Raw genomic sequence first — 263,416 nt, 5'->3', positions numbered from 1 at the left:
TTTTTCTGCATTTCCTGCCTCCCCTCCCCTCGCCCCTCGCTCTGCCTGCTCAGCGGTGCCGGCATCAGAGTGCTTTCGGGGGGACACAGTGAATTCCAGCCGGAGCCCCCCGCAGGCTGGCCGCTCTCTGCTATTCTTTCAGGGCTCCAGCCCTACTCTCTCTGCAGGAAACAGAGGAGCTGATCCAAGTTCAAAGTCACGTCGCCGTCCCTCCTAAGAAGTGCTTTATTTTCCTCTGAACCGCAAAACCCCTTTCCCCCATGTCACAGGGTAACAAGGGAAGGGAGCGAGGGAGGAAGGGAGGAAGGGAGGGGGGCAGAGGCACCGGCAGCCAGCCCCGCACTCTCTCGTCGGGCCACCGCCACGAACACAGCCTGCGGCTCACGGCAGCTTTCGAGGGAGGAAAGCAAGCGGTCACCCAAAGTCGCTGCTAAACCTGTTTATTGAAAGAAGTTTTTCAACAGGTTTCTGGAGGTGCCAGACCTACAGAGCAAACGTCAGCTTCCCCGGGAAAGCTTTCCCGTCTTTGTAAGTTTTCCGAAATTCGCTTGAAAATTGCTCTTCTCTTGTTCTTACCGGTTGGTGATGAGGAGGGAGCTGGAGGGGGTGTGGAGGGGGGAAGGCGGGACGAGGGGAGAGCAATTTCTTGCTTCCCCTGGACTGTATATATCGTCTTCTCCTTCTAACCCTTTTCCCGAGAGGTGTCACCGCCCTCTGGGGAGGCTCCATGTCCCCTTTCTCCATCCCCCCCCTTCCCTGGCAGCCGTGGGTGCTGCAGTGGGGTTGCAGGCTGCGGTGGAGCCGGGGGCTCTGCCCATGGGAGGATGCGGCTGGCGACGGCCTCGTCGGGAAAAAGAGGCGGAAAGTCCCACCGGAGACGGGTGTGTGTGCATGTGAGAGAGAGAGGGAAAGGGGGAAGAGGGTATCTTTCCCCCAAAATTCAGCCCTTCCGACGCAGTAAGGGGCGAGGTGCGGGGAGAGGAGGGGAAGCGTGGCCGGCCCGTAGCCTGCAGAGAAGAGGCCAGTTGAGCGGCATCACTTCCACCGTTGTCTGTATCACAGACACTCATAAATTCAACAAGCTCATCAACAGGATATTAAGTTGCAGGTTACCTTTGATGGTGCCGATCCGAGCCACTTCTAGGCCGTTCGACCTATGACCCGTGAAGACCACATGTGTTGTGCTGTAGCCTCCCTCTGTAAAACACACACACTTCGAGACAAAAGTTCTTTGTCAGGCTCTACCGGCAGAGTAATGTAAAAGAAAAAGGGGAAATAATGAAAATCTCAGCCAAAGCTGTAACTTTTAAACGCTTCTTTAAAATAAAAATAAAAAAAAAATTAGGCTAGGCAGGGCAGGGACAGAAGGAAGGAGCGCCTCGCTTTCGTGCCATTAATATTTATTGTTCCTTCAATTGCACTTATGTACGTATAAAAACCCACTCTCGGCGGTAATGCCGTGAGACGGCGGGGGCCAGGAGCAGTGTAGCACTTTTTTCAGGACGGGAACCTCGGCCGAGAGGCAGCCGGTGCCTCTGCCCTGCCCAGCTGCAGCTGAGGGATGCGCAGCGCCGCGGATTTTGCGCGCCCTGCCCCACTGTGCCGCTCATTCTGCAGCCAGCGCAGACCCGGCGCAACGCCCCCCAAAATGGGGTCTGCTGCAGCACTGCCAGGTTTTATTAGATGCACCTTTTTCCATCTGGAGATGCCTATATAAACGTTAGAGACATGGGAGAAGCGTCCCAATAAAGCGCGCTGGACTTTGTAATACAATTTATGCTGTCATTCATAAATAACAATGCCATATGGTAACCATATTGCTTATACAAGTAAAGCCGTCAAAGTGTCACTATTTGATTTATCTCAACAGCTTCTTCCAACGGTGACGTTCAGAGAGAGGGGAAGTGGGAAAGAGAGAGAGCAGAGCAAAATTTGGCCTGGGTTTCCTGGGACCACCTCTCTCTTCATCTCTTTCTTTCTTTCTTTCTTTCTATATATGGGTAGATAGATAGATAGATAGATAGATGGATAGATAGACAGATAGAAGGATTTTTTTTTTTCCTTATTTTATCCCTATTTGAGTAAACCCCAAAGAGGATGGCCCCTCTTTCCCTGGCGAGGCGCGCACTGGACACGACAGCTCCTAAAGCTATGCTCGTAAATCCCTGTCCCAGAGGTGCGGCCGGTCCCAGCCACGATAGCCCCTGGCCCTGGCGTCGAATCCTTGTATCAGCCTCAGGTTCTCGCTTTGATTCACCGAGCGACGACATTTGACACAGGAGAAGTTTAATTTTTAAGAGTGTAAATTATCCATCCGCTGAGCCCCTCCATAAATAAGGGGTCGGGAGTCTCACTGCCATATCGCTACTCTCTTTCCCTTTCGTGCCCCTGGGCAGCCTCCCGCTCTCGGCCGAGGTCCCGGCACCCCCGTGTTATCCCCCTGACGGGACAGTGAGCAGGGTGCCGTGGGTACGTCCTCCCCGTGGGTCTCCACGGGGCTGGGACTCGGGGCGCTCCCTCCTGCCACGGGCGGGCTGCACCTCCGATCGCGCGTGTTCGCGGAGGGAACCGCGCCGCAGGCTCCCCCGCGCCGCGAAGCAGCCCCACGAGCATAGAAAGCCACCCGCGACGGCTCGGGAGGAGGGTAGGCTTTTTCTAGCATATTTGGGGAGTCTTACAGGTCTTCCCGAGGAAAGCGGCAATCGCGCTCCCTTTCTAATTGTTCCCCAGAAGAATGTTTCTACACCACCCCGTTATAAAATACTGCTCCCCGCTCCCTAACTATCAATAAGACGTGCATTAAAGACGATTGTTTGTAAATGGTGTTCATGATCATTAGCATACATTTACATAATGCAGCTCACAGCACAGCGTTTTACAGTTAAACACCTCCTAAAACCGATAGCCCGAGCTCAGTTTATAGAGGAAGCTTTACGAAATAAATTTGAAGGTTTCCAGGCTTTCACCCCGCCTCTGCAGCCTCCCTCGATGTCCCTTGGCAGGTTTGCCGGCGAGCGGAGCACTGCGGGAGGGCTCTGCAGCCGGCTCCGCCGCGGGAACGGGGGCGCGTTCCGACCCCCGACGGGTGCTGTCGGGGTTGTGGGGGGGCTGTGGGGGGAGCACAGCCACGCCTCCCCTCTGCTGCAGCCCCAGAGGGCAGCGGCAGCCTGGGCCTGAGCTGGTGTCGGTGAGTTAACGGGCTTTAAACTCTTCATGGCTCTTTTGGATCTGGCAGTGTCCAAAATTGTCCCTGCGAGGGCAGACACCTTCTCTTCCCGGCGTTTGCAGCCAGTCCTAAAAATGAGCGAATTTCCACGTGAGTCTCCATCAACCCCTCCCTCCCCACAGTCACAGGTCAGCTGCCTATTAGCCAGCTGTAAAATATTTTCATTTTTTATAGCCTCTCATAAAAAGAAATTGATCAGGGTATATATTTGAATTAAGACATATTAAATCGATGACAGATACACGTCACCTGCGTTTATCAGGAGAGAGACAAGGAGGCATGCGGAAGGTTCCGCGGAGCTGTGATACTTGTTGTTCACTTCCACAGCATCTCACATCAAACTATTCCGTCTCCAGACCTTGCTTCAACAACGCGCTCAGAATTTGGGGAGGGAGGGCACTATTTGGACGGACGTAGAGAAAATACATGTATATAAATACCCGCATAGACGTATGGCTACTTTGCGTGAAGTTTTAACTGTGCAATAAAACCATCGAGCAGCCGCTTTAAAAACCAGGGGATCATTTATTCCCATTTCTTGCCTTGCAGCATCACTGAAACCCCCACTGCGGCCACGCGAGCCGGGAGCATTGGCTCGTCTCCGGTGGGGGGGAGAGAAGGGAGGGAATCTCTCTCCCCCTTGAGCTCCCCGTAGAGCCTCTCACCCCCCTTTTGGCAGTCGTGGGCCAAATCCTGCTAGTTTTCCCCCCGCGAGTAGCGGCGGGAGAGGCGGAGGAGGGGGAGCCTGGAGCCTGGCCCAGGAAATGCCGGACCAGCACGGGGCTTCCTTTGAACGTGCCTTGGCACAGGGAAGCGGCCAAGACGCACAGATGTAGTTTCGTCAAGGGGATTAGGTGGCCGAGGAGAGCCGGTGTGTGTGGGTCCACTGGCGTCCCCCGCCCCGTTTCCTCTCCCGGAGAGGCAGAGAAAAGTCCCTGGCTGCCCTGCAGCAGGGAAGGGCAGCCAGCTCGCTTGCACTTTCCAGGAGCGCGGGAGCTCAAGGCACTACCGGGATGACCAACAGCCTAAAGAAAGCAGATGACATATCAATAAAAGCTACTTCTCCTCCCACAGAAAAGTCACGATAATGCTCTTTTCCCCTTCTGGCTCGCAGGGAAATCCCGGCCTCGCCTAGTCAACCCCCTCAAAGGGCAGCATCCTTTGTGCCGACGGGCCAGTTTCGGCGCTCCACAAAGAGCTTCACTTTCGAGGACCAGCACACCCCGCACCCCAGGGGCGGTCCCATCGCTGTCCCCGCCCGCCCTCTGCCCCCTTTTAGGAGATCTCCCACTTCCCCTGCCTTTTCGTATCGGGCAGCAGCTCAGGGCCGACACCCACCAGCCGGAGACTCCCCCATTTCCCAACCTATCTCCCCCCTCCCGTTCCGACATCCTAAAGAGTCGAGCAGCATTTACGCTCGGGGCCGGTATCACTGCGGGGGTTTCATCTCTCTTTCGCCGCTGCCGAATTAGGGCTGAAGTGGATGCAGCTGCCTGGACTACGGCTGGCGCACCGGCGAGGGGCGTGGGGTGGCTCTCCCCACGGGATGCCCCGGGAAGCCGCCGCGGGAGGAGGAAGCCCCAAAGCGGCAGCAAGCGCAGGCTCTCAAAACTTCGCTCTAACATGTGCCACTTGCCCCCCTCCTCCTCCTCTCCCCGCTTACTCGTTTATTTTCTAAAAGAAAGGAATCCCAGCCCCCGCCGTCTTCGTTTTAGGAAAACTTTGGCCGCCTTCCCCTAGTGGTGCCTTGGGCACGAGTACACACAGCCTCGGCCTCGCGTGGGTGTGGGGTTGCGCACATTGTTGCATGAGGAAGTGCCTTCCCGCCTCTCATCCATGAATGAACGTGGCCCTCCAAAAAAAGAAAAGCGGAAAGGAAGCTGAGCGCAGAGCCGGGCAGCAGCCACGGGCGTGGGCTGCCGCCAGGCGAGGGAAGAAGCCCCACGGCCCCGCAAACGTAAACACGGCGGAGCACCTGAGCAGGGCGCCCCGTCCAGCGCCTGGGGAGCGGAGGCAGCTGCTGCCCGGAGCTGCCGGCGGGGGGCGGCGGGGGAGGCGCCGGGTGCGCCCCGTCGGGCCCCGCGCGAAGTTTTGCAAGTGCAACTTCGGGGGGCGGCGCGGGGGGGCCCCGGGGGGGCGGCGGGGGCGGATCCCCGCTGCGCCGGCGGCCTGAAAGGGAGCCAATCGCGGGGCCCCGGCCGCTGCCAATCATCGCCATCCGTCCAATCCCTCCGGCGCGGTGTCCGAGCCGTATTCCCCAGCGCGCCGCCGAAGTGTGGTGAGGGCTCTGCCAATCGCGGGCGGGCAGAGCGGGGCCAGGGATGCGCGGGGCTCGGAGCGCAGACAAAAGAAGTTAAAGAGCCGCTTAATATATACATGTTTTTGAAGGCGGGTAAAGGGAAAAAAATAACAACAGCGAGCGTAGATGGGCTTGGCTGTGTCGTTATGGAGCCCCCTTTGAGCAAGAGGAACCCGACACTGAGATTAGCGGATTTGGCAGCGGCTCAGCCCCATCCTCACCAGAACATGACAGGCTTCCCGGGGCTGGGGAACCACCACGTCCACCCCCACCACGCGGCCCACCTCCACCCTGGGGACGCGGGCGGCGACCCCGGCGGCGCCCTCACGCCGCTCGGACCCGAGCACATGGCGCAGCCCGCCGCCCTCAAGCTCACGCCCGAGGCGCTCACCGCCGCCGCCTTCGCCGCGCCCGCCGCCACCACCACCGCCGCCGCCGCCACCGCCGCCGCCGCCGCCACCACCGCCACCGCCTACGCGCCGCCCGCCGCCGCCCTCCCGGGATACCCGTCGGGGGGGGCGGCGGGCCGGGACTTCCTCCTGCGGCGGGAGCTGCCCGCCGCCGCCGCCGCCGTGCACGGGGCGCTGGGCGAGCAGCACCCGCCCGCCGGCTCCCCCCACCTTCCGCACCCGCCACCGCACGGCGTCTTCATCTCGGCTGCCGGCACCTACGGCGCGACCGACGGGGCGCACGCCGCCTTCCCGCCGCCGCCGCCGGGCGAGCAGGGCGCGCCCGCCGGCCGCCACCCGCCGCTCAACGGGCAGATGCGCCTGGGGCTGGCGGCCGCCGCCGGGGAGCTCTACGGGCGCGCTGAGGCGAACTACGGGGCCGCCGCCGGCGCCTCTTCCTCCTCGGCGTTGCAAGGCTACGGCTCCGTCAACCTCAGCCTGGCGGCGGCCGGCCACGGGCACCCGCACCACCCCCATCCCCACCACCACCACCATCACCACCACCACCACCATGCCCACGTCGGGGCCGCGGCGGCGGCGGCGGCTGGGGCCTTCCTGCGATACATGCGACAGCCCATCAAGCAAGAGCTGATCTGCAAGTGGATCGACCGGGAGCCGCCTCCTCCGCCTCCGCCGCCGCCACCGGGCGGTAGGAAGCCTTGCTCCAAAACTTTCAGCACGATGCAGGAGCTGGTGAGCCATGTCACCGTGGAGCACGTCGGTGGGCCCGAGCAGAGCAGCCACGTGTGCTACTGGGAGGAGTGTCCCCGCGAAGGCAAGCCCTTCAAAGCGAAATACAAACTCATCAACCACATCCGAGTACACACGGGAGAGAAACCCTTCCCATGCCCCTTCCCCGGCTGCGGGAAGGTCTTCGCTCGCTCCGAAAACCTCAAGATCCACAAGCGGACTCATACAGGTGGGTTGTTCTCGCCACCACCCTCCCCCCCCCCCCCCCCGCCCCCTCCTGCAAGGGTTTCCTTCCTTTTTTTTTTTTTTTTTTTTCTTCTCCCCTTTCCTCCTCTTTTCCTCCTCTCCTACGCACCGCCGGACATGTGACTTTTTCATGAATAAGTAATTCGGCAGCACATGGGCCACGCACACACAGCTACGTACACGCACCCGGCCCCTCTGCCCTGCACACACGTGTCCCATCCCCTCCCTTCAGCCCCCCCCTTCACCTTGGGCAGCTCCCTCCCCACCCCCTCCGCTACCCACCTCCCCACATCCCGGCACCACCGGATAAATACACCGATTAATAAATAACGCAGAGCTGGGGGAAGATGAGCAGCAGCCTCTGCGGAAGAGCGAGGAGAGGATGAGCGCTCGCCCGTCCCTGCTCCCGCCGCCCTTGTCCGGGGCACCCTGGGGAGGTCACCCCGCGTCTGGGAAGCGCTGCGCTTTGCCACTTTCCCCCGCCATGCCGAAGGACGGCGGTTCTGCTCTTCCTGCCGCTTCTATCGGCGGGGACGGACCCGGGCGGGTGACGCTTGGCCCGACGGAGATGGGGCCGCGGGGGCTCTTGGGGGCGCAGTTCCCCTGCGCTGCGGGCGGCAGTGGCGGTGCTCGGGTCTGCCGGTACTACCGGGACTACCGGGCTGCCCCGGTGACCGGCGCTCCTGGGGCTACCCCCGTTCCGGGACTGTCCTTACTACCGGGACCAATGATGCTGCCGGGTGTACGCCCCGGCCTGGGCTGCCGAAATTGCGGGACTACCGGCGATGCTGAGGGCGCTGCCGGGGCTGCCCGTGCCGCTGAGCTGCCGGACTAGGTAGAAATCCCGAGGCTTCTGGTGCTGCCTGGGCTGCCCCCGCCTGCGGCAGTACCCGCGGAGTCGGGGAGCGGGGAGCGAGGCGGGGGAAGGCTGTCACCGGAGGACGCTTCCCTCCCTTTGTGGATCTGAGAAGCAAACTTCAAAGTCGCCCCGACTGCTCGGCGGGGTACGGGAGGAGGGAGCAGCACCCTCGGAGAATGCCTTAGGGGACAGGCGGGGGCCCCTGGAAGGGCTTGGGGTGTGTTTCAGCCCTTTAGGTTTTTTTGGGGTTTTTTTTTTGGGGGGGGGGGGAGGATGGTTTTGGTGGTTTTTTTTTAGTTTGGTTTGGTTTTTTTTCCCCCGCTTCCTCCTCATTCCTCACTACTCCCGAAATACGCATTTCCATCTGGGTGTAAAACTCTGCCGAAAACGAATGAAGCCCGGATTTATAGTGGCAGACAAATATTATTCCTTGGAGGATACTTAAGGAAGTGGAGTTGCCGTAATTGCTTTCTTGATTTATTGTTTGCTGCTCGGGAAGAGAAAAGCGGCGACCGTACAACGTGTTGTTCCGATGTAAAACCAAATGGCCCATGGCTGAAAGGATTATAGATTTTTATCTCCAGAATATGTCAGGCATGAGCCCATATGTAGCAGCGGAGCCCTGAGGGTGCCCAGTGCTCTACACCCAGAGCCGGGGATAGTGCGTGGGGGGGAGATTTCTCCGGGGGAGAGGAGGGCGTGCGGTCTGACACTTTTCCTTGTTGTTGTTGTTGTATTGATGACACCGTGGAATGAGTTAGCTAGAGGCCCGCGGTTTTGTCATCTGTAGCCTTCTCCACCTGCCTTGATTTGAAAAACAGTACTTCACCGCGGACTTTTCTGGGCTCCCCAATTCCTTACCAATCTCAGCTCCAAGGGGCAGGCGAGAGGGAGGTGGGAAGGAGTCCGGAAGAGGCTTGCGGGGAGGCAGACAGATTCAGCGGTAAAAAGAGCCCCCCGCAAAACCCGAATACCTATCAGGCACAGTTTGCAGCTCTTAGATGAGGTCGAACATCGCCTCGAGGCAATGCATAGGACGTGACTTCTTGCAAGGGAAATTTGGAGAAGTTTTCAGCTTGGGGCTACCTGTAATCACCGGGAGGGTGTCTGTGCGTGAGCCCACAGGGAAGGGCTCTATCCACGCAGAAGGGGTCGTTGCACCAAAGCAGCCCTCGGGGTGGGGGGCAATAGCCCACCTCGAATGACAGCTCGGCCCATGGGAGGGCAAAGGGGACAAAAGTCTTTCCCTACGTATTTCCCCCCACGCCCTCGAGTGGACAAGGGATCCCAAACTTTCTGCCCCCTCCTATCGGATTAAGTACTGTCATTTTGCCACCTCAGCTTTAACTTAGCCATGTGCAGCCTGGGAACAGGAGAGGTTTACAAACTATTTGTTTATTATGGGCATTTGGCGCCTGGAGCGGGGAAAATAATAACACCATAATCGTATCATTAAGCGATTTTGCATGTTTCTGGTAATCCTGCAGGAAGAGGAGTATTTCAGTAATTCAGGAGGCATTTGTTGTTTGGGTCTTCTTTCTTCTTCTTCTTCTTCTTCTTCTTCTTCTTCTTCTTCTTCTTCTTCTTCTTCTTCTTCTTCTTCTTTTTTTTTTTTTTTTCCTTTTTCTTTTCTTTCCCCCCTCAAAAGCATCACACCGGGGGCTGCATACCACGCTCGGCAGCTACTGCCCTATTTTGGGGACGAATCACTGTTCCCACACCCCGATGCATTCTAGCGGGAATGGGGACCTCGTCCCTCCTGCAATTTTGCTGTCCCCTCGCCAAAGACGATGCTCAGGATGGTCAGGCTTCCTTCCAACGATTCCCAGACCCCCCCAAAAAAGTGACCCCAAGCCCTATCTGTGCCTTTCCCAGCTGCCGGCACTGCTATTTTCAGGAGGAGTTAGGGGACGGTGCCCGGCATCTCGCCCCCTTCCGTGGGTTGAAACCACCTACAAATGGTTAAACTCTGACGTGATGGCCTTGTCAGCGTAACGGGGACACACCGGGACCTTCCCCAGTCCTGGACTTATGGGGAATTTGACTGTCGCAATCTGGAGTCTGACGAGGGTGCCCACACATGAACCTAAGTGGAAGGACACTTCCCTAAAACCCTGATGGAGTGAATGCGGTTTGGTCCAGCTGGTTGGAGCATTTATCAGGGGGCTGTGCTTCGGGGTCTGCGGGTCTCGGCCAGCAGCAGAATGTGTGAGGCTTCATCCTTGGGGTAACACAGATAGAAGCTGCCCAAAACCTCCAGTAGATCTGCTTTGTTTTCCCAGAAGAAGTAATAGTAATTAATGAACAAACAAAGTGACTGGAAACTTGTCTCGGGGGTGTGCAGAGGTTTTCATGCACTTAAAACCCACGAGGCACAATTTTAATTTTAATTTTTTTTTCCCTTTTTCTTTTTTTCAAGATAAACTCTGCACTTTCTAGTGCTACCACTTTGGTGGTAGGTGAGCCAATTTTAATTGAACAAGTTGATGCATAAATAGGCTGTGGAGGTGTATGTTTCTATAGTAACAGCCAAGAAATTGCTTCTAAAAATAAAAATAGTTTTCTTATTTCCATTATTATTTTGATGAATAATAAACGTGATATGACCTTACAAACGGGAGGAGCAGTAAAAATTGCTTGGTGGTAAGGAGAAAATGTCCACCGAGAGAGCTGCTGGATTGTTATTTCTGAGCCCTCAGAGCAAAACACATCTGAAAATACGCATCAGCCATGTCTAAACCGACTCAAGAATCACAATAATCATGCCAAAGATTATCAGTGCAGGTCTGTCTGTGCTGGACTCACGTGTAGCATGGTAGAGTGAGAAAAACTTGCTGTAAGAAGCTTCGGTACAGGGATCTGGCACTTTCTCCTTTTTCATCTGGTGTGTCAGCAATAGGCATTTACCCAGCCTTATTCGGGAACTATGAGGAAGGGTCGGTTCGGGAACTGTGGGGAAGGACACGGCTGTAAGTACCAGAACATATGTATTCCAAGGTATGCTACGGGAGACGAACGTGTGTGAGAAAGATACACCAGGCTAACCGCCCCGGGCTGATTTTCACAACCCCTTTAACTTTTAAGCAATGTGTTAAAACTCTTTAAAGTAGATCATCCGCACACATTTAGACCCAAATTTGCCCAGGGTAACCAGCTACGGTAACAACAGTCTGCTGCCCTCATCTCCGGGGTCTGGGTTGGTCCCCACAACTTGCAGGTTCCCAGTCCGGGCTGCGGGGTGCTCCCTCTTTGTGTCGGGATGCTTAAACAGGTGTTACTTTTATTTTCCCCAAACTAATTATTCCCCCAGCGCAGTGCCCATTGGGAAAGGATTACGCAGGAGATGTGCCAGGCGAGCCAGGCTGCCGGCGAACGCCAGCCCTCGCAGGCAAAGGCATTGAGAGGTTTTGTTTGGGCTCGGTCATTAGAGCGGTAATGAAGGTTTCTCGTGTGCGAGGGGAGCGCCGCAGAGGGCAAACAAGGCCGGGGGGGCCCCGCCGCCGCCAGCCCGGGGCTCCGGGCCTGAGGGCTGCCGGCGACTTGTGACAGGCGGCAAAAGACGGGGAAAAAGTCGGAAAGCTAGGGCATGTCACGACTGTCGCGAGGGGGGAGGAAAAAAGGGAAAGGGGAGGAAAAGGAGGGAAGGGGAAGGTTTACCCCTGCCGCTCGTCCCCCGGGGCCGCGCTGAGGAGGGGCTGCGGTGCGGCGGGCGGGCTGCGGGCAGGGCCGGCCCCCCCCTCCCGCCGGTAACGGTGCCGTTGCTGTGTCCCCGCAGGGGAAAAGCCCTTCAAGTGCGAGTTCGACGGCTGCGAGAGGAAATTCGCCAACAGCAGCGACCGCAAGAAGCATTCCCACGTCCACACCTCGGACAAGCCCTACTACTGCAAGATCCGCGGCTGTGACAAGTCCTACACCCACCCCAGCTCCCTGCGAAAGCACATGAAGATCCACTGCAAGTCCCCGCCGCCCTCCCCGCCGCCGGGCTCCCAGGGCTACGCGGCGGCGGGGCCCCCCGACGGCCCGCTGCCCCCCGAGGCCGACCCGGCCGCCGAGCCGCCCCGCGGCCGCGCCGCCGCCCTCTCCCCGCCGGTCACCAACCTCAGCGAGTGGTACGTCTGCCAGGCCGGGGGCGCTCCCCGCCGGCCGCGCACCCCCTCCAGCCGTGACACCTCCCCGGAATCCGAGGAGGACGAGCCCCACAGGACCTCGGGAGGTAGAACTGCTCCCTAGGGCCGTGCCGAGCCGTGCCAAGCTGCCGGTGGCCCTGGCCCCACTGCCCTGGCCCGGGCTGCAGCGGCAGCCACCTGGCACGGGGGGGCTGCTGTGGAAGTGCCATCAGGTTTGACTCGCGCTATTTATTCCATGTACGAAACCCTATGGTGTTTGTACGGTAACTAATTTAATTAAAGAGACTCGGACTTTTTTTTTTTTTTTTCTTTTTCTTTTTCTTTTTCTTTTTTTTTTTTTCTTTTTGGTAAATAAAAGCATTAATAACACCAGGCTGGGCTGTCCCAGTCACCCGAGCCGCACAGTTTTGCAGGGGGACGGTGCCAAGGGAGATGCCCATCTTCCACTCTGCCCATGCCCATTGCTCTCAACAAGAGTTGGCTGGCGAAGTCTGGGAGCAGGCAGAACCCAGCCGATCTCTGGAATGGCTCTTAAGTACCTTAGCTGCCACCCTAGCGCCTCCTCTTCAGCCTGGGTAAAGCCCCAGGTCAGCAGCAGCCTTCTGTCTGTAAAGCAGCACCTGCTGAAGCTCTGGCCAGTCAAGGACAGGTTGCCCATCCTTTAAAATAAAATTAAATAAATGTATCTCCCCACCCCTCTAGCAGTTCAGCTCCTTTGTAATTGATGGTTTCTCTCCGGAGTCGGGGGGTCCCACCTGCACCCGGCATTTTCTCTCCAGCCTTTCTTTCACCCTTAGCCGTAACAGTGTGCAAACGATTTATGAAAGACAAAAGATGCAGGACTCCTTTTTCATTCCTCCCCAGTTTGTACTTGTATGGCTCCTAAAACGTAGCCAGAGAATAAAAGAAACACGCTGCTATTTGACAACTGTAATACTGTGATACAGTTTGGATTTTTTTCCCTAAAAAACCCACATGAAAACTCTGCGAATTTTCCTTTCCTTGGGGTTGGTGTTATTATTACTCTGATTATTATTTTATTTTCAAGTTCATCTCTCAGACGGAGATTTTGCCTCATGCTCCCTCCAGCCCCCTGGGGGTGGGAGGGGGAGCAGCCCCCTGGGCCTGACGAGTCCCGGAGTAGGGGGCAGGCATAGAGGGATTATCTTTTTATTATTATTTTTATGTATATTATTTCATCTCCAACCGAGCTGATGCCTGCGTGCTTTTCACTACCCCCCCCCCGAAGTGGCTCGGCAGAGTCACCTGGGAGGTGGGGATCAGAGCTGCTGGGAAGGAAGCCAGGGGTGGGGACACAGGCTGGGATTGGGGTGCCAACCTCCCCAAAAGCCCCACCAACGCAGCCCTGCAGCCGAGGGGCTGCGGGGCACGGGGGACACCCCGGCCTAGAGCCCTTGAGTCAGGAGCGGGGTGCAAATGAAGTAAAGAGCACTAATTCCTCCTCAGAGACCCTGAGAGAAGAAGCGGCAGCCTCCCTCCCCTCCCCCAGGGCTTGTGGAAATGTGTTTTGTGTGCCGTGAATGGTGGATGTCGTCTTGTCATTGTTAATAACGTGAATGTGAACGCGATTATTTTGTACAGTCAAATTAATTTATTTTCTGACATCACCCTTTTTTTCTTTTTTTCTTTTTTTTTCTTTCTTTCTTTTTTTTTTTTTTTTTAACTCCCCTGGAACAGTACAGAGCACACCAAAGAATTATCTTATTAATTTTGGTGATAGATTGTTGTTTATGATGATGTGGTTTGTACAAAAAAAAAAATCATTATATTTTTCAGCTTACTTGAATGAACGATGTAATGTGAAACAGACTCTTCCTGCATGTCCTCCGTGCGGTGTGTTGGTGCTGTTAATATATAAATATTTGTATAGTTCATAGAGATATTATATTATTAGTACAGTGCATGGTGCTGTCACTCTGGAAGCCTTTAAACGTTGTCTTCATATTGTTGTGTTTGATCTAATGAAGCAGGCGTTACTTTGAAAACAAGCAGAAAACTTGAATAGAAAATAATTTTTTAAAGTTCATTCGATTTGCTTTTTATTCGTTTTTCAAAGCCCATTTGAATAAATAGAAAATAAAGTAAGGTATGAACTTTTTAAAAAATAATTTATGTAATTTAATCTTATTAGAGATATATTGGTGCTGATTTATAAACTAACTTTTTAATTTATGCATTTTTTTCAACAACAGATTGCACTATACATTACAACATGGCAGGGTTTATAAACTATGGCTCGGGGGGATATATCACTATTTTTATGTATTTGCTACACGTAGGGTCACACACTTGCCCAACAGTTTTATGACACATGATACCTCCTAAATAAAATATAAAAAAAAAGCTAATTTAAAACTTTTCATCTCTGTAAACCCCATAAAAAGCAAAAAAAAAAATCATGCAAATGAATAAAAATATTATTCCTATGTATTGCATGTGCCTTACTAACAGACAAGGGGCAGAGACAGACCAAAACACCCCCTTTTCCCCCGAGGGTCAGCAGGTAGATTCAGATCCAGCCACAGCCTCAGAGCTCGGCAGGAGCGGCACCGTGAGGTGTTGGGGGCGGCTGAGACACTCCAGCTTTGCCCAGCGAAACGCGTGAGTTAATAGGGTTCTCCTTCGGATTTACCTTTGGTTCGCAGCCAGGTAGAGGAGGGATGCTCCGGGCAGAGCCAGCCCTGCCTCCCCCGAGGCTGCGGGCCTTGCTCCTGGGGGTGTTCGCCCGTGAGCCGGGCTGAGGGTGAGGGACGGGCAGAGGATTTTGGGGTGCCTGGGCATGATGGAGCAGCTGGGTGCTCTGCTGCTGGCATCCCGTGCACAGGGGGAGGAGAGGGAGGGACAGACAGACAAAGGTAAGACACCGGCACAGGTCAGATGTTTATACACATGGCATTCTTCATCTCTCTCAAGGACAGCTAATCAGAATATCAAATCAAATCAATTAAAATGTTTATTTCTGTTGGAGAAAAAAAAAAGAAAAAGAAAAAAAATAAAGAGATTCCTGGCAGTATTCTCTTGAGGATAGTCGTGAGTTAAATTGCACTATTCTTCTGTAGTAGCCGTAGAAGCGAAACGGTGTGCCAGAAGATGATTCTGAAACAGAGTGAGGTCAGACAAGAAATAACGCCAGGAAATCACTGGAATGAAGGAGAAGAAAACCCCCGAAGTTTTCAGAAGCTGAGTGAGGACGAGTTTCTCGTTTCGAGAGAGGAAAACTGAGTAAAACCAGTGAAAAAACCCAGACAGAATCGGGTGTCAGTATCCTTCAGGATTCTTTCCCCTTTTAATTTTCTTTTTAAAATAAAATAAATAAAATTAGCTCAGAGTGATTGCGCCCCCCCGCCCTGTAATTTACCAGTGCTCGAAAATGACTGGTCAAAATGTCAAGAACAGTTTCACCAAAAGGTTAGAGTGTTTTTTAAGTCAGTTTTGTTAAATGTGGTAAAGGTGAAACAGGTTGCAAAGAGTTGTTTCAACCAGAATGACAATAACCAACATACGAAGCAGAAAAACACTCATAAATGAGGGCTCCAATCAATGGGAAAACTTATAGCTCCCTAATGAAGTTTCTTGTGAAAAGGAGGGCGACACAAAGCCACCGAGACATGAATCATTCATGGGAAATATAAAAGATAAAAGATATCTGACAATGAGCAGAACCTTGTATAGAGTGTCTAAAACAAGTTTCCCCTTCTTATTTTCTGCTTCCCCCCCCCCTCCAACCTCCCTCTCCTAGTGTTCCCTGCCCGCCCTATAGAGTTAACATTGACCAGTGCACGTCCTGCCCCACTTCAAAGTAATTTAGCCCAGAACGGAAGGCTTGGCGCTTGGACAATCTTCATGGTGTGTTAGGATTTCTATGGCAATTGGCAAGCAAGACGTTCCCATCTGAATATGGCTCAAAGAAAGCCACTTATTGACACCGAGTTGGCCATCATCAAAGACTTCATCTTTTCCTAGGCGAAACGTGGTCCTAGCAAACACTGTTTAAATCATCTACCTTTGTAGTCGCGGCTGGGAGACATCTCGCCACACACTATTGCTGGCGCTCGGCCCTTTAAAGCGAGAGCGGCGGTAGCGAAGTTTGAAGGGACTAAGAAATTTCGGGAGTGTGGGAAATGGCATTGCGGGGAGGGGGGCTGTGGATATGGAAAAGCGGGGGAGTTCTCGCCGGAGAGTCTCGGGGCTGCGCCCCCCCCACGCACCCGCCACGGGCAGGGTGTGGGACGCAGGGCAGGACGCAGGGATAGGCTGCTGCTTTGTTTTTCAAAGGGTGGGTGGTGGGGAGAACCAAGGATTTTCAGGGGCTTTCTCTGCGTGTTTCGTGCTGCTAGAGATGTCGCCAGGGAGTTGTGAGGTGCTGGCAAGGATGGACTGTCACACACTTTCCGCATCCCCCACCCCCCCCACCCTTCCCCCGCCGTCACCCCGGAAAAATATTTTCAGGTAGATCAGAGCAGGAGGGATCAGGGAGTGTGCTGGAACACAGACTCACACTCACCGCGGACACACGCCCTCCCCCCTGGCTCGGACACCCAAACGCCGGCGGGGCGCTGCCAGCGCTCCCCCCGCATCCCGCGTACCGTCAGCACACACAACCACGCTCCCGCATTCACACACACACCACGCAAGTGCCTAATCAGGCAGGGAGAAGTTCAAAGGCAGGTTCTTTGAAATTCAAACTACTGCTTTTATGGTACATCAACATGGAGCGTTAGGATTGCTATGGCAATGAGCGCAGCAAAAGCAAGCTGCATTTAAAATAGTCCACCTCGATTCGAGACACTCTATTAAGATACAGTTGCATTGACCTTTAGTTTCATGCCGTGTTAGCGCAGTCAATTTTCACTTCATCAGAACGTCTCATATTTTTTGGCCTCCCTCCCAACGACCCTTTCCCTCCTTCCCCCCCCCTCCTTTTTTTTTTTGGACTCCCCCCTCCCCAACTTCAGCAGATAAACAAATAAGCGAGGAAGAAGCTCCATCTCCAGCTCCTCTTCTGCCTCCCTCTTTTTTTTTTTTTTCCCACCTAAGTACTTTTATTTGCAGAGCGATTGTTCTTTGTTTATTTAATACAAGTACTGTGTGAATGGTGAAAAATAAACACGATGAAAAATAACCAAACAGATGATTCCGCCAAGTGAAAAAGCCCGGACTTAATAAAAGTGCGAAGCAGTCACCGTTGAATGAGAAATCCTTTGAAGTGGAACTTATTATAGGAAGAATACTTTTTGGTTTCCCTAACGACGCTGCTGAATTGAAAGGGCTCGCCTTTGTCAACGATTTGTTCTCCTTTGCCGGGATGCCCGCAGAAATTACTTACATGGGCTGCCTTAACATGCAGCCTGCAAATCAGTAACTTCGCAGCTCAGACTCGCAGACGCCGCTCTTCTAAGGACAAAAAGAAGTCAGGAGGAAAACACCCCAACCTTTCACTCAGCCTCTTATTTTGGGGGGTGAAGGGGGGCGGAGGGAGAAAAGGGGGTTTGGGACGAGGGGGGGAGGCGAGTGTATCCGTATAGCAGCACCCCCCAGCCCCCGCCCCCCCGGCCCGCCCCGCCCGGCGGCAGGCACCCGGAGCGGGACCGTCCTCCGCTCCGTCCCGGCCCCGGCGGGAGCAGGGGGGTGGCGGAGCTCCTCCGGCAGCACCGTGTCTCTCCTTCCCCCACCCCCGCTCCCCCTTTTTTCTCCTCTGCCAAGTGATTTTCCCAGGCAGAGACATATTTAATAAGGGTCGTTTATTACGAAGGCGCTTTGAAGGGTCGCCCCTGAAGCCCTGTGTCCATTTAAAACATGGAGGTGACACTTAAACCTCGTTTTAAAGGAGCTCTGGGGTAGTTCAATGAAAGGCAACTCGTTTGTCTTATGAGCTTGGAAACAACCTCCCTTCTTCTCCTTTTGACCACATGGCATAACTCAAAAACAATAGTTCAAAAGTAAAATGGCATCGTGGTGTTCAGCCTCAGACAGGCACCCATCTAGCAGGAGAGAAAAGGGATAGTCCATAACACAATGTGCTTTTTGTGTCCGACTCTGTCACAAGGATTTCGTTGTTTGCTTTAGAGGCTGCGCCTGTTATACTTTCTTGAAAGTGCTTGTGTTAAACAAGAGTTATAAGTCATCCAAAACAACAAACATTTTGATTTTCTTTGCCTAAAGGGTTTTCCCTGGCCATGGGCACCGTGAAAAAATAATGTACTTGCTGAGAAAGGAGCACCAGTAGTAGCATTACAAGCACAGTGCATTAAATATTGAATGACACGAGGAAAAAAAAAAGAACTTGTCGAGGGGCACTCAGCCTTAAAGTCTTTCTTCAACTTTGTCTTCAGTGCTTGTTGGACTATTTAAGATGGTGTTAATTAAGGGCTGCATCTGATTCCACTAGCCCCCAGCTTTGTCTCTTTGCAGCGCTCCCATCAATGGCCCCTCTCAACCGCGGGCTTTCCCCACACGTTGGTTTAGTGGTGCATGTGTCACTTCTTATTTCGAGGCTGAAGAGAAACCCGGATCGTGCATTAAGGGCAACAGGGAGATAGTAATCAAGCGGTGTTGTAGGGTTGGGGGGGCGGGGGGGGCTGTCGCGGCGGGGCAGGGGCAGGAGCAGGAGGAGGAGGGTGCGCGGCCAAGGCTGGAGCAGGGGAGCAGGGCAGCAGGGAGCGGAGCGGGGGCACGGCGCCGGGGTGAAAGCCTGTTTGCACATTGCCAACAGCCTGTTTGGCAAACAAGAGGCTGGCGAGCTTAATTTGTTTCAAATTAATCGTTTTCCACGAAAAAAAAAAAAAAAAAGAAAGAAAGGAAAAAAACCCCACGTGTCAATTAGCCCTCCCCAAAATCCTGCAAGGGAGCAGGAGGAGCTGCCTCGCATCCCGCGTTAGCCCCGTGCGGGAGCCCACGCGTGGCTGCGTGGTGAGCCGCGGCGTGTGCCTGTGCCCCTTTCCGGTTGTACCCCGGCCGCATGCGGGCAGCTGCTGGCGCTGCCCTTCGCGGGGCCCGTGAATGAGGCCGACCCTTGGTGTAGGGCAGCCCTCGGTGCGCGCCAGGCAGCGGGGTGGGCGAGGGCAGCCACGGGAGTAGGGGGGACACACAGTCTTGGGGATATCCGGCGGGACTCCTCGCCCTGCAATACGCCCTTCTCATATTTAAGGACTCGCCGCTCTCCCCTCCGCGGGAGCACCGAGGCACCCCGCATTTCGGGGAGAAGCCTTTCCCGGGCCCCATCCCTGCGCTCCCCGCCCTGGTCGTGGGGGCGCCTCGTCCTTCCCTCCCTGAAAGCGCTGGAGGCCGAGAGGGCTTTGCCCGTGGGGGCATCGTCTCGGCGCTCAGCAAATACCAACAGCGGGGGTGCAAACTGGGGGGCGGCTCCGCTTTTCTCTACGACTCCTTTTCAACCTGCCAAAGGCAGCGGGTGTTGAAAGCAAGGGGGAGCAGAGGGATCCTCTGCAGGTGTGTGTGTGGGGGGTGTGTGCCCCCGTTCCCCCCGACGAGAGCAGGGACCCACTGCCCCAAAGTTCACTCAGAGCTGAGGTCGGGTTAGGGGAACCTTTAATTGGATTGGGGGTGGGGGGGGTTCACCTCAATTCTGCCCTGCCCGAGTGGTAAGGAGGGGAAAGCCAAGCGTGAGGCTGGAAAACCCAATAGCCAGATTTTCTTCGTCTTCTACTTTTTTTTTTTTTTTTTTAATCTCTGTGTTCCCCCTCTCCTCCTCCTCTTCCTTTCACTCGGCAAGCTCGTCTAAAGCGCTCCAAATGGCCTTTCAAACAAGAAAACCCTTCAAGGAAAAATGGGCACACATCCCCTTCCAGGCACCTTGCCAAAATCTCCCAAGCACCCTACCTGGCATCCTAGCTTAAGTTTCTTCAAGAAGTGCGTGTGTCTGAGTATGCGAGGGGGGTGGGGGGGCTCGGGGCCGAGGGGGGGTGGAATTACAGCCGTCCTGTAGTGGTAGACACAAGTTCAGAGCTCCACTTCTCCCCTCTTTAATTAGGCTGGGGAGAGCCGCGGAGGCGCCTGGTTGAGGTGCAAGCGAGGCGGCCGGGCCGAGCGAGTGAGTACCCAACGCGGCCCCGACGGGACGGGCACGGGCACCCCGGGGGAACCGCGCCGGGGGAGCCGCGCTCAGCGGGGAGGAGGCGCGCAGCCGCCCCCCGGAGAGAGATGTGGGAGGGGAGGATGAGGGTGGGAATAGCGGGTCGGGGGTGTGCCAGGGGGACTCGCTTCCCCGAACTTGCGGTACGGGCCGCTAGGCGAGATTGGAGAGGCCAGTGCCGGTGCTGCAAAAGTCAGCCCGACCCAGCTGTGACTTCACCTATTAGCCCCGATGTCTTTCCGAGGAGATTGGCGGAGTTAAACAGCCCACAATGGGCGCTCTGGGGCGTCTCCAGCCTGACCTCTACCCGGTTTTAATAGTTTCATAGGAACTTCATTAAATCAATTACTTAGTGAGCACATCATCATTTATTTGTAATTAGCACTGAAGAGCTTGATTTTTGCAGCAGCCCGCAGCCCGGTTCCCAGCGGGGTTGGCCATGTACTACAAGCACTTTTGTTTGCTGTGTGTGTTGACTCGTGGTATTATTCGGCCGCCACAATAAAAGTGTAATCTTCACGTCTTAATCTAGCGTTCAGGGGGGAAAGGAAAACAAACACGGCGCGGACGAGGCACCGGTTCCTCGTCTCCGTGTCTCCCCCCCTCCTCGGGCTGCCGGCCCCGCTGCGCGCAGCCGGGCGCGGTGCGGCTCCCGGGCCGTGCGGCGGGGAGGAGGGCGGAGGGACGGGAGGGTGGGACGGAGGCCGGGGCCGAAGGGGGGGGAAAGAGAGGAAATGGGTCATCCGCAGCCAGGACAAAAGAGAGCGGCTCGGTGCCTTGAAGGGCATGAAATAAGGGCTGCAGCTGCGAGTCGGCTGGCCGCAGCCGGGCAGGGCGTGGGTGTCCGTGTTGAGGGGAAACCAGCGGGGCTCAGCGCTGGGGGGACAGCAAAGAGGCTTTCGTTTGGGTGGCTTCGGGGCAGGAAGGGGGATGGGTAGGGGCAGGGAAAGCCGCCTCGGACGTGGGGTGGACGTGACTGTTAGGGGAGGGAGGAGAGGTGCATAAACTCGCCCACGTAACCAGACGGGCCTCCTCCGCTTCTCCCCGCAGCCAGCGCCTTGCCATCGAGGACCCCCACGGGGAGGCGGTTCCACGCGTGGGCCGCCCCACGGCTGCCCCCAGGCGACGGCCCCAGCCCCTTTCGCCCAGCGCAGAGGCTGCCGCGGCCGCGTCTCCGCGCACCCCGGTTCGGGCCCTGTGCCGGGCCCGCCGGCACGGTGAGGGGCAGGGATCCCGGGCCGCTCCGGGGGGAGGAGGGCTTTGTAGCCCCCTCCCTCCTCGGGCTCTACTGGCTCCCAGGAAGACGCCCTCCAGGCAGGCAGGGGTGTGGGGAGTGGGAGTTGTTTTGGGGTGTCTGCCTGCCGCCCGCTCCCTTCCCTCACCTCCTCTCAGCGCGACGGAGGGAGGGGAGCCGATGGCCCGTCAGAGGCTGCAGCATACCCGGCAAGCTCCTGGGCTTGTGCACCCCACGTGTAGCCGGTCACGGGTGGGCACCGAGGCAGCGACCCAAGGCTAAAGGAAAAAGGGGGCGGGTCGGGCTATATGTACCTCTGCATGGGAATAGTACCGTGTTCGGCTCTGACGACACCCCCACCCTCGGTACCCAGGCGCTGCCCACATTTCGGAGTTCACCTGCAAAGGGGCTCTCTCGCCCCGCTGCCGGCCCGGTCCTTCCCCACGGAAACCCGTCGAGGTGAACGGGGCGAACAGCCCCGCCGGTACTTGCCTGGGTCGGCTCCTACCGGCTGAGGGGATGGGGCGATCCCTAATTTCCATCCTCCACGTGGCGAGAGCCCGGGTCCGAGGCCAGACAAGTGCAGGGAAGGGTGCAGATGTCACCCGCGACAGAGCCGCCCCTCACCGCGCCGTCGGGCATCTCGTCGGGCGTGATGGGTCTCTATCGCCCCCGGCCCGGGCCATAGGAGAGCGAGCCTCGGAGCCCCCCGGCTGCAGGGGCCGAAGTCGGGGGCTGGTGGTGCTGGCAGGGCAGAGGTCGCCGTGCAGGGCTGCCGTGGCGGCTGCGAGGCCGTTCTCATACGGGTGATAAAACACGCCGGGGGGGGGGGGAGGGGGGGGAACCCTCTTTCTCCTCCGCCCCGAAAACATGGCTCGGCATTAGTGCAAGGGCCGGAGGTTCCCAAATTCAAGCAAATAGCAGAGGAAAACCCCGTAAATATCATCTGGGAGTCGGAGAGGAGAGCGGCGCGTTACTTGCGCGGAGCAGCAGGGACGCGGCGTGATTTTAATTGCTACGTATTTTTAACATTTAATCGCTTAAACATGGAACATATCCGGTCTCTTCTGTCCGAAAACGACCGTCCGAGAAGCCGAACGGGGCGGGCTTGTCGCCGGGGTTGGGATAAATGGGAGCTCCCCCGCGATGGCAGCGGGGAGGCGGCGAGGGACGTTGCGCGGACGCAGCGGTTGCGCGGCGGCCGAGAGCGGTCCCAGCGCGGCAAGCTCTCTTCTTGCCGGGTAGGAGACCGTGCCCAGGGCAGACCCGAAATTCTAAACGTTGAAAAGAAAAAAGTGTTTCCTGTGAGAGAGAAAACCTGTACCATCCTCTCGCCGTCCTCCCCCCAAATCTACAAATCCCGCGATTTAGTCCACGGGGAGCGCTCACGCACAGTCGGGGGAACTGGTACGTGTTGTTGGGCGCTATTTTTAGGGCGTGGGGCTGGAAATGAAGGAACAACCCCAGGCTTTGCAGAGCAAGAGAGCTGCAGGTGGGGAAGGTAGCGCTGGCTGCAACTGGACGAGTCAGCGTGTCAGCCGTGGGGGACACGAGTTGCTCGTGGGAGGAGGGAGAAAGAAAGAAGGACCCCACGCCATCCATCCTCCCCGTCCAGCTCAGAGCCTGAATTTCCCGGACAGCCGTCGCGGTGCGTGCTCCCGCCGGGCGCGGCTCCAAGGAGCGGAGGCGGCCTGCGGCAGAGACACCTGCCCTGACCAGGAGCGGGTCCTGCCCTTGCCCGTGAGTTTTATGGAACTCTGAGCAGGTTCTCAGCCCGGACGTGTTTTATAGCCTAAACCCCGTTTGGGTGGGTGGCGGCGCTGCCGCTGTGTCGTCCTGAGGCTCCACGGGGGAGGGGTGTCACGGGTGGAACCTCGGGGAGTCGCGGGCAGTGTCCGTGGCGAGCGGCCCTGCGCTCCGCGGCCCCTGGCTCCGGTCCCTCCTGCCCCACAGCCCATCCTGCCTGGCCACGAGTGTTCCTGCTCCTGCCTGCCCGGTCCCACTTGTGCCTGCCTGTGCTTGTCCGTCCTGTCCGTGCCACCCTCCCTGCCTGTCCCGCTCAGTTCCGCCTGTCCTGCCTGTCCCTGCCTGCCCAGCCCGCACTCCCTGGACTGGCAACCCTCAGCCTCTGCCCCTGGTGCTGTTCATCGCTGGCAGGGAGCCCATGGACATTTGTTGGGGGCTGTTCCCTCTCGCCGAGTGCATCCCTTTCATCTGTTACTAAGGAGGAGGGAAGCTGCTTCCTGTGGGAAATGGGTGAGGAGAGAAGGGTCAATGGGATGAGTCCAGTCAGCTGTCCCCTCTCCCAAAGCTGGAAGCAGCTTCCCAGACACCCGCCATCACCAACCTGTATAGCAGATCATGTTTTAAAGTTGGGACCATGCTACAAAATATTTGACACCAGCTGTTTAATGCTCTCCCACCCAGTTATTAAACACAAATGGGAGTAAATTAAAATGGCAAAGGGAAACAAAACTCCTTCTTTTATTCTACTAAAAGACAACATCTAATTAAGGAATATTTTAATTCCACAAAAATGCAAACACAGTGACATAAGACTTTGCTTTTAAAACTATAGCCAAATACAAAGCAGCCCAGCTCAGACCAAGCTTAGGCACAGCCTCCATCCCAAGGGCCAAGGGCCAGGGCAGGCCAAAGACACGGGCCTGCTGCTTTGATAGCAGCCCAGCTCAGATACCCTCATTGTGGGGGGCCTCCTTTGACTTTTTTGTTCTCATTTCTTGCAGGACAGGGAAGCAGGCTTGGCCCAGAGCAGAATTTTAGGTTCCAAGTTTGCTGGTGGCAAGCCAGGGCAGCACCAGACGCTGGCTTCAACAGTCGTGCCCAAGTGCCCAAGTGTGCCTAACTGTTGAGGATAGCCCTTGGATTCTTTTTCCCCCTGTTCTTTAGCACAGAAAAAAAACCCCCAAAAACCCAAACCCCTCCCTTGAAACTGTTCATCATGCAATGCCTGAAAACCTTGAATTATTTTATGCCATCACCCGACCCAGGCCAATCTGCCCAGGATTTTATCAACATTTACTTCATCAGTACTTTGATTTCTGTTCTCTAGTTGGCAATGTTCACATGCCAGATGCATTTGCCATTTAGTGCATCCTGCCAGGGTTAGAGAAATATACCCCAGGAACGAGATTAACCTGGGAGCATACCTGTGGGGTTTGATGCTTGAAGCTGGCACCTGGGATCTTTTCAGGGGTATGAACCTGCCAGGCAGTCCCTTGGAGAGGGAACTTTGAGCTGGGTGCATGCAATTCTGGACCAGGTGGCTGTTAAATAGAAAGTAGAGAATATGGGAGGAACTTAAGCCCAAATACAAAAATGAACTGTGGGCACTGGGCTCTTCCAGCGGGGTAGAGAAGCAGGGAGGTCAGTAGTCCCAATTGCCCAAGATGGTAGTGAGCTGGCAAGATAAGGATTTAGCAACATTTTATAGCCATGTAAATGAAGCTGCATTCAGTGTTTTGTAAGATACCATAAAGCACAAGTTTCTGCCTCTTGGCTGCTCTAGTTCTGCTTTGTGTTTTACCCAAAAAGAGACAATGTCTGCAATTGCAGCTAAAACCCCTCTAGACACGGATAAGATGTGCACGCGCCTACACCTGGTCCCCAGCCCTCCCCTCCACACAGACACCAGTCTCACCTGAATACCGTCAGATCACGTTCATCAGAACAATAAATTCCACAGGGATTTTCCCAGAATATAAGGGCAAGGAAAACAATCTTGTAAGGAGGACGATGCTGCTGGCATCCACTTGCCTTCTCCCCTGAGCTCTCCAAGGACACTACCAATGCCTTACCACCACACAGAGCATGGGGCACAGAGTGACAGCAAGGACCCCTTTAATGGCAGATGTGGCCTTATATTAATGGCCTATTTTGTAGTGTTTTCTTTATTTTTATTACTTTGCCACTTAAGAAGCAGAATCCCAGCTTTCCTAGGGATCAAGGCATTGCTCTCTCCTTTTCTCAGCTGCCTATCTGTTGAAGAACTAAGAATTTTACAAAACCCATTTATTGTATCTAAAGCAAATTAAAAATGTCAAAGTGGAGGATTTTATTTAAAATAATTGTTTCGACTACTGGAAAACATGGGCCCAAATCATCGTCAAGTCCACCTTACCTGATGCCCTACCAGGAGCATTACTCGCAGCTTCCACTCTCCCGAAAGAACCTGGGGGTCTGAGAAGCCAGCAGGGACAGGGGTGGGGAGGAACGTGTATCCCATCCTCTGGCTGGGCAGCTGGGCAGCCCGGATATGGGACTGGGAAGGGTAATGCTGACATGGATGTACAGACAGCCCAAGCTGGTCCCCAGGGGAGAGGGCTGTGCACATTTTGTCTGCGGCCTCTGTCTGCTGATTTGAGGAGGGCAGCCTTCACCTCCCCAGGGAAGGACCCCACCTCTACCTGCGCTGGGGCAGTGTCCATGCTCTGACACGACAGGACACCTTCCAGCTCAGGATTCCCCATGGCAACACTGGACTTCTGACTCACAGAGGGCAGCAGTACCATTTGCTGTGCTAGCACAGGCCCTGGTGCTCCCTGATGACAACAGGGAGCAATATGACAATCCGTGAGTTGCTGGTGACATGGATGTGCAGGCTTGTTTGTGGCTGCCAGCTCTGGGAATGAGTGTAGCTCAGTGCTGGCAGAAGGTGCTTGATTGATGGCTGGGTATTATGGGGCTACAGTAGGTGTGTCATGCCAGCTCATGTGTACCCAGTCCAGAAACCCAGGGATTATATCAAAATGGCAGCTTACAACCATGCCTAAATAATAAAGGTGCTTTCTTACAAGCGCAGTGAACCCAGCCATTTCCTAATGCCAGCACTGCATTTGCTTTCCACATTTGCATCTGTGGCTTGTCTGAGCTCTGCACGTTGGGGAATTTAAAAACAATCATTCGTATTTTTTTCCTTGTTTCTGAATGAACTGGGCTCCTGCAGAAAAATAGCAGGGGGGAATATATTTCTGTTCAGGGATATAGCATTCTAGTCAAGGCATTTGGAGAGTAAAAGTGTAAATGTACAAAGCTGTGAGGAAATAATACATGGGGAAATGATTTTTTAAATATCAAGGTAAAACTAGGATTACACTTTTCCTGAAGCAATTTCTAGACTGTGTGGCAGTAAGAATTGGCATGGCAAGTGTGAATCTCGGCTATGCACATATAGATGCTATAGGGATCCCTTGCCAGCCATTTAAGACAAATGCTTAAGGCCCCAACATAATGGTGTGCACACACTGAGGTGTGATACATGCTCACGCACAAACACAGACATGTATGTGCACACACATATCTTTACAACCAGCGTTGCATGATCATTCTTTCGTTTTCAGAAGGTTTAGAAATTTTGAAGCACTCTGATAATTTATGCTTACCTATGGGAAGTCAACCACTGGGGCGGCACCTGGTTTATTTCTTGTTGATGTTGATGTCAATAATTTATTTCAATGACCAGAGGGGACGTGCTATGCATTAATGATTACTTATGTGCTCTATACATATTCAGATTTTGACTCCTGAGACTGTGCACACTTAGTTTGCCAAGAGATGCTGCTGCCTCTCCAGCAGGTATTTTTAACTGAGGCAGCATTAAAGCAGCTAGAGGGGCACTGGGAAAATATCACTGATAGCTGAGAAGGGCCAGGAACAGATCATAAACTAAACTTCACTAAAGCTGAAATGCACTCAGGACATTATATTTCAATGAAAGGTTATTTAAAACTCAAGTCTTTGAGTGCAGAGATCATAATGGGATCAATTACATTTCAGAGCCAAAATTGTCTTGCCAGGTTATAAACTCACATTTCTGTCACGGTCCAGTTGCTGCTGGCTAACCATCTCTTCAGCCACCAGCACTGCATTTTTAAAGGACTGTTTGGGAAATGCATGACATGGGAGGAACCGGGGTGCCAGGGAGTCAGTCTGATTCAAGACTGACTCTGTGTAGCATGGGGGGGACCACTGGGCCCACGGCATCGCCAGCTTGGAGGAGGCAAGGGAACCACAGACAGAATTACTAACCACATCTCCCTCCATGATGAACTTGCTTCCCTTGTAAGAGGTGAGATACTTCTTCAAAGCACAAAGGAGAGGGGATAACTGGCAGGTGGGGCTCTGTTTGAGCATGCAGAGATTTTCTCCCCCTTCCCTGAGGTCTATTTTTTATGGTTGTGGCTGCCTTTGAAAGGCAGTAATGAGGTAGGAAACCTTCACACTTCTTTTGGCATTGAAGGGTTTCAGAGCAGTATTGATGCTGGATGGCTGGAAAGAGAAAGTCCAAAACAGGAAAAGTATTTTGGGGTAGTGTAGCTTTTTTAAGTGGCATACATGCAAATAATTTGTTATTTGTGACTTCATGGACAGCTAGCAGAGCAGAATCATTTACAAGTTTTCCTAAATGATGGTTCTTGTAGCTGATCATCATTATGCAAACTTGGTTATTCCTGCTTCCGAAAGCCTATCTTCTTAAGGGTCTCTCTGGGATGATGTAAAGTTTTAATTGACAATATGGATTTCTAAGTCAGCTAATATTAACAGTGCCCTTAAGACAAATCAACACGGCATTGACAGGAAGAAAAACATCCCCTTAGTGGAAGCTGGAAAGTGTTTCTTTTCTCTCTTGTGTGAGAGAAATAAAAATCTTCCCCCAGATCTGCTCTAAGAGACATCGTCTGTGCACAGGGTTGAGAGCTGGGACACACAACCACTGAGAGCTGGGACACACAACCACTAATCCCAGCTCTGACAGACCCCCTTGGTGGCAAATCTCCCCAGCCTCCCTTTCAACACTTGTAAAATGGAGATAATGAGCAGGACATCCTCCCTTCCTTGGGGTTTGGTGCGTTAGCTGCCGTGCGGGGGCTGCCGGGGGCTGGTCCCGCAGGCATGCCTGTGTACAGCCCTGCTCCACGCACTGGCATTTGGCTGCCATTTGGTTGGCATAAACACCCCACAACAGCACAGTGCTCCAGACAATCATGGGCAGGCATGTAGCAGTCATCCTTTGTTTTCTTTAAACGATTTCAACCAAATAACGTCTCTTTTTCTGGAGCTGCAGGCAAACCATTTGGCCTCCTGGCAGACGGCTTTCCTAGTCCTTGTGAGCCCACTGCCGTTTACTGGAGAGGCTCATGTTGTGTTTTCTGCCCCTTTCTCTCAAAATGCTCCTTTTGGGGAGGGGAGGAGGAGAGGGTGTACTCTCATTCTCTTTTATTTCATTTTTTGAGCCCCAGAGCTGGCAGAAAAGAGCCACCTCGGAACAAGAGTGGCTGATATAGAGCAATGGCTGTGGTGGGGATGCTTCCTGGCTGTGCGCTCGTGATTAAGATCACTGTCAGAAGGAAAGTAGCACTTTTAGAGGGTTTTTCCTGAAGCACCCAGCAGAACCCAGCATGAAGCAACAAGAGATCTGGCAAATGCCAAAATGGCACTCAGAGTGAATTTTTTTGTCCTTGAAGAGTTTTTTAAAAAACTCTTCTACATTGACGAACTGTCAAGGAGAGATATTTCTGATTTTCAGGCTGAAACAAAGCACAAGGATTCACACTATGGCCCTAATAAAGACGGGCAGGTGAAAAAAGTTAAGGAGGAAAGAAACACTTGCTTGGCTCTTGCCCCCACATACTTGTCTGTGTGTCTGTGACCTGAGCAAGCCACTACGTCTGCCGTACAGCTGCCACCACGGTGGCCCACAGTGTTACAGGGAAACTGTCCAGGTGCAGCCAAGGCCACCAGCTGCCAGCCCTGGACCCACGGTACGACTCTCACCAATGCTTAACTCCATCTCTGCTGCAAAAGCGCCGGGAACGCCGAGCGAGCGAGACCACACCAATGGTAACAAAAGCCACTCCCCCCATTGCACCAATAAAGTAATTTCCCCCCCTCTTTTCTTCCCTGAGAAAGCCATGTATGAAGCTGTGGCAGAGAGGGCCCAGGCCACACCAGGGACTGGAGTTTAAGAGAGCTGAATCCTACATCCACCTCCTGTCCTGCTACTCCATCTTGGAGATAATTGAGTTGTGTCTGTCCCTCTTTCAGCTGTCCTGTTTTTTAGGTCAGGCTTGCTCTTGTTATTTGCAGTGTGGGTAGAACCAACGGGCTCCCAATTCACGGTAGTAGTGGTAGTAGCAGTAGTAGTAAAAATAGTAATTATAATTATATTAAGAGACTGAGCTGTAGCCAAGACAAAATCCCTTTTCACACATTCCTATTGAGATGTGATCCATAAAACTGCAGTTTTATGTCAACACATTGGCAATGCTATAACCCAGAGGCTGGAATAGGCAAAGGCATAGCTATATGCATTTTTATTTTATATCAGCCCATGTTTACACCAGTGTGTATATGATTACATGGCACATAAGAATTTATTCTCCTGTGTTCACTGGGATATGCACATATAGCAGTGCTCCATTTACACAGCTAATGTTAAATGACTAGTTTGTTATTCTGGGTGGTGCAAGGGTAGCCTAACCTTTTTTGATCAGATGCAAGCTGGTCTAACTCTTTTATGGCACCAGGAAGGATCACCAGGTTTATAATTTCACAGAGGCAAGGAATTGGCCCTTGCCACTTGTAGCCTAAAAAAAAAAAAAAAAAAAAAAAAAAGAAGAAAGACTAATTGAAGGAGGTGCTACCACTTCCCTCCTCTGATGTGGCATCTCCCATAGCAGCAGATTGTCTCTCTGGCTCATCCAGCCCTGGAGTCAGGTGGTTGTCAAGAACTGACTTTTCTCCCTCTGGTATTTTGGCTCTTGGTCTCTAGGTTGGAGGCCGCAATTTTCAGCACCTGCTAATAATTTTTTTTTTTAACAGATGATAGAAAGGAAAATTTCCAAATGCAGCAGATACAGTCTGCTGTTGCCTGGGTCAAGCATGGACCACAGGGTTCATTTGCCCTAGAGATGGGGGGCTAGTGATGTCCATAGTTCTGGCAATCACGTTGTGTTCCTCTAGGATGATGGTCAGTGTAGCGCCTTTGCTGCAGAGGGGAAGCACACTGTGCTCTCCTCATCCTGCTGTAGCAGCAACTGGCTCCTCCAATACCAGGAGAATCCACGCTGCCCAGAACTCTAATCTGCAGTATTTCAAACACACTTCCATTTAAAATCTGAAGGAAACATTGAACTAATTCAATATCTGCAGGTTCAAATTGCAGCACCGCACAGTAAGAATTCAGATGTTCTGTTCCTTGCAGAGATCATGTCTAAAACAGGTCCTGACATAAAACCCTGCTTCAATATTTCTGGCAGCTCTCTGTCACATGACTTCCACCACCCTTTGCTAAGCAAGTCCCTTGCCCTCTTCCCTTTGTTTTGCTTGTGATAGTGTGTGTATTTTAATCCAACATAACTATTTGTTCTCATAGCCTTCCCTGGCCAGCAGGAAGTAATGGGACCTCTGAACAGCTCTTGAGAAGCAAGGGAAATAAATAAAAGACAAGGAAATTGAAAGAATAACAAAGAACAAACCATCCAGGGCAGTTTTCCATTAGGCTCAGGAGGCAAATGACAACAGGTGTGGAAGGCTGTAGATGAGACAAAATGTATCATAAGGTTTTTGTCACTCTCTGATCACACTGGCCAGAAACAAAGATGCCTTTTTGTCTTTCTTCTGGGTCCTAAGCTGATTCAAGGTGAAAATCGGGAGAAATTTAGAAGGTTGAGTGTTTGCAGAGTGCATGTTTTAGCTGGGACTTCTTCCACTGCCTTTTCCAGTATGTATGTATATGCACACATCTGTAATGTCAGCCGTGTCTCTGTGTGTTAACTGGTGTGGGAGAGCTGCATTGCTTTCCTCCAAGATGGATTTGTTCATCCTTGTTCCAGTCCACAGGTGATGGGTACACATGCTTTTCCCTCATCTTACATTCAGGAGTTACCTTTTAGGTATTTTTCACAAATGCATTTCTTTCAAACATACCCATCGTAGCATCAGAGTCTGAAGGTGAAGTTAGAGAAATTAGAGTCCAGGTGAATGTTATTCCTCTCTTTCCCTGCTTTTTTTTTTTCTTTTTTTTTTTTTTTTTCTTTTTTTTTTTTTCTTTTTTTTTCTTCTAAATGTTTGCAACACTCTTTTTCAGGTTTGGAAATTAAAGTTATTTTCCTGCCAATGTTTTCTGATCCCATGTGGCCAACATTTCTCTTTCCAGTGGAGCAGAAGCCAACATGGCTGCCTCGAGCATGCATTGGTTTTGTGTATCCTGTCAACTCTTTCCCAGACAAAGTGAACAGTCCTGAGATCTGTTCTGTGTCCTCCTAACGCACTGGTGTGTTAGTCCTCAGTTTCAGCACACCATGGCAAAGTACTGTCTATTTTTTTTCTTGTAAATACAATTTTGAGGACATTGCTTGTTTTATCAGAACTATGAAACCTTTTCCAACTTTTCCCTGTACATTTTCAAGCTTGGCTTTACTAAAAAATGTGACCTAACACCCAAAGCACAGACTGCCACAGGATTGGGTCTGAGTGACTACTCATCTTGGTTGCTCAGGTCCCAGATAAATGGATTGTTTGCCCTAATTGCTCATTATGTGTACTTTTTGTAAGGTTTCTGGCCTTTACGAAACAGATCGGTGTTGGTGCAGGGTCTGAAACAGTGCAACGAGCTGGGTTATCTCACTGTCCTTTACAGATGGAGGACATGAGTGGGCTGTGGAAGTGCACCGATTGTGTCTGTGCATACCCTTATCCTTTTCATTGGGAACCCAGCACACACTCTTGGGGACAGGATTCCTGGCTTGCTGGCCATTATTCGTCCTGAACTACAGTGGTTATACTTCAGTAACAAAAGCATGAAGCATAAGGGAAAACAGCTTCAAGAAAAGGCAGGGGTTTTTTGTCAGTGCATCTTAAAAATTTCTGTCCATGGTTCTTGCTACATTTGTATTCTTTCCTGCAAGTACCTTTATAAAATCAACTACTCTAGTAGTTGTATGTGTTTGTTAATATATAGGGCTATACACCACTTCTGGATAAAATCCATGGTTGTGGATGGGTTTTATCTCGAAATGTGTGTGTATTCCTTTGCCATGGAGAAGTCCCAGTCCGTGGGAGCTTGGGTAATGAACTGGAGATTAATTCATGTTTTCTGTCTGGTTGTGTCTATTAAGGGGCTTAATTATGGAGCCAGTAGCTCTAGGTCCTGAGGAAGTATGCTAGGTTGGTTCTCTCTCCTTTTAACTTTGTTTTCATATTTTGCATTCTGGACAACAACTATTATAATATTGTCCATGTGCTGTTCCTTTTTCACAGAATAGAAACATTGCAGCCTCTGCTGAATAGTTTTTAGCTGTTTGCTAAGTAAGAGCAGATGTAAAATGAAACAAGATTTCATCTCATAGTACAGACTAAGCACCAGGTTTCAAAACCTGTATTCTGGGATATGTTTCAAGTTTTGCTTTAGTTTTTATGGTATCATTGTTTACTCTGTTGTCAACAGATTGACTTCTGTTCTACCTCTGCCCCTATGATACATGTACTGATGACTGCTTAACTCTTGCCAGAGCATGTCTCTCATATTGTGAATAAATTGCAGCTTGAAGTTGCCACATTTTGCTCCCATTGAGGAATCACTGTTTTATTCATTATGATGCTGCTATGGTTCTGCCATGATGGACTTGAGTGTGATTCTGTTACTCTCAGCAAGTACACGAAAAAAATATGGTATCTTGTCCTCTGATCTGCTACCTATAAATCAAAGAATACAATTTGACATATAACTAGTCAGATAATTGCCAAAGACACATGCCGGTTGGGACAAGCCCAAAATGATTTTGGAAAATAGCTGACAAACCCATGGTCACTCAGGGCAGAATATGCCCCTGCAATTCCATTCAAATAAATCCAGAAATGCCTCCAAAATGACTGTTGCTTCACGTCTGCCCTCTTCTTTTGGGGCTACTATTTATTTCTATCACTGGATTAGACACCATAACAGAGCAGTGGTCCTGAGAATTGCAGAGATTTGTTCCATGGCCAGCTGGGGTCTTGGATCTGTGGCAGTGAAGGTTTCCATATGCTGGCAGAGCAGGTACAGAGGGGAGTTTGGGTGGCAGCCATTGGGTGTAGCATGAAGACGAAGTCTGGTACTGGTGGCGATTTTCTGACAGCCTTTATTTTCACAAAAAATTTCAGGGAAAGGATGAGGCAGTATTGGGAGTGAAAGAAAGGGCAAAGGCCAGACTGCTAGGAGGTCTCTTCTAGATCTCTAGCAAAGGGTGTAGGCCATGCACTTGGGCAGCTAGCTGGAGTCAAGGAGTCAGAGAAGTCCCACCAAGAAGCAAGGAAAAGAAATGAATGCAAGCCATCCAACACTGGTCTTGAGGTCTGATTGAAGCCAGGTCATTTCTGCAGTCCTTACCCAAACCAGACTCTCCTTGGACCAGCAAGGCTTTGGTCTCTTTATGGACTGCAGATTCTGTGCTCTGACATACCCTGTGGTGGCAGGTTTCTGCAAAAACCAATGGTGCTAGGCCATTGCTTGGGGCTTCACCAGGAGAGAGCAAGCACAGGGGGAAGGGATGTTTCCAAATGAGAAATACCTTTTTTTTTTTTTTTTAATGAGTGATATGTTGGCTTCAGGCAAATGGCAGAAGGTTTTACTGAAAAGGCTTCTTTATGGGATTGTGGTTTAGCTTGGGGTAGCTTAGAGAAGTCTGTAAACCCCAGGAGCTCAAGGAGTTTGACAGGTTTGACAGGCCTTCCTGCTACTTATGAACAGGAGGCTGGAGCAAGTGTTCTTGAAATCACCTCCCTGTTTTTCATCAAAGCATGTTGGCAAGACAGAGGAAGAGAGAAACTGTTTTCTTCCCCCATTTTATTTTCTCATTTAAAGACAACCTTAGAAAAATTTTCCTTTTTTTTTCATCTTAAAACTGCTTTGTTTGGCTCCTCTCAATACAAAATTCCTGTCCGCATTTCTAGGCTTTGGATTAGACCCTTCCATGGATCCTTGAGCACCTTAAAATCATTACAGCAAGAATCATTAGTGACACATCAAAAACTGGTATACATCACCTCTAAAGAACGTGCCAGCTCTAGAGCCACTCTCTCACCTGGGCCCCATTACCACTGTTACGCATTTTTGTGTTCATTTGACTGTACCATGCTCCATGCTGCCTTGTCCCAAAGTGAGAAGATAATGAAATTTATGAAAATTATAAAAATGGTGAATGAAAGTAATTGAAATAATGAAAATGAAAATGACTGTAGAGCTGTATGTCTGTCATGTGCAATGATAGTAAGGGCTGCAGGTCCTGGTGCTGAAAGGGAGAAGAGCCCTCTTTACTCTCCCTGGGTCAACCTATTGCCTCCACACCACCCCTGATCTTACTCAGTAAGGGGAGTGAGTGCTTCTAATTAACATCACATACTTGCCAGGTTTGCAAAGCAAAGGGCTTGGATTTCTGCTGTAACAGCACTGACTGCTGCTACAATACTTAATCTGTCACTGGTCAGAGCTGTTGCAGTGTTTGAGCTGGGGGTCACTGCCCTGCAAAGGGAAAGCCTGGAAAGAATCAGTAATTCAGGAAAAATGTACACATAACGAGGAATTTCCTATTTATTTGAATGGTAGTGATTTAATTTAAGAAGAAATCCAGTGAAAACTTCCTAGGAAATAAATGCCTTTTTGTAAATCTCTGTGGTGAAAATGTGCTTAGCTAAAAATCAGCAGAATTCTTCTCACTCTGGTTTCTAAACATGCTGGGTTCCTAACCCAGCCCTAAGCTTGGGAAACTGAAATGAGCTCTGATAACACGAACAGAATGCTTAGGGCAGAGCAAACCCAAGAGATTAAGTTAAATTTGCCAGCCGAAGAAAGCTTCTAAGCTTTATCAAACATATAAGCTGGAGAAAACTCTGAAGGCGGCATGTGAGCCTGCTGATATCTTCCACCAAATCTTCCAGCCATAAGGAGCTCCTCAGACCTAGGGAAGTCTCCTACCTCCTAAGGAGAAGGAGCAGCTTAGCTTCAGAGACCAGCCTGTAATTCCACAGCCTTATCCCTGGCAGCACCTGAGCAGCCCACCTTATCCAGCTGGCCCAGCTGGGAGGCTCATGGGCAAGCCACTTTATTCAGCACCAGCTCAAAGAGTAGAAATTATAATCCTATAGGTAAAGCACCAGAGAAGGCAAGCTGGACTGAAGAAAGAAAAGCAAGCCCTTCACTGTAAATCCTCTAGCTCTATTCTATTTTCCTCTTTTTCCTTTTTTAAAAAAATATTTAAAAATTATTCTTATTGAGGTCTTTAATACAAATTATGTATTTCAGCCTCTTAATTCTCATACAAAGCCAGTTCCTGCTTTTCTGTGCCCAGTGTGGTGGAATATGTCTTACCATTCTCAAATACTTTCATGGAACAAGTATTTCATCCCCTTCTGGACAGAGAGTCATGAAACCTTGGGGTTTCTTTCACATCATCTAGACACTTACCTGGTTTCTTCAATTAGGACAAAGACTGCAAGCCCCAAACTACTTTGCTAGAGCTGTGCAAACACAGTAAGAGGTGACCTGTATGCCAGAACGCATCATCTAAATAGACAAGACAAAGGAAACACTAATGTTCCAGCTGTGTAAGGAAGAACTGATGTATACTGAAATTTCCACATAGGAAATGCATGCTAGGAGAAAAAAATGAAGTTTAGTCGAACTTAGTACTTTATCACCTTGTGGTTCTCTCTCTGAGTAGCTTTTTTTCTCTGGAATTAAATGTCACCTCCCAGGTTTGCTCTTTGCAGGTTCAGACCAACCCCAGGGGGGCTGGAGGAGTTTTCACCACAGATCACAGATTACTCGTGGTGGATATGGACCTGATGATGCTCTGAGCTGCAGCTAATCACTCGCATCACATCCTACAAATGAAAACCAGAGCATCCTTCACATACCTCCATCATTAAACAGTTGGTTACGACCATATGAAACCCTTCAGGAGCTGCGGGAATATCCCTCTGGCTCCAAGTCTGGGATTTGGGGTGCACCTCCCCCTGGAGTCCTTCCTCATGAAGCATCCCTGTGCTGGTGACTGCCCTTTGCTTGAGTAAGGGACGTCCAACATAGCTTTTCAATTTGAACTCAGCTCCCACTCCACAACTCATTTTTATTTTACTGGGATACCGGTGAAGCTGTAGCTCAGTGACTGATGTTAAGAGAAACTTTTAACACCTCAACAGCAAATGGAGGAGAATGTTTCCCATTAGTGGCTGAGGAAGTAGTGCTCCTGTAACTTCAGCCTTGAAAGCTAATGAAGCTCAGATTGTGGCCGTGGCCTTTGATGTAGAGATGCCTGAGGTCAGTGTAGCTTTCAGAGGTGCCAGTGCTATGCTGTGTCACTGCATTCGTCTGGGCGGGGGCCCAATAACTCTAATCCTGTAATCATGTTTCTGTAAGCAACAGTATTTATGGTGCAGATAGTGGGGGATAGCTGCAGTGGTAATTAAATCAGGGAGACGCTGTAGAGGAGAAGCTAATCCAACCCTGTAATATTTCCAGTAGAGGAAGTTTCCGCCAACTACATCAGTAAATAAGTAGCAAAATACTGGGATCGGTGTAGGGAGAGGGTGTGGGGATTAAAATGCCACGTTTGGCCATCTAATCCATCTCCCTGCCAGGACCCTCATTCTGCCAGGGGAGTGATGTTAACGCGCTGGCAAAAATCAGGCAATTCAAAGCCGTGCCTAGACACTGCATCTTTGGCTCCCACTAATACGTGGGGAGGGGGGTTAAAGCACCCACTGATGAGTTTGGCACTGCTAGCTTTGAATTTAATTCCTTCTCTTCGTCTGTCTCACAACCTCAGGCCACATACTATGTATTTTACATCTTCTAATGTAGGCTGTTGTCTCACAAGTGCACGTGAATTGTTGGAAAAATACAATGATATGTTCCACTCTAGTGGGGAGGTGGGGGGGGGAACATGCATTTGAGTAAATATGGTTTATCCAGGAGATGAGGAGAACCTCCAACAAGCTGTTCTGCTGTACTAATCGGGAAGTGTATATACATTTCTGTTATTTTATTTTGCACGACTCCATAATAGATAAATCTCTTCCTATGTACGTTTTGTTAAATCAGAGGTCTTTTATACCCTCACTGTTTTAAAGAGGAGAAAAAATGGGAGTACTTGGTATACCCCTTCTTGATGTGGCTATCTCTGAATTTGGTGGGGATTCTGCGTGCAAATTTGGTCATGAAGAATCCACTCTATATATCAAGGAATAAAGAAAAATGATGGTTTAAAGAAAATCTAATGTCAGACTGCAGACTTCAGTTGCATTACTCACAAATGCACACATGCACATACACAAATAGACTAATACATAGTATGTATGTATATATGTCTAGAAATGTACACTCACAAACATATTTCCTTTAGTTCAGTCCCTGAAAGTTCATTTGTGGGCATCCTGATTCTTGATATATTATTTGTAAACAGAGGGCCAGGGGACTGGAGTATTTCCTTGACTTCAATGGATGATGAGGCTTCAAGCTGTGCACTCAGATTGGGACCTCTAAGTATCCTGCTGCTACCTAACAGCTTGCTGAAAAATGACATAATTTGTGACATCAGCAATATGCTGCTTTAATAGGGGTTTATAAAGTGGTTCCCACCCTTGTGTGTTAGGACAAAAACATCTATAGCTACTAGAACTGAAGTGGCCCCCTCCTGTATTCCTCACACACCTTGCATCCTTTGTACCCTTTCGGCATATGTGGCTATAAAGTCCCAGTATGGGAAGAGTGATCAGCAACCATTCAGCAACATCTGTGCGAGAACTCCCTCCCCACCAGTGCCAGGGAAGATGTCACTTTTCGGGAGAACAGTGGCTGCCAGCAGGAGGTTCAGCAATGCAGATTTTAATGTGGCGATTTAATTTCAAATGCAATTCACAGTTTGTATGCAGTTGAAAAATGTTTATTACCACCTGGATGTCCAGGACATTGTTTCAGATGAAATAAATTTCAATTTAGACAATTGCTGCTTTTAAAACGTTTCGCAGCTCTGTAAACAATATGCTTTATGTACTTCTAATGGTAACAGTGACGATCACACCAATTTTAAAATCACCCAAAATAATGCCAAAAAATAACTGGCAACTTTGGGTAACTGGACATTAGTCTGAAATTGATTAAAATATGAGGGTCATAATGACTTCTGCAAATGTTCCATCCTATATTACAATAAGAAAAGAATGATTTGCCTCTGGGGTGAATTTGTTTTAAAATAAGATGCAAACTAAAAAACCTCACTTTTTAAAGAACATAAACATTGTCAGAACCTGGCCAGCAGTAGGAATGTGCTTTAATTTGAAAGAGTTGGTGCACTGGAGTCACTGCTGTGTCACTGATACATGAAATGAAGTCAGTACCTGACAGAAAACCCACCCTGGAAGTCACAACTGCCCGGTCACACCTTCAGCATCTACTCAGATTTCTGGATGGGGGGAGGCTTGACACACTCATGGGAGAGGGGCCTTCACATGTGATTCCTTATAAATGAAATGGGAAGGTACCTCAGGAGACAGATCATCTCTGCAAGTGAATGTGTAGTGGATGAGGCAGGGTACCTGCCTCTTTGGAAGACCATAATCTGGGTTTTGCAGCCCACCACCACTTTGCCCTCAGGCAAAAATGCACTGAGTTAGGAAGAACATAGAATAAATCAGGGAGGGCCTATGCAAAAATACAGAGACTTCTTTATCTCTCTAAATAGTAGTGTTGTAGGAAAGAGAGAAAGAGAGAGAGAGAGAGAAAGAAAGAAAAAGAAAGAAAGAAAGAAAGAAAGAAAGAAAGAAAGAAAGAAAGAAAGAAAGAAAGAAAGAAAGAAAGAAAGAAAGAAAGAAAGAAAGAAGGTTTTTCTCCCTTTTCAAAGGGAGAAGCTGTTCATTAGTGAAGCTATCTAGGCAGCAAACTAAGATGTAAGAACAGCTTGGAAAAATACAGGGGTAAGAAAGTAAATGTCCTATCCTTCCCTTGTTCATTTTAAGATTTCTCTTAATCCTCTTGTTTTTGTTCCATCCCTCTACTTTATAGCATCAAAAATTTGCTATACTATAAAAAATCCTAGAAAAGACCTCAGGTAGACAGATGTCTATTCTGCCCCTTCATGAAGGCCCTGTGGAAAATACTCACCTTACCTGCCTTTTCTAGAGAAACTTCATCCCTTTTCTTTAGCAACTCATATCATTATGCAACTGGTCTTCAATAAGATTCCTTCTTCTTTCACAAATAGTGAAGATGCTCATGGATGCCGAGAACAAGGGATGACTCCACTGCAGGGTATGAGGGAATAGGCATGCATCTGCAGGGATGAGGGAATGGCATCCCCATTCCTCAGCCATTTCTCAGCCACTCTCTACCAGGAATTCCCCCACCTCTTTGGTCACATCTCTGTTAACATTTACTTTGCAAGCTGTTTTACATGCACACCTGCTTTTACTTGGAGTTGGTTCTTTGGTCAGGCTGCTAACTGGGTGCACCAGAGGAGAGGTAGCAGAAGGGCTTCCACTGACTGCTGCAGACCAAAATCACCTCAGACGAGCTTTTGCCATAGGGAAAGCTGTTTGTCAGATATTCTAGGACTGAATGGGAGGCAAACATGGAAGGGGACCTGTAAAGGCAGAACTCATTGGGTTCTGCCAGCTTCTCTTCAAATGCCGTCAGGAACCTCAGTGATGCAAAGAAGAGCACATTGAACTCACAATACAGTTGGGCTTCAGCCCTGTGTTTAGTTCTGTGGTAACAAACATAAAATGTGAAGTAGAAGCAAAAAACCATTTCTGCTTTTGCCCATAACACTGAGTTATAACTAACCTTAGCTCTCTGCTGATATCTGCTCTGGTTTTATGCACGTTGACTGTATCCGGAAGGAAAGCCATGGCTTCTATTTTCATACTTGGTTCTCACATGAAATAATGGGGGGAGAGGAGGAGGGGAGAAGATGCAGCTGCAAAAACAGTCAGTGAAACATAAAAATCCCTGTTGTTTTGTTGTAGTTCTCGGTGCCCTTCAACTTCTGGGCACAGACAAGACCTCCCCCTGCTCAGGTTCAATATGCAGGGGAGCCTTGAGGCTCAGAACTCCCTTCCTACTTTTGCCTAAGCCTTGCTGTCAATTGTGCTTTTGTTCATGGGAAAAAAAAAATAGCCCAATGCATGCTAATTTATAGCCAGGGAAGCAATTAAAAAAAAAGTTTATTATCCTTTCCCCCCTGCCTCTCAAATGGAGTGTTACAGCAGCAGGGTTTTTTGGTAAACTTGACACAAACTGATGTCAGTGCTGGGGAAGCAAGGCCAGGAACCAAGCACAGGTCTTTACATCTTCCCTCCATGTGAAATGGGACAGCCTTCCAGTTTTCTCTGTCTGCCTATACTCAGGAACATGCATGCTCTAGGAAAACCTAGGCACAAAGACACATTTGTTTCTTTAGGCTTTGTCAGTAAATGTGTTCTGTACACATCGCCCTCACACACCCACTTTAAAACATGCTTTTTAAACATTAAAGAAAGAATTGCCTAATATAGCCACAATGTAGAGACATATTTACCTTTTATTACTGAACTTGCTGTGTGCCTTTTTCTGTAAATTATGGCGTATTCTTAATATTCAACAAAACATTAGACACCAACTAGTCCATATGGTGAAGTAAGTTAACCCGGCTTGCATCTAGATTTTGCAACTCTTTGCAAAACCTTAGAACTGCACCAGTAGAGGGTTTGCCATTAGCACAGGACTGCCCTTTTCTTTCAGGAGGAACTGGGTTTTTTTCAAAACTGATTTTAAACAAAGCAACAGATGTCTCTCCCAAGTACATATTTGAAGTGGTCTCTGAGCGGAGTCATGATGTGGAGTTGAAAGTGCCTGAATTTTTTCAGATGAGCAGGTAGCTTTCACAAGGGCCCAGAAGTCACACAGGGCAGGCAGGGATGGGCAGCCTCTGCAGAGCGAGCTCCTTTTGAGGCACCTCATGGGGCAGAGACCACAGCTTTTCCCTGCACTCCCACCATGTACCACAGATGTGGGGGACTTTCTTCCAGTTTACAGTAAAACACAAACTCTTCACTGGTGACCCAAGTGGTGATGACTGAAAAGGCTGGAAGTGATTTTTCCCCTGGCCTGTGCTCTCACTCAGTAATACCATGATGTAACCAGACAGTTCTTTCATATCCACTGCCCCTGTATCTGCACTGCATTTTCAGACAGAGCAGGACATGAAGAGTTAACATGAAACATCTTTGGTGGCATCTCATAGAGTAACAGAGAAGCACAGACACTAGTTTATATATTAGGGACTACTGCAAGAGCAGGCCAGGAAGGAAGTCAGGTATCTGGAAGCCTATACTAGGTCTTCCCAGCAGCATGAACATCTGCCATAAATTCTAGGTTATTGCAGGTATGTGTCACACAGAGACAATTCTTTTACCTTCAGCAAGTTTCAGTTCAGAAAATTCTTAACTGGTGTTTGTGCTTGATAGCACAGTTTTAATAACATTAGCAGCACTAAAAGAAGTAGGAATAAAATTTAAAACATAAGATCCAAAGCTACATGGAATCACACTTTGAATTAGAGAGGCCCAAGAAGGTAGCATAGGCATTTATCACTCTTCATTCTCATCAGGATGATCAGTTTCAAATGATGCCAGCAGGCAGTGGGCACCTATAACAGTTATAATAGAAACAGGGATTCTTGCACTTCTGAAGACATCATTCTGAGCATCACCTTACAGTACTGGCTTTGATATCACATGTTGGGAGTTTCAGAATTAATTGGGGAAGCAATAACCCTAAACACAGTGAAGCTGCCTGATCTCTCCCCTGCTTGCAGTGTGGGCACACAGAGGACATTTCCACTGTGCATCCCATTCCCTGCACCCCAGTGTGAGGAGGAAAGCCACCATTTTGGTACCACTGTGGGACACCAGAGCTGGGAAGCAAAGGCAGGTTTGAGGAGCATCACAAGGACAAGACCAAGTGGGTCTTGGGGTGATGGGGAGGCAAGGTGTGATGGAAATGGAGAGCACTAATTTCTGTGCTGTCCCTTGCAGGCACCGTTGGTGCCAGGCTGGAGTGTGTGTGTGTGTGTGTTCCACTGTGCAAGTGGCCTTTCCACGGGCACCCTGGTCCCGACTGGAGAGATACTGTGGGGCCTGAGGGTGGCTGGAGGAGACGGTTTTTGTGGCAGAGCAATGAATGTGATTAAATCACCTCTTCCTCCTTCTGCCTTTCTTCCCCTTTCATTTCCCCCCTTCCCTTTCTCCTCCATGTCCAGGGCTACTGGCAGCAGCCCAGGAAGTCATGGGACTGTCCCGATCCCTGCGGGGCCAGGGGCTGCCCTCCATCCATCCATCCATCCATCCATCCATCCATCCATCCATCCATCCATCCATCCATCCATCCCCCTGCAGCCCGGCGGTCCCGTGGCAGTCCAGAGTGCTCCGGGAGTTTCCTGCTGCCGCCCGGGCATCGCTGCCAGCTTGTCAGCTCCGGGTGGGGAGGACACCCCTCCCGTCTGCGGGGCACCTCGTGCAAGTGCCAGCACCCCAAAGCCACCCGCGGGGCTCCCCCCGCTCCACCGGGCGCTGCTCCCGGGGCTCCGCTCCGCGGAGTGCGCGGTTCCCCAGCCGCAGCAATGGGGAGAAATAGAAGATAATGGACCCGCATGAACTTTTATTCCCTTCTTCCCACTTTAAATCTTTATAACTGTTGTTATAAACTAGCCCTGCCTCCGGGCTTTGCCAAGCTCTCAACCTGAGGGAGGTGCAAGTGGGAGAAGAGGGTTGGAGGGATGGGATGGATGAAATGCAGTCGAAGTTGTTTTTTCCACCGGTCCCCCCCCCCCCAATTCAAAATCAGAAATTACTGCCCGAGGAGCAGATACTCCGTTTTATTGGCTCGTAAAAAAAAAGTTTTCAAAGCCTAATTTCCACCAGATACATTGATTTTCCGTTGAAAACGGAATTAAAACAATACGCGCGAGTAGGTGCCATTAAAGCTAAACCATCTCTGGCTGTTAATCACGGGAGAGAAGGATTAGAAAAGTCACTAAGGGAGAACTGGGTTTGAAACGCAAAACTCCGGAGTTTAGGAAGAGTACGCTCAGAATGGGCTGAAGCAGCTCAAGAAACAAGGAAAAACCCTTAATAAGAGTTAAAATTCAGTGTCAGGTTACTTCTCGATATTGCAAGGAATACGCCGTTCCTTTAAGGGATTTGTGGTTGTGAAATGCATCCCTTGCTAAAATACCGTTTGGTGTTCGTGTCGAAAAGAAAACCAAAACAATCTTTTTTCCTTTTAAGTCCCGATTTCAAAACAAAAAACAAAACCAAAACCAACCTACCAACCAAACAAAACACCCCAGAAAAATCCCACTAAATTTCCAACCGCACCTTTGAACAGCTTTGCTGGCGATATTTGCTTCAAACCTCACAGGCGCAGTACCCCTGTGTTCCCGAGGTCTCCCTGCCCTCCCTTCCCCCTTTTCTGCTGCTTGGATGGTCGGCAATGCCCGGCTAAATAATTGCTAGAATTTGAAAAAAAAAAAGGAAAAAAAAAAAAAGAAAAAAAAAAAAAAAAGGAACGGGGAAAAAAAAAAAAGCCGGGAAAATGCGCACCAGCATTCAGGTGCTAACCTACTTATTTGAAAGTAATTTATTTTCCATTTTGCCCGTTTTTCCCCTTTAAAACAGAACGCTGAAAGAAAGAATAAGTGCTTTAACATTTCAGTGTTGTGCTCTGGTAATTACTTTTTCACTTTTCCCCTAAGTTCCAATGTGAAAACCTCACAGGGGGGTCTTTGCTGTAGCAGGGCTACAGTTCCCAATCCCAAGAGCAAGATCTGCAATTACAAACCTATTCGGTGCCCTTCCCTATCATTAATATGCACAAAATCCTGCTGCTAATCTTATAATCTGTTTTGTTTCATCAATTGCTTGCCTAGCACCAGGCGGGAAAGAAAAAGAGAGAAAGAAAAAGAAAGAAAGAGGAGAAGAATAAAGCCGGAAAATCACGGAAATCCTCGGAAAGTAAACGGAAAAGCCAAATAAATCGGATTTTATTTTTGATAAAGCAAAAATCGTTAAGGCTGTTAAAAGGAAGTAGGATTTTCCGCTGGAGGGGTGGGTGTCAGGGAAATTTAAGGAAAAATCTGAATATATCCAGCATTTTATTTGCATATTCGACTTCTCCGCGTACGGGTCACGAAGTTCCTTTAGCAGTCAGCTGCGGGGGAGGGAGGGGGCGCGTAAACACCTCCGGAGAGTGTATTACTACCATCCCTTCAGTTTGCCGAGGGAGAGGAGGCGGCGAGCGCGGCCGAGCTGGGGGTGCGGGTCCGGGGGCGCCCCCGCCGCCACCCGCGCAGCTCCCGCGGGTTTGTCACGCCTGGCCATTAAGACTTCAGTAAAACAAGGAAGACATTCGTTTTTGAAATCGTCCTCATCCTACTCCTCCCTCCCCCCGCTCCCGCTTCCTGCGCGGTATTAAGGGAATTAAAACCATCTACACCACACGCGTCCTATTGAGATTAATGCAAAAATTATGCAAAAAAAAAAAAAAAAGTGAAAAAACCCCCAACCCACAACAAAAACACAATCCCAAACAACCCTCATCTCATATATCTTATTCTCCGTGCCCCGCGCCAGGCCTCGCCGCCGCCTTGCCGTGCACCTGATGATTTATTAACGCAATCTGCGGGGAGAGCGACACGCGTGCCCGGCTACGGCTCGTCCCAGCTCATCTCCTAAGTAATTGTTTCTCATTAGTTCTGATAATGTTTTAATAGTGCTGCCCATAATTTAGTCAGCCTGGAATTAATAACGGAGGGTGTCCTGAAACGCGCGGGGATGAGGGGGAGCTGCAATATAAGCAGGTAGTCTTTAATTAATCAGATTAGCCCGGAGGTCCCCGCGCTGTAAGGGATCCCCCGGCGCAGCGCCTCGGACGGGACCCGGGTGGCGGAGGGGGAGAGAGGGGGGTCGGCCCTCGCTGCTCATCCCCAAACTCGGCCGAGGGGCTGCGGGGGGCTCTGCCGCCGGCCCCCGGGGCCGCCCCGGCGGAGAAGGACGGAGGAGGGCGGCTCTCCCGCTCCCTGGGGCGGCCCCCCGGGGACGGCGGGGACACGGCGGGGCCGCCCCCCGCCCCGCTCCTTCGCCGCTCCCGGGCCGGGCCCCGCCGTGTCCCCGCCCTTCCCGGGGGAGCCGCGGAGAGGCGCTCCTGCCGCCCCCGCGCTCCCTTTCCTCGCTGCTTCCACGCGGACCGGATGGTGGGGTTCTTCCTCCCCCCTATTCCTCTCCCCTTAATTAAGCCAAAAAATAACCCCAAATAAGTGAAATCGCTGCTCGGAGACGGAGGGGAGGCACGCTAAGCGAGGAAACGGGAGGAATAAGGCACTGTGGCTCCATACGCGAAATGCCCATGGAGGCGGTGAGAAATGAAACTAAAAAACAACTGTTTTCTATTTACAATTTTAAATAAACAGAACAGCCTTCCCCGCGGTGTTTGTCTAAGTGCAGCAGCATTGCTGCTGTGTAGGTCATGAAAAGGTTGGTGCATAGTTTAAAACTTCCCATTCTGTTAATTTCTTAAAGAACAGTCGTTCATAGTCTGAGCACAAAAGCTCATGATTTAATGAGGAACAGAAACAAAATCTCTGATTGTTGGTGTTTCAAACTTCATTGGAGTCCTCTGGCAACCACAAGTTGATCCTCTGCAGCTTCAATACCCTTTAGCCCTCCATATAAGAGTACATGCTGAATAGAGGACAATGCCTGGTTGTTATGTTTATTTACCCTTACTACAAGCTGGGTTAACCTCTTCAAAACAGCTTTACTAAGCCCGTTAACCACACAGCCCACATGATCTGTAGCCGTATCCCTAATGTGATGTAAATCTGACTCGAGACCATATGCACAAGTTCTGCTGCATTGTGTCTCCAAAAACTACAAGTTTATTGCCGTCCAACCCTTCCCGGGCTGGACGCTTCCAGGAGGAAGCTCTCTGAATAGCGACTGCTTTAAAAAAAGAGAAGAAAGTCAAGAGTCCTGCATTGTTGGAACATTATTTTTAATGGCTGTTGCACATCTACAGAAGGGCGGTGTGGGGGGAAAGCAAAGCTCACACAGGGTAAAGATTTTCATCACAGTTATTTCAACTGCTGCGTAATTATTAGAGGGTTTCTCCTTTCTCCCAGCAGCTCTGCATCAGAGTGGGAAGAAACACAGAAAGAAATAGAAACAATTGAATTCGTTTCCATCTGCTCTTTTAACAGAGCTCAGGGCTTATGTTTTGCCTTTCTCCTTCAGTGAAGTCATAATCCCACGTTTGTTATAATTACTGTGATGTCACAGATTTGGCGATGTAACTTCATTGCAGGCTATGAGCAGAACATGGGCCGTGCAGGAGTAAGCAGTGGTTTGAGCTGAGAATAGTTTTAGTAATTAGCAATTCCGGCAAGCAAACTATGACAGATCTGCAAAATGGAAATGAATTTCTGTTTAAGCCTGACGTCTTTAATTTTCCACCTTCCCCCCCGCCTCCCTCCCACCCCCAAGTATTATAGTCATCTTTTAAAACAGCTACTGGGGCCCCATGGCGAGAGCTTCATTTACCAGCTCATTTTTTCTTGATGGCTGTGGCAAGTGTAACAATGTTCTGTGCCTGCTTCAGTAATGGCATGTCGATCATGCTCCCGCGGAAAGTAAACGCTCCCTGGAAAAGAGAGAATATGAACTTCCTGAGACACCTTTGGAAACTGTAGTTAACGTATCTTGTTCTTTACAAACACATGTTTGCCAAGAAACATCATCTCCCATAGGAATCCTGAAGAAGAAGCTTTAGGAGACAAACTAACCGAGACAGGGCAAGTGCATTTAAAGAAATGTGAAGGGGAACAAGCTCTGCAAAGAGGAGGCAAGAAGAGAGAGAAAAGAGAAGCCCAGGGTGCAGCTGGCCTGTTTCAGCCTCTCTAGCTGGCAGACACTGAGGGCCAAGAGCAGGGAGGCTGTGTGTGCCAGCTGGGGAGAGGGGCTGGCAGACACCACACTTGGGGGGCAGCTCTGTTCCCCACCTCCAGCATCACCATCCAGCATCCATGCAGGGCTGTGCCACAGGGCCAGCAGCAAACTGCCTGCAGACAGAGGGCAAAGCCAGAAGTTATCTTGGTCAGTAAACAGTAACGGGTGTTTGTGGGGGTGGAGGGAAGTTTTCTTGACTTGGGGGTTTGCTGAGGTTGTGCTGCTCCTGCACCTCTCCATTATGTCTCCAGTGCTAAAGATAGGCTGGGCCTGTGCCGAGAGCCAGGGACTGGGATGAAAGCTGAAATAACCAAGTGGGTGGTGCAAGTCTCCTCTGGAGCCAAGGTAACGCCCACCTGAGCACCACATACAGGGAAATTCCCCAAACGGATGCAGAGCTACTCTGTGTGCCTGAGCAGTGGTGATCTGAGAGTCAGGATAGGTTTCAAAAGTCACTTTGTATTCCTAAGGATTTTTTGTTGGTACCATGGTGACAAGCTTAAAACAATTAACTATGAAGCATAGGTAAATCTTAAACAGAAGACATTAAATATGTATTTAAATAGTGCTTTAAACATGCTTTAAATAGTGCCAAACCTGACTTGTTCCCTTAGATGCTTTAATCCCCACGTGTCTCTGAGGTAGGATTTGGAAGATAAAACACTGCATTAAGACATGCTGAAGTTCAATAGACAAAAAAAACCAAACAAAAAAACCCAAACAGTCAAAAAAAAAAAAAAACAACAAAAATCTTATTTGCAATTCTAACAGTAGTTTGACGCACTAAAAAAAGCCCCAACAACAAACCCAAGAATCCAAGTACAAACGTGCAATCCCTTCCCTGAAGAATTCAGAACTGAGGGCCTGGCCCCAGCACTGCATAGGGTGGCTCTGTGAAGCACTGCACACCCTTTTAATGTCCTGCCGCGGTCGATATGGGATCACGGGCTGGCCTTGGGTTTCACAGTGAGCAAGGCTAACCAAGAGCGAGGTATGGTCCACAGCAGCACAGGTGTCTGTGCACGAGCAATGAGAGAAATGCAGAGGAGAACAAACCTTTTTCTGGTTTTCATTTGAAGCTTGATAATTATTAAATAGAGGACTCCAGAAAGTAATTTGAAAATATAACCCATTTACAAAAATATTTAGGAAATGTGTTGCTCCAGTGGCGTATCTAGCTAAACGGAAGCAGTATTAATTAAATACTAAATCATGCTCTGGAATAGTTCAGACAAAAATCCACCTTAAACAGTAGTCTAACAGAAATCAATATTCTTGCATGTAAGAGCAGGCTCTATGAAAGCCATGGAAAACATAATAGTAAAAACCATTATTTTATTCAAAGTAGATTTTCCTACTATAATTTGCAATATTTCAGGTAGGTTTGGAGAATGGGATTGATAGATACTCAAGGGTTGGTACTTCAAATTGAATTTTTTTGTTTACTGAGCAAACAATCAACCCTACCTTACCCCAACACCAACATCAATATTATTATTATTATAATTATTACAATTAATAATATACCACTTCTAATTACAGCTACATCTCTGTAATTGTCAGTTATACTTTTAAAACTTTAAAGAAAATGCAGTCTCAAATTATTCAGTTGATTAACTGTTGTGAAAAAAATAGGAACTAAGTAAACATTTTATGACATAGGATTTATTTGGAATAATTCACGTCTATGCAGTGATCTCAAACTGCAAGGTGCTTTTTTTTTTCTTTAACAGTAAGAAAAACATGGTTTACTTGTCCTTTTTTTTCTGTAGGCATTCAGTAATGCCCATTCAGAAACAGCTAATTCAGTAGCAAAATAAAGAGTAAAGCTAATTCAGTAACAGCTACTGCTTACAGAAGAAACTTGCATATGGGATGACAGTCATAAGCAGAAATATGTTGAAGTCTCAAATCATCCTTCCTAGTTCTGTGAAAGGCTGACTTAGGAGTACAGTTATCCTAAGTACCTGCAATGGTTTGCAGAAAGAGTTGGGTGCCTAGCAAAATCAGTTCTGATCTCTGGTGGTCTAAATCATGGCTGGGAGGGCCTCAACCCTTCCACTGACTGCCTATAGAATGATCTAAAGTCAGATACCCCTGCAGGTATCTAAGCTGTACCATGATGAATCTGGGTCAGAATGTCTTTTTTACAAAGCAAGAGCTAATTAAACAGCATGCTTGTCCTCTCTTCATTAAAGCAGTATGTTTAAAAGGAAAACAGGATAACGGTGTGTGTGTATGGACACACAAACACTCAACCACATGAGAAATGCCGTACGTTCCCTGCTTGTCAGTGTGTAGCTGTACTTCGGGTTGCTAGGAATTTGAATTCTTGAAGGAAAAAAATGCCTTTTTTTTTTTTTCCTAACAGCAAAGGGTAACATGAAGTTGGCTTCTCTGCCTGTTCACTCTGAGGCTTATTTTCCCCCTGCTAATTTGCAGTGTTGAGCTAAAGTCCAGAAAAAGAAACCAATTTTAATGCCATTGAATATACCCTATTCACTGACTCTCTTTCCACCCACAGGTTTCAACAGATAGGAAATACCAGTAATTACAGCTTTGTCCCCATGCTCTCTTTTCCAATTCTGCTAGATGAAATTTGCCTCTAGCATTCTTTTGATTTTCTCTCACATGAATATAAAGAAAACAAGACTTTCTATAAACACCATTTGCTTTGATAGCATTAATCTGGGGATTAATTTAGTCATAGATCTAAATTTTCTTTTTGGCTAATTTTCTTGACAATCTCACACTTCCAGCCTGTACTTAGATTTCCAGTAGTTCAACTATGGGACCAAGGGCCTGCTCTTAAGGAAGCTTGCAGCATGAACGGGAACAACGGCAGGTGGGCAATGCAAGGCTGGGATTTGCATCCATCGCATTCGGTGGCTGTGGTTCTTGCTCACCACGCAAACATATAAATCATTCAGAGGGAGCCTTTTCAGAAACCTGTAAAAGGACTCTGCCATCAGGCTAATCAAACGTGTCAGACCTGCCTTGGGAAGAGACAGGCTCTCCAGGTAAAGGCTGATGGAGAAGTGGCGAGGAAGACCAGCCAGGAGGCAGAGCCGCAGATGATGGGCACAGCCTCTGGGTGACAACACCTGGATGCAAATAACTCAGCTGGGATGAGAAATGGGAGAATGGAGGACAACTGTGGCACCCACCAGACAGCAGTCTGGAAGTCCAGCCCTACTGAGGAATGGACAGGTTTGTGGGCCAAAGACTGCCCGTTTAAAGCAACACAGCACAGATTCTGCTGTGCCTATTCGGTGCCATCCTTCATGCAGCCACACAGAGAATGTGCTGAAGGCAAAGCCCTGTGAGAAATGGGGTGACTTTGGCACTCGCCACTCTGCAGGGCATGGGAGCCGTAAGGGCACTTTGGCTGGAGCACGCTGTACAGCTGTGAAGGCAACACAACACAGCAGAAGGGTTTGTTAATACAGAATGTCTGTGCGCCCTCGGCCTGATTGCTCTACAGCTCTGTCAGGGCAGACTACCAAGGAGGAATCAAGGAAGAAAGTGAATGGGCAGCATTCCCTGTCTGGGTCATCATGCAGGGTATCTAAAAGTCCTTCCCGACTGACTGACAAGCAAGGAAAGACTCAAGGTTTTTCCTTCTGGCATGAAGTATTTTTCACTACGGCATTTAATGCTCTATTAGGACAGTAGTAACATTTTAAAAAAGTAACAGCCATTTATTCAAAATGCAGGCCAGGCTGAGTAAGGTCTTAAGAGCTCTACTTCAAATTTCAGTATATCCTGAAGTGCTGTGAGGATGGAAAAAAGAAGATTTGGCAGTTGTAGAAAACAGCTGCAAGTGAATTAAAACTATAGACAGCTGATAGGTTGGTTGTTGTTTATTTTTTTTTTCCTCAGAAGGTAATGGCAAATGATAGTCTTGGAAAAATGGGAATTGAGAATGGTCAGCTCCAAGTGATGCAAGGATCCAGCTTACAGACAAGAGAAGCCATAAGGCATAGCTGACAGAGAAGTCATTTTCACAGGTCAAGACATGAAGATATAGGCTCGTGATAAAGGAGGGAAAATCAGTTGTGCAATAAGAATAACAAATGCAACAAATTTCCAGCTGGTTGTGGAGAGACTGAAGCACCAAGCTTTGTAATGCACCAGTCTAGCAGATTTTACGCTTGTATTGTATGAGTTTCCTTTAAGATAAATGCAGCCACTCCAGCACAGCTCAGACCTAGCAAAGTTCAACATGTAATTGAGGGCTCTTCTTTGACAACTTAGAATACAACCTTGGTCACATTCTGCATGGATCTTGAACATGGCTCTTGTTATATCTGTATGTCACCCTTAAACATTTCCTTTACCTATAAGAAATGACATGTATCAAATCACAAAAAGAGTCTCAGGGTTGGTCTGTCACTTGCCATGGCAAAAGATGAACACATTAATGCAGTGTTTCCAAGAACACAAAGACGTCCTCTTTTTGTGCATGTCTCTCTTGTATTCAGGAACATTTACTTTGTGAAACTTCTGGCAGTAGTTAAGAGCTTGATCTGTAAAACTGTTTCATAACCAGAGTAATACTGGTTTTTAGTGGCAAGAAGCATTTTACCTTTCTAGAAGTTAAATGGACAGGATTCAGGGTCCATGATTTCAGTGTTGTCTGGGGATCAATATTTTCTGGAACCAGGAGAGGGGAAGGAATGATACAGGCACTAGTGGTTATCATGGGTGTAATGGAATCATGTTATATATGGAATTGTGTTGACTTTGACTGCACAGGGGATGGATAGGATGGCAAGTGAAGTGCCCTTATGTTTTTCCACATGATCAGGGAATGTAAAGTTTTATACTTCTTCGTCTGAACTGAAACCTTTTTATATGATACACAACGTTACATGGGGTTTAACTCTCACTATATTTTATTTCTTTATGTACCACTGGACTAAGGAGAGAAATAAGCAGGATAAAACTATCATGATACAGAACATTTAAGTCACCTCACAGTAACGTGACACAATTATCTCTGAGTTGTGTATTAAAGTAGTTCAGTTAATTAAAGTCAAACAGTAATTGATCTGGGACATGTGAGACAGTGATCAGACGAGCCAGTCCCCTTTGGTTGGCAATACAGAAGAATTAGATGTACTCCTGCACCTGGGATTGCTCGTGGCTTTTTCCTCAGCATTTGCTCCATCTGTGGTTACCTGTGCCTCTAACCACATCCATCCTGATGACTGCAATGAGCTCAGTAAGAGAGTTACTGCAGACCCTCAGTTCTTAGACCACTGTAATCTATTAATCACCTGCATTGGTTTTCCTAAGACACAGAAAGTATGTAAAGTTTGAAGTACCAGATAACTCCTGTGAATTCAAAAAAGTCTACTGGCTCCCTGTCTGTTGGCAGATGTGACTCCAAGCATGAGCATTGGTTTTAAGAATTCTGTGCTCTGTTTTTGGAACCACTGCTGTGGTCCACTCAGTCATTGTCCAGCCTTTGCTAATAAACCTTTGATTTGATGCCTTGATCTCATCATACAGATAGCCAACGGTTTTAACTCCCATATGACAGTTGCCAAGATTTTCTCAAATATATTTATATAGGTTACATTAAGATCGTGGCTTGTCTACAGCAGAAAGAAAACCCCAATTGTCTTGCATCAGATGAAAGAATATAGCTAATAGTGCTACATTAATTTGTAGTATGTGTCCATACATGGGCTGTCCTAGGCCACTGTGACTTTTTCAAAAGCAGCTTACTATGGGAACCTAGTCAGGCTCCTTAGGTGGCAGGCTTGAAGGTGCTGGGGGATCCTGGTGACTAGGTGAGGCTTTGGCATGGGGGACACTCTGGGTAGTTTGGCCAGTGGAAAGAAAAGAAAATCAAGACAAGATAATGTTCCAGGAAACTGCAATATGGACAAGAAATCACCTGCTGCTGAAGTTTGAATTAAGTATGGGTCTAAAATAAGGGTTATCTAATGCTTATGGAATTGCCAAAACCCCCTCTTCCACTACTTTGGGGACTGCTGATTTTATGACAGTCTCACTAGTGAGGGGAGGTCCTCAAACAGTACTCTGCTGTCACACAGTCAGACATAGTGCCCCACTGATAAAGATTTGGTTTCTTTTCCAATTACTTTTCTCCACAGTTTTGCAATATCTTCCTTTGCAGACCAAATCCATGCAGAGTGTGTGGCAGTTTGGCTATCTCCTTGTCTTACTGGACCCTCTTTGGAAGGATGTGCATCTAGGACATGGGGGAGATGGGCATGAGGGGACCAAGAAGCCAGCCACCCTTCTCTCCTCCACCCCCTTCATCATTAGGAGATGTCGTGAGTCAAACAGAGCTCCCACACTGCTCTGGTAACATAGGCCAGAGGCTGTGTGTGAATACAGCCATTGTGTAAATAAGTGATTATGTAAGTCCCCTTCCAACCCCGGTGACCTGTGTTGGCACTCGCGGGCAGATGCCAGGCTAAATGGAAATGAGCAGAATGGGTGATGCCAGCTGGCCAGGACAAACCTTGTGTACCTCCTAACCCATACAGACAAGTGGCTTCAAGTCCACAGACACAAGAAAAATTTTGATCCGCAGTTATCTGAGAAACACTTGTTCTTTCCATGGTAATTCAGTCTCGCCCACTTCTGAAATCCAAAGGTCTAGTTATGACTTTTTGGAGACACCAAAAATACAAGGAATAATTGCACTAAAATCTGCTTGGGTCTGAGAACATTACCTCTAATCCTGTACAATATTAGCTATTATAAGAAAATAAGAGGTTTTGTGTTCTGCAAGCAGAGCAGATTTGGTCTTCTGAGGAGGGAAGGGAGCAGGTGGATGGCAAAGGCTCCCCCTAAAAAGCATGGCATTCAGGAAGATAATTCCCCTGGGATTAATGAAAACACACGTCGTTTAAGTGACTCCCTGCAGAGGAAATTTGGAAGTCTTTGCTTTGGGGCTTGAAAAGAACGCTTGGATTTGCTTACAGGTAATGAACAAAGGAGAAGAGGAGCCTGGTCACAGCAAATGGCATTGGGTCTGTGCCTGGGGGAGGAGTGATTATCCTGAGTACAAAGGAATGATTTCTCTTGAAACAGAAGGTTGAGACCATATTTTTGGGGAAGTCAAGAGCTAACAGCTGTGATGGTGCTGAATGCAGGTTTAATTAATTTTTTTCTTCTGCAAGTTGTAGCCAAAGAGCTGTCATAAATAGCTGGGTCATGATTCTACCTTCTCGTAATGAACTTCCAAAGGTTAGTGAGCTGCTCGGAGGTGTTCAGTGAAATCTGGGTCAATTGCGAGTGTGATCCGGACTGTGGCCTCTCTCTCTTCTCTGCTCAGGCCTGTCTTGCCTCCAGAGCAGGTTCACACATTACCCTGGCTTCCTTTGAGTGTCTTTGCAGTAGGTAAGAAATGCCCAAATAACCAGTGGTGTCACATATGACAAACTGAGGACTTCACAGGCAGTGAGCTGTACGGACACAGCTTTTTGGGCTGCATATTTCCACAGCCTCTCTTCTGGACCCTTTCACATTCACCCCTTTTCTGTAACAGCATTATGGGTGGAAAGACACATGTACACAAAATCTTTGGGGAAAAGAAATGATCCCTGAAAAGATTAGTCAGAGATATCTTCTTGGCGAGAGGAGATGCTCAGTGGGTCTCTGATCTGTTGAAGCGTATGTGGGGAGGGAATTCTGTGAAGTATCATCACCATTAAGTTTCTGTAGCCTTTTTGCTGATATGTAGAAAACATTAGAAATCACTACCTTGTGTTTCTTTTTGCCAGCGTAATCTTCCACTGGAGTAGAGGTAGTCAGTGAGTTCAGAGAATAAATCAGTTTGTAAAGCCAGAAGCAGGCCTGTTTGTTTGAGATAGGCTTTTGCCTCTAGGAGCAGATGGAAGGACACAAAAGGTCAAGAAAGAAAGAGCAACAACCACATGAAATAGAGATTGATTTTTGCCTCAAATAACTCCTGAGCAGCAGTGCAAGAACTCTGACAGAAGAAACCCTTTCTAAAGCTCAACAGGTAGAAAGGACTTTGTGATCCTTCAAGTCCACAGTGGGGCAGGAAAGATGAAGAACAAGGACCTACAAGGTCCTTCATTTCTTCTCCACCTGGAATTACTGTTTCCAGCCCATATATAAGGGTTTTGCCCTGCTGTGTGAGCCAGACAAGCTGTTTTTCCATCTTGCAGTCCTCCAAGTTGCCTGAACCACCAGGGATAGCCCTTTCAGCTGGAGTGGGCCTGGGGATGCTGCTTGGTCCAGCTCCAGAAACTCCTCAGGCCACCAAAGTCTCTCCCTCTGTCTGAGCAAACAATCTATTTAAGATCCCTGAATGAAAGGCAGATATGAGGATTTTAATTGCTCCCTTTGCATTTTCTTTGGTTACTTTCTCATTGTGGTTGCTGCCTTCCTGTGTGCTCCTCTAGAGCAGGAAGGAATAAAATTAAAGAAGTGGAGGGAAGTTCTAGAAATCAGGAATATTCTCCACTGGTTTTCATTCTCTGTCTTGTACTGTATTGGGGACGGAAGAATCCTAGAGAGCACACTTGCGGCTGCCAAGCAAATCTTTATTTTATAGCACAAAAGCAGCTTCCTGGACAAACAGCCTATCCAACCGTGCATTTTTTTCTCCCTAGTGAGATTCATGGTTATTATATGGAAAAGTGAAAAGTAACTGATATTTAGACTTAAGGATCCTCAGATGCCCTTCATTTAGTAATTTGGAATTAACTGGAGGTTTATAGTCATGGAAGCAATTTGTTAAATATAAACTAGAAGATTCAATCTGAAAGTAAATGACTACAAGGCATACAGACGGCATTTGATACTGAAGGGAAAGGTAGCTGTAAAATACAATGGAGTTGAGAAAAAAAAAATAATAGTGAGGCTTGTTCTGCCAACAAGCATGGAATTGCCTATGTTTTTGTATTCCGTGCTTTTTCTAATTTCAGACTCATTTTCTGAAAGGATTGGACAGCCATTTTTTACTGCGATTCTCTATTCCAACTGACAGAGATTTTACAGAGAGCCGCTCCAGGTCCCTGACAAAGCTGGCTAGCACAGAGAGAAGTGAAAAGGCAGCAAGACTGCTGCTACTTAAATTAACTGAAACAATATTTTGGCTGTACAGGCTTCTGAATTCCCTCAGTAAGGCTTAAAAAGAGCCATCTGGTCAGAACATTACCTCTCTAGTTAGATCCTGCTTTGAAAATTGAAATGAGGCTCATGAGCGCTTGTTAATGCTTTTTAAACAGGGATTTTGGAGGTGGGTAGTTGCCTTGTTGGGTTGCTTGGTGCAGAGTAGGTTTTGGAACGATGGTGGGCAGGTGTCTGCAGTGCTGGGTGTCTTCCCACTCCATGCTCATAGCAAAGCATCGCCTGCGCTGGGAATGTGCCGACACAGCATGGCCCTTCCAAAAGCAACTCACCCTGCATTTACCTCCTTGAGCTGACAAGGATGGAGGAGCCGTGCCTAGCTGAGGAGGAACCCAGAGAGGTGCCATCCTCTGCAGGGCCTGTGTCCCCTGGGACAGCAGCAGCTACCTCCTCCAGGGGCTATCTCCGGGTGGAAAGGCTACGGAGGCGCACAGATCCATCCTGCTCCTGGCTCATGGTGAAACTTCTCCCCACAGGAAGTATCAATGTGCCATCCGAGTCCTTCTCCCTCTGCGCTTTGGACACAGGTCTTTAATGAGTGGAGGAAAACAGATTAAGAGCCACTGAATGCCTGCTGGGGAGTGGAAAGGGCAGAAGCTGGCAAGAAAATGTTTTTGTACGAGTTTCTGCCCTGCTTAGAAGCTTTTGCTGCCCTGTGTAGTAAAATCTGTCTCCTTCTATCCCCACCTGGCATAACTCCCTCAGGACTGATTGCACCAATGTAGGAACCAGTATAGCACAAGCAATTAGCTAATACAGCCCCTTCTGCTCTTTTGTAGAGGTTCAAAATTTGCCCCAGATGGATCTTTCTAAAAGAAAAGCCTTCAACCATGACACAGAACACATTTATAAAGCATTTTTCAAATCCTAGGAATGTACAGAGAAATTTTGAGTACTGATATGAGCTCTCTCGATATCAAGTTTTGAAATTAAAATCTAATTTGGCCACTTTTTAAAAAGATAAACAACATAACCGTGGCCCATGCTTAAATCCCACCAGCACTCCTCATCTTTGCATAGAGATACACCTGAGCCTAGACTTCTTAAGTCTGGCGCTCCTTAAAGGTGGCAATATATCACAAATTCCTGAATCCCCCACTCTGCAGTGAAAGGAATACACATTGACTGATTAACATAAAGGACAGCACACACCCTGTGCTCTCGGAGGGAGGGCTGACAGCGCTGCAGCCCAGCACACACAGAGGTACCCTGTGTTGCCACTGTCGCCCTGGGATGGGATCCAGCTTGGTTGCTGGCACCTCAAAACTCAGCAGTCTGTCCCGGGCAAGGGGAGTGTGGGCCTGGGCTGCTCCCTCACTCCCAGCTCTACATAAAGCCCTGAGATATAATGCCCTGTAAAGTGCAATATAATCCCTGTGGATTGATGGGGTTCGATACAGCCCCGTGCCAGAGAGATGCTCCCGTGCATCCCTTTCAAGAGGCACCCTTGGACATGGCCCCACTTTCCTAGCAACCACGGGCTGGATTGAGATAGGGTGGATCTCACTGGGCTGGGGAGCCCTCCTGGGGTCCACGGCAGAACCAGGAGAGGGAAGAAAGCCGGGAAAGACCTCCCTGTAAGGCGGTGGGAGCTGGAGCTGGCTGAAGCACAAGGGCGCATCGTCTCTAAGATACAGTGGCTTGGGGTAGCTTTTCCTAAACAAAGAGCATTATAAGAGAGCCACTGCTGGAAATTTCCATTCCTTTGTTGGGTTGATGCTGTGTAAATAAATGCATTCCTAAGATTTTTCATAATCCTGGAAAGGTCCGTAAATGAAACTGTATAGTTTGCCAAATCACTGGAGTTCATATATATTATTCCTCAGCTGCTGGGAACACGATATACAATGACACAGAATATAATGCAAGAAACATATGCTAAAGGTCTTCTTAGAAGCACTCTGTGCATTTGTATGTGGCATGTACAGATATTCCTTTTGATTTGCTCTATGGGATTTAAATATTCAGCCCATATTACAACTTGGGTTTGTGATATACTTTCCTTAACTCAAAATAATCCTTACCTGACAAGTGACCTTGGCAGCAGCATTTAGTTATTCCCTGGTTTAATATGTGGGTGCTTTGAAAGCATTTGTAAATTAGTATGTGAGATAAATGTGTAATCAACCTTTTACTTTATTCTTCTGCTTTTCCTTATCTTTGAATTTTATTTAAAAGTAAGGCAACTTGGGAAGATTCAATTTCAACAATGATATTGTGCCTGATGTATTTACACAGTGAATGGCTTAAAAATTAATTTTCAATGTCTTACATTTTTGTCAAATACAAACACTGACTACTTATAGAAGAGATACAGTCCTGTATTCAGTGTACTGGCAATGTAAACTCAGGAGTTACCTAAATAGTAAAGACCATTATGTCCTCATTGCTAGAAATCAGATATTTTTCTTAAAATAGGCTAATAACTTCTCCCACTAACTCTACCCCCTTAGATCAGTTAATATGTATTTATAAGATCACTTCCCTGTTTAATGTAGTACAAATGCTTTAGAAATTTCTAATAGAAACTGTCCTTTAGACCACTGGAATGATGTTTATTACCCTTTTTAATTTTTGAGCACACCGACATCTATCTTATACTTAGGCTTTCTGACAGCTATACCTGCTTTCTTTAGGATGATTATTTTAATTTTGAAAATCATACCCCCAGTAATGCAGTTCTACTGGAAAAATGTTGAAATGACCAGGAAATAACACTTTTCTTTTTTAGTACTTTTCAATTTTAGACATCAAAGTTTTAGACAAAAGAGAGCACTTAATAACTAGTTGAATAAAATACAAAATGTACTTTTTCAACATTTGTTTCTACTTGACCAAAATATCATATATAAAATTATCATTTTTTCCTAGGCATGCCATTTTTTTAGTTGGATTAGAAATGTAAAAAACAGCCCCACAAACAAAACAACCTAGAAGCCAAACCAAAGCAACCCCTCAAACAAGAAAATATCCATACGGCAAGCCCAAATACTTCTGCTTAGCTGGTGAGCTCTCTAATTTCCTTCTGTTTGGGACACTGCCACAGCATCTCGAATTCCACAGTGCTTATCTGAGATCCTAATTTTTCCTGACCTCAGTACTCACATTTGGGGGCTACTGTGTCAAAGCATTTCAGCGTCCAGGATGAAGTAGCCTGGTTCAGCCTTCTTTCAAAAGAAGATTGTTATGGAAATTGTGGGTCTCAAATTGGAATAGATTATGAAAGATTATTACTGTATTTTAATATAAAATATTGTTAACTAAGGGCATCAAACTTTAAACCAAATTAATAGCAAACTATGATCCCAGAGACTGCAGACCAGTAACTTATCTACCACACAAACAGCTGCACAAATCCCTCACATTTATTTTTTCCAGACTTTCAACTTTGATTAATAACATGGTAAAACCATGCAAGCCTCAACCATATTAACCACAGCCATATTTTTAGTCTTACTGACATGAACACTTTAATATAATAAAAGGGAAAGGAAAACAGAAGAGGTGTTTCATTAGGACACGAGGATTACTGAAACCGCTGTGTGGAGCATTTGCCAGGAGGTGGTAGGGGAAGAGTTATTACTCACATTTTAGCATGTCGTTAGGATGTGGAGCGAGAGGATCCCTCAGTGAGATATGTTTGCTTTGGAAAAAAAATTAACTAATCAGACCGTCCAAGCTCTTCTCACTGGCACAGTCATAATAGCAAATTAGAAACTCAGTTAATGAGTTTCCAGCATTACATGGAAAACTATTTTTCCAATTTTGTTATAAAATGCAGTAATACTAAAATGCTATGAGATTCAGAAGTTCACATATTAACCTGCCAGTCCTTTTCTATTGATAGACGGCTACATGCAAAAATATATGAAGCATGCAACCTGGTTGGTTAAAAAAATAGCCTGCACCACAAACCCTCAGCAAATTTGCTCTTGCAGCTGATTACAGAAGCTTGTAACATATTTTAAAAGCATTTATGAAGAGAAAAAAAATCCCCCAGACCCAAATAACCCAGCTCCCCCCCCAAATGGCTGATATAAACAGAAAACCTCAGCATTACGTCAGTAAAATAGCAGCTTCCTAAAAACAAACCTAAAGACTAACGCTTGCCTAACATTAAATTATTCAATATTAAACATGTTTGGCTTAATGATCGTGTGATAGTGGGACTAGCGTTAAATTTGGTCCAGTCTCCTAGTCTGGTGTTCATATGACAGGGGTGTTCCTCAGGTGAGTTTCTGACACTAAACTCAGCTGAATGAATAGTATTAAACACTCCATAAAAATATTTGGCTGAGTAAGTCGTTTGACTTTTTTCTTGCTGCCTGTACCTGCCTACACATTTGCACCAGCAGTATGTTTGTAAAGATGCCTTTTGTAAGGGAGCCAAGCCTTGTAAATTGGAATAATGGGCAAAACCAGTCACGTATTTTCTATTTCTATATTGTTTACATGAAGAGAGCTACATTTCAAAATTGAGGGGGAGAGAACAAAGAGATCCAGGCATACAGCATCCTAATAGGGACCCTGAAATCACTGCTCTGGACAGCACCCAAACAGCAGAGTCATGGCTGTACTGGAAACACCCAGGTACCACAAAGGGGATGGAATAGCCCAGCGAGGAGAAGGGCAGAGAAATAGCAAATACCTTGTCACACTTTAACTCCGAGAAGAAAGCAAAATTTCTGTTTTTACCTTTGCAGCATTTTTAATGCACAACATCCACATTATCAGAAATGCAGGGGAACAGGGAAGGCAGACATCCCATTTTTTTTCTAACCCACTAGAAAGTGGAAAAAAACATGCAGAAAACATTTATCTGGCACCAGTGAAAGTGAGACCCTATGCACAGTCTTATAGATGAAATTCTCGACTGGAGGGGTTTATCTCCTACTTGAATTCCACACAAGCACATGTGAACCATTCCCATTCATCTGCACTCCCCATTCTGACATTGGGACTTTCCTTTTTAACTAGCCCAGGCTTGGCTGAGACTAAGATAAACATGTTTGGCTGCAACTTTTTTTTTTCTTTCAAAAAGAGGCAAACTGGATTATAGCAAATAACCTTTAAGATAATTAACTGACAATGCCGCAACTAGCATAAAATCTTCCTTCAGGCGACCCCTAATTTAAGTATTACTGGCACAAAGTGGAGACAGATTGTGCATCACCACCGCAATATTTACATAGCAGAAACCCACAGAGCAGGAAACGTGAGACTCAATGATGCACTAAATTAGGAACAATCATATTCTAGTGTTAATTTGCTTTCTCCTCTATCCAAAATTCAGGTCCAGCAATTGGTACAAATGCACATAAAACATCCCCATTTTTAATGATTAAGAACCACAATCTACAAGCAGTTTCACTCAAAAGTACATTCAATTACTACTGGGCATGTTTGAGGGATCAAACCCCCAAAAGTGAAACAGGTCTACCAACACAGAGATTTTTTTAGAAACCAGAGGCTTCCTAATCCATTTATTTCTTTCCATAAATGATGTCTGTGCAAGCAGTCTGAGTCCTCTGCCAGGCTACCTGACTTTTGGTTGCAAATATTTTCCTCTGACAGTAACACTGTGATTCTGCGGCATAATGGAGAAGCAGTTTTAATTCTCCGATGCTGTAGATACTTGCAGGTACCCAAAAGTCTGTGTAATCAAAGAATTAAAGTTAAAATGGGGAGAAGGAAAAGATAGCCATTCTATTTCTAAACATATTGGGAAGTGATACATTTATAATATACACTATCCAGAGACAGATTTCACAAGCAATACTCTTAGTTACAGCACACTTCACAAGGTAAAAGCAAAGAGCCATCACCAACGTTTCTAAATCTTAAATATTATTCAGATTTGGTTCCACTATGGCATATTAACAAAATATTTACCTTGCCTAATCGCTGATGCTCTTCAAAAGCAGAAATCAGTTCTTGTGCCCACTTTATTTTTTCAGGGCTCGGAGAGAACTGTTCCTGGACAACAGCAATTTGGTTGGGGTGAATCACCTGCTTACCTACAAAGAAGATTAATAACACCAGAATCATGCATCGACAAACAGATGTTCAAGCAAAATGTTCCAACCACTTGAGGCTCTCATATGCCTTGCAGACTTTCTTGCTTTCTAACTAATTATTTTACTTGGTTTCTTTTATTTTTAAAACTGGAAAACAGGCAGAGAGCTTTTTGATAGATTATTTTAAGAGTAAGAATATCTTGTGCTGTGCTTGCATTCAGTATAGTTTGAAAGAACTCACAATTCTTTCTCCTCCCTCCCCATTTTGATCCATACATCTTCTTTCAGTTGTTTCAGGTGCAATTGTTTGTCTTGGGCAGTCGATAACAATTAAATATAATGCATCTCTGAATTTGACTATACAAATAGCAGCTCCAGCCACTCTTAAATAAGTTGCATTAAAGTGTGTTCAGAAAATGAGATCTGAAAAAGATGGCAAGAGATCTCTAAGTCTGAAAAGTTACCCTAAGGATCATTCCCTAAATTCTTAGTATTGGCTTAGCATCATATAATCCTCAATTGCTGAAACTGTTGTTGCTGCAATTATTGGTAGTTGCAGGTAGGCTGCAATATTTATTTAGTCACTGGTATAGCAAACAACCACCAGCAGTGCCCTGAGGTTTTGTGAAGCAGATTTTTTAATCCTTTCACGTATAAATATAAGTTAAGAAAATAAAAATATATGTTGTCTTTCTCACTAGAGATTTTCAAACGTGAATAGACAGCCACATAATCCATTTTAATCCGTGATTGAATTTAGCTACCTTAAAACAAATACATGTCTAATTTGTTTGACACTTTGAAAAGTGCAGCGTTTGACATTATTAGTTCATTTCTATGGGAATTTCACAGACCGGTGTGATTTCTGTGGTTTGCTTTTAAGGTGCATTAATAAAGAGAGGCTACCGGAATTCCCAGCTTCCTTCAGAGTAAATGACTCTCCTCGGTGCCAGATAACAAAACTAGTTAGAGGGATGAGCCTGATCCTGCAAACCTGCCAGCAAGTGAGCAGTGCCCTGCAGACCGAGGGTCCCACAGCCCTGCCGCCGCCGCAGCCTCTTGCGCGAGCGAGATTTTTGCACTTTGCCAGGAAAAGTTGGAAGTGTCAGGACCTAAGGAGGTTTCCCTGCACAATGGGGTCTGCCCCCGTGTTCTTACTGACATTAAGCCAGCTGTACTTTAGGAATCAGCCCATCACTGGATCTGAGGGGTCTCACGCTTGAGCGCAGGAATACACCTATTTTCAATGAAATAACCACTGCAAAAATCCCTGCGATTACTTTGATCAGACTGCAGTAGGTCTGAGTGATAACCGGAGTACAAAGAAACTCTCCTTAATTAAATGAGCAAAGAAATAGTAGTCCTTTAGTCCTTTGCTACGTTCCTTTGCTAAAAAGCCACAAGTAGCTCAATTTTATTTCTTGTCAAACAGCGTTTTAGTTTATGGTTTTACAGGCATGCAAATATTCAGTTTGAAATTTCAATATCACAATTATTTTTAAAATAGCTTAAATATAGGTAAAAGCTTAAACCCTTTTAAGAAATATAATTTTTGAAAGAAATTACACAAAGAAATTTTTTAAACTGATGTGTTTTATCTTAGGTCTACCCAGAGGTTTTTTAGTAATTTTAATAAAATGTCATAATTAATAAGCTGATGATGTTCCTTATTTGTAATGCCAAAAATTCTCCATAGCTAAACCATTATTCCAAAAATAAAGTGTGTACAACAATTTCTTGATAAATCCTAAGGAGCTTAACTTTCTGAAAAAAATGTTAAGTATATTTTAAATTATATTTGAAGTCAATCTCGAATTATAACAAAATTAAAAATATATACATATGATTTTTTAAAGTGTAAAAGATTTCTGCAAAAAGACTTGCTTTTGATAAAGATACCTATAGTAGTAAACTATGCTTTTAATCATTAAAACACTACTGAACAATTTAGAGAGAATAAAATCTAACTTTTGATTTATAGCACTTGGTTGATTTTTGTCACAGACTATTTATCCAAATAACTGCATAACAGACATAATGCCATGCAAGAATGAAGTAAATATTTTAAACAGAATTGTTGTTATTGACAAGTTACTGAGAGAGTGCAAAATTGGAAGACATTAAAATTTATGACCACGAAATCCTTTTTACAGTACCACTTGATATATTGTGCTTTTAATCAATAGTTGTCAAGTCTTTTAGGTAACTCTATGATGGTGTCGTTTTAGTCTTCTACAACAGACTGAAAAAGAGAGGACACCTAGACTGTTTTATATTTATATCTGCTTTCTCAGCATGTAGCACAGGACTTTTTATAATGACTAAGTCAGCTGTTAAAGCTTATGGCAAGGTTTACCTAATTTTTTACATAAACATTCCTAAAAGCTATGCCCATTTATGTAGGCAACACACTGATTTAAACTCCACAGGTACCAGTAGTGTAAAACATCTTGATGGATATCTATGGATATATAAATATATATATTTTTATAAATATACATATGAAAGGACTATTAATTTGGCTGGATTACATTTGAAAACATTTGATTTTGTTTATACATTCACTGAAGGAAAACCAGGCTGATTTTAATATAACTGGAAGAGAAAACTTGGCTGCAATAAGCAGTGAGGTTTGCGATAATATTTAAATACCTGGTAAATTCTTCATTATGTCATTTTTCGTGTTTAATCTTGAGGGAGGCTATTTATTATTTATTAGCTATTACATTAAGGGCAATTTTACTGGCCTATTATGGGGACATCTAGGGACATATAACTTTGCTGAATATTTTGGATTTGCATTGCTTTGGATGGTGGTGAGTTCAGCCCTGTTCATGCAAATAAGTGAGTGTTCTCCAGCTATGACAGCAATTTGCAAGACTCAGTTCATTTTAGTTAGGTTGATTTCAATGATTCTGATTCTTTATAAAAAAAGTAGCAGGAAGGGATCTTATATTTAAAAAGTAGAAGAATTGCACATTTTGAACTCGTTATTAGGGTGACATTTCAGTACTTTCACATTATCAGTGGACTGTCGGTGGCAAATACAATGTGCATACTTCTGCTTTACACAAGGTCATGGATTAACCTAAGGCCCACTTGTAATTTTCTGTGATGAATGTGAAATTGGAAATGTTAAAATGTTTCACTTATAAAGATTTGGAAAAAAACATTTGTATAGGTTTGGAAAAACATGATTTTGCTATCAGTTTTGAAAATAGATTTTATTTCAATCAAAACAAGCAGGAAAGATTATAAAAATATTAGATAAACTGAGAGCAAAAAAACCAAAGAACAAGTGAAATATTTTAGATTGACCTAAAATATTTTTTTCTTTTTGCAGAAGAAAAGGAAAAATGCTGTTCTGTTTTACTTAAACAGATTTTAAATTTTTCTCCCCCCATCAAATCAGTAGAATCACTATTGCCCCATCTCTAATTAGAGTTGGACTGATTATCAGGTTGTTTGCTGAATTTTGGAAATGTGTTGATGATAGCTGCAGAGAGATAGGAGGCAAAAGGCAGGTGCTGTGAGTGCACCTTAATAAAATCTGTACTTTTCACAGACCTTTACTACTTGTATGGAAAGGCAAGTATGACACATGTACAGCCAAGACAGAAAGCCATTTTACACCCTAAATTGCTACGTGACCTTTTTATTCATCTTCTGTCTGGACCTTGTTCTAAGGTCAGACAACTTCCACCATACAGTCAAGTGGAGTCCAAATCACCATCAGCATTAGTTATGCTGAGCATTTCTAAATTTCCTAAATTGGCAGCCTCAGTTAAGCATTTAAATGCACGTTAAGTCTTTAAAAAGAGTGCTCTCAAAGGTGCTAGGCACCTGCAACTCCATCTTCTGTCAACAGGAGGTTCAGATGTTCATGTTTTTTCAAAAATCAAGCCTTTCCTTAAGCTAGGAAATATTGGTTGAGACTAGGTAGCCGTCAGCAGGTGCTACCATTCAGCAGCTCTATTATTTTCCCAACTTCAAAGGCAGCCGAGTGAAGGGTGGAAGTCCACACGGCTGCGGATAATGTAGCTGTGAGGAGCTAACCATTTCGACTCCAGAACAAGGCTTGGGTTTGCAAATGTCAAAGCTCAACAGACAGTAAAGCAGAGTTTGTGCCAAAAAGCATCAATTGCTATTCTTTCACTGGCATGCCAAGGTCACTTAAAATGTGGCTTATTTTTTTTTTTGTTTGGTGCTTTAAGATATCATATACAGCTAACTGTAAAACCAGATTTTGCTAGGTGGCATTGCCAGGACCCGTGCTTTTGGTAACAGAAACCTAAGGGATGTACAATTTTCATATATGTATCCTGGATGGTGGTCCGAGAAAAAGAATGTAATGTTCATCCTGTGTGTTAGAATTCTCTAATCCATGTGCCAAATGGCTGATTTCTATTGCAACCCCCCAAACTTTGGTGGCTGCACTGTCCCAACGAGGTATCCGAGTGACCTGGTACACCAGTCACAGGGTAACAGGCTGCATGCATTACAGGACTGTGGGGCAAGGAGCCTGCTGCTCTTGCTGTCTGCCAATACCCATAGGTGTCACCAGCACTTACTGGGGGGAAAGCCAGGAGATGAAAAACAAACCAAAAAAACCAATAGGAAAATAACTTTCCCCTTGCAGTTAGCATATGAAATTTACTTCTCAACTTTTTTGCCTAAAAAGTATTTAAAAGAAAAAAAAAGTATTTTAAAAGAAAGAGAAAGGGCTCCAGTTGTGAAGGAGCCATTGCAGAGTACAGTATTGCCTTTCCCGTGCTCTATGAAGGGAGGAATCACTGCACAGCCTCTACCCCAACTTCTCTTCAAAACCAGTCACATGCTTCACGGCATGCAGTTTTAAAAAGCAGCCTGTGACTTTTCAGGCAAAATTTGCAGCTGCAATTTTTAAGATAATAATAACCATAGAAGAACTTGAAATCAACAAGTTTTTCAGTAACTGATCTGAAACAAAAAAATCAGGTTATTTGTCTAAGTGACAGTAAACATAGCAACATATTTAAAACGAACAAGATCCGTGTTCTTTTGCCACATCGGCAGAAAGTCGTACCAGTGAATCCCATTGAGGCACCTTCCCTCGACTGCCTGCGGAGCCCATCTTCATCATGGAAGTCAATGTAAACAAGGTCTATTGCTTGAAGGCCAAATGCTTTTGCTGTGACTATTATTTTTTGCCTGGCATACAGAATATCATGGGTTTCCTTACTGCTTGTTGCACCTAAGAAAATAACGAGAACAAAGAAAAGCTGACAAGAGTGTTTTAAACCTTTCTGTTTTAAATATTTCTTACGTTAAAAAAGAGGAAACTTCGAGATTCTATTTAACTGATTTAGAAAATAGAAGAGGGGTGTAAGGCTATACTATAGAGTCAGAATTATATTCTTCTGAAGAAAAAAAGAAAGCCCCTTTAGCAAAAATTAAACACTAAACAAAAATCAAACTAAAGTGTCCCTTTAAACATTAGCTTATAAATTCAGATTTTGATTTAGTTTAAATCAGAAGTTGAAAGCCTAAAGTCAGTGAAAGCTTTGTCTGGTAAGGACTGCTAACTTGGCTAACATGAAAGTAATTATTTGATTTTACTATTTACTGCATGTACAGTGAGAAGCATTACAACAAGAGAAGCATTACACAAATTGATATACTGGGTCCTACTAAATGGTTAAAAAATTCACACTGGGAATGGAATTGCACTTTCCTTGGTTCTGATTCTTGTCACAACTGATGTCCTAAGCTGAATATTTAAGCTTTAGTATTTGAATGAAAAATTGATGGTAGATGACTTCTGAGAAGAAGCAAAAGTATTCATGAGACTTCATGTGCTCACAGGCTACCAGCTAAGCAACGTACTCATGTGAAGGCTAGTGGGAAAAAAAATAATAACAATAATAGCCATAAGATATCTATTTAGATACAGATTTTCAGCTTGTAAGGAATATTTTTGTAAAGCAATGCTGATTTTTACATTAACTTACTTATTTTTAATGCAGACGTTCATAGCTCTGTGCTTTTCTCTTTTATCTTTAAATCAGAAGTTAAGTGCCCTCTCATAAAAGAAATGGTGAAGCACTTTTTATTTTTTTAGGAAGAATAATAATGCTTTCATGTGAATATGGGGCTGTATTGACATGTGACATCTTTAAAATAAATTTATGAAAGCAAAATGTAGCAGGAGAGTATTTGTGCTTGATGTCAAAAGCCTGAGTGACAGTTGTATGTAAAGAAGTGGTGAAGCAGACACCAGAATTTTATGACTTTCAAATGTAGTTCTAAAAAGCATATAAATGTTGTTTATGGATAAAGTATTTTTAAATTATTTCAGTGACTCAACAGGGCGGCTTTTTGTTTGTTATTGTTTTTGTTTTGGTTTGTGTTTATTTTGTTTTGTTTTGTTTTTGTTTTTGTTTTTGTTTTTCATTAACTTTTGGTACTGAGTGGCAAGAGACACAAGAAAGTCTCAGTGCCCTCTAACACAAGGACCATGTTTTAAATTGCCAGTGGTTTTAAATTGCCATTCTGCACTGAAAAGAAATTAAGGAGAAAAATGAAAACATAAAATGCAGACTCAAGTGTCATTACTTTAATTATTGCTGTCAGAAATTTCACAGGCTTCTCCAATGCAAATGCCATACATAAACATTTATAGTAAAGAGATAAGTAACAACCTATGCTGGCACGGAAATCCTCTCCTCCAAAGACAACTGCATCCAAATGAAAGCCAGCCTGGGATCCTGTTCTCAGCGCTTCTTCACAGACAGCCTTCAAATGAGAACAGAGTATTAATATCTACAGAAATGCAGGATGCAGAGAGACTACAGAGGATATTACAGCAACTCAGCATTACCAAATCCTTCTGAGAATATTGTTCCTATTAAGCAAAGCCACTGTAGCTGCTTGACAATGCACAGTGCTTTAAAATGACTCAGCAAGAGAGAAAAAGTATTTTGGTTTCCCTAAGCATTCAGATAGCAAATACAGGACACCAATAACAGGTTCCCCACCTTCTGGTTTACTTTATGCCCCGGGTATTACTGTGATCACTACTTCAGATATTTACGTAGTAATATGAAACAAAACATTAAGCAAATATTGCATAAAAACAAACAAAAAGTATTAAATATGATTAGTTTGACATGGAGTATGTCTGCATGAAAAACAGAAATAAAGATCAGAATCTCTTTTTTGAAATAAATTATGTGAATGTTTTACAATTATTTTAAGTTCCTTACAGGATAGAAGGATTGCAAATTTAAAGTCTCTAGCTACATATAATTAAAAATAAGCTAAGGAAGTTAAAAATGCAACAAGTGCATCAGAAAAGCATTAAAATAAAAGTAAAAAAAAAAATTGCTGCTGTAGCTTTTTTCATGAGAAGAGTAGTATTGCTATTTTATATTGATATTTGGATAATATTAGTATCTTTTAAGGCTAAGGTACATGGAGAGACACATGTAATTACCAGCTCTACTAATGGGTGTTCTTCTATGGCAGCTGGTGGGACACAGAATTATTCTTTAACAGAATGTGCTTTAAAAGGGAACTCTCCTGCCAGCATCAGCAACTGCAGCATTAAACCTCCGCTATAAAATACTGTAGGTGAAGAAAAGCCTCAATGGTTCAATACACGATCTAATTCTGTGTTTGCACACCGGACAGGAGAGTGTCCATTGGGTTACTGCTTTATCATGCTCGCAGATAGGTTAGTGTGTGCTGTAAGATAAATGGTTGTATCAAACGATCAGGCTGCCTGTGAGGTACTTCTGGAGGTACTTCTGATCTGTGTGTCCTCAGCTGGTCTGAAACTTTTCCCTTAGAGCTTGGGAGGGGATGCAGAGTTCCTTGTGCATGCACGAGTTCTTCCGTTTCATTCCCACGTTGCCTTGCCTTTCTGAAAAACCTGGACTCCATAGTAAAGGGTTGGGGAGTGATTTGTATTAAAATGAAATTTATAAATTAGATTTGATCCAAAATGACCCTAAAAAAGGAGCATGTTCTTCAGGTAATTTCAAAGTTATTTCTGTTTTTAATCTTAGCATTAAACACTCTATCATACACAGAAAGAAATGATAACATGGAATTTGGTTGTAATGTTATTAGTAGAAACCATTATAAAGATGCAAGTTTAGCAATAGTGAAATGATGATTAACTCTTATTTCAAACTAAGTGTTACACAAAAGTTGCAGCCGACAACTACTAAACAGTCTGCAACACTGAGTATTCCAAATCTTTGGAGAGGCCCATTCCTACTCCAAGTGTGTTCAAAACAATAATAGGAATGAAGAGAGGTTTTGTTATTTGGTGTGGACTGCCTGGAACTGTTCTGTCACTGGAATATTTTGAATTTATGAAGGCCTTCACAATACAAATATCGGAGTTCAACATACAAATGTTTTTGGGGATTGAACAATATGTTTTGTATTTTTTAACCACTTTTCTTTGGTGAAATTAGGGAGAGACTGAGGAGTATTCTGCTTATCCTAGTTCGCTGAGATGGCAAAATATGAACACTTAAAGACTTTCTTACCTTAAAATTAAGCAAGCCCATTGCAGTTTCCACAAAGGGGATAAAATTAATTGGTTCTACAAGTGTTCGGCCTTTTAGGTGATGTAAGAATTTGTCTGAAAACTAAAACTAGACAGAATGAGTTATCAGAGGGGAAAAAAAGAACAGTCTACATGTATACACAGGATGGCAAATACTCACCTGACTGTAACAAACACCCCTCCCCACCCCAAAAACCTGATAACTAAAAAAATTAAAACAGCTTTTAGCAAGGCCTGTGATTTGAAACTGCAGCATTCCCATACATTTCTAAATTTGGAGGCTGGTTTGCAAGGAAAATAAAAAAATCCAAGCTCAACACCTCTCACCCTGGCTTAGTGAAATGCAAATCCGTGGGCTCTGGAAAACAATGAAGTGCTGCTGTACCTGAGGTCCGGTTTTGTTTCAGGTCCAGCACTGCCATCACTGGAAGCGCTCCCCAGCCTTCTAAGTGGCATCCGTATTATTCATTACGGCACCGTTACCCTTTTGTTCAATAGGCTTTTCTTCATAATTTTTTAGCTTACCTAGGAAGGCCTTAAAAAGGAAGTTTAATTCTTTGAAGACCAAAGCTTGCCAATTTTTTCCATGAGACCAGTTCACAGCTAGCTCTGAGCTGCCAGTGGGGTAGCCCAAATTCCAAAATCTATCATCTGGAAACATACAAAAGCTCTTGCACAGATTTTTCTCCCTTTCAAAAGGGGAAAAAAAAAAAGAAAAAAAAAAAAAAAGAAAAAAAAAAGGGGAAAAACCTTCAGCCCTATATTGTAAATGCATTATGTCTGTCCAGGTTGAGTAATTTGCGTCAAGATAAACATGTTGCAGGTACTGCAAAAATGTTAGTAAATAGAGACAAAAATCACATATGCATATATTTTAAATTTAAGGAATATTCGACTATTAATGGATATCAAAGGAAAGGGAATTTTAATCATCTCTCCATTCAGTCTCAGTTGGGTAAATCATATCTAAGAGATTTGCATAAATATAAACCATCAAAGACTTTTCATCTTCAAAGGGGGTTTCAAGACCCTATAAGCTTTGTACTGTAATCATCGCAGGTCACAACCCTGCAGGAATAAGGCTGCTATGGCAACATAAAAAACTAATGCTTAAGGCTTAGCATAATATTCTGACTAATAGAAAGGAAACTCATTTTAAAAGCTGGCAGCCTATTTACCAGAAGCTGGATTAGAGGTGTTATTTCCCCTTTTAGCTTCCCCCCATCACCCCTCCCCAAAAGAAGGAAAATCTAATCACCCAGATCTTGAAAAAAAAAAGCTTTCCAGCAATTTGCAGTAACTTTACAATTAGACCAAAATAAATCACAGCTTTCTCTGATGAAGAATTCTGCCCCCCCCCCCCCCCCATCTCTGCTCTGCATCATCACCATGGCCCTCTTGGTAACTTTTCTTTAGTGAAGAGAATTCCACTCAAAAATGTGCAAAAAAAATCAATTCACTTTACTCTGTACAGTAAGGCAGGTTACTACAGTGTCAGAAAACAGCAAGGTTCACACAAGCAAATGCAGAAAATGAAGTAATATAATGGTATCAGCATATCTTCTTAAGGCTTCTATCTGGTTTTTATTTTTTTAAGAGGAAAAAATAACGTAAAAAGTGCTATTCTGTGTATATTTTAGGTGCAAGTTAAAGAGCAGAGTCCTTGTTTTATTTTAAAATATTTTTAAAAGTCACACTCCTGGAATTCTTGCTACCTTTTGTTTTGAAGGCAAAGCAGAAAAAAAAAAGCACATTTAATTAAATATTGCCTGCCTTCCTCTCCCTTGTAAAAGATTTGCAATAAGCACCAATACAAAAGGTAACGAGTGGAGAAGTTTCAATTAATTTTTTTTTTTTTTTTCAAAAGGAGACGATTAAATGTTTCCGGCCCGGTAAAGTGTTCATTTCAGGGAGAAAGGGAAAAAAAAAAGAAGGCGGAGGAAAAAAAAAAACCCACAAAGCTTGGGGAGGGGATGAAGTAGCAAGGCCTCAGCAATTCTTTCAATTCCAGTGCACACCCAATAGTGTGTCGGGAAGAATGCACACTGGTCGGGATTTGTGGGAGAATTGTCCTGCCACAAAGGAGGGAGAGTTACGCTTGTTATACTCCAATAAGCCATGCCAGTCAAACAAGTACCCACACTACGGACAAAAGGAAAGCAAGAGATTCTCACACAAAAGAAAACAAGTAAGCCCATCTTTTAGTTGTGCATCAGCCTCCAGGTTTTCTGCTGCACATAAATAAAAATGAAGGGGGAGAGCGGGTGTGCATGGGGGGAAAGCAACAGCTTCTGGGAGGCTGAAAAATCATGCTGGAGTGAATTTTTGGAGGATTGGGAAAAGAAGGCAGCAGCGTTAGGCAGAGTATGTTCTTTGTGTGCAATGGCGGGGCAAAGGGAGAGCGAAGCAGAGGAAGGACAATGAGGAAGAAGCTTCTGGGTCTGGCTTGTTTTCCATGATGGAAATACAAGTTAGCAAGAGGGAAATGTGGAAGAGGATGAGGGGACAAAGAGCCCTGGCATCCCAACTGCCTGCAAAACCTACTTGGTGGCAGCAAGGGCTCTGCCATTTTGGTATCATGAATATTCATCACTGACAAGTTACATCTAACACCTACATGGCTGTAAACCCTGAGAGGTGCACTCTGGTTAATTTAATTACCCTTGGTGGAAGGGGGATGACGAACTTTCCATGGCGAGTGGTGGAGGCCGAAGGGGCAGCGCCACAGAAGGGACGGGGCCTGTCACACACCCAGCGTATGGGGCTGTGCTCCATTGTGCGCTCAGGCCCATCTCAATGGTTTGATCAAGGTTAGATGCTGAGATTAAAATAGACCCTAATACGCCTGCCTGCCTTTCATCACAGCTTGCACGCGTGCTAGTTGCTCAGCTAGTGGTTTGCAAAAATATAAAGTGAATAATTAAGCATTACTCCTTCACTGGTGTGTTACAGCAATAATGGTATATCCAAACAAGCATCCCTCTTTTTTTGACAATTAAAACAATTATAGCATAATTAGGCCTATTTCAAAGTTTTCTTAAGTAATTTGACATGCCAACCATTTACATTTCAGGTTTTTATTGGCTGAAAAGTCAGTTGTGAAACACAAACACACCTGTCAGCAATTAAAAAGGAAGAAGTAGAGAACTGTTCAGGAAATAATATCTGTGCTAATTAAAAACACTAGTTAAAAGCTTCCTGTTTGTTCCTCCAGTTGCCCCAAGGAGTGACCTTCCCCCCAGCCCATTTTTTCATATGTTGCTAGCATGGTTTCCCATCTCCTGCTTCCAATGCACGTAAGTAATGCTCTTGGACAGACAATAATTTTGCTTGTTAGGGTAGCCTGAGAAGAGTCAGGCACTTACCCTTCTACTTTTGATAATATATTCTGACAGCAGTGTTGGTTCTTTGTCAGCCTTGGCAGAAATACACCTGGTTTTCTTTATAAACGTGTTCCATGTATGTTTTTTATAAAGCACATTACACACACATTTAAGGGGATGCACTTCCCAATTACCTTAGCCAAGCAACAATATGGTATTTCCAGGCTTCCTCTTAACTCACAGTCATTCATCTCTGTGCTAGTGTGAACTTGGCCCACCAGCTTCAGTCAAAAGCTACTGTGTTGGTACTCACCCATCTTATTTCCTCAACGTTTTCAACCTTTGGCAGCATCATGCTTGAAGGAAGGGTCTTGGACTGCAAAAGCACCTGTAGATCTTCTTCTGCAAGGCCACTGGACACAGAGTTTATCCTAACACACTTTTCAGCATGGCCAAAGTCAAACTCTTCAAGCATTTTCACGATGGTCAGTCTTGCTTCTCTCTACAATATATATGAGTTCAGATGCACAAGAAAAGAAAAAGAAAGCGTATTTTTTTATTGACAGAAAAATGCACTGAGAAGACAACTTGTTGAAATGACATGGGGGAAAAGCTAGACAGCCAGTACAGTGGTGTCCCCAAAATGTCTGTCACTCTTGGACTTTATTGAAACAGTCATGACCAGAACTGCACAATTTTCCCTTCCTCTTTATTGTTTCTTTATAACTGGTAAATTCAATGAATGGAGTTTCTACCGCTTGCAGAAAACAAGATTTTTGTGTCTGCTAGTGCTGAACATGTGTAACAAACACAAATCTTTATGCTAACACAATGTGTTGCACTAACTGTCTGCTCTCTCAAAAATGGCATATTCTTAAATTTGTATAAAACAATTACTTTGGTAATTTGGCTCTATATTACCTGAACGTCAAAAAGTACAGATGTATATATACTTTTTTTTCTCCATGTATTCAAAGTGCATTAAAGGCAGTAACAGAATATACAACTTGCATATAAAAACAAAGCTGAAATAACTCTAAGGTTTTTCTTAGCTCACATAAAAGGGTATTCTGTTGGCACAAAATAAAATCTCCAAAGACAAACGCTTCCCGTGGTTGTTTGCTAATTCTTGTGAATGTAAGTTTACAAATCTGTTTAATAGTTGATTTGCATGAAGTATATTGGTATGCTTTTCTGAAATGAAATGCATTTCTTGGCCTGGAGAAGGGGGTAGAGGTCGAAGGAAGGTGCTGGGCTCCCTGCTTCCTGCCAACTGAAGTTTCAACCCCAAATTCCTTCCACTCACCAACAGCCCCTAACAAATTCACATTGTCAAAATGCACGCTTATCAAAAGTCATTTAATTTGTGAAGAGTTTTTATGGGGCTAATAAAACTTTAAAGCTCCTGACTCATGGAGGCTCAGGAATGACCTTAACAATATGCAGTTGCCGAATAGAGATGCTTTTCAAGAAAACAGGCCAAACTCAAGGGGAAAAAACCAAAAAAAAATTCATCAAAGTTAATATCCAGGCTAATACAAATCAGCAAGAGAGCACATGACAGTAGATTTAAACCAGACGGATGCAAACCTCTGCCAGCAAGAGGGGCAGAGGTGGTTTCCCAATGTGGTCTGAGTTAAACAGTGTGAGGGAACAGTAGCTTACAGTTGTCAGGACCGATGAGAACAGGATCTCCCAGGCCAGTTTAAGACAGCTCTGCAGTGTACTGATTTACAGGGCTGAGACCCCTGATAATTAGGGTAAGTTTAGAGAAAAGCAATTGGTGGCTCTAACTGGTTAAAAGGAAGGAATAATGGAGCAGAAAGTTAATGAAATCTGAAGCGAACAGCCTTGAGCTTGGGGCTACTAGTCGTGCTCCTCCGAAGGCTGGGAGCATATGCCCGTTAATCAGACAGACAGGAACAAGGCACCCATGTATGTATCCCTGGGCTGCGATCAAGGGGTGCGTTCAGAGGTAATCTCTGGAAAACGCAACTCAAAACATTTGAACTGCTGTGAACGGACTCTTTCTGGGGTCATTAGGAAAGCCACATAAAGATTCACGCAGCTTAGTACAAACACATCCCGCTGGAAGACAGCTCCGGCGCATGGCTGTCTGAAATGGCTCTTCCAAATTAGGTAAACCAAACCATAAGATGCCAGTACCGGGAAATACAAATCCCCTATGTTTTCCTTCTCTGGCCTGGGGTAACGGGTTTCTAGGGCTGGGCTGAAAGTTGCTGGACATGATGCAGAAGGGTAGCTTAAAAACACACTCCAAACCAATTGACGCTTTTAATTAAAGTCAGATTATCACCGTTTCAGCACACACCAATGTAATTTGCAAAAGAGAGATCTTCCCAAAGTATCCTCTAAGGCAGCACTCAATTCCAGCTGAAGGCACATCTCCAGCAAACTTGCAGCCTAATTTGTCATGGTTTTTTTCAGAATATAATAATGAGCACTAGACCATCTCATATCTATTTTTCTCCTCAGTCTGCAAACTCCCTTCCCAAAAAAGACAGATCGTGTCTTTCTAGGTATATTTCCATACAAAACACTTATTAACAGGCTGTTGCTGTTATCAATTTACATAAACTAAATGTGCAGCCCTCTGGTACGTATCCCAAAAATAACCAACAACTTCACTGAATTTATACCAACCAACAAACATGGGGAGGGGGTTGTTGTTTTTTTCCCATATTTTAATAGAAAATATGTCACTATGTTAGTTAACACACCCATGCCATCTGTTGGGTTGAGAATTGATGCGTTTTCTTAGAACTGCTATGTTTTAGATCTGTCTGCCTAGACACTCTAGGAATGGAAACATTTGCTTTCCGTGATATAATACTTCTAGTCACTATAGTTTCTACAGCAAGAATCAATGTATGTTTTTAATTGTGGAACAAACTGATGGGACCTGGCTGCCAAAGCCAGAGCTTGTGAGGGGGCTGACTCAGTGCCTACCCTTCCTACAATGGAGGAAATCCAAATGATGTTAGTTGGAGAGTATCAGGTTCCCGTAAAGGTTTCCAATAAAACATTTCATGGGTAAATAAAACAAATATACACTAAAACCTTTGACCCAATGTACTAAAAACATGGAGAAAAGGGAGACCCTTTTCTGCCTCATTAGGCAAGGAAATGTAGATGCTATTCTTATTGTAGAATTCATGCAAAAGCTAAAATCCTAACCTAGGTAAACTACTTAAACATTATAACAGAGAAAAAGGTAGTCCTTGATACAGTACTATCCTTAACTATCCTTACTGCCAAGAATGGGAAAACTAAAATTTTTAAGGAATGGTGAGAAAAATATTTTCCCTGTTCTTCACATGAGAACTACTACATCCGATAATACTTGGTCATGAAAGAATAGCTGATAAAGAAATAAACCAAATCATTAAATAAAATACTTCATGCTCAGGTAGCTTGGGATGGTGGTATCCTCCTTGGGTCCCATGTGACTTGGGTTCTTCACCAAACTGAACAAGAGAAAAAGACAACAGAGAGCTTCATGGTAAATAGGGATACTATTAAAATACTCTGAATTTGCAACTTGTGCTGGCAAGCTCACAGAGGAAAAAAAAAAGAAAAAAAAAAAAAAAGGTTGGTCAGGGTGGCTACTTTAGCGCCCCTTCTGTTTGACTCTGAGGAGGACACAGGAAGAGGTTTATTACCACGTGCAGCCATGCCAACTGGTGAAGATAAAGGTTTTGGTGATGCAGCGTTGCTGACAAATCCATTGCTACCCAAACACACAGACACAGAAATAAAAAATGAGAATATGCACATTGGCGGCTCCACTGGCACCCATTAAACCTAATAACTAACCATCCTCATGAGTTTCTAGCTCTGAATTATCAAATCTGCAAAGAAAACAACATCCGTCCACTTTTACACTCCAGTGGAAGAGGTGGTCCCTCGCGGCAGGGCTGCGCAGTCTCGCCATCTGGAGAATAAATCGAGTGTGAAGTACAGTATAGTTTGGGACCAAGCTCCGTGGCGGCAGCCCAGCAGTTAGTTCATTAGTCCCAAACTTGCGAGGATTAGTGCAGTATCAACTCTACTGTCGGATGGGATCAGGCAGGCAGAGCGCGAGACTCGGGGAAGGGGGTGGCGGCAAAGAAGGAGCCCCTCGGGCTTGTTGGTAAAACCACACTGTATTAGTGCACCTAAGTACATGCTTTGGGTGACAGTACTTGGGAACAGTTTCCCATCATCTGAATCAGTACCTTTCCGTTTTTCCTTTTTTTCTTTTCCTCACCTCTTTTTTCCTTTACGTTATATCTCAAAACATAGAAATTTCCACTTCAGAAAAGACACAGAAGAAAAAATGCCACAGAACTGGAAGTTCAGCCACCCACTCACCTTGGACACGCTGTTAGTACAGCAAAAATGAAGCAAAGATGGTCAGATTAACAGCAGATGGAAAAATTACATTTTCTTCTTCCTTTTCTAACTGGTACAGTTCCCTACAATCCTGCTTTTCAGCACTGTGATTTCTAGACCTACCTGATTTTAAGGACAAAATCTCTGTTTTGCTTTATTTTTCTTGCTTAGTCTTCCTGCTTTTTTTTCTAAAGATCTCCAGGTCTTAATGTAAAGAGAGTGGTCATACTTAAATATATGTTTGCATATAGATCTCATCCTGCTAACATCTTTTGGTAACCATTCTTCATATGGAAATGTAAATATATGATGCACTAAAATGTCAGGCCAGAATCTATCAACCTCAATGCCATAATAAGTTGGCATGTTTCAAATAGGAGAGGAAAAATTAATTACTGTAATCACAATTCAAGTTCTTTTTTTTTGTGACATGTCTGACATGGTAAAAACATACAATTATGTGTTAATGTTAATTCCTCGGAGTGGTTTGTTTACAGAACTTGACATTGCTGCATTTTTTGTCACTTATATTAGTGCATGCCATATGAATGCCCCTCTCAAATAAGATTCTGCAGATGTGCACATATATATATCTATCATATACCTACAGTATAGAGTTTCTGCAGGGGGAAAGCCTGACATTTTCTGCATGCATAAGTCTCCATCAATGAAGTGATGTCATACAGAATGATAGCATACAAATGCCATTTAGTTACAAATTCACAAATGGGATTGGCAAGAGAAAAGACAAATTACATTTGTTTTTAAGGAAATAAAGAGAACCGTAAATGTGAAGCAGAGCACTTCTGAGAGCAGGAGGTACTTGTCTCATGAGACTTGCTTTCTACCTTACACATATAAGGTACTTGTGAGAATAAATCTTTGAAATGGCAAGTACCTATTTCTAGTTAGTCTTGTTAGACTGAAAAACTGCTGTAAAATACGCACAAAGCCTCCAGGAAGTGGTTATTAAATGTTTTCTTATTGCTATCTCTGAGCAGATAATCAGTTAACAAGTTTTTAAAGATTTAAGAAATTTTAGAACACATTTTCTTTTGGTTCAACGTGGAACACACCAAACCCACCATGTAAGCAATCCTTAAGGAAAAAAGGGGCAGGAGTGGGGAGGAAGAGGGAGAATAGAGTCTCCATCATGGATGCTGGTGTCTCTCCTCTGCATTTTAGGTAAACATACATTTTAGTGTACTGCAAGACACTGATTTTGCTGCTACACTTCCCTGAAACCTTCATATTATTTCTTTAATAATTATTTGGTCTTCTGTGTTTTTTTTTTTTTTTTTGTTTAATACCAACATTTTCATTTGTCTGAAAAAGATTCTTCATGACATCAAAATGAATCATCTAACTCTGTGCACTTCTAGCATCTGCTGCTTTTCTCTCTGCTCTGCTAATTGTCCTTATATGCAGTACATGGTCTAGCAACACTAAAATGATGCAAACGTCAATAGTCAGCATTGTGAACCAAGCAGCAATTTAACTGTTCTCTGCTGAGGACACCAAATTTCTTTGCTCATTTCTCTAGAAGTTTCATTTAAGGTCTGGGATCACATCAGTGCACTTATCAACAATAGCTACCCTATATTTTTAAAAGACAGGATCTCTAAAAGCGGTCCAGGAACAGCTGGGAGTGCTTGCTGCCATGTAAGTCTTGCAAACCTCTCCTTCCCTCTACCAATGTGGACAATGTGGATCCTGAAGATATGAGGTGTGGGTCTATCCAACACCATCAGAGTTGGCCAATTTCCACATATGGCGGTCAGGTGGCCTGTCCTGAGATGCTGTGAATGTGGAGAACCAGTGAACAAGAGCCTGAGGTGGTCTTATCCAGCAGCCAGGAGCCAGGGCTCATGAATCCCAATGAAACTTTAGGGGTGGTCAGCTATGTAAGTACTAAATTTCTGCTGAGGCTGACTATCCAAGGATGTGGATATGAGTGCAACAACAAGACATCTTCACAAGTTGTCATCAAGGTATTTTTCTGACTTGCACATATCTCAGAGAAATTTAAACAGAGGCCAGTAGGCTGCTAGAATGAACTGGCACATAAAAATATTCACATAATATGAGAACTGAGTATAAATGACTCAGTAGCAAAAATGATACAGCACGGTATATGTGTGTGTGTCTGTGTGTACATAAACACAGAGACAGGCTTATACCTTAAGACTATTTCTACAGAAATGTTTCAAGAGGTTTTTAATGATAGTAATGTATATAGCAGCTTAAATAAATCAGAATTTTGTTCATGTAGGTAGGCAGCTATTCTTCTGTCTGCCAACTTTTAGAAACTTACAAAAGAGATGTAAGCAACCTTTCAAATAACGCAAATCAAACTAGCACTAATTTAAGCTGGCTGCAAGAAGTGGTCTTTTTACTTTTTTTCCACTGGCTTTCTGAAGATACTTTTGGGTTTGTGACAGATTAGCATCACAGATGAAAATTCTCTAAAAGCATTAGTGTTAATTAGTCTTCCTGGACAGTCCAAATGAGCTACTGCATGATGAAATAAGGCCACAAAATATGCAATCTAATATATGAGTTAAAAAAGGGTTATACTTCTCTTTCATCTGAACTTAACAGTATGTTAATTTTAATTTAAAAATATTACAGCTTAATATGTATTTACTTGGCAGTATGTAATAGATAACTATGGAAAAAGCGTTCGTTTAGACATGTATTTTTTTTTAAAGTGCATCTTTTTGTTAATGCTGATAACGAAAGACACTGCTGTCTGTCAAAAGTACATCTGCTTTAGCAAACTATCAATCCCTCTTCAGCAGCTGATTTCAGATGTGATGATTCTAAGTGAGATACAGATCAAATGTTTTAAATATCAGCAAATTATTGCCTCAATTACTTAATAAATCAGTTGAAAAAAAAACCAAACTTAAAGCAAAGAGAGGTAAACAGAGGTCTTCTGAAAAAAACCCAACTGGCCAGAACGTAATGCCTGCTTGTACTGGAGAAACCAGTGTCTGTTCCAAGCTGCTTGATAGCTCCTAGGAACAAGGAAGGCATTACAAAAAATCAGGTTAGGTGTGCCATGGCATCTTTTGTCCTTCCACTTTTCTGGAATAAACTTTTCCCAGTCTACCTACAGTTTCAATCAAACTATGTGTTCCAAAAAGAAGGCTTGAAGCAATGGTTGTGTTTCTGGTGTTGTGCAAAACCGATTAACAGCTCTTATCTCAGTTTTCATAGAGTGCTTTATCTGCATTGGTAAATTAGCAAATTAATATTCTGTAATGTGATCAAAGCCCCACAGAATGCCCCAAGTCCACGTCTTCACAGCTTATGTTCACAGTAAAACTGTAATGGTACAAAAAACTCTCAACTCTTCATTTTCAACTTGCATTTTAAAGTGCCACCTTGTAGATGTGTGTATTTCCATGCAGTGGGGATTCAAGAGCAAAACTGGTAACTCAGGCATCTTGCGCTGGGCAAGGCACTCCCAGGAAATCCTCCCACAAGATGGGTTCTTGAGCCATCTAGAAGAGGACTTCTGAAACCTTCTCATCCCACAGGCATTTTTTTTAAAGTAGAAATTACCTCTTGTGGTACTGTATACTTGTGAGATCATGCCATTCCTCTCAATTTCCATGTACAGACTCTGAGAAAATCTACACCACTGGATTAACTTAGCTCCCAGCTTCACCTGAAGGTTTTGAGTCTCAGCTGCCCACAAGGCACAACTGCTCATGAACATCCAGACTCTCCTTTGGGAGACTGAATCATCTGTTTCCTCCAAACCACAATACTGGTGTGGTTTCAGGGATAGATCTCTCCAGGCATCATGCCCAGAGAGTGATTTGGGCAGGACTGCACCAAGTTCAGCTGCCTCCACCCTGCTCCTGTGACGCAGCTACAGCAAAGCCCGTGTCCCTCCAAACACTCACATGAGCCGTCTTGCCAAGCCCAGGGGGTGCAACACATCCTCAGCTGAAGTTTAAAAACCTCATGGTGGCATGCCACCCTGCTCATAGGCTGGAAATCAATAAAAACCACGCAAAAACCCCACGTACTACAAACCTAACTACTCCATCAAAACCCCATGCGGAGACACAGGGCGCCCATATGCGACTTATCCATCACTGCACTTAATCTGCTCTAGAGATTTGCCCCTATGCCATGTGGGCACGAGCCCCTCTGCCACACTAGGTGAGGGCAGCAGGGATCTCTCCTTGGATCACAGGCATTTAGCATTGTAGAAGTAGCCTGTTATTGCAGTAATTACTTCCATGGGAGAATAATGTTACGAGATGTTCAACTCAGGAAACTTTGATCTAACTTAGCTTCATACTAAATTGACACAACTCTTGCCTTCCTGCAAAAAAACCCCTTGTTTTATAATTTTATTTCTCAGACAGTGTATATCTTAATGAAGACCCAACTCACTAAGCTAGATTTTGCCAGAAATCCTTCTTTTTTCTCTACCTTCTTCCTCCTTTTGATAGAAATCCCACTTGGATGGGTGACTGGGGTGAGTCAAGGAACTCAACAATCCCACTTCACTCCAAGTGCAGGTTTTAGCAACAAAACTAAATGTTGTCCTGCAGGCAACATTTTCTCAGACGCTCCATATGATGAGGCAAAGCCCACTACACCTTCTGGCAGAGTTCCTGAAGGATGGGCAGTAGTACAAAAGCAGATGCCCTCCCTTCTTTCTGCCCCCACACCCCAGAAGTGGGAGAGGGGTAACAGCACCAGTATGCCATGTCCCATGTGTCCCCGTATTGGCAGTGACTAGCTGAGGCAGAGAGTGATCCCTGATAAAAAATAAAATTATTAAAAATAAACTCCATGACTCATGTATTCATGGCAAGGAGTACGAATCTTTTAGAAATGAATTCACTTGTGTTCTGTGGTCTAAACAAAACCTGAGAATGTGATTTTTCCTTGCCTAGACCTGTGAGTGGTGTCAAAGGAACTGAGAATTTTCTCCAGTTTGAAAGTGGGACCTGAGAAGGTGATGGTTTTCTAGGCCAGATCTCACCTGTGTGAATTCTGATAGATCACTGATAGATGTACTGGTACAATACAATACACACCTTTATAGACATGGTGAGAATTGTTTACTGGTGCTTTTCAAAACCTGATTAAGTTCCTCATTTAGATATTCCTGATTGCAGTGGAACAAGTTACTGTGACATTTCCTTCCCTAACGTTTTCTTCAGCTTACTTGCCTGATGTAATAAATTCTTTTTAAATGCTAGACTGACTGAGAAGGTGATCCCTAGTGGGGCTTCTGGAATATCTGTGAAGTTTAAAGTAAAGTTGGTGCGTATTTCCCAATAAAACAAACCAATATTTGATTATTTCTGCCACATCTAAGCAGTTCCTATCCTCTTCGGTTTATTTGCATTCCATGCTCCACTTTTCCTTATGCAAGCATTTCCAATCAACTTTTTCTCAGGCCGAGATGCAAACTAGATCACTGAAGCAATCCCATTAGAGAAACTCAGATTTTTCTGCGCGGGAGAGTAGAAATTTGCTTTTTATCCCAGCCCATTTAATCAGTCCTGTTTACAGCCTGGCCAAACAGACAATTGCAGCACTGCAAGCAAGGGCATGGCAAGGGATGACAATAAACAGCTAGGAAGGGCGACATGGAAAAAGGAACATCTTGAGCTGTTTTTGTTTTTCTTTCCACCAGAGCCCAGCCAGCTGACCACCTGCCACTGCACCTAGTTTGTGCAGGAGGAGAGTGGTAGGCAGGATTCAAGCAAATGCCTGCATCCCTTAAAAACCCTCACTACAACCTCCATTCCTGCATCCATATGTATTTCCCCATAAAATTACCTCCGCATAATCAACAGGGGCATCTGGAAGCAGAGCACCTTGTTAAATCATTGATTACTTGACTAACACAACTTTTGCCTTCATTTATGTGGTTCCCTTCATAACATTTTTCCAGACCTGAATATGCAGGGCTCCTTCACCTGTGCTTTTGTTACCTAGGCTTGCATCTGTCCAAATTTGACATGAATTTCATTCACTTCAAGCAGACTGTCAGGGTTTGAGTTCAAATTCTTTACACATGGCTTATCAGGTATTTTCTCTCACTTTCTGAACAATGACTCTGTCAAATGTACTGTAAGTAAAAGACTAATAAGGAAATGGGTTCAGCTTTGAACCATTTCTAAAAACATACAATAAATGCTGGGGTCAGCCTGAACTTTGTACTGATTTAACTACTTCAGATTTATTTGACATCAATAACATTAAATTGAAGCAATGGTCTGGCATGAAACTATTTGTTAAAATGCTACTAGCAATATAATTTATTCTCCTGTGTGAATAAAATTCATGGACAATCAGGATTTTACAGCAATATAACTGCATCTATACAGTACTGCTACTTTGTTTATCTTATATTAATTTTAAACCAACAGTGATAAAATAGAATTCAGTGTTTACAAGTTTGACACCCATTAAATTGCCTTTTTTTGGCACTTTCTTTTCCTTTTATATTTTTGCCCAACTTGCTTTATTGTTGTGTAACTGTCTGAACAAAGTATGTATTTAGCAATTTTTTTTGTCCTCTTGACTTGATATAATTCTCCTTCTTGTTCTGAATGAAAGACTGCCAAAACAGCTTAGTAAAAATGAGTTCTACTTACCTAAAAAAATCCCTTTTTGGGGAAACTATTCTGCTTTACTTGCTAAACATGTTTGTATTTTTGATTGCCCCACTACTAATGTGTTTTGTATTGAGAACAGAAGGTAGTTTTTCCCCCAAAGTGCTCAGAGACATTTTCTCCAGCCAGAATCCCCACTCCCATCACCTGCATCGGGTGCAGGTTAACCCTGGTGGGACTCAGGTGATACTCCCCTCCCTTTTCTTGGCAATGGCTTCTCCCTATGCTGCCAGCCTGCCACCAAGCATCGTGTCTTTTTTGGCAGCCACCCCTGCAACCTCCGGAACCTCCCTGGCTCCATTTTCTCATTCCAGCTGGGCACTGAGGCACTGCCCCTGCCAGTGTGTATGCAGTGCTTGTGCTGGTGTGTTTTTATGCTGCTGGATACAGAAGTTTGTTTATGTCCTTTCCTGGTTAAGGTGTCTTTGCTTTCGCTTAGGATGGGGTTGTAGCTGGCACAGTCCAAAATTGTCCTTCAGTTACTCTACATCTAGAGAAATTCACTTATGTTCTGAGGACAAAACTCACAGCGGCATTATTGCTCTTTGACTTTATCTGTTGGCAAGTTCCCTACCCATTTCTCTCCTCACTCTGATTTGGCAAGCAACCATCAATAAATTTCCTAGGAGTCTCCTCTCTAGAGGGAGTAAGTTTCTGCAGCACAGGTGCAGGAACAAGTCCTTCTTGAACCCACTAGACCACTCCAATACCTGAGGGTGCTCTACAAGTTACAACAGTACCAGAAAACTATAGTAAAGTTTGTATCTTACTAAAGTCTCTTTCTTTCCTGGTTCTTCATTTGATCTTTCACCTTCCCCACTGGGCTTCAGATGAAGTCAAAGAATCACAGGATTGCTGAGGCTGGAAGGGACCTCTGGGGGTCATTTGTCCAATGCCCCTGCAACAGCAGGGACACCCAGAGCTGCACACCTGGGACCGTGTCCAGATAGCTTTTGAATATCCCCAAGGATGGAGACTCACAACCACTGGGAAACCTGTCAGTGCTCAGTCACCTACACAGTGAAGTGTTCTGATGTTCAGAGAACCTCCCATGTTTCAGCTTATGCCCATTGCCTCCAGCCCTGTCACTGGGCACCACTGAGCAGAGCATGGCTCTGCCCACTTTGCACCCTCCCTGCAGCTATTTATACACATTGATGGGATCCCCCTGAGCTGAACAATCCCAGCTCTCTAAGCCTCTCCTCAGAGGAGAGATATTCCAGTTCCTTCAACTTTTTTGGAGCCCATTCCTGAGGTCTCTCCAGTATGTCCACAGCTCTTGAGTACTGATACCTTTGGCATTCTCCTCCAGATGATTTGCTTAATTTAGAAGTCCTCTCTGCTCTTTGTCAGACATCTTTGAGCACATTAAAATTGTCTACTTTTTTTTTTTTTTTTAACGTTAAGGTCCACTTAAAAAAATACTAGTATTCAACATTCCATTTTATTTATTAATATCATTGTTTTTAAAATTCTCATGTCCCGTCATGATTTCAGCATCACCTTTTCCAATACAATTCTTGTTTTCAACTGAGTGATTTGATCTTTGCTTTTAAGATAATTTTTCATCTGTTGCTTATTTGGCTTTATTTCTTCTTGACCAGGTTTCACAGCTTCAGATTCTGTGTTGGCAGTTTCTTGGCCAGTTTTCTTTTCCTGTTGACCAGATATAATCTCTGCCAGTATGGATGCTAAGTCCTCTATTGCTGGCCAAGCAAGAATCAATCATGCTGGATCTTACTAATATAAATTTACACTTAATATAAATGTAATCCTTTTGGGAATTAACATCTGACCTTACATGAACTTTGTCACATTTTATGAATGCTTATGAATATTAATTAATTATTCTAGCCCACTTACATGCATGTTTGTAAATAGACAGCGATTAGGACAATTAAAATAGCAAGATGAGTACCAAAATGGCTTCAGTCTAGCAACTATATAAATATATATATATTTAAGAATACTACTTCTGCCTGTGTTTCTCAGGACAGGCCGTTCAACTCCATACGCATGTGGACCTACTTTCCAGCTATTCTTGTTTCACATCTATATTGCAGAATCACTGCAGAGCCACAGGCAGGATGAACCCCATTGTCCTCTAGACCATTCAAGCTTAGCACAAATGCACGATCTAGTGATGAGAGCTTTCACACAGCCAATTCTGTGTGCCCAGAAGTTCAGCTCAGCTTTTTCATCCTGAACAATGGGGAAGCAAGGGGGATAGCCTAATATTTTATCCTCTGTTTTGCCTACGTAGTCTTTGTCCACCAGTGTTTTGTGGCATTAAAGGTGAACCTCTTTCATGCAATAGCTATCAAAAAGCCTTTCTCTCTAGACAAGGTAATAAGGAGTTAGAGTCACTGTTTGCTGTTATCCTGATCTGCTTTTCAAATGAAGATGCTTTTTCTATCATCTATATAACTTGTTCTACTCCTTCTGTGTCTTTCCACACCATGGCACACAATCTCTAGGTTAAATACAGGACAAAATTCTGCTGCCCTGTCTCCTAGGCATCGTCCCCTCCCTTCAAGCTTTCCTTGTACTTTTTTCACTGCTCGCAGTCAAAGAAGTTATTGAAATGTTTTTGTTTGTTTTTTGGTGTTTCCCTCCCTCACCTTCAGTCGATGTTTGTAAAGCATTTAACACTACACCAGGCGGGTTAATTTACTGCACTGGTAAAACAGGCTATTTGGAGTGTCTTGCAACACTGACATGTTTTCAGCTTGAAAATCAGATGTCTCCATCCCAAAGGAAAGAATTCTTGCCAAAGCTTTGTTTATATCGATGCCAGGTGCAATCTGGCCCAACAGTGGTAATGACATATGAACACTAAACAGTTTGTAAAAAACATACTTCAAAATGAAATCTGAATCCTGTCTATAAAGACCCAGGTAAAGGTCTTACTGGGTATTTGCCTGGTGTAGAAAAGTACTTCTTTGTAGAAACATTAATTTGGCTTCTGGGCTCCCTTTAGTGTTATTAGTGGCCTCTGATTTCAGTTTTTTCATTACAATTTGTTTTTCTTTTGCTTCTGGTAGAGTTTTCAAAGCCAAAGGTTTATTGTATAAAAATATTTTAACAAAATTACTGTAATTACTCTATTTAGAATTTTATTTTGTACATGGCTTTTGCATGTACGAGTAGCAAAATAAACCTTTTCTTTTTTTGCTTCACAGAGAGCAGCCCTGACCTGGTGAAAATTAGAAATATTGCAATGCAAAGCATACTGCAGCACCCCTTGAAAGGGAATTGCCAGAATTTAATTGCATCCTCCTCTTCTTAAACAAGTTCCAAATAAGCTTTCATACCTAGAGGCGATTTTTTGGTTACTGGTAAGTTAAACCTGTGTAGGAGTCCTGACCCTTAGATGAAGTAACTCTCTGCCCATAGTGTGAAAGCATCAGAAACCCCGGAAGGCTGCAAATTGTGTATGTTTGTCTGATCTCTGTGACGGCCACATCCTCGGATAAAACTGTGGAAAGCAGAGGTGGGTAGACACACTGAAATGTTTTTAAAATGTGCCCAGATTTTGTTTGCAAATCTGTATTAAACTGACACACCCACTAAATCAGCAGCCATTTAAATGAAGATCTGGCCTAAAAAATCAATGACATTTATGCAGTGATCAGATTCTTCTCTCTTCAGAGGGTCAGCGTTAAAACCAAATGTTCATTGCTGCTGTCAGTATGTGTGCTGCTGTAAGGAAGGTGCCCAGCGTGATCTACATATCCTATAGGCATAGGGCAAATCACTTCCTCAAAGAGTAAACCAAACAAAAGCCAGAGAACAACAGCAATAAGAGACTATTTGACAAAAAAGCTATTCATGTGCAGAACCCATTACCTCACCACATACCTAAGAGTGAGCCAGTGGCTTTGGGTTTTGTCTTAAGAAGAAGCTGAGGGAAATTTTCAGGATGCTTTTCCCATGTGTTTGAAGTAAAATCAGGAGATCAGTATGCCTTTAAAATGAGAGATAAGCCTCTTAATACTTTAACTCAAACTTCACAAATCATGATTTTTGAATCAGTGCCTCAGCAGAAAAGGAAAGACTCAGATTTGCAGATGGCAAGTTGCTTCCTGCAATCTGAAAGGGTCTATACTATAATGGCAAAAAATATGACTATATACACTTTCTTCCTCTGTCCATCTGCCACTGTTATAATCTAGTGTGGGGGTGATTTTATTTAAATTTGGACTGTTTGCAGGCTGATTTCTCATTTCTGCAATCATTAGGTTTGTCACAAAAAGAGTAAATAGATTTTTTTTAAAAAAATCCCAACTGATGCCTTGATGCTGTGTGACTTAAATAGTGAAATCATTGCTATAGACTGCCACAGAAGAAATCTGCATACATCTGCTGCTGGTCTGCATGGTATCTCATCCAGTGACTGTGTATGTACATATATACATGGAGGGAATCTTTGGGAATCTTCTCGATTCTTGCAAGTACTTTTTGAAATGGAAGAGGCAGAATCTTCTGGTGGTAATGACGAGACAGACCAAGAATAACAGAAGAGAAATACATTAATAATAGAAAATGAGTAATCCAAATAGATATTTAATTTATTAATATTTAAAGGTCATAGGAAGAGTCATCTTGTTTTACTCACTTATTATTCTCCTTCATCCAGGGAAATTACACAGTAGCTGCCCTGTGAGCTAGTCTCCCCCGCACTCATAAGAAAAAAGGTCAGTGGACAGAGGTATGTGTTTATCAAGACACAGATGCATTGAAAAACCGTCAGGAACCAGGTTTGGAAACATCAGATCACTCACCTTTCCCCTTGCTCAAGACTTGCCACAAAGAAGACATACAGATGGATTTTTTTCTTGTTTTTCAGAGGGAGTGGATTTGCCTAGAAAAAGCTGTTGTGCTTTTTGACATCAGACCCTCATCACTGCAGGGACCAGTTGGTGGATCTGCCTCCTGGAGTGGTGGTCCTCATGGACAAATTCCCCCAGCCGAGACTGGTCCCTTGTGCTTTTCTCTTGCCCTTGGCTCCCAGTGGGACTAGTGCACCAAGGCAGTATCCCCAGGGCTCTGCAGAGTCACCCCCCAGCACATCCTGCTCCCCAGAAGGCAAGCTGGTGACTGCAGGGAACAGAAACAGCTGTCTAAAGCTGCCAGCTCTGCCAGGCTGATGACAAAGGAATTGCATCAAATAAGAGAAATTGGCTCCTTGATACGTTATGTTTTTAAAATGGCCTGTGATGTTACAGGGTAAGTTGTTTTAGGGCTTGTAAGTCATTAGCTCAGGGGATCTGAAAAAATAATATCTGAAGACAGACTTCTAAACCATTCACTTTAAGTAGCTTATTCTGTGAGACTAAGAAGAAATATCAAGCTAAAATTATTGCAGAACACTGATTCCCATCTCTTTTTCCACAGCAGAAGAATTGTCACTGTGCAAGATGGAAACTCAAGCCCACTAGGACAGTAAATATTTTGGATCTGTGTATTTTTGTAAGATGGAAGAAGACAAAGCAGCTGCTCACAAGGTTTCATCTTGCTCTGAGTCCCATGACAACTCCACCAGTGAAGACAGGAGATGAGTTTGGCCCATGGAGTGGCAGTACCTTGCAAAGTATACAAGGAGTTATCAGCCATCTGCTTGGTCTAAATACTAATGAAATTAGGCATCTTTTGGGTGGCCAACCTTATATATATTTTTTTTACTTTCTTTCTTCTTTTTCCTTTTAAATTTAAAAGGAACTTTGATTTTGTCAGAGTTTGCATTCAGTATTTGTCCTCCATTAGGAAGGTATTGATATAACTTGGCATGCATGTTGTTCTAAAGTCACTGAAAACAGTGGTAAAGAGCACTGAAGAACATTGTTTTCCACGGATCTGAAAATTTATAAACATTAATTTATTTGTTTAATATCAGAAAATGAATAGTCAGGACACATTTTATCGTACAGTTCTGAAGTTTGACTCTTTGTCTAAAACCGATGTAAAAAATAAATGGGTTTTAGGGTATGTAAAGTTTAAACTATCCAGCATCTTTGTCACTTATTCCATGTCAAGTGGGTATAAAATGTAGTGATTGCAATAAGGAGGCTTTTCACATCCATTTTTACCAGTAGTAACCCAAGACGCAGAGGGGGGTGAAGAACAAGGGTCATATTTATAATCTGGAATGCTGAAAAATGTATCTCTTCAAGTTTTCAGCCGAACTGAGATATTTATCTTAACAGGATCTAATTAGACCTAATTTCCATAGCATATCAATTATTTTCCTCATTAGAGTAGCTAATGCCATGTTCAGATATCATGGCAATCAAGCTTGCGATTTCTGGAAAAACTGGTTAGAAGGCTTAGTATTAAGTGTGTTTCCAACTGTGAAATTTATCCTTCTGAGCAATGCCTCCCAGTTTACTCACTTTGTTCCAGGATTCTCTGCAGCATATGGCCACTGGAACCCATTAAATAACACAAAGTAAGACAGGCAGCGATGAGTCAAAAATAGCTGCAGTAGTGAATCGCCTTTCAAAATTCTGTCTCTAACAAGAAAAATAATGAAGAATAAGACATGCAATTAGAAGAAATTAAGGTCAATTTTCAAGCCGGGTTGCCTCCATGGTGGTTTCAAAATCCACGTTAGGCACCTCAAATAAAAGCAGTCTGATTGAACACCTGCAGCTCTTGGCAATGCACTCATGTATATATGGCAGCCAGGCAATTCTTGCACTCAGAGTCTCTACCTCTTGATTTTATTTTCCTCAGTTCCTAAATGTCCTAAAACTCTGGGTCCTAATCACTAGGTTTAACATGCTCCTTCTTCCTGCTAAGGAAGATACCCAGTGCTTCCAGGGCAGGGCCATATGTGTGCCATATACTTGTTGGATAAGTCCCATTCGCTCAGCATGAGAGTGAAGGCACTTTTTCATCACAGGAGCTTGTCACACTGTATTTGGCCAAATGTGTTGTCACAATATACTTGGATTCCTTGTACCCACCCTAAGTCATCTACTAGTTTTGTGTCTGCTCTAATGGTTTTCCTAGAGGTTTTGTTACAGTGGTCAATATATCTGCAAGATTTATCTTCTAGAGTGGCTGTCTGAGGCATTGAGATTATTTGTCCTCTGGAGGCACCCAGCTACCTCAGCTGAATCACCTTCTTCCTAGAGAGTTGCAACAGTCAAGCTGAATCTCACCTCAGTGTTTTAAAGGCTGGTGTCTCCTGTCCCAGAAGAGACACACATCTCATTACTAATATGAAAGGCAGAGGTAGAGACCTGTGCTGCTCTAAGAATATTACACTGGCAGTGGATCTGAGCTCAATGTATGGTTGTACTGACATGCTGCATGGCTGAGGGCAGTCTCCGTTCACAGCTACACCCTAACCAAACATTTATTTATTTCCTCTCCTTTAAAATATGTCTAGTGCTCTGAATGGGTGCACTTTGTATGAAGCACAGGAAACATGCAAGTTTCTGAATAAATGGAATTCTTTACTTGATGCATTTTCATAGAATCACAGAATGGTTTTGAAGCTTTGTAGTTAATATTATTTGGTTACGTTTGAATCCAACTCCCTCCATTTGCAAATAAAAAGATGCTTCATCTGGCTGTCCAAATAATATATTCAAACAAAGTACACCAGAAAATAAACAACTGTGCTCTTCTGACCTGTCTTATGAACAATAAAAAGTTACCTAAAGGTCCAGAGAAGGTACATGCTGTGTTTGTCCCCTTATACCTAAGCATGTCTGTGAATTTAATGGGCATATTCAGGTATTGTGCAGATAGGAATCCAGCCACATTTCTCATAATTGATTTGAAATTATATGGACAGTAACTGTGCCAGAAGACAATTTAGTTTGCTCTTTCATACTGAGCTGAAGTTGTTTGGTTTTCTTAAAAGAAATAAAACTGATAATTGTCACTACAGTAAGTAAATATGTCTGAATACATGCAGAAAGCAGATCTATTGGGTAAGAAGGTTACAGAATCTCATTTTGTGGTCCATCTGCTCCCTCTTTGCTTCCCAAGCCAACAGACACTAATCTGGGATGAAGAAACTGACAGGACATGGGGGAGGAGTAGACGGTCATGATTCCTGCACGTTTCAGCTTTTTGATATATGTGCTCATGCCATTGTGATATAATAGAAGGAAAATAACGCAGTGGAGTCAGGAGGACAATTCCAACAATTATGCATTGCAGCAGCATTTTACTGCTCAAGATTTTCTCACATATTCAGTGCAATTTACATATTTTACCACAGAGATCTGAGCCCTCAAAATTAATGTTCAAGGGGAAAAAGATGCATTGCTGGAAAAGATTGTCAAGCAGATCATAAGCTGAAATAAACACTAAAATAATCAGATTGAGTTAAAGTAAGTGTCCAGGGTACTCCTGCTGGATTTTTTTCCTAATTTGCATCTATGTTGATGATCTTGCAGATAATGTGAACATCATCCTAGTAAAAATTTCTAGTGGCCATAACATGAAATAAAATCAAAAGCGGTTCAAGAGGATGAGAATTAAATAAAGAAGAGATAAGGATAAAAACAAAATCCAAAGCCACAGACCATGAGTGAGAAAGACAAAGCTGAAGTGGCAGTGTGGCTAATGAGGGATGAGAATGAGAGAGGGATGTGCTATATGACTGTGCAGTAATCAAAAAAGGGGCCAATGGAGCTGCATCATGCCACCCCCATCTCTGCACAGCTCAGCAACAACAGCACTGCCAGTTTTTACTTAGAATTCTGGTCACCTTGCCATCAGAAAGACCTAATGAATAGAAATAAGTTTCTACGGAAGCAAAAAGGAGCAAGGTAAAAAAAAAAAAAAAAAAAAAAAAAAAAAAGATTGAAAGAGATAAATATGCATTGTTTGGTTTAACTATAATCAAGATGCAAGGCATGTACAAATAATTTAAGCATTTGAACAGTTCACTAAAAGTGATAAGTTCTTGAACATAATAAAAGAGAAGCATCACTAGCATTCTGGATAAGTACTGTGAAGAAGTTACAAAAACCAAAGCTGTTGTCAGTGGGGAAGCATGCCTAATGATTAAAACACCTAATCCGAGATTTAAAAATAATTTTGACCACGTGATGTGAAGCACTGATGCAATATAAGGTCCCTCTGCCAGGTGAAGGCTGTTCAAAATTTCTAAAAGGGTAACTTCGGCCCAGACCAGAGGCTGTGGGTATGCATAAAAATGACTGGACTTCCTTCAACTAAACATGGATTTCTCATGGATTCCTTCTTATTCCCCTTCCATTCCCATCCTTCCAAAGCCACCTGGCTGCCCCTTGGATGTGGTTACCCACCCTTACGTGCAGGGCCATGATGATTCATGAGGAGAGTGGCCTCACTTTGATGTATGAGCCAAGATGTGCATTTGTTGGCCTAGAATAGCATGGATCCAAGTCACATCCTCTGGTCTGTGTGATGCCTTCAAACGGTCAGAGTCATCACCAAAAAGTCAGTCTAAGCTCTTTCACCTCGCTCTCTTGTATTTTGGAAGCTGGTCTTGATGCATTCCTCTTTCGCAGAGGCTGCCAAAAATTCTCCATTCCCAAGAGTAAGAAGAAAATAACTTTCTCCTTCTACCTACACTGGATCAGAGATCCTTGGAATGAGTGGCAGGCCCTTTGTGATTAATAGTCCTTAACTGGATTATTTAATGGATAAACTCTTGCTTTTTGACTGATGTTCATTTCCACACTGTCGAAAGGGAAATGAGTCTAACTATTCATTGTGTGAAACAGAACTGCTTTTTGATTTGCTTGGAACATGCTACTTGGTAATTTTTCTTGTTTGAAGCATCTTGGCATCCGCAGCCAAAGGCAGACAACTCAAGGACACAGCTGGTCCTACAGGCTCTAGAGAAACCCCAGGAACAAAAACAGGGTTGCGGAGTTGAGAGAAGACTCCACAGAGTGAACGTGCAAAATCAGACTTGGCAGAGAAAGCCACCATGAGTGTGGAGCACAGCCAGGCTTCAGTGAGTGCCTCAGTGGAAAACGTAAGGGCCTTTGTCCAGAACATGACTAGCAGACGTCAGCTAATGAATAATAGAGTAACAACACTTTCTCCTTGTCTAAATCCCATGTCCAGCCTTTAGATCCCATCTCTTGATGCAGCTGAAAAGCCAATGCAAGAGAAGACTACTTTGACAACCCATGTGTCTATCACCTGTGAGAAGAGAGGGCCAACAGCTCTGCTGGCTTTCACTTCGTAGTCATGAATGTTTGGTAGTGTAGCAGAGAAATCTGTGCAATCACCAGCTTCCAGGTGGCCATGGCAGTGGTTTTGCTCCCTCTTTGCAAGGCAGTTCATCAGCTATATCTGTGCTCCTTCTTATCCTGCAGCGCTTGCACGGCTGCTAAGTCCTCACTGCGGCTGCTGGACCCCCTGCCTCTCCCTTTCCTGCAGGACAGACACTGGAGTGCTCTGTAATTTCAGATCCACTTGCAGTCTGGCTCTCCCCGTGGATGGTCTGGATGGCACAGGAGATGGCACTGGTGGCTGGAGATTTCAAGCACAGCTCAGATCCCCGTTATAGGGTCTTTGTTTATTCCCAGCACACTTCTGTATTGTGTGAACTGCTGAAAATCAAGCAGCGTCCTGGAAATGGCACCACTTCCGTGGCAGGTTATCTGATGTCGTAGCCAGTGCCCCACACTGCAGAGGGTGGGAAAGCCAAATGCAATGGGGCAGGGGTTGCTGTGCACCAGACCTATGTCCAACACTGGCAAAAAGAAGGGAGCCAGGCTAGCCAAAATTACATAGGTGGGCAGGTTGAAGGAGCTAAGTAATTCATCCTAACCCAGCAGACCAAGACAGAAATGCTGCCAACCATAGATATAAGAGAAACCACTTGTCACAAAACACACCCTGAACACGAATTAGCATGAAAATATGGATGTTTGGATGAACGAATTAAAAGCAACGACAATTTTGATTGGTTCATAAAACACACAATTATTTTTTTCTGCAGATAAATCAAAACACACAATTTGTAAAGGAGAACCCAATACACCCTATATGCTTTAGGTCCAATATATTTAGCGAAAGCCAAATTTAAGAGATTTAAAGGAATCTTTGCACAAGTGTTGAAGAAGAATCCAGCCCCCTTGATTGCAGATCATGCAGGGGCTAGTGCTGTCCTCTGTCTGGCAGCAGACTCCCACCCTTCCCACCAAAATAACATTTGCTTACTAATGTCTCTTTCTCTGAAAGGTGTAAACGGGCCCTCGTTTGAGCTCATCACAGATTCAGCTATATTCTTTTATCTCCAGTAATCTGGAGGTTTTTTCCCCTGCAGATAGTTTCTGTGTTCCATTCGCTGCTATTTGCTAGAGAAAGACTCTTGGGCTTTTTGCCCTTTGTATTTCCTCTCTTCTTTCATGTGGAGAAGACTGCCAACGTGGGATTTGCAAACTGCTGCCAATATGGGATTTGTGCTGCTGCGGCTGCCAATCTTTAATTTAGCATATGTATAAAGCTAATTTTTGGACACGATGCTAGTGCCTGGCATCTCTGCAGGAGTCAGCCAGGTTGTAATGTTTGTATTGTACTGCACTATAAAAAACAATAAAATGAAAATATAAAGGAAAAAGCCTTTTATCTCTAGCTTTATAGCTACAGATATGGTCTAAATACTTGTATTCTCCCTCTGCATCTAAAATTTGCTTCCTCCTTTCTGTGCCGTAGCCCTTTCTTTTAGATTTGCAGTTTGTGTTGCCTGTAGTAGGAGCCAATGATAGGCTCCTGCTCCCTACTGAGAATATCTTCATATTAAAATGTATAAATTCAACTCTTTAGAGGGAGAAAAAAAGACTAGTTTCCCTTTAATTATATTTAAAATACACAGTCACATGTGCGAAGAAATATTTTCTCTTTTAAAAAAATATTTTAATACAGAGAAACAGAGAAAAAAATTAATCACTCAGGAAACATCTTTCTTATGGAAAACATAAGCTTGAATACCCTTCCTTGGCAAGGACATCTGGTTTGGGAGGATGTTCCTGCAGTGAATTCTCTAAAATACCACAGGGCCATTCTGGCCACTCAGTGGGAGTGCGAGTGAGCTGAACTCCAGCTCCAGAAGCCCCCATTTGGAGGACCCCATGCAGCTCCAGGGAGCTCCTTGGTCAGGCCTGGAAGCAGGTAAAGGGAAAAGCTTCCAGGGAAGCCATGGCTGCAGGATGGGCTGAAGGAAGCAGTTTTATGCTGGCCCATGAGGGTGGCTGTAGCAGGACAAAGGCTGTAATAGAACCACACTTCTCAGTAGATGGATTTACAGGAAGAGATGGATTCATAGGAAAAGCCTTCAGTGACAGTTCACAGTTTTCACAATTCTTCCTTATGGAGAGGATCTCCCAAATCTTTACCTAAACTTATTCCACCCCTTGCACTTGAAGGATGGGTATTCACCAGAAGATGTGTGGCATGAAGGAAATGCCAGTGAATAGGCTGTGGTTTGGAAAAGCCTGGCAGACCAAAGAGTGGTAAACTGAGCTAGTGACTTAAAGTAGGACTCACTGACTGCATACAGTCTGAGCATCTTTCCCCAGATGCCAGGGAGAATACCACCAGACAAACACAGAAATATGAGGATTTTGTAAATCTGCTTTTTACAAATATTTAGTATAATATAGTATATTTATTATATATTTTGATTTTTTCTTTTGTTATCAACAGAGATTTTTGCAGTTTCTTTTGCCACTATAGATATCAGATGAAGGAAAAGGAAATTGCTCTATCTGGGCATCACTTTTTCATTTTAATTATTGTGATTTAAATTACCCCATCTGCGGAAGCCAACAGTAGAGTGTTGACTACCCAGTAATAGAAGGTAGTTTTTCTGCACGGCTAGACTGGTATTTTCTAAGAAGGAGATCTGCTAGCTTGCCTACTTTCACAGCAGCAGTGCCACGGGCTGTAATGAGACAGGATTATTGTTGCAACAGCTCTTGAAGGCCTCTCTCCCCAGGCAGCCAAAGAATGACTGAGTCACACAGGTGATGCATTTGCTGTAATGAGACGGACAAAACCCCGAAACCCACATCCCGAACAATCCCCACATACCCACACCTCTGGAGAAGGGTATTGGGAGGGGGCGAGAACAAAACCACTAACGCCAGGAAAAAACCCCAACCCCAAATGGTTTGTTTTAAATAAATAAATAAAGGGGGGGGGGGGGCTGTTTTCTAATACCAATATGCCCTGCACAGTCATGCAGAAACCCCAGAGTTTGATTTCTAATCGCAGCCTCTCATTCCCCTGGCTGGCAGGAAGCATGCATGGGGTGGAAGGAGGTGCCGTGCATCACTCAGCAGCAGCCCCTCTGGCTGCCTAATGAAAGGGGTTGACAGGCTCTTGTGGGAGACCCATCCAGTCTGCCTTGGCTGGAAGGATGATGGCCTTGGCACAGAGCACTGCACCATGGGAGGGGATTTTTCCCGGCTTTATAAACTACATCCTTGAGGCCCTGTGTTGCTGCCAACTCCTTCTGCCCAGCACAGGACTGTCTACGACTCCCTCTGGGGCTCATCCGCCGGTTGGAGAAGCTGTTATTGAGAAACACAGGATACCCTCTCACAGAGCTGGACCACCCTCGCTGAGCTTCCCGCACCTGCTGGCAGGGAGACCGAGCATCGGGATTGGGAACGGCCACAAGAATAGGACCATTGATAGAAGCAGAAACGTACAGCAATCATTTATCTTGTGCTAGGAGTCTGTGAGGTGGTGACTGTGCAGAGCCCTCTGTATGTTAGAAATCTGCTTTATTCCCAGAGCACTGGTGCATCAAGGAAACTCTACTGACAGACACCTCAGAAATATGGAAAGGACAAGCACTCTGAATGCCAGGATGGTGTCACCAATGTTGTGCTCACATTAGCTGCCATGCTCTGACTCCCCCAACCTCTTCCGTCATGGGGGCAGCAGAAGGAAATGCTGTTATCTTTTCAGAGTCAAGCACTGCCACTGAAAGACATGAGACTATTTCATAGATCTCCATGAAGCTTCAGGATTGCAACACAAAAATTAACTTCCAATCTGTAGTGGAGAAAGGAGGGGAATTTTTGCACTTTTGCCTTGCTTTGCAAGCTCCTGCACTGGGCAGCAGCCTGTGAGCACTGAGGACTGCTCTGGGGAGCTGTTCCTGGTGACTAAAGTCTCATTTCCATCATGAGTACCTGCTGTGGTTTGGATCAGTCATTTCATTTCACAGCACACAGGGCTGCCCTCTGCTATATGCCAGCTGCATCTGAAGCAAAGCAAGCAGTTAAGGATACTTCAGGCCTGTCTACCAGGAAAAAACCTACCACAAGTTTCATTTCACTTGTGTCTGGCCCTTCTCTTCTGATTAAATCCCACGATTTACTAGGCTTGCCTGATGCAGGGAGAGCCCAAGTACCCTGTCTTCCCTAACAAGGTATCACATAAGCTCATGCAAGTACTGCTCATCCCCAAAATAAAGATTTTATCCCTGGTCTGCAAGCACTGACCACTGTCTATGCCTGACCAACCACTGATGACTCTGCTAAACCTGCTGGAAAAAGAGCTTCTACCAAGTATTGTTTCTGTCAGAGAGCTGCAATCTTTGGCAGTGCCAACCAGGTTTCCCCTGAACCAAGGGAAAAGTACTTAAACTACATGCTGCATCATGAAACCTACTCAGACACAAAACCCAATCCAACCCAAATAACAACAAAATGCTTTTCAGGAGGTCTTGGTATGACCTCATCATTGACCTGCTGATTCACCATTCAGTTAGGCAAAGAATTCATATGACACTAGTATTCCCCAATCATGTGAGAAGGGTACCAAATAAAATGGACTCACTGGTGTGAAACATGAAATTATCCTCTCACATTTCATCTGTCAATTATTTCACATCAGCAGTCAAGGAAAACAGATGTAATGAACAGCTCATCATTCAAAACCATCACCCACTAAACCAAATTCCCTTGCTAAATACATTCAGGGAAGATCAGCAATGGTTGGATTTACACACAATGTGAACTGAATTCACTGGCCAGTTTTCCATGTTGGGCCACACCAGGCCAGCTGTACCCCACACCTCTGAGGATCCACCAGGCAGCTGCCTGCTCCCAACATGTGACCCCTCACTGCACAATACCATGTCCAAAGCCAACCCCGAATAGAAGTGCAATGCGTTGATGTCACTCACTTGATAACCTGGGCATTTACCTCTCCCAGCATGCCAGTGCTCAAAAACCTATCTGTGCAGGGCAATAAAATAAAGACAACAAACCAGCCAGGATAGGAGAAAAACACCATTGTGTCCAAGGTAGATCACAATCAACAGTGAATGTGAGGGCACACGAATGTTAAAGCTTCATTTCAAAAAAGATTGATGTTCCCCAAAACAATCCATATTTAAGAGACGGGCAGACACTCCACATCTTTCCATCTTTTTTTTTCAAGTCCTTGCTCTTACCTTTGCCATCCTACCCACGTCTGACTTCAGTACTACCACAGCCTGAACACCGCTGACTTTATCTCAGTGTAAGAAATACCTTGGCAATTGCACAGATGAGATATCGCTGCAGATAGCTCATTTAAAAATGTGTTATTGTGACTTAAGGGAGAAGAAAAGAGAGGACTTTTTAATTTCTCATAATATGGTACACACAACCATTATGTCCTGAGCTTTTACACACAACTTTTTGCTGATGTAAATCCTAGGCATGGATGCTATATGGTCAACAGAGCACTGCTGAAGCACGGGCAGTCACACAAGAGTGACGTTTCCCACCTAATTGCACAAACACGCCAACAAACCGCAGCACCTCGGTGGTCTGGTTCCTCACTGATATTTCAGTTGTTCAGCTGCTGCAGCCACGGACGCAGTGAATTTTGAATTAAACACTACTGCTCGGTGATGCTGACACTCGCAGTCAAGCATATCTTGATGAAATTAGAGATGCAGAAAATATTTTTTGACAGAGTGCACGAGCAAAACAGCCAGAAGTGCAGAGAGTTTGGTGTGAATGGCTCGTGCAGAGAGAGAGACCGGGGAGATGTTGAAAATTGGACTCTCTGATTTTGGCAGGAAGAGGCGAATTTTATTAGCAATCTATGCTGCAAACATAACTTTCCGACTATTAACAGTTTCTGGTTGCCAAAAGAAAAACACCATTTCTAATTGCTTCTCGGCTCTTACATTTTATGATGGAAAAAGAAAAAAGGGGAAGGCAAGAAAACTAACATCTCCATTATGTAAAATATCAGACCAGTGGAGAATACAGCAGCATTCCAGTTTAACAAAATCTTCACAAACGTGAACACTTTACACCCTTCTGCCCAAGCTTGCAATTCCATGACAAATTAGCACACACATATTAAAAACATGCAGGAAAGTTTTGCAAAGCATCATAGACTATATAGAAATCGGTAAAATAAGATTGGTTATTCTTACTGTTGCTATCCCCAAGCATGCGGGGTCGTACAAGTCTAAGGGCATTTTGTTTCCTTGAAGAAACAAAACATGATTTTCCTTTCAGTTTAACAGAATGCAAATCTTAAATTAATGCAAGAGACAGCAGGATTGATTCCAACCTGTAAAGCTCCAAACCCCACCTGTTTCACTGTATTTCTTCCTAGTCTAAGAAGAAAAATACAGCCTTTCTGGCTCTGCAAGTACCACCGTGATCCCTGGGCAGAGAAAATTGCTATGAAAAAATACTTTAATTGTCTTTGACTTAGAGGTTTGGATGGGCTAAATGAGACTTTTAAAGCAGCATGTCTAAACTTCATTGAAAAGATCCTCAGCTTTTTAGAAGGTCCTTAAAAGTTCACTAAGACACAGCTTGTGAAAATTAGTAGCTAGCTTCTTTGCAGAGAAAGGCTGGCAAGCTCAACTGGGAAATGCCCTTTAGTAAGAGCAGAGAGTGGCTCTTGGGGAAGGGCCCAGACAGATTTGGTTCCCATGGGCAGCTACTTCACCCGGCTGAAAACACACAGCTTACCACTAAAATCAAACCAGCTGTTCTCAATCACAAGGCTGTGTAGCTAATAATTGCAAAGGTGTTTTTATCCAGTGCTCTGATCATACTAGCTGAGGTGCCCCCACACGTGCTCTTTCCAGTTGCATACGAAAGCATTGACTTGCTAGCTGCTCTACGAGGTGAGTGGGGACATTTCCTACCCTGCATTGCCAGAAGATGAACAGCATATGTACTAGCTTGCTCGAGACAGGGTCTTGAAAATGAAATACAAATTCTCCTACATGTCCTTACTGGAGCCATGGACGTCGGAGGAAAGATAATGGAGAGTTGAGCAGTGCCTGGTGTGCAATGGTTTGGAACCCATGCTGATGACAGAGCTAAAGGAGCAACACTGTGTCAGGGCACAAGGCAGGAGAGATGTGTTCCACAACAAGCTCCCAGGACTACAGCATGCCAGCTAAAGCACACAGCTGCTGATGGCCACACTTTCTCATTTGTCTCTGTGGCTGGGCACAGCTAGGCATGTGCGACAGTGGAGGCGCACCCTGAGACCTCCTGGGGCCCTGGATGTTGCCTGGAGCACTGCTACGAGGTAGCCTTGGGTCATGGTACTCTCCTTCTCCTCCATTAAATACTCCCAGACTGGAGGGGACACACAGTTCAGGTGACACAGATGAGTGGGAACCACCCCATCCTCATAGAAGCCTCCGGCAGAACCCAGCCACAAGGGCAGACCTGACGTTCTGTGACCAGGTCTAGCTCAGCTCCACGTGCAATCTGGGTCCCCAGAGTGAGCCCAGAGGAGCAAGGGGACAACGAAACCCAATCTTTCAGTCATCATTCTGTGAGACGGCAGAGGGGCCTTTGCCTGTGTGTGCTTGCAGCTTGAAGCCAGGCCCTGGGAGATGCAGCAACCATGACAGCCTGAGCATGACGTGCCCTGCCAGGCACCCGCTGGGCTCTGCACCCACCCCTACTGCTAGCCCCCTCACAGTGCAACAATTTACCCTTGAATAAATTAGCAATAATTGGAAATCCACTTCACTGGACCTTACACAGCATGACTAATGTGACTCACTTTTTAACTCTGTTCCTTTTGTGTGACTACTCAGCAAAGAGGGTGCCTTAAAAAAGAGAAGAGCCAGTAAACTTTATGCTATGAAAAAAGAAATTACAGTCTCTGAAGAGTGATATAAAGGTTTAATGGGTGCTTTGGATGCACTAGAAGTGAGTGTGCTAAGAGTGCTGTGGGGCAAAATGCTCCTACTGATGGCTTTTTGCCTTTGTATCCTTGCCTTTACCTTTTAGATGGTGCATGTTAATTTTGGTGGCATGGGGACAAGGCTCAGAGAAGTACATCTCTGCAACAACGGCAATACAAATCTGCAGAACACAAATAATTTTGAAGAAAAACTCCAGACTTCTACTGTTTACTAGCGATGCTGCAAGAGCTGAGAGCTATCTGAATCTCAGCCTTTGTCTTTGCCTAGATCTCTTATGAGAATGTGGTTAAGCCATTTTAACTCTTCCTTTATGGAAAAAAATAATGTTAAAGGTTATTTAGAAAGGTTACCACAGAGAAATGACAGCATAAAAATATTACATGCCAGAAAGGTAACTTTGAAGAAGCGAGAATGCAAACACTGTTAATTCTGGAGTGTCACATACATCCATTTTCTTTCATAACCCTATTCAAGCTCATTGTATCGACCTAATTGCCAGGCTGTGTTTTTTCAAAAAAAAAAATAAAATGAGGAGCATTCAGCACATAAATGCCTGTGTAAGCCCTGTAATATAGCACAGCTACAATATTCAAACAATTTGGCAAACTCTGTGCACTCACAGTAACTTGCAACCTGGTATATGAAATAAGCACCGTGAACTACAATACAGAATTTGATACATAATCAGTGTGGGTTTATTAATGTTATATGCAAATGCCATGTTTAAATATTTATCTTTTGGTACCTGCCAACAGGTATTTTCCATTCTAGGGGGAGTACTTTTCTCTTGATTTATGCACATAATTCCTACCACATGAAACCCAGATATGCATGCAGAAGGAGAGAGAAATGCATCCCTGTAGCTATAATTTTTTCTAAGACATTAGTGAGACAAGTGTTTCACAATTGCTGTGCAGGATCCTTAAGCAGAAATTGTGGTGCATGAAACAATCCCAATTTCCAAGGAAAAAATTATACCCTTTCATTCTCATAGCAGCATGTAACTAAGGTTTAGATGAGTGAACAGATGCATGCAAAAATCAGCCATGAGAATGGAAAACATTCATTTTCACAATCTGCGAAATCTGCTAGGTATGCATGAAATGAAGCCAAAGAGATCTCCAGCAGAACGCAATGTCACAGTCTTGGCACAACGGGGAACTTTCTCAGATGCTGCTTGTGCCAGCACTGGCACTTTTACTGTACAGCTGTGTTTAGAGATCACTGAAATACACTGGAATCTCCGAGAGTTAATAATACAACTGCTATTAAAATATATTCTCTTCACTTCCCACCTTTTCAGGAAATTAAATGCGATTCTTTTCTTATCATTGCAGCTACAGCTCTACATAAAGTAACAAGTTCAGTAGTGAGATATTCCAAGTGTGTTTCCCTCTGCAACAATGCAAGTCCCTTATCAAACCCTTTCAAGGAAAATCTGGTTTTGTCTTCACAGCGCCTACATGACCCTGGCTTAGTGACCTCATGCAATGCTGAAAAAAATCTCAAATTTTATATGATTTTTTTATATTACCGTAATTCTCAGCTGGAGAAGAAATGAGCATATAATTAGACTGAGTAGATTAGATTGAATTAAAGAGCATAGTCAAATCTTCTCATAAATAGGAGGTTCTCAGAAAGACAGCTTCTGAGTTTTCAAGGGTGAATTACATGTCTTACTCTGTTGAAATGCAGATCTCATCAATTTAACATCACAACTGGTGCCTGGCCTCCAAAAGCCTGACTCTCTAAAGCCCAAAGAAAGCAACTTCACCACCCTGTTTGATTTTAGCATGTTCCAAACAAGGGCCCTGGGCAAGATGATACATGGAAAAGCAGGAAGGGAGGAGACTTTCCTTGAGTGGCAGGCTTCATCTTGGTAACTCCATTGTGCCTCCTTTTGGTGTGGGAGTCTCAGGTCTTCCCATTCTTAAAGAAGGCATCTTCAATGTCTTTTCCCTAAATGCCATTGCTTGGAAGCACTAGGTTTTAGCAGCACCTTCAGGATAAAGACCTTTCTTGGAAGTGATAGGAAGGTTTTCTGCAGAGGTAGCATTGTTTTCTGGTCTCCTGACGGGATTCTTTCTTTTTTGGAAATCTGGCAGCTGCACACAGAAGGGGGATTTAATAGCTTATCTTTGGGATCCTGGACCAATTTTAATGGCAAAAAGCATTAAAGGAACTTGTTACATGGCTTCTGGAACCACATGGAGAATCAAGGATGTCTCCACACTCCAAGGCTGCTGCTCAAGCACTTGCATTTATATTTCTTGGCAAAACCCGCATTTATGTACTCAGTCAATTTCCAGAACAGGGTGAAAACCAGATGCCCTTCTTTGCACCATGCAGCTTACTCCCTGGGATGTCTACATGAAAGATACTGTGATGATGGGGTTTATTTTAAGGAGGTGGTTGATTGGTAGCCTACAGTGTTGCCCTTTTCATGCCACACTCTGGAAGGAAAAAGAAAAAACTATGAAAGGAGGTGTGCTTGCGCCAAGGCACTCTGTGAAGTGTACCTTCCCTCTGATCTATGACCTGGAATCAGTCCCCAGAGGAAGGGAGGTAGATGCTGCCAGGATGGCCCTTGGACTGCTTACAAAACTCTGCTGGAGTCCTGACATGAGGAGGAGGAAAATGAAAGGAGTAGTTTAGAAAAAAATACTTTTGTTTAGGCCAGATCTGTGACCTGTAAAGCTGCCTCAAAAGGGATACACAGCCTCTATACTTCCTTCAGAGGCTCCATCAAAAGGAATGCCTGGAATCTGCAGCTCTGTGCAGTATAATGTTTCACTGTGTACTCCTTCCTCTTTTTTATGCTCCAGAAGTGTGCATTACAATTTTGTACCTTCTTCAACGACTTCTCTTTTTGTAGGGTATCTCTCTTTCTTGCCATTTAAAAAATTTCCGGGGAAATTTCTACCAGAAGAATGGAAAAATCGTTTGTTTAAGTTAGATGCAACATCAGCATCCACCTCTCTGGCTTGTCCTATAACTGACAGTAATGATTTTTAACAGTGCTTTGGGGAATGAGTACACTCCATATTTAGGAAATCCAAGCAAAGTCGGCAAGTTTTTCAATACTGTGATGAAAGGATGGTGTGGTAAATGGGGTGCAAAGCCTTGCTTTGGGATGCTATGTCATGGGTTACATAGATGCTTTCGGATAAGTGAAAAACATGTAATTCCAACTCTGTGACAGCCTGTTGCAGTCACTTGGGAAAAAGCCTCAACAACAACAAAAAAACCCAAACCCGGAACAAGTTCAGTGTGCTTACTGCAAAGCAAGCCCTTTACTGAATGTGCTGTGAGTCTACCTTGGCAGGCCTGTAGAGGCTTACAGGTTGCTTCCACAAGACTGACAAATGCTGGGGAAGCCATTTGCATGGTTCGATGGGTCCATAGGAGAGAAGATGGTGTGCAACCTCGGCAAGCGTTGAAAGCGCTAGTCACGGAAACATGTAAAGTGCCAAAAGGGAAACGGCAGAACATTACACTTGTATGAAATGGGAGTAATCTCATTACCAGAGGTGATAACCATTGCACCCCTGATGGAAATGCATAATTACTGAAAACAGCTAATCAACTGCAAGAGCAGCAGGGTAGCCAGAAGCTCCCATCTAAACCATCTACTGTGCTTAACCCAGTTGAGCTGCTCCTCCTCTTCCCTCACCTTCTACAAAAGGATCAGTAAAACATGCTGCACATACAGACCCTCACATGTGGGTCAGTCCAGCAGAGTGATACACTGCTTTGAATTTTTACTTGCAAATAAAACATGTAGTGAAGTCTCTGTCTTAATGCAACAAGATGCTCAAGCATGCCATACTTGCAGCTGTTCATTTCATAGCTACATCTGTAGATGAACCGAATTTGCAGTAACAGTGTTAACACCCAATCTGTTGAGAAAAAAGGTGATAGCAAGCTTCTTGCCCTTAATGTCTGACTTTGAAAAATCTTTGAGAAATTTGCTAACAATATATATGGCTATGGATAGTAAGGGGTGGTAATTCTCAGGCTAATGGTAAGGTAAGCTGACCTGTTAATGGGATCTGGGGAACACTTGCTCAGTCTCACTGATGGTGAAACTGGTACCAAGCGGCTGCTGGATTCAGCAGCTTCAAGCACATTGGTTTTTTAAATTTTTCTGATCTTTGCAGTGTCTATCCAAGCACTTCCAACAAAAGGAGGAACTGGCTTGAATTGTTTATTGAACTGCAACAGGTGAGGGAAGAGTACAGAGGGAGTGAAAAAATAGCTCTTGGCAGTTGTAAGTGAAATATATAATTCTCCAGTTACAATTAGAAAAGTATTAGAAAATTAAAAACTGCACAAATTGTTTCAAGATCTTTAAACAGGACAAGCTGCTGATGGAGCAGGCAGGCTATTAGGAAAACACATAAATGAAAATTTCCCTGGTAGTATAGCGATGGTACCAATTTCATGTCTGTTGAGGATGATTTCTTGATTATGTTAGCAAACTAGGAATAGAACCCCACAGGAACACATGCACTGTGATGCTTGAAAAGATCAGCCATGGACCAAAATGTACAAGCTGTCCCTGGAGCACAGATGTAAATCCAGGTCTGTCTTCTCTTTCATTCATGTCCTGACCACTAAGCTAGAAAGTCAGCTTCAGGCCTAGATTTGATCGATGGTCCAGTTAATAGCTACTTACTTAAAGCAAGGTGGAGGATGTCTCTACCACAGGGGTGCATGCATACAGATGGAGCACCAGAGTTTTATTTAGCAAGCAGGGTGCTGTTGTCATCACTCCAGATAAGAACAAATAGGCCTGTGCTCCTGGCTTCCTGGACAAGTTCTCTAACCACTAAGAAAATCATGCAATCACACGCCTATTCCAGGAAGGAAAGGGACCTCAGGAGACCACCTCATCCATCCGCCTCCTCAAAGCAGAGTTAACTACCACTCTACACCAGGCAGATAAGGGCCTCACCCTGCCAGGGCTTGGATATTCCCACGGAGCAAGGATAGACCAGTGCTCTGAACAACCTCTTCCAATGTCTGACCACCTGCACGGGAAAGACATTACTCCCTTTGTCTCCAGTCAGCATCTTCCTTCAGGCAGGCTGTGGCTGTTGATTCCAGCCAGTCTTCCTCATTCTGTGCTTACATACCCAGGTAATATTTCTCTATTTCCCCTCAGTAGCCCATCCCTGCATCCATTTCCTGTATGCTTCCTTTTTGTGTTTGAGTTAAATCAAGAGTTCCCTGTTCAGCAAGCTGGCCATCTGCCATGCCTGCCTGTTCTTCCACCCTAAAGATGATTTTTTTTGCATTTTGTGCAGATTGTCACTGAAGTCTGACTAGCCCTTATGAGCTCCCTTGCCTTCAGGGGAAGCTTAATGTGGAATCAGTTCTGTCTACCAGCTGAAGTCTTGTGTCCTTGCCTTCCTCAGTGCCTTCAGGATCATAAACTCCAGCATCTGACAGCTCCTGCAGTCAAAACTGCTATTGACTGACAGTTCATTTTCATTCAGGATTCCAGCAAAGCCTCTCCCCTAGTTAGCTGCTCAGCACTTGCACCAAAAACTTGTCTTTCTTGTATTCCAGAAATCTGGGTTTCCTGTGACCCATCAAGTGCTCCTGTCAATAGATTCTAGCATGGTTAAAGTTCTCCATGAGAGTCAGAAAGAATTTGAGATACTTCCTTTAGTTGTTTAAAGAAATATTCGTCCACAGTCTCCCCTTAATCAGTCACCATCAAGACAATTCCTGTATTCTGGCTTCCCCTCTGACCCTGATCCATCAGCTTTCAGTACGCCTTTTACCCATGCCACCATGGATATGACCATTACTTCCTCCTCTCTATCCTATCCATTTTAAAATAAAAAGGCCATGGCTTATGTGCTTTGCATGTGTCTCTTGTCAGAGTCTGCTAGGCAAATTTTGATTGCTCAAGAGCCTCAGACAGGAGATATATGTCTGATAACCTTGGCATGAAAGAGAAAACAAGCTACCAGAAGAGGACAGAAACATTGCTGAGTAGGCACAAAAGCAGACTTTCAAGCACTTAAGAGCACATTCAGGGATTACCAGTGTGGCTGGGAATAGCACTCTTGAATGCAGCTGTCTAAAGTTAATTCAAGGCAACTATAACATGTTCCAGTGCTAAGTGTTCTTCAAAATACTTGAAATTGTGAAGCTGCATGATGAACTAAGAACAAAGTCTATTGTTCATGACAGCTACTGATTCTAGCTGGGTAAAGAAAAAGACAGGACAGAACAAGCTGCCATCATGATTTCATGATAATTTTCCAGCACTGGTGAAGCTGCTCCTGAATTACAATCTCCAGCCTTGGCCACTTACTTTGAGAGAGGTGTTGAGAGACTGTGGAGGGCAGTCAAGATGTGAGAAAGCTTTTGACACTGCTGCATAAAGCAACTTCAAAGGAAATGTGCTAATGCGACAAACGATCCCAAATGGAAGTTCTAGTTTCCCCTGCCAGATGCATTCATCAGTAAAACAAAAAAAAGGACACAATTCTATAAATGCTCTGCTTTACTCAAGGGATTTGGTTTGATAGCCATAGCAAATTTACTACACATACACTAAGTTTACTGAGCACTTATGTAATTCAGGGTGTAAGAAAGCCACGTGTCTGGCTGACAAGGTGGGAACTTCCTGTGTCTAACCTGCCCATTTAAAAGGTAGCACAAATTCTCTTTTCTTGAAGAGTGAAAGTAGAAAAGGGCCTATAAGCAGCCCCATGTGAAACCCCAGGCAAGACTTCATTGAGCTGAGAGGCTGCTGCTTTGTTCCACTGCTCCTTAGCAGCACCTCATTTTCTTCCCTAGCATTTCCTGACACCGTCTTCCACTTACCAACTCTTGGACCACACTGGAAAAGAGCCTCCTTACCTCCAGCTACAGGGGACACAACCAGCTCATAGATGCCATTATCTGGACTTCCCATCACTACCTATTAAATATGCACAGCATACATTATTATTATAATATTTTTTGACCTCAGTCTGCTTTCCAAGAATATATGGCTTTGAAAGTTGAGATTTGTGGCTCTGTTCACCACTGGCAGCACAATGAAATCTCAGAGATTCCACGGGAAAAAAAAAAAAAAAAAAGAAAACAAACAAGCAAAAAACCCGATGTATGTCTTGAGAGCCTTTGCTTATGGCAAAGATCTGCTGCTCTTCCTGGAGGAAACATCATGAAGACATGAGCCATGCAGTGTTTTGCTGTGTAGCACCACACCTTAATGAAGAGATGGATGTAGGAAGAGGTAATGTCTGCTGACCAGGAATGGGAATTGCTGTCAGAGGCTAGAAGCCAGTTGCTCTTTCTGCTAGTTTCTGTCAATTCACATCAAGCACTACTCAGAGGTTGCTCAGTGCATGGATCACCTCTAGCTAAAAAATGAAGCATGTGTGTGCAGGGCTGCTTGTAACAGCCTCAAGCACGGAAAACCACAACCCACCTTCACATTTCTGGGTATTCCTTTTTTCTCCTCAGCACTTCCACTGTACCTCATGGATGATAAGCAAATTTGACAACATGAAGCCAGATTCAGAGGTCAGATGCACTGGCTGGCAATGCTCAGGCGATGCTGCTGCTGTTTTCCACATGTTGGCCCTGAACGAACTTCTACAAAGCATCCGCTCCAGAAAAACACATACTCAGATACAAGAGTTACGGGTGGCAGAGTCAAGCCTCCTTCATCCCTCCCTCCCTTTCTCCCTCTTCCATGACCTCTTTCATACTCAGGCAAGCAGCCAGTCACAGCAGGCATAGGATCATCTGGAGGAAGGGTCTTCTGCTCAGTAAGCCCATTGCCTCCTTGCATCTCCATCTCTCAATTCCAGAGACTGAAGGCAGATGACGAGGGTGGCTCCAGCTCTCTTGTTATCTCACAGTCTCATTCCACATAAGTTTTCTTTATTTCTCATTTGACAGCTGCTTCCATATGAAAAATGAAGAGCTAAGATTATTGACACAAGCTGAGGAGATAGAAGAACATTTTAAAAGAAACCTGTCTTATGGGCCAAGTCTGTATACCTTCCAACTCTGACAGTAAACCTGGAAAAAAAATGCCATAGCATTGCTCATTACTTAAAGGGGAAGGAAAGATAGATCCTTTATCAAGGACCGTGTGCTTTTGGGAGACATCAAGTTTATGTTCTTCCTGATGTGAGAAATCACAGGCACATTGTACTCCCATTTCCTTGAATATTCTCAGTACCTCAGAGGGCTGTGGCAATGGCTAAAAGATCCCTGTGTGCTTTAAAGCATCAGGCTTTCAGTCTGTTGCATATGGAATAAAAACTACATTTGGAGGACAGATTTTTGAAAAAAAGCCACAACAGAGGGCAAGCAAATATTTCCCATTCCTATTAGGGTTCATTATTATTGGTGCAAAATGCACACAACAGGATATAAATCTTGGTCCTGTTGACGCCAAATGGTGTGAGTTTTCCCAGTGAAATGGTGTGAGTTTTCCCAGTGAAATAATGGTTCCAAGGTTCTTCCTCATGGCATTGCCTTCAGAGGAGGATAGACAGTTTGGCAACTTAGATATTTCACACTCTCATTGTAATTATCCAAATTCTCTCTTTGATAAGAAAGAAGAAATTTGAGACAAGATGGAAACCAAAAGAAGTTGTTGTAAAATCTGCACTGCGTCAACATGATGTTGCAAAATCTAGAAGAAATTGTCATATTTTTGTGTCTGGTAAGTTTACTAAGTGGATTTTCTTAGCCCTCCACTCAGAAGGTTACTAGTTTCATTATTTCAATGCTGCAACTATGATTAAGTAAAGCCTTGGATTCTAACCACAGAACCTTTAAATTAATTTACAGGAGATGCATAGTTCACAATTTTAAGTAATAAAAGTTTTATTCTGCAACTGTGATGTAAACAAAGATTTTTAAAATTTAAATATGGCATGGTACATGCCCTTATAGCTATTCAGTCCACGTATTGCAGGACAAGCAAATTCACTGTCCCATTCATGCCCTGTACCACTGCCTACAGCAACTGTCTAAGAACTGTTCTTAAAAGTGTGTAAGGAGAATTTCATCAGGGTCTCTGTGGAACAACCTGATGGGCCTTTCAGTAAAGGGATGAGTGTTCCTTCTGCACTGCTGTCAGTCTTCCTAGGGCTGGAATGCAGACAGCCTCCCAGGACAGGAGAAGGCCTTGGTGGCTATCCCATGCTCATTTGGATAACTGAGAATTAGCCACAAGGCATGTACAAATCAATGTGTGGATTATATGTGAATTATCAACTGTGGGATCTCTTCCTAGTCAGTGTTTTCCTTTGTATTTGAGGCAGAACATGACCACTCCCAGATTTCACCTCATCCATATTTCACTCCATTTTTCCTTTCTGCACTATTTGTGCCATTTATCTTGTCCTATATTCACTTTCTTTTTTTCCCCTACTTTTGGGAAAAGCATCTAATATCCCTGTAGCATTAGTTTTTCTTTGTTAATGTCAAAAAATGTTAATCCGTGAAGACTTGCTTCCTAGATAATGTTAATTCAGCTGCCAGTTTTATAATAGGATTATGCTTTCCAGGATTTAAAAATCCCACTTGTTAGCTACAAAACAGACTTCTACTAACAGCTATAAAATCTAATTTAATCCCTATTGGCATTAACTAAATAGCTGAGGTATAATTTCTGTCTAGCTGCACTTAACACCCCGCTATTGCCATAAATATATAAAATTCCCTTTGAAGTTGTAAAAGAAACTGTTTGGTAGGATAAACAGGGTCTCGTGAGTCCAATCATATGTTATCTCCAAGGCATAACAAATGTTGTTTACATATTGTAAGGATTTTGTGGACAGCGTATTTAAATAGATTCATCCATGTTTACATGTATTAATTTGCCCTTTTTCTCAAGAAAATGCATATTAAATTATGATCTATAAATATTCTATTTAAAAATAATTGGTTAATGAGTGGAAGATTTGGCCTGTGTGGAATCAAAGCTTAAAATGTAACCAATAACCTGACTAAGCTGGAAGAAAATACCAATTTGTTCCACATATCCCCTTTTAATGCACAATTGTATTGTGAAACCTTAGAAGATAAAGTTATCTTAAGTCTGGCATAGAAGCAGCTATTTTGAGGCAATGTAGCAAGAGGCTGTAACAAGTAAGGAGGAAAGAATGAGCAAGCCATGGTTTATAATCATCCTAAAATGAACAGCCAGAATCTTTATAACTACTTGCTCCCAAATGAGGAACAACACAAGGATTTATGGTCTTCTGCAGCTCAGTGATCAAAATAAAGAAAAGTATTTATAATTATTTTCTCCCAATCTTAAAATAACTGGTAAGTACATTGTTCTGGAGAGGGTAGCCCTACTGCACTGCAGCGAAAGAAGGATACCAAAAGAGCCATTACAGCGATCCACAGTAGACAGCACTATGTTATGCAGGAGTTAAACCAGCAATCTCAGAGCAACCAAGCTGCCTTAAAGACAGAAATTGTTAGTCAAACTCAGAAAACACTAGAATTTCATTTATGCTTTCAAAAAGATGCAAAGTGCTGATCAGACTCCACAGTCATCTTATCACTTTCCTTATTGATAGACAAAAAAGCAGTTCATTTTGTGATATTATAGCCGAAAAGAAAGATGAGCAACCTTGGCAAAGCAGCTGACATTAACATCCGAATCTGTAGGCTGGCTTTGCAGACGCGTGGTTGTTTTTTGGAGACTTACACAATTTACATTGGACAGTACATTTAGATATGCTAACAACTGCACATGCTCCATACAGCTATAAAAACCACTGTCAAAACAGCAACTTTTCAAATGCAGCTGGATGTTTTGACTTACCTATAATGAAGAAAAAAACTGGCAAGTTTTTCACTTCTTTGTAAAAGAATTTCTTGCTTGGCAGCCCAAACTCTGGGCATGGCAATGTGTAACCTAGGGATGCATTAAGAACTTCCAAGCCCCTGGAACCTACTGCATACTGTGGAGCCAGCAGAGCTGTGCAGGTTTAGATGAGAATAAAAACAATGCATATAGTTTATATTGCTCCATCCCCATTTGTTATGGCTTTTATGACAGGGACTAGAAAAATCACAAGACTTGCATATTGTGTTCTATTCTGTATGTGAGTGCACATTAGATTTGTGGCTCTGGATGCCCTCCACTATCAGTGAGCCAAAGATTTTGGGTATCAGCCTGTTCCATGAAAATGTATTCTTTTGGCGTATAAAGCACAGCTTTAGAGTCTTTCACAATTTGGAGAAGAAAGTAATTCACAGAATATGTAAAAACCAGGGCTTTAGGAAATCGTAATCCATATGTTTTGTCTTCTGTTGAACAGAGATAAATTGATCCATTCCAAGTTAAAGGGATGTAATGGCATGGGTTTGATTCATGGTGGAAATAAAAGGCTGGCTTTAGATGGTTCTATGCTTATTTCGCAACTAGCGCAGTTCACAGGCCTTCAATTCAATATATGCTGGTGTATAGCAGGAAGAAGCTCAAACTCCCTAAGGGCTTAATTCTGAGTTTCTAATTTAGACACAAATGTCCTTAATTCATTGTGAAATGTTATCTGAATAAGGACAGCAGAATCCATAGCACTGTCTGTATTGTGGACTCTTGCTCATACAGTGGAAGGAAATGAGGCTTTTGCACAGGTACTGGTGGTACCACCACTGAGTGCTAGGATCCTTTTATCTGGTCTCCAGAAGAATAGTAGATGAACACAAAGATACAGATGTTAAACATCATATTATTTTTGGAATCATGGCAGCTGACACCTGCCAAGATTCCCTAGCCTAGCCATGTCAACACATACCCTCACCTTCATCTGCAGCTTCCACATATATGGTTATGCTGTTTCTCCATCTGACATCAAAATTTTTTTTTCTCTTACCCAGCATCTCACCACATTTCCTTGTTTTGCTACCTAATAACACTACTAAATCCCAGGTGAACAGGTATTGTTTAAACAGTTCGGTAAAATAAACCACAAATTTCCCCATAATCTTCTGAGTATCTCTGAGGTTTTCCCCACTCTTCAGTGGCACAGATCCAGCTTTGATGGCACCAATGCTCTGGGAAAAGTACCATGCATTTCCACCTTTCCTTCTCTACCTATCTTGCCCAAATCAGACCACAGAACCACTGTACCACTACCTGTGACCACAGAGATACCTTGTAGACAAGTTTACCCAAAAGGGCAAGGGTGGTATTCTCTGTGTCCTACCACTTTCTGGTCCATGCCCCTACTAATGGGGGGTCTGTGGGTTTCCTCACTCTTCACCTGCCACTCTGTTTTCAAAGTGTGGGGTGGACTACTGGCTATGAGCGCAATGAAATCTCAAGTTCAAGACAAGGTTTCAAGATTATTTGCAACAGAAACTTGAATACACAAACACATTCCAATGCCTACTCATTGCCAACAAAAAAAAGCAAAGGAGATCTAGACCAAACGGTGTTAAGTGCTGAGTAGCCCTGTGACTGAGACTGGGGCAGTACCTTTATTATTGCTTCACCCCTGGTGCCATTGCAGCCCTGACAACACAACACGACACGACACGACACGACACGACACGACACGACACAACACAACACAACACAACACAACACAACACATGGCTTTGCATGCAAAAAAGTGCCCAAATTTGATCCCACAGATTGTTTCTCAGCTACCCATGTAAACTGAACTTTTTAGTACTAGCTTGGTTTTCTGTAGCACACTTGAAACTCAACAGCTCCCTTCAAACTAAGTGATACCTGTTTAATGACTGTGTAGCCAGGTCCTTCCTCCTATGAGAACAGATGAAATACTGAAACTTGGTCCAGAAATGCGTAGCAACACATTCTAGTCCTGCAGTTAGCCTTCAGTACCCAGGTGTGCTGATGCGCCTGCAGACAGTCAACTACACACAAAAGCTAAAGGACTGTGACTTACAAGTCCATACAAATATTAACTGTATGTTCTAAAATATTTTCCCAGGTCTGTTAATGCATTCCTGTCTGAAATCCCTTTTAATACTGGGCCAAGACATTTTCCCTAAGTTTCTAGACACCATTCTGTCAGCAGTAATAGTTGTATCAGTACATGTCCAAGACAAACTTAATTGGATACATCTGAATCAGTGGAAAAGAAATAACTGGCAATTCAAAGGCTCTGCTCGAAGAGAAACAGGCATTACTGAGCTCATTAAGAAGAAAATTGCTGAATATTGCGATCTCCTTATGAATCCTCAAATCTTTATGTAAGGAAGATGATTGGCTTGTAGAGTAAAACAATAGGAACAAAAACTTTTATTGTCACAGTCAGTAGTCAGGAGTGGCAGTTCTTCCAGGACCATGGTGGGATTAATGAGGAAATGAAAACACTTTACAACTTCCATAAAAATGTATATTCATCAGAACTCTTCAAGGATCAAAAAGGCCTTGCAGAGTTTCACCATACAGTTCAGCTTCCCTACAATAAACCAGAGAGACTTTTGGACTCCCCAATTCCTACAGAAGAAATTTCCCATGCTACTCAGACTTTTAATAATGGCAAGCCACTGGGGAAAGCAGCATTCCCATTTTAATTTTGTGCATCTTTTGAAGAGAAGTCACCCTACTATGCGCCTGTGTACATTTAATCATTCTCTACACACTTTATCAGCAAGCCTTCTCCCTGTAGGAGGAATACAATTAGGTACAGTACTAATTTATTATAAATAAAGCAAAGACCTGGTAAAATAACCTAGTTATCAATGTTTCATGCAACTGTGCCTATGAAGTACTAGCTAACAGTCTCACTGTGAGCCTAGAGAAATACCTGCAGCATTGATAAATCCTAACCAACATGGCTTTATTAAAAAAAAAAAAAAGGAGATTATTATCATATAATACAATACAGGAAAACTGTTAGTTTTAATTGAAGTAACTAGAGATTTATGGAAACCAACTGGAGCTTTCTTCCACTAATATTATAAAATCCTTCAATAACATCAGTAAGGAAACACATCTCAACAAAGAAAGCCACAATTTTTTTTTTTTGTATACCACGCTGACCCATTTTATGTATTTATCTCCACCCCTGTATTTAGCTGAAGTGTTGTTTTATATGCAAGAGACTCTTGTCATCAATGATAAGGAATAAAAAGGTCAGAAGGTCCCAGATTAAGGGGAAAATGGTAGGCATGGATGCCCTCTCTCTGGTGTGCTGTTTGTTCTGACCCCAGGATCAGTTCACTAGAGAGATGGAGGAGGCATTCTCACTGGGAGAAATCTCCATAAAATCAGCATGTTTGTGGATGATCTGCTCTTAACTTTAATGAACTAAGAGTCATCTCTTACATATGTGTTATTCATAATGGAACACTTTGAAAAGTGGCCAGGCTTCAATCCTATTTTTTAGAACAGACAATTCAAAAGAATTAACTGATTTTTCCTTCTTCCATGACACAGCACAAAGAGTTTTTAAGTGGCTCCATGATATTGGGTAGAAACACATTTATGCTATGATTCTAAGAAGACATGCTTCAGATTAGTCAAATAGGTTCTTCCCTATCCTTCCCCTTAACACAACCAAACTTCTCCTCACTGCTGAGGAAACTGGGGAGAACAGGAGACGCTCAGGAGCCACCACTTCCCCTCTCAAGGAAAGGACATGGGGAAAGGAGAGAGTTGAGGCTTCCTCTTCCCCAGCTTCTCTTGCTTAAGCGCTGGAGGAGAGAGCAACTTTTTCCTAAAAGAGACAAAGCCACATAATGACAATTCACATTAAATAAAGCTTAGGAGCTTAAACTCTAATCAGTCTGACATAATTTTACACTGCAGCCCTGGATATCAATAATTTTTTATTGGATGAATGAGGTCTATATAGTTCCCGAGGATCAACAATAAAATTCCCTATTTTCAACTGTTTTATGCTAAAGGAGTGCACAGACATTTCTCAGCCATATGTACACTCCAAGGGATTGCTTTTACACCTCTGATACAAAAAAAAAAAAAAAAAAAAACAACACATGAGCAGAGGGAACATGGGGCTTTGTTTTGATTCTTAATTATAACACCAGCATTCCCCATGGAAAGAAAAGGCCAAATCCTAGCACTTTCAAAATTTGCCTGAGAGAATTTTCAAAGGCCATCTTTGGCAGGAGGGACTGTGCCCTGCCTGGCCTGATGGCACACTAAAGGCAGCTGCAGAGTGCACCCTATTAACCCAATTTTTCAAAACCACCCTGGCAGACCACAAACAAGATAAAGCCACAAACAGCATTGGTTCGGAGGCATCAAAATTCTCCAAAATTCTTGCCAAGGACTCAGAAAGATAGAGAAAGACTATAGTAGCAACCCCAACTGTTCTCTTGCTAGGCTGACCTGGCAGCTAACACTTCATGGATGCTCTGAAGAACAGCACCACCAAGACAGGATCCTGCTGGGAAAAATGCAGTTCTAGAAAACTCTCTTGTAAGGGCAGTAACTTTACATAGCCCATGGGAACTAACTACAAAATCTCGGCTCACTATGTCCTTGGAAAATGAACTCACTGTCATGGAAATCTTCCTTATTCCAACAGGAAGAGAAAAGTTTTCCACCTGATAATAGATCCACCTGACCTACAAGCACAGTGAGTAATGCAGCTCTGCAGAGGAAAGCTATAGCAGGGACTGCTGGCCTGGCTGAGAGCCCTTGAGACAGCTCAGCTCTTACACAGATCTTTCAATTTCATAAGATGCAATTCAGCTTGCTGGCTTATATGAATCATACAAGCATGTCAATGCAGCCATTTTTAAAACCTTTTTATTTTTTACAATCAAAATGAAGGCATATTCAGACCTTTTCCTGTGAAGAGCTGAAATAGATAACAGGCTATTTTTGTCTCTAAGAGTGTGATGCATTTGTGACCTATCAACACTGCAATCTGTATTATTTCTAATTTTATGGTTTTAGATTTTTTATTAGAACTGTTCACTTTAAAATATCACCAAGCCCATAATTCTGAGTAATTTCTTTAAAATATATAACAACACTTGAGAAACTTCACATGTACATCAGTGGCAAAGAAATCTTATCTTTGTCTGTGAATAGTACCTCAGGGAAGGTAACTTCCCTTTACTAATATTCAATTGTTCCCACAACCAAAACTTAAATTTCTGTTGCAGAAATACCCAATGTCTTACAGAGTCAGAAACCTTGAGAGGCAGCTGAGAGTCTACATCATGTGACACTATGCATCTGAACCTCTAAAAACAGCATGTGGATCCCCAACCAGGATTTGAGAACAGCATGACTCGTAGGGTATGTTCAGCAAGACAAAAGCTACCTTGTAAAAGAAATTTACAGCAACACCAGCGTATCTTCCTATCACCTTTCCCATTCTGAGTTTTTGAAGACCTCCTACTGCTCTGCCTGGTCCCAAAGGTGTTGCAAAAGCCCCCATGCTACTCATACGAGGATCAGGTCTAACCCTACTTTCAGGGTTAGTACTCAGCGTACTATAACAGTTTTGCTTCTTGGCCGTTTCCTCCCACTGGCTCTCCTCAGAAAATTCACTGAAAAGTTTTCTCCTTGTGAATAGTGTGAGGTTGTTTCTGTTTTTCTGATTTAGTCAAAATATCAGCTAGAAAATAAGACTGAAAAGGAGAAAGAGATGACACCTGAAGTTGCGGTCAGTGCTGTAGCTCTTGAAGGTAAGAAATGCAGGCACCGAAATGATAAGGAGATTAGGGTATGGGTATGGGTTCCCCTCTTCTGGTGATCTCTGTCAGCCATTAGAAAACACAATTGTGAGGGTAAGGCACAGGGAGGGAAATCTTTCAAAACTTCATTGACAGAAAATATGGCATAGAAAATAGTTAAATATTTTTATTTTATGGCTGCAGCTTCAAAAGCTGCTACTGCAACCAAATGCAGGTTTGCAAATGTTATCAGTTTCAGTAATAGGAAGCTCATCTTCCTCATTTCCTTCTGAATGAGCAAGAAAATAGAGCCGCTGACATGCCAGATTATCGATCTGTCAAATTTTAACTTAATCCTAATATAAACCACACAGCATCTTGTTAAAATAGACCCATTAGATGTGGTTCAAACTTGCTGGTTGGACTTCATGCAAATGAAGATCTGTAGACAGGCAAGTTTGGCCCAAGGCACTGTTAACCTCCAGTCAGATCCTGGTTTTCCCCAAACGCAACATTTCTGCAGCAGTTTGAAGGAAGTCCGTAAGTAGCATTTAAAGTAATACAAGACACAACAATAAATAGTCAAATTCATCAGTACCATTTAAGAATAATTAATAAAGGACAGGCTCAGCATTGCTGTGTTTCCTAGCGGGGCTTTTTCCCCTCAGTTTGAAATGACCCATTTGCAATGGGCCACTGAACGCTGTACTTCAATGCATGTTCTTGACATATCTTTCACACAAAGTCTCCAAACACCTCATAAACATTAATAAATTAAGCTGCAAGAGCAATAATAATTTCAGCTTCACATTCATAGAACCTAAGTCTCAAACTCTTCCTGAGTATCTGTGGCAGATCTAAAAATGAAATTCAAACTTTCAATCACTTTGAATTAGGCTTCTCTACTAAATCGTGCCATCACACAGTCTAATTCAGGTTGGAAGAGATCTCAGGAGACCACCTCAAAGCAGCATTAACTACTGCTCTACACCAGCCTGATCACAACCTCATCCAGCCAAGGCTTGAATACCCTGAGGGAGGGAGGATACACCACCGATGGACAGTCGCTTCCAGTCCCTGACCAGCTGCATGGGCAAGATATTTTTCCCTTGTCTCCAGTCAGCATCTCCCCTCATGCAACCTGTGTCCAGTTTTTTTCCTTGCACCATTTCTGAGCTCCTCTGAGAAGAGTCTGGCTTGCACCCATTCAGCTCCCCTCAGGAAGCAAAGTGTCCATCAAGACCCAACTCAGGGATCTCATTTCCAGGATGAAGAAACTCAGCCCCTCAGCCTCTCCTCCAGTGCCATGATCAGCCTGATGGCCCTTCATGGCTCCTTCCCATTGGTCAGCCTCTCTCTTGTCCTGGGATCTGCAGCATGGCACAGGGACTCCACAAAGAGACTGTCAAAATCAAGTGGAGGGGAAGGCCCCCTTCCCTGGACCTGCAGGGTGCAGCTGTGCCAGCACGGCCCTGGGGCTGGTTGGCCACCTTTGCTGCAAGGACACACCACTGACCCTGCGCAGCTTGTTGCACAACAGCACCCAGGGCCTTTTGGGCAGAGGTGCCTTTCTCCAGGCTTCAGAAACATCCCCCAGCCTTGACTTTTCAGTGATGACAGACAGCAGCTTCATGATGACACATGACAGTTCCTGCAGAGGCCTCCAGTGTGTCCTGTCTGGTCCCATAGAACAGCTTATTTAAATAGACCCTAACTCCATCGTCCCCTACTGTGGCTCCTCCCTCCCTCCCTTGAGTTTTCCTTCTAGGCTTGAGACTGGGCAGACTGACAGTAAAGCCTGCAGTTTCATGGAGCAGTGCATCCATTTGACTGGTTTTCCTTCCCATTTTTACTGCTGATACACTTGTAGTAGCCATTTTTGCTGTACTGCTCATCCCTCACCAGTTTTGATTCCAGACAAGCTCTGAACTTCCTCGTTCTGCTTCTACAGGCCTGGACCACACTTTTCTGTTGCTTCTTGGTAGATTGTCCCCACTTCTACATCCTGTCTGCTCTCTTTATGCATTTAAGCTCAGGCATGGGCTCATTTGTCGTCTCAAGTTTCCATTACCAATTTTTCCCCTAATTTCTTTGAAATCTTATGCCCAGTGGCACAACTTCACTTCAACAGAGCTAGAATTTTACCACCCTTAAGAAATTACTGCTGTCAACTTTGTCATCTTGATAATAAATTTTTGTTTTTCTGTAATTTTTTATTACAAATAAATGGTTATGCTATAAATTATTTTATATAATTAAACTGCACCTAAAAATACTTCTGTTTGATACACAACTACATCTTGTATCATCTTACAACAGCAGCCTCTGAAATGTGATGAAACAATACTGATTCACTGTGACAGGAGATACAATCTTAGTCTTTCAACACAGAATTTTAGCAACAGAAAAAATGCTTTCCAATCATCTACAGCAGCACACAGGAACAGCCAGCAGTGCTATTTTCAATTTTCAGAATTAAAATAGGTACATGCAAACCCTGTAAAACTTTCACTTTCCAACATACCTGTAAAGAGCTGAAGGTTAAAGAGAGAGAGAGAGCCATTCTGGAAAGCATTAACTCACACGAAAAATAAAGGAATAAAATTTCATCCACATTTTTGAAAGGATGTGGGAAATTTTTCAAGCCTGTTTTTCTAACTTTCTGGACAAGACATTTATACTCAAACCATAAACACTGCTTGCTGTAGTCTGAAGCATGGAGACACAGTTACGAAAACCAACAAATATGAAAATAATGTGACAGCAAACTTACATCCCTGTTGAGAAATAGCTGTCACTAGGAAACATTTGCACCAATTTCGTGAATACATTGGTTAAGATGGCTGACTTGGCAGTTACATATAAGGTTGGACTCAATGATCTTAAAGGTCTTTTCCAACCTAAACGATTCTACGATTCTAAGACACAGAACATACTAAAATGGTTACTTCCATATATTAAAAAAAAATTGTTTGCAAGCGAAACTGAATGCATGTTAGATTCATTCTGTCTTTTTCTACAGTTTAATGTTAACAAAAACTTGGCACAGGTACTTGACACATCTACTTCTATCACCCACCCTGCTGTCCATCCCCATTCCAAACACTGATATGCTCAGGATCTAACTTCTCCTTCCTTGAGAAATATCCCTAACAGCATTTGCCCCCAAAATTTCATGTTTTGGAAAATATATCTTTCCAAACACCCCAGGGCTCAAACCCAGACACTGTTTTGCTCACAGTCTGAAGATGCTTTTATTTCAATAAAAAATCGCCCACCTGGTGATTCTGAACTAACGCTTCCTTTCCCACTTCTCTTCTTACAGACTGTTTCTTCCTCTTCCCTAAGAAATGTGTTGCAATAATAACAGTATCTCCCACTCTTCTGTGATGACAGCTTATGCCCAGTTCTGTATTCCTGCAAAACTCCCTCCCCGCTTACTCACACGGGATCTCTTTGAGTTCTGGGTAACCAGATTTTCCCAACGCCTTCACAAGGCCTATCACTGTGACATTACTTTGTATATCTTAACAGTTATCTTTGTCTTTCTGCTTGTCACTTCCCCAAGGCAAAGGCAATGTTTTTCCACAAGTTCTCTTTAGTGCTGATTATATCACACAGACAATTTTTAATTACCTTTCTGTTCAGAGCAACACCATCTTCACAGTCCAACACTGCACAATCTACATTTAGTGATGGGATTTTTCTTATCTTCTTTTCATCATCCGCAGGTACATACAACACAGCCCGTCTGGGAACATACTTGTGTGATGATGTAAAGCGATAACTAAGCTTAGGAACACCAGCTGGCAAGGGAGAATCCACCCTGTAAAGGATATTGTTGAAATTAGACTATTGGTAGCAATGCTGTAAAGAATACTTGCCTATATTTTAAAAGCAAAACATTCCTACCTAGACAGTGGCTAGGTAGGTTTTGGGCTATTTATATACATTTTTTCCCCTTTGGAAGAGCCAAGTTAGGGAGATATCAGTATTACAGTTAATTACAATATAAAACTCCAAACCCATTGTGTTCAACAGAAGTTGCAAACATAATTGAAGGCCTGCCAGGGCTGAGGTTTATCCATGCAGCCTTAATTACACTGACCATTCTGGGTGCTACAGCAAGTATGAAATACAGAAAGGTGGTGGTTGTTTTTTCCCTGTCATAGGACTCCTCTATAGGATGCAGACTGTGCTGGGAAAGGATCAGGATTGCTTTGGGGAGGAGGCTGCTATCTGCCACATTTCCTCCAGGAGCCCGATGCCATGCTGTGATTGAAGCAGGGGTCCTGGTTAAAACAAGCACAGGTTTGTGAAGTTCATTTTGCAACCTTAGCATTGTATCAACAAATGTATTTGCATGGAAATTTGAAATAAGAAAGATGGATGGAGGGGGAAATGAAGAAAACAGTGAAAACCCCATGTAGTGTGGAACCTTGCTACTCTCTTCAGACCTTCAGACCCACAGCACAGACTTCCATTGACAGAGTTCATAAACCCACTAGCATCAGCAGCAGGTTTTCAGCTGTGGTGTCTTTTAAAATTTGTAAATGCTTTGTGCACCACACTTCAGTGCAGGTGTGAGCCTTTGGTGCCACATGGCTTGAGAGGATAATGTCCCTGTGGCCCGTAGGTGTGAGGTCTGGGGTGGTCTCCACCATGTGCAGACATTTCTGGTGAGGGCCCAGCTAACCTGCTCCAGGCAGGAGCTGGGTTAGTGCACTTGGAGGCTGTGGGACTGCCAGAGGAGGCTGCTCTTGAGTGCCGTGGGGAGCTTGCTTTGCTCCATAATTACAAGCACAGAGAAATAAATTATAGAGGGTGCCACTGTGTTTCTTGGCCTTCCAAAAAAAAACCTTTGCCTGCTCCTGTTCCTCCCCACTGCATGCTGTACCCCCCAGGCCTATTCTGCTACATCAAAGATGAGGACAAAATAAGACAATTTACCTTCAAACCAAGTACAAGGCACTTACACCACAAAATAATCCTACCATATAACACCACTATGCATTATCATGTATATTATTCAGCACTTTGAATAATGCAAAGCTTTCCTAGCACCATGCTGAACATGTCATTATCGCATCATGTCAGGGACCCATGCATTTTTCTATGCCCCTCTTAATAATGCTTCCCAAGTTGCTCGACTTGGACGACACATGGCTACACACACATGTGGGTTTTCTTCAAAGTAAACATGACTAACGCTCTGAAACGCTTGGAAAGGAGTTCAGTCAATCTATATCAGAGCCAATGTGGTATGTCACTGACAGACTGCTGTAATATTTTCCTTTCTAAGCTGAATCCGTTGAAGAACCCTCTCTTTCCCTAGAGTGTGCACCCTAACAGCTGAATGTAAAACTTGGGTTAAAAATATGAAGAAAGCTTTTATCACGTTTTACCTCAGTAAACTAAATTGAAAAGGAAAACTATTCCATCATCTCATCTGCTGCATTTCTGCCTATCCTGTATGGATCCACTTTAAGAGCCTACAAACACCACTGCCAGGCTCTTCTGTTAATCCTTAATTCAGTTTAAGAAATAAGACACCTTGGCAGTTAAATAGAAATTACTTTATTAAAAGTGCCAGTGTTATCCTTGTTAAAAACAGCAACAGCTTCAAGACTCAGGTGGTGGAGGTCCTATCTACACCTGGAGACATGCAACTGAGATTTACTGAGTCCCTCCAAAGTACTGTCTTTGGCTCTCTCTCACAAACTACTTCACATTTCCTGCTTCGGGCTGAAGTGGGGATGGTAACAGAACTTGTAGCAACTCAAGTGGCTGCTAGACAAATCCACTTAATCTCATTTTCTTGCAGTAGTACACATTGGGAGAGCAAGGACTAGGTGGAAGAGTGGTTTATCTCAAATGGAAAGAGGGGGATCTTTTCTCAGTGTGACACAGAGGTCAGTAAAGAAGTCTGAAGTCCTTCCCTAAACATATATGAGAGAACAAAAGTGATTAGTTTCTATTCTCTTTCACTGATGGCTTCAGTCTTGTGGTTCCCAAAGGCACAAAGGAGTCAAAGAGCTCAGCCCATTAATAGTTAACTCCAGCCTAGAGCCAAGCAGCCCCTGAAGCACCCTTAATGACTGCCTCTCACCAACCCTCCAACCCGACAGAAACCTGATAGACGTGGCTAACACCATAATCTCAGAGCATGCTGAGATGAGATGTATCTTCTGTCACACATGTTTCCCAGGATTTCTTCTGGGCTGTCATCAAACCAAGGGCTGTTTGACCAGCGGTTTTCCCTCTCACTGCTGCAAGCCCCATGAAGGCAGCCCTGATCTGCATACCACACACAATGGCGTGTAGTGTTGTGTAGCTGAAAGCACCATTACCTGCAGACCAGATGTAGTCAGGTGTCACCATCCAGGTCGACAAACTTGTGTTTAGATGGAGGAGCAATACAGCTTCCTCAGCAGACCACCTGACTCCAAAGAAGTGATAGACTTAATCCATTAAAAAGTCATCACTTAACAGGCTTAATGCTGGAAATGCTACTGCCTGGTGACTATTGGTATCTCTCCCTCATCTAAACAGCTTTTAGCCACATGGGCTCAAACAACAGGTTTCTCAGGTCACAAATTATTATAAAAATATACTGTTGTTGGGATATCATAGCAAGTTGAGGAAGAAATATTTTTTTCAAAAGGTATGGCCAGGAAAAAATATATACAGCAGGAGCTGGTGTAAATGGACCAACACAGAATCTTTCTCCTTTCCAAACTAACACCTTTAGAAATATTAATACAAAATAAGAGTTTTCAACAAGCATCTTTAGGTATGACCGCAGTAAATGGTATCACATGCTAATTCTTTGACATACATTCTTTAATCATCACTGTGTATTTTCCTTGCAAAGTCATATTTTATGTTCTACAATAAAAAAGCAGAAGAAGACATGGATTAATTAATAGATCCATTTGTCTATAGACTTATTTTAAACAGTGGCAAGGCTTGGGGTGCTCCATATATGAGCAGTTAGCTACTCTGGTAGGAAACACTCTCCTGATTATCTTGACTTCTGTTATTTTGATAGAATAAAAAAATCCCCAGCAGTTGCTTTTTTAGGACAAAAAACCCACACAGCACTGCAGTCTTGATTATACTGTTAACCCTGTGCCATAAAGACGAGGAAAATCTTACATATGTTTCCTGGCTCCAAGTATTTTAATGATTCAAACTAAGCTTGACTATGTTTTAAACTAAACACATGGACAAAAGCCAAGTGAATATGCTAAGACAATGTTTCTTCCTTTAAGCACTGTAAGTTAAAACAAGGACTAGGCTATTGGGTAATGCTCATTAAATTGTTTTACAGCGGCATATTTTCATTCATAGCATCTGGCAGCATGCTGAGTGCTCTTGGGTTTTGGAAATAAAGCTAAATTTCTTCAGCAAACATAACACTCTACTAAAGTCTTCATCAAATATGTAAAAGTAGCTGGCAAGTTAAAGTTACTCATGGTCCTCTGAGAACAATTTCACCCAAGAGTGAATAGTTCATCCTCAGAAAGGAGAAAAGAAAACCTATTTGACTACTAAGAGACACTGCAGTTTGCAATGGCAGCCATACAGCATGACTACGAACAGTGAAATTACCCCAAATTAGGCAAATTTCCCTGCTGTAAACTGCATTTTCACATTCCAGCATTGCTCATACTCATACACATACTTAACTGCACACACCTGTGTAGTCACATTGGAGCCAACAACATATAGCTCACAAAGTAAAGTACTTGCACAAGTGATTTCCAGCACTTTAACCTGTGCCTCTGTTCTCTGTTTATTTGCAAAATCAAATTGGTCCTAGAAGATCTGCCAAACACATAGAAAAATATTCATTGCTCCATAGGCCAAATCTTTCTTTGCACAATCTTTGGCATAGTGTTGGCAAAGTGTTTGCAAAGAGCATTTTTAGACATTTCACTAAAACTATTAAAAAATCTGGATAATTTCCACAACATGTATTTTTGACCTCTGTGCATGTAACTGCATACCGTGATATCTGTGGAGCTGTGAAAGAAGGACAGAAGTGATCCAAGACCCACAACACCCCCTGAACAAGACCCAGCTAGAGCAGGAAAACCTCCTACAAATTATTTCTGCAATACGTGAAAAAAACAAAACAACACAAAACAAAACAAAAAACCACTCCGGAGAAAACAAAATGGTTTTCCTGTGTTGAATTTACTAGCGAGTAGCACACCACTCCACACAAATAATCTGCCAAAAAACAAAGGAAACTTCTACGGAATTACAAAGCCCTGCAATTTGCATAGTAATTCTTTCTAATTAAGAAAAGAAGATACAAGTTGTTTGTTATAAACATCAGCAGGCCCTGTGCAAATAAGAAGGGCTCGCAGCCGCACTGAGTATTTGTTGAATCAAAGCGACTCGCTGGAGAGTTTTATTGGTACAGCTGCGGCACATGCATTTTATCACACATGCTAATAATCCTGGTTATGGCACTAACATTTTAATCATTTGTTCTCTGGGCTTGTTTCTCAAACAATTAGCACTAATGAATGGCCAAAATACCTCGGATCATATATGTCTAATTGCAGTCAAGAGCGGTTATTGTCCGCATGTACATTTCAATTCACCTCTGGGGATAATGTTTGTTAATTGTATTTCTTTATATAGCAAGTGAAAAAAGGCTGTTCACTCAAAAAGGGACTAAGTGTTCTCTTCTTTCCCTTTGTTCCCACAAGAAGCTAAAGTCACTTCAAGAGGCACTTAATCCCATCATCCATGGTTACAATTGCCTTACAGCATCAATCAAAAAGAATCTGAAGTAAAATGATGCAGCTATATTGTGTAATTAAAAACAATTCAGGTAGTTATTACTTGGGGCATTTTCCAGGTCCAAATACTTAAAATGGCACTGCGGGGATTCTAAATACTGTAGTGTTTTAAATTTGGTGAACTACAATATCTTACAGAGAAAGGGAAGGAATATGCAAAAAAAAAAAAAAATCTCCTAGTGTGTATTGTAAAGCAAAAGAAAAGAGGAGGAACAGCTAACGTTTGAAGTGACAAAATCTACAAGTCTCCATATAAAAGGGAAATAAAAATATCAAGAAGAGAGAAAAGGGGAGGAAAAAGAAAAGGACAGCAGTTTTCAAGGAAAAGAAATTCCCTGTAATTGTTAAAAAGTTAACGTGAAAAAATGCTAACATTTCCTCGAACGGAAAACAAAAGCTCATGTCACAAGCTTCACCATCAGAATACAGGTCCCCAAAATCTTAGTGCTCTCCAAGTGAAAATAAATCTGGGTAAAGCAAGCAGCTCTTTTTTAGGAAAAAAAAAAAAAACAACAACAAAAACAAAAACAAAAACAAAACAAAACAAAAAACCCCAGAAAAAAACCAAACCCCAACTTAGGTTAAAAGTGAAGAGTTATGATATTTACTTTTGAATAAAATGTAAGGGAAGGAACTTTACGTAAGAACTGCTGCTAACCCTGATCCAATTATGCTGAAATTAAAACTGGGGGGTTATCAACATACCAAACACTCAGCTTTACATTTAGATTTCTTCCTTTGTTCCAGACTCAGTACGGTCATTTCCCTGACCCTCAAAAAACTAATTAGGAAACTCCCCAAACCTAAGCCCTTGCCAGGGCAGGCAGAAGCCACCAGCTCTCATGGTTTGAGATCTCTTGACAAGCAGTTTTCTTTACCAGGAGAGGCTTTGTCTGATTTTAAACTTCCCACCATAAGGCTGATACTATCTCGCACAGATGTAATGTGAAGATTAATTCCCCTGAAGACATAAAGGTATAAAATTGGCCCCCCAAAAGTGTGAAGAAGGTGAAAGAATAAACCCTAACACTTCCACGGCATCCTAAGGGAGACAGGCGGTCTGCACCCAGCTGCGGGGAGTAAGAGTGGTGAGTTGAAGAAGCGCTCACAAAAACTCAGCGAATTAAGAAATTTAACCCCCGTAACAACCAGCTTTGGATATCAAAAGGGACAGATTGGAGGGGGTTGCTCCTGAGAGCGCTTGCCTGCTGGAAAAACTGTAGCAGGAAGAAATGAAAAGGGGGCTTCCAAGTGACCTTTCACAAGCACTCACTCCAACTGATCAGGACACATTGCATTATAGCCAAAAAACAGAGAGCTGAACCAAATGGGGAAGGAGAGCCCCACTGATTAAAAAAAAAAAAAAAAAAAAAAAAAAGACACAGAGAAGTGTGAGTGGAAAAGAAAACTGAGCACCAAATCCAAAGTTGCTGGAAAGTAATTTTAGGAAAAATAGGTATCTCTGTCTGCTATTTATAATTTTTTCCTATCTCCAATAAGTCAATGTAAGTCATATAACTGGGCACCAGAGAAAAGACTGAATACAAAACAAGGAACTTACTGGCAAAGGCTTAAAATCATGGACCTCTAAGCCATAAAATGATAAAAGGCTATCATAGGTTAAATAGTTAACCAAACTTTCTCCTCCCACCAGCACTAAATGTAAAAAAAAAAGGACCTTTTATTTACCCCATCATGTTCTTTCAACTACATTTGACCCTGTTGTTTTGGTTCACTCAGAGCTCCATCATGCCTTAAATTGCTTTGACTGAAGATCAGGCATTTTTTTCTTCTCAATTCAAAATGGCCAAATTAGACAGCTAAGATAAAAATAAAAGGACCACTGGCTTCTCACATTACTAACGTCTCCTGTTTTCAGGACAGCAAAAATAGTCTGTTTGTGAGGAAGAGGAGAGTGCTACGGTTCTTTGACTTAAGAAGTGAATTTTAAAAGAGATTTAAATAATGGCTCAGGGTGACAAGGGCTGTTGCTTCCTACTAATGGCAACAGGCTGCTCCTCTCGGGCAGCCTGTGTGTGTGTGTTTGCTATCATCCAAGGTTAATTGGTGTCCTGTCTTGGGGAGCTTTAGCATATGTGACATACAGTTGAGGCTTTGCTCCCTTCCTTACAGTGTAGATAACTCTGAATAACTCATCATGCCCATAAAGTATTCTCGAGCTGAGTTGTACCTCGCTTTGCCTTTACCATTGACAAAGTATCTGGCTTCTTGGGATGCTTTCTGCTGCTTTATCAGACCCACAGCACTGCAGGGCAATGGAAAAGCACTCTGTCTGTAACACATTCACTTTGCCACTTGCACCTAAGGCACATGTCATTAAGATAACAATTAATTTCCCTGTCTTCCTAAATATGAAGACAGAGAAATAAACACCAAGTATGGACAGTTTTTGTTTTAGGAAAATTTTAAGTGCTTTCATTTATTTAACTAATTCAGTTTCTAAGTTGCATTTTAAAAATCTACAAGACTAAAGAGATTTTGCAAAATTTTGTTTAGCTGTAAGTTTTCTTAAGGGAAAATCCTGCATTACAGTTTTTTAAGAGAATTGCAACTAACAGCTGCAACAGAAACTTGCAACACGTTTTAAATAACAAAAACATGCCACAATAAAGATGAAAATCCAATACCAATATCGAGAGATTTAGAAAAAGCTACGCCTTTTTCAAGGTGTGCATTGAGAAGTAAGAAGATATTGCTTTGGATGTATTGTATTGATGTATGATTTCTTTTGATTTACTTGGTTTTGGGTTTTGTGTACAGACAAATATGCAAGTGTTATCAGAGCTGCGTGGCACAAAGGAAAAAGCATGCCTTTATGGGCTGAGAATCTTCCAGTTCAGAGGGAGGACCAGGCATATATAACCAACAAGCTGCCCTGGAACATCCCATGCCAAAATCTGTCTTAGGAAGTGACTATATAAAACCCACACATCTGCAATGGTTGCCTTTTATGCAGTCAGACCCATCCTGGTGGCCTCTGCAGAAAAGCTGAATTTGAAGAGATTCTTTATGTCACTGCAAAGCCACTCTTGGCTCTTCCAATTCTCTCCTCCATCTTACCATCAGGTACTTGCTTCCCTTGCTCCTAATTCTGCCCCAGCCTTTTCACACACTGAATTTGCACCCACGTATCCTGGTGTACATACAGAAAAATGGGTAACTATGTTTGGGCAAAATTTCTTTTTTTACTGACCATGCTTTTCCCCTCTTTTCTTCCCCACTCCCTTCTATTCCCTCGGCGTCGGTTCCCACACCAGGACACCGGGAGCATCCCCACCACTGAGCTCTTGCCGCCCCTGCCACCAGTCCAGCTGTGTGCGCATTGGCTAAATGCTACAAGGTCAAGATCGAGACCAGTATTCAAAAATTCCACGCTAATTACTGTAATTAAAGTCTGAGTCCCAAACTCATCCAAAGACTCCTGAGCAGTTTAGGAGCAGGCTGCTAATGAGTTATATACAAAATAAGAAACAGGCACTTGATAAAGTCAGAATCAATAAAGTGCCATTCCTGCCTGTTAAAATGATCTTGTCATCCATAACAGAGAGTCACTATGTTCACCAGAGCCTGTGCACGTTAGATAGCCATGTCTGCATGGCATGAGAGAAACGGAAAACAGTACAACTCTTGAAATCACTTCTAATTTATATCTGAGTTGAAATAAAATTACACTAAAGTTGTGAATGACAATATTTAGCAGAAGGAAATGAACGGACTGTCAACATACTAGTGATGCAGAAGTCAGAAGAAAGAAGGAATTTGTCATCCACTTCAGGTCTTTCAGAATTTCTGATATTTTATTACAACCTGTTGTCTTCATAGTTTTGGTCGTGGTGGGGATGTTTTACAAACTGAAGGTACCTTCACACTTCTAAGAATTTTTCACTGGTAGACCATATTTTATCTCAATTTGTAATTTATGTCAGTCTACACTTAGTCAAGCCACAAACATTTTGATGATTCCTGTACTTAGAAACATAAGTAATTATAATACTAAATAAAGTACAGACATTTTTACCGTATAGAAAAAGAAAACAATATTGCAGTCTTCTCTGCATTTTGAAATTGCTCCTGTAAACCCACTTAAGCATGTGCCTAGCCCAGACAAATCAAAAGGACTAGCCAAACACTTGCAGTTAACCATGTTCTTAAGTGCCTTCAGGACTGGGGATTAATTTTGAATTTTGAAACTGTTTAATTTTGAAACTGTTTGATTTCTATGTGTTCTTAGGCTATACACAGGTCAACCTGCTTTTTTCAGGTTCTAGTATAGAGACTTGTGCAAAATTGAGACTTAGATGTATGCAGATGCAATCCAAGTGGTGAATATCTTTTAAACAATATAAAGATGCACAATTTCAGCTGGGGAAAAAACCCAAACCTGCATGATATTTTCAGAATAAGATTAAAAGTAAAAATATGATTTATGTTTAATCAAGAATTATTCTGTAGAAGTATTATATTATGCAGAGGAATTATTAAGTCTAAGAATTATTTTGTATTAAACTGGACTTATTCAGAACATTTTCTGCACCAAATAACTGAGCAGTGATGAACAATTTAGCAAGCAATTAGTAAATATTAAAGCTCTGAAGAACAGAACTATAAAACTACAATGCACTGCAATTACATCAAAAAAAGAAAATGTAATTACATCAAAGCTGATGCAATATGACAGAAAAAAGGAACGAATACACAATGCTATTAGTTCAACAGCAATTGTGGCTACACTAATTGAAAACCAACTGCTTTCTGGTTTTGAATACAAGCCTGGTGGAAATTTTAAAATATTTCCTAAGCGGACGATAAAGAAGAATGCTTACAAATCCTGCAGTGCTCCAGGCAACACTTAACTTCAGAAATGTCTACAGGCAGAAATGCTACCCTGCAATATGGCTCAGGATGGCACAAACAAGCATCTGTGTTTATTTTTTAACTAGTAGATTTATAAGAGCAATGAAATCCCTACATAAGCATTTTATATTGACCTGATATGGACTTACTGTTTTAACCAGCTTTTTAACTAACTCCACAAGTTAATAAAGGCAACTACATGAATCCTTACTGCCTACACATTAAGATAAGAAAAGCATTCATTAAGCAATATCCAGACTGTTTTAATTACAGGAATATCATTCTTATTTGTAGTATAATGTTCGTTAAGTACAGTATAACATTTTCTTAAAATGCCCCAGAGGCAGTTAAACTCTTGATTAGCTATTAAAAAAAAAAAAAAAAAGTCTCCCTTAACTTCAATCACGGGAGTTAATGCCTACTGCAATGACATTCCAGCACTTATAATCATGCAAAAATGTCATATGCAAATCTTATTAACCATGAAAACATTTATATAAGATCAAATGAATCTTCTGTGCTGTTAGTACTACTCAATGTTAGCAAAATGTTGGAATCTTTCTATGATGATTGTGGTAGTAACAATAATAAGCCCAGCCCTATTTCCTTTGAAAATCACATCAATTGAACACCAGCTCTTATTTTATTAATTTCGAAATATAGCAAGGAATTTCCAAAATTTCTGACTTCTATATTTTCATGCCTTTAACTACATCTCTGTTCTATTATCCAATATTAAAACACACCAAACTAGTAGCAGTGGGTGGATTAATTATAAAGACAGAACCTTCATGATCTCCAGTAAATAAACACTTTATTTAAGTGCTTTATTATCCAATAATGAAGCTTTTTTTCCCCCTGCCTTTTCCAATACATTACAAAATTTAACATTATTACTGTTATTGTACAGAGGACAATGAAACATCTACATTTTCTTCAGTGTTTGTTCTGCATCTGCCCCTTATTCCATACATCTCTTGAAAAAAAAGATGCTCATTTATTTGCTGGCATCACCAAGAATTAAAAAAAAACGTGAGCAACATGATGCATTAAAAATTGCAATATTTTTAAAGTGCATATTGAAACAATATTTTTTGGTTCTGTGTCCCTGACTTTGTATTTTCAAGATTTTTCAAAAACAAAAATTTTCGTGAAAAATAAAAAATAAGTTAAAGGTGAGATTTCAGGAATCCAGGATTAAAGGAAATAATAAATACAGTGACATTAATGATAAACAGGTGACAGTTGTCAGCTCATTTTGATCTTTCACATAAGCAGCTGAAGGATAATTTTATTATAAGGGAACAGGCATGGCAAACCCTAACTCAGCAATGGCCCTCCAAAACCATCTCCTTAGTAAGGTCAGTAAACTAAAAATCGCAAATTTAGCACCCACCAGTCTCCTCAAGCTCAGCACCTCTCTATCCACAGAGTTCCCCATAGTACGTGATCAGCATTTGCGACCCTGAAAGGGACAAACCCCCACTCTACTGAGCTGGTGGGTCAGGTCCTGCCACCCCTATGGGTGCATACTTGGGGGGTGTGGTCAAAGCCCTGGGTACACCTCTCAAGGGTGGATTCAGCCATAATCCTCCTCCTGACTCAGGCAGTTCCTGATGTCCCTCGAGGAGGTGCCTGGAGGAGATGAATCCCATCTCAGGGTGCCCACAGCAGAGAACCAATTCCAAGGAATACATCGGTCATATCACTACAGCCTGTCCTACCAGGCATAAGCTTTGCTGTGTAGGCAAGCTTAGAGACCATAAAGGTGCTGAACCTACCAGGCAGATAATATGAATGCGTGATGGAGGAGAAACATTGGCCAAAGAATACCTTTTAACACTAAATCAGAAGATTGCTATAGCTATTTATTTTTTAGCCCTATTCCTAAACTACTGTTATAATTTAATTCTCTAAACATTTTCACAGAACTCTTCAGATTAGCTTTGGCACATGCCAGGAAACTCAGAAACCTGTCCTAAAACCATGGCTCTCAGGTCCCTGTTTCAGATCCCCCCCCACCTTAGAAAGTCCCATTCCATGTTATGGTCAGTTCATCATCAGCATGGACGCTTTAAAAAATCATCCAGACTGAAAGTCAGATGGGGTGAAAATCAACTTCTCTGCAAATCACTATGATTTCATTTTCATTAAAAAAAAAAAAAAAAAAGGGGGGAAAAAAAGAGGTCTAATTATCAGGTAGCAGCTCTTTTTGGGGGCACCTGATGGGCCTTTGCAAATGCAAGTGCCAAGTCCAAGCACTCTTATTTTATTACATGCTCTGTGGAAGTTTTTTATCTGTATTTCTCAAGTAAGATTACTTGTGTGGTTATGGTTCCTAAAACATATATTTACTGTGGCTAGTGAACACATGAAAAGGCCCACTGACACTTAGGCAAAGCTGAAGAATGAAAGCTGCTCTCCACACCAATGGCCTTGTTTCACAGGGATGTCCCTTTTCTCCCAAACATCCAGTTCCGCTAAATGTGGATTTCCCATCTCACTGTATCACAGCACACATCATCATTGGTACCCCTCTCTTAAAACTAATTTTTAAAAAACAGCCCTGTCCTTAATGACTGCCTAGAGGGGAGGAAAGAGTTGGACTTAGAGAGAAGAGAAATTGACAGATAGGGAAGGGAAGAAAGAGACAGAAGAAGAGGTCACCAAGCACACAGCTTGCTTGGGAGACCGATGAAGAAGGAATTCTTCCAACTGCCTTAGTTTAAAAGTGAGTAAGTTTAGTAAGTCTAGATTCTTGACACAGGCTGTTCAATACTTATTTAAAAATAAGTGAAGAAGAAAAATCTACTGCCTGCCTTGCAATCTGCACCTGTAAAGATAATGGCTTTTATGTCATCATGATGGTACATTCTAGATAAGCAAAAGTCCTGGATTACATGAAAATAAAATCTATAAGGAGAAATAGGATTAAGTCTACTTCCACATAACAGCTTTTATGACATTTAAATGAGCAGCTGTGTTTCTTTAAGTAAGTGTTATAGCATTCCACATCTGTGTAAAAACTGCACGACAGACAGACTCTCTCAACTCACTGATATATAACCTTGTAAGGAAAAAAATCCCTGTGAAAATGCATAAAGGCATGGCTTGGCTCTCCTTTAAGTCTTTTTTAACAACCTGTGTCATGAATGCAGGTTTAGACTTAAGGAAATAAGACAGTTAGATGGCATATGTCTTTTGTCCTGTCCTGGATAATGAGAAAAATTATTCCATTACTGAATGAGCCAACTTATTTCTTTGGGTAACATTTTAGATATACTTTAGCGGAAAGGCCTTGAGATACGTTTAAGTATGCAATGCATGCCAATAATCTGTAAGAATTTTAAGAAACAGTACCTCCCAAAGTTGATATTATATTTAAGGAATTTGGATGATTTGAACGAGTTTTAGTCTCACTTGGTGCCTTGTTTGCCATCATCTGTTTCCTTGCTGATAGGAAGAATGTAATGGATGTTTCAATTTTTATCTTCTTCCTGAATAACAGTTCAGTTGAGCTGGCGTCTCAGTAATGGCAGAATTTGTTGACAGAGATTAACATCAGATGTGGTGAAAAAAAAAATTGTGGCGTATCTACTCTCTTCTCTAGAACACATCCAGCAGGCAAAGCCTCCCTCCTTTTTTGTGTCATTTGTGTTTAAAGGAGAACATGCAAAACAATGACCTCACTAGTTCTGTGTGCAACCCAGAATGGAATGTGAAACTCCAAGCAGACATTAAAATAGACACACCCTTAAAGGTAAGGTTTGCTTTTGGCCTGCAGTCACAGTAGTCGGAGACAAACATTTATATGTGTGTGTGCCTATGGTTTTATCTTTATGTGCCTGTATATATAAGAAGACCCAACATGGCATACACAACAGCAGCACTGATCAGTGCGAAGTGGCAAAAAGAATTGACTTCCATAAATCCAAGGAATAATAAAACTGGTTTTCCCCCAACTTTTAGTCTCAAACATTCCTCATACTTTGCTGGAATAAACTACCTGTTCCTGCATCTCCAGCAAAGGCATTTGAGTGAGAATTCTCCAGTGGAATACAAAGTTTTCCCCGGACCCCATATATACTAGACTGAAGGCTGTTCCACCATTATTTATCGATGACCTTGCCGTGCTTTTGTAAGGCTTGAGGTCTTTGCATCACACACCTTGCATCCACACACTGTGGGCATCCTGTGTATCTTGCAAGTTCAGGTGTGACCCCATATATTTACAGCTGCTACAGGCTGAAGCCGTGTCTCAGTGAGCCAAAGCAGTGCTGCCTCTCACATTACTGCTGTCTTTGACAAATGCCTGCCAGAATAAACAAGCCACATGTGGTTTTTTTTGCCAAAAGTGACGCTCCTTCTTTCCACTTCATCTCTTGGAGCTCAACATTTTTAGCCAGGAGAAAGTGAACACTTTTATATACTCTTTTCCTTGACTCTGCTCGTATTACTTTGGAGGTGAAGGAGGGAATTTAGGGGCTGTTTCGCCAATTCTCTACCAGTATATATTAATAGGGGCGAAGAAAGACTAATGGCTAAAATAGGCATTTACAGCGATACCCAGAGGCATTAAACTGAACCACAAAAGGCGGGGGGTAGGTTGGGAGAATAGATAATAATTCTTTCCTTTTTCCCTTTTGAGAAGCACCAGGGTAAGGTGGGGCATACTCTTGCCATGAGTATCTTAAGGGTCTTTCCCAATCTAAATTATATTCTCCTTCCCTCTCCTAAGGGCCCAGTCTGAGCTGTGGAAACCGCAGCTGAGACCTTAGAAAAACAGACTCTGTTACTGTCCTAAGCAGATATAATGTAAATTGTTTTCCCACCATGACAGCAGCCATAGATGCTAACTTGAGCATTTTGAAAATGTTGTTAGATTTCCATCCACAAAAAGGATATTATAATTATTAGTAAGTACATCTATTCATGCCTCTGTGGCTTATATTAGTTTGAAAAATAAATAACCAGTAGTTAAGTTGCATGTGGTTGCAATTATATTCATCTTCAAATATTCTGTTTCATTATTTTCTAACCTCTGCAAAAATGTTGCTGTTATGAAGAAAACAAACAGAAGACAGATTCTAGGCCAGGACAGATGGAATTATGGAGAAGTGAAGATAAAAGAGGCTAGAGAGACAAATAAGGTGGCTGCAGTATATTTATTAACCTGTTATTTTAACAGACATTCACATCTTGATTCAAAATACACTTTTATTACTCTCTCACCATTTCCATTGCTTGGAAACAGCTATCAACAAACCGGTGTTTAACCTACCACAAGGGATATTAGGGTGGCTTTGGAAACAGGGAAGATGGAGAATTTTGTAAGACTTTGTTAATGTTTGAGGGCCAGTAAGGAAGGACCCTAAAAACCATCTACAAGAGGAAGAGGAAAAGAATGAAAAGGTAACTGTAAGCTGCAAGACGCCAGGTCTGGCAGACTAATGAAGTGAGGAAAGCCCAGGACCTGGGCACCACAAACATGAAAAACTGAAGCTGACAACATGCAACAGGCAGCTCTAGAGGTAAGTCAAAGCAAGAGAGGCAGTCCTGAACAGCCAGCACACAGCAAGGCAGGATGGCCCAATTGGCCAGGAAAGGGGTGACACATGCATAGGGTCTTGGTGAGGTGGCCCCTGGGCACCACAAGGAGAAATGCGTTTTGGTTTGGTGCAAGCAGCAAGGAAGACTCTGCCAGGATATGTCCCCAACTGAGCCACTACAGAAGATGAGGAAGGACTGTGGGAGAGATGAACAAAGAAAGGATGTGACACCATGGAAAAGGAACGACACCATCAACCAGGGATGCCAAAAAGGCGAGAAAATAGACATCCACTTAAAACTCTGAGGAAAACAAGGTCAAAGGCAAGATTAAAAGAGCAAGGTGGAGATGCAAGTTAAAGAAAAAAAGGGAAGAAAAAGGAAGAGGACAAGGTCAGTGGAGATTTTGGTGAGGAAAGAATCAGTGAAGCAGGGACTGAGGAGTCGCTTGATGCAGCATCAGAGACAGAGAAGATGTCTCAGGGCAGCCAACTGTATCGCTTAAGGAAAACACGGGTAGAGTGGCATAGGTCTTTGAGGGACGAAGCAGTGGAAAGAGAAATCAAGGATGGGAGCACAGGGGAGGAAGAGGAGGAAGCAAAAAAGAAACAGTGGGATCTTGATTCAGCCAATAAGCAGAGCCTAATATGAAGAGGCTGAGTACATGTGTAATATCACTTGACTAACCAGACTCTGAATCAGGGCCTGGTTCAGGAGCCTTTCAGTGAAAGACTGCAGAAGATGAGTAAAACACACAGAACAGTGGTTCAGCAGATAGAATAGAAATGAAATGGAAACTTCGATGCTCATCCCAGAAGAAGCTCTTTCGAAGCCTTCTAAGTATGACCTGTCACCTCCCTTCGTAGAGAAAACAGAAAAATGTTTTTACTTGGCCTACACACTGATTTCCTGCACACAAGCAATCATTTTAATTTAGGCCTCTAGATTGTTTTGCCAGCACTTAATGTTGCATAAAAATAAAGAAACTTCATCTCCCTGCAATGCAGTGAGAGTGGCTGAACTTCTTTTCAGTAGCCAGAACTGCATCTATTAAATGTGTGAAATGCTAAAGGTAACAGTGTCCAACAATAGAAAATGAAGCAAAAGGAATTTAGACCAACCTCAGGAACCAGTTTGCCAAAATTATGGGGGAATGCTAGGGAAAAAGGACAATTAATACAGGGACAGATGGCTAAGCAAAAACAAAAGCCATTCTCTAAAACCTGGCTAAGGAAAGCTTAGCAACTGATTGTTCAACAGAAGGAATTAAAGAACTCTATTAAATACAGTACTATCAATAGTTTGAATCATAAGGAATAAGAAAGCAGAGGACTTGCTGTCATTCGTGGCAATATTAAATTCTTTCTGTGCTTACATTAAATATTAAGGTGCACAAGTTTTATACAGAAACTGACATTTCTCATCCTTGTGAGAAGGTGGGTTATAGAATGCAAACGAACCTTAGGCCAATAATAAAAGCTTTAGTGGCTTGACAAGTCTTAGAAAACCATAAGAGTGTTCTGCAAGTGGTCTGCAGCTCAGGAGATCCTGCTGAAATATGACAGTCTTTCCCTCCCCTCTGGATTCCCCCCCGAAACACGCATGCATATAGTCCTGGAAAACCACACTCAGATGAGATGGACAGTCTTTGGCTGTGTCCCCATGGGGGTGAAGGGTTACTCCAGAACAGCAGCATCATTTTTTGAAGGTGTCCCACCTGAAACACATCAGCTGACAGCCACCACTGAGCAAGAGTTGGGACAAAAGCATGGGAGGAGGTACAAGTTGCATCCCTCTGGCAACTCTTAGCAGAGAGAGGGTGTAGCATAGGCTCTGACAATCCACTGACATTGCAACCTGAACTGCTCTCTGCCAAGCAGCCCATGTAAAACTGCATCTGTAAGAGCTGCAGCCACTCACCATGCTAAGAGCAGGCACGCATATTGCTGTCAAATCTCTTGGTCCCATACAAAAAGAATTAACTCCAAATAAATCTCTGAATCTCTGCCTGCAGCCTCAGTAGAAACACTGACTCTCTCAGGGGAGCACTCCATGAAAAGTTGCACAAGTAATGAAAATGAAGCCTTCTAACAGCTTTATACAGCACAAAATGATGGCTAAACCTGTCTGCCATCACTGTCTCATACGAACAGTTTGAACCGATAGGCCACATTCATACTTGCAAGTGATGCTTGGTTCTTTTCGATACTTTTGCAGTACTTTATTATTTTAGTAATTAGTTGACATGCATTGTTTCAACATATCGGATCTCCATAGTGGCATCATCAGTTTGTAATAGAGGCTTCTTTAAGAAAAGAAACAGCTTCTTAATTTTTTTTATTAAAAAAAAGTTAATAATTACAGGAACACTGACAGTGTTGCTATAGTTACGACTATATCAGCCTTTCACTTACAACTCCCTGTTTTCAAGGGTCAATAACTCAGTTGTCAAAAATCCCACTGGGCAGTAGCCTGACACATCTTAGACATACATGAAACAACTGCATAAATAAAAATCAGCTGTTACACACTTGTGAACATTTTGAATCAAATCAGTCTTTCCATATGATATTTTGTGCATCCGACAGTAGGTTTGGTGGCTTTTTTGTATTCATTTTTTGGCAGGCTGTTAGTCCTTTAGGTACCTCAGCGTTTTTGGCAACTGCCAGAGAGAAAGGAAGAAGAGCCATCACTTTTTCCTCCAGCCATTTCATCCCATCCCACCAGAAAGGAAGCAATTCTGGACGTGCCCGCTACGCTCCCAACAAAACTTCCCCAGGATTTTCAGGCACAAAGGCTTCACACGCATGTGCAGCAGCTGGATTACCACAAAAGACCATAACGGCCCTAAGAGCCGTTACGGTATATCAAGTGAGTAAACCGAAAACTAAGAAGGATTTACACAATGACCATAGTGGCTCCCTGGGAGCCGTTACGGTCTATCAGGTCAAAAATCCACTTTTCAAAGAGCGCCTAAATATGTGTATACCCAACAGGGCCTTGAATCTCCGCAGCAACTATCACACACATTTTCAAAATCAGCCGGGGAAGAGAAGGGAGATTACACCAAACAACATAAAGAGAGAAATTTTTTACAATGAATAAAAGACATATCATGCAAATTCTAAAGACCTATATTTAAATGGGAAAAAAGTGCATATTAAGTTGAGAAATAGGACATAACATGATTTATTCATTGTAAAAACAGGCCCTTTGAGGTTTTTTCTTTTTTTTTTTTTTTAAGGAGAATTAAATGAAAAAAGGAAATTTCCCACCAAAGCCAATCACTTTAAAAAATAAAAAGTTAGGTTTCAAGAAGTATAGATATCATGCAATCACAGCTGGGTTCTTAGTTGCAGTTCTGCTGCATTTCAAGTCCCTAGTCACGGCAGAAGTTGGCAACAAGCTTTGCCTTCCTTTAATTCTCTCCCATTGTGTCACAAAATGAACAAGTTATTCAAGACAGTAATTTTCTCCGTAAAAGTCATGTCTATTTTTTCTAAAAAGAAATCTGTAATAAATCATCAGCCTACTTACTTTTTCTTCTTCCCCTTCCTTTACATGACATATTTGTTCCTGCAGCAAACCTGTAAGAGAACACTTTCTCTCTATGACCTGAGATAACGGTAATGTTGAAAGAATGGCCTCACTTGTCAAAGATTAGAGGGCTGTCTGCAGCCTACACTCGTCTTTACTTCAGCCAAATAGGCCCAATAAATGCTAATACTCAGCATGACGCATTGAGAACGCTAAGCCTCAACACCGACTAAGAAGAAAGTATCACAAATTTACTGAAATTATCTATAGCACAATAGAGAAGAGAAGGAATTAATCAAAGTCTCTCTCTTAATGCAATGCTTGATTGAACTATCCCAATCCCTTTTTAAATAGGATAACCTAGTGGCAAGTGACCCCGATGACACATCCTAGAGAGGTACACAAGTACCACTTGTTCGATTTTTTCTCTTTTATGACCTCATTAAGAAGGATTTTGAAGATTGTTCCTGAGTATGAGAACAAAGTGTCTGAAGATATCTCTAGCTTTTTATGTCTTTAGCCTTTTGCTGTTGAAATGGATTTGAACATGTGTTTATAAACTAAGTACATGCACAAGCAAAAAAAAAAAAGTCCTTAAAAATGATATCTACTAAGGCTACCTTTTCTTAAATGCAAAGACTAGCTAAGTCTCCAAGAAACAAGAAAGTTTTGCCAAGATGAACTCATGATTGCATCTACCCCCCACCCTGTACTCCCTCTCTCTCCTTTCCTGTTATAGACCCCATTAATTAGATTTGGCGGCAATTTTCCCTTCCTTATCAGGGAAGACAGAGTCTGCCAAATTTGCTAGTGTGAAAATACTCCATCGCCAGTAACATTTTTTCCTAAGTGTTTGTTGATTCCACGTTTGGATTTAATATCAAGGATTATATTTTATAACCAGAAACAAACAAACAGATTTATAACTGAAGACCGAAAGGCAAACAGCAGAAAAAAAGCAAGCCAAGTACTGAACCTAAATGTAGCATTTTTATTGACTTCTTAGAAACCAAATAACCTGGCATATTAGTGTGTGCATTCTGCAACAGACATTCAGCCCCATTGTACTACTTAGAAGAGAATAAAAAGAAACCCTACTGTTTGAAATCCAGCGGAACATCCCCACAACAGAGCACAACTGTTCCCTCATGCATGAATGGGAAGGAGATGAAAGAAAAGATGGACTTCTGAGGTACAGCAAAAAACAAAGACAACAAAAGTGCTGATCATGAGGGAATGACACAACTCATTGCTGCAAAAAGGATGAGAGAAAGAAGCTCAAACAATGGTGCAGACAGCTAAGTGACATGTAGAAGAATTGAAAAATCTACAGAAGTGTCTTTTCTTTCCACACTTGACGAGAAACAATTAAATGTTGGTACATCTGTCATAAAAAAGATAATTGAAACCTGTTACCATCATTATAGACGGTAACTTAACTACCAAAACTGTAACTGTCCAATTAAGTGTTGCCCTCTCTGTTATCTATACCACTTGCTAAAATGAAAAAAACCTTTAATGTTGGTGATGATTTACCACCAGTATAGTTGTTACAAACCATGGAGCTGAACTGGCACATTTTATAAGGTGGATATTTAGGGTATAGGGTACCCAGGTCTATTTGTACACACACAGATGGGGAAAGGCAGGCACACAGGGGTGCATCCAGGCTCACATGCGTGAGCGCACGCATTCATGCACTTGCTCTTGCACACCCACCAGCAAGGACAAATTTTGCAAACAGATGAGGTTTTTGACAAGGAATCCAAAATACCCAGATAATTGCCAGAAGCCTCGGTAGGTGTTTAGTCCCCTGAAAGTCCACCAGCCTGCAAAAACAACACTGTGCTAAACTAATCCACTGACTGTTGCTACTTGCTTGATAACGCACAACACTCCACAAAATTGCAAAGCAGTTATTGACCCTGTCAGAACACCTGATTAATGGATAAATGCTGTAATTGATTAGCAGAGCAGTGTGAATTAAAACAGAATACAGCATCAATAATGAGCCACTGACAAAAGGTAGCTGACATAAAATGTAAAATGGTAGCCTGCAGCCATAAAATGTAAAATGGTAGCCTGCAGCCATATCTCATCAAAGACATGCGTTCCTTAAAAACAGAAGAAAACACTACCCCTGAAAAAAACCCACAAGTGCAGTGCCCTGTTCTCTGCATTCTTTAGGCTTTTCTCTTGGTAATGATTAAACCACCAGCAAAATGTTATGGGAACTACTCAAGAATCCGCTTCATACATCAAGCTGGGCAAGGCAGTTAAATGACTGCATTATCCTCTGGGCTTCTCTACCCTTAAAGAAATTCACTGCTCTCCATTTTATCCCGGTGAGCTGTGATTTTGGAGTGGCGCCGGGCGCATCCAAAGCTACCATCGGTGGGGTGCACAGGCAAATCCCACGGTTCGTAGGTACACAAGGGAGCCCCACAACGGTGTCACACCAAGGAGACAACTTGGAGCTACAATCATCGCATTGTTACACTTGTTTTCCATTCCCTTAAGGGCCTTAGGAGGCCAAATGATCCCACTTTTGTTCCTTTTTCTTTCTGATTTAATCCTCCTCTAAGGCCTTACATTATGCCTGACATTATATGAAATAGATTATATAGATTTCATACAGCACCCGCAAACACACACGTGATGTTTCCCTGCTGTAGGAAAGCAAGTTTGTAACAGTGTCAGAAGCACCAAGTTGCTGCTTCCTTTCATGGCACCCATCTTGGTCTTCCAGCTCTTTAGGCACCGTGCATTACTCTGTGCATTAGGCAAGTTGACACACCTAATGTAATGCCATCAGACATATCAAAGCTGTCCTGGTACAAGCAGAAAATAACATTAGCTTGAGTAGAGCACTTAATGCAATTACGTTGCTCTGACTTCCTGAGCTAGCTCACTCAGAAGTAATTTAAGCATTTCTACATGACACTGCATTGTACCCAGCAAACACAGCCTCAGCTCAAAATGGTTGTTGCTACCGGTAAGTCTCTTGAAAGTCTCTATATGTCCTTTTCCACCTTAAAATAAAACCCAGAAGCTGTTAAACTGAAGATCTGTGCTTTTGATATGAAAAATACGAATAATGAAAAAAGTGGCATTATTCCCTTGCAATAATTCTCTCAAAATCTGTCAATCTGATGCCCATTTTACATTTCTCAGCAAAGCATAATGTAGTTTTCTAGCAGTTCTACAAATTTACAGATATATATTTAACAATATAGTCCATTGGAAATCTACATCTTTTAGGACAGTATTTTCTTTTTTTCATCAGCTAACCATGAGACTTATTTTGGGCACAGAATGATTTTTCTGCTTCCCCAGCTGCTTCGGGACTTTGATGCCTTTCCAGTGGCATCACAATTTTTTCAATTTAAATACTTTACCAATTCAGAAGTAGATTTCATTACATCTCACATCAGTAATCTAAAGCATTATCTGTGTAGTTAATCCCTATTTATCAACCAAGAAAATCAGGTATTTCCAAAGAAAAAGCCTGGTGTCTTTGGGTTGGAAGATCTGCCCTCCCAATGCGCCTCTCTCCCTTTACTGACTGTGGAAGTTACCCTAACAACTTGCACTTTGAAACTACAGCTACATCACAAGGCTTCTGTCTTAGCAATTTAAGATAATTGCAATTAAGGAAGCTTTTAACCCTTCCCATTGTATGCTGCTGTCCTCAGTCTTCCGAAGCTCTTTGTGAGGACCAAGGGATGGAGAAGCAAAATGTGCTCTGATGGTTCCCTTCCCTGCTGCAGAACATCTCCAGTCCAGCAGGAGCTCCCTCACAGGCACCTCTTTGTCCTAAAACATGGCTGGACAAAAGGAGGGGCAGGTCACTGCGTATATGAGCTTGTGCCAGGGAAGGGGATCCTGGGTCTCCCCTATTGTCCATGTTCTCCAAGAAGTCCTGTGCTCCAGGATACCAGCTCTTTTGGGAAGGACTGAGGCATAGGTCCATTTCTGCCATATAGAAAGCTATTGGCATTTCTGCCTTGCTGAGCTTCTACAGGAGAGTAACGGATCTTTGATCAAAACAGCAAATGGCTGAACAACTTGGGCATTTTTGGAGTTTGAACCTGGTAAGAGTGATGGTGAGACTGTGCCCAGCTCTCATTCCTAGGGCAGGTGGGGTAGCACTGGAATATCAGACACATAGGCACCAAGGCACTCCTTAAAAAAAAAAAAAACCAAGAAAAAACACCAAAAAAACCCACCCAAACAAACAAAAAACCCCCCAAACAAACAAACAAACAAAAACCCAGAAACAAAACAAAAAACCCCCAAGAAGACCTGCTGAAAGCTCAGCTATTTCCTGGAATAACTGCTTTACTTACCAGACTCCAGAGAGCCTGCTGGTGCTGGATCCCAATGCTGGAGGACAGCTGCCCATAGCCCTGATACAGAAGCTTGCAACCAATAATAGGAGAGCTTACATTGTCTTCAACCAGGTAGAAAACAACAGCTTTCTACTGCTTATTACCAAACCCAAAGAGTTTTTACAGAGATGAAGTCTTGTCTCCTTTTCTTAGCTATTTTTATATTGTATTGTTAAATATGAAACCGAGTTTCAGACTAGAAGTATAGTGAAAAGTAACCTAAAAAATATTTCCAGTAGCCCAAAAGAGGAGCCTACCTTAAAAAAATACTCACAAGAGATAAAGTTACATTAATTTCAATGGAAGCAGGATTAGGCCCTTTTACTTTTTTTTTATTTTTGGGTGGGGAGGAGGGGATGGGGGGAGGGGATGGGGTGCAGGGAAGAGGACAGACGAAACCCTGGCAGCTGAAGGTTCAGCTTGATCCTCAGAAATTTTAAAGAAGACATTCTTCTCCACAGCTATTGTCAGAGCTGGAGACAAAAGTAGAGGCCCTTTCAGCTGCTGAACTTAGCCAAAAAGCCATTTGTAACTCCTGCAGAGCGGCGCTTTTATAGGTCAGGGCATACTCCAAAAAGATTTTCTCTCTTTTTCATCCTCTTTTCGGAAGATTTGGTTAGGACCCAGAAACTTAGCTCAGAAACAAGCAAAAAAACATTTCATCACATACAAAACAGTGGTAGAAAGACCTCCAAGTGCATTGTTTTAACATAAACACAGTTTTCTTTTTTGGAATGATCTTTTACCAGTTGGTGTACACACCTGCAGCGGTCATTGCTTCTCAGACATAGTTGTCCATGAATTTTTGTTTGCTTTTGGGTCTTGAGATACATAAATGCATAGGTTAGAAAAAGCATTTTGGAATTTAATTTTTCTTCTAGTCCCTTAACATCAAGAATCTGGAAAACAGTTTTAGCAAAAGCATTTTAACAATTAGAAGGTGCTAAATTTTTTTTTGCCTAATAAAACTCAATCAGATTGGCCAGATGAGAGGGGTGCAAGGATCTACAAAGGAAATGCCAAGGTAACAGCCTTGCTCTGTTTTTGCACCCAGCTAGTGGGACAAAGTTTCCTGGAATGTATGTCTGACTGCACTCCAAGGGCTGCTTGAGAATTCAGGCTTTAACTGAAATGGTGATCTCAGTTCCTGGGGGACCAGATCCTCACCTAAAAATCCTTCCCATCCCCCAAGAAACGCAACTGGAACTATTTGCTGCAAACAAGCAAATAAGAAAGGAGTAAATCCTACAGAATTAAACAGTACAAAAGGAAATGCAGTCAAACAGACAGAAAAGAAGGAGATTTGAGAAGATTGATAGAAGGACATCAGAGCCATATAGTTAATATAAGGGCAGGAAACAATCCCGAACATTTTATCATAGGACAATATTTTAGAAATCCACATGCGCAATATTCTTGATAAAACATTGCTCTGGTAAAATCCCCATTGATTTCCATGACTGAATAGGAAAAAGAGAAATGTCATTAGCTAACTCCTGGTACACGTTTAAAAAGAGCCATCTTGTTTAAATATATTTTCTTCCTATGAGTCTGCATGGCTAAATCAATGACAATCAGAGGCTTTCAGACAATGGTATACCCAAGGCCTGCCAAACCTAAACGAAATCTTTGATGTGTGCAGGTGATGAACATTACACTGGTAATCAGAGTGATTGCCTGGCCCATATTCATATTTACAGTGGTAGTGAATAAGCAATACTTGAGTGGGTTAGAAGGTCTTCTTGATACTTCTGCAAAATGAAGATGTGGGCTTTGTTTTACCCTAAGTAACATTCCAGCTTTTTGGTTTGCTATTTTCAGTGCAAACCATAACTAGGTGCCCTCCTTTTGATATATGCCCTAATTTCTTTAAAACGTTTTGAATACCACCTCAAGACATTGTCTAACAGTAATTTGCACTTACAACTGAGTACATGCAAGAATAGCTCCAGAGATAACGAGAAGTCACAGCATGCACAGCAGAAGGAGGTTTCAAAAACAATTTTGGGTTTTTGTTGTTTTTGTGGGTTTTTTACATGGGTAAATTAGGGTAGATAAATGCTGCAAAATGAGGTCTGCTGCTTCCAAAATACCCAAAGCTCTCAATTCACCAACTGAAGTCACACAGAAGTGAAGACAACCTTTTGAAAAGAGGATTTTCTGTTTCTAGAAGGTTACTGGGGATGACAACTTGTGCCAGCTGTGGATGAAAACTGCACCAAGGCAACCATCAACCACTTTGAGAATCTGATGGTGTGCTTGCAGGAGTTATTTAAAAGTCACACAAAGTATTCTACATAATGCTACTAAAATACATTCCAAAGTTAAAGATATATAACATGAATACTTTCCAAAGTTAGTTGGATATAATACTTTCCAAAGTTAGATATCTCAGATGAATTTACTAGACTTAGTCTAAATTGACTTGTATGGTTACCTGTAATGTTTAGCCCTTGAATTTTAAATGTTTCATGTAGTATAGACCTTCTTAGCTTACCACAGCAGTTCTGTTTTACCAATCTAAAAATTTCAAAGCAAATTGGCATTGCTTACACTGAACTCAGCCAGTCGCATGAAGATGAACAGAATGTGCAATTTCTTAAATGAAATTACTTTATTAAAGATCTCAGTTAATACCAAATCTATACCATGCTATCTTAGGAACATCACAGACCTTAGCAAACATTGCTCTGAAATCCTCACGTGAAGTGGTCATCTGGAGCACACATCTAGCTTATGGGAATTGTCCAGTAATGGGACATACTCATGGGAATACTAGCCAGTAAAATGCATTTCTTCTTTACATTCAGCTCCACCTCCAACTTAAGAGCAAGTAAGTTGGTTCAAGAAAACTTTTCTCCATTATTCTCCACGCATTCAACAAAGAACTAACACTTTTTTTCCAAAAAGACTAAAGTTTGGGCAAAATCCAGAATAATGATCAGTATTTTTATGGATTTTGTATTATACAAAGGAGATTTAATTTTGCCCAGGGGATTTTATAGCAAACTCCTGTGCTGCAATTCTACCCTGGCAAATCTCTTTAGCATGTAGTTAGTAGTGGCATGAGACATGAAGGGTTTGTCCAGAGTTGTTGTTTATTTGTTTGTTTGTTTCTTTGTTTGTTTGTTTAAGTCTGTGGAACTTTGTATAAAATCTATTCACAAATTAAGTAGGAATCTTGATGACTTTGTTCTAACACTCTCCTCCCCTCCCTCCACCCTTCAAAAAAGGGCTTCTGGATGAAGAGTTTTTCTCACTGGGTTCACTGATGTCAAACTCAGTTCGCGTTTAGGTACTCGCCTCTAAAGCAATGCCAAAGTAGGAAGTTCAAGAAGTCTTTATGATAAATTCCCAGTTATTCAGTTCTGCATTAGTGGAGTTTAATTGACTTTAATTGACTGAGACTTAATGTGAATGGCAACAGTTCAGTCCTCACGCAAACTCATCTGCAGCCGCAGAGCTCAGACTGGACAGGTACTATCAGTGGGTACAAACAGTCTTTAATTTTTTGCCCAACGATCTTCGCTTTGTGGCATAGTTGATTCTAAAATGAGAGGGTTTTTTTATCTCCCACCTTCAGGTCAGTGTTCTCACATTTTTTGATGACTTGCGATGATCTATCTACTTCTCATGTTTAGTGGGGAAGAGCTAAGTGACTCTCACATGAGCAACATAAACTTCTTATATGTTTCTGAAGAGAAAATGAATCACACGGGATTCCAAACAAAGTTCTTTGAAGTCTTCTGCTTTTTAGGATAAGACATTAAAGTATCAAGTCGAAAGTGCAAAGATCTTAGCAAAAACCACCCACAGGGATTGCAGATCGATTCTCCTGAAAAGATGTTAAATCATCCCCTTCACCCCTCTAAAAATGACATACAGTAACTTGCGGTGCAGCATTTTTTCTAATGTTCCTACCCTGCTTCCACCCTGAGTGTGCCAAGTTACTATCATATACCATGTTATTCTGATTTGTACCAGACAACTTTTAATTACTTCCACATAATTTTAGGCCCACATGCTCCGAACCCTGCTGCTTTGCTTCTGATACTCCCACAGCACCTGCACATGCTCCCCAGCTCCAGAACCGTGGTGGTGGGGAGCAGACATGACCTGCCATCGCAAGGGGCACCTCTCCTCCCCTTTCAACTCCCCGGGTGACAGCCCGAGGCCGCGGGCTGAGCCCCAGAACCGCGGCTGGCATCTTCCCCAGGCGACTCTGCGGAGGGGAGCCGAGGGCAGGCAGGCCCGGCGCCCCGGCACGCTTATTTTCTTCCGCCCGCGTGTGTGGATGCCAACTCCGGCGTCCATAAAAGTGGGTTACATCAAACAGACCAACCGCCGTCATCGCTCCATCATTACCCCCGACACAAGTCCTGACAAAAGGCTGCTGCCAAGGCCTCCGCTGACAGCCCGAACAATAGCGGCCACAAAGGCCTTTTCTGCCTGCGCAGATGACATAAATCTGATGCTATAACGCCGGCGCGACTTCAGCTTGCTCCTTATTTATTTATTTAATAAGCCACTGTCATCCATCTCGGGAAGGTGGCTTCCAAACTCCAAATTAATCAAGCCACTGAATGCGAATTTCCATATTGCTCTGCCAAAGGTCTTCTCCACATCAATTGCCGGGAGAAGGCCCCTGTTGTGCTTTGGTGTATTGTGTGCGGAGCTACTGCTGCTGCTAAAAGCCACTCTGTTTTTAATAAACATGCATTGTTCTTTTTGTAGTAAATCCAGGAAATAATACCCAACTGGGAGTTTGGGTGCAGGCTTTTTTGTAGCGTGAGCAGAGCGATGGATGCATTTTCATGTCTGTTAGTGCTGTGATGGCTCCATTTGTTATTGCTCAGAAGGTATTTAATTTTTCAAAAATATAGATTAAGCCAATATTGAAGCAATGCTTTCTTGTTTATCTCGGGAAACCCCAAGCTGAGCCCACTGACCCTGCATTTCTGTGTCAGTCACGTCACTTCACCGAACGAGGTTTGCTTCAGGTGCCCTGTGCCCAGCCGTTTACCCAACTGCCAGAGCAGGGTTTTCCAGAGCACTATGGAAGACCTACATTGAAACTTCTGAATTCAATAAAATCAAAACCTCACTGGCTTAACAGAGCCAGGATTTTTTAGTTTGCCTTTTAACATTTTTTAGTCAGCTAAGTGTCAGGTATTGAGCCTACACAAGTTATGTTTCCTTTAGACAGTCTGTTGATAAAGAGGAAGCTCCCCATGGAATGCTTTATCACTGCTGTCTCAGGGATGGCCTGAACTACCTTCCTGAGGAAAATCACAATTTCCTTCTCTTCAATACACACCTACCACCCTGTGTTGTACAAGTTCAACCAACTTTCCTGCTGGCAGAGGGGACAAGCAGAAGGGTGGCAGCCCCAAGCTGGCAGGAGCAAAGTAAGAAGGGTAGCTCTCACATGGAGTGGTGACGAGAGGGACTGGTCACACTTTACATGTGGCTGCACAACGGCCCCATGGACAGGTGTGTATCACAATCAAGACACTTGAAAAATGCTCCTCAGTGGCATAACAGAAAAGGAAAACAAGAGACAAGTCAACATCAAGAGCAGAAGGGAGATTGATAGGTCTCTTTCATCTGCACTATTTGAGCACATATATGATGCTTTCCAGGGCTTACAGATGTAGAAACGGAACTTATCTGCCCCACAACAGGTTATTTCAATTCATAAAGATGGGAGATCTTCTTTCAGATGTTTTTTTAGTTAAAAATGTTTACAGGGAGTTTTCAATAGAAACTGAAGTTGAAGCCTCACCTTTCTTTCATGGGGGATGATGTTTTGGAAACGAAACTTGCAAAAGGCTATAAATAGTGCAATTAAAAATTCCTTCTTCACTCAGCTACTCAGCTTCCAAATTTGCACAAATTTTTAGTAGTGTTTTTGAGAATAAAACCAAAAATATCTCTGAATAGTTGCATTGCAAGACAACAAAGCAGAATACAGATGGCACTCATAATATGAATCAAGTTTGATGGACAATAACAGGCACAATAAAATCCACCAGTGAACCAAGAGATGAGATAATTTTAGATATGTTCACAGTATTTTAAACATTCCTTTTCCATGAAATAGTAAGAGTAGTTTGTCAACTGGATATTCTTACTTGACTAAACTTCTCACTCCAGAAATAGTAATCACAAACATCGAGAAAGGAAATAGTAGTCACAAATACTAATAGATGGAATGTTTCATACTTCCACAACCTTAGAAAAACCCAGCAGAAATTAGCAGGTTTAAGTTTCACAGCCTATCTCAAATGAAAAGTAATGCTCTTCTAATGAGAGTTAATTATTTTCTTTTGAAGGACAGACAGTGAAGAAGCTACCCAGAAGCTGCTGCCCAGAGCAAGAGCTGGGATTCCCATGCTGGACTCAGGCTCCAGAGGCTCAAACACATGACAATCCACAGGAGAGACTTTTACAATCAAGTAATAACACACCTTTGTTATCCCTGCAAACAGGTTGCTTGGTTTCCAAGAACAGAAAATGGATGGGGGCTGAAACTACAAAGAAGCCTGAATTTCCAAAAGAGAGCAGGTCTGGGGAGGAACCACCTATATCCCAAGCTCTGCTTTCAGAGCTAGTTTTGGTTTTTATGCTATGAGTCTTCTGTGGGAAGAAGTAGCCCTTCCGTGAAAGCAGTGGGAATGGGAACTTCCCAGCAACCTGTGAGACCATACAAGAAAAATTTTTGTAGTAAACCTGCATGGTGGGTCTGGAGGAAGCTTAATCATCTGTAGGCAACTCCATGAAGAACAAAACATCTGAGGTGGCAAATCTTGGAACAAGTCATAGGTGAAACCTTCAAAATGAGGAGGTATCTCCAGCTTGAAATTACAAACACACTGAGTTGTACTTTTTAATGTTGTCCAATGGTCTCAAGACAGACAAACCAAAGTGTTAGCAATAAGCAAAAGCAAAAAAACCTCCAAACCTAAAAACACCTTCATATACCCCTACATGAGAACCAAAAAACACCTTCATATACTCCTACATGAGAAAGATTTTCCCCCCCATTTCAGTGTCTATCTTTCTGAGTAGCTATTTAGCATGTAATTTTGACACCATATTAAAGACAACCATAAAAATATGTGCCTAAAAATATAACTTACTCTGTTCCTAAGTAATGTACTACAGCATAAGAAAAAAAAGAATTGTTAATTAATACTGCTCACTGTGTTACAGCCTAACTGATGAAGGGAAATGAATTCAGACTCCTAAAATGCCGGTCTCCAAGACCATCAGGGTTAGTTTCTGAGTGGCACGTTTTTAAAACATTTAATCAGTGATCTGAATATGTGTCAACACTTTCTGGTAGTGTGCTATAAAATGTGAACCTTGTCAACAGAAACATAAAAAGGTGACACACTTGGGACACAGAGCTTTTATGCTGACACACTGTAATAATATAATTTTAAAATTTATCATCTGTTTAGCCACAAGCAACAATTAATCTTTTAACTAATCACACAATGTTTTAAATAACACCTAAAAAAAAAAACCAACCAAAACCAAACCCCAAACATGTTTCATTTTTACTTTCCTTGCCTTCACAATTGCGTTGCTTTCAAAACCTTATGAAGCAACACGCAATAAATTTTGTAATGAGGATAAAAATGTTAGCGAATAATATGTTTCCCCCTCCTCAGTTAATAAAATTACTTAACACTGAGCCTGCAAGCAAAATGAAAACCCCAGGAGTAACACAAGCCTCAGCGGGTTCAGTTCTGTCGTGTTTCTGTCGCATTAAGTGACATTTTATTCCCAAATCACTTAACCTTTGACTTTTATAACTAAACATACAGACCCTGAATTGTTACTGTGGAAGGGACCAGCGGGCGGCACTGCTACCAGGCACTGAAACTAAGTGCCCCAGCGAGGTGGGCTACTTCAGGGTGGAAGTAATTTGGCTCACAAGAACCCAAGTTTCACTCCTTGTCACCTGGAAAAGGAGGTAGAAAGGGAAATGAGAGAAGGGGAGATGCTTCTGCTAGTGACCTCTATGTAGAACCAGACGCACCTCAGCTACCGGACCTCAGGAACACTGTTTTCACAGTGTTCCCACCAGTAGTGCATGTGCCAGGCAGAGAAAGGGTTAATAATCAGGCAGAAGTAGGAAGAAGCACTTTATAATTAAAATGTAAATCTTGAACCCAGCTGGAGCTGCATGAGGAATAATGTCAAACCATACGGATAACTTTGCAGGGGTTTTGTGCAATAAAAGCACAGATCATCATACATGTATGTTCATGTAAGCACGGTCACATTAATAACCAGCAGAAGTGAAGGCATCTCTTGCTTCATCTCCAAGACTCTGACTGCCTCCTTCTGGGTGCAGAGGAGCAGGGAGACACCAACCATGTCACTGAACATGACTCCACGGCTGGACAAATGCAGTCACATCTGATAGGTTAATTTTTCTTAGAAAACTATCATGATGGCAGAGTCTATTCAATTGTATGTCTAGCAACTAAGAAAGCTTCTGATTAAATATGCAATCACATTAATAATTTTCTCCTTCCTTGCCCCCTGGCCAAGGGCTTTGTCCTCTGCTCTCATCCACGTGAGAGACTTTGCTGGTGTGACACGTGTGATCAAGGAAGGTAAGGGGAGGAACCTGACTGCCAAATTCAGTAAGGTACTCAGTCAGTCATGTCAGAATTTAGTTTCCAGTCACAGTCCTTGTAAACTTACTGTTTTTCATTAATGATTTTGATCAACATGGCGGAACAAAAAAAATAAAATCTTCTGGGCTAGCTTATGGATCAGTTCCCACCATACTTGAATTCTAAAGGACAGTGGTATTTGCTTCTCCTAAAGTGTAATTGCAGGAATCCATCAACTGTAGAACAGTGGACTTCAGACACTCTCTTAAAAACATCCTAAACACAAGTTAAGAAAATTACATATTAATTACTTATGATTGATGCCTCTCTAGAGAATGGATCCTCTTCACAAATAATAAATATTTGGTCTAATACAAGGGGGCTTGCCCCATGATTACAGATCCTTTACACTCCAGGAAAAAGCATCTTGAAGTTCTATCTTGAATTAATGCCTAGTTTGGGGGTCTAAGAACCAGCAAAGCAATCTGCAGCCGTACCCACTATTAGATAAGGTAATTATGGTCATCCAAAGAAACTAACTCTTAAAATCTGTTTCATGAGGGGAATTTTTTCACGGCATGAAACAGGGACACATGCTTCTTGCAATGCACTCTTCAGTTTACAGCATGTTCTTAATTAATTGCAACATCATCCACAGGATCTACATTTCAACAGGCAAATGTACAGGTAAGGGTATCAAAAAATGGCAATGGAACAGAAAACACAGCAAATATAAATGTGATGAATGGCATGTTAGTAGAATTATTGTGAGATGGATGGATGAGTAATGACATTTTGCCCCCTCATTTTATGGCTGAAGCATCAAAATACTACTGCCATCTGTTGTACTTGCGGATACCCTCAACTCTCACTAGAAAAGATAGTGTTCAGCTGCAGCCGTGAAGACTGTGCAAGGGAAGTTGACCATTTGCAAAAAATAACTTCAAGAGAGTTGGCCCGGACCATAGGAAGTCATTTGTTCCTCATCCCAGATGACATTTTCCAGTTACTTTACAAATTGCAGAAGCACGATAAGACTTCTGCAGAGAAGTGACTAATGTAAAAACAAATATAATGCTACCATGACAAGGAAGGTGTTCACAAACTGCAGGAAGCAGTTTAAAATAAATTGATGTAGGTTTTGAATTGTCCACAAGTTGGGTTTAGCTTCCTTCCATTTACCTTTTACTGCATTAACATTTCTTTTGTGGTGGCTGCTGCTGGGAACCTATTGTAAGTTTGGGCAATTAGGATTTTTGTTCCATCTGTCCCTCCCCTCAGTCAATACTGTAGCATCAAAAGAGGCCAATTCAGTGTAAGCTGGCTCTGCTCTAAAGCCAGCTAAAAGAGATGTTAGAATTCACTCCTGCTCTGGGTGGAAAGGATGCGGGAGGAGGGGGGGGGATGGAAAGCTATAATCATAAAAATGCTGTTTCAGGCTTGTTGAGTTCTTAAAATAATCTGACTTAAACCTCCTACACAATGCACACAAGTCAGAGCATGGTAATATACTTCAATGTAGGTTGCCTCTCTCTCCCTAAATCCAAACTAAAATAGATGTTAGAAATCATTACTGCACTATGTCAAATACAGACTAGGACTGTAATCAGAGGGCTACGGCTTCAGGTTTCAACGGTTCTTAAAATAATCAGCCTTAAACCTTCTGCAGGAATCAAAGCCTGGTCATTTATATTTCTGTAAGGCTGAGGATTCCATCACCTCAGGCTTCTCCCTGATAAAAAAGCAGCTTGCCTTTTTTTCCCCCCACTGAAATAACTTGTGCATGGCAGATATGGGCAGGTAGAAAGACAGTGGAAACTAGGTACTTCATTTTTGTCAGAAGGTTAACTCCATGTGGAGTCAGGGTATGACCTCAGAACAAAACCCAAGTGCCTCGTCTTCACTGTGTTTTTACCTGAGCTCAGCAGATGTATATTAGCTACCTGAACTCAAACCTGCTTTTCCCAGTGAAGACAATCCTTATATCCCACTACGGAGCACTGTGTTAAAGCAGGCAGCTTTGCTGCTTACTCAAGCCATAAATTCCTAGCCTCTGATTTTCATGTCTGCAATCCATGGGTTAGCCGTTCAAACACAAACCAAAACAAAACAAGGCAAATGTATCTGATTGGGACTTTGCTCTTCCTCCACTTGCCCAAGAGCTCCTTCTGTGTGACCAATTAGTTCTTCCTTTCTCTAATCCCACCTTGCTTCTGCCTCTTTATTTAATACAGGTTTTCTGTGGGTGCAGATTAACCACAGCCTTATTTTCAAGTAAAAGTACTTTTAACAGGGCACAAGTTATCAGTGATTCAGGCTATAGACATGAAAATAAGGTAATCTTTCCCTTCTTTTGCAAATGTCCAGGAAAGAATATGTTTAACGTTGTGTAATAACATCTGGACCAGGAGAGGGGTAGGTGGGAAGGGTGGGAAGAAGCAGGGATGATCTTGCCCCACTGATGCAGTCATGAAATTAAAACTGAATCCAGCCCATGCAGAGAAAATGGGCACAAATAACCACATTCATAGGGGTATTTGCCTATGTTCTCATTTTTGTCAACATATAGGATGCTCACTGTGCCCTTGGGATTTATAGGCATTATAAAACATGGTATGCTGTTTTCTGTTCACCCTTCCTTTTTGAGAGTCTACATTATGATTTTTGAAAGAGGGTAAATCTCAGGACTGGCTGATCGGGAACCCCACAGTTCAAAGCCCCAGAGTAGTCTCAGCATTATTATTACACGTGCTAGAATCTTTTGAGTTTTAATGTTTCGGGTGCAAATTCATTGAAACCTCATTCATGGGGGAAATCGGAGACTCAAGTGCACCAGCAGACACAACTAAAGCAGAGCAACTGAGTGGGGTTGCAGCATCAGGTAGGATTAATGCTCAGTGCCACACACAGCTAACACAGCTCCAAGAAGGCCTGCTTCTCAGCCATGCTCAGTTTGTCATGGGGCAGGTCTGGCCCCCCTGTTTCAATTTTTCCACATTGAAACACCAATCCTCAAGGCAAGGCAAGTTCCAAGAGGCTATGGGCTGGGGAAGGAGTAGCCTTCCAAGAGGTAGAAATGTCCAAGAAAGCCCCACTGCCTCCTGCAGTAAGAAGGGACTTGGAAAAAAATCACATTATTCCTCCTTTGCCCTTAGCAAAGCCACTGACTTGGGACTAATATGCCTGCTCTCTTTTTATGGGACTGAAATCAGTGGCTCCCAGGAAGTCATTGAATTTGGAGAAGTGACCACAGTGGTAGTGGGAGAGGCCAAAGAGAAAATATTTGTAACATTCAGGTTTGCCAACACCTAAAAGGGCTGCAGGTTTTCCCTCAGCTTCTTGTGCTTTTTCAACAAAAGGCCAATGCAGCTGCATGGAGGTGGTACAAAGCCTTGCAATGGCTACAGGCTCATGAGGAAAAGAGCTTGTAGTTTACCCCAGCCAGACCGAGAAACTAGGACCCCCAAACCCAGGATTAGGTGAAAACCACATGAAATCACAACTTCAGCTTTGGAGCAAGTATCAGAAGAGGCCTGTCTCATGACAAGTGTGATCACTGGATAAAGGGAAAAGATGGTCCTGAGGCAGTTTGCACTGGTATCATGTCCTGGATCAAACCATGGGCTGTCTATTTCACGGGAAAAAGAAGCAAGCTTCTAAAGAGTTAATCTTAAACAAAAGGTTTCAAGTGCCAGGGAAAAGTGGCCACTGGTTACCCAAGTGATTTAAAGTACTTCAGGGTATCTACTCCACACTAATCTTGCATGTATACCTGTAATGTTCTTTAGAAATAATTCCTTACGAAAAGATGTTAGGCTTGTCTAAGTAAGATAAACTATTTTAAGCTTTTCAAAAGCTGAAGTTTTTCTGTATGAGAGAAACATGAAAAAAGGATTGTGTAGAGTTAAGTAGAATCCACCCACATAAACCAAGCAGGTCTGCACCAAACAAATCGTGCTATAAACCTTGGAATTTTACAAGCAAGTTTTATATTAATTCTTTAGAAACCCTTTGTGCTTATGGTTTCAGACAGAATATAAAAGTACCATATAAATATCAGCACAATATAGTAGGCAGCTGTTAGGTACTTTAACCATTCCCAATCAATTATAATAAACAGAGCAAGCACACTGAATCACATCAGAGCACCATGCAGTAACCCTCCACCTCTGACTTCTCCTTCCTGTCATGTAAAATTAACCTTGCAATAAATTACTTGTTAAATGACAGAATCTGGAATGTTCTGGAAGTTTTTTGGTAGGCTGGGACAGACAGAGAGACTAAAACCACTTTTGAATAACAAACAACATTAATGGCAGTAGGAGTTCCTTTTTTTTTTCTTTTCTTTTTTTTTTTTTTAAACCAGCTGCAAAACAGCAGCAGAATAATCCCAACTATTCCGTTCAAAGCAGAAGGGAACCCAAAATGTTGGCCTTACAGAAACACTGGGAAGCAGTGCAAACATGCCTAGTAGATGAGATTTACTTAGTTGGCTTAAAATAGACAGAACAAAAAGAAATACAACACTCAGGAGACTTGGGAGACACAATGGTGTGGCAACAAAGCCTTCCCTTATGGCAGGGAAGGAGGCACAGCCTCTTGGAGTAGGCAGCACATAAGGAAGGAAAGGTGGGAAGAAAACCACATGACTAGTCAAAAGGAAAGTCACTTCTGGAACTGACGAACAGGCAAACAGCTTCTTAGGTGCAGACATCAGCTGTCTGTCTCCTTTGCTTTCCATTTATACACCTTTAACCCCATGCACTTCAATGTGCTGCTTGCTTCGGATGGACATGAGGCTGAGCGTGTGGAAAACTCACACTCAACAAGAACAAGAACCTCTTTTGTGTGACTGCTAAACTGTTTTTATCCAAATATGTAGCGCTATTCCAACACCCACAGAATCATCTAAATTATGCAAGGCCACAGGCAATTCTCACCAAGACTGCTCTCCCTTGCATACTGGATCTGGCTGTAGATATGGATGCTGATTGGCGGGGTCTGTGTCTGGACCACTCCTGGGTCAGACAAACTGTGAATCCTACAGGCCTTGCTGAAATTATACTTTTATTTACAGTATGCTGTGATACGTAGGGTAGGGAGGACAAAATCTGCTGTGTTTATTTACTATTTCTGCCCACACACACGCTTACAGCTGGTACTTTTTTGGCACTTTGGTAGTTACATGTCTCCTAAAACTGTATTCCTTTGAATTTAAATACTGCCAGCCAGAACTCTTCTTAATAATTGACATTGTTTTCTATGTAATAGCTAATAGTTTTAAAACTCTACTAAAATGAGAATTTCACAAACTTTGCTTTCATGCTTCAAAACTCTTAGTTTAAAAAAAATATAAAAAAATCTTGGAGCTCAAGCAACTATCAGCCTGAGGAGCAACTTATGGATCGATTTCAACAATGTCAGATTAACCTATCGCAAACTGGCAACAAAGACTATGTTTTTAATTGCACTTCATATTAATACTGCCATTAGTATCATCAAACAATATACCTGTACCATCAAACAATTGTACTCAAAGTCTTGGAAATAGTTTTACTTTCTGCAGTAAGACTTCCAGACACAGAAGTGATAACTGAATGCAGATATCATCCTATGCACTAGAATACCTTAGATTTGGAAATAAGAAAATCAAAAGAAATCATGGAGAAACAAATTTCCCATGGCTTTCTTCTCAGGCTGGCTTTTCTTTAGCACTAGAATTTGGTTCCTAGCAAGAGGATGATCCAGCAGAAGAGGAACCAGTAATGCACTGATATTTGAAGATCTAGAAACTTGACCTTTCAATGATCCAATTCAGCCTAGGAGAAGCCAAGGAAAATGCATTTAGAAACTAAGGACAATACAAACCACAAGGGAGGGTAACAGAGGCAATGATGATCAGAGCACTTTTGGGCCCAGGCAATACAGTGACTGCTGAGCCCTGTATTTCCATTTCAGTGTGACAGGGTCGGAACACGGTACTGTTTCCTAAAACACAAAATATGAGACAGAATTAAAAATTGTACGAGACAAAATAATCCTCCTGGAGCACCTTCCCTAGTTTGTCAGAAAGTCTGTCCCCTCTAACAGCAATTAAATAGGGTCAGCAAGGCTCCAAACCTTTGTAATGAAGAATTATTTCTGACATGGTGAATCATGATGTAAGCTTGGGACAAGCAGGCCATCCCAACAGATTTTACTGCTCAACAGTTACCACAGGCTTAAGTTCAACACTCGAATTCAAGTCAAGATGTATACATGTTAAAGAAAACAGTATCTGTGATATTCATCTCCCTTTACATCTATTAACCTGTTCTCTGAAAATCTGATACGTGCTTGTCACATCACTCTCAGGGACAGGGTTTACTGAATGTAGGAAATGAATAGCAGTGGATTGATGGGGAACTTGACCCTTTCCTCCGTAGCAGCCTCCCAGAAGCTAGCAATTTGGATGTCCATTCCCCACAGGCATTTTTCGCACAACACAGCAAATACAATCAACATAAAACCTTGTTTCATAAGGTAGCTGTAAAGGGAGAGCTACAATGAAAAGCCTTAAACAACCTGTGGTACTATTTCATTAGCATCTAAGCCATAATATAAAGCAACGATATATTTCCAAATGACAGTGTTTTAATAAAGTTATAAAGTTAAATAGAGAAATAAAAATCTGAGCTTTTATGAAACCCCCAAAAGGCAATGAAACACTCAAAACACTGACAAATCATTCTAGAAGCAAGTAAATCCTCATCCAGCAGAGTTTACAGTTGAATTCTGGTAATACATATGTTTTACAACATACCAATAGCTATATCTCTTATGCTTCCCATTTTCCTGCCATTTTGCAGCAGAAGAATACCTGCAACCCAAAACACTGTCACAACAGAAACAGCCAGCCTGTCACCTAAATTTTGAAGACAACATGACGCAGGAAGATTCCACAGAGAATTTAAAACAGGGAGAAGCAGAAATAGTGGTTTCTAGTTTCCAGTTGCATATAAAATTTTCTGGGAAAATTTACTTTAAAGCAGCTTTAAATGAAAATCTATATAATTAAGGGAAAGACCATTGCTTCAAACAGATTGACTGTCTTCAACAAATTTCTCTCTTTCTAGCTACTCAGATATGCTATATTTCCTAATTATCACCTTTTAAAGGCCATCTGGGCCCCATTCCTCACCATCAGGGGGCAATTCCATTTGCATTGTTCATAGGCTTAGTCATGATCAAGTAGTCTGGTGGTAAAGTTCATTAGAAATTAGAAGAAAAGCATTAAACCTCACACAGTAAACTAAGTAGCTGATACCTACATACCCACAGGAGAGATAAGCATTTAATGCATATTCTCACACGACTTAACAAGTCTTCAATGAGTATTTTTTTTCCAAACTGCTTAAAGAATCATTTAGGCTGATCCCTGACCAGGTATGTAATGAAAATTCAATTCAATCTCTGCAAACTTCAAAATAGTTCTCAATTAAAGAGAAATGAACGATAAAATAATAGTCTATTAAATAAAATAATAAGCTATTTACATCTGTAAGCCTGAAAAGCCTACCAAGCTAATGCAATGATACTACTGTTTCTTCTGTTTTTTTCAGATGCTTGCTATGTATTGCAAATCAAAGCCAAGATTTTTCTAGTAATTGAATTAAACATAAAAATACAGATGCACTCTCATACACAGTGTTGTTATAAAATTACAGAAACAACAGTTTGTATTGACCACATGAGAAGAGTTACTTTGTATTGTCATGTAGCAAGAAATATCAATATACATTTCTCAACAGGTCAGTACAAACATGCACGGGGTAGCAGAGGAGGAAGACTGAGCAAGTCCTTGGCCTTGTGCCTGGTTCCTATACTGTAAGTGAGTATTTCATCATTACGGCCTCTTCAGAAGGTTTGGAAATGGTATTTTAAAAACCCTCAAGAAAGCTCAGAGAATCTATTTCACATAAATGACGGACCCATGGAAGTCAACACTGACTGCCAAATGCAGAGTCCTGTTTCAAAACAGAAGTGCCACAAAACCCCACTTTGACACAGATCTTTTGTCTCTGCAGTTTGTGCTTTGGGTCATTTTCTATCCTGTTGCCTGTAGTTTCTGGGAGCTCTATGCCCATATTAGAGATGAATTACCCCTACTTCTCAATGAAAATCCACTAGGGGAGATGCCGGTAAACTGCGCTGAGACCCACACAATAAAAATTTAGGAATTAAGGACATATGGACACTACCTGCTATCTTTCCATGTTTTTTAATTCTGGAAATTTTTCAGTCAGCTTGAGAAAACATGAAATGGTGGTGTTAATCACAAAACACTCGATGCTATAAAACATGATACACTATAACTTGAACGCTATAAATACACTTTCCCAGCTGCATAACAATTGCAGTATTACTGAGGTAATATGATGCATTATGTACATTTCACAATTTTGGGGTGAAAATGCAAATGTCAGCATATCATGGGCTATATCAAGAAGCTGTAGTCAGATATTAATGGCTAGATTTATCTTTTGAGTATTGTAGGCTGTTGTTATGTCAGTCAGAGACGAACTCCCAAGATTCTGGAGTAATTGATTTGGATTTTTCAGCGCTTCCTGTGAAACAGATAAGCTAGCTATAAGTTTATTTTCTCAACCTTCTGTGACAATACACGTCATCAGGTATTCCATTCATCTCCTGAAACTCGGAGGACTTCTCTCAGAAGCAACATCTGTGAGCTAATACTGCACCAAGGAGCACGTCCCAGCCAGCAGCACTGGTAGACAGCTCTGCTCCTTGATCAGGAGGGCCTGGCAGGCCCAGGTAGGGATGTCATTAGAAGGCTGTCCAGATGGCTGTTGAACTTTGCTGTGCAATGCAAGATTTGGAAGCTTTAAATCCTCCTTTCTGTTTCTAGGAAAGATGTATAGAACAACTGACTTCTTGTCTCACACTGGTGTAAACTAAACTTCATTGACACTTAACAACTTGATTGTGTTGTGACCTTTTAGAGGGTGTTTTGATTTTGGACACTAGATAGCTAAGGAGATATGCTGGTTCCAGGTGCTTCAGACTGGACAAAGTTCAGCATGTACAAAGCCCACATTTGAGGTGGTGAAGGGAGCTCTGATTGCCAGCTCCTCTTGACAGTTGCTTTTCTTATACAGTCATGGACAAAGAAAAGATAACCTCAGCAGAAAAATTTGGAATTGTCTTTTGCTTATATATTGTGATACTCTCATTTCTCAAGCATAGTTATCAATTATTTCTAAATGGTCCTTGGTGTAGGACAACCCTATGGACTTTTGAATATGATTCCAGAGGAAAAAAACCGACATTGCACGGAGCAATTCGATTTTCTAATCTGGAATCAAGCTATGTACTTGCAAATCAAGAAGAGCTAAAAGGTTATTAATGAGAATAACCAATACCTCTGATTTCATAGGCTGCCTTTCCTAGAAAATACATAGGACAGATTGTCATGGTTAACGCAAAATAATACATACAGGATTTATACAGGATGAAACTTATTCAGCAGGGTTTGGAGTATAATCAGGAGCATATATAAAATACAACATATGGAGACCTTTGACAAACAAAACTAAAAATCTTAGAGCATGAACTGAAAGTAATGCCACACTACTGCAAACTGGTGACAATGATTAAAATGTGGTGACAGACTTCCCTGAGATCTGTCCAACACAAATCGTCAGGACAATACTGGAATACCAGAATTTCCAGTTAAATACTGGAATTTCCAGTTGAAAGTCTTGAAAATGGCTGTAATTTCCATAGAAAACCTTGTCTTCCTGGTCCATAGGTGAAATAACATGTAATAGAAAACAACTTATCCTCTTGGAGGTTCCCACCACCCTGACAGTTTGAGGGGGAAAAAAAAAGGCACTTAACCCCCTCCAGCTGCTCTGCCTTTGCTGAGGTTCAAAGACTGAATGAATGCTTATTCTGTAGAAATATTCAACAAATGTAGAGATATTTCAGAAAGAAACTGTATTAATCAGATCAGGCTTCTCTTCTGGATGGTTGCTTTGCCTGTCAGTACCTCTGGGAAGCACTGGCTCATCTCGCTCCTTGAGCAGGAGCATGGTTGAGATGCGAAGTCCCCATCACCTGCCAACACCACTGATCCCCCAGGGCTGATTTTGGCCCTGGGCTGAGAGTATGCAAAATATTTTCAGGCACCTCAAAAAAAGGGTTACAGTATGGCCAGTCTGCAGGCGATGAACTAGAGTTTGCAAAATAGATGTTGCCATTTCACATTAAAAACATAGGTAATTTGCCAGCTTTTCCCTACAGCTGTGCCTTTTACTAGAATAGCCTACACCTGCTTTTGAATATTCTTTTATTATTTTCACTGAACAGTAAAACTTCAGTAAAAATGCAAGCCTTAAGTGGACCTATAAAGCCAGCACATGCAGTAAAATGTCACTGCCATGTTACAGAATTGCTTTACTACTTAACACTGCACAAGGAGTGTGTTTTCATAGTTGTGTTGAGTTTTAGCTACCTGGCTCCTACTGACTTTAATGGGAATCACACTGCTAAAACTCCATGCACTACTTTGTTACTTCAAAGTAATTTTTCAGTCCCCTGGAGAAGGTCATAGAAATATTAAAAACTAAAGCATTCTCCAAGGAACTCAGATTAAAGACTGCATCAGACTTTATAAAAGTGATTGGTCAAATATATAATATACTCTTAATGTTCTAGCTCCTGGTTTGTTTTCTTTAAAAAGAACCTTTGTGATGCTTTTCAGAAAAGGCAATATAAAGTGTAAAGAACAGCTCAGCAAGGCATAACACAAAGACATACAGAAGAGTTACTTGATACATTTTTACAGTGGTAAGGAATTATGATTTTGAATATTATGAGCAAATTCAGGGCAATTCTTAATTAAGACATTGTTACAAATCTATACCATTTGATTGCAAGCAATGCTGTAACACGAACATTTCTATTCCCTTTGACATGTTCCCTCTCCTTTTTTGTCCCCACAACTTACAACGTGGCTATAAAATCCCCTTTCCATGTGTCTCTCCTAAAGCAGGTTGACATAACTGCTCTTTCAGGCTGCTGTCCTCTGTAGTTGGTTTCTGGACATACACAACCTTCTTTCTGCTTAGAGCTTTGACAGTCTCACAACCGCGTTAGGCTTGCCACATTGAAAGCAAACTGTATCCACACCTTCAGCTGCACAGACAGACAGTGAGTACAAGCATTAGGAAAGATAATAAAGTAAACATGAATTCATGAAACTTGTATTAAATTTATCTCCAGGTTACTGGTGGCATAAGCAGCAATCCAGGCCATAAACTAAATGTGTGTCTGGTCGTGCTACCAAAAAATGGTATGTTTATATAAAAAAATAGTAATATCATGAACCTCAATAAAAATAAAAGTAGTTAACAGAATGTAAACACCTTAGTCAAAGAATTACATAAGCACAGAATCATTTAGGTTGGAAAAGACCCCTGAGATTATCAAGTCTAACCTTTGACTGATCATCACCTTGTCAACTAGTCCATGGCACTAAGTGCCATGTTCAGTCATTTCTTGAGTACCTCCAGGAACGGTGACTCCACCACCTCCATGGGCAGTCCATTCCAATGTTTAACAACATTGGAATTTCTGGAAGTTTCTGTGAATAAATTCCTCCGGATGTTCAACCCGAGCCTCCCCCAGTGCAGCTTGAGGCCATTTTCCCTCATGGAGTCACATGCTGCCTGGGAGAAGAGGTCGGCCCTCACCTGGCTACACCCTCCTTTTGGGCAGTTGTAGAGGCTCCCCTGAGCCTCCATTTCTCCAGACTAAACAAGCCCAGCTCCCTCAGATGCTCCTCACAGGACTCTCTAGTCCCTAGTCTTCTCTAGGTCTTTCCTTAATACCAAACTCGACATCTCGTATAAATTGTAAAGCTGCAAAAGCAAAACTAGAAACAAATAAATATAAAATCAAATGCACATAAAATGACAAAAGAACATTTTAAGCATGGAGCAAATTCCTTCCATACAGTGATGAAATATCTTCAGCCTTCCACCTGGAAGCAAATTGAGAAGCTTACTAGCCATATCACTTCTCCCAAAATACTACATCCTGCATAAAAGCATAGTCAAGGCACATGGAATAAACCCATATTTACTACCTGACAATCCCAGCTACAATCTTAAAAATGTGGATCAAGATAAATATAAGCATGTGTAAATACACAGACAAACCCTGAAGCAGACAGGCATGCCCCTCTCACACGTCCAAACAATCACATTTAAGGAGAAGAAGCATATACATACATGCAATAGATTTCTGTAAAACTGGGATTTTTTTTTTTTTGTGTTTCCATCATCTCTACATACAGTTGTCAAGTTACAGACCAATTAAGCTGAAATAACCTTCTGCTAAAGTCTTGAACACAAAGCAAAGCGCTAGGATGATGCAAAGCAAGTGTTACCATCTTGGCCAATTCACATGAAAAATGACTGTGGCAATATCATCACACTATAGATATCCTAAAACAAAACAGGTCATGTTCTGCTTTTTTTGTCACAGGAAAGGCAAATTGATGCATAATTAACAATTGGCTGATGCAAATTCTTTTACATCTTTTAATTGGTGTTAATTAGATTAGAAGTAAATTTTCTTTTATCTCACCATTCTAATGCGAACTAATCTTCTCAGCAGCATGTCAAAGTTTCCCTTTTAATTAAACTTTTCAGCTGGGAACTTCGGCAGCACTCAGGCAGCAAAAGATATGATTTAAAGCACAAGAATTGTGCTGGGTTTTATGAATGGAACATCAAAAATTTAAAGCAATGATTAAAAAGGCTCAGCAGAACTTCAGGAATCTGAATTTTGTGGAGGCAACAGTGAGCTTTTAAAGCTGCTTCAAGAATGCACCAGCAGCACTCTCCAGCCACCCCTTCCACATTCAAATCCATCCTTTTACAAAGGAAAACTACCCCAAATGTAAAACATCTTCTGTGAATTAACTTCCCCCTTTCATACTGCTTCCCCCAAAATATTGCAGCTCCTCTAAAATTGTTAACATGCAGAAGAAACCACAAAATACATTTAATATCTTTTATGGGAAGTTGACCTGAAATAAAATTTTATGTAGTTAAGGACTTTTGATAGTTCTTCATCCAACTTTTTTCTCTCTCTATGGGGCAATGGTGATTGAAACCTAATGTCTGCTGCACAAAAAAGGCCATAAAATGTTTTACGCAGAAGTAAAACAGTAGCCATTAAGTTTTGCTATGATGTTTGAGTAGATATGCAGCATGAAAACATGATAAAAGAGCCATAAACTGATTGTGATCAAATGCAATTACAATGACTTCTCTCCAATGAGTGACATGTACTGAATGCACTTACAGTTCCTTGCAAAATTACTTTGGGCAAAGGACCAAGAAAACACTATATCCTTTTTACGAACGGCAGCTTGCCAGGGAAATCGCAAACACACAAGCTTTAATATCTATGGCCAAAAAGCACTTGGGAACTCATTAGCAAAAGGTTTAAAAGACTCACTTGTGAAAGACAGCTTTTTTTTTTTTGCGATCAGAGCAGCATCCTGGAGAGTCCAGCATTTGAGGTGTTGGGAAGAAGTGCTCCCAGAGAAAGGGGAGAGGAGCCCTAGGCAGGGTGGGTACCCTTTTTCCTCGCCATATTTTGTTCCCATGACGAAAGTATGCTCCAGAAAAAAGCAAATTGTTTTGAAGTTTTTCCCATAAAAGTTTTATATTGTGCTCTGACAGAGGACTTGTGAAAATGGCATCATAGCCTAACATTTTTTGATTTTGCTAGGAATATTGTCCTTCAGCATTGAATAACTAAGATACAAGCTGACAGATTTGAAATAAGATGAATCTGATGACTCTTTACTGTGAGACTGGTGAGGCAGTGGCACAGGTTGCCCAGGGAAGCTGTGCATGTCCCATCTCTGGAAGTGTTCAGGGCCTGGTCTAGCAGACAGTGTCCCTACCCATGGCAGAGGGGTTGGAACTAGATGGAACTAAGGTTCCTTCCAACACAAACCATTCTATGAATCTATGAGTCTGTGATGTGGGCTCTTTTTAAAAGGCGAATAGAAACCAAGGTCTGTGGAATTTCGTACCTTTTATTGTGTTTTGGAATTTTGATTAGATAACCTGGTTTAACTTTTACATCTCCAAAGGACTTGCATATTTTGAGCAGTCAGATCAAACCTCTGGATTTACTGAGAGGTACACAGCAAGGAGGAGACATGCTCAGTCATTTGAAGTGCCAGAAGGTGGTGAGCACTGCCAGGTCACTCTTTGGCTAACAAGATTTAAGGAAGATGGTGTAAAGATATTCCAAGTTATCTCTGTGTCAAAACCAAACATGCAATATTAATGTGTCAACACCAGCAATTTCCTTCAGAGTGAAATTTCCATGAGGTATTTTGAAAAATACACACCTGGTAGCACTTCTTCTATAGTACCATGATTTTCTATATCTACCTACAAAGAAAGGGAATGGAAAACAGGACTTTCCGTGGAACTTAAAGCATTTTTCTTTATACAGGAAGTACAAAATAGGGTTGGAGCTAGAGACGTCAATTTGCCTGTGTTTCTATCAAATAAAAGAGAGGAAAAAAAATGCACAAAACTGACACTTCCATTGCCTAAGAAACTAAAGGTATTATATCTTAGGGGCACCTAGAAAGTGCAGAAGTGACTGCTGATGCTTAGTAAAGGCACTTAATGGGTTACTGAAACTTAGGTACCCAGGAGCAACCTGAGTAGAGAACTGAACCTTCTGAGTGAAGAATAAGTTCCCACCACACCACCAAGATTCACTTAATGGAAACTTAAGATTTAATTAATTTGATTTTATTTGATTTCATTAATTTGATGTTATTTATAGCTTATAGAGTTGCTATGAAGTTGGATTATTTATAAAAATAAAAAACAGGAAAAAAAGGAATACTAACCTAGAATTATTCTAATTTAATACTAATTATGCAGAGCAGGTTTTTTTATAGTGGGGTTAGGTTAAGGGCTTATCTGTCCATTCTATATAAACTTTAGGTTTTTAACTTACATTAAAATTTAACCAAATATTTGAATGCTCTAGAAGGTGTCAGTGTAAGCACCTCTCAGTATACTGCAGAGTATGAACCAGAAAGGACAGAAAAAATCCTTTCTAACCCTTAGCCTGTTTGAAAAAATGTCATGGTAGATACCCATATCACCAGTAAGAGAGCAAGGAAACACACAGTAACTTGAACTCCTCGCCCAGAAAGTCAATAAATCTCTCCTAAAAACCAGAGCCTGCTCAGTGTTCTCCTGCCTTATTAAATCACAAACCACAAAAAAAAAAAAAAAAAAGCACTGCTGCAACTTCATCTAATTACTAGATTGTCTTAGAAGATGGGAGGAAAATTTGGACATGAAAGAGGTGAAGTTCACTGCTCCAGAAGCAATGCTATGATGCAGCACGAGCTTTGGTGGTGAGGAACCTCCCTCCTCCACAGAGCTTTCTTTTTTTAATCCTACACATTAGCTTTTTAATATTAATTATCAATTTTGGAACAGTGACGCCAGTCAGTAATTACTAATAGTAATTAAATTAAACTGAAATGTAACAAGGGAAATGTCTATTTCAAGATGTATCTGCCTGTGGAACAAAAGCCTTCTACAGCAGCGGGTTAAATAAGAGAAGCTATGTTATGCTTCAATTCAGGAACATTCAGGCAGACTACACTCTCACTCCTTTTAAAGTGTATGAATATGGTGAGGAGTAGTTCCTTTTCTAGGTTTTTCAGAAGAGCCCAAATTCATCACAGCTAAACTTCTACACCTTAAAGAAGTGCAAATTGCTCTTGAGCATGAAGTGGCCCTCAGCAGTGGCATGCACGATGGGTAAGACATGAAACAGCGGCGCTAACAGTTTAGACTGTGCAAGTATAAAGACTGTATGAAGAAGAAGTGACAGCCTGACTCTGACCAGTGTCCCCCAGCATGGAAAGAGTTAGACATTTGCTTAGCCAGTGTTTAACACAGCACAAGCACTACAATTCCTTCACAAAGGGGATGGAAGTCCCAGAAACTCTGGTTGACTTGAGGCTGGAGGAAGCTCCCACTTCTCTGGGTTTTTTGAAACTGCACTTCCACCTGCACCAAATCCACACAACCACATAAAAAATATGCAGTAACATCCAAGAATAACTTTCTGGTGGTTGCCTAATGGTGGTCAGTCAAAGAGCACAGGTTCAAGGATTTTGACAAGCTATATTGATGTATGCTGTAAACCTGGAACTGCATGGACCATGGAGCATCAGCTCTTCCCTCATTTCCAAAACTGAAAAACTGATGGCAGCCCGCTGCAACCACAAAAATTCATGCAAATGTTAGACTTGCAAATAATATTTAAACTCCTCCAGAAAAATAACCGCTTTAAAAAATAGCCAAACAAAACCCTCTGGAGCAAGGTCTGCTTCTTGATGAAAACTCTTCAGCTTTCTCTCGCTAAGTACCTGGACATTATAATCTTGGCCATGCCTCTAACATCTGGAGTTAAAATCCTGAAAAAATAATGTTACTATGTGTCAGGAAACAAAAAATTCCCTTTTGATGAGAAATGGAAGATTTGGTGAGACTGAAACTCCCATGCAATAGGGAAAATTCCCCAGAGAAGCTGTAAAATGTCCATGTGCACAAAAATTCCATTTTCCTTATAGAAACTTTTTGGTAAGCTGTTCCCATGGGAGGATGATACAAGGAGCACTGTGTTGCTACCTCCAACATGAAGTGTCTGCTGGTGAGTCTCTCGCCACCCACTCAGCCCTCACCAAACTACCTACTCCAAAACGGAATGATCTTTGGCACACACAAGTAAATTGCTGCAGCACAGACATATCTGGACAGTAATTAATCACTTCGAATGCTCAATGTGTTTGGATATAAAATTAAGAAAGTCAGGTTGTTAGAAAATGACAGATTTAAGCACCATCTGGGCTCTGTGGCCACAGTGGCGCGAATTCCAAAGGAAGGCTTAACAGTGCATGATCCGAGAATCCCATCTGTCTCAGCTGAAATGAAACAAATAAATAAATAAACCAGCAGCCTCATTTACAAGGTTTTCTCATGTTTCCAATCTAAAAATCATCTTGCAGTAGGAAAGACTATAGACTTGAAAGCATTGCATCTTCAAAAGGCATCTTGTACCTTTTACATACATTATTAAAGAATTATACCTCTAAGGAAAAATCTCTAAAGAGGTACACCTGTATAGATCACACATTGTGAAACAGCAGTTCCTACTATGAGTATGTTTTCATACTATAAAGTGACAGTAAAGAAATTATGTATAGGACTCTTCCATTGGTTTAGGAAAGCCAAAGTGCTATTCTGGCACCCACAACCTCCCGCCTTTCCCAAGCCACAGCTCACCTGCATCTACCCCATGGCAGATCTGCCTGTGGATGAAATGCAGTCTCCTCAGTTGCACCTCCTTCTGGCCACCTCACTGCAAGGGCAGAAGCCACACAAAACAAAGTCACCTGCAACTAGTTAACCTGCAGGATGTCTTCAGTAAAACTTCTCTGGCATGGGAAAAGTAAATAAAGAAATGATCCAGGGCAGATGAACACTGAATGTGAACACAACTATTTGCCTCAGAAAAATTTAGCCAGGTGGATTTAAGTATAGAGGTGAGGAATACTCTGGTGAAGTTCCTGGTAGTCTGGCCCAAGTACCACCCTCCACCCAGCTGAGCACCAGGCAAGTGATTGAATGGACAATGACTGGTTCTCAAGCACCGCCATGCCCCAGTGCTCAGGGCAGTGCTCTCTGTGTCAAGGTGCCTCTTTTGCTCTCTAGGAAAGATGGGACTTTTTAACCTTAGCAGTTCTACCCTTGGCACATACCCTGACCCCCACACTGGTCCAACCTGTATGGAGCTCACCCAAAGGAAGAAAAACCTCAAAACTGGCACCCATCAAAGCCATACCCTCTCCTCCTCCCCTAAAGCCACATGCTCACTTTTCCTACTGTTAAGGGGAAAGGAAAGAACTCCATGGACATCTGTGGGTCTTTTCTGAAGTCTTAGGGAAGGGGGTCCTCCAAGGGGTTTGACTGCCTCATCCTCTTCTATGGCCAACAAGTGACTACCACCTCTCTCACACAGCCACTTTTCACTAAAACTGAGTCCTTCTTCCCATCCTGCCTACCTCCAACAGCTGGAAGAGGCTCCACAGACATACCAGCAGGAAATATGACCAAAAAGTACTAGTTAGTAGTTTTAGACTTCAATAAAAGATAGCATCATACTGCAGGATATTTTAGCTTCTTTCAAATAGAGACACTTGTATAAAGGCTAAATCCTGGAAAGATTTTTTTTTTCAATATCTAGATTTTACCTTTAGTAGATCTTTTTGCATTTGTAATATGGAATATGTGGGTAGATTCTTCTGGATCAAGAATGTAGCACTTCTTTGACCTTGTTCTTATGATGCAATTTCCAGTGTACATTTTTGTATGAGAATTGTCTGGACCCAAGTGGGTAAGCAAATAGATAATATATTCTGGCATTTAAAATAACTTTTAAGTAAGTGGCACTAAATTTGCTTATCTTTCCTTTTTAGAAAATTTGTTGTGTAGTTGGTGGGGGTCTCCTTTCAGAAAACTCATGCAAACTCCTGTGGGCATCACTGATAGCTCATCGAGATGACAATGCAAATGATGAGTTTCCACATAGCTCCATACACAAAATACTGCCACACATTAAAAGTAAACAAACTGTACTATAGTCCACAAAATAAGAATTTGCTACAAATGATAAAGAATAGAAATAAGAAGGGGGAAATGTGATTATTCTTAAATCTTCTTTCAGGTGATGTCTAGCAGAAAGATGATCTCTCCATATTAGAGAAATTAAGGAATCTGGAAAAAATCACACAAGAGACCAAGCTTCTCTACAACAAAACGACACCAGGGCCTGATGCTGGCAAGCAGCAGGCACCAGTCTGTTGAAGTCTTTCCTCAGGAAGGTCTCAGCACCTCTGATGCTTGGGTTTGATGCCCTGTAAAGGTGAGCCAGCAAGGGCTGCCCTGCTACTCTGCGCTCCTCCACTGCTGTCGGTCTGCTACTAAAATAAATGAGATTTACCGCTAGAAAGACAGAAGAACAGTAATTGATGGGCAGGCCATGCCCCAGTGATGGGAATGGCCGATGGCGTGTGCAGCGCCTGTGTGCAGAGGGTGACTGGCGGAGCTTGCCCTGGCATTCCTAAGCACCTTTCCTGGGAGCACTGCTTATCTGAGACACTTTGAGATGCCCTGGTTTTGCAAGATGACAAAAGACGCAAAGTACTGACATAATTTTTGTAATGCACCATTACAACCAACAACAAATATTTTCTCACTAAAGACTATTTATGAACTTCCTGGGAGTCAGACAAAAGATGTGTTTGTTCTCCCAGCAGATGTTGCACAAAAATGAATCTGCTTCCCAAAAATGGGCTTTTTTTCTCTATAAGTAAGCTAGCACATACTTATAATTTTTTCTTTGTTCATCAGTTTAATCAGCTCCATCAGCTTTAAAATAAGATGAAAATGCATCTTTTTTTCTGCAGATTTTTGATGTAAAACCCTTGGAGTGCAAAAATAGGCCCAGAGCACTTCAGATAAGCTGAAAAAAATATTACATTTTACATATTCTCATATTATTTTATGGCCTATTACATATGATATTTCACAATACAGTAAATTATGCTATACTATTAATAAGATACATTTTATTTTCGTATAATTTAGTCTTTATCACTCTGGTTCTTTCTTAATATATACAAAAAGATATATATCTATTATATATATTTGTATCTATTAAGACTATATACAGGGTTTTATATGTGCAAAACTAGTAGATGTTTCCCTGTGAGAGAGTTTTTGTACTGGTTAGTTAAGAAAATAATGAACTCAATCCTCATCACTGCACACCTTCTCAAGGACACAATCTGCAGGAAGGGTAAACATTTTCATGTGTTGTGGTGGGCAAGCCATGCTTGGTGTGCACCAGAGTGGAATCAAATGGCCCACAGGCTACCAATCCATTTGCATTGCATTTGGTATCATCTCCTCCGTTTACAGAACAGCTGTGTAAACTGAAGGGCTGGGAAGGGAGGGCAGCAGGGATTTAGGCTGGGGTTTGAGATTGAACACACACAAGAGAGGAAAGAGACAAGTAGGGCCAGGCAGTCCGGCTGCAGCTCCAACATTAGACACCAAGCATCCCTTTGCTACCCACATGGAGAGCAAAAGCAGAGCACCTTGGTCTGTGGGATGCACGTGGGGACACAGTGGGAGCCAGCACTGGGAAGCCCAAGGACAGCAGGGGAAGAGCATGGTCCAGCTTGGCCAAATTACTTCAGAGAGGGCACAGTACAAGGGGTTGCCAGAGACAAAACTACTGCTCCAGAGAGCAGCCTTTGGACACAGAGACTGCCTGCTTTGGGGCACTGTGGAGGGCAGGTGCATCTCCAGCGGGCACGCTCCCTGTCCAGCGGGCAGCTGTGGGGCCAGGGAGCCAAGTGGGGTGGGGCTGCCAGAGCTGGGGCAGCCTGGGGAGCCGGCTGAGGGCACATGGGGCCTGAGTACCCCAACAAAAGGGATTATATTTTTTATTTTGGGCTTGAGAATGTTTTGCAGTCCTTGGGTGAACTGCAACCTGTCTGTGCAAGTCTTGCAGTTTTTTGACCAATAAAAGGACTTGAAATGCATGCCTGCCTGGTAGTGCTCTGCTCTTCTAGGAGGAATTATAAATACTTCGAGATTCTTGGAGGAAAGGAGTAAAAATATAATTACCATCAAGGAAAACAATTAAGAGTTTTCCTTATGGGGAATGCCTCTCGCTTTACATTTTTTTAATGCAAATTAACCCAAGGTAACTCTAGCCACATGAAAAAAATTAGATCTTATTAAATGTTCACTTTGCACTGAAGCCTGAAATCGGCTGGGTGACACTTCTGAAGAGCTCTATTGTAAAAAAGTAAAAACTCAAGCAAGGAAAAGGTAAAACAGAAGTCATTCCTTAGCGCTGAACCCAAATGATGGTGAAATCGAGTTAAACAACAGCATGTGTTGGTGCTAATCTTCACTCTCAGAGGCAAATTATTTCTGAAAGTCCCCAAACTCGCTGTAATTACCCAGCCGATGTTGCTGCCTCAGACCAGGCACGGCACCATTTCAGCGACAGACCCTTACAGAAGAGGCAAAGCCAGCGAAGTTATATGAAGATTAATAGAAATCTGAACGGCGCTACATCTAAAATAAACAAAAGCTTTTGTAGCAGCGCTGAAAGGCCCATAAAAGTAAACTACAACCTCGGCAAAGCCTTTTAAACTGACAAAACCGGGCGGCAGAGGTCAGGGAGGCAGGCGGGTCAGCAAAGCCCTGCCTGCAGGTTTGGGGGTCGCTCCGTCTCCCCGCTCGCTCGCTCACATGGGGGCCTCGCCGGGGCCGAGGAGAAAGCCCATCGCCGCTCCTCCTCCGCCGGAGCAGGAACACTTGAACTGCCCTTCTGTCTCAACAAAACTTTAGTTTGCTGATTGGGCACGAAACAAAAGAAAGACAGCGGGACGCGATTTATAAGGGGGCAGGGTAGGCTGACATGCTATTGTACTCCAGAGGTATCCACAAGCTGTTAATTCCATTTTAACATTGTTAATAAGACTGTTAACACATCTGACTTTGTTTAGAGACTTTGAAAACATCAACAAACTGAAGAAAAAACCAAAACGAAACAAAACAAAAATCAAGAACCCCACCCGCACTAGAAGTAAAATATGATCGTTTCAAACAGCATCAAACATCCAAATGTGACGCTTCTGCCTGTCCGGACCTGGCAACGAGGAGGAGATATGGCAGGGAGGCTCAGGGACGTGCATCCACATATTCTTCATCCTCTCGCTCGACTATTTAGCTATTCACATTTTCCAGGTTAAATTTAAAGGACTCGTTTCTAAGACCACTGCCGTTTTGAGAAGGAGAGGGAATAGACCTGGACTCCCCCCTCCTCGCACACCTCTCCCTTGCTCGCGCTTGCACGCAGGCAAATGTGCAGATTTAATCAGTGAGGAATGTTTTAAATGAATAATTGGGTCTGACAGATTTATTGCAGTTAATTTTGCAATAGAATGGAAAAATGTTTGGATCTCAGCCTTTAAAGTATTAGGAAAACAATTAATCCATCACATAACGGAAATTCCTGTATTACACCCCCATGTCCAATTAAATAATGTCAAGTAATCTTACATTGTAAAATGCTGAAAATTGAAGCTCAAATAATTGAGTGGGATATGCTTTAATTTTTAAAGGAACCTTGAAACAAAAATCACATCAAATTAAAATCAGATGCTTCGATGAAAGGCTGTTTTGGTTTGTTTTATTTGGAGGGGGAGATGTTTTTAAATGTAAAAGAAAAAAACCCCAGCCTTGCTCAAAAAAACAATAATTTCTCTTTTGCTCTCCAGTTTTTCCATCAGGAACGCTGCCTTAGCAAGGCAGTCTGAAAGCAAATCAAAAGCTTTGGGATGAAGTCTGCGACCGCATTTTAAAAGACCGCATTCTTTTAAAGAACTTTAAAAGGAGATAACCAGCACTTCTCTTTTCCAGCAGGCAGAGGGGCTGATTCCCGGGTACTTACTCAGACACAACTCTCCGAGACTTCAAGCCGTGTTTTGCTTGAATAACGTCCCGTAGGATCGAGTCCCCAGTTTAGGACCGACTGACAGCAAACTTCTGAGCCTGAAAGTAAGCGGGATTCGTTTGTTTTTGTTTACAGACCAAAGCTGCTAATGCTGTAAAATTGCTTACTGTCACACTCCATCTCCTTTTTATTAAAAGTAAGGTAAAAAAAAAAAAAAAAAAGGAAAAAAAAAGGAAAAAAAGCAGCCTTCAAATCAAAGAACTTTTACAGAATAACAAAATCACCGACTTACAAATGTCTTGCCTGCCCCTGAAATTTGAAACTTGGCAAATTCATCCCATTCGGCTGCTGTACAAAAGGTCCCTGAAGCGTGTTACAGTAGGGACCCACGATCTTCCCAAATACTTTGACAGTTTCTAAACTAGGGGATGCGGGGCTGCGGTTTCAGGGCTCCCTCAGCTAGAGCGAAGTGAAAGAGGTGGTGAAATTTTAATATCGCGGAGGTTTAAGGGGACTACGTCCGGCTGTTTTTACAGGGGGATTGCCGACGGTCCTGTGGCAGGCGAGGTAGGGAGCGCGGGGACAAAAAGGGATTGGAGCACGTGTCGCTACAGAAAGGCAGCAAAAAGAAAGAAAGAAAAGTTGGAGGCACTGGAGAAGGAGTAAATATAAAACATAAGGAAATATCCTTCTAGTATGTCAATGGCAAAAAATAACAAACTGAAATCTCAGGTCGCATTTAAGGGCAATAAATGCTGTAATGACTTGCTGGCACCTTCGTTAAGGCACTGTCGGCATGGCTGGACACAAGAAAATGGGGATTACACTGAATGAAAGAAGTGTAAGACTTGGCCACCATCGTTCAATTTGTTTTTCCAAATACAACACGCTTCTTATTTTGCTGGTTTCTTACAATCTTGACGTTCTGGATACCCACATTGCCACCCAACTATTTCTGTTGCCATAACAACATCAGAAATTTGTTCCTCGATGTCCTTTCTAGTAAAATAATTTTGGGACTTGGGAGCTTTCAAAGACGGGACAGTTTCTCAATTTAGGCAGCTCACACCTTTCTCACAAGGAACCTATTTGTTTCTGTTTCCCTAAAGAAAAAAAAAAAAGGTAATTTGAAAGCGATGCCTCCTTCTTCCCCCCTTGACTTTGGACACAGGCCTGTTGCTATAAACAGTTTTTCTGGGGGACTTAGATTTTCAAGAAACAGACAACCTACAGCAGCCAGGGGACCACCTCCTAAGCCTTACAGAAAGGAAAGAAGTATTGTACATGCAAACCAGCATCCGAAATAATGGCCAAGTTTTCACCACCTATCCAAAGGATGGGTTTTAAGATCTTCAGAAATTAAATATACAACCAAAAATTACTAAGAAAGTGTAATAACGCTGTATAATTTGTATGCTGTCACTTAGGAGATCCTCATCCCTCTCTCAAGGCGACTAGAGCTCTCTTCGAGAGCTGCTCCTTGGCATGGCTTATTATTATTATTATTATTATTATTATTATTATTATTATTATTATTATTATTATTATTATTATTATTATTATTATTTTCTTTCTCAGAGCAGCTCAGAATTAGTGAAATAAGAAAAAACAAAACCAAAAAACCACCAAACAACCCCTGGCTCTTTACCATTAAATAAATTGGATTCCCAGCACAAACAGCAAAACAATGGCCAAGAGGATGTGACTAACAAACGCCGAGGGAAGAGTCAAGCTGCCCTCTCTTTGCATATGCAGCCAAACAGAAGTCATTGGGGCTGGGATTCTTTCCCTTCCTATTTAACATATCTGTGCATTTCAATAAATTGAGATGAACAATGCCCGGCTTTCAAAAGTTGCAAATTACTGGGAATACATTGCAAAACGTGAATAGCCCATAACATTGGGAAATGTTTTAAAGTATTTTTCTTTGGGTTTTTGTTTAGCTTTGTTTGGGGTGGGGGTTTTTTTTGGTTTCGTTTGGTTTTTTTGTTTTGGGATTTTTGGGGGGAGGGTTGTTCGGTTTTGTTTGGTTTTAAAATGGTTTCTTGTTTTGTTTTGTTTTGGGTTTCTTTGGGGGTTTTTGGGTTGGTTTGGGTTTTTTAATGAGGAAAAGAAGAGGGAGAAATAGTAATGCTCTAGGAAAACAATCCTAGACTGGGAAAAAAGTGTGCCCGTGAGATATACAAGAAAATTCAAGGGATAAAAATGGTTAGTGTGTGTATTTTGCAAAAGAGCAAATATCCATTTATCTCACTGGCTGGTCCAAGCCAGACAGGGAGTTCTTGCTCATGTGTATTGACGATCTTTAGCAAGACGCAAATATTTCTTGTCTTCGCTGCCGATGGCAAGCGGACACCTGCACACCTGCACCTCGAAAGTGGATAATTTCCCTTTTTCGCTGTTACCGGTGGCATTTCCATAGTTGCTAAAGCAGCGTGATGGGAATCGCGCCCTTTCCGAGCAGCCGCTTTGGCAGCACAAGTCGGAGGGCGCCCGCCACGCTCAGGAGAAGGGAGGGGAATAACTCCCCACGCGGGAAAAAAAACTCGACAACCCCCTCGGTAAAAAACCAAACCGAACCAAATCAAAACCAAAAAGCTAAACCGAAACCACCTGACGCTTTTAAACGGCGACGTGTCTACGTGGAAATGTCTCTTTTTCGGACACTCCGTGGGGTGGGGCGGTTCCCGCTCGCCGTGGGGTGACCCCCGCGCCTCTCCGGGCCCGGCGCCCACGCCACGCCGGGCGGGAAAGCGGGGCCGGGGCGACACCCACCGGCCGCCCCGCGAACTGCAGCCAGCGCCGCCCGCCCCGACGGGCACGGCCGGGCGGGATCCGGGCAGGGATGCGGGCCGGGATGTGCACAGGGATCCGGACGGTGGCAGGCAGGAGCGTGGGCTGTGGCAGGCAGTGCGCTGGGAGGGGGTAGCGAAGGGGCGGGCAGAGATGTGGATGGGGCAGGCTGGGATTCGGGCAGGGTGCGGGCAGGGGCAGAGAGGAATGTGTGCAGGGGTGCGGGCAGGGGGCAGGCAGGAAAGCCATCAGCTCAGCATTCCTGGCTGGCTTTAGATCTCCACAATTGTTCCCCCCTTCCCTCCCGGCGGGGTGAGGAGGGAAGCAACGACTTCAAAGAGGAAACTTTCTGCATGAGGCAAAGACGAGAGTTGTGTCTCTCTGTTACCCGGACTATTACTGTTATTAATATTTCAATACTCTCGTTCTTCTCTTTCTCCCTCTTTTTTAAAATCTTTTTTTTTCTTTTTTCCTTTTTTCTTTTCTCTCTCTCGCTCTCGCTCTCTCTCTCTTTTTTTTTTTTTTTTTTTTTTTTTTTTTTTTTTTTTTTTTTTTTTTTTTTTGTCAGCTTGCTAATGAAGCTGTTGCTATTCCTGGGAAAGGAGAAGGCAACACGCGGTGAGGGAGGCGTGCACACCGATAACTCCTTTTCCAATTTGTTTTCTCCTGAAGAAAATGGAAAATATCTCCGGCCAAGGAATTGGCCAGCAGCTCTCTGGTTCCTCTGCTCCCGTCCTTGCCCCGAGGGGCTCTGACAGCAGCAGGGCTCCGGGGTGAGCCGCTTCAGCCCCAGGCCAACCCGCAGCACCTTCCAGCACCTTCTGTCTGAGCATTTTCAAAGGGCTGCACAAACACTAATTAATTACCCGTGCTCCGTATCCGTGCAAACGGGGACCCGGGGATCCATTTTAACCACTTGCACGAGGAGAGCCAGTAAGTCACCGAAGTCGAGACAGAAATTAAAATACCAATTTTCTCGTCTTTAAATATACATCCCATTGACCACTTTACCATTCCAAGAGAAGAGGAGGGACAGGCTGATGGAGAAATTAATTCCCCATCTTGCATTCAGCCTAGAGACACAAAAAGCCAAACAGCGGCATAACAGGCAGCTTCCCTCACGTTCACATCCGTTTGCACCGTGTCTTTTACCCTCAAATGCTTTACACAGTCAAAACAACACCAAGAAAGAATTAAAAATCATTAGGAGGAGAGGAAAACTAATTTGAAAAATATGGGAATGCTCATAGCTGCTCAACTGAGCTTTTAACCAGCTGAAGAGCCAGTTTTGGTGTAGAGAAAGGAGAGGGATGTCCCTGGTATTAGGAACTACAAAGGAGGAGACTCCAGCATCAATACAGGCCAGAGTGCAGGAGACAGAGACGGAAGACAAATATTCATGGGAGCCGTGGGGGTGAGGTGGGGTGGGGTGGTGTCACGGAGATAGATGGGACCAGATTTTCCAGGGCAACTGAAGATGCAGACAGGCACCTGGCAGGATTTTCAAAAGCAACTGAGCAAGATAGGTGCCTAAATCCCACCGATTTCAGTGGACGGGAGGATGTCTAACCTGCTTATGCTCTTTTGAAAATCCTATTAAGTGCCAGCTGCATGTTTAGGAACCCAAACACATTTGAAAATTTATTGTAAGGCTCCAGGATGGATCAACTTTAAGAGCACAGTGTTGTTGTGATGATGTCAAGAAGTAGAAAAACAAAGCCAGGTTCCTTCTGTGTCCAAAAAGGAATCTGGTGGTTAGGAAATAAGAGAATACTTCTTTCTATTTAAAGAAATAATTTTGCATCTTCCCATTTAGCCGTCCTCATTTCTAGTTCCTCTTTGTCTTTCATAATAAACCAACTGAAGTGAGTAGGGATTTAAGGCAGAAAACAAGTGATGCTGCCAGGCTCCTGACACAAGTGTGCTTGTGGCAGTGCTGGGGGGACTCACAGATGGGTGCAGGGGGGACAGGTAGTGCTGGCTATGCAGTGAGGCAGCAGGGCTGCGGGGAACGCTGCTGGGACAGCGATGTGTCGCTGCAAATGCAGGGAGGCAGGAGACAACAGGCAGGCATCCGGGAACAGCTTTGCCATCACGCTCAAATGCAAAACGATGTGACTGAGGACATCAGGTGACGTCCCTTTACTTTCAGGGGGTGCTTTGGGGCAACTCAGATAAAGCAGTATGTTACCACGAAATAGCTGTATTCGGCATGTACCTCATTAAGAATTTCAGCATTGATGACAGATGGATTGGGTTGGTTTTTTTTTCTCAGAATCAAGGTGATTTTTCCGGCATGAATTTTCTTGTAAATTTTGATGATCTCATTTATATTTTTTTGAAAACTGTTAAAACAGGATTGTTGAGGGACTGCCAGACTTTCCCATGAGTTCGCTTTAAATATTTAGGTAGCAGCTGTCTCTTGATCACTGATGAACTTTAAAATCCACAAAGTAAAATCTCAACAAACACTTATGTAAAGACAGAGGCTTTCTGAAAGAGTCTACAAAAAAATCCCACTATTTTTAAAGCATCTTAGCACCACCAGTTAAACTGACACAGCAAACCCATTGTGTTTTGCACCAGTTTTGTTTTGCTCTATACAGCTGTGTTTTCACAGATGCAAAACCATGTGTCTTCAGCAAAAGGTCTACTCTTCCCTTCAGATGTGAGCGAAGATCAAAGGTTCAAACACAGAAATACAAGCTCCTTTTCCCTTTGAAACATGTTTTTATTTTTTACAGTGGCTCTACACCAGAATTTCCATCTGTTGTCCTTATGCAGTGTACAGGTTAACTTTAACAGCCGGCTTTGCGATGCTGTTATCTCAACCCAGAAGCACAGAGATGAATCACTCGCATGTAGGCTCTGAACATCTGACCAAGCAGCAGAAGCGGAGCTGCCTCAGACAGCCATCACTTCATGGAGGTGGTGGCTCAAGGAGACTTGTTCCTTCCTTTTCAACATAAAATTAGGAATTTCTTGAATATTATATGACTATGGTCACATATAAAATTCTCTAGCCTTAATCTTTGTTGTAGTAGAACAGTGTGATCCCTTTAAACGGCAGCGTGTCTCTGTAACACGAGAGACTTCAGCCTGTGGCGTTTAGATAGTGTCACTTGACATTTTGTCTCTGCTTCTCCATCAGGCAGGCTTGGAACCGCCTCGGAAATAATGTTTTCCTGGAATCACAGAATGGCTTGGTTCAGAAGGGACATAAGAGATCCTGGCTGGTCGGAAAGGGCCCTGCGTTACTGCTGTTTCTGTGACTGGCAGGGAACAATTTATCTATACTTCACAATAGCGTGCTATTTAATAAATTTTTAAATTAACAAATAGGTAAATAAAGAGAAGAGTGTTGGCGGCAGCTGTGCCCAGAGAGCAGCGCCGAGGCGCCGGCAGAAGCTCTCGGCTCCGAGCAGGCCCCGAGCCGGGCGCGGCCGCTCCGCCGGGCCGGCACTGCCATCTAGCGGCGCCCCTGCCCCGGGCCGCGCGGCTGGGCCCACGCCGCGCCCGCCGGCAGCCGCCGCCGACACCGCCGCTCCCCGGCCTGGAGAACGAGCACGAGCTGCGAGCAGACAGCTCCGAAACGGCAGGTGAAGCGCGGGACAGGGTCCGTGCCCCGTCCGGAGTGAGGCAACCCCCGGCGAGGAGCTGGAGCAGCCCCCGGCCGCCTCTCCCCACCGCACAGCTGCGCAGGTGTTTATGGCGCCGCCATGTCCTGATTCACGCTATTCCAGGTGTGGGGCGCACACGCCAGCCGAAAGAGGAGTCGGCGTCGCAGCTGCCACCACGGAGGCCACTGGGCGGGCGATGGCAGTCGCGGCCCCTCCGTGCTCCCGGCAGCGCTCATGCCGTCAGGAGAAGCCACAGCTGGCATCGCCCAGGCGTGTGGCTTTATTCGCACGACGCCTGGGCCACCTTCGGATGTCTGCTCGCGGAGGATCGTCTGAACCCTGGTGTACAGTGTGGGCAGCTGGGTTACTCGGCACTTACAGCAAGCTGGGGAAATCCTCGGCCCCGTGTAAAGCAAAGGCAGTGCCGTGATTTCACCCGTTGCAGACTCCTCATGAGATGGAAATGTCAGGGGAGAGCAGGCTCCACTCCTGAAAAGCAGGGCTGGCTCCTGAAAAGCAGCCCAGCACCTCTCTGGGCACAAGGCACAGGGTAACCATGGCATCACACCAGCCCACACCAGCTGTTCCTCCTGGAATTCCAGTCACATTGCTTGGGCAGCCTGCTGGGATTGGATCATCCTCATCAGAGCTGGACCCTAGTTCCATTTGCAGTTTCAGCAGTTAGGATTGCTACCAGAGGATAGATGCCCCTGCCCACGGTGATGGGAATCTTGTCCGAACTCCCCCTTATGCAGTGGCAGCTCTGTGATAGCGGGATGCCCACCAACCCCCTCCTTCCACAGCATGCCTTCCCTGGAGCAGCCCAGCAAGTGCAAATCTGCACATTTTATGGGCCTGCATTGAAGGCACATAAGGCTTTGGATTAGACTTGCTCAGTACTTTAATGAGTATTAAATTAGCTTTGGCAGCAGCAGAAACCCCCAAAAGCATGCTATGCAAATTACTCACTTTGAGAAAAACACACGGCAATGTTGTTATTTGGAGAAACCAGCACAATCATGGAAGAATAGCTCATCAGTAACTCTTCCTTTGAAAAACATCTCCAATGGGCACAGTAGGATTTAATTTCTACTTTTTATTGGAGAAAAAAAAAATCAACAGTTAATAGACTTTAGCACTGGCAAAGATAATTGCCAAGTACAGCTTTTGTGAAGTTCAGCCCTTCTTGTTTTCTTCTGCCTATGTCCCTCTAAATATGCAGGACAAAGACAATGCCACGGTTCCAGAGCAGAAAAAGAGCGGAAATGAGCATTTGCCAAAGAATCAGATGGACACCTGTATTTTTGTCACCAGATTTCCAAGTTTTTGTAAGTCCTTTAAAAAATACTTTTGTAAAACCCAGCATGTATTGCCATTTGTTAACATAAATCAAATCTTACAAGTCTTTCAGAAAAGAGATAGCAAAAGGTGTGATCTTTTCTTACTCTGCACCTCCAGTTGTGGTTGGTTTTGCCCCTTACAGCAGCAGCCAATGTTGGGGGAGCAGTAATTACTGCTCATTTCACATTTTACAAGGGATATGACTTCAGCATTTTGTTTCCCCATGACCTCTTTGCCAATCAGAAGGGTACAGCCTACGAACTGCTGCTACAGAGTCTCATCACCATCTTACTGCTGCGTACGAACAACCTGCAGGAGTATTCTAAAGCCATTGCTCATTAGGGCTGGTTGATTTTTTTTTTTAATTAAGAAAGAATAAGTGAAAAAAACAAACCCCAAACCCACTGTCAAAGCTATTTTGCTATTCCAGTCAAAATTGGGAGGCAAAGAAATATAGGCATAGCCAGATCTACTGTTTTTGTTTCACTGGCCCTCTATTTTCAAAAAGGCAACTAATATAAAAAAGGAAGTGGGAAAATAAGAAAAAAAATGGGAAGAGAGAGAAAGAAAGAAAAACAAAAGGAAAGAAACCCATTAATTTTTCTTTCAACACCAGAAATATCAAGAGGAAAAAAAGTGTACTTTTCCAAAACCCTGGATACTTTGCTTTACGTTTATCAGTCAGCTTGAATGTTATCTAAACAGCAGCTCAGTAGAGATGTAGCCCATCAGTCAGAGGATGAATCTGCTCTTCATGGGGACATGTGAAAAACAAACACCTTTATTATGATGAGGTATGTGTTTCCATTGACTGAGTACCCATGTGGGAAGAAAGCCTCTGCAGTTCAGCTAGGGAGAGGGAGAAGAGGAACACGAAATGCTTTCCAGGGAGCTCTGTGCTAAGCAGAGGCCATAAAACGTATACCAGCAGGACACCTACTGTTTTCAGTGATTGAAGGCTGCAGGGAGACATCCTCTTCTGAACCTAACCTGGGATGGCATCAACCTGGAGTGCTTGGGATCACCCAGGGCCGGATGCGATTGCCTCCAGAGCTGGGCTGGTGTGAAGGAACTGCATCAGTGGCCCTGTGAGCCCCATTAGCATGTATTGAGCTTCTCCCAGGCAGACATACAGGAGCCGTCGCCTCTCCTGGAGCGGCACTGAGAAGGGGAGCAGTGCCACTCTCAACCAGCATGGCTGGCTCCAAAGTGCACAGATATGACCTGGCTACCAGCTGCTGTTCCAGGACATCAGTTCCAGTTAACAAGCTCGAGCTGAGCATTTTACTTCTAGGCCATGCTTTTCCACAGCCCAAGCACAGTTTTTCTTGCTTTCTCTGCAATAATTAAAATTGAGCTGTGAATTCCCTTCTCTCACACAGATTCATTTTCATTTCAGTACCAATTAGTAAAGGCTCAACTTTGGGGAAACTGTTGCACAGCCTAGCACCAAATGAAATCCCTCTGTTTCTTCTAATTCAAACAGAAAGCCTTAGTGCCTCTTTGTTGTGAGAGCAACCTAGATCAGAGAAGTGACAACTCATCTTCACAAAGACAGTAATGTGAGAGCCCACTATCTGAACACAAGGTTGTAATTCAACATGATTAAACAGCCTTTTTGCTGTAGAAAGATGTAAACAATTGTTACAATTATGACACCCGGGTTTTTCTGCAACTGCAGACTTCTTGTGTGCTAATTTGTTAGTCCAACACTCTGGTGTTCCAATAGCAGGGGGTCTGCATCAGCAACGTTGGTCTTTTTGTTATCAATCCCCCTCAAACCTCCACATCTAGTGAGCTCTGCACCTGAGCACTGGAGAGGGGTGTAATTGCCTACAGCTTTAATTCATTCTTCTAAAATTCTGGAATTTGCAACCTAAGCAGTTGGAAAAATAGCCATTTTTCTCCATGAAGCCTGCAGAATGTTTTGTTTCTCTTTTAGCGCCGCAACATCATTCTCCACATTCAGCTTCCCCCATGGAAGTGGTCTATCTACAGTGGGATCATATTGTGGCCTCAGTTGCCACATAGTTCTCAGTTTCAGTTGCATGCTATTCTCCTGCCAGCAGGGAAAGGAAATGCCAGGGCTACATGTCCATTTGGGCCTAAAGTTCTGAGAACTTCACAATGGTAACAGGCAATTTCAGAGAGTGAGGTTCTTCTGCAGCAGAAAGCATCACATCACCTGCAACGCCCTGCTGCACTTGGACATCTTTAGTTGCAGAGATTCCCCCCATAAGAAAAATCCAGAAGAAGTGTCATAGCTCCACCAACTATAATCCAGTTGCTAGACAGTAAATGGGACTCTGGCAGGTGGCGGCTCCTGTGATCTGCTCATAGTGGGGGCTCAGACATTGTGACCAAAAGCAGCAGCAGAAAGGGCCCCTAAAAGCACTGCAATCCCCATTTCCTTCCACTCCCTGCAGTCCTGTATTCTGTCCCCTGCTCTTAGGAGGACAAGGCTCCTGTCTGCCTGCCCTGGCTCTGTGCTGAAGAAGCAGCATGGCAACCTCCCACCCACAGACAGCGCCGGCTACGGGCCATGCTCTGGGGACGTAAGTGGCAGAGGCCCGTGGCCCAGTGACCCCAGATCACTCTGAGGAGACAAAACTCCTGTGCAGAGGACACCAACAGTGTATCAGTGCCCAATATCTTGGTACCATATGCATATTGGTACTACCTGCACATTGGCCCCCATAGCTTGGTGCTCTCCAGCTCGGAAGCCATGTTGACAACCCTGTGGGGTCTAGTATCATTTCAGGCTAAAATCTCTTCGCAATCTGCAAAAAACCCACGAAAATACTTGTGCTAAGACTGTGAGGTAAACTAACAGAAAGTTAGGAAATTGCCAGTTTGACTTTCTATGTAATCCAAATTCAGCCCTCAGGGCACACAGTTTATGAAACCCTCTTTAATATATTCCCGCAGAGATGTTCCATGGGACAGACCTTAATCACGACTGATAAGGAAGAGTGTTGTCTGTAGGAACATGAGAGGTTTTTTATTTGTTTGTTTGTGTGTTCATTTTAAGGTTTTTTAAGGTCTTGCCCTTCCTGGCAGACACACTGCAGAAGCGCTGCTCTGCTACACAGTTACACATTCACTGCATCTGAGAGGGATGATCCACAGAAGCCCAGGCATGGCCTTTGAGGACAGTTCATGAGACTCAACCAAAAGCTACTTTTTTACTGTAACCAATACCAGTTACTTTGATAACTAATTGGAGCAAGGATGGAAACTGGGTCTGCCCCATAACAAGTGAATCCATCCACCTGTTCATCTAGGAAGTCATGGTTTAAACCCATTACTGGTTAAAGCAGTGTTCTGAAAATACATGCTTGAATAACCTCAAAAATAAGAATGAACTCATGCCATTGCTCCTTATCACTAAGCAACTTATAAAGAGGACATTCCTGTCAACGTTTTTGTTTCTGTCCTCTTCTGGAAGAGTCTTACCTAAATAAGCCAAATTCCAAAATGCTTTTGGATGCAGGAGTTTAGATAAGTAACTCTGACATAAAGGGCTAAGAGCTCTGAATCCTGAGCAGAAGAAACAACTTTCCTGACAGCCACAGTGAGGATACTAAATCCATGAAAAGGCTGTGATTTAAGGAATGGTATTCTGCAGTACTTCCCCTTGTCTAGGTTTAGGTGATTCCCTGCTCACTTAGAAGGTAAGTATTTCCACCTCTTCTCAAGTGTAGTGAAGTCAACTGCCATGATGATCTGTGAGTCTCTTTAGAAATTTCTACTTGGCACAGAATTAAAATTATTTGGATGTTCAAAAGTAAAATAGTGCAGGTGAAGAGAGATCTCTATTTCCTTAACTGTAAACTGACAATGAAGGACTCAAATTTATGGGACACTCATGATTCTCGTCTCCGTATGCCTTAGCTCCATATTTTTCAAACAGAAGTAATACCAGCCCTTTTTATCGTGAGGGTTTTCTGAAGATAAATTAATTAATGTTTGTTAAGCGTTCAGATATTTATAGCAATAAGTGCCATAGAAAAGCTCATAAGGAAATTACCAATTCTGTCTTCACAGCAGGGTTTCAATAGTGTGCAGTAAATAAGGCCTAGGGCTACACATTGAAAAATTAGGAGAAAACAAAATATTGAATAACTGCTCATTAACTCAGCATCGTCCATCTTGTTCACTAGCTGAGGCAGGGGTCCTGTGGAAAAAGCTATGTGTGATCTTGATTTTAAAACACTGTGCTATCAAGCAAATATATAAGGGGGCTGAACTAAACTCCACCAGCTATCTTAATTTTGACATTTCCTAACTTCTGAATATTTTAAAGCTCTCAAGCTTTAATGAAGCTGCTTTGAGCTGCTGCAAGACTTTGCCAGCTCCCCTTATAAAAGAACACTTCTAAGAATGCTGTGTGCAGGGAGATACAGAGGCTGAAAGAATGCCAGAATCATAAAACAATGTTAACAATGCCAAAAGAGAACTCAGCAAAATTTTGTTCCAGTCTTTTAAAAGGCAAGAAAATATCAGTGAATCAGCTTACATTCCACAACAATAGTATGCAACCAATGGGAATTTCCAGAGGAAATGCAGTCAGAGAGAGTATTTACATACTTAAACCAGATTTGGTCATCAGCATCCAACAATGCGGCCTTCCATGCAGTTGCTTTCTCCATATCAACATTTGGTTGTGAACTGGAAGTTAAGAGCCTTCCCAAATATTAAGGGCTGGAAATCAAGATTACTTTAAATAAAACACCGAGAGCATTTAAAGCTTAATGATTCCTTTTCTGCAAGGGTCCATGGAAAAGGTGAGTAGAATATTAAGAGTATGTTAAGAGCAGAGCAGGAACATTGCCTTGGCATGAGTGCTTCTGGGCAGCAGGAGGAGGACTGCACAAAACAGGCTGGAAGGAAGTATCCCTTCATACAGTCATTCTCAGAAAGAGAAATTTGTGAGGACACACAGCAACAAAAATACTTGTCTGTTGGGCAGAAATCACCAAGCCCTAGCTGTGACTGCAGTAGCATCTTATGTGACAGTGGATTTATATGTGACATCATCATAGCTAAAACAAGACAAAACAAAATTTAAAATAAATTGAATATGTAGCCTGAAAAAAAAAAAGGAGGAAATACAATTACCAAACAAATCTGTATTTTCACCTATTGGCAAAGTCCTCTATGTTTTTGTCAGATATTTAATCCCACAATGAGGTTTTTGTTCAAAAAAGAATAGAGGTGGTTTAGGAAAACAGACAAAACCAAACAACCCCAAACCCAAGACTTCACAAAATGTTAAGCATTGAGATATATCTTTTGCATAAAAAAGATTAGGTGGGAATACAGTGTATCTTGTGAAAAGAAACAAACTCTAAAGGCAGTGTGTATACCAACAAATTCAAAGCTATGAAAAAAAGGGACAATGGGAAAATGGCATTTTTCATTTTTGTGCCCCTTTGCATCTGCATTCATTAACTAAGGTTTTGTAGATTTTGGCTATTTTTTTCTTCCATCAAAAAAAGAAGAAAGAAAAATGGTGGGGAAACCAAAACATACTTGTCATGATGGTAAAATGTTAATTCTGCTAGAAACACTTGCTTATTCTTGCTATCTTGAACATATAAACCTGTGGGGAAAAATCTCAAGGATATTTTTAAACTGTGCACCATAAACGTTTTAACATTTGCTTGTTGAGGAAATTTTTGCAGTGGAAAGTTTCTCTAGAGAGATTATTTACAATATTAATTTAATGCCTTACTTTGTAATTCCTCCTCAACGGAAAAAAAAATAAATCCCATTGGCTTCAGAGCAAGCAAATTGATTGCTTACGATGGGATAACTGCAATGAAGATTCAAATGATACATTTTTGCCAGGGATTGTGTTTCTTTTGTACTACCTTTCCAGAATTATGCTAATTAAATACCTGCCAGAATGCCTTTCAATTAATTAACATATTCTCTCATATTCCTCATTTTACAGTAGCTTTTAAAAATAATTAGGTATTAAATTCAAGATCCCCGGCACCTGATTCAGTGGCAGGTTGCATTGTGCTGAGCCACACAATTTCTTGCCTACACTAACAGTGTGAGGAGTGAGGGAATTGTGTTGTCCTTAGCTTTTGGGTTTTTTTTTTTGGTCATATGTACTTTTTGTGGTGTGTCAGCCTTTAACTGGTCTTTGAAACCCAAGGGGGAAATCCCAGACAGCCTGAAGCCAAGGGGAATTGTGCATTGCCTTCAGCCACCCTGTGATTCCATTTCCCTCAAAGCCTTTTTCCTTCGGACTATGTCGCTTTTAGCAGCACCAGACACTGTTCCCAACCACCAGACCACCACAAAAGACAAGACAGCGAAAACTATGTTAAAGATTTCTTCAAGTGGACTTCAGCCTTAACTGGTGTGACCGTCCAGCTTTTTGCAAGGTCAGCTTGGCAAAGCACCTGGAAACGTTTGCTTTCAGCAGGGGAGACAGCTCAAAGCAAGGCCTTCCGAGCCCCAGCCGCTTCCAGCACACCATTGTCTTGGGCTGGTGGCAAGGCAGTGTCCGTGGCAAATAAATAATGCTGCCAGCAGTGCAGCATGCGGGGAGCAAACCTGCCCCGCGCCGCGCTCGGCGCAGGCACGCATGGCCCCACGCACGCAGCCCGTTGGTGTTCCCAACATGGACAGACTGAGGAGCATCTGTGCTAGGGGGGGATATGGAACAAATAAGTAATTGCTGTTTTTACTAAGTAAAGCAGAAAATTACAGCATATTAACAGCCAAGCATGTTTGTTGCCTGGGAAGAACCATTTGTGTTCCAGTTTGGGCATTTTTACTCATCTGAAGTCTGTGCCTCAAAGCACATTAAAAACATTTTTATTATTATTGTGAGTTTATGTTCTCATAATGGATTTAAAGTGTATAAATATTATGGGGGATGGGGAGAGAAGAAAGTAAAATAAATAAATTCACAAAAATGTTCTGTGTTTTTAGCAGTGGAATCTGGTGGTGGGCACAGTTCTGAATTAATGTCTTAGAAAACATATAATTCTTTTAAGAGAGCATTTATTGCATTGAAAATGTGTCCTGGTTTATCAGAAAAGTGTGTGGCTATGTGTATGTTCTCTTAGCCACATTCAGCTCTCTTCAAAAAGACATCCACCAGAAAAGCACTCTTTAGGGACAGTGTTTCAGGGCTGACAAGAACATTAAACCATATTATAATTATCTCTTCAATGAAAACACAGCTTTGTACTGGAGGCAATGCACAGTCCTCAAGGCGAGTGTTATTAGGCTGTATGTGTTTTCTTGGAAGGAGATTCATGGAAAGAAAAAAGCTTTATAATTTACTGCAAGGAAAAAAATACAGAGTACATGTCATGCATAGCAAAAGGGATTTTACAAAGAAGGCACTAAGTTGAGTGCCTCACTTACCTTCAAGAATGCTTCTACATAATAAGTGTGGGGATTGGTTTAACACAAGCTACAATATAGATATAACACACACATACAACTCCCTGTGACCATTCATATAGATAACTGCAAAAAAATTGTCTGTAAAGTAAGGTAAATATAAAGCAATTGCCTCCTGTGATATAAATGGGTTCTGTCTCATTCTTTGAGACCTCACCACTGAACAGATTACATTCTTATGGCAGTGCAGATAATAAAATCTGTTATTTCTAATGTGAATTCAAGGATTTTCTAACCCATCTTCCACATTCAAAATACTGTTTTCTTAAATTAATCTGAAATTAAAAAGTATGAGTTCTAAAACAGCAAGCAAAATTACAAACTGCACTAAGAAGATTCTAATATGTTCATAAACGACCGTAATTAATATGCATATCTTACACATACTATCCATACATGCACATTTGGATTTATTTATTCACATTAAAAAAAAAAAAAAGATTACTATGGATTTTTAATACTTTTGCAAATGCCTGAATTAGTTTAAACCAGGAATTTTCTTGTTTGTGAAAATGAGATTGCAACTTTGTTTTCTTTAGTATGTTGGCAAGTGGATAGATTTAAATTCCTTAAACTGGAATGAACTAGAGGAAGAAAACAAATAATGTTAACCAACAGCTATATATATCCTGAACACAGCAAACACTGACAATATTATGAAAATCTTGTGTTAATGGAAAATTAAGTGTAAAGCTGTGGTATTTCAGTTGTGTGCAGGCAGGTCCAGGCACACGCAGGCATAAACACAAAAGACAACAGCCTCACTAAACAGCTACCAAAAATATACCCAACTGGCCTAATACTAGACACAACAGCTTGAGCATTTGTAGGAAAAAAAATTCAGAAACTCACCAAATCTTGGTTTTAAAAGCATGCTAGGTATCCAGAGAGAGAGCATTCAGCACAGTCAATTACTTTCACATTTTGTCCCAGGACTTTAAAAGTTAAAGGCATAGTTCTGCCAATTGTGAGATGCCCCATCCAGCACAGACCACCCACAACTACTGATTTTCCATCTGGTGAACAAAACAGACATCTCCCTAATTATTTTTAAAAAGGTTTTTTTTTTCTAACATACTTCCTTTATTTGTCTGTGACCTGGAACTTAATGGAAAACCTGGTAGATGCCAACCTCATTTCTTGTAATGAAGCATCTTATTTTCCCTACTTTAAGCATGCTTATTTAAAGGCTATTTAATAGAAAGTTATTACCTAAGCTGATCTTTGATAGGACCTAAATTACTAAATAGTTTGAAATTAGAACAACTTTATATCAAACCCTAAATGTTCCAGTTAAATATTAACCATTAAAAGTCCTTCCCTTAAAGCAGCATATTAAAACAGGAAGCAATGAGGTTTACAGTCTCATACGCTGGGTTCCCATATTGCCAGTGTCAAAATTTATGCCTTTTTTCAGCAATATGGTTGCCATTGCCAGCACCACACTTATAAATGCCAACTGTAATTAAAATCTGGCACCTTACACAAGCATTAAACATGCTTACAAATTAAAAAAAAAATAAAATCTTTATTTTAAAATACTCATTGCAGCATATGCAGGCTTAAAAAAAAGTTCTTCTTCTGCCAGGTTTAGAAACATCACGGGAAAAAAACTCAAGGTCCAAGTTGTCCTGAAAATCAGTCCAGAGAAACCTAAATACTGTGCTAAACTTCACAGTGGATGTGTTTGAGGGAGGGATGGCAAAATCTGGATTTTCACTTGAAAGGAGCTGCAAAGAAATAGCATATTTATAAATCTGGAGCCTGGGCAGACACACAGGGCAGGTAACACACAGCCTTTATCTCAGCACCCTTTCCACTGGCGGTTACAGTTCAATAAAGATGTAAAGCCTCGTCGCTGTCACGGTGAATGCCCAAGCAGGGCTGTGGATCCCAGAGCCCAGTAAGGAAGGCTGCAGAGAAGAACAGAGGCTGGGATGAACCCGTAGCCTGTTTCTCTTAATAGTTTTGGGGATGTAAACATGATCATCTGGGCTTTTCATCCCTTAAACACCCACCATTGCTGCATTGCTGTGCCTCCAGTAGTGAGCACCAGGCTGGGTGGCCAGTTAAGAAAAATCCTGACATGTCAGCAACAGAAGTGATCAGCAGGAGGCTCCTGGAGGCTCAGGACACATAGAGGGCTACCTTGGAAAATAACATGGGAGAAAATGGGGAGCTGGGGGAAACAGGACATTCTACCCAGCAAAATGTCCAGTCATAAATTCCTTTTCTACTCACTAGTGTGCTACTTCTAAGTTACACAGCTATCTTACAGACCTGCTGGAGATGAGGAACCCACGTTCATGAGAGCTTAAAACATAAAGAAGCTACCCAGGCACACAGCAGCAGGTGCACAAATGGGGTGCTGCAGCACCCTGAGATTGCTTCGTGGTCTGGCAGCACTGCACCATGCACTGGTCTCTATTGCTCCAGTCATTCATCTTGGCTAAGAGGTGAGGAAGAGTCATCCAGCCACCCTGTCAAGTGAGTTGCTGGAGAAGGACCACTCTCAGAAACTCAGCACCACCTGGGGACTCTGTTTGTGCAGAACTGCCGAAATGATTTTTAAACAGCAGCTGAAAGCAGTGTTTTTCCAAAGCCATTTGATGACAGGTTATGAATTGGCATTTATAGGAACAGCTGTATGTGTGACCAGTAGATGGAGAGGAACCATGATGGCTCTGTCCTAGTGTTTGGGACACCATGGACCAAAGGCAGCAGGACTCAGCAGTGTCTCTGCCGCAAAGGCGTGATGACCGAGACGCTCCATCGTGCGCTTCGTACCTCATTCTGCTGCTGCCTGAAGCAAGGTTTTTTCTCGTGATCCTACCAGCAGAAGAGGTAATTAAATTTCATTGTGGGGTGTCCCGTGTACCAAATGTTTATGGACAGGACTGAAAAATTGTATCCTCACATTTCCTTGACATCGCTTTCTTGGCTGAATTTCTGAATTCTCATGTCAAGTTTGCACTGATATTTATGTTTGCTTGTAGGTACTTTAGTTATCAATGGCTTTCAGCAGGATTAAATCTTTCAAGTCACTTTTCTTAAAAATAAACTAAAGTACCAAATGGGAAACCTTGAGTTAGATAATTAATTTGAAGCATGTTTTCTCATGTAAAGGTTTTAGTTATTTTCTTGGAGAAAGGTTAATTCTCAGTTTGTAACCACTAAAGTATGCTGCTTTGTAACTAAATATAGCTTTTACACTAAATTTGGCACTTCTTATTGCTAGCCAGAAGGACAGAGTAGCTCTGCTGATATATGTTTAAACTTTTCTATACCTCATGATACATTTTTTCAGATTAATTTTACTGTTTTTATTAGAAAATCACGTATGGCACAATTCTTATTTACTAGTTGATCTCTTTGTGTTTACTTAGGATTTGTGTTTCTTTGGATGAAAACTGGAATGCAATTTAAAACGTAATGAGACAGTTTATTGCTTGCATAGCACTATCTGAGAGAGGCTAGACTTGTAAAAAAATTGTGATTAGATTTAAAAATTGATCTATTAAAATAACTTGGTATTAGCTAGAATTAGCACCAATCTAGTATTTGGTCTTAATATCCTTCAATATTGTAGTATTAGCAAATCTAATCCTCTCATAATTAGCTTTTATTCACAGATTGGTAGAGAAGAACAAGCTTTTCTGCTTCTTTCAACTCCCAATTGGTCAAGTTTGAATAAATTAGTCATTTAACTGAGCTAATTGAATATACTGAAGAAAATATTCTCTTGGTACTTGCAAAGAAGGCTACTGATCTCAAAAGCCAACACAATACTTCAAACACTTTGGGTTTCCAGAGTTTAGATTTTGACTTTCACCAGCTGAATGGTTCAATCCACAACCTGGAAGCACTGTTTCTATTTTGGTTGGGGGTGGGGGATTATTATTTACACAGATTACAGAAAATTTAGGATTTGCTATAATTTTAAGAGGCATATTTTTAAGAATAAATACATCCAGCATAAATTTTGAAAACTGTTTTTCTTGTTTATTTCTTGATCACAAAGTTGTTGCCATCTCATTGACTTCAGCTCTCTGCTTATCATTCAGTTCCAGAATTTTTTTCCTTTAATGGCGGAATATGCCAGCATTACCATTCCTGGTGGCAGAATGCAGCAAGACCTATATCTCATGTATTTTATACAAAGATGCCAGAACGTAATTTTTATCAGTTGTAAACAGGCTGAAAGTGGTCTGAAAAAGAATCTGGCAGTGTCTGAAGTGTTAAAAAATTTCAATGCTTTTCCTTCCTAAACTAATTCCCTTCATGACTGTGGAGTGAAGACATCCTGCAGGCACCACTCTCCACACTGCAGGCACTGCAACACATCAATCTGGCAGGGGTATATATTCCTGTCTCTGAAGGCAAGGCCTCCCAACATACTTGCAGTCTACAATACCAGAAAGGCCCAAACTGTTGCTGGTTTTCCCCCACAAGTTTATGCTTAGGTTCGAAACCTTTTAATTTTGCCATTACCATAATTTGCATTACTATTTGCATAATCAATGTCATTTTATATAGTCATAGATTACAATAACAAACCTAAACTATCATGTCTGTAGTTTTGTTTCTTAGATTCTGCCATTTGTTGGTTGTGTTTTCAGGTTAATATGCCAGGCAAAAGTGGTCAAAGAAGCTGATAAAAAATACCCAAAGCAAAAATGCCCAAAGAAATGCAGCCCTTTGAGAGCACATTCATTTTCTGGTTCATCTTGTTCAGGAACACCAGTGCTGAGTTTCTGTGGGAAGACATGCTGCCAATGGCATGTGTCTTACATGGTGATAAGGACATTACAGATGAGGTTGATTTAATTGAGCTCTGTCTCATTTCAGATGTACTCAAATGAAATCCATTGTGACTACATAAGGACCACAGTGCACTTCAATTTTGTCTTAGAAATTACAAATCTCGAAATGTCAAGTCAGCTTTCACACCCTGAATGTGTCCTTGTGCAATCACTGTGTTGCTGTGTTCTCCTTTCCTTTTTTCCTTTTAGATTTGTTTTGCATAAGACATGGTTCTATTCACTCCAAATTACTGAATCTAGGCAAGATTTTTCCTATTTTAAGGTTCTCTACTAGAATGAAAAGAAATGTTATGAAATGCCACACCACTTTTTGGTAAGCAATTTTCATTTCTTTCGTATGTTTACCTGGCCAATGAATGTGAAATGGGGCTTGAGAGCACTCAAAAGAGAAGGAAGCACTGCTCAGGTTCTGTTTGGCAGAGAAGGTAAGGTGTGTAGGTGGAAAGGAGCTCCTTTGATGGATCCAATGCAGCCAAACTTCTAGAGAGTCAAAGAGTTTATGTGGATCCAGCATTGCAGACAAGAAAGAAACTTTTCCTCCTAAAAGGAGTCTCTTCCTCCTTAGGCAGAGACAGGGGAACAAAGACAAGTTCAACCTGTACCCTCCCTGTAGGGCACCACAGCCTTCACCCTAAGATGGGCACCGTTCAGCATGCTGTGCTTCATGTGCTGTGGAAGCAACTGGTGTAAACTGGTGAGCAAACAGCACACATATCAAACCATCCACACTGAAAAACACGGATGTGCTTGAAGCATGACAAACACATAGCAAAAGAGGGACTCCCAAGCTGAAAGAGTAGGTGAGAAAACACACTTAACCAATAGCAAAAACAAAAGGGGAGTGGAAAAAAAATCCCAGAGGAGCAGAGCCCAACCCACTGAGAGAGATGGATGATTTTTGGCATCAGTCTGCCTTTTGTAGAATAGTTACTGGCTCCACCAAAATTTGGCTAACAGCCTTCCTTACTGCATGTGGATGTACCATGCACAAGAGCCCTGCTGGGCTGATGGGTGAGTAAAATTGTATGAAAGAGGGTAAGAGGAGAAAAATGCAGAAAGACAGGAGCTTTTCTTACCCAACACCATTAACTTTCAGAACTTCATTCAAAAAAAAACCTAGAGGAGATTCCTGCAAAGACAAAACTGCAATCCAAGGGAAGGATCATCTTAGGAGGAAACGGCAGAATTATGCTTTCTGGTAGATGTGATACCTGAACCAGCCAGGCTAAACTAGATACAGTGCCCTTCATCTTGAGATAACCTCTCTTGCAGCAGGCCACTACAAGAGGTTATCCTGTAGCTCTAGAAACACCAGCGTCACAATGTGTAAGAAAACAAAGCCTCTAATTAAAAATGTCATTGCATACTTTCATTATTTATGGGTACTGTGAAACATGTCTCTCAAGGAGTAAGTTAAAGTAGGGCACAGAAGGAATATGTGCCTTTGGAAAATCATGTACTACTTCTTCTGCACTGCTTCTGTGGGGAAGTACTGAAAAGCTCAACCCCATGGGTCTCGGGCAGAGCTGGCACATCAGGAGAAAACACTATCCCACACTGAGTTGTTTAACACAATGTCACGTCTCTTTCCCCGTGAATTAAGCTAGAAAAAGATTTACTCCATGGTTTGAAATCTGGCTGGAGGAGAGATGGACTGCTGCGCAGCAGTCCTGCTCAGAATACCGTTTCATTGGATTGTGGCATGTAAATAGCAACTACAATTCTTTTATTATTCAACAGATGTTTGCTGGTTACAATGAAACTACCAGAAAGGTCAAAAACTTGAATGTCCTTCAAAATTAAACTGCCTTCTCAAATTCATGATTATTACTTATCTGCTCTAGGTTGAGAGAGGGCTATGTGGAAAAAAATCTTGGCTCTCCATTGCCACTGAAACAGTGCCAATAACAGGAAAACCTCAGGCTGCAGACTTTTACAAGCCTTAAAACCTACACTGTATGTGAAGTTTTAAAAACTGAAGATTAATTACATTTTTTGTTTTGTACAATGCCTGTTTGAATTATATCTACCTCTAATACTATTCTTTTCTTAAAGTCACTGTTGTTCTCACCACTCAACACCCCAAGAATCATTAAAATCTAAGTCCTGTTTGTTGTTCGACATGATTTATCTATTTATCTAAGCCCATGTGTTCCCCAGGAGAAATGGCAACACATTAGTTCCCTCCTGCCCAAGCAAAATAGCAACACTTTGTATTATATTACATTATATCATAAACTTTGGTAACCAGTATTTCCCTTCACAAAAAACCACACATGTTGCCCTCATGCAACACACTTTAGCAGGCACACATGGGCTCCAACTGTCTGCCATTAAGTTTTAGGTTTTAAAACCTATGAACAAACATACGGTAGAAGTTAAAATTATGCACTGCTGCTAAATTTGCTGTGTGTACTGCAGGATGGTCTGAAAAACCCGTGTTAACAGTTCAACATTTAAACAAAAATAAACAAACTAATTAAAAAATAAAAACCAGGGAGGGATAATTTTGAATTTGTATTTTCTATCTGCTACATCTCATTTCTCCTCATTTATCTATCTGTCCATACTAAGAACATAATCAGCCAAGACTTTAAGTGAATAGGATCAGTGAGATAAATTTTGGGACACAAAGTAATGGGAGCCTTTTATTTCTGTTCCAAGCAGTAAAGCTGCTGCAGGGTGAGGCGGGAGCAGGCAGCAAAACCAGGGGGTGTGAAGGGGACTGGCCATTAACTTATCAGTTCCAGGCCTTAGCTTTCTAATTGACAACCTCAGGGCTACTTTCATCACTTGTCGACTTCAAACCCACACTCAATTTTTCCTTTAGATAATGATGCAACTATAACATAACGGTGTTTCTGACATATTGCAGCATGTAGCAGTAGGAAGATTTCCTCAGTAGCTTAGTTTAACAGGAAAGAAAAAAAACCCCAACTATTAAATAGTTTTCACATCTATCAACTTCTCAAAAAAAAAAAAAAAAAAAAAAAAAACCAAAACAAAACAAAAAAAAAAACCCCAAACCAAACCAAAATAAAATAAAACAACCAGTCAGTAGGAAAACAGATTTTATACTTCCAGTATGCTGAAGTCACTGTTTGGTCCTGCCCCAACCCAAAGCACCTTCAGTGCTTTAATATCACTAGAGATTTGGTTAAGGCAATAAGCCCACAAAACATGCATTCATATATAAAGCCTAAATAAAGGAATCCATAGAACTCAGAAATGTACTACAAGTTAGAGAACTTGAACAATAAATTCCCCAAAAATGTAACTTAAAAATATGTTAATGACATGCCATCTAGAAATCTTATGTCCTTATGTCCTTCACAAAGGAAATAGAGAAATAACAGGAATGCTGTCATGGACACATCCCTAGAGAGAGCCAGAAAAACCTGACTCACATCCCTCACAGAAATCTGAGCAGTGGCTGAAGGCATCCGAGGCCATTTATGCACAGCAAGGTCCTCAGGTAAGTATATTCATCACATTTGGATCATAAATTTAAAAAATACTAAATTTTTGTCAAGTAACAGCATGTCCACAGGCAGCAAAGCACCTGGCTCTAACATAAACAGTCACACTACTGCCTTTTAATAGTGGATATAAAGGTTTGAGGCCTGCAGTTGGCTCTGCAAGGGCCTGGGGTCACAATGAGCTCAGTGCAGTGTCTGGGGCCCAGAGCACGGCAATCCAGGCAACAAAAGCAGCGTCAGAAAATGGAAAAATACTGATGTGCTTCCAAAGCATAGCCATTCCACTGGCTCCTACATGATCCACGTGAGGAGGGATGAGACGCTGGATACCATGCTGCACAGCCAGGTGCTGCTGGAATAGGTGTGCATAAGCAGGCAGGTGTGGAACTGATCCAGAGTAACAAAGCAATGACGCTGCAGGCAGACGTGATGTGCAGTCAGCTCTTGTCTCCATTGGCATTTGGGCTCTGATGGTGCAAAGGGGCACCCAGGTGACTTCAGTCACAGGACTTTAACGTGGCCATGAATAGTTGGCTTATTCTGGCCTGACCAGAAGAGTTCAGCACCAGCCATTTAAGATTACAGATACCGATGGCTCATTCCAGGCAGCAATTGCTACATTTTGGTCATAAACTCTAAAACAACTGCTCCAGCTCTTATTTGAGGATTAAAAGGGGAGCACGTAAGGAAAGCAGTACCTACTCTGAGAAAAAAACCTGGGATCAGTGTTTCCTTGGGCTGCCTTTCAGGCTTTCTAAGTCCATAAGGCCGAAGTATATTGTGAATTTTGCACATTATATTGCCTGTTCAGAGTTGTAACAATGGCATATCACCGTATCACCCCCTTCCAAGTGTTGTACATGCTGCCACTCCTTCTCAAGCGTAAGGAGGCAGGAGCTCTCCCTACAAAATGCCTATCTCATATCATGAGCAAAGGCCACCAGTTGCAAAATATTATTAAAAAGTCAGGACAGACTTATTTTATAGCCAAATTAACAGCTCAGCAAAACAGTGGGCTGTAACGGGGAAGACAGTAAGTCCAACAGCTGGGCAGTTCAACTGCTAGGGTTTTTAGTGGGATCATTGCCTGGGATGTTTTGGGGTTGTTTTGGGAAAAAAGAGTTATCGACACAAGAAATGTGAAAACTCAAGTTATTACATGAAATATTAAAGGCAGGTGTTTGCCCATTTTTTTAAACCAAACCCCACCACCTTTGCAATTTTGCCACTCCAAGGCTGCAACCAGCAGTACAAACTGGTTCCCTTTCAGGGTTTGGAGCATGGATTTTACAAGCCTGTTTTGCCTTCCTGCAGGCACTTTGAGCTTATAAATGGCACCTTTCAGTGTCCTGAATTATGAAGGGCAGCTAGTCCTGAATTCTCCTGTCGCTTAATGATCTCACATAAAATGAGGTCCACAAAACTTTTACTACCGCTGCAGTTCAAATTCGCAGGTGAAGAACCACCAGGGAAAGGATGTGGACATCTTTTGCTTTCCTAATTTTCCAGGTGCAAGAAAGTTTCCCACTTGGACTTGAACAATTAGTTACTCTCAAAGCGAAGCCTGATCTAAATAAAAAGACTTCAGTATGTTCCCCTGATAAGCACTGGGAAAATCCAAGGGGGAACCACTTGAGAACAACACACAATTAGGTTAAAAAAAATAGGTTAAAAAGACCCTATCTAAGTATTTATTAGTCTTTTTTTTTGCACCTAATACTTTTCATTTATCACAACTAAGTATATCTAACACTCAAGGATTATAGATAATATTTAGTTAAAACATTGATTGGTTCTGCCCTTATTCTGGTAATAATATCCAGTGTTTGGAAAACATATTGCACCTCAGCACTAGGAACAAAAAGTCAAAAGAAAGTCTTTCCAAAAAAAGAAAACATTTTGTTTGTTACAAATTACTTCTGCATTTATATAAAAATTTAACGATTCATGGCATGCCAAATACAGTGCTAATGAGCTTTGAGTTGTGTTTTTCATTTTTGTTAGAATTTCTTTCCTGCTAAAAACAATTACTAGAGGCCATTCAAATGCCACTGCATAAACCAGGAAACCTAGTAAAACTGCAGGTAAAATTGGTATTTTGTTTCAAGTGTGGCTCAGGAGTCCAATTCACTTGTTGGTGAGTTGCATATTTCAAATAGCACCTACAACTCCTTTAAAAATGGAAGGCAGGTAAGATGCTTTAAAATAAAAATTATAACATTCATTAATGAAAAACAAAAATTAAAGAGTGTAAGCTTACCATTTAATTCCTGCCTTCCAAGGATGAACATCTTAGCCTTTCTGCTTTCTTCTCCACTTACCAATGAAAGGTAGATAAACGAGCAGAAATATACGCTCTTAATTCTCAGCACCTCTTAGACGACACACGTGCCCATAGGAGCTTAAAAACCTTCCTGAGGAGCATTATTAATCTTCCTGCTAACAGCAGAGAATTTTTAAAGCCTATTAAAACACCGTCTCGTCATAGACATGCAAGTCTTGCTTTTTAGCGACCTGGTTTCAAGAAACAAACAAAAAGTCAGTGGCAATTTTGGCAAATTAACTTTCATCATTCGGTTACACAGATCCCTGCCCACCTCAGCTACTTACTGGATATCAGATACTGTCTTTCTACAACAAACCTTGCCATCTACCACATAAAATAGTTTGAGTTGGAAGGGACCTTTAAAAGTCAGCTAGTCCAACCCCCTGCCATGGCCAGGGGCATCTACTTCTAGATCAACTACTGCACATGTTGATGTTTCAGTCTAATGGAAACCCTACTTTGACCTTGCATCATCCTTGACCTTGCTCCTCCACCTCTGCCTTTGGGCCAAGGAATATTTTCAGAAACCTGAAAATAATTCCAACTGCCTTCTTCCCAGGGTGTAGCACTCCTGCCTGGCTGCAGCCAAGCTGCTGCCTATTTACACCACGGCAAGTCGAGCTACTATTAATCCCTTGGACTTCAGTCTTCCAAGTAACATGTGCATTACTCCAAAGGCTTTCAGATGACTTTTTAACTGAAAACATCCAGGATGTTGGGAGTTTTAACAAATCATCATAGCTATTGCCCAGCAGCTGATAAGCAGCTGAAGTTAATTAATGTTGCCAGGAAATAAATATAGCTGTGATGAGCTAGTCTTGTTATGCCCATATTCAATATTTCCCCTCTTTTCCTTGAAGAGCATTTCACCAACTTAACAAAAAACATAGAAAAAACCACAACCCCCTGACCCAACAGGCTGAGCAGATGAAAGATATTCACACTAACTAACCCCGCTCTCCAGTTCACCCCCGCAAAAATCCCACTGACAATATCAAGAGTGGAGAATCAAACCCCTTTATTACCGAGTCCACAGCAGATAAAGCAGCAATTGTGCTTATACAGTACTGGAAGTGTAGCTACAACATAGCGTGACAGCTTGTTAGTGTTGAAAATATATAAGCTCTTTGTAATTGTGCCTTTGGAATGCCATCTGTCTTGAATTAACGTCCACCTGGGATCATGTTTCGATGACCAATATGGACAGATTACTGGAACTTTAAAACCTCGCTTTCTTTGTAATTGACATTTAAACTGTTTGAAGTTTCTCATTAAGTCCTTTTTTACAAATTAGGTGCAGATGTATAAAGCTAAATATACAGTACTAAGGGAAATTAGGTCACCTGAATGCTCAATAATAAAATGTATCAACTGTTTAAGTGCAATGAGTACATTAAAATTTAGAGATCAACTTTATGTCCCAAATTCTTCAAAGTTTCATCATTCCCCTTTCATTGCTGCAGAGCCCCTGATGCCAACAATTTTTAAACAGAAAGGCAGAGAAGAAGGTGGGTTTGGCCACACAGCCAATGACAGCTGGACAGCCCTGTCCCACAAAGAGCTAGAGAAGGCAGGACAAGCAGCCACAGAGATGCCCATTTCACAGGGACAGGCAAATCCTATTTACACCAATGATGCCAGGAGATTTAAAGGGTACAGGGAGACCTGAGAAGTAAATACAGGTCCGACCAGAAAATAAGGGAAAATATACGAAGGAGACTTGTTCAGCATCCCGGGGCTAAGTAACCACAAGCTGACCTCCAGACCCACTTGCAGTCAAAGTTCTGCAGACCTGCTGTGCTCCTCAGTCTTGTGGGGTGGAAAAGGGGAGTGCATAAAAGGGCAGTGGCTGGAGAAACGCCTCCATGCACAGCCCGGCTGAAAAAATAAGGGCAAATTGAGTATTTCCCCTTTCCAAACAAGGAAGTTCAGAACTCAGGGAGGTGTGAGAAAGGGGTCCAGAAGAAACCACCACCAGAAGCTCACATGATGTGCAAAGGACAGGAAGACAGGAGGAGATACACGGGGGTTCATCAGCAAAAAGTCTAAAAAGCTCTTAGCATCAAGGAGTTTTTACCTGCCACAATGGCTCTTAAGACAAGAGATTTCAAGTACAGCAGCCCAATCTCCCCAACAGGCATGAAACCTCCAGGGACCCCACTCACCCAGCCTTTATGAGTAGCCAAGAAATACTGCACAAGTGTGTCAAAGCTCAATGGTGGAAGGCACTGAGCACCCAGCAAGGGAATACACACCCTCCTTACCCATGCAGGGCCACCAAGCAGAGGTGGCATTGGACTTGAAGATGCCATCCTGCAGTTGGCAGTGTTTAAACTCAACACAATCACACAGAGAGGTTTGATGGAAGGTCCATCAACCTTCTCTCCTGGAGAAAGGTCGCCCACTCTAAGTTAGGATACCATCATAAAATGCACAAATTCAAATCCTTTTGGCACCACAGCTAGCACACTGATTCTGGAAATGATGCCAAGATGTGTACCCTGGCTCTATGATCCTAAGCATGGAGGTGTGATAGAAGAAGCAATCTTCTCTTAAAAGCTGGTAAACCAGACCAATACTGTCAACCAATCTCTTTTTGTCTGCTTAGACTTCATTTGTGTGCTTAGACTACTCTTAAGCAGAGTGTCTTCAGTACCGCTACTTATTACAATGATTTTAAAAAGGTTTTCTGCTCACATACCCTTATAACCCTATTCTGGTAAGATACTAAAACTCTTGGGGAAAGAAGTGAAAACTTTTAACTGGGTACGTTTCTGCTGCGTCTGATAAACACCCAGGCAACTCTGCTGTGGAACTGTCTATGCTTCTGACTGCAAGATGAACAGCAGGCCCCCACTGGTAACAAAACAGGAGATTCTGGTTTCCTCATCCACAGGCTCTTTCTCCAGTGCTCATACACATCTTCAGTTCAAGGAGGAATTAAGAAAAAAAATTGCGCATTTGTAAAAGAAATAAAAATTGCACCTGCCAAATGTAAGCAAACGTCAACACCTGGGAGAGAATAAAACTAACTGATAAATACAGCAAGGTAACAACATTTTCCAAGAGAGGACAGCCCAAATCATTTGCAAAAGGAATGAGACAAAGGAGTAACTCATTTGCCATGCATATCAAACAAGAAAGGCTTCTAAGGAAGATGGATTTTTACCCAGTTCTGTTTGCTCACACATTTTACAAATACTGACTTTCATGTGGGTAGTGAGTTTGCAAAGGCAGGTACAGTTCCACAAAGGACTGTCCAGAACAGCACACGCAGACCTGTTAAGTTGCCAGTGGTGATTAGCTGGACACGCTCAGCTTTGCACCCTGCTTCTCATTAGCATTAATTATCCATCATCATACCTCTGCTGTTGCCAGGATGAAAACTGGCTCGGGCAGTAGTTTCACAGTCCTTAATGCCAACTGTGGAGTTGCCAGAGTGCACAACAGGGACCTCATATTGGCCCCAGATCTTTCTGCCAATGGCAAAGGAGCGCAGACACCTGGTTGAGCAGAGTCGGCACAGAGTGAACAGATAATACCTCCTTCCCTGTAAGACTTCTCAGTGTAACTTTAACCTGATAAAAATGTTTGAGTGAATTTGAAACACGAGAGCTAAGGCTCAGTTTTATAATGTGCTTCACCTGGCCAAGCAGTGATGGCTGATGGAAGGTCCCATCCTACACATGCCCTCACACACGGCTCAGTGATGCTGGTTGCAAGGTAGACTGAGGCTCCATCACCTCTGTCCCCAGAGATAGGATTGCAGTGCCAGGGACTTGATTAGTAGTGCTCAGAGTGTCCCCTCCCTCCCCAGTGTGAGCTACTATCAGGTTCTCACTTCACTAGCAACACAACCATATTAGTTTAGGTGAACCAAAGTGACCTTGTAGAAAAGCAGACTCTGCACATACGGCTCAACAATTCTGCCAGATAAAGTGTTTTTATCACTAGAAAGTCACACTTTCAAATAATTTTCACCCCGAGGCCATAATCTCGAAAGACACACTTAAAAATGTGTAGGACATAAAATGAGTAAATTTTTTTGATAGAGGTTAAAGAAAGAAATCCCTCACAGACATAACACTTTATTGATATTCTTGGTCACAGCTCTACGCACGCTGAACAGGATCAGCTACCAGTAAGGACCACAATTCATGTCTTTCCATTTAAACCTTGCAACAAAGAATAAAACTATTTCACAACTAACAAAGGGGAACACTTTAATTTGCTAGAACAATTTCAGCTCCCATTGCATTAGCACCCTCCAGTGTCCAATATATGAAAAACAACATCTTCACTAATTTACCAAGCAGACACAGACTTGGAGCCTGAAACACAAGACACAGGAGTGGGGGACTCCTGGGAGGGAAGATAGCAATTGGTGATGAGAGAAGAAACTCCCAGTGCTAGAAATTTTAAATGAGATAGGCAGAGTCTCTGAAGAAGATCTGAACACAGGGTTAGTACTTGTCAGGTTCCTTTGTTCCTAGCAGGCATGCTGGTGTCTGCGCCTTTGGCATGACAGGCTCTACATGCCCACACTGTACATTCCATACTCTGCAGCATTCCACTGAGATGCGGCTGCTGCCTTTGACTGATTTAGTACAGGCATGTGGGTATGGATCTGCCAGGAATAAGCCATGTAAATGAATACATGTAATAAAACCCTCTCATACATGGGTGAGGCAGTCGTGTGCTTGGCTCGCTGAGGGCAAACAGGTGACCATGCTTACATGTGCAATGCTCTTCTCTTACAGTATAATCACCAAGCAAAGAGAGAACAACAGAAGAAACAACTGTATTTGTTACTAAAAACCAGCTGTATTAAGGGTTTTTTTAACTTTTTCCAATACAAAAATCTTTCACAGTCAGGGAGAGCCCAGTAGGCTTTGGAACATGGCAAATAAGAAAAACTGGCTCTGGGTACCTGCCTGATAATGACACAAAGACTTGGTCCACCATTTCCAGACAGCAGTACTTCCCCCCAGCTTCACAGGGGCAGCAGCACGCACATGAAGAGAGGATGGCAGCAGCTGGAAAGGCAGCCACACCACATCGGAGGCACCTGCGGTAATTAGGGTCCCAACCCAACAGCATGGCAGAGAGCTCTGTGGGACACAAGAACCATAGTCTGGAGCCAGACTGCCAATTCCTGCTAAAGACCGGAAAGCTGCTAATTAAATCCAATCAACATGTTCATTGACTGTTGACATTTGAAGTCATCCCTGTATTTTCTCTCCCAAGTGCACACAGCCCCATGGCTGCCTAGCTCAAAGGTGAGCAAGGACTCTCATGCCTCATCCTGGTCTGGTCTCTGACTGCTTGGGTGCCCAAAATTCCATGATTCTGACCTGCCCAGTGGCTTCTTGGGCTCCACAGAATCACTGATGACAAGGAGCAGGCAAATCCGACCACCAGGGAGGCCATCACGTCTTCTGGGAGTCAGGCAAGGGTGTTGTGATGCCTGGCAGCCATGTCCCAACCTATAGCAGCACCAGCCAAGAAAGCCCCTTCTGAGCCACAGCTGGAAGAGAGCAGCCTCACCATAGGCATGCAGGCAGCCTCCTTTCCCAGCCCTGAACAGATGCTGTGCACACACAAATGTCATCACCTGACTGCCCTCACACTGTGTAGACCCCTCTTCCCCTCACAGTATGAATATTCAAAATTCTTCATGACCAGAAATAGCAAGGCATAGCATTTATGATTCTGCACTAATATTGGGGAAAGGGGGGGAAAACGGGGGGGGAAAAAAAGGCATGCACATGCATGCCTCTTCTCCAGAAAGTGGCTGTAAAAGTACACTGAAGGAGGTAGGCTGGAAAAAGGACCCTGGGTGCTATGGAGGACAGTTACTCTGGGCAGGAACGACTGCTCTTACTGGGCTCTTCACTGCGCCTCTAGCACAGCACAAAGCACTCCAGCTGTCCCTGAGGTTCCCCAAGAACACCAGCATCAATATTGCATGTTCACAGTAACATCTACATTACAGTTTTACCGACCACATAGGCTTTTGTCACTCAGCTATAAAATATTTACAGAACCATGGTCTCAGCAGAGAATGCGAGAATTCAAAGCTTTAAATATTGATATTAAAATGAATTAACACTTGATTGCCTTCCTAATATCAATACTTTAAAAAAAACGTGTTCTCCTTCTGGCAGTGCTGTTGAAAACCTGCCTTAAATGAGCACAGACCCATCAATCACTCCCTCTGGCAGAAGTCACTCCCTGCCCACCGGGAACACGCAGGCACACACCTGCAGGCAGAAAGCTGAACATCAAACCTACACACATCTCCAGGAGGAAGGTGCAACGGAACCTTTGTCTTCCAAAGCACTTGTCACTCGGAGCCTGATCCTGCACATTGACCTGTATGGTGATGCTCTATTTAAAGCAGTTTCTCCTAGCATCCCGCCCGAAATCCCTGCTATTCCTGACAGCTATTCAGCCACTTGTGGGAAAGCGCCTGGTGATTTCGGGCCCTTGACAAGCGGACATAGGTTGCCTACAAAACCTTCCCCCATCCAGGCGCTGCCACCACAGGAGCAGGGGGACTCTGCACCCCCCGGACTCACAGCGGGCTCCCAAGGCCCAGGATAAGGGATGCTGAGGGGGCGTCTGACAGCTCTCTTCTGCCCACATCACCACTTATGCTGGGCCACCGACGGAGTAGGCGACATAAGATGCTATTAAAACAACAGGAGAGCTTGTGTGTGGATGCAGCCTGCCTTGGCCCCGGTTCCCCCTGCGGGAAATGGGGCACGGCCGCCCTGAGAAGCCCGCTCGCTCCAAGGCTGGGCGCGCCAACGGGAAAGACCCAAGGTCACTCTCCAGGTAGGAGCTGCACCAAAGCGGACAACCGGGCAAGGGCAATGTTCTGGTAACTGGAGGAATCACGGAATAGCTTTGAGTCGGAAGGGACCTAAAAGACCATCTCATTCCAACTCCCCTGCCGTGGGCAGGGACACCGTCCACTAGGGCAGGAAGTCGACTCCCATTCCCACGTTGCCGGTGCCCGAGCGCCGGCCCCGGGCCCGGCCGCCCCCCGCACTCCGAGGGGGATTGGGAGACCCCGAGCGCGGCTCCAGCGGCAGGAATCACTGAGGGGAGGCGGCGCCGGGGGTCCCGAGCCCGCCCCGCCCCGCGCGCGGCCCCGTCACTCACAGTCTCCGCCTCCCCGCGCGCAGCCCGGCCCGCCAGCACAGCCCCGCCGCCATCGCGCCGCCGCCGCACGCCCCGCGCTCCCATTGGCTGCGCTGGGATACGCCCTGCGCTCTCATTGGCTGCGCCGGGGGCGCCCGCGGCACGCCCACACCACGCGCTCGGCTGTGACGTCACAGCGGGGGCGGGCTCCCGGATCGCTCCCGTCCCCCGCTGGTCCAGGGCCTCCGCAATCTCAGGGGTCTGTTGTGGGTCGGGTCCGGCTGCACTCCTCTCAGGGTGCAAGGGACTGCCGTGAGTGGGAGTAGCTCGTTCGTGCAGAGGATAAAGAGACAAGACCAAAGATAACGTAGGAAGTAGCAATGGACGGGGTAGGAAAGAAACAAACTTGAGAAGAAAAGGCTCCGGAAAAAGGAAATAGGGATTCTGATTCTATTTTCCATCAGTCCAAACTTAGATTGAGCATATAATATCATTTTCTTTGCCATGATACTGGAGGGTGCCGGAGCCACAAAACATAATCTCAGCAAGCTCCTCCAGTATTGTAGATATTTCAGCTTTGTTTCCAAAGGACACGAGCTTGGATCATGCCACCTCTCTGTCTTGCCATCTCTCATTCCCGCCCTCCCACAACTGCTGAACATGTTGCCCTGGCCATGAGAGAGAGATCCCCAAGAGGCTCAATTGCAACAGCTTTTATAAAAACAGGAGACAGATAATGAAACACCCCCAGACCAGTGCCCCCAAAACCCAGGTTCACATCCATGTAGGTTCATCGCAAGTCTTCATGGAAGGGCTTTTTTATTTCCTAGGGTCACTGAGTTTTGCCATATAACATTGTTCTTTTCCTGACGCACAATTGGCTTTTCTTTGTCAGAGAGCTGTCTGGAAATTTTCCAGCCTGGCTTAGCATCACTTTACTGGGGAAGTGGTGTCAGCAAAGCATGAGTTTCCCCTTCTGGCAAAAATAAAATATGCAATTTTGCAGAGCTGTGCTGAACCGTGAACGTGACCTGTGTTCATCTTCCCTCCCCTATGTAATCTTGCGTGCAGGTCATGGGAGATACCACTTGAATCTGACACACTGCGATAACAAACATTTTGTTATCAGCAGCATGACAGCGTTAACCCTTCTCAGCACAGGTCCAGTGAACTGTGTGTCTCAGAGACTGTTCCTTCTCCCTCCTGCCACTGATGCCTCCTTCCCTTTGTGCCCTCCTCCTATCAATCTTACTTCCTTGAGGAACTTCCTTATAAAGGATGATGTTGCACAAGATGGCAGAGGAGAACTTTGGACTTGTCTCCTGCCCCTTTCTCTAGGGACAGATTTCCTTCCTGGCACCTCTCTTGTCTTTTTCCATTCCAGCTCTAAGACTCCCAGGTGTACAAAATGCTCTCCTTCCCCTCTTCACTGATGAGGATGGCCTGCAGTGGGGAAAATAAAAGAGATGTGTGGCACCTGATAGACCCTCTTGGCTGTTGTTTCTCTATGGCTCCCATAGAGCAGAGCAGAGGAGCAGCCTGGAGAGGATGTGAGCAGGGGTACAGCCAGACCAGGCAGAACCCCTGAAATGTGCATCATAGAACCACAGAACATCCTGAGTTGGAAGGGACCCACAAGGATCATCAAAATCCAACTCCTGGCCCTGCAGAGGGCATTTCCAAGAGTCACACTATGTGCCTGAGAGCATTGTCAAAAGGCTTCTGGAACTGTCAGGCTGGTGCTGTGACCACTGTCCCGGGGAGCCTGTTCCAGTGACCAAACATCCTCTGGGTAAAAAACCTTTTCCTAATACCCAACCTAAACCTCCCCTGACACAGCCTCATGCCTTTGCCTCGGGTCCTGTCACCGGTCACCAGAAGAGACAAGAGAAGAATTTTCCTTGCAGCAACAGCATTTAGTGTGACAACATCAGGGGGAGGCAGGACACTGCACTGACACAAGCAGTTTTCAGGTTTTGTCAGAAGTCCAAATAACCTTTCTTCAGTATTAGTAGCTGAGTGTAGGTTTTGCATCAACCAGTGCTGGAAAGCCTGGAGTATCCTGGCCTGTTGCATCCCTTTGACTTGTAAATGATAATGGGAACACAGACAAAATTAATTGAATCTCATTACCATCTTTTCCTTTCCGTATTCTGGGAAAAACCCAGTTCATTTTTCTCGTCCTTTAAAAATGGGAAGCCCTTTAAAGGTGCTAAGTTTTCACTTGATTGGGTTCAGCCAATGTAACATTTTCCAGGATGCTCAGAAGATATTTATGAGCCTAACTCTCACTGGCATCCTCAAGAGTTTGGCACAAGGAACTTTTGAGGATGTGAGACCTATAGCAGCAGTATGATTGGGGCTAAGACCCCTGGAGCTGTGTGTACCTGAAGAATATGCGCAGAAAAGGATTGCTGAGCTCATCTGGGGCTGTACATCAGAATTATAATACTTCTCTGGGTGCTGTTGGGTTTTGTGTCTCCTTGGAAAATCTCATCTGCACAAATGTTTCAGCTCAACATGAGATAACTGCACACAAATTAATCAGAGAGAGGGATTCTGCAATTTCTCAGATAGAAAATAAATTATGAAGGCTGAATGACTCATGGACTGTGCTGGTGAAAACCATTTAGCAACTATAATGGATTAGGAAAAATATTCTAAAAAAAGATAACTACCTACCAGGTTTTCTTATTTCAAGAAATAATACACCAAACACAGTGAACATTTCACATACATTATTTTTTTCAATTGCTGGATTTCAAACACCATTTTTGTAATCTTGGTCTGGTATCTTCTCAGATGTTGAATGAATAAGGTTGCTACAAAAGAACAAACCAAATATTTTGGCAGGATATGTGCAGGTCCTTGTTCTACAAGCATTTTCTAATTCCATTATGATCTCTTAATGGTATGATAGTGACTGAAAAAAGTATTTTTGAATGAGAAAGGGAAAAAGAAGCAGTGTACTACTGCAGTACTGTAGAACTATTAATAAACCATGCTGATAAAAATAAATAAATTTTTATTGGAATCGTAGTAAAAAAAAAGAGCTGTGCTGCTGCCTGGAGCTATTGCGTGTCAGTGTCCTCTTGACACTCATTTACTTTGATTTTCAAGAGAGAAATGAGCATCATAACAGCCAAGGCATGTTGTGCCTTCCTCTTTGTGTTTGTGTGAACACAAAAGGATGTCCTCCTCAGCTCATTGTGCAAGAATGGGAAACAAATAACTGTCAGCACCAATCTCACTGAGGCTCCTGTGCCTCTTTACGACAGGCACTCCTTTTTGCTGGCCAGCAGTGCTAGAGTGCTCCTGTGGTGAACGTGCTGCTTTGGGCCTGAACTCCTACCTGCCCAAGTGTTTGCTGCCTCCCAGCTTGGAGACCACTGATCACCCAGGGAGCTTTCTCCTGCCGTGCCTCCTGTGCCACCAGACAGCTCACAGCACTCCCTCACGTTACACGTCTCCTCCCAAAGAATGAAAGCCAAAGGAGGAATGTGCTTTCCAGCAAGAAAAAATTTTGAGGACCACCCCCAAAACTGTGTTATTATACAACTAGAAATAAGCCAGCATTTCCACGATGAAAAATTAATTATCCAGTGTCTACTCATTGCGCTGTTATGTTCAATGGAATTGCAGTGCGTGTCGTATCCCAGCAGGGCGTAGTGTTTTAATCCACCATAAATCCATGTAGAGTGCATCATCTGAAGCATTTAGCGTGATGGAAGGTGGGTTTCGGTGAAAATGGATTGAATAGCCCTGGTATATTGAGACAGGATCATTTCATCAAGACAAGCTTTCTGTGTGGTCTTGAAGGGCCCAAACCTTCCCTTTCTCGACTACCTCAAAAGCACCACTCAGGCAACTGCTTCTTCCACTTGGGAAGGGCAGAGAGCCCCTGCTACCATCATCCTATTGAACCAGGGGAAATCCACAGCTTTATGCTCTTGGATTCTCTTCAGATCTCAGGAAAGGTAAATACCCCTGCTTACCTGGGACGTACTCTAGAGGTTGCTTGTCCAAGTCTGGTTCTTCACCTTTGAAATCAAACTCTTCCCCAGTAAGCTGAAGATACTGGTAAGCATCATCAACAGATAGAAAAAGAAAGTCAAAAAAGGCAGAATCATCTGGAAAAAAACAAAAAGCCAGTAGCTGAGGTGAAGCTGCAGGGAATATAAACTATGACAACAGGTCCAGCCATAAATTGAAGAAAATGCTTGATAAGAGATATGAAGAATTCCTGTTTCCAGACATCAGGAGGACATTACTGTGAATTTGTTGCCATACAATTCAGATGCTGTTACGTACTATGCAATTTTGGGAGGACATTGTTGAAAAGTGTCTCCATAGAATCACTGGAATTCAGAAAATTCAAAATATTTTCATGCTGGTGAGCAGAATACACCCTGGGTGCTGTATACACTGGCTAGGAAAGATTAGAAGGAAGGGGGAGTGGGGAAGCAACTGGAAAACGAGTTTGTTAAGAGGCTTGGGAGAGATGTGCTTGCCAGTTCTCCAGGTGGGAGCAGGTGATCCATTACAAAAATGCATTGTGTTTCTTAAGAGTTGGCAACAACAACTCCTACTCTAACGTTAAACACGTGGTGATGTTGCCAGGTGAAGTGGGTGGTGAGGACACTCCTCTCCTTTGCACGGTGCTGGAGAGCCTCTGCTGCAGGCACAGTGGTTTGACTTAAAGCTGTAGTTCAGAAGCAGGAGTATTACAGACCATGGGGCTACTTGGAGCAAGTTAATTTAAAAAAGGGTAAAGTGCATCATGATGGGTTTCCTACATGAAATACTGGCAAATTGTGAGAGGAAATGAGGATGCTAGGAGAAAATTATGATGTACATGTAGAGAAGGAGTGGGCCAAAAAAGCAGACTGTCCTTTTTAACATTGTTATTTTGACAGATTTCAAAACTCAAAACATTCTGTATACCTTAGAGTTGATAATATATAAACGCTTGTTGGTAATTATAGGATCACTTTTATTTCCAAGTCCTGTCTCCCTATAGATTTGACAATGTTTTCACCTTTCTGGAGATTCATTAAACTCGCTTTCCTGCAGGATGCTTTGAAAGCCAGGAGATAATCTGCAGGCTTGTTGACACCATAATGCTATGATGGCTTGTGTGCCATTAAAATAGAACACAGAAATGTTCATCTATAGAACCTGAACTCAATACGTTGTGTCAGTATACAGTATAGATCCCTTAATCCATAGACTATTATTAAAATAGTGGATTAAGGAGTTGCTTGGGATCAGAGCATGCTGTATGTGTAACAAAACAGTTTAGCTGAGATTAGTATTCATTACTCAAAGCAAAATTTGATTGAAGGATTCATAGGTGCTTTAATATCACAGTTTTTATTTCATCACTAAATTAGTGACTTTTTGCCATATGAGCACTTGTTAAGACCTGAGAATTAATCAATGTATATGAAAACAATAAAAACTAAATAATTGACATCAATCTAATTAAAATATTTTAGCTTTGTACAAACATAAAATATGGTATTGGATGTTTAAAATGCATTGTATGAGAACATGCATGGAATAGCTATTCACACTTAAAAAATAACTCATAAATTTAAAAAAAAATTAAATTAGTTCACAAACTGTTATACAGATCAGTGTCAGTCTAACCTAAGCCAAAGTGAACTGGAAAGCAAAAATATTTTTTTCTATACAATCTTCTTCTGTCAATAGTCTTGGTGAAATTGTCAGAAGGAGAAGTTTTATTTAACCGCGTGGGGAAATTGAACTGAGTAAGATAGTGCTAGTTTTACAGACTTGTCTTTAATGCAGCAGAAGGTTGTCAACAAGCCTTTTTGGTGACATCTCCACGTGAGCATGGCGAGCAGATGATTTGAGGATTACCAGGGTGCTGGACAGGTCAGCATCTTAAAAATCTCTTCCATAAAGGATCAAATCTGCAGCCAGAAGCTGTTTACTGGCTGAAGGGGGAGGGAAATGGGTGTGTCTAAAAGGCAGAGACCCTCGGGTTTGTTTGTTTGCGTGTCTACGTGGAGTGCTGTCTCTAAAACACGCTCTGAGGTTTTGTGGAGAGCGGAACTCTGCTTGACACTCGTTTTCAAGCAAATTAGGAGGCAAAATAAAATTTCAGTTGTGAAGTACCAACATATAAAGAAAAAAAATTGTGCATAGAAATCATGATTTTTACCAGGTAAATAGAACAGAGTCATTTTTTTGGCCCAAGGTAGAACATGTTTATACTAAATTTCAGTTACACTGCAAGTCACATTAAAAAAAAATGTTTCTAATCCCAGTTTTAGCTGTGGTTTTGTTTGTTTTTATTTTTTTAGTCCTGTTGCTGCTAGTCCAGGTCCCTATTGTATTTTACAGAAGAGTCTCAGTATTTCTGAGTGGAGGTTCAGACACTTTCATATCAAGCAGATTAAGCTCCTGTGAGCATGCCTGTGCTGGAGATTTTTCTTCCATGGACTATCCGCCAGCTGATTGTCTCTGTTGGTTTTCAGGTCCACTTCCTACATCTGCACAGCCCCTGGGCATATGATGCTGTGGTTTGTAAGAAGGTTATGAAACCCCAAGCAGGGCACAGCAAATGGAGCCAGCACAAGGCGTCACTTTGGCAGCAAGCGTGACTTGCAAGCAGAGATGACTGTGGCACTTGTGGGCCATGAATGCTTGTGCCCAGGGTCGTGCAGCAGGGACTGGGAACCTGCATATCCTAAAAAGCATCATATGAGTCAAAATTAAGGAAAAGAAGGACCTATGGCAGCCTTTCAGTGCAGCTCCAAAGGAGCACTTGTGGCCAAAGAACTGGGGAATCAGCTCTGGGAAACTGGAAGAAAAAAAAAAAAAAAAGTAGAAGAAAGTTGGTGAGCTTGATTTACTTGCCCAGCTCTCCATGAGGCAACATTTAAGGAATGTTCAATTTCTATCTAATTCTAAACCAAAGGTTTGTACAACCTTAGCCTTCACATCTCCTTAGTTAAAAAGTATTTTATAACAACCCTGTGGTACTAGCAATTTAGATTTGCTTGCTGCTGGTTTCAGAGGTTATGCTCCACTGTAAGAAAAGACAGAAAGATGAAAGAAAGATTTAAAGAATTCATAGAGAACTTGAAACTAGCCAGACTACCTACCACTTGGACTAACTTTACATAATTTTTACAGATTTCTGAAGGTCTTACATTAAAGATTATACATAGTACATTATCCTTTAATGGCAAAAGTTTAAAAGGGCAGAAGAAAGAAAAGCAGGAAATAGAGCTTTCACTGATTTCCAGTAAGATTTTCTCAACCAGTAAATTTGCTGAGATCAAGAGGGTAAGAATAGGTGTTCTGAATACAGTGCATATTTGGAATATATTATTCTGTTTATAGAGTCTGAAACATCATTTCAATGCTGCTGCTTTCTGTCTGTCATGTTGGAAAGCAGTGGATCTCAAAATAAAAGAGTTTTCCAAAGACCATTTGAAATATACAAAGGCTGGTGTCTCACACTACTTCAATAAGGTAATATTCTTATTTTTATAAAGAGAAAAAAAGGTTATGGCAAGTGGGATTAGATTTTGTGAATGTTTTCGATGTGCGAAACATCAGGTGAAATTGTTTTCCTCAAATAAGCGAAGTACCAGAGCATCCCAGCAAAAAGCAGGGACTCTTCATCAGATGAATAGTGGGACAATTTATTACGCTCTATCCTTAAGCACAGGCCATTAATGCTCTAAACAGAGCTCCTTCAGAATCCTTACAGGTGCTCAGGAGGCCTCAGGCCACTGAGGAAACCTGGAATTCCTTGCAAATTTACAGAAGTGCCTTGCCTCCCATGTTCTGTCTCAGCTAGAAGCTTAATGACTGAATTTGTATTTCCCCTTTGGGTTCAGATTGTGGGGTTTTGTGTTCATTTCATTGGTTAAAGTTGCCAGGTACCTCCCCCACTGACTCGTGCCAGTGCTCCATGCCACATGCCACAGCAGAATCAAGCTGGGAATGCACTGTAGCTCTCCACATGGATAAGGCAGATGTAAATTTAGTGCTCGTCCCAGATCCTGAACTGAAGTATCTGCTGACTTTGTCATCCATGTTTATCATGACCATCAGGAACACAGAGCCCCTGCATCTCAGTAGCCTCACAGTGACTGACATGACATGAATACCTTGGAAATACACTTTCCATTTAATCTCTATTCAAATTGATTCCAGTTTTGTGACTGAAAATGTGTGAAAAGTAGTTGATGTCACAATGATTTTAATGACACATTAATACTTTCTGCCATCAAATAGAGCAGAATCATCCATCATTACAGATACTGCCATATGGCTATCACATGGCAGGTAATACATCCTCTAACAACATGGGCTACCTTTAGATCAGTCAAGGACTGAAAAAATTCCCACCTTAGAGCCCAGACCTAAAGCTTGGAGAGCAACCTGAGACTTAAATGCAAGTAAAGGAATGCAAACAGATGCAGAGATGTGCCACATCCTGCATATCTCATGTATTTTTTCTGGGGAAAAAGAGAGTTGTGCTTTTAGCAAAGCGATACATAGACTGGTTTAGGTAGATTTGCACCAGCTGTGGTCATAAGTGGCCTCCTGATCTGCAGGCCCTCCTGAGCTGCCTGGTGGGTGACTTGAGAGAAGGTTGAATGATTGCTCCTCAAGGTGTTTGAAATCAGATAGTTTGAGTAGGAGATCCTGGCCAACCAAGCCTGTTTGAAATGAAATGAGCTCAGGGTGGTCACATAAATGTTTCAGCCTGCAGATCTAACTGGAATGTAGTTTCTGATGTAGCATGTTTGGGAGCAAAGCTCCCCAGCCTGGCCTCGCAGGACACAGCCACAACTGGTCAAGGACCCAATTTCAGATTCTGGTGAAACAATATTGATTTTACCAATTTAACAAATGGTTAAATATTCTCAAAGGGGGCATATTTACCAATATACCTACTGGACTAAAAAACTGGGTCGACACACCCATATTCCTCCCTGTGCTGATGATCCAAGTGACTGTAAAGGAACTTGGCTAACAAAACATACCACACTCACAGAATAAGCCCACAGGCCAGTTTTGCTTGACAAAAATACTTTTGACAAGGAGGTGTAATTCATTGTTTAGAATCACTGAAATGTATTTTATAACTGTTATTCTCTGGCATTCACCCCAAAGGAGTAGCTGCCATGCTTATCCAGCTGCTGAAGGCATAAGGCATCCACTATAGATACAAAAGAAGTGAAAAATCTTGTCATTTTTTAAAATATGTCTATATCACACAGGAATTCCCTACAATTATGTCACATTTGCTTGGTATTTCCTATCTATATTTTTAGTTTCACTTTCCAAATTTCAATCCATTCAAATAACTTCATCTCGGACCTTGTTTTTTCTTTCAAAAACTCACTGCCATATGGAGGAAACATTAAAATTATTGGATCCAAAGTAAAAACAAAAGCAGCTTAGTGTTAGTGCAAGAGGCTTAAATCAAGACAATTAAACCTAAGTTAAACTGAAAGTAAAAATGACAAATAATTTTGGCCACATGTGGACCACACACCAAACAGAAAGTTGTCGTCGTTCATGGTGGAAGCACAGAGTCTTCAAAAAAAGATTATCATCTTCAGAAATAGTGAAATAAACTTCCAAGAGAAATCCGTGTTCTAAGCAGACAAGAAAAATCTCTAGCAGGAGTAATTTTGAGAAGAGGCTGCCTTCCAGATTTTCACCAGGGGATCACTCACTGCCATGCAACCAAGTGGCAGGCAATGTCTACCATTTTGGGAAGAAGGTCATGTGGTGTTTTCAGCATGGACAGGACCCGGGATAATCCTTCTGCAGCCCAGCTTTCCTCTCCTGTTTGTTATTTTAATGCTGTAGTTTATACTTAAAGCTGCTGTGAGTGACAGCTACTATAAGAGCCGCCTGTGCATCTCCCAGATAATGATGGCTGGCCTCATTAACCATCGTGGCATTGGGATATTTAGAAGTAGCCTTCAGTTGTTCAGTTTTTAACAGAATAGTTGAAAATGAAACTGCTAGGCTTCGTGATCATAGAATAAATTCAGTCTTTTCCATGTATAAAAATCTTGTCAGTGTTCATTAACAGGAATAAACCTGGCCCCTCAGAAATGCTAAATTTTAGATATTTAATTTGTAATGTTACCTATTCACTGATACCAATCTGTGATCCTCTACTGCAGCCTTCCATGCTGCTTCCCAAAGACCGCTAGGTGTTAATTGCTAAGGTGGACCTGCAGGTTCTAACTGAAATTTTGACAGGGGCTCCTGTGACAATGAACAACAGCTAACAGAGGAGGAAAAAAGCCCAGTGAACACTCAAACAATTTGCTGAGCTGCCAGAGCAGGCAATGATATGATGGAATAAATCACATTCCCAAAGTTATAATGAAAGCAGTGGGTAATAATTATTGCTCTCTAATTTGTTAGCCCTATCCGATCTCTTTTACTCCAGCTGTGGATGTTGCCACTGCTGGCAAGACATGGAGGCAAATACCCACTTCTTCCTATGCCTTCACTATTCTATTGAAGCTGTGCTAAAAAAGTAAAGGAGAAAGAAATGTGTGCACCCACACAAATAAAGGCGAAGGGCTGGAACATGTCCATACCAAACAGGACACTCTGGCTTGTGCTGTTTCTGGGGAAGTCTGTCCTCTCCTTTTCCCTTTCATTGCAGACAGCTCGGGATTTTCTTATGAAGCTTAACTGTGGTGAATACAACTCCTGGTTTTGATTCCTGCAAACCTTTTAAGAGCATATTTATTTGTTCTTCCATGAACTTCTGGTGTGACAAGCCCCGACCTAGATGGATTTCTGCTATATACCATATATGAACTAGCAGTGTTGCAGCTTTATCTGTATTTTCTCAGGTTGTGAGATTCAGAGTTGAGTAAAACTGCAAGAAGGAGTATTTGTCCTTGCTGTCATCTATTTGCAGCCCAAGAACTTTGCATTTTTTATTAAATTTGTTTTCTACTTTTCTACCTAACCCCCCCCCCCCTTTTTATTTTTTTGTTATGTCAAACTCCAGGGGTTTCTGTTGGGTATTTATATGGACATTGTGCATTTGGAGCAATGAGAAGTGTATTTCTGCATCAAAGTACATGGTAGAGGGCTTGCTCAGGTTATTTTACCAGCAATTCTCTGAAGCGTCAGGTATGAGTGGGACAGGAGACCAAAACTGAGATGGCAATTCTGTCCCGTTCTGTGCAGCAATGGGCCTTCACAAACCTGTTGGTAAAGCTGTTTCAAAAGACAGAAAGATACACACAGTAACCTTAAAATAATCCACTGGTCAAAAAAATCTCTGGGGATTTAGTCACATTCTTAATCTGCCTACATTTGTCTGCTAGTCTTGGTCTATTCTCAAATTCAGTTCTGGATCAAAGATGTCTCTTCTAGCAAAAACCCCCACTTGAAACAGGTAACAGACTGACAGTAAAGACTTGAGTTTAATAAACCATCATTTTTCCGGGTGCATTAGTCCATTCTTTGTTAGGACTCTGCCCCCTGGGTGTGGATATTGTCCTTTTTATCCAGTGTTGCTATGGTCACCCAGCTTTCTGGGATAAACAGCAAATTTAAGGCCACCCGCTGCTTCTCCTTTGCCTTGCCCTCCACCTGCCTTGGGGCTGCACTGATCTGACATCATGCAGCAGGTGAACATGTATGATTTAGCTCTGTTGCTGTCACTACAGCCTGCAGAAGGAGACAGAGCGACAGAAGACCAGTTTCTTCTCAGCTGTCTTCCTACCTTCCTCCAGTGGGCAGAGAAGAGCAGTTTCCAACAGGAAAGGGGAAAGGGCTCCTTGTGAGAGCTTGCAGAAAAATGTAGGAAACACCTGATTTTTCTGACTGCTCCATTTTGTAGCTCCTAAGCAAGGCTGGAGAAGAAATGCCACAACCCTACTGCTTCTTGTGTCCTTGGGCTACAAAGGGAGAGGATGGGCCATCCTGGAAGCCCGCTAACCTCAGTAATATCCCAGAGCAACTAATTACTGGTGCATGCAATAGGTGGGAGCTGAACACAGCCCACCTGCCTTTACCAACCTCCAGAGAATGAGAAGTTTGCTCATCTTCTGCAACATAGAGGTCAAGCAGAGGCTTGACTGTGCATGTGCCTGCCCTGCTGGGATGTCACTTTTCTTCTCAGTTGCACATTTCCCTTCTTCACATCATATAGCCAAGTCAGTTTAATGATTTCATACACCTCAACCAAATGTGTAATTGTAAACAAATCAAGACTGTCATGGGAAATTGGGGAAATATCAAGAAGACAGTCTTCTCTACCTGAACAATTTCCCCAAAAGAGAGACGAAATTGACTTGACATAATTATTGAAAAAAACCCCAACAAACCCTGAACAAAACCCTCCTCCCCCCACCCCCGAAAAAAAAAACCCAAGCCCCAACCAAACCACCCACACAAGCCACATCAAGTCGAGTCTTGCAGCAGCATCAGCAAAACAGCAGTTGTGCTCAACTGTCTGAGAACAAGGCATTTGCACTATTGAACTCAAGAAGCTGGAATGTAGCATCGTGCCCATCTCACTGCCCAGGCTGGACAGCCTCTCAGGACACCCTGTGGGCTCCTATCTGAAGCAGCCTTTTGTAGTGAAATTAGGAAAACTGTTTGAAGGTATCAGAACAGGTTACTGAGTAAGAACAATTAATCCTTATAAAGCAAGGCTTTATAAACAGTGAATTCTAGAGGTCCCTTGCTAACACCGTGCCCATACTACATGCAGGAGACACGATGTTAGCACATTCACCAATAAATTATTTGTGCAATTACTGCTATTGTTCTTTGCCAAGATTTTTGGCTGCGCACTTCCAGAAACTTTGGATCATGCATATTTAAAGATCTAATGCTAAATCCCTCCAGTGGACTGCTTTGGTCAAACCTTCCTACCATCCCCTTGCCTCTGCTCCCGTACTTGTGTGTGTGCTGTGGCCAGCAGGAGATGCTCAAATACCTCGGAGGGGAGAACTTCAGCTGCATTTTCATTGGAAGTCCTGGAATTCTGGCAAATGGCAAGAATGTGCCACCACCCAGACGTGACAGGCTTCATTTGTAATCTTCTGGCATATCTGATTTACAAGGAGTTAACTACTCTCATCTCATCAAGTTCCAGATGTTTCACATAAGAAGAAATAGTGCACGATGGCAGCTGTACAGTAATCAACTGATAAATGAAGTCTCTCAGTAGTCCCTGAAGGTTTGTGCTTTAATCTGAAGTGTCACACACTTGTGTAGGCACGTGTACCCAAAGTCATTCTATAACGTAACAGGAGAAGTATTTCATGAGTCTGTTGAGGAATATGTATTTATGGAGATATGGAAATAAATATATCACTAGTGTCTGACATAAGGAGAAAAAGTGAGGTAGAGAGAATAAAAAAATTAGAGGTTAACTGTAGGGAGCAGCATCTCTGGGACAAGACAAGAACATCTCTACAAAAGTAATCTCCCTTCTTTTAAGGAAATACATGGTTGTGATGGGCTGTTGGAGCTGAGACACAGCTGCCTCCAGAAATGAAGGTGGTGTCCAAACTGGTAAAGATGCCCAAACAGAAAGAGGATGGCCTTCATGGCAAAAACTCATGCACATGTGCATGCCACACCAGCTAAGCCCAGTACAGTTCTTGCTCAATTCCTGGAGCAGAAATACTAAATCAAACACTGTGCTAAACCAAACACTGTAGTAACACTCAATTAAAAGGAAAACAAAAATAACCAAAAAAAACAAAACCAAAAGCTACTCCCCCAAAAAACAACAACAAAAAGGGAGAAAAGAAAAAAAGTATGTTGGACTATTCTGCCATTCTGTGATTCTATGCTCAGTACTGGACCTTATCAGCCATTAAACAAAAACACGTACAACTCTTAAGGATTTACCATACTTGCAGTACAAAATTTCATGTAACTTACCTGTGAAACTCAGGATCTCAATCAGCTGAGTAACAATTCAGTGAGAAACCTGTTTTGACTCACTCTGCACCACCCATGTCATCAGGACAGGCTGCAGCAGCCCTTCCCCAGTGTTTTCACAATGTTTGCAGAAAAATTTGGCCCCAATTTCACTCAACTGACAAAAGTCAGATAGACTAAAACCACTCCCTTTCAAGGTCTCTCACTTCTCCCCTACCTTGCCTGAAATATAGGTGTTGTCCAGCCTAATTAGAGATTGGTATTTTTGCCTTTACCAGTATTAGCAAAACAACATTTCACATCCACATTTCACCTTTTAAACTTGTACATCAGTTCAAACAGGACTTGGTTGGTGCCTCCCAGCCCTTCAAAACAGATACTCAGATCAGTATAACTGAGCACCTCAAGTGCCTGACAGAATTTTGTCCTGTTTCACCTCTTGTCCTCACTTCCAGACATTTCTCACAGCCTTTTGCCTGAAAATGGCACAAAAAGCATCAAGACACTATGAATGGTTCACAGTCAACTAATATTTATGATATTCCTTACAAGATCCAGCCAAGCAGCTGAGGGCACACATAAACTGTATGACTGCAGAAACCTGAGGACTCTCATGGGTGTTCAAACACAGCCAGGGTTTTGACTAAGAAGGGAAGCTACAGACTCAAGGTGGCCCAACGAGCTTGCTGTGAGTGGCAGCTTGCCATAAAGCTGCTTTTTTATTTCTTCTGGAGAAAGAGAATCAGGACACCAACTCCCATATTGTGTTTTCAAAGTATGATTTGGACCACGGATTCCTTTCAGACTAAATGTGGCAGTGATGGCTACTCTTGTTCAGACTCTGAACAATAAGTTTTAAAATTATTTATCAGCCACCAAAAAATTACTTCTCTGCAGTGTTTTGTCCAGCTTTGCCCTGTCTGCCTGCAGCTCAGCAATTTCTCCTACCTCTTAACCCTCATACTAATTTACATTTTCTCAGACATTCATGCCGTAAGTGCAAGAAAATATTGGGTAAACCAGTAAGATTTTGGAAAAACTCAGTATTTTGAAAGTTTAGACAGAAAAAACAGGCCTCCCTAGAGATCTGAAAGACAGGTAACAGTACACAGTAGAATGCTTAGATGCCCTAACACACACCAGAAGCCTAAATTTTAGAAAAACATTTAAAATTATCTGAGGTAGTAATGTGTTACAAGGGCAAAAACAACTTTAGAATAGCTCTTCTATAAAATCTGTGATATATTAAACTTTCTGAATTGTCTCAAGCACTCCACACTGAAAGTTTAACATTTCAATTGCGAAACAGCTGCAATTATTACAAGGCAAGGCTGCTTGAAAAGCTGTGCATGCAGCAGGTTCAGATTCGAAAAGATAGTGACACATTTCACAGACTGTCTTTAAAGTTGGAAATAAAATACTTGAGAGGCTGTCACAACCTGTCAACTAGTCTGTAGAAAAAAAAAAAAAAGAAAATACGCCCATCAGTTTCAGATCCACATACATACCACAGTGGCTTCATCTAACTTCAATTAACCTGATTTCAAAACAGCAATTGTAAATACATCAAAAAATTTGGGTTTTTTTGAGTTTGAATTTCAATAGCAGGCAATTGATTCATGTTTCTCAAACTAAGCAATTCCTATTTGTATAAAAACTACCGATGATTTCAGACAGTGACAATAGGTGATCACAAAACCAGGGATATGAAGACTATCAATTTTATGGTTTTTAACATTTGAATCAAGAGTCCCACTACATTTAATTGCAGCAGTAAAAAGCAAACACTTACCATACTCACCCTTTTCCTGTTTTGAACATAAAGCATGGAAGATTTACCTAAAATCAGCATTTCCTAATGACTACACGTTGGCAGGGACACAAGAACAAACCTGTCCACATCTGAGCAGTGTTGTATCTGGCGACAGGCAAAGCACAAGTGTGGTTCATCTGGGAAGGCTTGTGGAGCTTTGCGATTGTGGGAATGCCTCCTGAAGCCTTGATGTGCCAACTTTTGGGAGGTTAATAATGACAAGTCACCTTAACCAAGGATATTTTATTGGGTCCAATATTCAAGCATCATCAGGTTAAGGTCCTTTAGAAAAGTAAACTGGTAAGAATAAAACCCCCCAACCTTATGAATGGCAATTGGTACATGAAGTTTAATTTTAGATAAAATTTTACTAGCCAAATTGTGTTGTGAATCTAAAACTACTGAACAAGGTTTGAACAAAATACTCAATTTCCAAAAAAAAGGCAAATATAGGTTTAATGCCAGTCATCCAAAATTGACATTAGTCTTTTAATATAAGGCAAAAATAGTAATTTTCTTTTATTTTTTAACCTACATTAAGTACAGTCAGCAATAGTTGCTCTATAGAATATGCATCATTGAGATCTAAAAGCAAGATCAGCAGAGAATGCTGACTCATGCATTTTAAGATCTTCTCAACATAGTGACAACTCCATAGCAGTCTCTGGAAAGGTCTCTGGGTTAAGGACTGGATTAATGCTGTAGAGTGGTTTTGTTAAATGTGTGTATAATTTAGTTCTCATGCGCCACAATCACATGTCCATGTTATAGCCATTTAGCACAAATAATAATTCCTGCAGATCTAAATGTGTGTCAATATACATTAAACCATAGAAAATGCCATAAAATACTCTATGCAATCTTTAAGCATCTGCCTTCAATAGAATTGTATTTACATATTTTTATGAACTTATAATATGCAATAAGTCAATGAAGACATTTTTACAACGTTTATTAGATTATGAATTTATAAATTCGAGGACTCAGAGGCACATAGTTTAAAAGGCCAAGAACACCAAAACTAATTAAGTCACAGAAATCAGAATATTTATGGACGTAACACCAGTAAAAAATAAAAATCACATCCAGACTAAAAGCAACACTTCTTTAGAGTCATCCTTCAAAGTTAGCATAATAAAAAGTTCTCATTTCCCTCAAAGAAAAATAATTCATCCCACCTACCAAGCTAGAAAAACCTATTTACAGTTGTACTTTGATCAGAAGTATCATTAAGTTGTGTAATAGAGCCACTTCTATTCTGCCATTAGAATTTAACATTTCTTTTAAAGTATAGTTGTATTTACAAATGCATAAATATCGTAACTCTGATCTTCATTAAGGTTTGAATGAAAACAGGCTGTTAAGTCACAATACAAACGTGTTAGTGGAAAAGTAGGTGCATTTCAGTATCATTCTGAAAGAATAAGAAGCCAATACTTCTGATAAAGCTCGGGTTCATCAACGAGACCAGGTTTTTAAGTTACGTTAATGAAGACTAAACCTCTTCTGTGTTAACTCTTTACATTGGTTTCTTCAGTCGACTTTCACTACACTGTATATTTTGGTTACAAACCAAAAGCATGCAAAGAATCCAATTGTCCCTAAAAAAGAAAAAAAAAATTTACATATTAGAACACTGACACAGGAGACATTAATTTCTATCTGGAGCTTGTAAGTCAGGATGTATGTATATGTGATCTGCTGTCCTTTACTTCAGTACATCAATCAGATCAGATAATGGAAATTTAGAGACAGTACCTGGTCCTTATAGGCATGAACTACTCTATAACCTATCTCATTATTTTCAGGAACATAGAACAGATCATGTGGAAGACTCTAGTTGTAAGATATTTCTGTGTTATTTGTCTTACATATTTGTTCATGTTGTTCCAGTATGCTGCAGTCCCACTCCTTCACACTGCTCCATTTCACCCTTTCTCAGTGACTACTCACACACACTTTATCTGATCTGCTCAGCTGCAGTAATATTGTTATTATGTTTAATAAACATAGTAACAGCATCAGGGTTCTCATTACTTAGCAATACTTCAAGGTCTTGGAAAACTACAGCACTATCATTTCTCAACAGACTGAGTTAATACAAATTACAAACCATAGTGTAGTTTCTACACAACTTGTAGTCCTACTGAAAACATGTGTTACATACCTTAAAAAAAAACCACTTCTGGAATCCTTAAGATTGTCAAAAGGTACACACAGATTTGAACTAAAATTGAAGGATGAAGACCATTTCCCTGGTAACTTATCATGCTTCTAGCAGAATAAAAACAGCTTCATCCCTTCTCTTTGTGTAACTCCAAAATAAACTTTTAACAAAAATATTATTTTGAATGTGAAATAGTTAATATAGTTGGGCTTTGTTAATCTAACTGGATTATATCAAAATTCAGTCTCAATCAGAATAATATTGGATTAAATAGCAGCTCAGAACACCTGTTACAGGAACCTTAATTTCCCACAAAAACTAGGATAAAAAAAAGCCCTGAAGATTATCTGATTTTTGCCCAAGTACCTCTTCTAAAATCATATCCTTAACTTACACAAGAGTCAATGAAGTTCTTTAGACTTCCTTAACTTCCTTTGTTTTAGAGCTGGTAAGAGGGACAATGAAAGCTGTGTGGTAACTTGTTCTCTCTACAAGCTTGAAAGTAACCATGAATGATATCATGGTCTTTTTTTTTCACTTTACGCTTGCTAAACTACTGATGTTTAAGTGACTCATTTACTATGATACGTAGCTGTGATCCCAGCTGTGAATCAAAGATTTGTCATGTAGCTCCCGGTATTGTGCCTGCTGAGTCTGATCAATGACCTGGAATGCAGGATGGATGCAAGTGCCTGAAGCATGTGTTACACCGACATAGCAGCAGGGCACCGTCAAAACCCTTCCTCCCGATCCTGACAATTTTTCACAGATGAGTAAGCAGCAGCAGAATAGTTTTCATACAACAATTATGACTTTTTAGTTTTTCTTAATCATCCTAACATGGGAAGTCAGTTGCCTTTGGGAGCAGTTTTTTCTAAATTGCTAATATATTCTTTTGTTTAAAAAAAATGGAGAACTGCCTGCCCCTTACCCTACCTCTGATTTCTTCTGTAAATCTTTATCTCAGAGCAGTTCAGTAAATCTCAGAGAACTGAACATAATCTGCTATTACGTTCATATCAACCTAAATGGACAAAATTCGTCTTAAATCTTAAGAAACAGGATTATTTCCCCAAATTAAAAGGTAATTTGCACTTAATCTTGTGGGAAGTAGATAAAAAATCATTAAGCACACAGTGTTTTACAATTCTGTGTGATTAACTTCACATGTATCCTCCCGTGATTTCAACATAGGAATTGAAAATTTAAAAAACCCAAAACCATACAGACTCGGAAAACTTAATTCTAGTTGCACAGGACGACTTGCATTTCCACTGTCCCAATTACAAACAAATGACTGCCACAAAAAGCAACCCAAAGGGGCTGAGAATAAACCACTTCTTCTTTGCATGCTTGTGAACCTACCCTAAAAATTTGGTAGCAGGTGCTAAACAGCCACTTGGAGAACTGAAAGTGAACATGTGAGCAAAGGAAAAAGGGGATGCAGTGGACACATCTTAATGCCTCTAGACAATGTCATGTGACATGACTGACTTGAAAGAATAAGGGCAAAAGATGGAAATTCTATGGGTATCTGAGATGCAAAAAGGCAGCTAAACCAAGTCTCAGCATAGAATATTATTGTAAATCCCCTTTATCTTGAATGAATCCGTTCCAGAATTACTGCACACATTCAAAGTAAACAGAGTGAACAAAGGAGACAGGGTAAACACAATTCTGGTTTTGGGCAAAACTGTTTACAGGCAGACTTGCTGAACATGTGTTGGAAAAGCTGGTGAAACTAAATTAATTTACCTTACACTTATGTAAGGACTTATTATTTTTCACACTACTTTGTAAGTTTGCACTGTATTTACAATCAATCTGCATACAGCAGTACACATTCATTTCTAGTTGAACAACCACACATCCTAGGATCTTTTAGTTCAATGAAACTATCAGTACACCCAGACCCTAAGTAAAGGTTAAGAGAAAAGCAGGGTGAGAAAGAAGAAAAAGTGAGCAAGGGAGGCAGAATCTTTGATCTATGCACTCAGAATGACTTGTAAACTGGTACAGAAATGTGAATAAAAGTAGAGATGTATAAGCAATGCCAAAATACATTACACTGACTTAAAAGGAAGGACGGAAGATAAAACTGACCACTTTTGGGACACAGCTTGATCACTTTTCAATGAGATTATATAATGCACTCAAGTCTCATTTCTTCCTTTTAACAGGCAATGACCCAAGAAAATCCTTGCAGGCCATTGCTCCTGTTCATCATCATCTGCATTCAGTCATAGTGTACAAACAGCTTCAATATTTCCTTAGCTGAAGTGGAAATGTATTTGAAATATTCAGTTACACTTTAAATGAACACCATTCTTAGTTCTTTTCTCTTTTTCACTATTTTTGTTCTCATATGTTTTGTGGAAATGAAAATTCTACTTAATAATCATAGTGAGGTTTGTTTTAAAAGCTCTGATGACAAGTCATTTGTAGTCCTAAGAGGCCTCAAAAGATAGGGTCTATACATAAATACATATACAAGCCTTTGGAATCATTAAAAGTCATCATCAACATGGAGCCTGAAATTATTTAAACCATTGATCAGTTCAAAGTAGTTTCAGAAGTACTGCTCTGTAGGGTAGAGTATACAAGGATGGACTACATTCTGCTGGAGCAAAACACAGAATTTTTAAGATTTTTTTTGAGGAGTTGGTGGTTGCTGCCTTCCTGCAACAGTTTGAAAGGAGACTTCTTGCATTTTCAGTGTCATTTTTCCACCCTAAAGAATTGCTATTTCTGTCTGACTGAAGACTATAATGGAAGATTTTGTGATCTCATCTCAATTACTGAAGAGGAAATTGAAATGCAGCACCTAAGACAGATGATTTTTCCAAACGCTCACAATGAAGATTACAAGGTTCTGAAAAGACTGATACAAAAAATGTGAGAGAAACTCTGTCTGCTACCCATGCCACTTCAATGCAATTGGGATAAAAGGAAATACATTCTGGAGTGCAAATTAAAAAAAAAAAAAAAAAAAAAGGCATTCTTTGTCAACTTTTATTCCTCTCTCTTCCTTCCAGCTATTCCATAAGATCTGCAGTTTTTATCTCGACACTGTAACTTTATACTTGATTGTGTGTGATTTGAAGTGTGCTTCGCCAAAGAAAATTAAAAAACTGTGTCTGTCATATGACTATCATAAGAATGAAATCTAGAAAAGTATTTATCACATATTTGTAGACCAAATTATAGGCCACACCTCAAATTAGCAGTAGTTTTGCCTCATCCTCACTTACCTATTTTATTAAAAATTGTAATCACATAGTTGCAATACGCTACACATGGAAAAAATCAAAGGCATCATAAATTCACAATTCTGTATCAAGATCAGTTTTGCCAAGGATTCTACTGTGCAAAACTAAAGGCAGATTTAAAATTCACAATTGAGGTTCAATACACTTACCTGTGAAAAGGAAGAAGATCAAAACCATAATCATGGTATAACCAAAATATAAAATGGTGCTAGCTGTTCCTGTGATTTGCAGTTTAGAAAAGAAATAATGTATTGCGTATATTAGGAAATAAACTGCAGTGAAGCCACTAGTGAGAAATGAACGCCACTGCCAGTGATAGTCCTAGAAGGAATGAGGAAAAAATACAAATGTGTGAGCAATACTGTGTACACCTCTAGCCCACTGACCTTACTAGTGAATGCAGAGCTACTTTCTCTATTATGACTTTATCCAAAAGTAAGTTTTTGTAGGGTTTTTTATCTAGAGGGAGAAGAATTATATATAATCAATACTGCTTTAATTACACCATTCAAAATTAGAGATAAGTAAACTAAAGATCAATAGTAAATACACAAAATACTAAAACCCCAAATAAATCAGATTTATTTATTTCCAGCCATAGAAATTTTTTCCCCAAGCTTGGGCATGTCCAAAATGCACTCTGATTGAACAAAATTAATGGATTAATGGATCACCTCCAGAAAACAGGGAGTGAGAATCGAAAGATGTGGTATCTGACTCAGCAAGACCCAGTGCAGGGTTTTAATATTACTTACAAGTTTTGCCTGCTTCACTTTTTAAGGACAGGGTTTAAGTACATCTCATCTAGCACTAAGTGTTTATGTTGAATACTGGAATACTTATTTTCAATTACAGAAGCATTAAAATGTTTTTAAACATTCTTAAAACATTATCAAGTTTGAAAACAGAGGAAATATTTCCTACCTCTGCACATAGATGGAAGTAGCAGAGCAATATTGTAGCCTCAGAACATGTAATAACCAAAATAATGAATACCAGAAACAGGAAGCCAAACATGTAATACATCTGGTGAGACCTATAAAAGGGAGTTAAAAAAAAAAAAATGGCCATTGTGCTATTATTACTTCTTCATATGTAGTAACATCACCTTCACCTTAAGTATTTCCCCTTCCTATTGAAATACTGTCAATTGTGTAGCCATACAATTGACCAATTTATTTTCTAACTAAAGAATAGGAACCTTGGCAGCTCAGTCTGAGAACTCTGAGAAAGCAAGGCCAAAGCACGCCCCTGGTTGGGATTTCAGAGAAAGAAATGACTAAACATAACAGTGAAATCACAGTTCCAGTGAAGTCAGCATGACCTCTTCCACTGACTTCAGCAGAACCTGGTTTTCACCTCACATTTCAATCAAAGGGGCAGAGCTCCAAAATAACAAGAAATGTCAAATGCTGTAGCTGTCTGTGTCGGGTAGAGGCACCTATTCAAGGTTCAGAAACAGTTTAACAAGATCCAATAACTAAATTTTGCCAGAAGGAAGACAAATTGCTCACAGTAGATTAGTCTGTCAGTGAGCTCACATCAAAATTCACTTACACTGGACTAGTCTATGGTGCTTGATTTTTTAAAATAATTACTCTTTTTTTTTTTTTTTTTTTTAAATAAAGATTTCACAAGAATTTGTTCTTGGTTCTTTGTTTTCCTCCCAAGAGCAGTTATATCTTTTTTGCCTAATTACTACTACCAAAAAATCTGAAGTTTGTTTTAATAAACTTCAGTACTGTCAAGTCATATGCCATATATCAGCTTCAGAGCCACTTCCACACGAAGTCAGAACAGTAGCATGAGAAAACAACTGTCTGAAGGTAGGTCAGCTGTAAATTGCTAAGCATATCACAGCCACCTCTCTGTACATCCCAACAAGCACAACAGGCACTGATTATCTTTAAAACAACAAAATATTAATAAGATGTTAACATTTAAATTTTATTGAACCAGTATTATGGCAACCCTGCATCCTCAAAAAATCAGGCAAAGCATCTTGAAGAAAAACTTTTGCAAAGAAATTACCACTTTTTATGACAGAGAAAATTCAATTTATGGTGAACTTACCAAATACTATTGAGAATAAAGAACAACTGTATAAAGATACATCCAAAAGGAAGAATCCCTCCCATGATAATGCCAGGTAATGGCTTTGTATAGAAAGATTGCTCAGGAATCTGACGTGGAATTTGGTTTGTGCGAACAGGGTGTTCAATAGCCTGTAAACGAAAATAACAAACAAATAAATAAAATGTCAGATTTTTTTTTCTTTCTTTTTGTAATGAGTGGTGGCAATAAGTCTACTCTTTGTTTTGAGCATGTGCATACTCAGCTACACTACATTTTTTTTTCTCCCAGCTCAGCACCTGACACTTGCGTGGCAAACTCGTTAAAAAACAGCTCTTACTGAAGACATAGTGACAGATATTTTGGTCTTCCCTTTTAATGTTTGCCTGTCTATCATCTGTTACACAGTCTGAGCTGATTTACCACATTTCAGCTGGAGAAGTGGTGGTGCTTTCACCTTCTAAAAATTCCTGCTTGTTGTTTTTCACAATTTACTTCAAGAATCTCACCAGGATAAACTTACTGAAAGGACTCAATGTGGCAATTTAATCCTAATTTAAGACACATGTGTGGATCAGCATGGTGGGAGAAAACAATGTAAGGCATTGTAAGATATATGCATACTTTACATCTTTCCCCTTTCATCAAGGTTACATCAAAAGCATCAATAGATACTTCTTTCTGATTTGATTTTCAAGTTTTTGTGACACCTTCCACATTGTCTTATTAGCTTAACAAATCTTCCTTCCTTAAAAGAAGATGCAGACACCTGTACAATGCAGGGGAATTTGATGGAATTTCAGCATGGTTATCAGAAAAAACCCCATTGAATTCTGGTTAAGAAAAACAGAATAACTACACAACTGTCTTAGAAAGTACCTACTAAAACAATATTCTCTGAATGTATTACAGGAGATCTACAGAGAGATGGAACCCTGGCTTCCTATGCAGGGGAAAACCCAAAAATGTATCTGCACTAATAGAAATTAATTTGAGGGGGATAGTAAACTGATTTTTAAGAAAAAAAAAAAAAAAGAAAAAAAAAGAACCAATCTCATTATTTAATGATTTGGTCATCAAATTACGAAATGTTTGGTCACAAGGACCCCTCACAAAAATATGTAAAATTTATTGGCTTAGGAGTAAATCACAATTTATGTCTGCCAAGCAGAGATAACCATTTACAGAACACTTATGCAAACAGATTTCACAGAACTCCAGCAATTTGATCAGGAAACACCCTCAATGTACCAGGCACAGAAGAACAAGAAATACATGACAAAACCCAGAAATGCATAATTTGCTGTCCCTTATGCTTGCTGGGTCAAGTACTTGTTTTAGTATATGAAATCAATGCTAATTAACATAAAAATGCTCAAATCACTGATTTATCTGTGGCAGTCATTCAGTTAAATACAATGATAACCCAAACAGCTGCAGAGAAGTATCACTGCCACCAACCATGTGCCACAGCCTTGGAATACCAAGACTGGTTATCTAACGCTGCTCAAAAGTAACTGAACAGAACTGGAGCCAACAGTGCAACTAGCTTAGATGCTACCTCAGTCATGGCCTATACAGAGAAAAATATTTCTGTGTGCTTATGCATGTATACACTTAAAATCTCAACTTCTCAGAAACACTTACGTTTTTCTTAAACCCAAAATAGGCACCAATAAACGTCAGCGGGACAGATATGCAAAACCAGAGCGCCAAAATAGCAACCAAGGTACCAAACGGAATAGCTGCTGAAGAGCCTTCTCCCCAGAGAATGAGGTTCATGATAAAAAAATCCGCAAAAACAATTCTGAAAAACACACAGCACACTCAGAGCACAGCAATACTTCTTAACATTTAGTAATGTTGACAAAACAATGGCACTGTTTAAAGGTTTTAGCACGAATCTCTGCTAAAACCAAATGACACACGCAAAATATGAAAACAAAGAGGTCGGACAAGCAATTCTTTGTTAATCTAGTGGGACTGAACTCCAGCAGGCACTGACGTTCCAACTAAGCTATTTCAAATATATGCTTGTCTTAACTACACTTCAGGGTAAGACTGCTTGCTGTGATTAAGTGGAAAAAATTATCAGAGAGGTTATACATTATATGACACTATATAAGATTGACTACAGTGTGGTCAGAGAAAGAGCCCAGAAAATAAAAAAAAGCAATGAAGAAGTGGGCCTAAAATTTACTACTTTTATCAAACTTACTATCATAATGCTTTTTCCTGATCAACCTTTTCAGGTGAGAGTAAACAAATGTTTACAGGAAAAAAAAAAAAAAAAAAAAAAAAATCAAAGGATGATATGCCACTAACATACTCATCTCTGTCAAAAGCACCATGATATTCTTGTAGCTTCCAGAATAAAGGGTCAGTGTAAGATTTACTTCTGTGGCTGAAACTTAAAAAATTAGCTATGCACATCAGAGAAGCAATTTAATTCTCTTAATCATAGCTATATTCTCAACTTACCCAGGACAAAGGAATGATGTCAGCAGGACATTCGTTTTCCATTTCTCACCTCCAAATGCTGTATATTAAAACATTTGACAGACATTAAAACATGCATTAAGCTCGACTATTAATTTTCCAGTCCATTTACCTGTTACATTTAGCTTGCAAATACTCAAATAATGTGCTATTATGCCCAAATTTAAAACAGTAAACTAAATATTCAGTAATAAAATTAGATTTCCTTATCCTGTTGCTTAACCACAGAACTTCAAAGCAAAACATCTCAGACCAAGGTCAGGAAAGGTATCCAACTAAAACTGTGTCTCTGACCACTTTATCTACAAAAAGGAGGGAGCAGATTTGCAGTATTTCGAAGTGCTTAAAAATATTTTAAACCTGGAGTGATTAAGAAATTTAAGCTTCTTCTAGCATTTCACTGCAGGTTTCAGTAGGTAAAGATACATAAATATGTGAAAACCAAGCTTAACAGTTTTCTTGGAATAATTCTTGCCTATGAATCTTACAGAAGAGTCCGAACTAACACACTTACAGAAGTAGTGATGCTTTCGTGAGTCTTAACAGCATTAAGCAGTGGTGATATCAAAAGACTAAAGATAGCTTTATTAAGAAAATCTTTATGAATTTGCACTATGCTGATAAAAATTCTAGTCAGTATACTTTCAAATGAAAATATCCTGCTGGAGTGCAGTGAAGCTGATAATTTCATCTGAGCACTGCCATAATGACATGCTTCTTTATTTCAAGAGTCAGAAGTGATTATGGTTAGAGTGATTTTAATTAAGTTTCTATTTCTTCATAAAAACTTGGTAGAACGTGACAGCAGTTTTTAAGATTAACCATTTAATTTCAACTCAGGTTTCCCTTTCCAAATGCAATTTTGAAAAAAAACCCCAACTTTCAAAATTGGATATCCATTTCAGTTGTATTTTATGTCTCACATTACTTTATTTGTATACTATTAAAAAAAAACCCCATTCATGTTTTCATGCTCTCTACAGGGTATAAACCACTTCCTGTTAAAACTATCTCTGGATCAGTCATTCACTGTCTTAGTAGTTAAACATAACATTCAAGTATCAACAGAACACAAAAGTGATTCCCAGAAAGTAAAATATGAAATTTTATCATTAATAAATACATCTCCACTAAAGACATGGGATTCAAATTACCATCGATACACTTCAAAATATCCTTCAAAACACACAGTATATACCACAATATAAAGAATAATTCCATCCTCAATTATGCTCTTAGTACTAAAATTTCCTTCTGTTTAAGTCTGACTGGTTTGAATATTAGGAATACTTCACTATCACATCACCACCACTGTGTAAAAACTCCCTACAAGATCAAACTCACTTTTCCCACTGGTCTTCCCCACATGAAAATTACAAAATGGTTAGAAGAAAGAACCCAAATATCTACTGCCAGGCTGAAGTTCTGAAGTTCCTCTAGCCCTGTATATTCACAACTAAAGAGTCCAAAAGATCCACCTCTCTGTGAAAAAACCTTTCATGTTGAGTAAGGTAATTAAAACAAGCTGTATGTGGAATGTCATGCTTCACCTTAAAAGAAATCAGAGGATACAGGGGTAAACCATCTGAGGCTGGTAGGCAGACAGGTCTTGAAACAATAGCTGGGATCAGTGAGGGAAAACAGTATCATAGACTCCTGTCAGGGGCCCAAACACCACCGGGTTGGTTTCTACAGCTACAGAATCCTTCAATCCACTTAACAATCCTTGTCCCTGTGCTCCAGCCACAATCCAATAAGCATTATTCTCCAAAATACCTGAGAACTAGCTAAAAAGAGGTCACAAATCTCAGGCATGCAAGAACTGAGGTTCATGATTAGGGGGTGCAGGTGTGTGTTACCAAGCCACATGCACGGCTAAAACTAAATACAGGCTTACACTGTCCCTGCAGTGATAGGAAACAGAAGTAGAAAACAGTCTGAAGTAAACATGTAATGACCTTAGTACTAATACTATTTAATTTCACAAATACAAAGCAGCAAGAGCAATTCAGGGTCTTTAGGCATGATTACATCATAACCAGTGTAACTATGTTAAGTGTTCTATATATATATATATTCTGTTGTTAAGGTAAATACATTTCTCCAAGTTGCCCTGAGGGAAGCTACAAACAGTAGCAAAATAAAAATCAGTTCTGTAATGATAATTTACATTAATGAACTTAAGCCTTGTCATTTGCAGTAGCTATTACTCACATTTGTAGAATCTGGCAGCAACATAACCGGCTGGAGTTCCAAGCAGTACCCACAAAACTACAGCACAGGTCATTAGAGCTCCCCTGTTAGCTGGTGACAAAAATCCCAGGCAAGCAAAAACTGTGAAGTAGAGATGCACAATTTTAGAAAATATGTTAGAAACCTCAGACTATGTTTGACTTAAAGCCAGTACATCAGTTATCTTAAAATCTTTGCAGACTAAGTTGCCTGTCTATTACATCAGCTCAGCTGTTTCTGATGACTTTTACGAAATTTCTAGAAAAAAAAGATACTGCTGTTTTTACTAGCACCATGCAGTTAGCAGAGAAAAATCATGTACAGTCAACTAAATCCTCCCCACTTTACTTACATAGGGTAACAAAAGTCATTATTAAGATTTGTGTGCCAGAGCCTAGGAAAACTGACAACAGCATTCCTTTTCTTGGGGGCCTGAAAATATCACCATGAACCAGTTTCCAGCCAAATTCTTCTTGAGCATCTTCCTGTTAAAAAAAACACATCTATCTTTAATACAGAAGACTGCAACTTAAATAGCCTATTACAGCTACACATTTAACTGAAAAAATTACATTCCAAATAAATTTTAGGAGCTGTATTTTTGACTTACAGTGGAATCCATCTGATTGTATCTTGCAATATCTTTATGCAGTGTCCTCAACATAATCATAGCTACCATTCCAGACAGAAAGAGGACAATCACCAGTGAATTCATAATACTGAAAAGAAAAAAAGAAAAAAAAAAAGAAAATTAATCAAAATCATCAAACGGCAATGGAAACATTTCAGTACAATAAACTTCCTTCTTACCTAAACCACTGGATGTGAGTGTGAGGCATGGATTCCAAAATATAATCCCATCTTGATGCCCACCTGATAGTTTTTTCTTCCTGAAAGAGTAAACACATGAACTTCAGATACGGTCAATATCCAACTCACACATTTAAAAGCTGATGTTCATGCAAAGCAATCTTAAATCTCGTGACTAATGGAAATTTCAAGTTCCATGCCTTACAGGGAATAGTTTAATAACAACTACCTAGAGCAAACATAAGATTTGACCATAGAGTCTAAACCAAACTATTTTCTGAATTTGAGCACCTGTGTCTTCTTAGGACGTTAAGGCTTACCAAATTAATTTAATTGTGTGCCCTCCTTTGAAGAACTGTATTAGTTCATCTCTAATGGACTAGCAGAATAATGAAAGAACACGCATTATTTAGCACATGAAAGTCCATTTATCGAGAAACTAAGCTATGCTACAGTCTCCAGCATAATACTTCACTCTCTAGATCATGTTCTGTCCAAATTATCCTTTGCCTTCATACAACCTCGTTTCAGTATCAATTACCAATCCCATCACAAACAGCTTTAACTGCAGGACAGATGGGGAGAGAACACTACAGAACTTACGCTGTTAGTAGAGGGAAGCAAATCAGTCCTCCAGGCATTTCAACAGATTAAACTTATTCAAAATGAACATTCATTGATCAGAAACACTTCAAAAAGAACATTTCTTGGTTTTATTTTGCAGAATAAACAGGAAAAAGAAAGGAATAGACAGTGCTAATCAAGGTGAAGATGGCTATTTAACAAATCATGAACAATACTATCAACTAATATAATTGGTTAGGTGTCTTGACAGGCTGTTATTTCAGTAATTTATAATATACAAGAGCAAGAGTGCTTTCCAGTAAAGCTAGGTTTTCAAAAAAACCCAGTGGGTTAAAAAATTGAGTCAAGATCATATACCTAGTTCACTGAAATAATAAAACCATGTCTCAAAGCAAGCAACAAATTTCGAAACCAGTATCAATGACTCTAGGACAGAACTGCATTTTTCTTCATACCTAAACTGCCTTTTTTTTGGTCTTCCTGAGATGACCTGGTCTGCCAGCCCAACTGAAATTCAGAAGACTACCTCCAATTGATGTAAAACTGTGCACAAGACAGTTGCACACACATTTTTAAGGCATGTCATTTTTAAGGACAAACAATAAAATAATATGAAGCTGAGGCCACTCTTAATTACTAACTTCTAACAGGTTTCCAGAAATACTTGCTTTTGGGTATACAAATTCATTTCAGCACCATAACTGATATAATTTCTCAAAAGATAATTATGTAGTATATACATAATATAATCCCTCCCTTCTTACACTATCTATTGTATTTTGAACTCAGAGTAACATGGAAACAGTTAGAAAAATTAGGAAACTTTGATAAATAGTTTGTCCAGCAAACTCCATTTACAGAAAAACAAAACAAAATCAAAACCTCCCTCTCTTGTTTATCAACAGAATGAGAAATATTCAGCTATCACTGCTCCCTGCAATTGCCTGATACACTCTCCTCTGCTTTTAAATAGTAAGTAGGGTTAGTAGAACAAAGACTATCAGCTCCCTACTCTTTTGCAGGTTTCCATGGGGGAAGACCTTGGAGAGAAGGCAGCTTTTTCAGGAGGAGGACAGAAGACAATCAGCTTCAACCTACCTACAACAGTAATTTGCTGAAACACACAATTTCTCAGACTTAAGAACCTGGATTGAAATATAATCTACCAGACAACCTAGGCAGATGTGGAAAGTATGGCTCTTTTAAAAGCCACATATGTGTTTCACATCCATTCTGTGTGTTGGTATGCAATGGTATAATACATGTGGATAAATCCCAAGCCACCTCTGACATTTCAATTCAAATAAAGTTTTAAAACCACAAATTTACTTTTCTGAGCTAATTTTAATTCTCCATCTTTATAATTCAGAGTATTAATGCATGATTTTAAGAGGTAGCTACCACAAAAATCTTAGTACTCACATGAAAAGTAACTGAGTATGTGTACGCAATTTTGACCTCTCCACTAGCCTTATTACTTATATCCATAGGTACTCCTGAGCAATCAGGGTTGTCTGGATGAGTATGCTTGTAACTGCAGGAAGAAAAGACACAGAATGAAAGCCACTTCACTGACCACATTCTTAAGAAAGAATTCATTCATCTTAGAAAAGCATACCAAGGACTCTTTCTTTAAATATAAGAATTGTACTTAATGTCTCATAAATTTCAGAACTCATAAGGAACATATCCTAAGTTCAGGAATTTTTGAAACTTGAACTTTTAAACAAGATATCTCTCTTCTAAAAAGAGCACTCTCTACAGCAGAGTATCAAAAATGAAAGAAGCCTTAGTACTGCTATGAACATCCAAAACATTTAAAAAGTTACGCCACCAGAATTACTAACTTCTGTCAAAAAAAAAAACAAAAAAAACCAACCAAACAAACAAACAAAAAAACACACACAAAAACTTTCAACTGAACCAACAACACAACAAGCTCAGTTATACCAAGAAAGACAAGATGCTAAGAAATAATACAACAGACATCAGTTGTGCAAAAGCCATACAGACACCAGAACAACTGATGAATGTATCTGTGAAATCTTTCTATTCAAATCCCAATTGTTGGAAGACATCAAATGTTGCACTCCAGCCAAGACTGCAGCAGGCACTGATGCCCTGTTCTGATACAAGACAGAATATTCCCTGGTAGGGAAATTAGGGTTCTATTTGCACGCGCACACACACTCATCACACCCCACAAACACTTAGAGGTTATATTTTATCTTTTCTTGGACTAAATAGGAAAAAGTGCACCAAGGTCCATCAAATTCAGAACAAAATGATATTAGACTGTCCTAACCACACTACATCAATCACCAGGAGAGGTAATAATCTACAGATCACATATCTGAAAGCATTTCAGACTAGCAGCAGGTTCCCAGACCAAAGCAAGTGTCTTAGGATGGATCACTTTTTGATGACAAGTCACTTTCAACTACTAACCTTTTTGGTTCAAGTTTAGCAGCAACTAGTCTTGCTCCCAGAGCTTCATTTTCCACAACGTGGTAATATATTTTTATGTCAACATGGTTGAAAATATAAAAGGTATCTTTTTCATGAAATTCTGACTGCAATTACAAAAGGTTATATTAAACCACCAAAACATACAGACATCTCAAAGCCTTAGACAGAAGCCTGCATAACAAAATTTTAGACTGCATACAGTTTTTCTGTCAAGAAGTTCTCCTAAAACATGAATGTGAGATATTGGGAATTATAAAGACTTATAAGTGCCTTCTTGCATTAAAAACACAAGTTAGAAAAGTTAATGCTAAGAACAGTCTAGTACAATTGAAAAGCAGAAAAAATAAATTTAAAATATTTATATATACATTTATTAATAAATTCCTCTAACTGAAGATGTCTTATTTAAGTAGCAAACTACATAGATAACTATGTGACAACTTTTGTATCAGAAGCATTTCATAAACATCAGCTACTTTAAAACAATGAGCATATTTTTCAGAAATTAAACAGAACCTCCCAAAATAAACAATGCAAATAAATGCTCTGTGGCAGAACCACCTTGGAAACCAAAGATGCACAGGAATGAACAGCAAGCAGCAGCCAAGAATGCTGAATGCAAACCTCAGGTGAAGAGAAACATCACCTTGAAATTTAGTCAGTTAAAGAGGTTGTTAAACTCACAAGAAATTTAGCAGCTATGCCTACTGAAATTCAGTTAGGACCTCTTAGGGGTTCTGTCCCCACCTTTTCTACAGAGCACCCCCATATATTAGAATAGTTACATAAATGAAATATTCTAAGAATAGTTACATAAATTAAATGTTCTTCTACAGTACATCGGTTACTCCTTCAAATGTTATTTTCCTTTCATTAAAAGCAAGTATTAAAATAAGATTAAAATAATATTGCCAGATTACATATTTGATCATAAATGTATCTATTCATATGGAGCCCCTGAAACCAACTCATTATGGAGGCAATTAAACAAAATTGGCAACCACAGAAACTGTTATCTTTGGTAAGACCTATTAAGTAAAACCAACCATTTAAAAAAACCCCAAAAACCTATTCCAAGTTCTCAGGGACCTTGCCATGGAAGAGGTCTGTGCTAGCCTAAAGACCTCCTGGACTTTCTGATGTATTCCTATCTCCATAATGCTTTCAGTGCACTTATCTGGACCTCCACCACTGTATAATCTATCACAAGAGAATCTTTGCTCATGCAGAAATCTTATGTTTTTTTCCATCAGCTTCCAGTTTTAGGGAAAGCAAACCTTCAAGAAGTACGCAGAGGTACAAACACACCTATGCAAATTTGCTTCCATGAAAGCACTTCTGTCTTACAAAAATGTAAAGTCCAAGCCTTCAAACGTTTCAATTTCTTAGGCAATGAAGGATGGCATACTTTCTTCCCTTCACCTCTACCCTCCACATGTACTATATGCTATGCATGTTCATCCCTTGATCTTTTAGAGCCCTTCTGTACTATGCAGCGTAAGAGACAAGTTTCTCAGGCTTAGATCAGGCTTCCAATCTGAGGTACTTGAAGAGACCAAAACATTTGCCTACTTTTAGGCAACATGGATCCTTAAAATAGCAAGGACTCACCATAGAAACATGACACAGGAGAAATGCTAGTCTCTAAATTAGTAAAGGGATATTAAAAAATATACAATTGCATAAACATACATTAATAACACAGGCATCTTTCGGACGGCCATCTTCTGTAATATAACAGCCAATAGGAAAACCAGGATTACAGAACCTCTGGCCATCTTCCACATCATAACACCACGTCACAGGCATGTTGTCCACAATCCTGTAAATGACAGTGACACTTCTCAATTTTTCAAAATATACAGTGTGATGGAAACAAAACCAGATTAACATTATTCTAACTTTGCTACATTCATTACTGAATATTAACTACAAGAATAATATGACCCATGGAATTGCACTGATTGCCAATTGAAGCTCCTAACAAGCTACAAGCATGTAGCTCTTCAACTGAAACCACTCTATTCAGTGCACTGTTTCATGAAGTCCCCTTACAAAAACAGCCCAAAGCAGAAAACTTGCCCAGTCCAAAGTCGTAACAATTTAACTTATTATTTTGTCTTTAAAACATGGCCAAAATCACCAAATTTTCTAAACCAGCTAAATTTGTCAATTTTAACACAAAACACAAAATTTAAAAAAAAAAGCCTACATCACATATTATTAATTCTCCAGTTTCCTCATTGCTCTTCCATTGCAATATACATTTTTCATGGCACTCTTGAAACTTTTTTTTTGCTATTTAAGTGAATTCCTAATCATTAAGTATATTTATAGCTACCAAAGAGTATGCAGCATTTTAATTAGATGATTTGCATTACCAAAAAATTGTAAGCCACCAAACAATTGGAGAAATAATAACTTTCAAACTTGCTGCTTTTATATTATTGCCTCACAAAATTTATACTCATATTACCTAAAACTAGGGGGTTTATAGGCCAGTTTCAATGAAAAATTTGTGGAAATGCACTCCCAGGATGATCTGCAGAAAGTTTTAAGACAGTAAGATACAAACTGTATCTAACATGCAACTAACAGCACAAATGTCAAAACCAAAAACATACTTTTAAACATAGAGAAAGGATCCTGTCTCTTCATAAAAGGAACCACTAGAAGACCCTAAACAGATTTATGTTTCATAAAGTATTTTAATTAGCTAAATCCCAAAAATATGTCATGTAAAGAAGACTTAAAATTCAGTACCTGCCAGCATTAATTGCCCAAGGTATGTTTTCAAAGGTATATTAATAAACTTCATATATGAAGACATTAGACAACTTCCACATTTTGTGCATCACTAAACCCGGAAAGGGACATCCCACCGAAAGTTAACACAATTTTTTACAACTTAACAAGCTACTGAATGTCTTTACGATTAAGTGTCTTGAAGATACTTTTAAATACTTAATTAAACACAGGAATTATGACTTCAGATAACAAAAACAAAGCACTATTTAATGTGTTGCATATTGGAACAGCCTCTGAAGTAGCCCTACTTTTCAAAGCACATCAGCAGACAGGGGAGAAAAGAGCGGTATGTGCTGCCTTTATCCCCACAACATGGAGAGAACTGCATAATCCCGACCAGTAGCTACCCAGCAGAAATTAACTGCAGTATTCTTGGTTTATATTGACACAATAGAAAAGGTGAAGACAGGCCCTACAAAAACAAGAGTTGCCAGGTTTTCAGGAGATTCCAAAGACTATTGCAGTTGCAAGCAGCAGCAGCACCAACCAAATTCTTACTCACTTCACCATGCTACTACAGGGTACAATGAAGTTGCAAATTAGGAGCTATTCCAGATTTAGACTCATTACATTTTGACCATTTTATGAGGCCAATGGCATGAAGTTCAACAACGCCAAGTGCTGGGTTCTGCACATGGGTAACAACAGCCTCATGCAGCGGTATGGGGCAAGAGTGGCTGAAAAACCACCCAGAAGAAAAGGGTGGTTGGTCCAGAGACATCAAACATGAGCCAACAGTGAGCCCAGGTGGGCAAGAAGGCCCGTGTCATCCTGGCCTGTATCAGCAATAGTGTGGCCAGCAGGAGCAGGGCAGGGATTGTCCCCCTGTACTCAGCACTGGTGAGGCCACAAGTCAAATCCAGTGTCCAGTTCTGGGCCCTCACTACTAGAAAGACACTGAGTGCTGGAAAGTGTCCAGAGAAGGGCAACAGAACTGGGGAATGGCCTTATGAGTGGCTGACGGAGGGTGTTTAGTCTGGAGAAAAGGAGGCTGAAGAGAGACCTTATCACTATCTGCAAAAGCATGACATGTTTAAGGTGGAGGTCAGCCACTTTTCCCAGGCAACTAATGATAGGAAGAGAGGAAATGGCCCCACGTTGTGCCAGGGTAGGATCAGGCTGGATAGCAGAAAAAAATTCTTCAGAGAAAGGGTAGTCAGGCATTGCAACAGGCTGTCCAGTGAAGTGATGGAGTCATCAACCTCAGAAGCATTTAAAAGACTAGACATGGCACTTAGGGACATGGTTTAGTGGTAGAATTGGCAGTATTAGGTTGATGTTTGTATTTGGTTTGTGTGGCAAGGCTTTGATTGGCAGGGGGGCATAGGAGTTTTTGTAAGAACTCCCATGTCTGAGAGAGCCAGTGCTAGCTGGCTCCAACACAGACTCTCTGCTGGCCAAGGCCAAGCCCGTAATTGACCAGAGGCAGCACTTCTGGGAAACAGATTTCGGAAAGGGAGAAAAAAACCCTTCACAACAGCATCTGCAGCTGGAGAGAGGAGTGGGAATATGTACAACCCTACAGACACAGTGGTCAGTGGAGAAGGAGGGGGAAGAAATGCTCCAGGCACAGAGATTCCCCAGCAGCCCATGGTGCAGCCCACGGTGAGTTATGCTGTCCCCTTGCAGCTCATGGAGGACCACAGGGCATGGAGGACCCCACATCAGAGCAGCTGGATGTGCTCTGAAGGAGGCTGTGATCCCATGGGAAACTCACACTGGAGCTCCTGGCAGGACCTGCGGCCCCATGGAAAGATGAGCCCACTCTCCAGGAGGTTTGCCGAGACTTGTGAACCCATGGAGCACTTGTGAACACACAATGGAGCAGCCTCTTCTTGAAGGACAGCACCACACTGGAGCAGTTCCTGAAGAGCTGCAGTCCATGGAAAGGACTTGCATTGCCTAAGTTCATTAAAAACTCTTCCATGGGAGCAACCCCACACTGGAGCAAGGGCAGAGTGTGGAGAGTCCTGACCCTGAGGAGGACGGAGTGGCAGAGACAATGTGTGATGAAATGACTCAATCCCCATTCCCTGTGCCCCTGGGGGGAGAAGGTGGTAAAAACTGGAAGTGAAGTTGATCCTGGGAAGGGAGTGGTGGGGAAGAGTTTTAAGATTTGGATTTACTTCCCATTACCCTCCTCTGATTTGACCAGTAATAAATTAAACTAAATTCCCCAATTTGAGTCTGTTTTGCCCATGACAGTAGTTGATGAGTGATCTCTCCCTACCCTTATCTTGACCCTTTTGCTACGTCTTCCCTCCCCTGTCCACTTGAGAAGGGGAGTGACAAAGCAGCTCTGGTGGGCATCTGGTGTCCAGCCAGGGTACATTCAACAGACATTTGGACTCAGTGATCTTAGAGGTCTTTTCCAATGCAAACAATTCTGTGCTTGTATATTTGAAATTTTATCTCCATAACATATGCTAGAGAGATTGCTCACTTTTGTTAGTGTTTTCATCTCCTAATCAAATCAAGGCAACATTAACATTCCAAGTGAGTGTGGTTTGGATAAAGGCTTTCCTTTGCATCTATGCAGCAAAGACATACTGAGCTGCCTTCAAGCAGCAATGCCGGAACAAATTGATAGTTTAAGTAGCAAATCATTTTTCACAGCTAATCTTCAAATTTAAAATGACTTGAAGAGATTATACATGTGGAGCAAATATGCTATTCAACAGTGCTCTTATATGTCTCTCAAGAACATCTGGTGATGAACATTGTCAGCCAAGATATCAGTATAGCTGTTGAGTCCAATTCAGTATGTCAATTCCTAATCTTATTAAGTGGCTTTTGAAACCTTAAAAGTACTTTGCACCATCTGTGTTCCCCAGGAATTTCATGATAAATTGAAGCTGGATAATAACCTTCTACTGAATCCTCTCCTATGCTACCTTGTTGATCCCTGTACAACATACCTCTGTACCATATTCCTGGAGCATCCATCATTAATCATAAAATCCAGCCTCTGCCACTTTGTGAAGCTGTGGCTAAGGAGGACTAAAAGACATAACGAGGGATTTTTCACTGGTTCTAAAGTTTTAGGGCAGTGGGCAGAGCAAAAAAAAAAAAAAAAAAGAAAAGGAAAAAAAAAAGAGTAAAAAAAAAAAGGAAAATTGCCATTTAAAGAACTAAGAAATAACCTAAATTTCAAGAGAAGTTCTCACACTGAAAAGCAGAATTATATCTTACTTTAACCTCAACAGTCCTATCAAGTTAGCTACACTGGTTAAAAAAGTATACTTGAATACACTAAGTATATTTTTTAAACAATTTAATCTACAGCAAAAAAACCCCAAACCAGTCAGAAGTCCTTTTTTGTATGATTAGTTTTACACAGTTTTGTTTCAGCTTCTATCAGCTTAAGTTATGAGCTAAAAAACCCCCTAATTTCTTTCAAGCCTCATAGCCTGGGGAAGCTATTTTCAACTTACACACCAAAACATACACAACCTTTTATAGCCAAGTCTTTTATGCCAGACTCACATGCATTAGGGAAACTCAGTGGTGCAAACATTACAAACATATGCAGCATTTAAGAGGAATATAATCAAGTCCAGCATGTTTGAAGCTCCACTTATTTTAGCATTAAGCATATACACTTCAAATCCCTGCAAAAGTAGCTGTACATTTCAGTTTCTTTATGGCTTCCTTGTTCACCTACCTGAATTTATGACTATTGCCTGTGAAGCCTTTAGACATAACCTGTCAAATTCCTACTACATTCATTTTCAACAGGTTCCCAGAAATATTTATATCAGTGAACCACAGTTTATCCTCACAAAAGGATATCCCATATCAGTTCCTGAAAGCAGCAGAAAATGCACTTGTTGCCTTTCCATCTGTTTCAAAATCGAAGGAATGGAATGTGACATGACAGTGGCAACATTTAGCCTGCATTTTTACTAAAATACCAAAAAAGTTTAAATCCAGTTAGATGAAGACCAACACGTTTGTTCCCAAAAACAGGAGGCCCATATTTGGAATTAGGGCATACCTGTGAGTGACAGTTAATGATGCTCATGCATTCCTTGCCTCAGGAAATCATGCCCAACTTGTCCCTTCTATTCTTGCACCTGAAAGCTGCTGTTGGCAGAGCATGCCAACAGGTCAAGCACTAAATAAACACTGATAATGCGGCTGGGTATTTCCAGTGTCAAGACTGAGCCTGGTGATAAACATTTCACAGTTCTTAGATGTGGGTGCAGTGTTCGGAAACTGAAAATCTGCCTGAGACTGAGCACACACATTCAGCCTTGCCTCACCCTTAATGCCCATGGGATGAGGATTCAATGTCTGAGCTGAAACAGAGCCCCAGCATGCTCCAAGGCCAATCAGATGCTTACAGAGAGGCTCAGAGAATAGGAAAGGACCAAGCATTTATGCATTCCCCCAGATTATTCCATTAATTAGTTTTCATTAGCCACCTTTCCCTTCCACATCCATAGACAAGAAACAAACATTGCATAGAAGTCATTCAGAACTGTCGATCCTGTCTCCAGGACACAGCATTTGAAGGTGAGAGCAAGGGCTCTTGAGGAAAAGACAACACAGCAACAGAATAGAGGTCCTGTAAGACTTGTCTCAAGCTAAGGCAGGACTAACTTCTACATTTACAGGTGAAAAAAAGCAGCAGTATTTTACAGTAAGCACAAAGCTTTGTTTAGAAACAGATTCATTTCCATTGGTTCTAGTGCTTATCCTTCAAGTGAAGGATTTTTTTTTATTAAGACAACAAACTATATAACATTTTATGCAAAAACAGAAGGGGAAAAAATTAAGTGCACATATCTAGTGTTCCATCTGTATTAACTTGCAAATACAAAAGTATAAATTAAATTATCACCAACGTACACATTAACCAATCTATGAATTTTGACACCAACTTACCAGTGATGTTGATAATTCAGTAGCATACTTTTTTTCAAAAAGTCTAATTTCTGTTTATCCTCTGGCTTTGTGGTATCATATGTTTTTGTACAAACAGATTTACATGTCTCCTTCTTGTTGAATGTGAACTAAGAAAAATGAAAGACTCATGAGCAAAAAGGTGGTAACAAACTGCCTTATTTCAGTATATAACAATTTCTCCTATACACTTCATCGCCTATCCTATTATAATGAAAACACCTAACAAAGTACTGTAGTAGGTACATTAACCCTCCAGAGAGGGTTTTCATACTGGTGTGTGCTATAAACCCCTCCGGTGCTCATAGTAAGAATCCTACAGCAAGAGTTCCTTATTACTGACTAAAACACATTTTCTGCCGTGATTTACCAGGTCAGTCATCTGACCTCACAGCAGCCATGCTCTCACAGGCAGCTTCAACTGACAACTTTATCTCCTGCTACCTCTGAAGAAGAGAATATGACAGATACAGTCACCAGGAAAGACCAGCAAACTATAACACCATTTAAAATTCTTCTGTTTTATGGCTGCAATATTTTCAGATCTGGTTCCAAGAAACAAGAGTGCTGAGCAGCAATAATCAGGTTTTGTCAGATCCTAAAGAGAGAAGATAACCTGCACAGCATTTCAGGCTACAGCTCCACGATGCAAAGCACACAGTTATAGTTAGGTTAAACTGACAGATTCCTATCCTGTGGAATTTCAGATGCTGAAGCTTTCTCAGATAAAGCCCTTGTGAAAATCATCTTCAAGATTCTGATCTCCTCTGGTTACATTTGAATGCACACATCACAGAACACTTCCTGTCAGAGAACAAACCCTATAAGGAGACGGTTCTATCCTCTCTCCGAACAAGACTTGGCCAAGATTTTCAGATGGACGCTTCTTTCCTTCAGCTTGACAAAAATCAAACCTGAATTAGAGAAAAGATACAAAAATGAACAAAATATTCTCAGCTGCAAAAAATGTTCCCCAATCAACATGTTTATCACAAGTAAAGGAACTATACAGCTTCCCCTGCAGACAATATTAACCTGTGAAGTGTGAAAATCACTATCCTGGTTTGAAAATAAACCAGACAAAACAGAACCAACAATCAAATCTCTTCACCAGAACACTGTAATATAAGTTTCTCTGAGTAATTAAAAGTTTCCTATTTTAACAGGGATTTTAGACAAGAATTAAATCTTCATCTAGAGTTTAATAATGACACTGAGAAAAAAGCATGCAGGCCATATTCTGGAATTTGAAGGAAACTAAACTAAACTAAACAATAAAATAACACAGAGACAGTTCCCTTACAAAAAACACTATTAAACAGGTTATTACAGTTTTATTCACCAACACATTTAATAGCACATCCTCCACGTTTTCCCAGTCTATTTTTAAATATAACACGTTTGTGTTCTTTAAAGTGTAGACATAATTGATGCTTAAGCTCTTAACAATATTAACATTCAAAATATTCTTTATAGCAGCAACGACATAGTTGTACCAGGCACTGATACATTTTGTGCACTCCTATGATGTGTACAAAGAAAACATTTAACACCTCATTAAGATAATTGATGGGATGTTCGCACCTCATTACCACTTTAACTCATCCGGCACCGGCTACTAAAGACAGAGGTAATACTTTGATCTACAGTGACAACAAATGCAGTAAAGTATCATATATTTATACACACATATTTTAACCTTAAATTACACTACAACAGTGATTCAACCTGCCTGAGGGCCTATAAATCCACGCACAGATAACTGAGACAAAGGAGGCCATGGAGGCATCCATCTGTTCATTCAAAATTCTGTATTTGTAAACTTATGTCAGTAAAATAAACAGCCATGCCTCAGTGGCACACTGCTGGAACAAGATGTAGATAATACTTTTAGGTAAATTAAAATCATCTTTTTGGAAAAATTGACCACTCAAATGGCACAAGCAGTATAATATACTCACGCAGTGTATTCATAGGGGAGGACAGACTCAACTGAGTCAAGTCTGTTCACAAACAGCTCGATTCCAGACTGAAAGAGCAGAGATAATCAGCAGTTAATTTAAAGCACTTCTTCAATTCCCATGAATATACAAAAATAGATTTGTTTGAATAAGGTTAAGGAAAGCTGAAAATGTAAGATTTGTGTAATCATACATCTTGATGTGTAATGAACTACATATCTGCTGGGAGCATAAGTAAAGCACAATCTAACCATCATCAAAGCAGTGACCACATTGACAAAAACATTTAAAGGCTAACATAACCGTTCCAACTACAAAATAGCAGGAAATCATGCACAAAAGTAATATCCTCAGAACAGTTGCCAGTGTTTGAGTTTCATGTACCAAGTTAGAGTCATATTAGTCATCACCACAACTTTTATGTAATAAAAGTCTTAAAAGAACATGAAGAAAAGTGTAGATGAGACCAGTATATAAGTATTACTTATCCCTGTAATTAAGATGCTCCACAATTTAATCTGTGTAGCAAGTAAAAATTTAACTGTGAGAATTTGAACAATGGATTCAGACTGATACAACATTTTAAGTTTGAACAGAATCTCTTTTCAAAGAGAAGGCAAGGATACCCACATTTACCTTCCTGTAAAAGTTTTTCAGAAACTCTAGCAACTCTTGAGTAAGAGCCTGAAATTCAGTCTACTGTGGTTTCAGACTACTTTGGTCTATATACATTAATTACAGATGGGCTAGCCCCCTTCTATGGAAAGGGAGAGGTCTCTCACTCTTCCCTCTTAGTCTCAAAATCCCTTCCCTTATTCTAGTCCTGCAGTTCCAATAAATTTCAAGCATTTGCCTTACACTGCTTTTGGCAGTTATGTGCTTGCACAGTTAACCAATCCAACAGGTTTAAACAGCAAAAGGCTTATCCACAAAAAAATCTTAAAGAGCAGTTCTTAGTATCACAGCAGGCTGTCCTCACTTCTTAGAAGCTGGTACAGTGCTGTGTTTTGGATTAAATGAGTGAATAATGTGATAACACACTAAAGTTTTAGTTGTGGCTAAGTGGTGCTTACCCTGAGTCAAGGACTTTTCAGTTTCCCGTGCTCTGGAGGTGCACAAGAAGCTGGGAGGAGCATGGCCAGGAGAAGCTGACCTGAAGTGGCCAAAGGGTCACTCCATACCGTGGAATGCTACTCTCAGTATAGAAACTGGGAGGGTTGGTTGGAAGAGGACAATCACTGCCCAGGGATGGGCTGGGCATCCATCAATGGGTGGTGACCAATTGTGTTCTGCAACTTGTTTCACCCAGGTTTCATTCCCCCCTCTCCCCTTTTCAATAAAATAAAATAAAATAAAATAATAATAACAATAACAATAATAATAATAATAATCATCATCATCATCGTTATCATTAGTAGTTTATTTACTTTATTTCAATTAAACTGTTCTTATTTCAACCCACAAGTTACTTTTGCCCCCAGTTCTCCTCACCATCTCCCTGGGGTCAGCAGGGAACAAGCAGCTGTGTGGTTCTTAGTTGCCAGCTAGGGTTAAACCCCAACACAAATTGAGCTGTCTTACTGTGTAATCAGACGAGCTGAAGAGCAAAACAAAGGTGAATGCCCTCAAGAACAAGCCCTCTCCCTTTCAACAGCAAGCCATCTATTTTCTTACCAACAGAAGAGCATTTCCTCCCTATGAAAATTCACTCAAGTTTAGCCAAACCAAGAAATTCCGGAGGAAAAGAAAATATGGAAATGTTCACGTGTATCTGTAGCACAGATACTTCAGTTGGGTACTGTGTTTTACTGATATATTTTAGCTTTCCAAGTGCAAGCCGGGATGCAGTCCTGGGAGACACAGGAAGTTCTGTGAGCTGTTAGCATGACCCACTAAGTGAAGACACACCTTGAGGCTCATCTTTCCCCTGCCCTAAGCCATGCAGACCTGCTGCTCACCTCTGGGTAGTGCACACTTGCCACAATTCTGTGAGCCACTTCAATTCCCTAACACGGCAGGAAACTAGACTGGCAAAAAGTTGGATACTTTCCTGCCACGTTAAGCTCAAAAAAAACCAACGTGTAACACAGCTGGGTCAATGCAGAGGACAGCAACACATTGCCCAGGGGAAGACAGGAATGAAATCTCTCACTCTCAGCAGCAGGAAATTAGACTGCCTCAGCTGGCCACAGAATCATGGCCTTAAATTAGAGACTCTTCATCGGAGGAGATTCACGGCAATGCTGCATTTTTTCCTACGAATTAGCAAGAATTACTATTTAAATCTGCATAGATCCTATTCCATTTCTGATGATATTCCAACCCAAACCAGAAGCAGCAGCCAAACTGAGTTTGCCCAAGCAGATTAGCAGGAAACTTGGAGAAAGGGGGAAAGCCATGGGTCTCAGAGCTGAGCTACATACCCCGTTCACAACACCTCCTCCCATCTCACCAACACAGGACAGGAGATCACAGGGATCATGACAGACAAATAACAGGTATTGAGATCTGGCATGTGGATCAAAATCCTCAGGCAAAGGAAAAATCACTATTACTGAGACTGCAATTAACAGTGATAATTGCAAGAAATCTGTGAGAAATGTAAAAAATGAAGCCTGTACAAGGAAGTTTTATCCACTTACATCAATATGATGCAGCAATAATCCCATCATATATTGTTTTTCCCTGCTAGGGACCAGAGTACATTCAGCTGCAGACTACATGGAGAGAATCAGATGTGAAGAGTGCTTTAGACTTGTCCATATGCCTATGTCTGATATGGAAATTGATAAGAGGTGGCTAATTGCAGGAAGAATTTTTGCACTACTATAGCTGTTGAGGTGTTCAGCTGGTGGTACATTTACATTACCCAAGTACCTCACTTCACATTTATTAAATGATAAATTCTCAGGAGACCAAGATTTTGTACATGTTATATGAGGAATAAAAACGCAGAGACATCAGAGAAAGATCACCCCACAAGTGTCTCAGGTTGGTTACAAAAGATAGTAGGCTCTGTGGTCCACCTGACTTAAAAAAATAAATCTTTCTTCTACAAGTTTAAAACAGGAATAATCCAAACACAGCAATGTTTTTCAGGATTGTTGTGAAAAAAACACAAACTGCAGCTTGAAAGCTTTAGCCTGTTTTGAAAAAAACCCATTCCTTAAGAGGGTGGTGTAGCACTGTAACAGGTCACCCAGGGAGGAGATGGATGCTGGGATGCTTCCAAAGCTTGCTTAGACAAAGGCAGAGCTGAGTTACCCAGTGTTGACAACAGCAGTGCTTTCTGCCCTCTCATGCTGTTGGCACAGGGCTGCAGTGTGTGACCTGCTGAGGCCACCTCCAAACACCATTTCTGTGGCCCTACACAAGAATGTCCACAGGACATTTTACTCCTACAACCAAAGTGCCTTCATTATGTGCTTGGCTTATTCCCAGCTCTGCTGATTCAGGACAGCAGAAGGATAAAGTCAGCACATGGTATTTACCAAAAGCACATGGTTTAAGCAGGCCCTTATTCTAAAGAATTATGAACCAGTGTTTCATGCAACGCAGAAGCTGAGAACTCAGAAATTGCAAGACAGCCACTTTCTACAATAGTAAGACCACAGATCATAAAACTGATTGGTCTTGAACTTTCTCATTCGAGTATTAAAGCATAGTCTGCTGTAATTTCCATCACAGCAGCAGGAAAGAACTTCAAAAGATGCCCCAAAGGAGCAAAGACAATTTTTCATCAGAGGAGATTTACATTAATCCTCCCCACCAACATCCTTACGAGTGAGTTATCTGGTTATGCAAACTTCGCTCACCACTTCTGCAGGCATGAAGGAAAGTTTAAGCCTCACTTGACACTCTGGGGCCTGGAAGCCCCTACACCTGAGGTTCCTGCAGCCAGGAAGGCACAGCAAGGAAAGTGTTACTGGATGCTTACTTTGGTATCTGCTCCAGCCACCAGCTGCTCGCTCCTGCCAAGAATCACACACACTCCCCTCCGCGTGACCTGCGCTGCCATCCTCACTTGCTGCATCTTTCCTGCAGGGATTTGAAAGGGCCCAAGAGATAACCGGCCCGGAGCTTCCTACTTCCCCGACGTGGCCGTAACTCACAGGATGAGCCGACAGCTCTCTCCTGCCCTCGGAGGGATCGTGGTCAATTCCCAGCCAGGCCAGAACTGAGCCAGGCAAGCACCTCTGCCATTCCCCTGGGTCCTCTGTCTCATCAATTTCCTTTTCAAAGAGCAATGGGCATAAACTAAACCTCGAGAAGTTACAACTCAACACGAGGGGGAACTTCTTTACACTGAGGGCGGCCGAGCACTGGAACAGGCTGCCAGAGGGTCACGGAGTCTCCCCCTCCGGAGATATTCATACATGTTCCTCTGTCACCTACTCCCGGTGACTCTGCCTTGGGAGGGGGGTTGGACCAGAGGATCTCCAGAGCTCCTTTCCAACCCTCACCATTCTGTGAGCAACCTGAGCACAGCGGGAACCGAACCACGCTCCGAGTCCCCGCAGCCACAGCCCCGCGCCGCCGGGGAGCCTCGGTACGGCACGGCGAGGCGGCTCCAAACCCTCCGGGCAGACCCCACTACACAGCCCCCGCGGCAGGGGGACACCACCCAGGCCGCGCCGCAGCCGGCCGGCCTCCAGCGCCTCCCCTCAGCGCCCCCAGGGCTCACCTTGCACTCGGGCTTCTCCTTGCCGGCCTCGCAGAAGTTGACGGGCGCCAGGCCCGGCAGGTAGAAGGCGGCGGTGGGCGCGGCGGCGGCCGCCAACGCGGCAGCGACGAGGAGGAGCCGCGGCAGAGCCATGTCGGGCGGCGGGGCTGTGGCCGGCGGGGCCGGGGCTGGCTGGGCCGGCAGCGGGGTCGCGGCTCCGTCTCTCGCCCCCCGCGCCCGCCCTGACGCGGTCGCGCCGCTTCCGGCTCCCCGCTCGCGCGCGCGCGAGACACGTCGTCACCCGCCGCGCGCGGGGCCGCCTGACCGAGCGCCGACGGGGGGCGGGGCCGGCGCGCGCGTTCGCTTCCGGGGTGTCTCGCGCCCCCGTTGCCACGGCAGCGCGGCGCCGTCCCGCCGGGAATGCGTGAGGAGGAGCCGCGCCGGCGGGTCCAGGGTGTGAGCCTGCCCTTCTCTTCGGCCCGGCTGCTGTGTCAAGTTCTGGGCTCCTCAGTGCGAGAGAGACAGGAGCTCCTGGAGTGGGTCCAGCGAAGGGTGACAGAGATGATCTGGGGACGGGAACATCTCTCTTACCAGGACAGGCTGAGAGAGCTGGGCCTGTTCAACCTCGGGAAGAGACGGCTGAGACGGGACCTCATCAGTGTTTATCAGTGTTGAAGGGAGGGTGCCAAAAGGATGGAGACAGGCTGTGCTCGGGAGAGGCAATGGGCAGAGACTGATGCACGGGAAGTTCCACCTGAACATGAGGATGAATTTCTTTACTGGGCGAGTGACTGAGCTCTGGAACAGACTGAGCGGACAGGCTGTGGAGTCTCCCTCACTGAAGATACTCAAGAACCATCTGAGCACAATCCTGTGCCGTGTGCTCTGGGATGACCCTGCCTGAGCAGGGAGGTTGGACCAGATGTCCCACTGTGGTTTCTTCCAGCTCGTTCAGTGATCCTGTGAACAGGTGATAGATAGGAATGGTCCTCAGCTGCCATTTGGGACCCCCGCACCTGGGCAGTCAATCCCAGTAAAGCCTGAGTCCAGTGATCCCAGTCAGGCTGCACTTGCTTAATGCCTGTCCTGCAGTCCCTGCTTTTTTGTCTCTTTAAAAATGAATTACATCTTTTTTTAAAATAAATTTCATCCGGGGTTTTTTTTCTGTGGTTTTTCTTAATTCTCAAGGGTTTCACTGGGAGGAGGGAACTGTAATACCCAGCCACTCTTACCAGAACCCTTGAATTCCCAATATTTTTCAGTTCAAGAATTCCTAAGTGAGGAAGGGGTTATTAGAATATTATTTCAAATCACTGAAACAAAACAGGAGCTTCTTCTGGATGCAGCAGAATATGGTTGTCATTCAAAAAGGCAGGGGGAGAGTGAAGCTTTTTTTTTTTTTTTACAAAAATACGAAAAATTTCATGCAAAATACAATCTCTTCAAAATAGAAAATCCAGTCTTTCCTCACTTCTCTTCCTATGGGCTCTTGTGGGGAATTAATGACCAACACAGCTAGGCAGGGGGCAGTCCCCCCTGAAGGCTAGGTGGTCAAGGAGGCAGGATGGCCTCCAGACTCAGGTGTCGTGTTACCATGGCATGATACTGCCCATACCAGAAGCCAGAGCCAACAACATCCCTGTCTGGTTTTGGTCTTTTTAATTTGCATGGGCGAACAACACTTCATGGTTTTCAAACCGAATTCTCGGGGTGAGACATACTGCTGGCTTAGTGGAGCTGGGGAGGAGGCAGGCAGGTGGACAGAAGGACACACAGATGTTGGCTGTGGTGGCGGTCCATTGCTGTTGAGTGTTCAGAACAATCCATGTCCCCGCTCCCTCCACATCACCAATGACTGCTGTCATATAGCACTGACAAAAATCTACTGAAAAAAATCCCCACCAAAAAAACCCCAGCCTATAAGAGGGGCGGACATAAAAAGTCTGTTTTGATAATGTAGGAGAGGATGCTGCTCAGATTATCATTTTACCTTTCCCTACTTCTTAAAGCATTCCATCAGTTTGGGTTTGTGCAGCTTCGGAAACTCCAAACAACACCCTCTCATGAAAAACTGTTTTTGTAAATGCTGCCGCATTTCCACTAATTGCCTTGGTTCTCACAACATCTTTTATTTCATTTCTGCTATTTATTGCAGGACTCGGGACATACCTGTTGATCACACAATCCTACAATAGCCAACCTGTCCAGGGCAGGATGAAGCTTCAGGTGGGTCAATTCACAGAGCATCTGACCAGATACAGGGTTGAGCATCTAAGCACCTAGAGCACATAATATAGTCCTTAGGTAAGCCCATTTTGGTAATTTTTTATGGATTTTCAACATTACACAAACCATTATTCAAGTTTGAGATTAATGCATGTTAATTTATAACTTATACATTAGATATTTTGAACTCTCCATATATTTAAAATATAAGTTGTTCATCTACCTTTCTCATTCCAATTCCTGCTTGTCTCCTCCTGCAGATATCCTAAGAGCACAATTATAAGATCAAGCCTTATGACAAGCACGGCTGGGGAAGAAATCCCAGTTCCCTCTTTTTATTTAAAATTACTCATGGTTAGGATAATCAGGTTGTAAATGACCCAAGTTCAGTTTCTTTTCTGCCACAAGGGAGTTCAAACGTATCTCCCATTTCCCAGGTTAATATTCCAAGCAAATTACTTTTGTGGGCCTAATTCCATTCCTTCGCATGAGAGAATATTTAAAAGCCTTTGCCCATCTAAACCTCCTCTTCCTTGAGAACGCTCCAAAAGCTGCGCCATGAGTAGGAGTTGCGGTGTGTGCATAAATGCTTTGTGATCTCCTCACATCTCTCCTCTTGCTCTGCCTTCGTGACTGCAAAACCTGCTGACTCAGAGCTATTTTAAGGAGTGCTCTGTCAGTTGGTACAAACAGCATTTCTGTGGATGTGGTGCCATATGCTATGTTGCTCCCTCCTCACTGCTCTGCAAAGGTGATGTGGAAAAACTGTTTGTAGGCTGTGTTATTTTGGAGCAACTACAACCATGGGTTACAATCCCAGGAATGGCCGTGGTCCTTGAGATCCAGTTTGAAGCTGGGCAAAACACATCCTCTCTAATTTAATGAGAAATTCAGTGGGAACTTGCTTGATAATTTCTCTTCTTGAGTTTTCCTGCTACGAGTTTTATAGCCATAGGTTACAGTTCAGGAGGTGTGGTTTTAGTACTGACTGGAAGAACAAGTATCATAGGTTTTATCATCAGAAATTTCAAGGTTATGCAAAACTGTGAAATAAAATGCAAGAAAAAATACTGTTTCAGAGACTAATGAACCAACAGAAGACAATCCAAAAAGGACATTCTGGTTTTTGTTGTGGTAAATTATTGCCATAAGAAAATACAAGGGTAAGAATACAGAGCACTTGGAAAATTCTGGGGACATAAATGTCACTCCTTGAAAAGTGTTACCATTTCTTTTTATCAGAAAGTGTTGTAAATAACTTTTGCTATTCTTGTGGTGGTTCTCACATTTTGCTGCTCATGTCTGTACTCCATGGGGTGCCTTCATCTGACTATTCATAGTTCCCACAGTTTAGCTCTTCTTCACAGAAACAAAGTCGCAAAAGTCCCTCATATCCTATAGCTCAGTGTCTAATGCCTTCTCCTAGCATATTCCCTCCTTTGCCTGAGTGCCTTAGCAGCCAAGCATTGAGGCTGTTCCACTTGCTGTGGAACAGACAAATAGTCCTTGCTGTGGCAGGTGCAAGCACACACATGTTCCCCTCACTACAGGTTACAATTCTGTTCCAATTTTAGTGCCAGGAGGACAAAATAATGCTACGTTGCATAAAGTTTAGGGTGCTAACTGGATACAACTAATGTCCATTTTGCTGCTTATTGTAATTTCAACTTTTTTTTTTTTTTTAACTTTAATATAAACTATCTGTTTGCAGCCTGGGACCCGAAGATCCCCTAGCAACTAAAATACAGAGTTTTGTAAATAGGTGCATTCTTTTTCTCTCCCGAGGCAACCAGCACTAACAATGATGAATTTCATATTTGTCGTTCATATCTGGGGGGAAATCCCCTGCTGTAAGAAGCCCCTACACTGGTAGGTTGGCCATTTTTCTATAAAATGAGAAGCAATGGTGAAGACTTCATTAGGGCTTGGTGGCACACGAGGTGTGCTTCTCCTTCAGGTCCAAGTAAAGCCGCAGGCTCTCAGGAAAAACGTGTCCTTTCATACAGAGGCCACATCATTATCTAAGTAAACAAGGCAGTGTTCTGAGCAGTCACAAGGTGTGTAGAAACTCATCTGGTTGTGCCGTTGCTGATTTTGTTTGGCTTTTATGACTTGCAAGTCTGGTTTTGTGGCACCTTTTTTTTTTTTTTTTTTTAATCTTTGTTCAGGCATTAGATTTAGCACTTCCTGTGATTTTTATAGTCAACTTCAAATTAATATTTAACATAGATCCTTTCAGGCTTTTGGTATGCTATGGAGGCCTATGTCCTTTTTCCCTCTGTTGCACAGGGCACTAGAAAGCTGCAGTCAGTCCAATGCCTGGCTCTCTAAGTTGAAAAGAGAAAGGACTGAGTGAATAAAATAGGCAAAGAAGAGCTCTGTCAGGTAAAAACAGCTAATGAATTACATCTAAAAAGAAAATGCTGAGACAATTACAGTATATTTAAAGCTAAATTCAGCTCAGCTGACTCCTTTGTCTGAACAACGGGGCAGAGCCGTCGGAGAAATGAGTGTGCCAAGTGGGACATGGTGATGCCTTGCAGCAAACACAAGCCAGACTCCTCCAGGAGGGAGAGGGGACACGTGGCACCAGCCAGAGCAGCCTGCACACTCTGGGCCTTGGGGGCAGCTACATTTATGACTCGTTTCAGCTGTTGCTGTTGGTAAGGTTTCTGTGAGGTCCCTGGTGAGTTTTAAACCGGCACTAAAGGAAGTGTGGGAAGATTGCTGCCTGCCTGGCTCACATCTCCCATGTTTGGAGCAGGTCTGGTTCAGGCTGCACCAATTAGTGTGCAAAAATATAATGCTGTTAACATCAGTATGAATTACAGAGACTGCAAAGAAACAAACCCTTATCCTGTAATATGTTTGTGGATAAAACAAAGGGAAATGCTTTCTTTTTATAGCTCTGTGACGTCCAAATCAGTTGAGCTGGTTACCTGTTCAGCAGTGAGCATGGTCAAGTAATAGTTTTACTGTCAGCTTAAATGCACAGGTTTATTTAAGTTTTCAAGCTTAAATCACTCATAGTGGTCACTGATTTCTATCAACTGGAAAAAGAAGAATCTGCTGTAGATTTTCCTCGAAGAAGAGACTGCTCAGGATCTTTGACAAGAGTTAAACTAGGCCTTTTCGGTAAAAATAATTTTTAAAAAGTATTATAATCTGTTTCTAGCTAATAAATGGGAACACACAGAGACCATCTGCTTATCAGGAGTTAATATGTGGTCACATTTCTGAAGCGTTCTGTCCTTGCCCTGTATCCTGCCATGGCATGACAATAACCACACTTGTAATCAGTCACAGTCATTGATAAAGGTCTTTACCCAAGGCCAGTTCCTGGTGGTGAATTTTGCACTT

The 263,416-nt window shown here is 42.5% G+C and overlaps 3 protein-coding genes and 2 long non-coding RNA genes across 5 annotated transcripts; 2 read left to right on the top strand and 3 right to left on the bottom strand.

The window, feature by feature from the left end:
* The first annotated feature begins 5,602 nt into the window (after positions 1-5,602).
* Positions 5,603-12,029, top strand: ZIC5 (Zic family member 5). The gene is given in 4 exon segments (XM_066177472.1): positions 5,603-5,925; positions 5,927-6,002; positions 6,005-6,893; positions 11,545-12,029. Coding segments are annotated over 4 exon segments (1,743 nt in total). The 3' UTR covers positions 12,000-12,029.
* Positions 12,030-19,908: 7,879 nt separating this feature from the next.
* Positions 19,909-96,610, top strand: LOC136285343 (uncharacterized). The gene is made up of 3 exons (XR_010719426.1): positions 19,909-19,964; positions 88,558-90,604; positions 90,773-96,610. It is a non-coding gene; the product is annotated as an uncharacterized lncRNA (long non-coding RNA).
* CLYBL (citramalyl-CoA lyase) lies at positions 46,232-211,729 on the bottom strand. The gene is made up of 9 exons (XM_066176402.1): positions 211,654-211,729; positions 123,825-124,014; positions 74,635-74,823; positions 70,979-71,080; positions 69,119-69,212; positions 67,504-67,671; positions 62,314-62,438; positions 46,870-46,969; positions 46,232-46,730 (listed from the first exon to the last, which is right to left on the bottom strand). The coding sequence occupies exons 1-8, from the start codon at positions 211,704-211,706 to the stop codon at positions 46,874-46,876; spliced, it is 1,017 nt and encodes a 338-aa protein (XP_066032499.1). The 5' UTR covers positions 211,707-211,729; the 3' UTR covers positions 46,232-46,730; positions 46,870-46,873.
* A 2,513-nt stretch (positions 211,730-214,242) lies between these two features.
* LOC136286023 (uncharacterized) lies at positions 214,243-216,122 on the bottom strand. The gene is made up of 3 exons (XR_010719691.1): positions 215,944-216,122; positions 215,628-215,762; positions 214,243-214,454 (listed from the first exon to the last, which is right to left on the bottom strand). It is a non-coding gene; the product is annotated as an uncharacterized lncRNA (long non-coding RNA).
* An 11,693-nt stretch (positions 216,123-227,815) lies between these two features.
* TM9SF2 (transmembrane 9 superfamily member 2) lies at positions 227,816-258,112 on the bottom strand. The gene is made up of 17 exons (XM_066176401.1): positions 257,852-258,112; positions 253,168-253,235; positions 252,027-252,120; positions 251,189-251,316; positions 245,183-245,312; positions 243,470-243,594; positions 242,444-242,555; positions 240,437-240,516; positions 240,237-240,345; positions 239,979-240,111; positions 239,609-239,728; positions 237,377-237,434; positions 236,543-236,702; positions 234,896-235,047; positions 233,747-233,858; positions 232,972-233,143; positions 227,816-228,987 (listed from the first exon to the last, which is right to left on the bottom strand). The coding sequence occupies exons 1-17, from the start codon at positions 257,981-257,983 to the stop codon at positions 228,920-228,922; spliced, it is 1,953 nt and encodes a 650-aa protein (XP_066032498.1). The 5' UTR covers positions 257,984-258,112; the 3' UTR covers positions 227,816-228,919.
* Positions 258,113-263,416: the final 5,304 nt, after the last annotated feature.

Source organism: Chamaea fasciata, unplaced genomic scaffold (assembly GCF_029207755.1).
Source record: "Chamaea fasciata isolate MVZ Bird 193981 ecotype frontalis unplaced genomic scaffold, bChaFas1.0.hap1 SCAF_2, whole genome shotgun sequence".
In the NCBI taxonomy this organism is placed as follows: domain Eukaryota; kingdom Metazoa; phylum Chordata; class Aves; order Passeriformes; family Sylviidae; genus Chamaea; species Chamaea fasciata.
Note: the sequence above shows the minus strand (reverse complement) of the source record. Positions and strands in the feature narration are given on the sequence as shown.

What these genes read in the sequence shown, in the direction of transcription:
- CLYBL (XM_066176402.1), bottom strand. Translation starts at nt 211,706, where the DNA reads ATGGCGGCGGGGCTGTGCTGGCGGGCCGGGCTGCGCGCGGGGAGGCGG. An exon ending in CGCGCGGGGAGGCGGAGACT is followed by an intron (nt 124,015 to 211,653) that starts GTGAGTGACGGG and finishes TATCCTTTACAG; the next exon opens with GGTGGATTCTCCCTTGCCAG. An exon ending in ACGTTGAGGAAATAAGATGG is followed by an intron (nt 71,081 to 74,634) that starts GTGAGTACCAAC and finishes GTCTAGTTTTAG; the next exon opens with TTTTCAGACAAATTCTTACA.
- TM9SF2 (XM_066176401.1), bottom strand. Translation starts at nt 257,983, where the DNA reads ATGGCTCTGCCGCGGCTCCTCCTCGTCGCTGCCGCGTTGGCGGCCGCC. An exon ending in ATTTTGGGTTTAAGAAAAAC is followed by an intron (nt 235,048 to 236,542) that starts GTAAGTGTTTCT and finishes TTTCGTTTACAG; the next exon opens with GCTATTGAACACCCTGTTCG. An exon ending in GATCTTCTTCCTTTTCACAG is followed by an intron (nt 228,988 to 232,971) that starts GTAAGTGTATTG and finishes TTTCTTTTTTAG; the next exon opens with GGACAATTGGATTCTTTGCA.